This window comes from Hippocampus bargibanti, linkage group LG20, assembly GCF_051943395.1.
Source record: "Hippocampus bargibanti isolate YZ-2025 linkage group LG20, ASM5194339v1, whole genome shotgun sequence".
Taxonomy (NCBI): Eukaryota; Metazoa; Chordata; class Actinopteri; order Syngnathiformes; family Syngnathidae; genus Hippocampus; species Hippocampus bargibanti.
The window spans coordinates 10738679-11025321 of NC_142753.1; the positions used below are offsets into that span (position 1 = coordinate 10738679).

Sequence of the window (286643 nt, forward strand, 5' to 3'; positions counted from 1 at the left end):
TATAGTAAGGCGTTTTTTTTGGCAAAAAATGCCTTACTATAGTAAGGCGTTTTTTTTGGGCAAAAAATGCCTTACTATAGTAAGGTGTTTTTTTGGGCCAAAAATGCCTTACTATAGTAAGGCGTTTTTTTTTGGGCCAAAAATGCCTTACTATACTAAGGCGTTTTTTTGGGCCAAAAATGCCTTACTATAGTAAGGTGTTTTTTTGGGCCAAAAATGCCTTACTATAGCAAGGCGTTTTTTTTGGGCCAAAAATGCCTTACTATAGTAAGGCGTTTTTTTTTTGGCAAAAAATGCCTTCCTATAGTAAGGTGTTTTTTTGGGCCAAAAATGCCTTACTATAGTAAGGCGTTTTTTTTGGGCCAAAAATGCCTTACTATAGTAAGGCGTTTTTTTTGGGCCAAAAATGCCTTACTATAGTAAGGCGTTTTTTTTGGCCAAAAATGCCTTACTATAGTAAGGTGTTTTTTTGGGCCAAAAATGCCTTACTATACTAAGGCGTTTTTATTGGGCCAAAAATGCCTTACTATAGTAAGGCGTTTTTTTGGGCCAAAAATGCCTTACTATAGTAAGGCGTTTTTTTTGGGCCAAAAATGCCTTACTATAGTAAGGCGTTTTTTTTTGGCCAAAAATGCCTTACTATAGTAAGGCGTTTTTTTTGGGCCAAAAATGCCTTACTATAGTAAGGTGTTTTTTTTGGGCCAAAAATGCCTTACTATAGTAAGGCGTTTTTTTTGGGCCAAAAATGCCTTACTATACTAAGGCGTTTTTTTTTGGGCCAAAAATGCCTTACTATAGTAAGGCGTTTTTTTTGGGCCAAAAATGCCTTACTATAGTAAGGCGTTTTTTTTGGGCCAAAAATGCCTTACTATAGTAAGGCGTTTTTTTTGGGCCAAAAATGCCTTACTATAGTAAGGCGTTTTTTTTTTTGGCAAAAAATGCCTTACTATAGTAAGGTGTTTTTTTGGGCCAAAAATGCCTTACTATAGTAAGGCGTTTTTTTTGGGCCAAAAATGCCTTACTATAGTAAGCCGTTTTTTTTGGGCCAAAAATGCCTTACTATAGTAAGGCGTTTTTTTTGGCCAAAATTGCCTTACTATAGTAAGGTGTTTTTTTGGGCCAAAAATGCCTTACTATACTAAGGCGTTTTTTTTGGGCCAAAAATGCCTTACTATAGTAAGGCGTTTTTTTTGGGCCAAAAATGCCTTACTATAGTAAGGCGTTTTTTTGGGCCAAAAATGCCTTACTATAGTAAGGCGTTTTTTTTTGGCCAAAAATGCCTTACTATAGTAAGGCGTTTTTTTTTGGGCCAAAAATGCCTTACTATAGTAAGGCGTTTTTTTTGGGCCAAAAATGCCTTACTATACTAAGGCGTTTTTTTTGGGCCAAAAATGCCTTACTATAGTAAGGCGTTTTTTTTGGGCCAAAAATGCCTTACTATAGTAAGGCGTTTTTTTGGGCCAAAAATGCCTTACTATACTAAGGCGTTTTTTTTGGGCCAAAAATGCCTTACTATAGTAAGGCGTTTTTTTTGGGCCAAAAATGCCTTACTATAGTAAGGCGTTTTTTTTGGGCCAAAAATGCCTTACTATAGTAAGGCGTTTTTTTGGGCCAAAAATGCCTTACTATAGTAAGGCGGGTTTTTTGGGCCAAAAATGCCTTACTATAGTAAGGCGGGTTTTTTTTCAGCCAAAAATGCCTTACTATAGTAAGGCGTTTTTTTTGGGCCAAAAATGCCTTACTATAGTAAGGCGTTTTTTTTGGGCCAAAAATGCCTTACTATAGTAAGGCGTTTTTTTTGGGCCAAAAATGCCTTACTATAGTAAGGTGTTTTTCTCAGCCAAAAATGCCTTACTATAGCAAGGCGTTTTTTTTGGCCAAAAAAGCCTTACTATAGTAAGGCGTTTTTTTTGGGCCAAAAATGCCTTACTATAGTAAGGCGTTTTTTTGGGCCAAAAATGCCTTACTATAGTAAGGCGTTTTTTTTTGGCCAAAAATGCCTTACTATAGTAAGGCGTTTTTTTTGGGCCAAAAATGCCTTACTATAGTAAGGCATTTCTTAGGCCAAAAATGCTTTACTATAGTAAGGCGTTTTTTTTTTTTTTTGGCCAAAAAAGCCTTACTATAATAAGGTGTTTTTCTCAGCCAAAAATGCCTTACTATAGCAAGGCGTTTTTTTTGGCCAAAAAAGCCTTACTATAGTAAGGTGTTTTTTTGGGCCAAAAATGCCTTACTATAGTAAGGTGTTTTTTGAGCCAAAAATGCCTTACTATAGTAAGGTGTTTTTTTGGGCCAAAAATGCCTTACTATAGTAAGGCGTTTTTTTTGGGCCAAAAATGCCTTACTATAGTAAGGCGTTTTTTTTGGGCCAAAAATGCCTTACTATAGTAAGGCGTTTTTTTTGGGCCAAAAATGCCTTACTATAGTAAGGCGTTTTTTTTGGGCCAAAAATGCCTTACTATAGCAAGGCGTTTTTTTTGGCCAAAAAAGCCTTACTATAGTAAGGTGTTTTTTTGGGCCAAAAATGCCTTACTATAGTAAGGTGTTTTTTTGGGCCAAAAATGCCTTAGTATAGTAAGGTGTTTTTTTTGGGCCAAAAATGCCTTACTATAGACCATGTTTAGTAAGGAGTTTTTAACCCGACAAAAACAACCATGTATAGTAAGGCGTCTGTAGCTCTTTGGGTGGTTATTTAGCTCGGTGGTAGAGTGCTTTTCATGCAAATATTAGGTCCCAGGTTCAATCCCCGGCATCACCACTTGGGACTTTTTAAAATGTCCCCATTGTGGGACTATTATGCTTTTTGCAAAACAACCATGTCGAGTAAGGTGTTTTTTGCAGAGAAAGATTTTTTTTATAAGAACAAGAAAGCCTTTCATACTACCACAATGGGCAATGTGCAAAAAAAACCCACATGGATTTGCCGGGAATTGAACCTGTGACCTCATACATGCAAAGCAGACGCGGTGCCACTGAGTTACATGGCTATTTTACTTGACAAAAAACGGCATACTATACATGGTGTTTTTTATCCGTTTTGCAAAATAAAACACCTTGCGATAGTAAGGCATTTTTTGGCTGAAAAAAATCACCTTACCATAGTAAAGCATTTTTGGCCCAAAAAAAAACGCCTTACTATAGTAAGGCATTTTTGGCTGAGAAAAATCGCCTTACAATAGTAAGGCATTTTTGAGCCAAAAAAAACGCCTTACTATAGTAAGGCATTTTTGGCCAAAAAAAACACCTTGCTATAGTAAGGCATTTTTGGCCCAAAAAAACACAATACTATAGTAAGGCATTTTTGAGGCAAAAATGCCTTACTATAGTAAGGTGTTTTTTTGGGCCAAAAATGCCTTACTATAGTAAGGCGATTTTTCTCAGCCAAAAATGCCTTACTATAGCAAGGTGTTTTTTTGGGGCCAAAAATGCCTTACTATAGTAAGGCGTTTTTTTGGTGCCAAAAATGCCTTACTATAGCAAGGTGTTTTTTTGGGCCAAAAATGCCTTACTATAGTAAGGCGTTTTTTTGGGCCAAAAATGCCTTACTATAGCAAGGCGGTTTTTTTTTGGCCAAAAAAGCCTTACTATAATAAGGTGGTTTTTTTTGGGCCAAAAATGCCTTACTATAGTAAGGCGATTTTTCTCAGCCAAAAATGCCTTACTATAGCAAGGCGTTTTTTTTGGCCAAAAATGCCTTACTATACTAAGGCGTTTTTTTTGGGCCAAAAATGCCTTACTATAGTAAGGCGTTTTTTTGGGCCAAAAATGCCTTACTATAGTAAGGCGATTTTTCTCAGCCAAAAATGCCTTACTATAGCAAGGTGTTTTTTTGGGGCCAAAAATGCCTTACTATAGCAAGGTGTTTTTTTGGGCCAAAAATGCCTTACTATAGTAAGGCGTTTTTTTGGGCCAAAAATGCCTTACTATAGTAAGGCGTTTTTTGGTGCCAAAAATGCCTTACTATAGCAAGGTGTTTTTTTTGGGCCAAAAATGCCTTACTATAGTAAGGCGTTTTTTTGGGCCAAAAAGGCCTTACTATAGTAAGGCGATTTTTCTCAGCCAAAAATGCCTTACTATAGCAAGGTGTTTTTTTTGGGCCAAAAATGCCTTACTATAGTAAGGCGTTTTTTGGGCTAAAAAATGCCTTACTATAGCAAGGCATTTTTTTTGGCCAAAAATGCCTTACTATAGTAAGGCGATTTTTCTCAGCCAAAAATGCCTTACTATAGTAAGGTGTTTTTTTTTTGGGCCAAAAATGCCTTACTATAGTAAGGCGATTTTTCTCAGCCAAAAATGCCTTACTATAGCAAGGCGTTTTTTTGGGCCAAAAATGCCTTACTATACTAAGGCGTTTTTTTTTGGGCCAAAAATGCATTACTATAGTAAGGCGATTTTTCTCAGCCAAAAATGCCTTACTATAGCAAGGTGTTTTTTTTGGGCCAAAAATGCCTTACTATAGTAAGGCGTTTTTTTTGGGCCAAAAATGCCTTACTATAGTAAGGCGTTTTTTTGGGGCCAAAAATGCCTTACTATAGCAAGGTGTTTTTTTGGGGCCAAAAATGCCTTACTATAGTAAGGCGTTTTTTTGGGGCCAAAAATGCCTTACTATAGTAAGGCGTTTTTTTGGGCCAAAAATGCCTTACTATAGTAAGGCGTTTTTTTGGGGCCAAAAATGCCTTACTATAGCAAGGTGTTTTTTTGGGCCAAAAATGCCTTACTATAGTAAGGCGTTTTTTTTGGGCCAAAAATGCCTTACTATAGTAAGGCGTTTTTTTGGGCCAAAAATGCCTTACTATAGTAAGGCGTTTTTTTGGTGCCAAAAATGCCTTCCTATAGCAAGTTGTTTTTTTGGGCCAAAAATGCCTTACTATAGCAAGGTGTTTTTTTTGGGCCAAAAATGCCTTACTATAGTAAGGCGTTTTTTGGGCTAAAAAATGCCTTACTATAGCAAGGCATTTTTTTTGGCCAAAAATGCCTTACTATAGTAAGGCGATTTTTCTCAGCCAAAAATGCCTTACTATAGTAAGGTGTTTTTTCTCAGCCAAAAATGCCTTACTATAGCAAGGCGTTTTTTTGGGCCAAAAATGCCTTACTATACTAAGGCGTTTTTTTTTGGGCCAAAAATGCATTACTATAGTAAGGCGATTTTTCTCAGCCAAAAATGCCTTACTATAGCAAGGTGTTTTTTTTCGGCCCAAAAATGCCTTACTATAGTAAGGCGTTTTTTTGGGCCAAAAATGCCTTACTATAGTAAGGCGTTTTTTTGGGGCCAAAAATGCCTTACTATAGCAAGGTGTTTTTTTGGGCGAAAAATGCCTTACTATAGTAAGGCGTTTTTTTTGGGCCAAAAATGCCTTACTATAGTAAGGCGTTTTTTTGGGCCAAAAATGCCTTACTGTAGTAAGGCGTTTTTTTGGGGCCAAAAATGCCTTACTATAGCAAGGTGATTTTTTGGCTCAAAAATGCCTTACTATAGTAAGGCGTTTTTTGGGGGGCCAAAAATGCCTTACTATAGTAAGGCGTTTTTTTTGGGCCAAAAATGCCTTACTATAGCAAGGCGTTTTTTTTGGCCAAAAAAGCCTTACTATAGTAAGGTGTTTTTTTGGGCCAAAAATGCCTTACTATAGTAAGGTGTTTTTTTGGGCCAAAAATGCCTTAGTATAGTAAGGTGTTTTTTTTGGGCCAAAAATGCCTTACTATAGACCATGTTTAGTAAGGAGTTTTTAACCCGACAAAAACAACCATGTATAGTAAGGCGTCTGTAGCTCTTTGGGTGGTTATTTAGCTCGGTGGTAGAGTGCTTTTCATGCAAATATTAGGTCCCAGGTTCAATCCCCGGCATCACCACTTGGGACTTTTTAAAATGTCCCCATTGTGGGACTATTATGCTTTTTGCAAAACAACCATGTCGAGTAAGGTGTTTTTTGCAGAGAAAGATTTTTTTTATAAGAACAAGAAAGCCTTTCATACTACCACAATGGGCAATGTGCAAAAAAAACCCACATGGATTTGCCGGGAATTGAACCTGTGACCTCATACATGCAAAGCAGACGCGGTGCCACTGAGTTACATGGCTATTTTACTTGACAAAAAACGGCATACTATACATGGTGTTTTTTATCCGTTTTGCAAAATAAAACACCTTGCGATAGTAAGGCATTTTTTGGCTGAAAAAAATCACCTTACCATAGTAAAGCATTTTTGGCCCAAAAAAAAACGCCTTACTATAGTAAGGCATTTTTGGCTGAGAAAAATCGCCTTACAATAGTAAGGCATTTTTGAGCCAAAAAAAACGCCTTACTATAGTAAGGCATTTTTGGCCAAAAAAAACACCTTGCTATAGTAAGGCATTTTTGGCCCAAAAAAACACAATACTATAGTAAGGCATTTTTGAGGCAAAAATGCCTTACTATAGTAAGGTGTTTTTTTGGGCCAAAAATGCCTTACTATAGTAAGGCGATTTTTCTCAGCCAAAAATGCCTTACTATAGCAAGGTGTTTTTTTGGGGCCAAAAATGCCTTACTATAGTAAGGCGTTTTTTTGGTGCCAAAAATGCCTTACTATAGCAAGGTGTTTTTTTGGGCCAAAAATGCCTTACTATAGTAAGGCGTTTTTTTGGGCCAAAAATGCCTTACTATAGCAAGGCGGTTTTTTTTGGCCAAAAAAGCCTTACTATAATAAGGTGGTTTTTTTTGGGCCAAAAATGCCTTACTATAGTAAGGCGATTTTTCTCAGCCAAAAATGCCTTACTATAGCAAGGCGTTTTTTTTGGCCAAAAATGCCTTACTATACTAAGGCGTTTTTTTTGGGCCAAAAATGCCTTACTATAGTAAGGCGTTTTTTTGGGCCAAAAATGCCTTACTATAGTAAGGCGATTTTTCTCAGCCAAAAATGCCTTACTATAGCAAGGTGTTTTTTTGGGGCCAAAAATGCCTTACTATAGCAAGGTGTTTTTTTGGGCCAAAAATGCCTTACTATAGTAAGGCGTTTTTTTGGGCCAAAAATGCCTTACTATAGTAAGGCGTTTTTTGGTGCCAAAAATGCCTTACTATAGCAAGGTGTTTTTTTGGGCCAAAAATGCCTTACTATAGTAAGGCGTTTTTTTGGGCCAAAAAGGCCTTACTATAGTAAGGCGATTTTTCTCAGCCAAAAATGCCTTACTATAGCAAGGTGTTTTTTTTGGGCCAAAAATGCCTTACTATAGTAAGGCGTTTTTTGGGCTAAAAAATGCCTTACTATAGCAAGGCATTTTTTTTGGCCAAAAATGCCTTACTATAGTAAGGCGATTTTTCTCAGCCAAAAATGCCTTACTATAGTAAGGTGTTTTTTTTTTGGGCCAAAAATGCCTTACTATAGTAAGGCGATTTTTCTCAGCCAAAAATGCCTTACTATAGCAAGGCGTTTTTTTGGGCCAAAAATGCCTTACTATACTAAGGCGTTTTTTTTTGGGCCAAAAATGCATTACTATAGTAAGGCGATTTTTCTCAGCCAAAAATGCCTTACTATAGCAAGGTGTTTTTTTTGGGCCAAAAATGCCTTACTATAGTAAGGCGTTTTTTTGGGCCAAAAATGCCTTACTATAGTAAGGCGTTTTTTTGGGGCCAAAAATGCCTTACTATAGCAAGGTGTTTTTTTGGGGCCAAAAATGCCTTACTATAGTAAGGCGTTTTTTTGGGGCCAAAAATGCCTTACTATAGTAAGGCGTTTTTTTGGGCCAAAAATGCCTTACTATAGTAAGGCGTTTTTTTGGGGCCAAAAATGCCTTACTATAGCAAGGTGTTTTTTTGGGCCAAAAATGCCTTACTATAGTAAGGCGTTTTTTTTGGGCCAAAAATGCCTTACTATAGTAAGGCGTTTTTTTGGGCCAAAAATGCCTTACTATAGTAAGGCGTTTTTTTGGTGCCAAAAATGCCTTACTATAGCAAGGTGTTTTTTTGGGCCAAAAATGCCTTACTATAGCAAGGTGTTTTTTTTGGGCCAAAAATGCCTTACTATAGTAAGGCGTTTTTTGGGCTAAAAAATGCCTTACTATAGCAAGGCATTTTTTTTGGCCAAAAATGCCTTACTATAGTAAGGCGATTTTTCTCAGCCAAAAATGCCTTACTATAGTAAGGTGTTTTTTCTCAGCCAAAAATGCCTTACTATAGCAAGGCGTTTTTTTGGGCCAAAAATGCCTTACTATACTAAGGCGTTTTTTTTTGGGCCAAAAATGCATTACTATAGTAAGGCGATTTTTCTCAGCCAAAAATGCCTTACTATAGCAAGGTGTTTTTTTCGGCCCAAAAATGCCTTACTATAGTAAGGCGTTTTTTTGGGCCAAAAATGCCTTACTATAGTAAGGCGTTTTTTTGGGGCCAAAAATGCCTTACTATAGCAAGGTGTTTTTTTGGGCGAAAAATGCCTTACTATAGTAAGGCGTTTTTTTTGGGCCAAAAATGCCTTACTATAGTAAGGCGTTTTTTTGGGCCAAAAATGCCTTACTATAGTAAGGCGTTTTTTTGGGGCCAAAAATGCCTTACTATAGCAAGGTGATTTTTTGGCTCAAAAATGCCTTACTATAGTAAGGCGTTTTTTGGGGGGCCAAAAATGCCTTACTATAGTAAGGCGTTTTTTTGGTGCCAAAAATGCCTTACTATAGCAAGGTGTTTTTTTGGGCCAAAAATGCCTTACTATAGTAAGGCGTTTTTTTGGGCCAAAAAGGCCTTACTATAGTAAGGCGATTTTTCTCAGCCAAAAATGCCTTACTATAGTAAGGCATTTTTTTGGGCCAAAAATGCCTTACTATAGTAAGGCGTTTTTTGGGCCAAAAAAGCCTTACTATAATAAGGCATTTTTTTTGGGCCAAAAATGCCTTACTATAGTAAGGCGATTTTTCTCAGCCAAAAATGCCTTACTATAGCAAGGCGTTTTTTTTTTTTGGCCAAAAAAGCCTTACTATAATAAGGTGTTTTTTTTGGGCCAAAAATGCCTTACTATAGTAAGGCGTTTTTTTGGGGCCAAAAATGCCTTACTATAGCAAGGTGTTTTTTTGGGCCAAAAATGCCTTACTATAGTAAGGCGTTTTTTTTGGGCCAAAAATGCCTTACTATAGTAAGGCGTTTTTTGGGCCAAAAATGCCTTACTATAGTAAGGCGTTTTTTTGGGGCCAAAAATGCCTTACTATAGCAAGGTGATTTTTTTGGCTCAAAAATGCCTTACTATAGTAAGGTGTTTTTTGGGGGGCCAAAAATGCCTTACTATAGCAAGGTGTTTTTTTGGGCCAAAAATGCCTTACTATAGTAAGGCGTTTTTTTGGGCCAAAAAGGCCTTACTATAGCAAGGTGTTTTTTTGGGCCAAAAATGCCTTACTATAGTAAGGCGTTTTTTTGGGCCAAAAAGGCCTTACTATAGTAAGGCGAATTTTCTCAGCCAAAAATGCCTTACTATAGCAAGGTGTTTTTTTTGGGCCAAAAATGCCTTACTATAGTAAGGCGTTTTTTGGGCTAAAAAATGCCTTACTATAGCAAGGCATTTTTTTTGGCCAAAAATGCCTTACTATAGTAAGGCGATTTTTCTCAGCCAAAAATGCCTTACTATAGTAAGGTGTTTTTTTTGGGCCAAAAATGCCTTACTATAGTAAGGCGATTTTTCTCAGCCAAAAATGCCTTACTATAGCAAGGTGTTTTTTTGGGGCCAAAAATGCCTTACTATAGTAAGGCGTTTTTTTTTGGGCCAAAAATGCCTTACTATAGTAAGGCGTTTTTTTGGGCCAAAAATGCCTTACTATAGTAAGGCGTTTTTTTGGGCCAAAAAGGCCTTACTATAGTAAGGCGTTTTTTGGGGGCCAAAAATGCCTTACTATAGCAAGGTGATTTTTTGGCTCAAAAATGCCTTACTATATATAGTAAGGCGTTTTTTGGGGGGCCAAAAAAGCCTTACTATAGCAAGGTGTTTTTTTTGGCCAAAAAAGCCTTACTATAATAAGGTGTTTTTTTGGGCCAAAAATGCCTTACTATAGTAAGGCAATTTTTCTCAGCCAAAAATGCCTTACTATAGTAAGGTGTTTTTTTTTTGGCCAAAAATGCCTTACTATAGTAAGGCAATTTTTCTCAGCCAAAAATGCCTTACTATAGTAAGGTGTTTTTTTGGGCCAAAAATGCCTTACTATAGTAAGGCGATTTTTCTCAGTCAAAAATGCCTTACTATAGCAAGGTGTTTTTTTGGGGCCAAAAATGCCTTACTATAGCAAGGTGTTTTTTTGGGCCAAAAATGCCTTACTATAGTAAGGCGTTTTTTTGGGCCAAAAATGCCTTACTATAGCAAGGTGTTTTTTTGGGCCAAAAATGCCTTACTATAGTAAGGTGTTTTTTTGGTGCCAAAAATGCCTTACTATAGCAAGGTGTTTTTTTGGGCCAAAAATGCCTTACTATAGTAAGGCGTTTTTTTGGGCCAAAAAGGCCTTACTATAGCAAGGTGTTTTTTTTGGCCAAAAAAGCCTTACTATAATAAGGTGTTTTTTTGGGCCAAAAATGCCTTACTATAGCAAGGCGTTTTTTTTGGCCAAAAAAGCCTTACTATAATAAGGTGTTTTTTTTGGGCCAAAAATGCCTTACTATAGTAAGGCGATTTTTCTCAGCCAAAAATGCCTTACTATAGCAAGGCGTTTTTTTTGGCCAAAAATGCCTTACTATACTAAGGCGTTTTTTTTGGGCCAAAAATGCCTTACTATAGTAAGGCGTTTTTTTGGGCCAAAAATGCCTTACTATAGTAAGGCGATTTTTCTCAGCCAAAAATGCCTTACTATAGCAAGGTGTTTTTTTGGGCCAAAAATGCCTTACTATAGTAAGGCGATTTTTCTCAGCCAAAAATGCCTTACTATAGCAAGGTGTTTTTTTGGGGCCAAAAATGCCTTACTATAGCAAGGTGTTTTTTTGGGCCAAAAATGCCTTACTATAGTAAGGCGTTTTTTTGGGCCAAAAATGCCTTACTATAGTAAGGCGATTTTTCTCAGCCAAAAATGCCTTACTATAGCAAGGTGTTTTTTTGGGGCCAAAAATGCCTTACTATAGCAAGGTGTTTTTTTGGGCCAAAAATGCCTTACTATAGTAAGGCGTTTTTTTGGGCCAAAAAGGCCTTACTATAGTAAGGCGATTTTTCTCAGCCAAAAATGCCTTACTATAGTAAGGCATTTTTTTGGGCCAAAAATGCCTTACTATAGTAAGGCGTTTTTTGGGCCAAAAAAGCCTTACTATAATAAGGTGTTTTTTTGGGCCAAAAATGCCTTACTATAGTAAGGCGATTTTTCTCAGCCAAAAATGCCTTACTATAGCAAGGCGTTTTTTTTTTTTGGCCAAAAAAGCCTTACTATAATAAGGTGTTTTTTTTGGGCCAAAAATGCCTTACTATAGTAAGGCATTTTTTTCAGCCAAAAATGCCTTACTATAGCAAGGCGTTTTTTGGGGCAAAAATGTCTTACTATAGTAAGGCATTTTTGGCACAAAAAGGCCTTCGTATAATAAGGTGTTTTTTTTGGGCCAAAAACGCCTTGCTATCGGACTGAGCTGGATTTGAACCCAGATCCTCCACATGCAACTGCAATACATAAACCACTTGACCACCAAGCAGGTAATGAGCAGAGCAAGAATGTTCGAATGGTTGAGCGTGAGCACCAAGAGGACCATAAATTCTGTAGTCACGCATGATACAGGATGCCAGGATTCGAACCCTGCACCTCCGCAGGGCAACTCCAACACACTAACCACTCAACCACTAAGCAGCTAAACACACCTCACAAAACATGGTTCTTTTCTGGCCTAAAAACGCCTTACTATACATAGTCATTTTTTTTGGCCTAAAAACGCCTTACTATACATAGTCATTTTTTTTGGCCTAAAAACGCCTTACTATACATGGTCATTTTTTTCGGCGTAAAAACGCCTTACTATACATGCTCCTTTTTTCCGTGCTAAAAGCGGCTTACTATACATGGTCATTTTTTTCGGCCTAAAAACGCCTTACTACATGGTCGTTTTATGGATGAAAAACGCCTTACTATACATGGTCATTTTTTTTCGGCCTAAAAACGCCTTACTATACATGGTCATTTTTTTCGGCCTAAAAACGCCTTACTATACATGGTCATTTTTTTCGGCCTAAAAACGCCTTACTATACATAGTCATTTTTTTTGGCCTAAAAACGCCTTACTATACATGGTCATTTTTTTCGGCGTAAAAACGCCTTACTATACATGCTCCTTTTTTCCGTGCTAAAAGCGGCTTACTATACATGGTCATTTTTTTCGGCCTAAAAACGCCTTACTACATGGTCGTTTTATGGATGAAAAACGCCTTACTATACATGGTCATTTTTTTTCGGCCTAAAAACGCCTTACTATACATGGTCATTTTTTTCGGCCTAAAAACGCCTTACTATACATGGTCATTTTTTTCGGCCTAAAAACGCCTTACTATATTTTTTCCGTGCTAAAAGCGCCTTACTATACATGGTCGTTTTTCTCGCCAAAAACGCCTGACTATACATGGTCTTTTTTTTTCAAACTAAAAACGCCTTACTATACATGGTCATTTTTTTCGGCCTAAAAACGCCTTACTATACATGGTCATTATTTTCGGCCTAAAAACGCCTTACTATATTTTTTCCGTGCTAAAAGCGCCTTACTATACATGGTCGTTTTTCTCGCCAAAAACGCCTGACTATACATGGTCTTTTTTTTTTTCAAACTAAAAACTGCTTACTAGACATGGTCGTGTTTTTCCGACTAAAAACGCCAAGCTAGCTATCTATTAGTTTTCTATAAACTAGCTAGCTAACTTGATCTATTTGAGTTAGTCCCGATTGAACGCGGTCACCGTTGCTGGCTACCTAGCTAGCTATCGATTTGCTATCGATTAGCCGTCTAACTAACTAGCTAGCTAGCTATCTATTATTTTATCTATTAGCTAGCTAGGTAACTTGATCTATTTGAGTTATTCCCGGTTGAGTGAACGCTGGCGCATGTGGCTACCGCTGCTCACCCACAGAAAAACTAATCCTGTGACTGTAAAGTGACCTTGAGAGCTTTGAAAGGCGCTTGTAAATGAAATGTATTATTATTATTATAAAATATTAACCCATTTAAGCATGCTGTCACCACTGTTCTTCAATGGGTTTAAAAAAAGGATTTTGTGAGGAAAAACGCTTGGTATGGAGAATGGACGTGCAGCCTTTTCTGTATTAATTTTTTTTGCTTCCCACTGAGCAGATGTTTTTTTTTTTCGGTACGTAGCAGCTGCTGCAGACATCTTGAAGGCGGGGAAGCGTCTGTTTTCTGAATCTCAACATAAAACAGACAGATTTTCTGCCATTTGTCCAACCGGGCGCTATTTCTACTGACACGTAAATCATTGGCTTAATAGTGTCCTAGCCTGCCGTGGCTTTCGGGCCTTGCGGCGGTTGCTCGTTTGTACGTTCGTTAGCTCGCGGGAAACCAGGCGAGACGGTCAAGACAGCGCGAGTGGTGACTCACTTTCCGTAAAAAGAGGACACCTGGGATTGGACGGACGGTAGAAGGCGGGGACGGTGGACAGAAAGTTGATAGACGCGTTGAAAACATCCCGCTGTGGCAAATGTGTCAGGTGGCTTTCTGGAACTTTCCAGATGACTAGCTAGCTTATCATCGGCTGTCACTAATGGGCAGCGTCGGGGAGTTGACGCCAATCATTTCAGTGGGTGCCACTGATTGGTCGCCCCAAGTGTATGTTTAAAATAAAATATAAATATTACTCACCGTCGTCAAGGTACATCTGGTCCAGTTCTTGCGGTTCCTCCTTGATGCTAACACCCAACGACGGCGGGCTGCCGTCGTCCCTCAACGAAGGCCGCCCGCCGTTCTCCGCCACCCTGGAAGGGCTGCCGCCGGGCGAGAACCCCCCCTCGGGCGTAGACGGCCGGGACGGCGGCTGGAAGCGATCCGGGGTCTCCTGGATGATGGAGACGTGGGGCGCGGGGAAGGGCGGAGCCAGCGACAAGTCGTGCAGTTTGGGACTGGCGTTCGGGGAGGAACCCGAGACGGTTTTGGGCGCCGACGTTTGCGGAGTGTACAGGAAGTACGACTTGGGATGCCCGAGGGGGGCGCACGACAGAGGGGCGTCGTAGTCGTCCCGGGGCTCGGTTTTGATGGTCGCGACTAAATGGGAGAAAAGAAGCAAAATGGCGGATGTGAGTCACGCGAGTGGGCTTGTGGCTAGGATACCCAAATAAACATGATCAATGAGACCTTGTGTCTGATGACTCATAGAAACAAGCGGCGGGAGAACAGACGTGTGTTTTCTTTGGATCCCGCAAACGTACAGTGATACCTTGGCTTACGAATTTCATTGGTTGCCAGACAGAGTGTGTAAGGCGAAAAGTGTGTATCCCAAAAATTAATTTCCCATAGGAAACCATTCAAATTAGAATAATCCGTTCCCAGGTCCCCATAAAACATCATTTTTTACTTTCTAAGCGTTAAAACTACACAAAATATACCTTGTTTTATGTACAATAAATGTGCTGTGGTATTATAATGAAAGAAATAAACTGTACTGTGTAATAAAGTCATTTTATTTATCTTTGTAATGGTCGTTGATGGCTTGATGGAATGAAGTGGCCCCTTTCATCAGCATTAAACACATGATGAGGATCGTAACCTTCTTCTTCTTCATCTTGAGCAATGATCCCTTGTCGGTGATAATTTTACCTAGTTCCTCATCAATTGTGTTCTGTTTGCTGGGTTGATAGCTTTTTGCATCAAGTGTACAGATGGCTTGTATGGGTTATTTGTGCAGCCTGATTGATGGGATATTTTAACCTTGCAGTCAACACTCTGCCTTTGAACTATCACAGTTGAAACGAGTCCAAATTTAACTGTTTGCTATCCATTTTATCACTCTCTCTCTATCGTCTGCCTGTCTCTTTAATGTTTGAAACCCACCTCCCCTCACTGCTGCGTTTTTGACCAATCACGTGGCTTTAACCAAAGACTGGTGGCGGGGAATAGAGGACCAAAACAAGCCGGCTGCCATTTTCTTGTTAGGAGAACGGGCTCGTTCGTGAATGACACATCACTCATTGTGGCAGCTCCGTGTGTATCCCGAAAAACAGTTCATATGCCAAGGTAAAATTTTGATAAATTCCACGTTTGTAAACCGAAAAGTTCGTAAGCCAAGGGCTTTGTAAACTGAGGTATCACTCTACATGAGAAACAACGGCGCCACACACAAAATGGCGGCTCCTGAGCGTGAAATGGATGCGATTCGGAGACAATAAAGTGACATCAAATGTCGCGCTTACCTGCGGAAGGCACGTAAGTGAAGCGCTGATATTGACTCCGTTTCCGTTTGCCGTTACAGACGTAAAAGTTGACCTGCGCTGGCGTGGACAGATGCTGGTTACGGTAAGGCGGGATTTCTACCAGGAGCCTGTTCTGAAAGAAAGAAAGAAAGAAAGAAAGAAAGAAAGAAAAGAATTCAGTGAATGAGTTAAAAAGCCTGGAAAAGCTCAGCCATCAGCGACCCGGTACACACATGACAGCATTGAGGGAGGAAGGAGGGGAGTTTTTTAAAAAAAAACAACAAAAAAACATGTCTGCTCACAAAGTGCTGCAGTCAATGGAACAAAAATAAGTCATACAACAACAAAGACAGAAAGAAAAAAAAAATCGGGAAAACCAAAAGCAGGCCTCATGCTGAGTCAACTGTCAAAAAATAAACAATGTGTTCAACATTTTTTTTCTTCAAAAACCAGCATCAAGAAGACTTTTAGACTTAACGTTTCACCAGGAGCTCATTCCAAAGACAAATTGCCATTTTTTTTTTACAATTAACACTCGTCCAGATGTGATGTTTGTCATTTTAATCATCATCACGAGAGCACAACAAATTCTGCGTGTCCACCACGGAGGCGGTGAGGTGTTGCGCAATACGGGGCCAAGTGTTCCAGCACTTTTCGCGAATCTGTGTGTGTGTGTATGTTTGTATGACTAGTCTTGTGAGGACCACTAACATTTTATACCATACATAGTGAGGACATTTTTGACCTGTGAGGACCTTTGGGCCGGTCCTCACAAGTTTTTCATTCTAAAGGCTTTTAGAGGGTCTCTATATACATCTGTTAAAGTTTCAGAGAGGTCCTCACAATTCACCCAAAATGATTTTTTGGTGTGTATTTTCATTTCACTTGGATACACACACTTTTTACTCACTGTGTGTGTTTATATGTGTGTGTGTGCGTGTTTAATGAGAGGAAAAAGTTCATACCACAAAAAGTAAAATGAGATTTTAACCAAATTCACTACAGGGGTGAGGACTTTGAATGTAGCCATTCAGAAACCTCACTCCTGCTGTTATTTCAGTTTCAAGTCCACTTTTTATTGCTTTGTTTTTACAGAAGTTGAAGCGGGAAATGGGGTGACATTTAGTGTTCAAATGTAACCCTAGTTCTTCTCTAAACTTATCAGCAACGGTGGTCCTCACTCCTTATCTGGAGTTATCCGGACCTCACAAAACCTTTGAAACGGGAATGTGTGTGTGTGTGTTTCTGTATACAGAAAACTGGGAGCAGGTGCAGCGCCTCACAGAAAAACACCCTCTAATCCCTCCCTGCTCCGGGTTCTCCCACACTCCGTGCCCGCCGCACCGGCGTCTCCGCTAAACAGGAAGTTGACCAGGAAAAAAAACGGTGCCAAATTTCCAAGCCCGAAAAAGACTAGCAAGCACGACGGCACTAATCGTGAAAAGTTCTTGATTTTAAAACAAATGAAAAATAGGGACATTTGTATGAATTTAATGACAGTGAACAGAATCAATGCTCCTTTTGATTAACTCATTCACTGCCATGTGCAAAAACGTGTCCGCTCCAGTGCCAGGGTTTTTGTCATTTTCACTCAAATTCCAGGACCCACAGAATATTGTGTTTAAGGACTACATAAACATTCAATTAGAATTCCGACTTTTTGACTCCAAATTCCGACTTTTTGACTCAATATTCTGACTTTTAATTCAGAATTCCGACTTTTTGACTCCGAATTCTGACTTTTTGACTCAATATTCTGACTTTTAATTCAGAATTCCGACTTTTTGACTCCAAATTCCGACTTTTTAACTCAGAATTCTGACTTTTAACTCAGAATGCTGACTTCTTCGGTCAGATTTCCGACTTTTAACTCAGAATTCCGACTTTTCAATCAGATTTCCGACTTTTAACTCAGAATTCCGACTTTTTAACTCAGAATTCCGACTTTTAACTCAGAATTCCGAATTTTCTGAATGGACTGGAAGACTCGCAACCAAACTGTCCACAGCGGTTCAACTTACATGCTTGGAGGTATCTCGGTCCACTTTGGCTTCGGTTTCCCATATGTGATGCCCATCTGCAAAAGGACAACAAAGAAAGCCATCAGGAAAAACATCCAAGCAAGAAAATGCAAGAGAAAAAGTGGAAGGAGCACTGCTATCATCATCTGTTACATCACTGATGGAGAAAGCAGCAGGCGACGTCACACCGTCTGAGTTCACGTCCCTTCGGAGAGACTGAGAAATCTGATGCCCCCCCCCGAAAAAAGAATGAAGCCCTGAGTCATTCCAAAGGAGATGAGCGACATCTCGTGCGGGGCCCTGACGAGTCGACGCGAGCGGAATCCCGACCGCAGCTGGTGAACTCGTTAGTCCGTCGCGTCTGGAAAGTCGCCTCTGACGGGGCTTTGGCTACAGTCTGCTCTGCATCAACATTGAGGGGCCTTCCAATATATTTGGGAGTTATATATTCGGGAATGAATGGTCAGAATATTAGAAACAGCTTCCGCGCTAGCTAGTTTGACCGCAATTTATCTGAACTTGAGTTATAATTTGGTAGTTTGGACACCTCTGACGACTGTCGATTGAGTGGTAGTGAAAATAAAGCCCTTACGACCATAATTTGGACATTTTCGAACCGGCTCACGAAGTTTGATCTGTCGACGTACGGGAGAGTCTGAGGTGTCGTGGATCCAACACTGACAGCTTCCACTTTGTCTTTGTGTACGCCGGAAAAGCCAATGCGTGTTCCCCCATTAAGTTTTCCAACCACAAAGCGGTCTTCCAGCTGCCCGTGACCTCACTGGCCAGGCATCTCTTGCTTGGATGAAGACCCCCACCACTCCCACCAACCCACCCCCCGGACACCAACAACCAAATAATTTTGGATGTCGGAGTGCCGTCTCATCATCGCATTTTTGGACTCTTCAGACGCTTTGTTCCATTCTTTCAGATTCTCAGACTGTTTATTTCCTTTTGAGAGTCTCAAGGGAGCGAACAGCTCCCAAGACTGATCACAGTGGATCAGTCCGCGGTCAGTCACAAGTTGATTAGGGTTGGATCCTAGACTGGGACGGGACTCTGGAGTGCTTCTTCTACACCATATTCCAATGTGAGGCTTTATGAGGTCCTGACTGCACTCAGAGACCTACACCAAAGATTGAACCAGATCCTGCTCAAAAACATACTCTAACCCTAAACACCAAACTCTCAGCAGGAACATGGAAGATCCCAAACCGGCAATGGACCTGTCAATCACAAGTAGATTGGGGTTGGATCCTAGACTGGGACGGGACTCTGGAGTGCTTCTTCCGGACCATATTCCAAGGTGAGGTTTTATGAGGTCCTGACAGCACTCAGAGACCTACATTAAAGATTGAACCAGATCCTAATCAAAACCTTACCACACCCATCTCCAAGCCAGAGGCTCTTCAAACGCCTCAAATTTAAAGCGCCTACCCTGCATCAAGACTGAACTTTGAGCAGGAACGTGGAAGATTCCAAAACGGCAATGGACCCAAATGGAAATCTGACCTGCTTGTCAAGAGTCATCCGAATTCGCACACTAAAACAAGTGGGCAGAGTCTAGTCCAAAACTCCAAGACCTGAACAATCCAAATTTGAAGCAGGACTAAACGAGACACTGCAAATATATCTGAATTTTGACCCGTGTCCATGAAAAAAAGTTGCGAAAATTACTTGAGTGTTTTTGTTTACTTTTTAAACCACAAAAACATTGGTGAAAACCTTCCTTGGAGAAGGTAATGGAAGATGGCGCCATTGGTTGGGAGCTAGTGTTTCCATTTGTCTCCATTACAGTTGGATTGATGATGAGCAGGTACCGAATGTGACAGAAGTATTTGAACTTGGTTGTGTGTTTCATTTGGATCGAGCCCCGTTTTTGGTTTTAAAAGAAAAAAAAAAAACCCAAAAGACATCAATAGAGCTTTTAAAGTCAACGGTTGTACTTTCTTTGTGAAAGTCCAATCTGGCTGGTGGAAAACGTCACCGAAGCCGAGGGTCCCCCACGTTTGCGGCATTTGAAAAAAATGTAAAATAAATGAAAAGAACGTATTTGATAACCGCAAAACGTTCCAGAAACAAGAGGGCAACATCTGCTCGGCCCGATGCTGATCCAGAAGCCCACCTCTCAACAGCCCCCTAACACTGACATGCCTAACTTCCCTCAGAGCGAAATATGGTTCTGAGCTCTCCGGCCCACCGTGCTGGACAAAATCCAATATTTTAACACCCCACGTACCCCGCCACCCCCCCTGCCCTTTCTTCCCCTCCTTCCAAATAAACCCAGTCCCCCTTCTCCTGACATGAGCGCTAAAGCTAACACGTACAATAGCGTACAGTACACTTATGGGTCAACCTGACGTTCTAACGGGACTCAAGTGGGTCCCTTGTGTTGACTAATCGGGTCTGGGTGGAGGCACTTTGGTGTCGTGAGTCAAGCGGCGGCGGCAGCGTGGTGGTAAGCTAGGGTAAACACCAAATGCGTGAGCTCAAAGGGAATCCTTGTCTCGGTTGCCTATGCCACAAAAAACTTTGCACAAGATCTCTCAGGAGATGATGTCGAGACATTTAAAGGACAACCAACACCATTTTTTTTTGTTTCCTAACTGACATCAGAAAAACGTCTTATAGCATCTAAAATAACCAAAATACGCAGGCTGATATTTTTAGTCAAAAGCAAAAGACCAATAAAAATGACTTAGTGTGCTAAAAATGCAACAAAATGAGCTGCGAATTGGGGATTTTCAGAAGGTCCCGCCCCCTTGTTCGTGACGTCACGGCAGGACGTCTCGCCTTGCTCTAGAATCAAAACAATGGCTTCAAATTCGGAGATGCTTTCTTGTTATGAATATGATTCAAATAGTTCTGAAGAGGAAAGCATAAATGTTTGCAATCGATTAAAGAAGTCCTTCTGTCTCATTTTGAGGCGTCTGGACTCCAATGTAGCGGCCAGAAAATGCACGATGCAAAATGCAAGATGGCGCCCAAGCGCCGTTGGAAATGGGATGATTTGTCTGCTGGGAATTTGTGTCAACTAGTATCAAATAGTAGTCTTGGTGCAACACACAACGATTCACCATCGCGTTATTTAAGTGTTTTCCTTCTAATTTCGCCATCAACACGATGTTTTTAGACCGAAAAAAGTACCCAAAATGCATTGTGTGTCGCTTTCTCGGTCCGGGGCGTTCCTTCAGTGACGTCACGTCAGGAATCGTCACCAACTTGAAAATAAGACTTATTAAAGACTTATTAGAGTCGTAAAAAGTAAAATATTGCTGTAAAATAGTTCCTGTATTTTGTTTTTCTACTTCTTCCTTTCCTTTCCACTTTCAGTTTCATCACTTTGCTGCTGTGAAATGTAAATTTCTCCACTGCAAGGCTAAAATATAGCTATATGCGGTGGAATCTTTGTAAAATACGCTCACTAGAAGTCATTCAAGTCATTTTACAAATTATGGACGCAACTTGTCCGGAGGTGTCGGTTGTCCTTTAACCCTTTCAGGGACGGTTGTCACCACAGTGGACGGATTATCATGTTACCAGGTTACAGGGGGGGGGGGGGGGGATGCCAAACCACTAAAACTGTTACCGCGTCTCTGTTTTGTAATCCACTTTCTCTCCCACCTGCTTTGCCGCACCTGCAAACAGCAACAATGACACAAATAAAGCCAAGATAACATCAACTGGCCCTGATTGCCTCGCCTCGCCTGAAATACGGTGTTGTAATCTCCAACGGCCGCGCGCTTTTTATTCCCCAAATGCCTTTCTGATGCCGAAACCCGATAAATGACCCCATTTGGGAAATTGCTCCTTTTTTTTTGTCCGCATCAGGATTTGTTTGGGCGGTGTCAAATTCTGCTCAAAGCTTTGTTAGGGCGCGAAAATAAACAATTCAACAAGATACGGGGAGAGAAAAAAAATGACAATACGCACGCGGGATTATGGGATTACGATGCTGTTTGCACATTGAATGATTAGCTCCATGGATAGTCGATTATTGATAATGGGCCATGCATGAGATAGGGGAATATAACGCAAAAAAAAAACCTACTGTATATATTTTAAATTCATACAAATAAATTGTGTTTTTGTTTCTTTGGCCCTATAGCAAAAATAAAAAACAAACAAAAAATAAATAAATCCTCAAATAAATAAATAAATAAATAAATGTGAAAAAGACTTAAAAATATAAAATCTGCAATTATTATGATTTTATTTTTATTATTTTAATTTAAAAAGACTATAAATTCTGTGGGTCCCTAGTTTCTTTCATAAATTAAAATACACAATGTGTATAGATTACATATAATACCAATGTAATCTGTTTAATTGCCAAAATTAAATACAAATATAATAAATAAATACAGAATAATAAATAAATACGAAAATATGTTAATGCTTAAAAAATATAAAGCCTGCAATTATTATAATTTTATTTGTATTTTTTTTAAATTCAAAACACTATAGGTTCTGTTAGGCACTAGTTTCATTTATAAATTAAAATACCCAATGTGTATAGATTACATATAATACCAATGTAAACTGTGTTATTTCCAAAATTAAATACAAATATAATAAATAAATACATAAATAAATAAATACTGATATACATCAATACATACATACATAATCTAGAGATAGATAGATAGATAGATAGATAGATAGATAGATAGATAGATAGATAGATAGATAGATAGATAGATAGATAGATAGATAGATAGATAGATAGATAGATAGATAGATAGATAGATAGATAGATAGATAGATAGATAGATAGATAGATAAAACGAGCGCTGAGAAACTCCGGTGGGAACACACACAAGGCTCTTAAAGGGGAAAGCAGGGCTTTCCTCTCGTGTGAGTCATGGTCGCGCACACGCATTTGGAACGTTGTTTGTCCACCGAGTGGAAACACGGCGAAGATTGTTGGCCTCCTAAGCAGAAAACGAAACAATTGATGGTTTTTGTGTGTTGGCGGCCCATCTAGCGGGCGAATGGACACGACGGGGGTAACCCCTTCCTGCCCACGTGTGGAACTTGAAGGGGAAAACTTTGACACGTGCTTTCCGGCAAGGAAAATCCTTCTGGAAACTTCCTCCAAATGATATAATAAGACGACAACAAGAAAGCGAAGCGGCTCGGTCACGTTGCGAGGACACGGATTGGACGGATGGATCGGTGGAAGGATTGCCCGGGAATGCGAAACGGGGCGCCAAAGTAAGGGAAACCCTCGACGAGGTCCAAAAGTCTAAAAGACGTTTAAGGATGGAAAATGGCTGCCAAATTGGTCATTTGATAACCTACACTGTCAGAGATGATAATAATAATAATAATAATAATACATATAATTTCTAAGCGCTTTTCAAAACTCTCAAGATGTTCGATCGGACACTGTGGACAAAGACTCGAACCTAGAAAGATTGTCTTTACTGCCAGCAGGAGACGCAGCCATTCATGACAGACGCCTGAATTCTGCAGCCCTCTGCCAAGCTATTTATTGAGAGTATATGCAAATTGAAGTGATACATTAGTAAAACATAGTTTTCATGATTAGAATATCACACCTTTTGAGTTCTAAGCACGAACAGCTGTAAGCAATAAAACAGTGTCTCTTCCATGAACTGATAAATGTGTAACCTGGCTAATGAGCTCTTCCTGTGAAGGAGTTTCAAGTCGTGAAGTGCTTCGGTGATAAAGGAGTTTCCCAAGTCCTAAATTCTGTCCAAGGCCAGATCTCCTCGATGAAGATGACAGTTTAACTTGTTGTGTCTGTTGACCTCAGATTGACCCCAGATTGTCCGTGCTTCAATTGTGTATTCGAGTCACACATGTTGACGAAGCATATAACAGCATGAAACTTCTCAATATGATAACTTCTTATTCTCCATTATATACTGTTTAAGGCTTGAAATTTGTGTTTCAAATCTGCGGTAAGGTTTTAAATTAGGGATTCAAGGGTTTGGAGGGTTTTCAAACAAAGGTTCCCGTTGCAAATCAGGGTTTTAAAACTGGATTATGGGTTTAGAATGCATAATGCGGGTGTGCTTTAGGAAACCACCTGCCTGCTGGTGTGTCGTGACATTTTCCTTTCATTCGTCTGACTTGGCAACTGAAACGCATCCTGTTATCGCAAATTTGACACCCACCGGGCGGGAGTCACAAACGCGGTGATGACCCCCAACCACCTCCACCTCCACCCCCCGCCACGCCACGCCACCTCCCTAGATGGAACAATGCAAAGGCTTCCCTTGTTTTTATTGTAAGCACACGTGCATCACCCTAAACGTCACGTTTTTTAGCCCTCTGAGGCCAATCAGGAAAATTGCTGTTTGTAAACCAACCGCCTCCTCTTTCTCTCTTTTTTGCCTCCAAACCCAAATAGCTCCCAGTCAAAAGCGTGCACACGCACACACGTACACACACACACACACACACACACACACACACACACACACACACACACACACACACACACACACACACACACACACACTGCTGAAGAAGGCAATGGAAAGTTGTGCAAATGTAAATGTGCTGGGTTAAAAATACAGACATTAATGTGCACCACATGTGGCACTCTGGCAAGGATAGAAGAGATTCAGATGGGGGTGGGCAAAAAAAAAATCCTGGGGTTCCTCCAGGAGACACACACACACACACACACACACACACACACACACACACACACACACACACACACACACACACACACACCGACTCACTCACCTTGAGCCTTCTCCACAAACACCACTTTGGAGTCCGCCTGGAAATTATGCCCGTCCAATTTCATGGTTTGGCCACCGGGGGCAGCGCTGGTGTCCAAGCTCTGCTTGTCGACCAGGGGCAGTTCTTGGGCCGACCTTTGAGCTGAATATGAGAGAGAAATATAATATATGAGAGGTGGTCGAAAGAGAATTCTTGATCAACTCGCAGATGTTTAATGAGATGGTCTCATATGCTCGAGTTTTTTTTTTCTTCGAGTTGGACCTTTCTGAATGAGAGAGCATTTCAGTCATGTGTGAGTGCATTGGTAATTGTGTGAGAGCTTCAGTAGTGTGTGTGTGTGTGTGTGTGTGTGTGTGTGTGTGCGTGCGTGCGTGAGATGAAGTCGAAAATCGTGCATGTGAGAGTATTTCAGTCGTGTTTATGTGAGAGCAAAAGTGAGTTCATGAGCTGCACCCGTTCCCCACTTGACCCCGAGCATCCCGACGTCATCAGTTTATGTATTCTGTAAAATGATGGATGTTTTCTTCTAAATATTTACTCCAAGATTATTTTCGCTGGACGTGACTTCACTCTTCTCTTTTTTACCTTCTTACTCTCTTGCTTACTCCCAAATTTGCTGCCCCAACTTCTTGTCGGAAATAGTGAATTTCAAACCTGGAGATTTTCAAGAAATGTGACCCTTGACCCCTTTTTCAAATTAGGGTTATGGTTTCCAAGCTTCGCTAGTTAGCTTCGTGTTTGCTTTCAACATTTCGCTTGTAGTACCACATGCACATTCCACCATGACGTCCCTGATCCACTGGTGAAAAGGAAGCTTTGATCCTCTCCTCTTTCATCTAGAACTGCTTCATGTCATAAAGAGGGTACAGCAAGTGCTTAAACGACAACCGACACCATTTTTTTGTTTCCTAACTGACATCAGAAAAGCGTTTTATCGCATCTAAAATACCCAAAAAATACAGGCTGATATTTTTAGTCAAATGCAAAACACCAATAAAATGACTTAAATTGTCCAAAAACTACTTCAAAATGACCTCAGAGATGCCGTGTCTCAGAAGGTCCCGCCCCCTTGTTCGTGACGTCACGCCAGGACGTCTTGTCTTGCTCTAGAATTTAAAAAATGGCTTCAGATTCGGAAAAGATGCTTTCTTGTGACTCATCCAGTTATGAATATGATTCAAATTGTTCTGAAGAGGAAAGCATAAATGTTTGCAATCGATTAAAGAAGTCCTTCCGTATCAATTCGAGCCATCAGGACTCCAATGTAGCGTCCCAGAAAATGCACAAGATGGCGCCCAAGCTCCGTTGGAAATGGGCTGATTTGTCTGCTGGGAATTTGTGTCAACTACAATCAAATAGTAGTCTTGGTGAAAACACAACGATTCACCATCGCGTTATTTATGTGTTTTCCTTCTAATTTCGCCATCAACGCGAAGTTTTCAGACCAAACAAAGTACCCAATATGCATTGTGTGTGTCGCTTTCTCGGTCAGGGGGCGTTCCCTCCATGACGTCACGTCAGGAATCGTCACCACCTCAAAAACAAGACTTCCTGAATATTCAGCGCGAGTCTTAAAAGGTAAAATATATGCCGTGGAATCTTTGTAAAATAGTTCCTGTATTTTGTTTTTCTACTTCTTCCTTTCCTTTCCACTTCCAGTTTCATCACTTTGCTGCTGTGAAATGTAAATGTCTCCACTGCGAGGCTAATAAAGGTAAATCCAATCCAAATGAGGGTTGTTAAGATTCCAAGTGTTGAAGAAGGAAAAGGCGTCACTCACAACACTCGATGGGATTGGAGGCAACTTGCAAGGAAATGGTCCTGTTGCCGGCCTGTCCGATGTGGACCCGGAACACCATCCGCACGCGTGTGTTCTTACGGCCGATGTCTGTCTCGCCTTTGCGCAGCTCGATGTCCGAGTTGCGCAACTTGAGGATGCCCGCACAGTCGATCCTAGAAAAAAAAAAGGTAAAAAAAAAAAAGAAATAGGTGTTCAAGATGACCTTTAACTCATTTACTGCCAGATATGTCTAAAAAATGCATCCACTCCAGTGCCAGGGTTTTTGTCATCGTCACTTGAATTCCAGGACTCATAGAATATTGAGTTTCAGGACTACATAAACATTCAATACAGCGTTAGAAACCTTACACTCTCTTCTTTCATCAGAAAAAGAGTTAATTCCTAAATTATATGGGTCTGGAGTTATATGAGCTTGAAATGGGGGCGGTTGTACAAAATACAATATACTGTAATATATATTGATTTATATAGCGCTTTAACAACAGCTGAAGCTGTAACAAAGCGCTAACATGGAAAAAGGGGAAATGCTGCCCCTTGTGGGAGGGATAAACATTGCCAGAGGCCATGGCCAGCGCTTTATCGGCACGTAAGCAAGAAAAAACAAAACCTGAACAAATTCAGGAATGGTGATTTTATCAGACTAAAAAAAAACGAATTTAAATGTTAAAAAAATATTTTTAGAATATTGGTTGGTAATTATTAGAATATTGATAAACAATAAAACTAATAAAAGAAGACTTTTTAAACAGAATATTGGTTTATATAGCGCTTTAACAATAGCTGAAGTTGTAACAAAGTGCTAACATGGACAAAAAGCAAATGCTATGTGGATGGGGAAAACACTACCAGAGGTCTGACCAGCGATTCATCGGCACCCAAACAAGAACAACTAAAACCCGACCAAATTCGGGAATGGCGCAATACGAACTATCCGACGATGCAACTGGAGCGTTGATGGTACACGGCTAGCTTGGTCGTTAGCATGGCAGATGCTCGCAACTTACATGGCTCTCATGTTGTTGTCGGGTAGGAGGGGGATCTCCAGCACTTTGGTGTTGTTATTGCAGACGACCTCGTGGCTGGGCGTGGATACGGTTTTGCCCGTAATGCGGTGCACCTGGTAGAAGGCGTGTGGACGCAGAAGACGCTCGTCCGCCGTGCCGATGAACAGCTGCAGCGTTAGCGGCTCCTTGGACACGTAACCGTGTAGCTGTACAAATAATAATAATAATAATAATTGAGAAGCGAATGAAGGTTTCAAGGCAAAGGTTAAAGTTTCAGCCATGTATTTTCTGCACTATAAAGCGCACCTAAAAGTAATGATTTTTTTCAAATGCGGACCAGGCCCCTTATAATGCGGTGCGCCTTATGCATGGAAAATGTTCTAAAATATGTCATTCATTGAAGGTGCCCCTGATAATGCGGTGCACCTTATGTATGGAAAATGTTTTAAAATGTCATTCATTGAAGGTGCCCCTTGTAATGCGGTGCGCCTTATGTATGGAAAAGGTTTTTAAATATATCATTCATTGAGGGTGCCCCTTATAATGTGGTGCACCTTATGCATGGAAAATGTTCTAAAATATGTCATTCATTGAAGGTGCCCCTGATAATGCGGTGCACCTTATGTATGGAAAATGTTTTAAAATGACATTCATTGAAGGTGCCCCTGATAATGCGGTGCGCCTTATGTATGGAAAAGGTTTTTAAATATATCATTCATTGAGGGTGCCCCTTATAATGTGGTGCACCTTATGCATGGAAAATGTTCTAAAATATGTCATTCACTGAAGGTGCCCCCTATAATGCCCTATGTATGGAAAATGTTTTCAAATATGTCACTCATTGAAGGTGCCCGTTATAATGCGGTGCACCTGATGTTTGGAAAAAGGTTTTTAAATATGTTATTCTTTGAAGGTGCGCCTTAAATTCCAAAAATAAAAAAAAAAAAAAACGGTAGCTGGCCCAAATGTTGACTAACAGTAATGAACTAATCGTTCTTTTATATTTATCTAGCTATCCTACTGTCTATCTAGCTGGCTAGCTATTTGGCTATCTGTCTGGCTACCTAGTTAGCTATCTATTAGCTATCTAGCTGGCTGGCTAGTTAACTATCTATTAGCTAACTAGCGTTCTATCTATTTGAGTTACTTCCGGGTTGAGTGAACGCTGGCACGTGTAGCTGCCGCTGCTCACTCACAGAAAAGCGTATCCTGTGACTGTAAAGTGACCTTGAGAGTTTTGAAAGGCGCTTATAAATGAAATGTATTATTATTATTATTATTATTAGTAGCTCGAGAAAATCAAAGCAAACAAAGAAGATAATCAAGATTTTTTTTTTTATGAAATAAAAATGCTGAGATGTCAGCATAGAGTAAAATACGAGCGCTTTTTGCCTAATTACAAGGCAGCTGGCAAACGGGCAAATGGGGGAATGGACTTTTCACTTAGCAACATGTGATTAGCAAAAGGATGGCGCTCAACTCTTGTGCGTGTGAGTGTTTGTGTAAGGAAATGGCTGCTGCCTAGCAATGCTGTTTATTTAAGGCCGGTGTCAAGTGAGGTCTTGGGCCAGGCGCTCTGCCTCTCCGCATTCGCTTACAGTTCAAGGCATTAAAAACCAGCACAAAAATGATGATATTTGATTTGATTTTTTTAATTGATGAAAGATATTCCAGATATGCAATTTTACTTTCATTCTAAGCTGTCACAGTTGTTCCTGAAAGGTACAATCTACTAGCTGGCTAGCTAGCTTTCTATCTGTGTATTGTGATGTCACGAGAGGGCAAATACATTCCCCTAAGATGGCTTCACCCAGAGAGAGTTTTGGCCCCATCTGCTGGAAGGCAGCAATTCAAACCCCACACCTGTGGCTGATCACGGCTTGATTGGCAAGCAAGGCTCTTAAGGCAGAGAGGAGACAAGCTCTGTTGAGAAACTGATTGCTGCGTGGAACTCATTGCCAGTTGGGACCATACGACAGGACACTGGATTCGGACCCTTGCTAAAGGTGGCTAGGCTACATGAGGAGGACATCAAGAGGGGTGAGGCCTAGAAACTCATGGAAAAGAACTCCGTCTTCAGTTTCACCTCAGAAGAGACTTTATTGTGATTTAAGTATTGGAAGAGACACTATTCTTGCCTTTGTTGCTTGTGAATTTCCCCGGAAAGCCTTTATTAAAACCTTTGTTTGCATTCAAACCTGTCGCCCATTGCACTCCTTGTTCTGTCCCGTTGAGAGCTAGCCTCTCATGACATTACAGTATTTAATCGGGATATTCGGTGTATTAGCTAACTAACTATCTATCTAGCTAGCTATTAGTTATATAACTATATAGGTGGCTAGCTATCTGTTGACTGCCTATTAGCTATCTACTAGCTGGTTAGCTAGCTTTCTATCTATTGACTTCCGCGTTGAGTGAATGCTGGCGCGTGTATTTTTTTAATTGATGAAATAAATTGCAGATATGCAATTTACTTTCATTCTAAGCCACAGGTGTCAAAGTCAAGGCCCGCGGGCCAAATCCGGCCCGCCACATCATTTTTTTCGGCCCGCGAAAGCAAATCAAACTTGTTAAATTCCATAATGATTGCTAAAAGCTGAGCCAAAATGTCATATTTTTGGATGTCAACCACAATAAAAGTCATTATTCTTGACTTCAGATTTGAAAACGAGTTATTCATTAATTTGCTGTGTGCTCTATATTTAATATTTGAAGGGATTTAAACATTCTAATGGGTTCCCCAAATTCATAACGGCCCTCGAGAGGAAACCATAACTACAATGTGGCCCGCGGCAAAAAATGACTGACACCCCTGTTCTAAGCTGTCACGGTTCTTCCTGAGAGGTACAATCTACTAGCTGGCTAGCTAGCTTTCTATCTGTGTATTTAATAGGGATATTCGGTGTTTTAGCTAACTATCTAGCTATTAGCTATATAACTATCTAGGTGGCTAGCTATCTGTTGGCTGCCTATTAGCTATCAACTAGCTGGTTAGCTAGCTTTCTGTCTATTTACTTGCTCGTGTGGCTGCCGCTGCTCACCCACAGAAAAGCTGCAGTGGCCGATGCCATCAGAGAAGAACAAAAAATAGCCGATGCTGCCCGCTTGGTATCGGGAAAGGAGAACCGCAAGTAGAATGTTCCAGAATAAATGAAGAGAGAGTGATGGAGGGGTAACGGGGGGCGGTGGGTTTAGAAGAAGTAGCTTGTCTACTGTGTAATGAGAAGGTGGGCCTCCTTGTATGAGGCTCCCTCTGACACGGCCCGAGCCGCCTGCCAGGAACGTGTGTGGTTTTGCCGCGATGATGTCAGCCATTGCACACGGGAACTTTCCTAAACAAAGACATGTCTGTGCGGCGGCGGAAAAGGAGTTGTGGTGGTGTGGGGGGGGGGAGTTGTTTAGTTTTTTTTCTCCTTTTTTAAAGAAAGAACACACTCTCTTTCACTGCCTCCTGTTCTTGAAGGACAACCGACACCATTTTTTTGTTTTCTAACAGACATCGGAAAAACGTTTTATAGCATCTAAAATACCCAAAACACACAGGCGGATATATTTAGTCAAATACAAAATACCAATAAAAATGATTTAGTGTCCCAAAAGTACTTCAAAATGACCTCGAAGATAACGAGTTTCAGAAGGTCCCGCCCCCTTGTTTGTGATGTCACGTCAGGACGTCTTCCCTTGTTCTAGAATCTAAACAATAGCTTCAGATTTGGAGAAGATGCTGTCTTGTTACTCATCCAGTTATGAATATGATTCAAATAGTTCTGAAGAGGAAAGCATAAATGTTTGACATCAATTAAAGAAGTACTAACGCTGTATTGAATGTTTATGTAGTCCTAAAACGCAATATTCTGTGGGTCCTGGAATTCGAGTGACAATGACAATAACCCTGGCACTGGAGTGGACACATTTTTGCATGGCATCTGTCAATGAATGAGTTAATGTGGTCAAACTGCAGGTCAGACATTCTTGCTCCAGTCTCAAAATTCACTTGCGCATTAGCCACCTTGCATTCAGTATCTGAGGATTGGCATGCAATGCATGATGGGAAAACGCGCGCAAGATCGCGATTGGTTAGTCAGTCGAGGCAGCTGGTATACCGACACATTTGTTTCTTAATGTGACTAAGCTGTTGATAGTTTCGGAGCTTAGTCTACATTGGATGGTTGTGTGTGTGTGTGTGTGTGTGTGTGCATGTGTGTGTGTGTGTGTGTGCGCGCATGTGTTTGTGTGTGCGCAGGAGCCATGTGGGACGCAATGGAAAACTAGTGAGTCACCCTCGTCTGGACAGGAAGCCACTGGCCGGCCTAATAGCGTATCCCATTCAGAAATGTGACAGCTTTAAATAGCTTGCCACTGCATTTTGACACACCGGCTACAAAGTGGGTGGGGCTTGTAGGGGTGGGGGAGGGGCTTGGTGGAGGTGAAAACGAGGCAAGGTTGGTCAGTTTGCCGGACAAGTCGTGTGGGCGGTGAAGAGCAAAGAGTTACAGAAAGTGCTCTGAATGTTGTAGTGCTTTCTCTGCAATCATTTTATCTAGTTCCTCATCAATTGTGTTCTGTTGAGCTGGGTTGATAGCTTTTTGCATCAAGTGTACAGATGGCTTGTGCGGGTTGTTTGTGGAGCCTGAATTGAATGGAGCCTGATTGTATTGAGATTACCGTATTTTCTGGACTACAAGGAACACCCCAAATGAATGAAAATGTGGACCCGCCCCACAAAAAATGGAGTCGGCGGCTCCGACAGCTCAATTTCGCCGTCATTTTGCTTTTTCGATCTTAAACATGAAAATAGAAAGACTGAAAGCAAAGCGTAAAACACTCTTCTGATTTCAAACCTGTACGATGGGGTGTCCTCCGCCAAGAGCTTTCACCGCCCCCCGACTGCCTTCAGTCTCATAGTGGGCCCGATGGTGGGACTTGGGTTGGACCTCAATCTGTAGGCTGTAAGGTCCTGAGCTGGATGGTAACTGCCAGTCGAGGGCCGGCAGAGACGGACTGAAAAAGACAAGAAATTTGTTGCTCCGCAATGAACTTGACAGACTAACATCTGTAGAGTTTCTGTACCTGACAAACTGCTTAGGCTTGGACCAGGCGTATTGGTGCTGAGGCACATCGAGGAACCCTCCGCAGTATGCCTCCTTTTTCAGAGGGAGGCGGTCGGAGTGGTGTTCATCTCGACAGAACTCTACGAGTTCTTCGCCGCCGGGCTCCAACTTGAGGCTGACGTTGGAGTTGTGCTCCAAACTGGTCCTCCGAGCTTTCATGGGTATACCTTCCCCGAGGTCAGCCATGCCGTCCGTGCTCAGGGCGTTAATGGCCGCCAAGATGGCCGAGTTGGTGTACTGGTTGGTGTTCGGAAGCCAGGAATCCTCGGTGACGCTGAGTCGGGGCGAGGTTTGGGGTGACGGCCCTGGGGAGTGGTTAGGGGTGTGCTGGTAGTGCTTGTGTACTGTCCCGCCGCCGTTAAAGCTGTACTTCCTCTTGCCACCACAAGGAGAGTTGGGCCTGGAACTGCCCCGGCCGACAAAGGGGTCATCCGTCACGCTCAAGCGGGGCGACGTGGAAGGGGAGTGACGCGGCGAACTACTCGGCAGGGCCAGGGTAGAACCCTTGGGGGACACCGAGGGCGACTGCCAGGGAGAGTTTTGTGGTGATTGGTCGTAGTTGTACGAGAAACCCGACTCGTAAGACGACGCTTCCGACTGGCAACTGCGGGAAGAGATGCTACTGGCCGGACTCAGGCAGCTCGGATCCCGGTAACCATCGGCACTGGGGAGGGTCAACGTAACAACCGAGTTGACCCGCTTGGCGACGGGAATGTTGTCCTTCTCCGCATCGTCCTCCGGGAACTGACTGTAGGCCGTGATCTCGATCCGAGGACTCTCCAGGGCGGGAGCCCCGTTCGGACGGACAGAGTAATAGCCGGCCGTCAGCTCGTCATGACTATCGAAGACATGGGCCTCTGAGACCGAGATGATGGGGCTGGACTGCAGGCTTAGGTACTGCGGCGCGAGGCAGGGGTTGCCCAGTGAGATGGAGAGGCTGACATTGGGCGTGTAGCCATATGCGTCTGAAAGACAAAGTGGCAGAAGACACTTGTCAAGGTTTGTACACGCAGCTTTCAATCGCCAGTGAGGTTGGAAACCATCCCAGTTGGCTTTTGTAGGAGGTTGGAGCGAGTTTTTGGGGGAAAGAACAGAGGGATGACAAATGGTCTCGTCAGAAGCAAAAACAAATAGACCATCACGTTTGCGTTGAGATGCGCCTAGATTGAGTCTTATACTTTGCAGTTTTATCCACCGCAGTCACACTGGGCTTTGGCAACCGCCTGGTCCAAGAACAATGACACAGAACATTTCCAATGGTTTGAGTCATATAAATGGAGACTGGGTGGGTGATGGGGGTGAACGCATACTGTATAAAACAACTCAAAATAAACTCCATCTGGACCTACTATAACCAAACCCAACATGCCCCCCCCCCCCCCTCCTGCTTCATTTAACACTGCAAGATTTGTGCTGTTCGTTCACACCGTTACAAAAGTGAAACTCGACAGTGCTTATTTTTGTTAGTGGGGAGTGTCTACGTTGCGGCCATCCGTGCCAAAAAGCCTGGGAAGCAGACGTCACATAAGCGAGCTTAATAGGCACCCGGCTAAACTTACATGACATCAGCGGCACCCGAGGAGCCCAAAACCACAAGTAAGCCTTTTTTTTTTTTATAAACGTTAGCCAAACGGCTTAATTTAGTAAGAAAAGGATCACTTTTTGTAATATTTAACTCATTCACTGCTATCCCTGAATTCATTCGGGAATTGAAAATATGACGTGGAGCGCCATTCCCAAATTTGTTCGGGGTTTTTCCTCATATGTGGTGCAGATAAAGCGCCGGTTAGACCATTGGCAATGTTTTTTTTTTTCCATTAGGGGGCAGCATTTGCTTTTTGTACTGCCGCCCCCATTTCAAGCTCAGATAACTCCAGACCCATATAACTTAGGAATTAACTCATTTTCTGATGAAGTATGAGTGTCTAAGGTTTCTTACGCTCAATTGAATGTTTATTTTTGTAGTCCTAAAACTAATAATAATAATAATAAATGATGATGATGATTATTATTATTACAGTAAAGTCTCGTTATATCGATATCGGATATATCGATAGTCCCGGTTATATCGATACTATTTCTATGCACGCACGGAGAAAATTACGTGCAAACAGGGTCGGATATATCGATAGTCCCGGTTATATCGATATTTTTTCGGACTCCCTTGAATATCGATATAATGAGACTTTACTGTATTATCATGATTATTATTATTATTATTATTGTTGTTGAATTTACAAAAAAGGAAATCGGGAAGCATCAATTTTTTTGCATGAAAGTGAAGTCACATTAGCAGTTTCAAAAAGTGTCGGAAATGTGTCAAGTGCCACACGGACATGTCAAATGTATCAATCAGATGTTCCAAAAGTACATTCATGAAACATTAAAGAAAAAAATGAATCACAAAAAGTGAAAACTCACCCTCCTCTGCGGATTTCATCATCTCCTTTTTTGAGGTCCAAAGAGCAAAAAGTGATGTCAAACTGTTACTTCGGATGCAAAAACGTTCACTTTGTGATCCATAAAAGCACTACAGTTGTAGTATTCCCCCCTGTTTCTAAAAGCGTTTTTTTCCCCGATGAAAGTGGGGAATCCAGAAGGGTTCCTCTGTCGGGTGTGGGAGTGGCGGTGGTGGTAAGGAAAGGGAGGGGGGAGATCCTGGTTCACTTATGACCGTGACGCTCAGAAACTGGAGCGCCTTTTAAACCGGGGGATCACCTCAGAGGAGGGTCCTCTCCTGCCCCGCCCCCTTCCGCTTCGCCGCGCCAGTGACGCAAACGTGCGAGCGCGCCACCGACGCCATCCAGTGGAGACCCTGATGGCGCACGGCGGACCAGGCTGGCAGGGAATACTGGAGGATTTGCTAAAACTGAACGGAGTCTCAAGAACACCCGTCCGAACAATCAAAAACACGTGTGGAAAAAGGCTTCTCGCACTTCCTGCCGTCAGGAACGTCTCCCGAGTCCGTGGGTCCGCCAAACACATCATTATGGATCACTCCGTTATAAAAATATGAAAATCTTATACAGTGATACCTTGGCTTATGAACTTAATTGGTTCCCAGAGTGTGTAAGGCAAAAAGTGTGCATCCCAAAAATTTATTTCCCATAGGAAACCATTACAATGAGAATAATCCGTTCCCAGGTCCCCATAAAACATAATTTTCTACTTTCTAAGCCTTAAAACTACACAAAATATACCTTATTTTATGTTAAATAAATGTGCTATGGTATTATAATGAAAGAAATAAACTGTACAGTATAATAAAGTCGTTTTATTTACCTTTGTGATGGTCATTGATGGCTTGATGGAATGGAGTGGCCGGTTTCATCAGCATTAAACACTGGATGAGGAACGTAGCCTTCTTCTTTCACCATCTTGAGGAATGATCCCTTGTGGGTGCTTTCTCTGCGATAATTTTATCTAGTTCCTCATCAATTATGTTCTGTTTAGCTGGGTTGATAGCTTTTTGCATCAAATGTACGTATCGGATTGTTATTTCCCCAGAGAGGCATTGTCGTATTTTTCCTGATGTCGTCACGCTACTTAAGCTCATTTGGCTAACAGCAAAATGTACAATGAGCTCCGAAAATGATTTGCCTCGCCCTTATATAGCAATTAAGCGCATCTCCTTGGACATAAAATGTGGTGGGTTCCGTTTAAGGGCAATTGCAATTGACATGGAAAAAAAACAGGGGTGGGGGGGGTTGCGTGTTTGGGGGCTAAATGGCTAAATAAAACACTAGTGCGTTCTTCAGAAATAACGCTGGCACTTTTTGAGGTGGGGAGTTGGGGTGGTCGTCACTTAGTCGGCAAGGCAACCGCCACCACAGACCGCAAGGGTCCCGAGACGCGGAAACCAAACACGCGATGGCACAGGGGACAATCATAGCGAACAATTTCTTGTGGGCCCATTTTGACAACGATGAACTTGAATTCCACAAGTCGCAATTCACCTAAAATGGCTGACTTCCTGTTAAAATCAAGGGGGGGCAGGGGGTTGGTGTTGACACTCATTTGTTCACCCTATTATTGTTGACATGACTGCCAAATTTTAAATTAATCTGTGAAAATCGTGTTGGGAGATTTGTTTTTTTGTTTGTTGAATTTCCAAGCTGTGGATTTTCACCCCCCTCTCCCCAAAAAAAGGACAGTTTCTGCCACCGGGCAGTCAGGAGACTCAACTCCCTCCCAGACCTGCCCCCCCCCCTGCGCCTTCCCACTGCCACACTCACCAAACTGAGTACACGCTACACACTGAAACGATCATCCTGAACTCTATTTTTTTCTGCAAGACCTTACTTCAACCTATTTTGTTTTTGCATTACTACACTACGTCACTTTACATACGTCACTACGTCATGTTACATACACCACTACCTCATTTTACATTCAGAAATTACATGTATTGTATGTTGTCAATTGTCTGTTGTTTTTTTAGCCACGTTATAAGTGCTTTGCACGCTGGGTCCGAGAAGACATTAATTTCATCTGTGCTGTATGTCATGCATATTAGCATATTTGACAATAAAGCTGACTTTGACTTGACTTTGAATATGGCCACTTCAAAACAAAATGGCCGAGTTATTATATCATGCGTGTTCGTGCGTTGGTTGCATAATGATAGGCAGTTCTACCAATTTTCATATGGATCGGTCAAACCGCCTTGGGTTGCCATTTCTTTTTTTTCCCCCTCAAGCTTTTCAAGCCTTCGAATTTTCCCCTTAAACGGGGTCATCAAAACAAAAATGGCCGACATTCAGTTAAATTCCACACATGGGACTTTGTGTCATATTGTGCTAGAAACGATGACCTAGTTTTGTATGTTTGGTGGAGCTGGATACAGTGAGACCTTGGCTTACGAACTTAATTGGTTCCCAGACAGAGTGTGTAAGGCGAAAAGTGTGTATCCCAAAAATTAATTTCCCATAGGAAATTATTAAAATGAGAATAATCCGTTCCCTGGTCCCCATAAAGGCCATGCCCAGTGCTTTATCGGCACCCAAGCATGAAAAAAAAACAAAACCCAGGAATATTTTCAATTCCTGAATAAATCTGTGAATGGCAGTAAATGAGTTAAAAATGACAGGCAATGTCTAATCGTGGCCATTTTGGGAAAAGATTGGAGGGTAGAAGATTATGGGAAAAAAAGTATGCATGTGTGACATTAACTTAGCAAGTTTGGTTCATTTTTCTAAATAAAAAGGATGAAAGACAAAAATTGAGGGCATGTTTTAGCCAACTTTGGCTGCGTTTTATTTTAGCTCGCTAGCTAAACGTCCCTCCCTTCACTTCCCTTTGCTCTCTCTATCCTGCGCTCAGACTTCATGTCTCCCATCAATGTTCTCCTTTTTTCTCCGGCCACTATGACGGAATCCCAAGTTTCCTGTTATGAAGACCGCTGCCTGGTTACGGCCCAGCGAAGGGAGGAGCTTGGAGGGAGAGGTTTCTTTCCTGTTTTTTTTTTTTTTTGCTTCTCTGTCTCTTCCAAAGAGCTCCGAACGCAACAGCGCTTAAGTGTCATGGCGGAGGCACCGCAAGCAAATGGTTAACAGACACATTTTTTACTCGATCTCATAAAGGACAGTTGGGGTGGGGGGGTGGTTGATCTAATCACACAAAATTTAAAGGACAACCGACATCATTTTTTTTGTTTCCTAATTGACATCAGAAAAACTTTTTATAGCATCTAAAATAGCCAAAACACACAGGCTGATATTTTTTGTCAAATGCAAAACACCAATAAAAATGAGTTAAAGTGTCCCAAAACTACTTCAAAATGACCCCGGAGATGCTGAGTTTCAGAAGGTCCCGCCCCCTTGTTCGTGACGTCACGCCAGGACGTCTTGCCTTGCTCAAGAATCAAAACAAAGGCTTCAGAATCGGAGAAGATGCTTTCTTGTTACTCATCCAGTTATGAATATGATTCAAATAGTTCTGAAGAGGAAAGCATAAATGTTTGGAATCGATTAAAGAAGTCCTTCCATTTTGAGGCGCCTGGACTCCAATGTAGCGTGCCAGAAAATGCACAAGATGGCGCCCAAGCTCAGTTGGAAATGGGCTGATTTGTCTGCTGGGAATTTGTGTCAACTAGTGTCAAATAGTAGTCTTGGTGCAACACACAACGATTAACTTGACATTCACACAACACATTCAATCGCGTTATATATGTTTTCCTTCTAATTTCGCCATCAACACGGATCAACACAATGTTTTCAGACTAAACAAAGTACCCAAAATGCATTGTGTGTCGCTTTCTCGGTCAGGGGTGTTCCTTCAGTGACGTCACATCAGGCATCGTCACCAACTCGAAAACAAGACTTCCTAAATATTCAGCGTGAGTCTTAAAACGTAAAATATAGCTATATGTAGTGGAATCTTTGTAAAATACGCTAAGTAGAAGTCATTTGAAGTGATTTTACAAATTATGGACACAACTTTTCCAGCGCCGTCGGTTGTCCTTTAAAGACAATTTTGAGTTCTGGTGTCTCATTGAGTTTTTCGGGGGAATATCATTAGCAGTAACTTTATATTTTATTTTCTTTTTCTTCTTGGTATTCATAGCGAGCGCGGCCACTTTAGCTTCTGCTTAGTAACCAGATAGCATAATAGCATGATGGCACCTCTCCATTTTGGGCTAAGAAGAAGAAAAAAAAAATCATCCAAGCGCAACAGATGTTCCATGCATCTGCACTTGTGCTGTGTCAGTGAATTTTACATCGCAATTGTGGGCTGCGTGAAATGCGAGTGCGTGTGTGTGTGTGTGTGTGTGTGTGTGTGTGTGTGTGTTAGGGCGGGCTATCGCAAGCATGCTAATGGTTTAGCATGAAGAAAGTTCCAAAATCAGGAACGGTTTAACTCCTCATGCCACAAAGTCTCAAACGTCGGCGGTTAAAAGCGGTAAAAGCCATCGGACCATCACGTTCATCCGCATCCATTTGCAAAACTACTTCCTCGTCTTTTTGCATAAATTGAGAACACATTGCGCTACACATTGTTTGCCTCACGGCTGCTTTGGATTACATGCTAAGCACTTTTTTTTACTTTCCCCCCCCCCCCACGTTTTGCGCATGCGTATATAAGGCGAAACCTGTAATTACGGCACTCTTAGCTTCACGTAAAGCAAATATTTTTGGTTTAGATTGAAAGAGGGACGTCTGGAAATGTTTGTCTTTGACAGTTCTGGTAAAATACTGTTAGCTAATGAATATGTGGCATCAGCTAGTCATGTCTGAAGTTAGTTTGTTGCCAGAATCTCACCAAAATAAAATGAAACGTGAAATAAGAATTACAAACACTATATAGCTAACGCAACACGACATAACACTCGGATGAAATAATTGGTTCCCAGACAGAGTGTGTAAGGGGAAAAGTGTGTATCCCAAAAAAATAATTTCCCATGGGAACCATTAAAATGAGAATAATCCGTTCCCAAGTCCCCATAAAACAATTTTCTACTTTTTAATTTCCTAAGCCTTCAAGGACAACCGACGCCTCTGGACAAGTTGTGTCCATAAGTTGTAAAATCACTTCAAATGACTTCTACTGGGCGTATTTTACAACGATTCCACGGCATATAGCTATATTTTACGTTTTAAGACTTTCAGGAAGTCATGTTTTTGAGTTGGTGACAATTCCTGATGTGACGTCACGGAGGGAACGCCCCTGACTGAGAAAGTGACACACAATGCATTTTGGGTACTTTGTTTGGTCTAAAAACTTCGCGTTGATCCGTGTTGATGGCGAAATTAGAAGGAAAACACATAAATAACACCATGGTGAATCATTGTGTGTTGCACCAAGACTACCTGGGAACCAAACTCTGCATTTCCAGGGTCATTTTGAAGGTCATTTTATTGGTGTTTATTGGTGCATTTGACTAAAAATATCAGCCTCTGTGTTTTGGGTATTTTAGATGCTCTAAAATGTTTTTCTGATGTCAGTTAGAAAACAAAAAAATGCTGTCGGTTGTCCTTTAAACACAAAGGTTACAAAAAAACAAGTAGACAGACTATGTTCACTTCCGCATTACAAAAAAAAAAAAAAATGCATCCACTAATAGTAACTGAACGCATCTGATAGGACACGTTTGTGCAAAAGATGTCACGTGGCAGTGTTAAAGTAATTTTTTTAATCATCTTATATCGACAGGGGAGTAATGCGGGAGGTAGTGGAATTATTGGGAAATGAGGCAGAGCCTTTCTTTAATTTCATTTCACTGAGACGTCCAGTAAAGATGACATCACGTACCAGACATGTCTAGTAAAGATGACATCATAAATGAACTGTTAGTGTAGCTGAATTATATTTATTTTTATATTGTATGCAGTATGTTTACAATATCCAGGCTTATTTACACTTATTTAGTCTGTTAAGTCTGTTCCTTGGAACGCCGCCTGTCATTAAAAGTTAGTTTGATAGTGTTGGAAGTCAACAAAAAAGGGGGAAAAAAGATGGTTACGTGTATTCTTGACCCCCACATACGGTAATAAGAGTAATTCCCCCGCTTTATATATTTATAGACCTGTTCAATTTGGTCAACAAATTAAAGAGGCGTTTGTCTGTCAAATATTTGGTATTTGTTCTCCATCTAGCGGTCAGATGGCAACACTGCAGGAAGAATTTGAAAAGCAGCAATGTTTTATAATAATAATAATAATAATAATAATAATAATAATAATACATTTCGTTTTCAAGATATTTTTACTGGTATATAAATGTAAAATTAACAGCATATTTGGCAGTGACACCGTTTAAATTTGCATTGCTGGACTTGTAATTAAAAAAATAAAATAAAGTTGAAATGATAATGAAATGATAGCAGAGATAAGCTTTGGGAGCGCTTGTTCCCTTCGGCTCCACTGGGGGAATATTTTTTAATTAAATGAATAATTAAATAACCTTTAAAGACTTACACGAGATAGATGTTATCGTATGTTATAAATACATAATTAGATAAATTCATACAAAATAAATGGATAACTGCATAGATCTGTTGGGTAGCTGGCTAGCCATCTATTGGCTGGATAGCTATCTATTAGCTATATGACTGGCTAGCTAGCTAATTGAGTCGGGAAACATATTAGCTATCTAGCTATTGGCTGTTAGCTATCTATTAGCTGGTTAGCTAGCTAGCTGTCATTTTGCTATCTAACTAGCTGGCTGGCTAGCTCGCTAGCTATCTATTTGCTAACTATTCGCTATCTATTTGCTATCTAACTAGCTAGCTGGCAATCTAGCTGGCTATCTATTAGCTATATGACTGGCTAGCTAGCTAATTGAGTCGGGAAACATATTAACTATCTAGCTAGCGATTGGCTGTTACTATCTATTTGACTTATTTTATATTTGACCGGGTTGAGCGAATGCTGGCGCGGTGTGGCTGCCGCTGCTCACCCACGGAAAAACTTGACTGTAAAGTGACCTTAAGAGTATTGAAAGGCGCTAAGAAATGAAATGTATTATTATTATTATTATTTTTTTAAAAAAAAAAAAGAAAAGACACCCCCCTTTTGTGAATCATTTTCTACATCTTGCCTGGTGCGTTTTTTTTTTTTTTTTAACAATTTTAATACAATACGTACGGAGGGATGCCGTGAATGATAAAGCTCATTTTTTGAAATCCCTGATTGTATTGAGGAAAACACCTAAATATCTAAAAATATAGCAAATACCTAAAAAACACAGAAACACCTATAAAAATGTATATAAAAGTCAATAAACTACACTTTAGGAGTTTTGAAATGCTTACTCCCTGTTGGCGGCCATTTTAATGTGAAACGACCATTTAAAAAAATTGTGCTCGTTCCATTCAATTAATCACAAAAAGTCTCCGAGATGTCAATCAAAAATCATTACTGACCTCCACATCCAGGAATCCAGGAATTGCGGCAAGTGAAGGGGGGAAAAAAGTGGGTGAAAGTTGATGACAAGATGGCTTCCGTGTGTGTGTGTGTGTGTGTGTGTGTGTGTGTGTGTGTGTGTGTGTGTGTGTGTGTGTGTGCGTGTTGGTCTCAGGAGGCCAGTTTGGAGTAGCTGGATGGCGAGAATTTTCGCTTGAGGTACTTAATGATGTAAAGCGGAAGGCAGCTGACCAGTGTGATGGACGACACCTTCCAAACGAAAGGCCACGTGATGATAAACCTCAAGTCTGATGAAACACACACAATCATTAATCATTAAAAACAGAAAAGTTACATTAAAAAGTGGTATAATACGGCAAATATGTAGTATTAAAAACACTAAATGATTGAATTTATTAGTAGTTAAAGTCATGTAAATGTATGAATTAAAAAAAAAATGTGGTGCAACAAATCATCCAAAATAATAAAATACAATTATAATCATTTAAAAGGACAATCGACACCTCTGGACAAGTTGTGTCCATAATTTGTAAAATCACTTGAAATGACTTCTACCGAGTGTATTTAACAAAGAAAGAAGTCTTGTTTTTGAGTTGGTGACGATTCCTCACGTGACGTCGAAGTAGTTTTGGGACACTTTGACTCATTTTTATTGCTGTTTTGCATTTAACTAAAAATTTCAGCCTGCGTGTTTTGGCTATTTTAGATGCCATAAAACGTTTTTCTGATGTCAGTTAGGAACCAAAAAAATGGTATCGGTTGTCCTTTAAGGTGTTGGATTACAATTGTTACTCAGTTTCAATTCAATTAATAAATCTTATCAAAATTATTTTTCAAAAAAAGTGACAATACAGTACTTATATATATGTTGTGTATTGATTGCAATATTCAATTATGTGAAATCAATTATGAATGAGTTTGCCACTAATTTTGATTTCCTATTGGATTTCCATGATGTATTTCAAGAAAAAAGAGCAGCACGTCAAGGTTAAGCCGGCAACACAAACACACACAAACGCAGACGTCATTTGTTTCTTACCGAAATACTCGTTGAGGAAAGCGAGCGACGCCAAGTAGCAGGCCAAGCTGAGGAACTCTGCCACAATCATGAGCCAGTGCCACGTGCGCACCGTCAGCGCCACCATAAGCAGTTCGGTCAATATGAGCGCCGTGAACGAGATGGCCACCACGTGCACAAACTCGGACTCAAACAGAACCAAAGCACCGTACATCAGGATGCCACCTAGCGGTGATGAGGGGAAGGAAAAAAAATCCACAATCGATGAACGCGGAACAAGCCACAATTGGAATATATATATATATATATATATATATATATATATATATATATATATATATATATATATATATATATATATATATATATATATAATAATACATTTAATTTATAAGCGCCTTGCAAAACTCTCAAGGTCACTTTTCAGTCACAGGATTTTCTGTGGGTGAGCAGCGGCAGCCACACCCGCCAGTGTTCATTCAACCCGGAATAACTCAAAAGCATAGAAAGCTAGCTAGCTAATAGAAAACTAGACGGCTGATAGCTAGCTAGCTAGATAGCTAATATGTTTCCTGACTCAAATAGCTAGGTAGCTAGCTATACAGCTAATAGATAACAAGCTAGCTATATAGCTATCTCATAGCGAGCTAGCTAGCTAATATGCATGCAATACAGTGAAACCTGGGTTTTCAACCATAATCCGTGCCAGAAACCTCTTCGAAAACCGATTTCTTCAACAACAACAAAAAAAGGCTTTTGGGTACGCCTTATACACCGGAAAATACGGTGTAATAAAATGTGTGTGTAAAATAAAATCTCTAAAATATAATTGCACAGATTTATTCAGAAAACAATTTGAGTGCTTCTGTATGTTGCTAACGTTTCATTGCACAAAGCACCGCTAACAGTCTCCAGAGATTACATCATCACTTGGCATGGAGCACATTCCGGCAGGTCAAGCGCCGAAACAAACTGCCTTTTGTCTGTTTCTTCATATTCGCACTCTTCCATTTCCATATCATCCTCAAATCCAGCTTTTCCACCCTAGTGAGTGGCCTTTAATTAAAAAAAAAGGCAGAGCTGTCAATCAGTCATGCCCGAACAGAAGCGCAGATCTTTCCCACTGGCTGGACGGCTTAGCCATCACACAACTATCCCGATACACACATTCTACCAGTCAATCGGGCTGGAAATTTAAGACACTGAGAAACAGATTATCTAATAGCAACTTGTAAGTTGAGAAATTTCATGTTACCTTGATACACGCTAACCAAAACCCAGATGAGGAAAGTTTTGAAGGAAAGCGAGCGGCCCTTGGTCAAGTCCTTGTAGAGCTCCGGGTAGAGCAACGCCATCTCCGGCTTCACGTCCTGGTCCAGGACGAGCGAGAACACCGGGAACATGGTGTAGATGGTGGCGTAACTGTATGCGAGAGTTCAAAATGTTGTTTAAAATAATAATAATACATTACAGTTAGCATCAATGCTAACTTCATTATCCCATTAAATGCATATGAAGTGAACTGTTAGCATTAAAGGACAACCGACGTCTCCGGACAAGTTGTGTTCATAATTTGTAAAATGGCTTCAAATGACTTCTACTGAGCGTATTTGACAAAGATTCCACCGCATATAGCTATATTTGACGTTTTAAGACTCGCGCTGAATATTCCGGAAGTCTTGTTTTTGAGTTGGTGACGAGTCCTCACGTTACGTCACTGAAGGAACGCCCCTGACCGAGAAAAGGACACATTGTAGCAGTCCTTCCATTACGTTTCACGCATTTTGCTGTACTTTTTTTTGTCTGAAAACTTCTTGTAGCACCAAAAAGAGGCAGAAAAGGGCGACAAAGCTCCGTGTAAGGAATTAATCAGCCTGTGGAAACGGATTAATTCCTTACACACTTCAACTTTTTATTTGGAGAATTGCGCTTTGACTTCGTGGGTGTTAGCCTACAGCAGCTCATGTGTGAATGTGCCGTGTGACCGCCACATACAAGCACACTAAAGTATACTGTACGTACCATTGTTGTAACCTTGATATTTTCACCAAAATAAACGATAGATGTATCAGAAAAAAAAACATTAAAAGGGAATGTAGAGAACCAAAACAATGCTATGAAGATAGAAGAGAGACATACCCAACCATGAGGAATCCTTGATACAAGGGAACAGAAGCAAAGTAGAATATGGACGAAAAAACAGCCTAAAGGGGGAAGAAATAAAATATGAAATATGAGTATGAAAAAGTGACATTTAAATGACCATATTTTCCGTTGTATAGGAGGTAACCAAAAGTCTGAATTTTGTAGTAAGTAGTAATATTGAGCCACAACAGATACTCTCAAGCACTGTCAGCAGCCACTGAATCCATAGTGCGTAACCCCAGACTCTACTGTAGTGCCTTATAATGTGGTGTGCCTAATATTCGAAAAAGTTTTATATACAGTGATGCCTTGGCTTACAAACTTAATTGGTTCCGAGACAGAATGTGTAAGGTGAAAAGTGTGTATCCCAAAAATAATTTCCCATAGGAGACCATTAAAATGAGAATAATCCGTTCCCGAATCCCCATTGGATTGGATTTGCCTTTATTAGTCTCGCAGTAAAACATAATTTTCTACTTTCTAATTTTCTAAGCCTTAAAACTACACAAAATATACCTTATTTTATGTATAATAAATGTTCTATGGTATTATAATTAAAGAAATAAACTGTACTATATAATAAAGTCGTTTTATTGACCTTTGTGATAGTCGTTGATGGCTTGATGGAATGGAGTGGCCGGTTTCCTCAGCATTAAACACTTGATGCGGAACGTAACCTTCTTTCACCATCTTGAGGAATGACTCCTTGTAGGTGCTTTCTCTGCGATAATTTTATCTAGTTCCTCATCAATTGCGGTCTGTTTAGCTGGGTCGATAGCTTTTTGCATCAAGTGTACAGATGGCTTGTGCGGCTTATTTGTAGAGCCTGATTGATGGAAATTTTAACCTTGCAGTCTACACTCTGCCTTTGAAGTTGAAACTGTCACTGTAATCTGCCTGTCTCTTTAATGTTTAAACCACCTCCCCTCACTGCTGTGTTCTTGAAGACTAGGGGCGAGGAATAGAGGGGAAATAGTCGGCTGCCATTTTGTTGTTACAAGAACAGGCTCGTTCGCGAACGACACATCACTCATTGAGGCAGCTCCGTGTACGAAAAAAGTTGGTATGCCAAGGTAAAGTTCACATGCGAAAGTAACATTTTCATAAATGTAACGTTCGTAAACCGAAACGTCCGTAAGCCAAGGGGTTCGTAAACCGAGGTATCACTGTAATCAGATTCCAAAAGCAGAAGCTAAAACAATGCTAAGTGTACCTGCATGGCAGAAATAATCATTCCCCGGTGCATGACAAACTGCCCAAGGGCTGCTGAGCGCTTGTAGCTATTCCTGCCGTGCACCATGAGGAGGCGGCCGATGTGTTTGAACTGCGTGATGGAGAAGTCGGCCGCCAGCGACGCCTGCTTGCCTTCCTGTTTAAATTGCAGAGTAAGTACCGAGTGGGGAAAAAATAAAAATGCTAAATGGCACACATGGACGCAGAGTTTCTTTCAGATGACATTTACCTTTCCTTCGATTCCAATCCCACAGTCAGCAGCCTGTATCATGCTTACGTCATTTCCGCCGTCACCTGTTGCACACAAAATCAAACGGAATGGACATTTTAAAAAACTTTGCTTTGACTCCCAACCAGAAGGGACATTTGTGAGGTCCGGGGGCTCACCAATGGCGCAGGTTCGATTGGCGGTGTGCTGTTGAAGTAGCATGACGATCTGAGCCTTCTGCGTAGGCGAGCAGCGACAGCACACCACGGCGGGACACTGGCAAGCTAGCTCTACAAACTCGTGCTCGTAGTAGCGCAGGCACACCTCTAAGGAGTCGCCTGAGATGACCAGCGCGCAGTCGTACTTCCTGCGGAAGGCGTTGAGCTCCAGGTGGGCCTCACTTCGGTTTGTCACCTGAACATTGACGAGCGCACATATTGTTGACTCATCATATTAAAGCACAACCGACGCCTCCGGAAAAGTTGTGTCCATAATTTGTAAAATCACTTCAAATGACTTTGACTGAGCGTATTTAACAAAGATTCCACGGCATATAGCGATATTTGACGTTTTAAGACTCGCGCTGAATATTCAGGAAGTCTTGTTTTCAGGTTCGTGACGATCCCCTACGTCACGTCACGGAAGGAACGCCCCTGACCGAGAAAGCGACACACAATGCATTTTGGGTACTATTTTTGGTCTGAAAATATCGTGTTGATGGCAAAATTAAAAGGAAAAAACATAAATAACGCGATGGTGAATCGTTGTGTGTTGCACCAAGACTACTATTTGATACTAGTTGACACAAATTCCCAGCAGACAAATCAGCCCATTTCCAACGAAGCTTGGGCGCCATCTTGTGCATTTTCTGGGCGCAACATTAGAGTCCAGTCGGCTCAAAATGAGACGGAAGGACTTCTTTAATCGATTGCAAACATTTATGCTTTCCTCTAGAGAACTATTTGAATCATATTCATAACTGGATGACTATTTATTTATTCATGTATTGATTTATTTATGTATTCATTTATTTTATTTATGTATTTATTTACTTGTGTATTTATTTATTTGTCTTTATTTATTTATTTATGTCTTTGTCTTTATGTATTTATGCATTTATGCATTTATGCATTTATGCATTGATGTATTGATGTATTGATGTATTGATGTATTTATGTATTTAGTCAGGAGCCGGAACAAATTAGTGTCATTTCCATTCATTTCAATGGGTACAGTCGATTTGGGAAACAAGTCATCAAACGAGATGCTGGAACAATTTAAATTCTCAAGTAAAGGCACCACTGACCTCTATTTTTTTAAACTATTACAGGAGTTAAGGTGTACTTCAATGACATACCGGTCGAAAAAGATGGACGTCCTGGTTTCTGGAGACCAAATGAGAGCTTTTGGCGATGCACGTGGCCGTTTCCAGCTTGTCCCCGGTCAACATCCAGATCTTGGTGAGGAGGACAAAAAGGATACTTTTCATTTTTCATTCCATTTTAAATGGCTAACATTTTATAATCTCCTGACGAGACCTTGATGCCAGCGTTCCTAAGCATCTCCAGCGTGGGCCTGACATCAGCCTGCAGCTGGTCCTCCACACCGGTCAGACAAAGGAGCTCCATTTCCCGTTCTAAGCTCTCCACCACCGCTGCGACTTTAAGGCTGCGGTCGTGGATGCTCAATTTGGCCTGGTTGTAGCGGCTCTGCGGGAGAAGTCGCCACAAGGCTGCTGATGAGTTGATGGAGAAGTGCCATGAAGGGTAAGATGGGGTACCTCAAAGTCCTGGTACTGCTCCTCAGACAACGATTTTTTAGCCACCACCAAGGTTCTCAGACCTTCTCGGGCCATGTTGCCACACTGACAAGAACGGGACAATAATGGTTAAGAATTTAGGGTTGTATTGTGATTAGGGTGTACAATAACCCCCAAAACATGAAACGATGTGTTGATCAACCCAACGATAGGTTTGTATTTACTGTTGTCATCGTATGACTTTCTTCATTCCTCATACAACCTAGACGAGTTTGGTAGAATTTGGTGAAGTTGTTCTCGTGAAAGCTTAAAGGACAACCGACGCCTCCAGATGAAGTTGTGTCCATAATTTGTAAAATCAATTCAAATGACTTCTACGACGCGTATTTTACGAAGATTCCACCGCATACAGCTAAATTTTGCGTTTTAACACTCGCACTGACTATTCAGGAAGTCTTGTTTTCGAGTTGATGACGATTCCCTGAGTGACATCACGTAAGGAACGCCCCTGACCGACAAAGCGACACACAAAGCATTTTGGGTACTTTGTTTGGTCTGAAAACTTTGTGTTGATCCGTGTTAATGGAGAAATTAGAAGGAAAACACATAAATAATGCGATGTTGAATCGTTTTGTGTTGCACCAAGACTACTATTTGATACTAGTTGACACAAATTCCCAGTAGACAAATCAGCCCATTTCCAATGGAGCTTGGGCGCCATCTTGTGCATTTTCTAGGACGCTACATTTCAGTCCAGATGCCTCAAAATGACACGGAAGGACTTCTTTAATCGATCGCAAACATTTATGCTTTCCTCTTCAGAACTATTTGAATCATATTCATAACTGGATGAGTATCAAGAAAGTATCTTCTCCGAATCTGAAGCTATTGTTTTGATTCTTGAGCAAGGCAAGACGTCCTGGCGTGACGTCACGAACAAGGGGGCGGGACCTTCTGAAACTGAAACTTTCTGAGGTCATTTTGAATTAGTTTTGGGACACTAAGTCATTTTTATTGGTGTTTTGCATTTGACTAAAAATAACAACCTTCGTGTTTTGGGTATTTTAGATGCTATAAAACGTTTTTCTGATGTCAGTTAGGAAACAAAAAAATTGTGTCGGTTGTCCTTTAAGTATTATTTATTTATATGTTTTACTTTTGCGACTTATTCAAGATTTGAAAGCAATCAAACATAAAACCAAATCAGCAACCTAACACCAATGTGATGCGCAGTCAATGCGCAGTGGAATAGCCCGCGGCCGCTCGGTCCGACGCCGAGAATACGGCAATACAAAAGGAGACGGATGCAGCTTCATTTTTTTTCGGGGAGCGCTTGATTGGTTATTGACGAGCACACCCGATGGGCGCATCATTAGCAAATGATGTTTGAGAATATGACATTGTGTAATTACTATCTGGGTCACTAATTAAATCAAAAGGCGCCCCGGGTGGTTAATGATTCATACATGCCAATATGATTATTATGAACAGAGACTTTCAAGCGGGCTTGGACAAGGCCCGTTGAGCTCTCGATGTACGTCCTAAATAGCAGAGGAATAGGAATATCTTTTTGATGTAAGATCTTGATTCAAAGAAATGGTCACCTCCTCCTCCAGCCAGTCGTTGTACTGGACGATGCTCGCCATGGCTACGTCGGCACCCTTCATGTAGAATGTGATGTCACCCGTCGACTCCTCCTGGATGGCGAAATAGTCAAAGTTAATCAAATATTGGGCAATTCTTTTTTGTTTCTTTGCGGCATTAATAGACAGCAATTTCACAGCCCCGGTTTGTTTAGCGGAAAGGTGGAGCTGTTAGACAGTCTGCGGCTTGGAATTGAAGCGGATTGACGTGGGACAGCAGATGTGAGACAATTTCTTTTCATCATTGGATGCGAAAGCTTTGGGTTTGCTTTCAACAATTAGCTTGAGGCAGACGTGCACGTTGCACCATCCACTGGTGAAAAGGAGGCTTTGATCCGCTTCTCGTTAATCTAGAAACTGCTGTATACAACAAAGAGGGTGCAGAAAGTGCTTAAAATCCAACGACTGTCTGTGTCACATTATTTGTTATTTTGTTTTTGTTGTTGTTGTTTTGACTTCAAGATGGCGCCGCGAGAGTGGCTGTCTTTACAGCAGCTCTGTATTTTGTTTTTCTATTTCTTCCTTTCCTTTTTTCTTTCTTTCATAACACTGCTGCTGTGAAATGTACATTTCTCCGCTGCAAGACTAACAAAGGTGAATCCAAACCAATCAACTTATTCACATCAATTTTAAAATATGGTCCATATCTATTTTTTTTTAATCTTATCATTACTTTTTTTATGCAAAATATGCGCACTAACTGAACACAATTCAGTGTTCAGTCAGTAATACTAACCTTGACGATGATACCCATGCGCTTGCTCTCTGATGTGAAAGGGAAGATCTGCAGTATGTTGAAGGACAGGATCTGACCGGCAGGCGTCTTGAGTTGCAGGGAGGTGAGGTCACGGTTCACAAGGGTCAGGCCTACGCTCTGAGTCCACTGCACCAGCGCCACCTGTAGATTCACATTTAGTTAGTTTGGTTATTTCGTTAAATACATAAACTGCCGGAAGACAAATTTATTGTTTGGCAAATAATGATCCTATTGTACATACAATAAATACGTTAATAGTGAGCTTCATTGTGGAAGAATTTGGTAAAGTTCTTACAATGGTATCTTAGAATTCCAACGTAGTTTGATGTTGACGAATAGCGAACCAAGCATTAGCCATAGCATTTTTGTTCACTTCAAAAACGCTAGAAGTTAATTGTTTATTGATGTCTGGCTTCACATTAAAGGACAACCGACGCCACCAGACAAGTTGTGTCCATCATTTGTAAAATCACTTGAAATGCCTTCTACTGAGCGTATTTTACAAAGATTCCACCGCATATAGCTATATTTTACGTTTTTAGACTCGCGCTGAATATTCAGGAAGTCTTGTTTTCGAGTTGATGACGATCCCCTACGTGACGTCACTGAAGGAACGCCCCTGACCGAGAAAGCGTCACACAATGCATTTTGCGGTACTTTGTTTGATCTGAAAACTTCGTGTTGATCCGTGTTGATGGCGAAATTAGAAGGAAAACACATAAATAACGCGATGGTGAATCGTTGTGTGTTGCACCAAGACTACTATTTGATATTCGCTGACACAAATTCCCAGCAGACAAATCATGTTTTTCTTGGCATAGTGATCCCTAAAATCGTTTCACCTTACCGTGACTTTAGATTATTGGTAAAAGATTATTATTTGATATGAAAAGAAGCGTGACGGTCACCTCATCCGGACTGGAGGCCTGGTACGTGCGGTTGTCGTCGCTAAAGTCTTGGTCGGCTTCCGCCGTCTCGGTCTCGCCACACGCCTCGTAGACGGGCGTGACGTTGTGGCACAGAGCGATGGCCTTCACCGCCTCGTGGATCCGGCTGCTGACACTCTTGCGGACTTTCGGGCCCGGCGTCTGGGATTTTTGGGACGCTGTGGCGGAGCCGCCGGTGCTTCCGCTGGAGGGGCCCTGACAGCGAATTAACATTATGCTGAGATCATTATTTTGTGGTGATTTTTTTTTCTACAAAACAAACAACAATTCGGGAAGATTTGGACTTTTATCGCAATACAGTGATACCTTCTCTTACGAACTTAATTGGTTCCCATACAGAGTGTGTAAGGCGAAAAGTGTGTATCCCAAAAATTAGTTTCCCATAGGAACCAATTAAAATGAGAATAATCCGTTCCCAGGTGCCCATAAAACATATTTTTTTACTTTCTAAGCCTTAAAACTACACAAAATATACCTTATTTTATGTTAAATAAATGTGCTATGGTATTATAATTAAAGAAATAAACTGTACTGTATAATAAAGTCATTTTATTTACCTTTCCGATGGCCGTTGATGGAATGGAGTGGCCGGTTTCCTCAGCATTAAACACTTGATGAGGAACGTAACTTTCTTTCACCATCTTGAGGAATGATCCCTTGTAGGTGCTTTCTCTGCGATAATTTTATCTAGTTCCTCATCAATTGTGTTCTGTTTAGCTGGGTTGATAGCTTTTTTGCATCAAGTGTACAAATGGCTTGTGCATTTGTTTGTGGAGCGTGATTGATGGGATATTTTAACCTTGCAGTCTACACTCTGCCTTTGAACTATCAAAGTTGAAACTGTCTTACTGTCATCTGCCCGTCTATTTAATGTTTAAACCACCCCCCCCCTCACTGCTGCGTTCTTGACCAATCACGTGGCTTTAACCGAAGACTGGGGGCGGACAAAAACAGTCGGCTGCCATTTTGTTGTTAGAACAACGGTCTCGTTCGGGAACGACACATCACTCATCGAGGTAGCTCCGTGTACGAAAAAAGTTTGTATGCCAAGGTAAAATTTTCATAAATGTAACGTTCGTAAACCGAAAAGTTCGTAAGCCAAGGGGTTCGTAAACCGAGGTCTCACTGTACCACATTTTACCTGAGCGTAGGACTGAATGACGTGGCTCTGGATTTCATCCATGGTATCTGTGCCGTAGGACACAGTTCCGAGGTGTAGTCGCTTGAAGATCATCTCGTTTTGGGTCAAAGTGCCTGCGGGTTATGTGTATAGCTTGAAAAACACTCACAAAGAGTGCTAACAGTCCCAATATATACATCCGGTGTGTCCTCCCGAATTACCAGCCAAAACACAACCGGCAAAGAGTAGTTGGGTGTATTTCTGGCTCTTCTTACCCGTTTTATCTGTCAGCAGGTAGACCAGGCGGCCCAGTTCTTCTGGGATGGTGCTGGTCCTCACCACCGTGCCGGGAATATTCTCATCCTTCATGATCATCCACCCGTAGGCTGCTTTACCCATGTCCAGATTCACTCGTAGACTGCACCACCAGGACAATGAAGCAGTCGGTGAAACCCATGAGCAAAACAAAAAAATAAAATAAAGTGCTGTGTATTACCTTATGGGGATTATGTATGAGAAGAGCACAACAAAGCGGAACAGGTTGCGGAACCACAGGCCCACAAAGCTGTGAAGAGCTTCCATGACAATGGACAGAACCAGTTGGGCCAAGAAAAGGGCTTTGGTGAGTCGGTTCAGTTCCAAGTCCAGTAGGCCCACCTGCAGACAGAAAGGGGGGTGGGGGTGTGTGTGATTGCAGGTGCTGGCTATTTTGTGAAATAAAAAGGTTAAATAATTATTAGAGCATTGTTTTTTGTTTCAGAATTTGAAAATAAAAGAATAATAATGACGACACTTGGGTTGTTGCTAGGCTGACAGACTTCATAGGGCTGAAATTAGAAGGAAAACACATAAATAACGCAATGGTGAATCGTTGTGTGTTGCACCAAGACGACTATTTGATACTAGTTGACACAAATCAGCCCATTTCCAACGGAGCTTGGGCTCCATTTTGTGCATTTTCCGGGACGCTACATTGGAGTCCAGACGGCTCAAATTGATACGGAAGGACTTCTTTAATTGATTGCAAACATGTATGCTTTCCTCTTCAGAACTATTTGAATCATATTCATAACTGGATGAGTAACAAGAAAGCATCTTCTCCCAATCTGAAGCCATTGCTTTGATTCTAGAGCAAGGCACGACATACTGGTGTGATGTCACGACAAGGGGGCGGGACCTTCTGAAACTGAAACTTTCTGAGGTCATTTTGAAGTAGTTTTGGGACACTAAGTCATTTTTATTGGTGTTTTTTTTTTACTAAAAATATCATTCTGCGTGTTTTGGTTATTTTAGATGCTATAAGACGTTTTTCTGATGTCAGTTGGAAACCAAAAAAATTGTGTCGGTTGTCCTTTAATAACAAAGCATGACTATGGAGAATAGCCATGGAAATGCTACCCCTCCTGGAAGGGATAAAGCATTGAATATACAGTAAAGTCTCGTTATATCGATATTGGTTATATTGATAGTACTGCTTATTACGATACTATTTCTATGGACACAAGGAGAAAATTTACATGCCGCAGGATCGGATATATCGATAGTCCGGTTATATCGATATTTTTTTCCTACTCCCGAGAATATCGATATAACGAGACTTTACTGTATATGATTTTTTCCCCCAGGCCTCGTTTATAACGCGCACCCAAACTTTGAGTTCTTTTAGGTAAAAAAATGTGTGCGTTATACTTACTACTACTACTATACTTACTACTAAAAATACGGTACTCTTAAAAACGATATCACCTCGTTCACTACTGAGCTACTGGCTTTTGTCATTTAAATCGTGTAGCGCAAACAAGGTTAGTTTTTATTTTTTAACTAACTACATTGTGGCCTTTCAATACGCTTGGGTCAAAGGAGACCGTTTATTGGGATCACTCTGAAGAAAAAAAGGGGAGGAAAACAAAGGAGTAGTGGGGTCAAAGTTGTCTTATTTTTCAAGTGCATCTCACAGCCAATGAAGTATGTGGGAAAAAGATGTGAAATAAAGAAAGCGCCCAACCCATTTTTTGGCAGAGGGCTTTCATGTGATGCAGCGCAATGACATAAAAAAAACATCACATTTCCCTGCACTCAAGGACCTGTGATGAATACGAAGCGGGCGAGGAAGGAGGAAAAAGAGAATTCCTTCACTGCTACTGGACCCCCAACAAGCACATTTCCTCCCCGAAGACCAGCCCGGCCTGAGAGAGGACTGTGACTGATTTATCAGTGGATGTTAAAAATCCCAATCGCCCAAGGCGGGGTGGGCGGGAGCCCAGACTCCAAGGTTCATGCTTGAGCTCTTGAGAAAAATAGAAAAAGGGGGCGGGGTGGGGGGCACGGTGGGATTAAAATGAAGAAAAATTAAGACAGAGCGTACGGCTGAAAAGCAAAAGGATCCCCTTTTTAGGCGGAACAATGGCCGCCTGACGTCCTCCAGGCCTGGTCGGGGGATCGGATGAAGTCATTGTAAAGACCATCGAGGCGGGTTGGGGTCCGGGGTGAAGGGAAAAGGCTCAATTACCTCAATTTTAAAGAAGTGATCAGTGAATAAAAGAACATATTTTACTTGAGTCGTCAACGCGCCATGAAAAGAAGAATGATTTGTTGGGGCTTTGTGGCGCTCTGTAAACATGCGTGTGAAATTGGGGCGCTTCGAGTATACGCCTCCTCATTTATTTTGGTCACTTTGTGGTGGCAAAAAGCAAACTTAACTTTTAGTGCTTCGATTACAAAATGGGTCTCTGTACTTTGGGTTTTACTTTGAAACAGTTGTGGATGACAATGTTAAAAAAATAAATAAAAAAAAAATAAAACATAAGAAAATCTATTAAAAAAATGAATACAATAAAAACATAATAAAATAAAAAATAAAATACAATAAAATAAAAAATAAAATACAATGAAATAAAAAACAAAATACTATAATAAAAAATAAAATACAATAAAATAAAAATAAAATACAGTTTTCAATTTAATCATTAATATCAATATTAATATTAATATTACATTTCATTTATAAGCGCCCTTCAAAACTCTCAAGTTTTTTTTCTGTGGGTGAGCAGCGGCAGCCAGACGTCTGGTAATGTTTTTTTTTCCTTCCATGAGGGTGCAGAATTTCCCTTTTTCCGATGTTAGCGCTTTGTTCCAGCTTGAGCTGTTGCGCTCAAAGCGCTATATAAACCAATATGTATGTATTGCATTGTATTTTGGACAGCCGCCCCAATTTCAAGCTCATATAACTCCAGACCAATATAATTTAGGAATTAACTCATTTTTTTCTAATGAAAGAAAAGAGTCTAAGGTTTGTTACACTGCATTCAATGTTTATGTAGTCCTTAAACTCAATATTTTGTGGGTCCTGGAATTCGAGTGACAATGACAAAAACCCTGGCACTGGAGCGGACACGTTTTTGCACATCGTCTGGCAGTGAATGCGTTAGTGACTGACGGGAAAGGGCAGAAAATGTTTTTCTTGATATATCTTTACTTTTGATAGTTTAAATTGCCATTAAACAATGTTGACTTGAAACATCCGCCAAAATGTACTGAATGAGCTAACGCAGCTGAAGAACTTTCACCTTGTTTTTGGCTTCGGACGTATTGAGAACACTGCGGGTCTCCTTGCCGGTGTAGATCACCACTCCGATCACAGTGCCTGCCAAACAAACAAAACAAGTCATGCTGTTCATTATCTGGCCACCCATGATCCCCCTTCCCACACACACACACACACACACACGCACGCCTTAGCAAGATGAACTGCATGGGAGGAAATGCAATAAGGCTGCGGAGAAGCGTTGTTGTGTCTCATTGTCACTCAAGTCAGGCGTTTAATACCTCACACAAACGCCCTGATAAAACCAAATCAATACGCCACCATCTTCACTCGCCAATTCATTAAGGTGCCCTTATAACAGCAGACTGAAGGGTCATTAATATTAAATGAGCTGGCAGGAGTTTTAATGCAGGAACTTTAACACAAAAAGGGCAAAAATGTCTTAAACTGATGAAAGAATATAGCAAGTCATATTTGGTCTTTATTTGTTTTTGTATCGATACTGTGCACCAACAGAGAAAACTGAAAACGTGATATTAGCAATGACAGGAAAGTGTCAATCAAATGTCACAAAAACATTAAACCAGACAGTATCTCAACGTGTGAACATCATAGTTCCACAATAGACGATATGTGACGTTTGTCTGTACTGTAACAGACAACTAGACGATGTCACATTGAGGTCAAAATACCCCATTTTTATTTTTATTTTCTAATTGTTATTATTATTTTTATTTTATTTATATTTGTATTTGTATTTCTATTTGATTTGTATTTGTATTTGTATTTTTTAATTTTTATTATTTTTATTTTTTTCATAATTTTTATTTTTAAACTATTATTATTTTTTTTTTAATTTTTATAATTTTTATTCTTTTTATACTTTTTATTTCTATTTCTATTTTTATTTTTTAATTTGTATTATTTTTATAATTTTTATTTCTATTTGTATTTGTATTTTTATTTTTATTTTTTAATTTGTATTATTATTTTTATATTTTTTATTCCTATTTCTATTTATTTTTTTAAATTATTATTATTATTATTATTACACGATGGACAACCTTAAGCAAGGAAGTAACAGACAACTAGACAGACGGTCAAAATACCGAGATGCCAATAGACAGATTTATGGTGGGGGACAATAATGATGTCAGATCCCAATCGGGAAGTTAAAGAAGGCCTCTGAGTGTTTGTTCTGATGGTCAAGGTCAGGGCATTGTGAAGTGAGGGAGCTAATGTGGTTGGGGGAGTGTGGTGATGGTGGACGGGGGGGGGGGGTTCACCACAAATCAATGGCGAGCGAGGGATTCGCAAACGCTCTCAACTGACTCCGAGGAGAAAACGTACTCACCCGACGCCACGACCGTGCTAGCCCACAGCGTGTTTTCAATACTCAGGCTCTCGTGGACCTGGGGGTCAGCATCCACCTAGAGTAGGGTAGGACATTGAGACAAGAGGAAAAACAAATTCACAATTCCCTTCAGGTGAGATACGTTCTAACTGAAACCATTTATATAAATCAAGAATAACTGTTGATTCAAAGTTTTTTAAAGGACAACCGACGCATCATAATTTGTAAAATCACTTCAAATGACTTCTACTGAGCGTATTTTACAAAGATTCCGTGGCATATAGCTATATTTTACATTTTAAGACTCGCGCTGAATATTCAGGAAGTCTTGTTTTCGAGTTGATGACGATACCTGACGTGACGTCACTGAAGGAACGCCCCTGACCGACAAAGCGACACACAATGCATTTAGGGTACTTTGTTTGGTCTGAAAACTTCGTGTTGATGGCGAAATTAGAAGGAAAACACATAAATAACGTGATGGTGAATCGTTGTGTGTTGCACCAAGACTACTATTTGACACTAGTTGACACAAATTCCCAGCAGGCAAATCAGCTCATTTCCAACTGAGCTTGGGCGCCATCTTGTGCATTTTCTAGGACGCTACATTTCAGTCCAGATGCCTCAAAATGACACGGAAGGATTTCTTTAATCGATTAAAAAAATGTATGCTTTCCTCTTCAGAACTATTTGAATCATATTCATCACTGGATGAGTAACAAGAAAGCATCTTCTCCGAATCTGAAGCCATTGTTTTGATTCTCGAGCAAGACAAGACGTCCTGGCGTGATTTCACGAACAAGGGGGCGGGACCTTCTGAAACTCGCCATTTCCGGGGTCATTTTGAAGTTGTTTTGGGACACTTTAACTCATTTTTATTGCCGTTTTGCATTTGACTAAAAATACCAGCCTGCACGTTTTTCTGATGTCAGTTAGGAAACAAAAAAAATGGCGTCGGTTGTCCTTTAAGTTACTATCACGGGGGCGGGGGGGTGTCGGTAACAAGAAAATGCTTACAATAGCTCTTATTTATGATAATAAAATGTTTCATTTTGAAATTTTAAAAATGATCATAGAAGTTGACTTGTTTGAGGCGCTGTCACGGACCACATAAAATGATATGGCGGGCCAGATTTAGCCCCCCGGGCCTTGAGTTTGACACCTGCGTTTGAAATGAAGCTAAATAATAAAGAAATGTCACTAACGAATAAGGCACTGCGTGTGTCTGGTTTCACCGCCGCTTTTTTAAAGAAAGCCAAACACGAGGAAATACTAGCGTCCGGAGCGATGAGTGTAAGCTCCGGTTTCATCTCAAATGGCCTGCCAGATATAATAATTATGACACCCAAGCAGCCACATCCTGTCAATCCTCACAAAGTGCATGAAAAATAAATGGCGGGGCGGTCCGACGCTTGACCGCTCTGACATTGTCATTGCATCGCCGCGTCTCCATAAAGTCTAGGAGGAGGAAAAAAAAAAAAGAGAACCCTCATAAATAGGTAAATTCATTTGCTGCTGGTCTGTGGGAACCTTTTTTTTTTTTTTTTGCTTCCCCTCCACCCCTCCTGTTCTGACTCAAAGCACACGATATGCAAAGGAAGGCCTTGGAGGATGAATGAGTAGAGGAAGTGCTTGCTCACTAAGCCTGGTGTGTGGCCAAGAGTGAAGACAGACCACAAAGCTGGTCTTTGTAGTGTGACTCGACTCTCTGTGGGAGCTGTGCTAATCTTCTATTAAAAAATCAAAAAAAAAAATCAGAGCAACAAGCAAGCAACACACAGGATAGATGGAAGCTCACTGGGTAACGGCGGTGCCTGTATGTGATGACAAGACGGCCATTGTTGACACTTGGTCCATTTTATGTTGAGGATTTGTTTTCCGACAGGAAAGAAATAAAAACAAGTGTACCCGTGTGAAGTTTCCCTCAAAAGTGTGGATGTCCAGCTGAGGCTCCTGGGCATAGACAAAGGCATTGACGGAGAAGAGGTCCTGGGGAAAGATGGAGACACTTATGAACAAATCTGAGGAGCATCTTTTGTTGACAGTGCTCAATAAATAAATAAATAAATAAATAAATAAACTTGCAAATGAATAAATAAATAAATAGGCTGTTGAATTGATTGGTAAATAAATAGGGGAGTCGATAAATGTATATATGAACAAACTGGCAAATGGATAAAAAAAATGGCTGTCGAATGGATAAATAAATCGAGAAGTAGATAAATAAATAAACAAACTGGCAAATGAATAAATAAATAGGCCGTCAAATTATTAAAATTATAAATAAACAGTAAATAAATACATACATACATAAATAAATACGGAAATGAAACAGATGGATGGATAGCTAGCTAGCTGGATAGCTATCTAGATAGCTAGCTTGATGGCTGGATAGCTAGCTAGATAGCTAGCAAGCTGGATAGCTATCTAGATAGCTAGCTTGATGGCTGGATAGCTAGCTAGATAGCGAGCAAGCTAAATACATAAATAAACAGAAGTGGATAAATAGATAAACTGGGAAAATGGATACATAAATAAATAGGCTGGCGAATGGATAAATAAATAGAGAAGTAGATAAATAGATAATTCAATAAACAAACTGGCAAATGGATAAATAGGCGGTCTAATGTAAATATAAATAAACAAACAAACAAACAAATAAATAAATAAAACAGATGGATGGATAGATAGCTAGCTAGATGGATAGCTATCTAGATAGCTAGCTCAATGGCTGTTTAGCTAGCTAGAGAGCCAGTAAGCTAAATAGCTAGCAAGCTAAAAACATAAATAAACAGAAGTAGATACATAGTGTTGGGGTAATTCGCCACATAGATAAATAAAGAAACTGGCAAATGGATATAGAAATAAATACGCTGCCGAATGGATAAAAAAATAGATAAATAAAACGATGGATAGCTAGTTAGCTAACACGATAGCTAGATATATATAGCTCGCAAGCTAGATAGCCAGATAAAAAAAAAAAGCATCTTGTAATGCTTCCTATAAATTGAACCAAAACTTTTCATTTTCCAATATTATGATCAAAATCTCAACTTCGGTCGGGAATGTTTGCTTTACCCCGACGGCCGGGAGGCGCTGCGTGCATCCCACGGCCACTTTCAGCTTCCAGTCTGTCTCGCCGTCCAGTTGGTCGGTCCTGATGAAGCACGCTCCTGAATCAGATCACATCACAGCAGAATATGAGTTTTGTTGGATCATTTTTTTTTTCTTACCAAGTCGTATGGGAGAATTTGTTGCAAAGTTTATTAATTATCGTAACGTCAGTGATAGCAGGCATTCGGGACACTAAATTATGATTTTTTTGGTTTTGGTTTGAATATTTTGATGGAAAAAAACAGGATTGAACCATTTTTGCCTTTTTTTTTTAACAATTTTTGCCTTTTTTTATTGGCACTATTCACCGTTCTTCTCAGACGTCCTCAGAAAGATCATGTCGGCGGGAATTCTTTGGTTCTAGGAAGAAAAGCAAGGGTGGTAAAAGTTACCCCATGCGGTCAACTTAAGTCATTTGAATCTCGCTGAATAATTAAACAAGGTCTTGACTTGGATGGTGAGAACTGATGCTAAAAATAAATTAATAAATAAACACATCAATAAAATATCATCGATAGAGAAATAAATAGATACATAAATACATAGGTAAATAAAAAGACAAATAGAGAAATACATAGATAAATAAAATACAATTACAAATAAATAAAATAGAATAAAATAACATTAAATAAATAAATAAAAATAAAAATAAAATTTAAGCTGTGACTTTGAGGACTTTTTTCTCACATTAGGAGAAGGGCAGAAAAAAAAAATTCTAAATTTAATATCATGTTAACTGGGAGTGGGATGGATGATCAATATAGCCAAGCGATCTTGCACCTTGATACATACTCGCTACATAAATATCACTTTTAACTGGGAACTTGAGTGAACCCCCCCACCCTACCCCAGGATATAATATAAAATAAACAAATAAATAAATCCCCTCGAAGGTAATCAGTGAAAAATGAAAATCTGCATATATGTACAAAAAGACTTTTACGCTGTTTTATAGACAGAAATGATATTTACTTTCAATGTGAGTGCATTTCAATTAAATGGCATGTGTGGAGATAGATCAATAACTCGATAGATAGACAGCTACATCGATAGCTGACATTTAAGATACTGTATCGTGAATATTTTATATCTTTTTTTAATATTGCTTTTATAGATATATATATATGCTGTATATATAACATATAATATTGTGAATATTTGGAGGCGTGTTTTGTTTTTGTTTTCATCAAACATTTCTTTCAATCACCTTCTCAGCGATAATCATGTCACCCACTTGGATGTCTGAGCTCTTCACCTGGACTTTACCTGCAAGAAGGGAAATTAAAATAAAATCAAATAAAATAAAAATAACCAAACACATCAAGGCCAACGGTCACAGTACAGCGGGACCTTGTCTTACGAACTTAATTGGTTCCCAGACAGTGTGTGTAAGGCGAAAAGTGTGTATCCCAAAAAATAATTTCCCATAGGAAACCATTAAAACGAGAATAATCCGTTCCCAGGTCTCCATAAAATATAATTTTCAACTAAATAAGCCTTAAAACTACACACAAAATACTGTATTCTATGTATAATAAATGTGCTATTGTATTGTAATGAAAGAAATACACTGTATATGACTTTGAACACACACGTATCAATTTGATTTGTGGCCTCTTGTTTTTCATGTCACCTTGCGAGCCAACAAGTCTCGTATTGGTGGCCTTAATACACAAAGTCTTCCAGTTGGGTAATGGCGAGGATGATCACACGACGGGATGTGTGGTTAGGAGGTGTCAGAAGCTGTTTCGCGGCGATCAAATAAATAAATAAAAACATCGATGCAATTACGCCGAGAGCGAAGACTTGTGTTACAGTGTGGTGGCGTGCTAGGGGGGAGGGGGGGGGTATTGACTGTCATGTCATTGCTCACCGTGCGGCGTCAGCTTGCTGTACAATTGTGAGTTCATCTCCTTGTCCCGTCGGTGGCGCCGCACCTCGTCCACCGCCTCGCGCGCCATGGTGACGGCTAGCACAAAGCCCTGCAACAATACATAGCAAGACGCGGCAGATTCCGATCAATTATTCTCACGATCCACATTGGAATCATTGTGACTTTCAGTGTGTGTGTGTGGCTTTAAAGGACAACCGAGACGCCTCCGGACAAGTTGTGTCCAGAATTTTTAAAATCACTTGAAATGACTTCTACTGAGCGTATTTTACAAAGATTCCACGGCATATGGCTATATTTTACGCTTTAAGACTTGCGCTGAATATTCAGGAAGTCTTGTTTTCGAATTGATGATGATGCCTGACGTGACGTCACGTAAGGAACACCCCTGACCGAGAAAGTGACACACAATGCATTTTGGGTACTTTGTTTGGTCTGAAAACTTGAAAGGATAACATATAAATAGCGCGATGGTGAATCGTTGTGTGTCGCACTAAGACTACTATTTGATACTAGTTGACACAAATTCCCAGCAGACAAATCAGCCCATTTCCAACAGAGCTTGGGCGCCATCTTGTGCATTTTATGGGATGCTACATTGGACTCCAGACGCCTCAAAATGACACGGAAGGACTTCTTTAATCGATTGCAAACATGTATGCTTTCCTCTTCAGAACTACAGTAAAGTCTCGTTATATCGATATTCAAGGGAGTCCGAAAAAATATCGATATAACCGGGACTATCGATATATCCGATATCGATATAACGAGACTTTACTGTATTTGAATCATATTCATAACTGGATGAGTAACAAGAAAGCATCTTCTCAAAATCTGAAGGCATTGTTTTGATTCTAGAGCAAGGCGAAGACGTCCTGGTGTGACATCACGAACAAGGGGGCGGGACCTTTTGAAACTTGCCACTTCCGGGTTCGATTTGAAGTAGTTTTGGGACACTTTAAGTCATTTTTATTGGTGTTTTGCATTTGGCTAAAAATATCAGCCTGCGCGTTTTGGGTATTTTAGATGTTATCAAATGTTTTTCTGATGTTAGTTAGGAAACAAAAAAATTGGTGTCGCTTGTCCTTTAACAGTCACATTTCTTGTCTTTCAGAGAGTGCGAATACGACAAAAGGATTTACCAAAGGCGCCCAGTACGTATACAAGTATCCGATTTTCAGCGAAGGCACGAACTGCGAGCAAGCCACCACCAAGAAGTAAAGATTGAGGAAGAACTTGAACTGCTGGTAGAGAACCTGAGGACAAAAAAAAAATGCCAAATGTCACGAAAAGATACAAGAACAGTCAGTTTCGCATTGGTTGTTTTTGCGCGTAGGATGGCTTTTGTTAATGGGCTCCAAAGCTACACTTTGAATCATGTTTTTAATCATGAGCGAGTGACAGCCAATCCCGATCGATAAGGGGCTTAATGACCTCCCCCCACTGACCTTTCGGGAACTAGAAAACCGGCGCTCAACTCAATTTGCTCATGTTTAAAAATTCAAAGCGTGAATGAGTCTTTTTAATTGCGGAGTCGTTTGCTTTTTAAAGAAATACGCCCGCACCGTGCTGTGAAAACTCAATGACGAGAAACAATATCAAAAATCCTTACCCCGGGCACAAAGGTGAAAAAGTTGTACTTCTGATTACGGATGGAATTTTTCGGAAACTTCTCCTCGCACTTCTCCGGGTGGCCGAGCCAGACGGTGCGAGCCTTTAGCTCCTTCTTCCGACGACACATTCGGACGAGGCAATCACAGCAGCTGTCGGGGTACAGATGGGAGACAATACAATACAATACAATAGATATTGGTTTATATAGCGCTTTAGATGAGCATTTATTTGTCTCACAATGGATACATTTCTATTTCACAGCAGCAAAAACAAAATACAGGAGCTGCTGTAAAGGCAGCCACTCACGCGATGCCATTTTGAAGTCAAAAAAAAAATTAAAAAAAAATGTGACACCAACACAAAGGACACAGAGTCATTCAATCTTAAGCACTTTGTGCACCCTCTTTGTTCTAGATGAAAGAGGAAAGGATCAAAGCATCCTTTTCACCAGTGGATCAGAGACATCATGGTGGATAATGTGCACATCTGCTACAAGCTAAATGTTGAAAGCAAACACAAAGCTGTAGCATCCATTGACAAAAGAGATTGTCTGACATTTCCTGTCCGATGTAAATCCGCTTCAATTCCAAATAAATTAACTATTTCATTTTCCACATGACGGGTATTTGGCACGGTGAGGTGAAAAGGTGAACGAACGTAAAACATCCACGGCTCAATTTGCTCCGCAAAAATCCGGCTAGACAAAAACACACAGTGTTCTTGGTGGCATCTCCACAAGACACATTATAGTCTTGTTTGCCATTAGCGAAGCGTTGCTAACACGCGGGGGTGTGTCCCCCCCCCCCACCCTCTACTCCACTGCCCCCCCCCTTCCGCTACATTGATTTATTACAGCGAGGCAAACAAAAATTCAGGTTTGACTTTGTCTCACTGTCAATCCACCTGCTAATAATGACACTTTGGCTTAGCCAATGCATGAAATACAAATTGTGTGTCACCATGCGATATGTAAAACAGGCCTTCTCAAACTGGGAGTCATATCGTTTTGGGGGCTCCAATAAATAATTTGCAGTCCATTATTTTATCCTTATCAATAAAGATGAAATGACTGCAGTGTAATAAAAAAATAAGGACAAAAATTATGTGTTTTATTGAAATATATTTTTGAAACGACAACTGACGTCAGAAAAACGTTTTATAGCATCTAAAATACCCAAAACACGCAGTATGATATTTTTAGTCCAATGCAAAACACCAATAAAAATGACTTAAAGTGTCCAAAATCTGCAAAAAATTAAGATGTCTTGCATTGCTGGAGAATCAAAACAATGGCTTCATATTCGGAGAAGATGCTTTCTTGTTACTCATCCAGTTATGAATATGATTCAAATAGTTCTGAAGAGGAAAGCATACATGTTTGCAATCGATTAAAGAAGTCCTTCCGTCTCATTTTGAGGCAAACAGTCGGGGGAGAAATGTCGCACCCAAAAATGACCACCGAGCTGTTGTGAGGAATGAATCAGCCCGTTTCCACAGGCTGATAAATTCCTTCCATGGAGCTTGGACGCCCTCTTCTGGCGGCTTTTGGGTGCAACACAAGGTTTTCAGACCAAACAGTACAGCAAAATACATTGACGCGATCGAAGGACTGCTACAATGTGTCTTTTTTTTTGGTCAGGGGCGTTCCTTTAGTGACGTCACGTACGGACTCGTCACCAACTCAAAAACAAGACTTCCTGAATATTCAGCGCAAGTCTTAAAAGGTAAAATATAGCTATATGCGGTGGAATCTTTGTAAAATACGCTCAGAAGTCATTTGAAGTCCTTTTACAAATTTGGGACACAATTTGTCTGGAGACGTCGGTTGTCCTTCAAGAGAACAAAAATGTCTCCTGTGACTGTAAAGTGACCTTGAGAGTTTTGAAAGGCGCTTAGAAATGAAATGTATTATTATTATTATATGTTTTTTTTAATTCTCGCCAGCAACTAGATTGATTCCATCCCCCCCAAAAAAAGTTTTCAAAGCACAAACACAAAGTCCCTCCAGTGTCACCTGACCAAAGTGTACATCGTCATGGTGATTGATTTGGCTTTTCCATTTATTAAGCCAAAAAAAAACATCTCATCAATTTTGGCCGTGACATCTTTTGCCGTTGTTTGCATTGGAGGCGAAGCGTCGCCTCAATGGACTCGACACTCCCGATTCATACGTTAGATTATTTGAGCAAATTGAATGCTATTTAAATAACGCCGCCATTTGAACAGCGACGGCTTAGTCGGTCGGCTGGTGAATTATTTGCCTTTTATAATCCCGCCAAGTGCACACACAAAATGACTGGAAAGCATCAAACTGGTCAACTGTGAAAAATCCAATTTGTTCATTAGTGAGGTGGTGCATAGGATGAATGGTTGGGATTGGAGTGCTGAGATCGATTTGGCTGGGGACGCACCGTTAGCGACAAGCTAATGCCGAGCGCTCTTTGAAATTTCCTTGATTCAGCGTGAAAAGTATCTTTCCTGGATCAAAAGCTGCCCGATGCGTGTCAAAGGTCCAAACCGGTGACCTGGATGGTGAATTTGCGCTTCATGCACAGCTAGCGGTGCATTGGAAATCCAAATTGGCACTCCTGTGTACATGCTTCAGATTTTTATGCCAGTTTACTGTTTACAAAATGGGGCGGGGGGCTAAAAAAAATGTTTTAAACAGGCGTCTGTGGAGTGCGTCTAACGATGAAAAGGTTGTCTGTACGTCTTTGACGGTGTCGGACATTTCGCTCCTCATCCAAAGGGCTTCGTCAGCGAACTAGAGTTGTGCTGGTAACTCTAGCCCTATATATCCCAAATGGCCAAAGGCGGCAGTGCCAGACCTCTTCTCTTCTCTAAGGAGCAGTGGAGCTAATCTGATTACTTCTTTTGTCTGTTTGATTAGCTCTAATGTACTATGCCTGGCTCTGATTGCCCCATTAGGTCTGGTATCACCTCATCAGCATGACTAATCCTACGTGGTAACGACCTAAGAAGTCTGTAGTAAGCACGATCTAAGTAAAACTTCAAACCACCGTGGCGATTCGGTGAAGGGTTTTGCTGTTTTACAAAAATGGCTTCTTTTACTCCTCTTTCAAAACATCTATTTTCTTTATAATAATAATAATAATCATGATAATGATAATATCCACATCATCTGCATGTAAAAGCTAGCAACCATTCATTTGACGACACTGAGATAAAAATCTTAGCTTATACTAGCTAGCTAGCTATTAGCTGGCTAGCTAGCTATTTGAATCAGGAAACATATTAGTTATCTAGCTATCTATTAGCCATCTAGCTAGCTTTCTGTCTATGTGAGTAACTTCCGGGGTGAGTGAACGCTGGCGCGTGTGGCTGCCACTGCTCACCCACAGAAAAACTTATCCTGTGACTGTAAAGTGACCTTGAGAGTTTTGAAAGCCGCTTAGAAATGAAACGGATTATTATAATTATTGTATTAATAAATACTCATTGTCAATGGTAATCTCAAAAGGCAAACCTTCCACAGAGGACTCTCCAACCGCCGAAGAGGAACCAGGCGAGGCCTCGTCGTCTGCGACCGATGCGGGCCAGCGGCAACGTTTCGTAATCGCTTTCGTCGTTCTCAAAAGTGTCGTCGGACATCATCAGGGGCATCTCATCTAGCCCGGACGCTTCATCGTTGATGGAGAATCTGCCGCCATTTCAAACGCGCACACTTGAAGGATCTCACGTAGGAATTGAGAGTCATCATTGGCTTTCTTTGTTTTCCAGCTCAAGTAAACATAGTTGGGAGTGTGTACTTAGAAAACCTGTTATGCGAATATTGCGGCTCAATGGAACATGTAAAACTTCTCTTTCGATCTCACTATTCATTTACATCAGTGGATAAACCCAAAACACCATGCGAGAGTGTAAGCATTATGAATATGAATTAATTACTGTATTTTTTTTAGCTCAAGATGACAGTGTGGATCTTCTTGCAGATTTTAAAAAAAGTGGTCCTTCCCTTAAAGGACAAGCGACACCATTTTTTTGGTTCCTAACTGACATCAGAAAAACGTTTGATAGCATCTAAAATACCCAAAACAGACAGGCTGATATTTTTAGTCAACACCAATAAAAATGAGTTTAAGTGTCCCAAAACTACTTCAAAATGACCCCGGAGAGGCTGAGTTGCAGAAGGTCCCGCCCCCTTTTTCATGACGTCACAGAAGGACGTCATGCCTTGCTCTAGAATCAAAACAATGGCTTCAGATTGGGAGAAGATGCTTTCTTGTCACTCATCCAGTTATAAATATGATTCAAATAGTTCTGAAGAGGAAAGCATAAATGTTTGCAATCGATTAAAGAAGTCCTTCCGGATCAATACGAGCTGTCAGGACTCCAATGTAGCGTCCCAGAAAATACACAAGATTGCCCCCAACTCTGTTGGAAATGGGCTGATTTGTCTGCTGGGAATTTGTGTCAACTAGTATCAAATAGTAGTCTTGGTGCAACACACAACGATTCACCATTTTCCTTCTAATTTCGCCATCAACATGGATCAACACCAAGTTTTCAGACTAAACAGAGTACCCAAAATGCATTGTGTTTCGCTTTCTCGGTCAGGGGTGTTCCTTACGTGACGTCACCAACTCGAAAACAAGACTTCTTGAATATTCAGCGTAAAACATAGCTACATATATGCAGTGGAATCTTTGTAAAATACGCTCAGTAGAAGTCATTTCAAGTGATTTTACAAATTATGGACACAACTTGCGTCGGTTGTCCTTTAAGTAATAACTTCCTGGGAACGGACTATGAATTGGGGAGTGTCATGGGGTGTTTTTTTGTTCCACTAGTTGACTAGTCGATACCAAGAAGACAAGAAAAAAGATCTCTTGTGTACTTTACTATGTGATACACTTATTAACTCATTCACTGCCAGACGTGCAAAAACGTGTCCACTCCAGTGCCAGTCATTTTTATTGGTTGTTTTGCATTTGACGAAAAATATCAGCCTGCGTGTTTTGGGTATTTTAAGATGCTATAAAACGTGTTTCTGATGTCAGTTAGGAAACAAAAAAAATGGTGTCGGTTGTCCTTTAACACTCTCACTATAAGCGTAGCTGAGGTGATTGTGACTTCCGAGAGGCCAAAATACGTTGCGAATACCAAAACGAATAAATGATGGTTTCACTCCTCGCTTGAGGGCTGACACTTGTCAATCAAAAACGTGACAATATGGGCCGGAAGTTGACAACAGCGAGGATGCGATGGTGCGCTAGCATAAGCTAGGCTAGGCTAGTCGCACATGCATCAGCTTCCCCGTTGTAAACAAGCTCATAAACGCACGACCGGGGCTGACGCAACAACATAAACTAACAACTTCAATTCGCCCTTAGACTGCGTAAACGGCAGCAAAAATATGTATTTTAAAATACCTCGAATGTCTGACGGAGTGGTAGTGGTAAGGGCTTCTCCGAAAGTTCTTCCGCATCTGATCTGACGGGAAGCTATCAGACATTTTTTTTTTTTTTTTTTTTTTTTTTTTTTTTTTTTTTTTTTTTTTTTTTTATTAATTCAAATGGCATGCAAACATACAAAGTAATAGAAACAAACAAACAACACTGCAAACAAAACACAACAAAAGTAAACAAAACCATTGGCTTTGGATAGCTTGTGGAGCTTCTAAAAGTACATCTGAGGTGCGTCTCAGCAAATCTTTCTGCATACTTGATATTTTCCAAATAGTTGGCAACATACATTAGGTGACATAATCGCGTATGAGACAGTACCTGATCGCACAGGAAATAGAAGTTCCTGACAGATAATCATTTTACAAGAAGAAAGAAGAGGAGAGAAGAACAAAATAGAAGAGAGAGAGAGCGGGGGAAGGGGGGTGCCAGGGGTTTTAACATTCCATCGAGTCTGCACAACATAGTGAAATTGACAAAAGAAAGAGAGGGGGGGGGACACCAGATGATTTCGGCAAGCACATCATCCTATGCCATATTTCATCAACAAATCATGTGTTTTGATAGCATTTGGGTCGGCAGATGGTTGAATTGTTTTCTGATATAGTTTCATTTCATTTTGAAATATTACAAATAGTGGTTTCCTCCCACAAAATTTAGATTTATGAATATGATGTTTGGCAAGAAAAACTAATAAATTAATAATAAAATATTTATCGTTGGTCTTGTTGTAATATCCAAACAGCATGTCTTTGTAATGAAATATGAACAGAGAAGTGACTTTACATTGAACGTATTTGACAAAGTGTTTCCAGAAGCGAGTAGTTTCGGGACAAGCCCAGAAGAGGTGAGTTGCAGTTTCAGGCTCAGCTTCACAAAATGTACATGATATATCCTGTAAGGACCGTATCTTATGTTTAACAGGATAGCAACGGTGCAAAAGTTTGTATGTTATTTCTCTTTGTTTGTTGGTGATGAAAAATTTATATGGGAGGGTCCAAACCTTTTCCCATGGAATATTTGGGACATACGTTCTCCAGTGATGAACAACGTAGGGAACCGTCACAAAGGATTTTTGAAACAAATGTCGAATTGCACGGTTCCGATTTCGAGCAATTGATGAGAAACAGAGTTTCCCCAGGGCAGTTTCTGTCACTGGAATTGGCGGTGGTCTGTCGGGAGTAGCGGAGTGACCCTTGAACAGGCTTATGATACCACTTGGGATGGCATCCATAACGATGGCAAAGTCCTTAGGGGTCACAGGGATTTGATGCGTATTGAGAAACTCAGCATAGTTCATTAAAATATTGTTTGTGTTAAAAAGTTGCTTTACATAAATGATACCCCAGTCAATCCATCTCGACAAAAACAGTGATTTGTTTTTGTACAAAATATGACAGTTATTCCAGATCATACATGAATGCGGAGAGAAAGAATGGTTATACATTAGGCACCAGGCTAATAAAACTTGTTTATGAAATTTTGATAGGTTAACAGGCAATTTTTCAACCTTATAATTACATTTCAGCAAGAAAGACAGACCACCAAGTCGGGAAAACATGGATTTTGGAATGAAATTCCAGATTGCATCAGGGCTACACAGATAATTACGCAGCCAGTTAATCTTAAACGTATAGTTTAGAGAAGTAAAGTCCAAAAAATCTAGGCCTCCCTCCTTTACCGTCCTGGATATGACTGAGTTTCTTATATAATGAGTTTTATTTTTCCATACAAAGTTATACATTATTTTGTCCATTGTCTTACATGTGCTTGGATCCACATTTAAAGCCATTGTAGGATATACAAACCGAGAGATTCCCTCACTTTTTGCTAGCAGTATTCTTCCGTTTAGTGATAGATCCCTTTGTAACCAGTGATTAAAGCGCTTCTTGGTTTTATCAATTATTGGATCGAGGTTCAAATGACAACGCTCTTCGTCGTCTTTGGCTATGACAACACCTAGGTACGTCACTTGATTTTTAACAGGTATGTTGTATAGCATAGATTCATTACATGATTTCACAGCTAACAACTCACATTTATTTATATTAAGCGAAAGACCTGACGCTTTGGAAAACTCTTTAACCAGAGCTATGGCCCTTGGAATTTGCTCAGGATTTTTCAGGAAGAGTGTGGTGTCATCTGCCACCTGGCTAATCACAACCTGCCTTCCCGCTACTTCAATCCCTTGGACCTCGCTTTCAGTGACCAACAGTGATAAAATTTGTGCTGAAAGTAAGAATAAATAGGGAGAAATGGGACAACCTTGACGGATGCCACGGGAGACGTTGAAGCGAGGGGACGTACCATATTTAAGCAGTATTGAGGAGTTGCAGTTGGTGTACAGTGTCTTAACAGCCTGAGTAAAGTAGTTTCCAAAACCAAACTTATTAAGTGATTGAAAAATAAAACGGTGTTCCAAGGTGTCAAAGGCTTTGTAAAAATCGAGAAATAAAATAAAACTATTGTGGTTAATAAGTTCCTGATAATCAAGAATATCCAATACAAGACGAACATTATTGGCAATGTGTCTTTTACTCAAGAAGCCTGACTGTGTTTCACTAATTATATGCGGTAAGGATTTTCTAATTCGGTTTGCAAGAATGGAGGCCAAAATTTTATAGTCTGTATTTAATAGGCAGATAGGGCGCCAGTTTTCAAGAGATGATGTGTCTTTTTTTGGTTTTGGAATGAGAGATATAAGACCTTGAGAGAGTGAACAGGGGAGGGAGCCTTTTGAGATGCTTTCAGAAAAAACATTGAGCAGAAAAGGAGCCAAAGGTTCAGAGAAGGTTTTATACAATTCTGAAGTAAGCCCGTCGTTTCCAGGAGATTTATTCATCTTGAGCTGCTTAATTGCATCCTGCACTTCAATTAGATTAATTGGTTGATCACATCGTTTTTTCTCATTAATGCTAATAGTTTTATTGGACGTAATGGACTCTAAAATTGACACTGGCTCTGCTTGCATATGGTTGGAAGTATATAGGTTACCATAGAATTTTGAGCAGAAAGAGGAGATTTTGTGGTAGTCTGAAACAATTTTGTTATCAATTTTTAATGTGTCAATGGTTTGCTTTTTAGATTTAGATTTTTCCAAGTTAAAAAAGTACGATGAGCATTTTTCCCCTTCTTCCAGCCAACGCCTCCTGGATCTGATGAATGCGCCCTCTGCTTTTCGTCTATATATATCATCAAGTTTATTTTGGTAGTCTGCTAACTTGGCGTGATCATCCTCAGATAGGGTTGCTGATTGACTGGAAAGAGACATTATTTGAGCACATAAATCATCCTCTTCCGCTCCTCTGTGTTTCGCTAAATTGCTGCTATATTTCCTCATATATTTACCAATTTCGTATTTTAGAAGTTCCCATTGGAGGCTGAAAGATTTTTGAAGAAGAGCTGTGTCCCAATGAGATTTTATTAACCTGTTTATATTTTCCTTTACTTCATCATGGGCTAACAGACTATTGTTCAGCTTCCAACATAAAGCCTTAGGAATATTCATAACTGGTGTCAAGGTTACCTTAAGCGTAATTATTTTATGATCAGACAGTGGTGCTGGGTGGTAGTCTACTTCAACGAGGTCCGCAGCGATTGTTTTAGATATCAACCAGTAATCCAGTCTAGACTGTTTTGAAAGGTCCTTAGAGTGCCAAGTATATGTTTTTAGAGAGGGAAACTTTTCTCTGAAAACATCATATAGGTTGTATTTCTCCATGAAGGTGATGAGGTATAGATTGGAGACTGCTTGGCTTGGTGGTGGAAGTCGATCTAGTTTGTTATTCATAACTACATTAAAATCACCACCCAAAATTAAATAGGCAGTTGGATATTTGTTTAACCAGTACTCGACTTTTTTATCAATTTCTTCTAACAATAATATATTTTTAGGGCGTGAATTGTACCCATATATATTAATCATGATAACATTTTTATCAGAGATTGCCAACATAAGTATGATATAGTGACCTTCTGGGTCACTGTCATGACCAATAATTTCCCCAGAGAAATTTTCTTTTAGAACTGTGACACCGGCTGCTTTTTCCGACCTGTGTGCTCCCCATAAATCTCTTCCCCATTGACTTTTCCAGAGACTGACGTCATTTGTTGTACTATGAGTTTCTTGTAAAAACAAGAAATCACACTTAAATTTTCTGAGAAACAAAAATACAGCTTTGCGTTTCAAGGAGTTCCTCAAACCCCTGGCATTTAAGGAGAGAAGGGAAAGGGACATAGGGATGAGAACAGTAGAAAATAGACAAGGAAAATAGAAGAAGTGAAAGATTAAGCTAGGAAAAGTAAAATATAAAAGAAATTACAATATTTTTTAATAAGAACTAAATATAGAAAACTCAAACAGCAATCCACGGGATCACTTCAAAAACAAAGTGTTCACACCAAAGATTTGGTGAAGCACAGTCTCTATTGAAAAAGAAATAGAGACTAAGGACTGCTGAATAACCAAAAGTAGTACATTTAAACATAATAAGCCCATAATGTATGATGTGTAACATAACGTGTAGAATATTAAATTTCTATTTCGAGAGCAACTGCTTTATTCATTATTTATTTATTATTCTTTTAATACTATTAGCTTAACAGCCTGGTAAATCAAAAATTATTTACAGGTATTGGAGAATACTTAGAGGTTAAGTCAGTCAGAACCTCCTAAATATCAGGGAGGGAAGATCTCAACCCCATCCACAAAGGCACGGCCTCCCACAAAATGGGCCTGCTTATGTTCCTTTCTGGCCTTGTCCACTTGGGGCCACAACAGACGCCTCCTCTCACGTACCTCTGGTGGGAAGTCAAGGGATAGCCGAAGACCTTTAGCCTGGAGGAAGGAGTTACCCGCTTTCGCTGCTGCCCAGATGGCTTCTTTGTGGATCCTGAAGGCAAACTGGATCATTATAGGGCGACTCCTGGAGCTGTCTGGGCGTCTCGGGCCGAGGCGATGGATGGTGTCCACCACACCAGGGATCTTGTCCTTGGCCTCAGGCAGCACACCCTGAAGCACTTGTATGGTCTCCTGGCGAATATTTTGCTGGTTGCTTTCTTCCAGTCCATGGAGGATAAGATTCCAACGTCGATGATAGGTCTCCCACTTGGAAATGCGGTTTATCATGTCTTTGTTTAAACTGCGTGGGTGAGACTCCAGTTTTCCCAATCTATCCTTTATTGCAACCGTCTCTGCGTGCATCTGGTCCAGAGAAACTTTCAAGCCATTTATTTGTTTCGTATTTTCTTTACTCTCTGTTTGTACTTTTGCAATAGTCACTGAGTTCATCTTAATCATAGCCTCTAGGGCATCAGCTCTTGTGTTCATTAGTTGCCGCAGAGACTCAAATTCAGCGAGCAGAATTGCCATGAGGTCTTGGGGAACTGGACCTCGGATATTGCGAGCTATTTTAGCTGCTGGTGAAGTCGGGGAGGAAACTGTCGTAGAGGTAGTCGCAGGAGAGAGTGGAAGCGGAGGGAACGAATCTCCCACCACACTCCCATTGGAAGCCGCAGTAGGTTCCCCCCCCAGGTAATCGTGCATATTACCAACAATCATGGCGTGACTTTCTTTTGGACGACATACAGGAGGCAAAGAAACAGTATTTTCACTTTCACATCCTGTAGTAGCAGCATTAAGGGGTACAGGGCTGACGTTAGCTTTGGTGTTAGCATCGGTAGCCCTGCCTTTTCTCTTAGTCATTGTAGATTTTATCTGTTCACAGACCTGGCTGAAGCTATCAGACATCTTGGCCGGCCAGTCCGCTCGGTGACGTCACCACCCCAGGTGACCGGATTTGTGCCGCGTTCACGCAAATACGCGGACTTGTGCTATATGCGTGAAATGTTTTCACTGTGGGTTAAATGTTACATTTTGTTCAGTTGCTAAGTAGATATATGTAATTTTTTTTTAATTAACATTTCATTTGGTCAGATTTGAGAGCAACAGTCATTGAAAGAACAAGCGTAGTTTAAAAAATCGGAGTTTTATGAAGGCAACACACGACCGAGATTCATTGTTTAAATCAATAAAAGGCACCACCGTTTTAAGGCAAAGGCCGAAAGGAAAAGAATAAGACAGTTTTTGGTTTCGGTGCGCATTTTTGTGTGATTAACGTCTAACACAGATGGTCCAGTGGTTCGCAAGACGACCTCCCAGTGCTCTGTTCCCAGTGCAGAAGTACCAATTCCAGCTTCAGTCTCCTGTGTGGAGTTTACGTGATCTTATAAACACTCTAAATTGAACGTTGGTGTGGGTGTGAATGGGTTTTCTTCTCTGTGACACTGGAAACCGGTTCAGGGTGTCCCCACCTACTCCCCAAAGACAGCTGGGATAGACTTTAGCAGCCTCCCCGCCCTTGTGAAGATAAGCAGATTATAAAATGGATAGATAGGTAATTTACTGTTAACTATAACTGGAATTGAGTATTACAGATGTGGAGTATACATATTTTTGTTTAATTTGGGGAACTGTGCGAGCAGCAGTGAGAACAGGGTGCTAAGGAATAATTTCAAAATATGTTTATGTTCTCATACACATCATTCACAGTACTGTATTACACATACTTTAATGTCCGTCATACATTGCATCGGTTAATTCCAATTTCTTTACTGTCATCACTTAGCATGGCAAAATGTCTGTTCTTTCCCCAGTTCAACACCATTTTTGGACAAGTTCGTGATCGCTTTGGCCGCACCGTTCACTCGATCCATTCCAGCAGTCATCGGGCGTAACGGCGTCACGCCCCGGTTTTGTATCACAGAGATCTCGTTGTTCTTTAGGGTCAGGCTGTTGGTGATGGCGCTAGCGTAGCGGCTCCAGAAGCCTGCGTCCACCTGCATGGCCCGGGCGGCCAGGTCAAACTTAACGGTGTTTGAACCCAAAAGGGCCATGGGGTTGTCCACCGAAATACGTCGACCCCTCCTGACTGGCGTGTTGTTCCACATGTGCGTGCCCATGTGAACCTGCGAAGGGAGTAGAAAAGGGTTCAAGAGATGCTAATTTCAAAGTTAGCATTCTTTAGGCAACAAGTGTCAAAATCAAGGACTGTGGGCTCGATCCACTCTCGCGAGAAATGAAAAGTATTTTTGTTGATTCCTCCCACACGTTCTAAAAAACACACTTACAACTTAACGTCTGTTCTTACTCTCTTACTGTCAAGAAACGGGAAACTCCCGGGAAAAAAAAAAAATTTCTTTGAAGAAAGTCTCAAAAGCGCGTCTGCTTCATGCTGTCATTTGTTTATACTGTCAAACTGACAGTATAAAACCTTGAGTGGTTAAACACTTTATTTAAACATTCAGTCAAACCGTATAATTTCAATGAAAGAAAGTCAGTTAGCGTACATGCTAACAATGTAATAAGGTGTAGACAGGCTAATGGATATTAGCAAATATCTTACATAAACTATAAACCTTTTAAAAAACATCAAGAAAGCATCATCTATTGTTTATTTAAACACCAAAATGTTGAAACAAAACATTGTAACTGCTGTTGGCTAACACGGTAAGGCGCAAAATGGCTTTAAACAGCCTCTCACGAGCTCTTCAAATGAAACTGTGAGCCATAATGAATGTGCTTATTAGTGGCTCGATAGCATAATAATTCAGCACAGTTTTAACTTATGTTTCACTGTTATGAAGGGTACCAAAGACCAGGTTTTGAAACTGTTTTGGGCCAATACCGACCTTATATATTCATATATCAAGTCCTAGTGGAGTGTGCCGATACGAGTGACCGATAATTAGGCCCAAAACATAAATAAATCTGACAAGCAGTAAGTCCTTCTTATTTTTCTTCTTCTTTTCTTATTTCTTATTTTACAAAGATTCCACCGCATATTTTATGTTTTAAGACTCGCGCTGAATATTCAGGAAGTCTTGTTTCCGAGTTGATGATGATTCCTGACGTGACGTCACGTAAGGAACGCCCCTGACCGAGAAGCGACACACAATGCATTTTGGGTACTTTGTTTGGTCTGAAAACATTATGTTGATGGCAAAATTAGAAGGAAAACACATAAATAACGTGATGGTGAATCGTTGTGTGTTGAACAGACTATTTGATACTAGTTGACACAAATTCCCAGCAGACAAATCAGCCCATTTCCAACGGAGCTTGGGCGCCATCTTGTGCATTTTCTGGCCGCTACATTGGAGTCCACAGGCCTCAAAATGAGACGGAAGGACTTCTTTAATCAATTGCAAACATTTATGCTTTCCTCTTCAGAACTATTTGAATCATATTCATAACTGGATGAGTAAAGAGAAAGCATCTTCTCCGAATCTGAAGCCATTGTTTTGATTCTCGAGCAAGGCAAGACGTCCTGGCGTGACGAATAAGGGGGCGGGACCTTCTGAAACTTTTGGAGGTCATTTTGAAGTAGTTTTGGGACACAAATTCATTTTTATTGGTGTTTTGCATTTGACTAAAAATATCAGGCTATGTGTTTTGGGTATTTCAGATACTACAAAACGTTTTTCTGATGTCAGTTAGGAAACAAAAAAATGGTGTCGGTTGTCCTTTAACCGTGATCTGGGTCATCCCTACCTTCAGATTCCCCTTAGTGGTGAAAGCTCGACCACAAACGGAACAGACGAACGGCTTCTCGCCGGTGTGCGTGCGCTCGTGAATCTGAAGTGCGCTGGCCGACGAGAAGTTCTTCCCGCAGGCGCTGCAGTTGTGTTGCTTGGGTATCCGCCGAGGGTGCGGCGGTCCGAGCAGGGGGGCTATTCCGGAGCTGGTGACTGACGGGTAAGTGGCTGATAAGTTGATGGCGAACGTCGGGTATGGTTCCGTGTAACCGTTGACCTCTGACTTTATCGATTGAGTTGACCCGCTGGTCAACAGTTGGGTGATGCCTTCAGTTCCGGATTTGGCTTGTTCTTTCTTTACAGACGCTGCAAAATGTTCCCAAAATTCAGTACTTTGTGCAGGTGATAAAGGCGGCGTCGCAGGCGGGCTGCTGGTTCCCAGATTCTGCATCCCTTTCTCAGTTAGTGAGCATTCAATCTGGATCTGGTCATCGTAGCCATTTGTGAGATATTTATCCCCAGATGTGCTGAGGTTTACCATGGAGTCCATCAGATGGTTCTCCAGTAACGTCTTAGGAGGACTGACCACATTTTCTACCTCCTGTCGTTCTTCTGCTTCATCGCCCTCCATGGAGACTTCGTCGACAAGGTCATTGCTACTGGGACAGTCCAGGTTTTTCTCATTCTCACCTTCCGTCTCCGGAACCCCATCGTGCGGAGCGGAGTCTGTGATCTGACCAACCATATGCATGCGGATGTGCTGCTGGAGGACCACGGCGTTCGTGAACCTCTTCTGGCAAATGGGGCAAGAGTGTTCCACCTGAACCGGCAGGTTCTCCCTGTGAACGACCACATGGGTCTTCAAGTTGCCCTTGGTTGTGAAAGACCGACCGCACACCTTACACTTGAAGGGCCTCTCGCCCGTGTGTATGCGGTAGTGCATCTTAAGCGCACTCGGGCAGCTGAGGATGCGCTTACAAACAAAACATTGGTTGGATTCCGTCATCTTTTTGTCAATGTTTTCCACCAGCTGCTGCAGCTTTGAGGTTTCCGAAGTTTCCACCGAGTCCAGGAAACCGCCAGGGGAAACATCTTCTGGATTGCCCGGGGACGGCGAATGGGAGCTGGAGACTGGAGACAGTGATGCCACGGGTTCCGTTGTCGCAGATGCGAAGCTGGTTTCCTGGGTTACTTGAGTGCCTCTCCAGATCTGGGTGTAGTCCTCAGTTTTTATACCGCTGGAGCCTTCTTCCTCCTGATTGGACTGTCGAATGTCTGAAACCGGAGACAATTGAGCCTTTTTGCATTCACTAAAAGTTGGCTGGTACGTAGTTTGAACAGATGGTGCCGCACTTGAAGGCTCACTGGAGCCCTCGATGTTGGTTCGAGTGGAGCAGAGTGGAAGCCCCAGGGAAGCTGACAACGTTGTTAACACAGGCTTGCTATCCGGCCAAGCAGGGACGGCTTTTTCTGGTGGCATGATCATTCCGTACGGAATCCCAGATCTTGTTGGCATGTTGTCTAGATACTCTGGAACAGGGTACGGGTTCATCTGGACTTCGGGATACTTGTCTTTGTGTCTCTGAAAGTGCACTTTCAAGTTTCCCTTCGTGGAGAAACGGTTGCCACAGATGTTGCATTTGAAGGGTCGCTCTCCAGTGTGGGAGCGCAGGTGGATCTGCAGGGCGCTGTCACTGCCAAACACCTTGGCGCAGAAGCGGCATTTATGCTTGAAGAAGGGCTCCTCGAGGCTGGGCTTTGTTTCAAACAACGACGCGCCGGGCGGCTTCCCCTTCCGGTGTTTTAACATGGCTGCGAGTGGGTCCAGCGCGTTTGCCGTGACAGCAATGCTACGGCAAGGATTGGGGTAGATGACACTTTTGGAGGGGGTGTGAGACAAGTAGGATACACTGCCCTGTCCAAGGGAGAGGGGATTTGGAGAGCTGAGGGTCTGAGAGCTGTTGCTAAGATGAGAGCCGGCGTAAGGAGGCATTAATGCAGAGACACGGCTACAACTGGAGAGGGATGAGTTTTCTGAGGAAGAAGCTGAAGTACATACAACGTCTCTGAAGACCGGCTGGTTGCATACGGTTTCCGATGGGAGGTTTTGTGACGTCTCCGGCATGGTTGACGGTGAATCGGGAGCTTGGCCGTTGATGTTAGATGGTGAATTTCTTGACACCGGTAGGACAGGTTGAGGGTAGGGGTTTACCGCCAGGCACAAAGGTTTGGACACTGGGTTTAAGGCCTCCTTGTTTGGCTCCTTGTTCATGGTGGCCACTTGGCTACAGATTTGCTCGATCAGGTGCAGCTGGTGGACCTGTTGCTGCTGCAAAGCCAGCAGGTGCTCCAGGATGAGCGGGATGGCGGATGACGCAACACGCCCGCAAGCGCCGCCGACTACTCCTTGGGAGAACTGAGCGACCGCCACTCTTGTGCTGTGCAGAATACCGAGAGTCACATTGGTGTTGGGGAGCGGGTGAGGGGTCTCAGTAGAATCTGGCGGAGAAGGGCCGGAGGCGTATTTGTCCTGCGCCCCAAGTTCAATGTCCATCGCCTCATCCAGGCTGTCGCAGTCGGTCAACGCCGACTCTCCCGCCGATGAGTCGCTTGACTCCAGGCTGGGGACTGGAGAGGGTTCCGTCGGGGACTCTGCAGCACCACCGCCTTTGCCGTCCTTCACCAACAAGACTGGGTGACTCTCATCACAGGATTTTCGATGCTCATTCAGCTCCTTCCAAGTGAAAAACTGCGCGCAGCACTGGTGGCAAATATGCGTATCCTCACAACAAGGAGAACTTCCTGTCCCGCTGAGGTCCTCTCCCTCCATGTCGTCCTGGGAGTCTGCCGGATAGATAAATGTCACGGGATAAGTTATTTATCACACCGTGTTGCATAGAGAATCACAGGAATTGACCTTTTTTGGGAATGTATTTTTTCTCGTCTACTTTGCTATTTTTTGTGTGTGCGGTAGTTTGAGGATAAATACTTTTTTGTCAAAATAAAGTTAAAAAAGAGACTTTAGAAAATGAAGGTGTAATTTCCAAATAAAAAGTAGGACTATGTTTTGGGCGGGGCCTGTGTTCTTAATTGCTTGACTTGGTTTGCCCATAGGTACACTTAAAAAGAAATATTTTGTAACAACAAAAATAAAAAATAAATAAACCAAAAATTAAATACATAAACTAATAAACCAAATAAATAAATAAATGAACGAATAAACAAATAAACAAAAAAATACATAAAATAAATAAACACATAAATTAAAATAAATAAATAAATATATAAATAAATAAATACATAAATAAATTATGTGGCGATCATCAAGAAGATGACAATATTTTGCAGACCCCCAGGGGGTCGTCAGTCACTAACACCTTTCTCTCTCACACACACACGTGCACGCACACACACACACACACACACACACACACACACACACACACACACACACACACACACACACACACACACACACACACAATCACTCGTCCTCAGATGTTCATAATCTGCCGGAAAAATCAATGAGCTTCAATAAAGTAATCTGACCTCTCAGTTGTGCTTTGGGACAGATAATGAATGTCCATACGTGCCATTGATTTTTTTTCTGCCAGTGTTTGTTTAATTCAGTCACATGGAAAAACAGGAAATGAGGGCACTTTTGGGAAGTTTTAATAACAGCCTCTTTGTCCTCGACATCGGACATAAGTTTATAGACAACTTAGTGCGATGACTTTTCATTCAATCTGTTCAGGCTTTGCGCCATCCATGACCTTGCCCCACCTATCAGTCTGACCTACTTCAAATCACCTCTGTATGCCCTCTGCCCATCTCACCACGATGGGGTGCAGAGCTTTCAGCCGCTCTGCTCCCAAACTCTGGAACTCACTTCCACCCAACATCGGTAATATTGACTCCCTTCCTACTTTCAAATCTCACCTGTTTAAACTTGTTTTCATGGTCTAGTTTAATCTGCTATTTTATTATTTGTTTTATTCTTTTATGTATGTTTTTTTTATTGTAAAGTGTCCTTGGGTGTTCAGAAAAGCGCTTGTAAATTAAATGTATTATTATTATTATTATTAGTAGTAGTAGTAGTAGTAGTAATATTATTTATTGTTATGATGATTATTATGATTATTATTATTATTATTATTATTATTATTATTATGTGCACCTTTCTATTTCCCCCCCAAAAAGCTTGAAAAACAAATTAAGAGGCCCAAAAAACGAAATCTCGACTCAAATTTCCTGTTAACTCAATTATTTTGGGGAATTGGACCTTTTTGAAATAGATTTCAGATTCGCTTTTTCAAAATTAGCCTTAGAATTGGTTAACTGGATCAAGCTATTTCACTATATTATAAGTGTATTGAAATCCTACTTGCAGCGAGTTATAAAGTGCATGAAAGGGTTTAAAAAAATGAAAATGTTCAATTTGTGTTTTAAGAGCATCAAATTCAAATCCTCATGTGTATATAGGTATATATATTTTTTGTTTTATTGAAAAAGGTAAAAAGGAAGAAAAAGAGACAGCGATGCACTTTTTAAGCCTGACAATACAAGTGTGCAATTAGCGGCGAGTGATGGCAATCGATGCCAAAGTAAATCAGAAGCTCACCAAGTGGGTGGTCTTGGGCATCAAGAAAAAAAAAAAAAAGAATTTTCTCAGCTCACTATGTCCGAGTTACTTCCAGAGAAAACAAAGACTAAGGGTGTTTGTTTTTATTTCCAGCTTTGAAATATTTCTCTAAATACAATACAACCCGTGCATGTACTGTGAGTATTTCCAACACTGGAATTCACAGTGTAATAAAAGGAGCAAGGCAACAGATTTACAGCCATTCCTGACTTGTGTGCTTTTAGAAGCTAAGAAACCGTATCTTCACGGCTTTGCCCGCCTGACCTTTCAACCTCTTATGTCTATTATGCAGCGGACACAAGTGGGGGGTCGGCGGGGGGTTAAGCCACAGGCCAAGACCCCCTGTATAAAACCCGCGGTTGACTCCTAGAGCGCATGTCAAACAGCATCATGCGCATCAACAAACTTTATGAAATGAATCTTATTACACGACAGCAGTTCTAATTAATTTACTCTCCAATCCAAATGATTCTTCCTTTGTTTTTTTACTTTCTTATTAAATCAATCCCAGCAGCATGAAAGGGGTTCAAATAACATCTGCTCTCCCCATCGATGAATAGAATTATATGGCAATTAGAAAATATGATGACAGCGGGACCCGGTGTGTGATAACATAGGCGGGCAGATCTGCTTACTGTTGTTATTGTTATAATAGTGAATATAATAGTCATTTTACTATAAGGATAAAGACCATTGTTTGTTGTTGAGGATAATTGCACTTCACTTCTATGCCCTGCCTGTCAAACTGAATCGGCGAGAAAAGCAAATAATATGAACATACAGTATAATACTTTCTTTGGTGCGACAAGGATGAAAACGGAAGAATAAAAATGAAAGTTTAATGCCTCTACGCAAACAAACGTTCTGTTATAATCAACTCAAATCACGATTAAAAAAAATAACGTTAACCGTTTTTGACCCATAGACACGATTTATTGAGTTTAATTTAAAACAGATTCTTTTCTTACAGAGTGTTTTTTAGGTGTTGACATGTTTCAAGTAGACAGAATGAACTTAATACAACTATTACGATTTATTTAGCTTTAAGTTTATATGTAATCGTTTTTCTTCCCATTCATTAACTTCAATTTTAGAGTCTATGTTTATACATTCTGGCAACTACAGTATATTGTCAATATAGAAAGATAAATATGGATATAGATGATTGTGTAAAAGTGTGTATTTCTATGAATATATGTATATATATTCTATCGACATGTATGTTTGTGTAAAAACGCTATTTTTTAAATTATATTTGTTTTTAGCTAAAGTAAATCGAACACGACTCAACGTCCTAAAACTTTTTTAAAATGACGAAAGTGCGAAAACTACAAATAGTTTACAAATAGTGCGATGCAACGCGAAACTTAAATTTTGTCTTCAAAACTCGTTACAAATTAATTCCTCTTATTTGTACTCTCAATTTCCACGTACCTTCATGGCGGATTAAGTGGAGGCCGCCGGGGGCTTCGTCGTATCCGGCACGAAAGTGCTGCGGCTTGGCTTGTTTGCGCCGGGACATGTTGCCGCCTCCACGCCGCCGCCAGGTTGCGGTGAGTCGGCTTGCAGCGACTGGCAGCCGGCGGGTACGAGCGGGAATGGCCGAAATGAGCTCGCAAGGAGGCTGCACGGTGGATTTCCCCACACTACCCCTCCTCAACCCCCAGGTGTCGATTGCGCATGTCAGTGTAGTGATGACAATGATGATGATGATGATGATGATGATGATGATGATGATGATGATGATGATGATGATGATGATGATGATGGGAAAGTATGTTGGTCCATGTTTACTAGCATACCTGTCAACCTTGGCTAATAGCTGCCCTTATAAATGATTACAATTCCCGCATAAAAGTTGTAGTACGCTATACATGATTTGAAATGATAAAAAAAAGCTAAGAAGCAGAAATACAGTTTGCAGCGCATGCGCACATTATGCTTACATAATCGACCGTACGCAGCAATAAAAAATATATACATATGATCTAGTATTACTTTAAAGGACAACCGACGCCTCTGGTGAATCGTTGTGTGTTGCACCAAGACGACTATTTGATACTAGTTGACACAAATTCCCAGCAGACAAATCAGCCCATTTCCAACGGAGCTTGGGCGCCATCTTGTGCATTTTCTGCATTATTATTAATGACTCATATATTAATGTGCTGTTCCTAATTGAACCTCTAGATGGCAGCACTTAGCATACGCAGGTAATAACGCTACAACCCAATGGTTGATTTGATGACGGGGGCTGTGGGCCGGATGATAATTGACCACGGGCCCCATTTCGCCCGCGGGCCAGACTTTGGATATCTGGACTTATGTTATCGAGGTTAAAGACGCTCGCTAATTCAAGAGGTATCGTGGTCGTATTTTGTTGTTTCTATGGCCGAGCGGCTGTCATGTATTAATTAAAATCTAAACAGGCCGTATTGATTGTCTTATCAGGCCTTCGCAGCCTTGACCCGGCTTATTGATCCCTCTTGTGATTTATGATCATTTTCAAATACAAAAATCTCATTGGTGTTATTGTAAGAGGAAAAAATCTTCTCCGAGAGAACTAAAACAGGCGGTTGCCACCCAGGCGGGAAACCCTTCACAAGAGACGAATGTTCTGCTGGGATGTTGTTATGATCCAGCGAGTTTCATTTAAAAAGTAAATCTTATAAACAGGCAGGCTCCACATGCCTGAAACTTACAAGCTGTGGACACCAAATCGGTCTTGGACATTTCTCCTCGTAATTGTGTCTTATTTGCTTTCATTTCAATGTCCAAATTTCGACAGCGTTATGTCCCCATGTACAACATAGAACCGATTCGGGACTTTGCGTTATAAACACAACTATGGAAAGCTTTTCCTTGACAGTGAAGTTTAAACGACAACCGACGTCTCTGGACAAGTTGCGTCCATACTTTGTAAAATGGCTTCAAATGACTTCTACTGAGCGTATTTTACTAAGATTCCACCGCATATAGCTATATTTTAAGACTCGCGCTGAATATTCAGGAAGTCTTGTTTTTGAGTTGGTGATGAGTCCGTACGTGACGTCACTAAAGGAACGCCCCTGACCGAAAAAAAAAGACACATTGTAGCAGTCCTTCCATCACGTCAATGTATTTTGCTGTACTTGTTTGGTCTGAAAATCTCGTGTTGCACCAAAAAGCCACCAGAAGAGGGCGACCAAGCTCCATGGAAGGAATTTATCAGCCCGTGGAAACGGGCTGATTAAGTCCTCACAGGAGCTTGGACGCCATTTTCTGCCTCTTTTTGGATGAGACATTTCTCATTTGCTGTTGTTTTTTTGGTTTTGATACAGTTTTGAATCCATTCGCGTTCTGTAGCGCCAGCTAGCTTGCACGGAGCTAACAAATTCCTACAACGTTATGTCCCCGTAGAACTGATTTGGGTTGTTGTGTAAATGTTTCTTTTATATTTGTTTTTTTTTTGTATTATGTTTTATTTAACTTCCAGGAGCCATTTTCCATTGTTGTTCTTGTTGTTGTTGATACAGTTTTTGAATCCATCCGCATTCTGTCGCGCCAGCTAGCTTGCGCAAAGCTAACAATTGGAATCGTGTCAAGAGATCACGGTCAAGTTGCCGGGCTGGTTTGATTGCACCCGAGGGTGATTGGACAACACCGATTAGCGAGAATCAATATCAAATCAAGGAAGGCGCGACATCCCGATAAAGCGGTGGGCTATTTATCATAAGCAAACGCGGTGCTTTCCCAGAGAGATGATATGCCCGCCCACTAAAGGAGAATGTGGTCTTATCTCCTCGAAGCAGCGCAATGGAAAACGACGCGGTGATCAATAGCAAGCCGCTTGTGTGACGTACTCGCAATTATCAACAGCTGATTTGGTCCCAAACACCCCCCTTTCCCTCTCTTTCTACTCCTTCTATCAAAGAATATCTTTTCACGGCACATGATTACAAGTTTCGGCACAATGGCGATTGAAAAGGAGGATTATAGCTTTGTTTGCGTCAAGGAGTGCTCTTCACTCAGTAGGCAAAGACCAAAAACGGGTTTTTTTTGTCAGATTCGCTCTCATTACGTGACTTCGTATCTCGCACGGAAAAGTACAACAAATGCAATTACAGTGATACCTCGGTTTACGAACCCCTTGGTTTACGAACTTTTTGGTTTTCGAACGTTACATTGATGAAATTTTTTACCTTGGCATACGAACTTTACCTTGGCGTACACGGAGCTACCTCAATGAGTGATGTGTCGTTCGCAAACGAGCCCGTTCTTCTAACAACAAAATGGCAGCCGACTCATTTTTGCTCCTATTCCCCGCCCCCAGTCTTCGATTAAAGCCACGTGATTTGTCAAGAACGCAGCAGTGAGGGGAGGTGGTTTAAACATTAAAGAGACAGGCAGACGACAGTGAGAGCGTTTCAACCTTGATCGTTGGAAGGCAGAGTATAGACTGCAAGGTTAAAATATCCCATCAATCAGGCTCCACAAACAACCCGCACAAGCCTCCTGTACACTTGCTGCAAAAAGCTATCAATCCAGCTAAACAGAACACAATTGATGAGGAACAAGGTAAAATTATCGCAGAGAAAGCAAAGAAGAAGGCTACGTTCCTCATTAAGTGTTTAACTGGCGCGAGTGCCTGCCGCTGCTCACCTTCAGAAAAAATATATTGTGACTGTAAAGTGTCTTTGAGAGTTTTGAAAGGCGCTTATAAATTAAATGTATTATTATTATTATTATTATTATTATTATTATTATTAATGCTGATGAAACCAGCCACTCCATTCCATCAAGCCCTCAACGACCATCACAAAGGTCAATAAAACCACTTTATTATATCGTACGTTTATTTCGTTGATTATAATACCATAGCACATTTATTATACATAAAATAAGGTATACTTTGTGTAGTTTTAAGGCTTAGAAACTTTAGAAAATTATGTTTTATGGCGACCTGGGAACGGATTATTCTCATTTTAATGGTTTCCTATGGGAAATTATTTTTGGGATACACACTTTTCGCCTTACACACTATCCGGGAACCAATTAAGTTCCTAAGCCAAGGTATCACTGTATTTAATTTAAACCCCCCCCCCTGGTAACGTAATACCGGCTCTTTCTGAATCTAAAGAGGAGATGGATAAGAATATCACTTGCTTCCTGCTTTCAATAAATTGTAAAAAAAAGTTCCTACCAGCAGCTTTTTTGGCGGCGGGGAGACTAAAGTTACAAGTGTGTGGCATTTAGCGGGAAGCAGGAACGTAATTGGAGGCTACAGGGTGGACGGGCTGGGAAAGCGGGAAGTTGGCAAGCGGCTGGAGGGGGGGGGTCAGTGGCGCACCCAACCCGCTGCACCAGGTGTCCACTTAATTCAAATGATACTATTATTCATAGACAGAGGAAGAGCATTGAATTGAAGACCCCCCCCCCCCTCCGCAGACCCGCCTTCCAACTCCCACCAATGATTTGCAAGTGAATGCAGATATAATCCTGGAAATATAAGTCTCCATTAAGGCTATCCCGTTTAGCAAACAAGGCGGGCATTGTGTGATACGTTGTGTTTATAAATCGCAGTCTGGGGGGGGGGGGGGGTGTAGGGTAAGAGGGCATAGGGCGGGGGAGGGGGGGGGGGGTCAAATAAAGAGCAACATTGAAGGGGGGCCATGAGAGATTTGTGTCACATGACAGTCAAGAGCGTGTTTAACTTTTCGCCATGACAGTGACACTTATTTAGGTCCATTTATTACACAAACAAAAAAATGTCACATGTAAAGTGCCAAAACAGGTCATGCAAAATGTAACAAATTATAACAAACATGGGGGTGATGATTATATTACCCCCCCCCCCCCCCCCTCGTTCCGGAGGCCTGATTTTCCCATGAGCCATCACAATACGGTGATGATGCATTCAGGCGCTGATGTATATAACACAAGCTTTGTCAAGCCACACTGGCTAATTATTTGACAGATTGGGAGTGGATACTGGGGGGGCGGGTTCGTTACATACCGCTACCACCCAATAAAGAGGCCTAAAAAAATCCTCTATAGCCTCTTTTTTTTCTTTATTCTTTAAAGGACAACCGACACCATTTTTTTGTTTCCTAACTGACATCAGAAAAACGTTTTATAGTATCTAAAATACCCAAAACACGCAGGTTGATATTTTTAGTCAAATGCAAAACACCAATAAAAATGAGTCAAAGTGTCCCAAAACGACTTCAAAATGACCTCGGAGATGCCGAGTTTCAGAAGGTCCCGCCCACCTTGTTCGTGACGTCACGCTAGGACGTCTTTGCATTGCTCGAGAATCAAAACAATGGCTTCAGATTCGAAGAAGATGTTTTCTTGTTACTCATCTAGTTATGAATATGATTCAAATAGTTCTGAAGAGGAAAGCATAAATGTTTGCAATCGATTAAAGAAGTCCTTGCGTATCAATTCGAGCCGTCAGAACTCCAATGTAGCGCACAAAAAATGCACAAGATGGCGCCCGAGCTCTGTTGGAAATGTCTGCGACACGCCATGTTTCAAGATGGCCGCCTGAGGTACCCCATGTTGTAAACGTGGGGGCCGAGTCAGGGATGTGAGAGGTTGGTGGCATGGCTATCTGTCTTTGGAAGCTAGCGCGTTGAAATGAGAACCCTTCTGTCCCCCCCCCCCACCATCCTCCTTGTTGCCCACCGCCCTTCTCCAAGTGGCATATGGTCGGCTATTGTGCTCAGCTGCTGAGCCAGAAGTGATGCAATTTGTTTGCCGTGTCCTGTCATTTCGCAAACGACCCATCCCATTCAGCACTCCAGGAAACAACGCTCGAAAACACGCAAGGGCGGCCAAAAAAGATCGCCGACGCACTGCCAAAATACACCGGGGAGTGCGGGGTGAGCGTGCGGGAGGGAAGGGGGGGAAAACTAGAGTTAGCAATTAGCGGTGGCTAAGATGGAGTCGCCACTGAAGATAAGAATGCAGAAGCACTTTTGATGATGAATTGCTTGGCGCGATGACTTGGGTCTGAGCAAATAATAATAATAATAATAATAATAATAATACATTTAATCTCTTAGCGCATTTCAAAACTCTCAAAGACATTTTACAGTCACAGGATATTTTTTCTTTGAGTGAGCAGCGGCAACAACACGCACCAGTGTTCACTCAACCCGGAAGTAACTCAAATAGATAGAAAGCTGTGACTGTAGAGTGTCCTTGAGAGTTTTGAAAGGCGCTCAGAAATGAAATGTATTATTATTATTATTATGACTGTATCTATTAGCTAGCTAGCTAGCTAGCTTTAAAATTAAAATTAAAAAAACATGGATGTATGGATGGAAAGACAAAATAAAAATAAAAGCATAAAATAATAAAAAAGATATAAAGATAAAATAAAATAAGTAAAACTAAAATACAATAAAATAAGTACAAATAAAATAAAATAAAATAAAATATGAAAAAGGTTAATATGATGCTAATATGAAAAAAGTAAAAATGCAATAAAATAAGTAAAAATATAAAATAAAATAAGTAAAAAATCAAATAAAAATAAAAATGTTGTTGCTCTTAACAACCATAATAATAATAATCTGTACGCCTGACCGCTCTGTATTTTTTTTTTTTGGTTCACCTTTAGGCCAACAGTAATTGCCCCACCCCCTCTAACCCACTTGTCAATTCTTAGGGGCAACAAGTGGCTATAAAAAAAATATGATGAAACATCTCGTGATGCACTTGTTTGACAAGTTATGGATCACTAATAATTGCAACCCATCAATTCTACCAAGTGTGGTACTTTCTGTGAAATGAACTCTTATATGATTTGTCACTCGATGTTGCAAATAAGCTGGATAAATTTTGCATTCGTTAATTGTTTCAGGCAAAGTCAATCATAAACTTGCACCCAAAAAAAACATAGGATCAGATCATTCCCACAGTACTTTCACCCCTGAGCCACCTCCGTCTTTAATTAACTCCGCCGGGCCTGCAGCGTTAGGGCGGGGGGGGGGGGGGGGGGGGGAATCACCTTCAAAAAGCATCAGCGCCATTTTTTTTCCGCATGACATCAAATCAAATTCATCATAGCTGACCTCATCTGTTGTCAAGACGTCCTGGTGGAAAAACGTCGCCTCCCCCTTTGGACCTGCCAAACAAAGAGGATTTCACTGCAGGGAAGTTGGAGGTGTCAGCGGGGAGGCCTTGCTGCAGTTAAAGGACAAACGACGTTTCCGGACAAGTTGTGTCCATAATTTGTAACATGGCTTCAAATGACTTCTACTGAGCGTATTTTACAAAGATTCCACCGCATATAGCTATATTTTATGTTTTAAGACTTGCGCTGAATATTCAGGAAGTCTGGTTTTTGAGTTGCTGACGAGTCCGTACGTGACGTCACTAAAGGAACGCCCCTGACCGAAAAAAAAGACACATTGTAGCAGTCCTTCCATCGCGGCAATGTATTTTGCTGTATTGTTTGGTCTGAAAACCTTGTGTTGCACCCAAAAGCCGCCAGAAGAGGGTGTCCAAGCTCCATATAAGGAATTTATCAGCCTGTGGAAACGGAGGCGGCCACAGGAGGTGGCCATTTTGTGCCTCTTTTTTTGTGTGAGAGATTTCCCCCAATGTTGCCTCAAAATGGCACAAATAAATTCTTTAATCGATTGCAAACATGTATGCTTTCCTCTTCAGAACTATTTGAATCATATTCATGACTGGATGAGTAAAGAGAAAGCATCTTCTCCGAATCTGATTCCATTGTTTTGATTCACTAGCAATGCAAGATGTCTTGGCGTGACGTCTTGGCGAACTGGGGGCGGGACTTTCTGAAAATGCCCAATTCGCAGCTCAATTTTTTTGCAGATTTTGGACACTTTAAATCCTTTTTATTGGTGTTTTGCATTTGACTAAAAATATCAGCCTGCGTGTTTTGGGTATTTTAGATGCTATAAAACGTTTTTCTGGTGTCAGTTAAAAAACAAAAAAGTGACGTCGGTTGTCCTTTAAGTGTCTAATCTCTTGTTTGGAAAGAAGCACAACTTTTTTTTAGACATCCATGTCAAGTCACTGTTCAATACTTCATAATAAATCAAATGACAAATAATCGACCTAAATTGACTTTTTTCCCCCCCTTCGTTTTCTTTCGGAAAGTCATTTAGTAAAAGTGTCCTAAAGCAGACAAATGATTTCTCCCTGCAGGTCACTGACACGTTCATTGAAGGCAAAAGGTTACAGTTAAATTAATGGACTGAAATGCAGGGGAGGGGTAGGGAGAAAAAAAAAAGTAAAAATTTAATTAGTGGCCACCTCTAAAATTGGACAACTAATCACAAGGCTTGCTTTTCATCCATCTTTTAATTGAATGATCATCACATCTGGGAAACTTTACATGAGGAGCAGCAAAAATCTAGCGTCGAGCTTTATTTTGAAAAACACGCATTTGACATCCTCTTATTTTACATGAACATTATTATAATTACAACATTCTGGTATGAATCCAATATTATTATGATATAATAATTATATATATTGCTGTCTGTTGGTTATCCCTTTTCTTTTGTTGCTGTATTTCAAAACAATGCTACCGTAGGTACTTTGTATTTAGGGCAAATAGGGCAATGCACTACCAAATATGGCCAACCTCTCAGTTGAGAGAAAAAAAGCTTCTGCAACCGTACATAATCGTGCATATCATACTTTAATAGAGCACCGCCGGACGTGCACATTCCACCATGACGTCTCTGATCCACTGGTGAAAAGGAAGCTTTCATCCTCTCCTCTTTCATCTAAAACTGTTTCATGTCATAATAAAGTGTTTGTCTTGTACTCAAACATCATAGACTACATGATTATTATTATTATTAACATCTTTCAAGCCGCCTCGATTGATTTCGTTTCGCAAGCTCGTAATGGCGTTTCTTTTATGGCTCTGTTTCATTTGCATAAATGACACTGAGCCACCTTTGAAGTACGTAAATGAATAGAGTTTCTGTATCTTTGATATCAAGCATAGACTAATTTAAAAAAGAAAAAAAGGAGGGTTGTGGTCATTGATTTTACTAGTTTTAAAGGACAACCGACACCATTTTTTTGCTTCCTAACTGACATCAGAAAAACGTTTTATAGCATCTAAAATACCCAAAACACGCAGCCGATTTTTAGTCAAATGCAAAACTCCAATAAATAAAATAAAAAAAAAAAATATATATATATATATATATATATATATATATATATATATATATATATATATATATATATATATATATATATATAATTCATGAGTAACATAAATAAATAAATAAATAAACAACAAAAATAAATGCATAAATAAATAAAGAAATATTAAATAAATACATAATAATAATAATAATAATAATAATAATACATTTCATTCATAAGCACCTTTCAAAACTCTCAAGGACACTTAAATATGGTTGTAAATAAATAAATCAATAGATAGACTTAGATAAGTAAACGTGATATAAATAAATAAATAAATACACAGATAAATAGTTAAATAAACAAATACACAAATAAGTAAATAAATACATAAATATACTAATAGGCAAACAAACAGATAAACAAACAGATAAATAAATAAAGGTGGTTGTAAATAAATGAACATAAATATATCGATAAATAAACATGATTATAAAAAAATAAACACAACAACAGATAAATAGTTTAATAAACAAACAAACAAATAAATAAATAGTTAAATACAAAAACAAACAAATACATAAATAAATAAATGAACATATAAATAACTTAATTAATAGAATGAGCATGGCCACTTCATCTAAAAGCAGCTTTTAGTCACCACTAATAGATCAGACAAGGTAATGGACCTTTGTCCTGGCCTGAAGGCAACGGGCACAAATGTGTGTGTCTCAAACACACAAACACACAATTCTAATTACCAACGATTATCCCACAAAACGTGTAAATGGAAAAATAAATACAGCTTTTTAAAGCTGGCTGTTACAAGCTAGCCCAGATGATCTCCACTAATGATTAGCAAACAGCCCAGACGTTGTCGTTGCGGAAAAGTCGATAAAATAAAAAGGCGAGGGGTTGCTCAAAGTTGCAATTTGGTGATCAAACGGGCGAAAATAGGGCACAACACGCTGGATTAAACCGACGCAACACACATACGTGTCAAGTGAAAAGTTATTATTGATGACATGAAAGCCAATGATGTAAAAAAGAATAGAAAATGCAACCTATTCTGTGATTTGAATAAATTATTCTTTGTGTGCTATGCATGTATAGCAGGGGTGTCAAACACACGGCCCGCGGGCCGCAACCGGCCCCCAAGGAGGTTTGATCAGGCCCGCAAGATAATTTAAAAGTGGAAAAAAAATGCAAAAACGAAATTGAATTGATATTTTTAATGAGGTGCAATTCAAGGATTGTCCACTAGAGGTCAGAATGCTACTGTTTCGATCGACATTGAAGAAAACAGCGGGGTTTTTTTTCAACCGCGGTTTCAACACCCTCATTAGCCAAAATGTCATTATCCAAACAGAAAAGTAGATGAGTGTAGAATTTTCAATGAATAATTAACCTTTTTTTTTTTTTTACAGAAATGTGTTTTGAAGGAAATAGATACATTTATTTAGCCATATTAAATATAGCAAAAAACAAGCATTAAAATAGTATGTTTAAAATATATAATTGCGTTCAAAATTGTTAAAAGATAACAGATTGACATCGTCTACTATCCCGTGGTGTCAACGTCACGTCGGCCATTTTGAATGGATTTCCATTTACCGCCATTTTGTCCCATAAATTACATACATAAATTACAGCCGTGTGGATTGGCTGTGCATTTTCCAGCCCCCACCCACCACACCCCTGTGTCCAATCACGTGGTTTATGATTATATAATTCTACTTTGGGGATTTTTGTCTATTATGGGTGGGCCTGGTCCCGATTTTACCGTGAAAAACGAGGGATTACTGTACATCAATGACATTACATTGATGAACTAAATTAAACAAGTGATAAGGGCCCCAATTAAAAGAGAGTAAAAAGTGCCCAAGGCACACACTTTCACGCACTTTTGACAGCTGCACTCGCTCTCGTTTGTGCAATTGAGGCCCATTCGATCAATTAAGTGCACTGGAAATGCCTGATTGGGCTGATTAGTAGATATATTTGACAGTGAGGGTCTGATCATTTAACGCCTGCCGGTTAAAAGTCAACACGGCCAATGTGGACAAATGATGAAATGAGCGCCATTACATCAAAACCGTGAAACTTGTGACCCCCATTTACACAAAGTTGCACTTCAAAATAAGGAGATGAGAAATACTGCCCCCTACTGACGAATGTTCATGATAATTACACGTACTTGACGACTGATAAAACTATCAGTAAGCAATTTTTATGATTAAAATAAATGCATTTGAATCAGCGTTTAACTTATTTTACATGTATTTTAGTATGTTCCCTGGTTTTGTTATATTACATCTACGACGATCACATTTTTTTAATGTCTATTTCACTGTTTTTATTTTACTTTATTTCCCGAAGTTTCACCATGCATGAATGTGCGTGGTTATCTGCAGGAATCAAATGGCTGTTACAAAATTAACAACCCTGTTGTTTTTTTTATCCCCCAATCCCATTCTTGGACAAAGGAATAATTTAACTTTAAGAGATTGACACTTCATTTGGGGGAATCAATATTGACAATTTTCTCCTTTCAGGAAGACCCGCTCCATGCACGCAACACCCCCTCCTTAATAAAATGATCATATCTGCACTTACCCAGGAATGAGACTCATTGCCAAATGGTGCCTTTTCTCTTCACATTTCATGCGTTGTTTCTTGAGAAGATAGAAGGTACATTTCATTCATCAAGAGATGGCGGGGATGACAGATTTACAGGTGAGATTATTTGTCTAACACATGTACACAACACAACAAACATATGTAAATAAATCTACATGATTTATGAAATCATGAAAAAAAAATCACATTTATTTTTCCCAAATGGGTCACATAATGGGCTTTTTAGAGCGGTGAAAAAAAGGGCTTTTGGTCACCTATAGAGGACCAATCCAAATCTAATTAGACGTTGTTATTTATGGAAATAATAGGGGGAAAGGCAAAGTCTGATTCTCCTCACAATTTGGGAAAATTACATAACTGTAGCCTACTCTCTAGTGGTCAAAATCCGTCATAACATTTAGGGATGTGACTTCGACGGTTTTAACACAAGTTGGATAATAATTATTATTATAATACATGTAATTTATAAGCGCCTTTCAATGTAAAACTATTACACTATTACAGTAGCCTACCATCTAGTGCTCAAAATCCGTCATAACACTTAGGGATGTAACTTCGACGGTTTTAACACAAGTTGGATAATAATTATTATTATTATTATAATACATGTAATTTATAAGCGCCTTTCAATGTAAAACGATTACTTTTAGCAAGAAAGCCTCTGAAAATAAGAAATTACCTCCTCAAAGAACCTCAAATCGTATTTGTGTTCGTTTGTTTGACCGCCTGGCGGTGATTGATGACATCACAGTTAAGCGTAGAAATTACTCTCCACAACTTCGGTTTAAAACAGCTCAAATTTACACTCCATTAAAATGTTTTTTTTTTCCTCGTTAAAAAATAAGCGATTATTAAATTACTTTCTACGATATTCATGTGGGAATATATTAAAAAAATATATATCGGTCAGATGACGAATTTCACTCCTGTGCGCATGCGTAGAAGAGATCGACGACATTTTATAAATATACAATACAATACATATTGATTTATATAGCGCTTTAACAACAGCTGGATTTGTAACAAAGTGCTTAACATGGACAACGATCATATACAGGGAAAATACAATCAATTTTGATCCAAATTTACCCCCCCCCCCCCACCACCATTGAAAAAAAGCTCGCAATTCGCCCGCCGTTTAGTCAATAGAGTTACTATGGGTCACTTTAAGTTTTAAATGGTTGTATTGAAAGTGCAGCTGTTCAATCGGGATGAAAAAGTCTCATACATTTCTTGTGCTCAATGTCAAAGGCTGTCTGGCGGTTTACCTTTTCATCAAGTCATCAGAGAAAAGAATCCCATTAGGGCAAACAAAGGCAGCAGTAAATGTGATAACAAGTACTCCACTCACAACAAACATCTGAAGAAGGTCTTCAGTTGCATGCTTGTGATTTGCAACTCATCTCTGCTGCATTCACAAAGGTTAAAAATAACTCTTTCATGTCCGCCTTTTAACATTCAATTGGATTGCGAGGGAGATAAGTTAGTGGAAATGTGAGTCGGCGCAGTTAAAACATCATAATTAGATTTAAATAAATTGGTAAAAATCCACAAAAGATTTTTTTTTTAATCACAGTTGGAATACAATACTGTATGTGGAAATAGTTGTGAGCTAAAACACAACTAGAGTCTTCCCAATACTGATTTAAGCAACATAAAATGTAATGTATCTTCTTTTATTTATTGTATTTTATTTATTTGTGATTGTATTTTATTTATTATAGTACCTACGTTTGTCTATTATGGGTTAAGTTATTTATATTATATGCTTGTCTGTGACTGTAAAGTGTCCTTGAGAGCTTTGAAAGGCGCTTAAAATGAAATGTATTATTATTATTAATTATTATTATTATTATTATTTACATTAAAAAAAAAAATTATGCTGCGGGACACATTTTTATTACGGTTTCCCCTCCGGGGTCGTTATGAAGAAACCATTAGAATGTTTAATCCCCTGCACATAATACACATAGAGCACACAACAACAACAAATAATAATAATAATAATAATAATAATAATAATGTGTGATTTAGCGTCCCAGTACCATTATGTCTGTGTAAGCTCTCAGTCGTACAGGAGTGGTCCATCGATGAGAAGGTTTCTTCAGCCGTTATCTGTACAAATTTGTACAGATGACGGCTGAAGAAACCTTCTCATCGACAGTACCAGTATGCTAAGTGTGGCTAAGGGTGTTTCTGTGTTGTCTAAGCAACGATCTCAGGCAATAGAAGAGGTTGAAAAACTTCTGTTGATTTGGATTAACGAAAAGCAGCTAGCAGGGGACATTGTGAGTGAGGGTATTTTCGCTGAGAAAGCATGGCAACTTCACTCGGATATCATCAAGAGGCAACGACCATCACAAAGGTAAATAAAATACCTTTATTATACAGTACAGTTTATTTCTTTAATTACAATACAATAGCACATTTATTATACATAAAATAAGGTATATTTTGTGTAGTTTTCAGGCTTATTTAGTAGAAATTTATGTTTTATGGGGACATGGGAATGGATTATTCTCATTTTTAATGGTTTCCAATGGGAAATTAATGTTTGGAAGACACACTTTTCGCCTTACACACTCTTTCTGCGAACCAATTAAGTTCGTAAGCTAAGGTATGACTGTACTTAAAAAAATGATTCTGTAGTTTTCCCAAATATTTGTTAATATATTACTATTTCATTGAAACTATACCATAAATATGAAATGCTTTATTTTTACCACACAAGGCACAGAAAGATGTGTTGGATAAAAATATATTGTTGCTGTCCAACAAAAAAAATCTTTTTTTTTTTACATTAAAGTTCTCAAAATGTACAACGGGGGTAGGGAGTGTCACGTCACGACAAATACCACATTTCCCCCTCGTTCTCAGTCTTGACCGATCACCTGCATCTGTGTCCCTTGACCCTTAAAATGCTACTTAGCAAGTGAAAGGATCGCCGTTGGATGACTTAACGTGTTTTTGTACACAGTGCACACAGAGCTGAGTAGGGGACAGTGATGCAAATGCGCTACATTGGACGACAAAAGGTTGAGATTGCTCGTCTAAATGCCAACTGTTCTCTTCTGGGAGGGAACCTCGCATAAACAAAATAGACATTTTAGCTGGTGACACACACACACACACACAGGTGTGTCGGTAAAATTCCGGATCTCCAATGAGCGAGAAAAAAAAACATTTAAGGTCCATTGATGAAATAATGAAGTCAAAGTAACACAACCTCAAGAGTATTGTTACTTTCTCAAACAATAATAATAATAAGAGGGGGAAAAAATCCGCAAGGGGATATTTTGCAGTTGCGTTTTCTCTCTTTTGGTTCCTTATTTTTCTTACTGAATACATTGATTTTTAAAGACCGTGAACTGATACTTGAATATTTACATATGCAACAACATTGATTTTCTTTATAAATGACATAATGGAAAGGATTCAGCCTTGAAGTGCCAATTATCCTGTGCCTGTAAAGTGCCCTTGAGACTGTGGAATTGTAATATATCCAGCTAGCTATTTCCTATCTAGCTAGCTATCTATTAGCTATATAGCTGATTTGTAACAGATACCAAGGAGACAGAAAGAACTTAACACAACTAGCTAGTTCTCTAGCTAGCTAGCTATTAGCTATCTATTAGCTAGCTAGCTTCCAATCTATTTGAGTTACAGTAAAGTCTCGTTATATCGATATTCAAGGGAGTCCGAAAAAATATTGATATAACCGGGACTATCGATATATCCGACCCTATTTGCATGTAATTTTCTCCGTGCGTGCATAGAAATAGTATCGATATAACCGGGACTATCGATATATCCGATATCGATATAACGAGACTTTACTGTACTTCCGGGTTGAGTTGTTAAAAAAAAAAAAAAAAACAAGACTTCCTGAATATTCAGCGCAAGTCTTAAGAGGTAAAATATAGCTATATGCCGTGGAATCTCTGTAAAATACGCTCAGTAGAAGTCATTTGAAGTGATTTTACAAATTATGGACACAACTTGTCGGTTGTCCTTTAACGTTGTCATGTCCAAAATTCCAGCACAATGGCCCAAATGGTTTTACCCTTGACGCTGAGTAATACTATTAACTATTGTCAGGGGTTCAAATGAGCAGCTTCAAAGTCAGGCTTCATCAAAGCTCCCTGATGATGATCTGATCATTTGATTGAAATTTGTTGCAAAAGGAATATTTGGAGGAAAAAACAAAACATGCAGGACAGTGGTCCTTCCGGGACCTTAGTTTGACACCCATGTATTATATTGTGTATCTTTTATTGTACTAAAGTTGTTATAGTTAATGAAAAAAAAAGTAAATAGGAAATGTATAAATCCTGAGTGTCCATGCAGACCAAAACTCCACCTCTGCTTAACGATCCAACCATTCGAGTATCAAAAGCTTCGCATTAAGTAGGTGAGTGTACACACCCTCTATTGTCTAAACGACCCTTAAAGAGCCAAGCTCAACTTTGAAGCTCTTCATACCTGATTTTGAGCGACGAAGCAAGTATCATGTCCACCTCCAGCAACAAACTCCGAGCTCAGCTTCTACCTGGCCTTGGAGGCGTGCGCCATAAAGTTCTACGGAGCAGTACAACTTATCTGGCTCGGATCGCCATCATCCTCCAGAACGCACCGGATAAAATGCTCACATTTATACAGGTAAGGAGATTTAAGGGCCACGTAAAATAAGCTCTATATAAAATGAACAAAATTACCTGGATGTGATGTTTTGTAGCTGATGGACAAGATGGGGCCACTGGTCCAAGAGGATAAGAAGTCCATTGAGAATAACGTGAGAGTATGTTTGTCCACCAACAAGTGCTTTGTTAAGGTAAGATGGCCTGAAAGTTGGAGTGGGGGGGTGGAGGAAATGAAATAAAATAGACAAGGTGAGGACCAGGCAACTTTTTAAACATTTAATTCTTTCATTTAGCTTGCAAACTGATAACAACCAGGTTTTCACTGTAGTAACCATGAAAGGGTTCCGTTTTTTTTAATCAGATTAAAAAATGCTATTGACTAAATTGAATGTCTTCAATGGAAGATGCGGGCGGCTGTACAAAAAGCAAATGCTGCCCTTTCATGGGAGTGAAAAACATCTCCAGAGGTCTGACCGCACCTTGATTTGCACCCCCCACAGGAAAAAAAAAATATCAAGAATGGCGCTCCACGTCATGCTTTTCAATTCCCGAAGAAAATTCAGGAATGGCAGTGAATGAGTTAAAGAGTAAATGCAACTTTATAGTTAAAATACAGTGATACCTTGGTTTACGAACCTCTTGGCTCACGAACTTTGCGGTTTACGAACGTTAAATTTATGAAAATTTTACAGTGAGAGCGTTTCAACTTTGATAGTTCAAAGGCAGAGTGGAGACTGCAAGGTTAAAATATCCCATCAATCAGGCTCCACAAACAACCCGCACAAGCCATCTGTACACTTGATGCAAAAAGCTATCAACCCAGCTAAACAGAACACAATTGATGAGGAACTAGGTAAAATTATCGCAGAGAAAGCACCTAAAAGGGATCATTCCTCAAGATGGTGAAAGATTAGAATACCATGGCACATTTATTATACATAAAATAAGGTATATTTTGTGTAGTTTTAAGGCTTAAAAAAATAGAAACTAATGTTTTATGGGGACCTCGGAACGGATTATTTGTATTTTAATGGTTTCCTATGGGAAATTATTTTTTGGGATACACACTTTTCACCTTACACACTGTGTCTGGGAACCAATTAAGTTCGTAAGCCAAGGTCTCACTGTATAACGGAAATTCACTTGGCCAGTGAATCTTGAACCAAACTTTGCGAATCACAAGTCTCAATTTGGAATGAAAATGTAATGAAAGCTCCAACCTCATCCCGCAGATTCCTTTGATTCCCGACTGCCTGGGAAGCAAGCGGAACTTCTGGAAGCTAGACCTGAGTTACATCACCACTAAAATGGTCCGGCGTCATTTTCAAGACCTCCTGCATCTCTTCCCTGAGCTGAGAGGCCGAAATAAGGACGCCACTGTGAACGTAGCGCCACCGCTGCCTTTAACACAGCCGTCGCAGCCGCCATCTGTCCAGATTAGCTGCGAGGTCAAGTTCAGCGGGCCTTTCTCCATCGAGTCTCTACTCAAACGGGATAGCCCGGCCGCCGCCAGAACCGCGCCGCTTGTCAACGTGCCCGTACAAAGCGCCTATCCTCGTTTTTATTATTCCACACCACCGGATCAGAAGCGACCCTTCAGGAGGAGGGATGAGGAAGGTCTCCTGTCCAGGCACTACCGCAGTTCTCTGTCATGTCCAGCAGGGAGCGCTGCCCAGCACAGAATGAGCAAGCGGTTCTGCACCGGCTCCCCATTTCCTACTTATGCCGTCAACCCCTTTAACCAATCATACAACCCATTGCCTGGATATGATCCACACCGATTTTCTTTCTGATTTTTTTTTCTCCAAAAAACAACCCAAAAAAAAAACCACAAAAAAATGCACTTTATATTTTTTATCACACATATGGACAGTTTAAAAAAAAATCTATTTTTACATTTTTATCCACAGCAAATTGAGCATTTACTTCACATTAAATGCTTTCTTGTAATTTTGTGTGTGTGTGTGTGTTTTATTTGTTCAAGCGCAGCAACAACATAGCTCCATATAAGTTAGTGATGTTTGACTTTTAGGTAAAATTCCATGAATTAGCCTAAAAATGCATTCAAAAATGTTCAATACAAAACAATACATAGTGATTTATTTCGCACTTTAAAGGACAACCGACACAATTTTTTGGGGGTTTCCCAAATGACATTACAAAAACGTTTTGTAGCATCTAAAATATCCAAAACACGCTGGCTGATATTTTTAAACAAATGCAAAACACCAATAAAAATGACTACTTTAAAATGACCCCGGAAATTGCAAGTTTCAGAAAGTCCCTCCCCCTTGTTCGTGACGTCACGCCAGGACGTCTTTGCCTTGTTCCAGCTTGGGCATACTGTAGACCACAGGTGTCAAAGTCAAGGCCCGCGGGCCAAATCCGGCCCGCCACATCATTTTTTTCGGCCCGCGAAAGCAAATCAAACTTGTAAAATTCCATAATGATTGCTAAAATCTGAGCCAAAATGTCATATTTTTGGATGTCAACCACAATAAAAGTCATTATTCTTGACTTCAGATTTGAAAACGAGTTATTCATTAATTTGCTGTGTGCTCTATATGTAATATTTGAAGGGATTTAAACATTCTAATGGGTTCCCCAAATTCATAACGGCCCTCGAGAGGAAACCATAACTACAATGTGGCCCGCGGCAAAAAATGACTTTGACACCCCTGGTGTATAGTATACACCATTCATCGGGGTTGCGCCTTATACACCGGAAAATACAGTACTGTATATAAATTAAAATGATAAAAGACTTGAAAAACGAAATGTTTAAAAGATGGTCATCGGAACGGTAGCAACACCACATCGATTTCAGTGTGTTTGATTTACATACCTGAGAGAAACCGGATGATGTCAGTCAACTTGTGAGGGATGCGTTCAAGACCTCGTTCCATCTTCTCGACGTTAGCTCAGAGAAGTACTGCAGAGATTTGACAGAAAAACCAGACAGCAATTCCGACAAAGCTGGTCTGAGTGTTATTCCGACTGAGAGACAAACAAACGTAGTTGAGTAAATGTTGGTTTAATATAAATTGCTCCTTTTTTTGCCACCATCCAAGTGAGCTGAACAAAACGACAGTTGGTACAAAAAATATTTCCTTTTGAAACCAGTGTTTACTGATTTTTACTCCTCTGGGTGATTCAAACAAAAACACCCACCCAACATAAATGAAAAAAAAAAAAAAAACAAAGGAAATGTGTGGACTCGTTGCATAATAATCACTTTTGGACAGTCAGTTGGTTCCAGGCAGAACCGCGGTAGTGGGATGAGATAGATGTAGTATGAAATAGGGATTGGTCGTGCCACCCGGGAGGGACGCCATGGTCTTCGTACCCCGGGAAGCCGCCTGGACCCACATGGTGCGGTAATGTCCAAGATGGTCCCTGAATCGGGGCGTTGGTTTGGAATACCGTTTGCGGAATGTGAAAACCTGACATATACCTATCGACCGGCGGCGGTCGACCCTGGTGTGTATTTTCATACTTTTGAAATGGAGTCGGCGACCAATCGTGCCACTCTTCAGAGGCGGAATTTAAATCGACAGGTACCTCGGTTTGCCACTCGTGGGGAATTGGGTGATCGGCTTGGTGGTTTACGTCCGGATCAAAATAGTGAACAACACTAAAGTCTTCTTCTTCGTCTGGGTTGGAGGGCTCGGAGTAGAAGTCCAAGTCCAGAGGGTCAAGAGGTGGACTCTCTTGACTGAAGGGTGTCCTCTCCACTAGCATCGTACCTTCAGTGAGTGGAAGGCTTACATTGAACACTACTCCACTGTCGCCCGGGACACCGCTGTTCTGTTTCTCGTACCTGCGGGCTTCTGTTGGGATGAAAAGATTCAAACAAACGAAGAAACAAACAAACACAAAAACATAAAAAGACTAAAACAAAGTACAAAAACCACACGCATTGAAGAGTTATCACTGGGATAATGGTGGTCAAAGACATACTTTTCATGGCTTTTTTCCTCCTGTTGGCAGTTCGTTTCTTCATCTTCCAAAGCTGGGCGATGCCTGAAAAGTAGAAACAGGAAAGACTTTGAAATAAAGGGTTAAAAAAACGTAAAAACATGAATTTTATTGAAACGGTATACTGGTACAGTGATTTACGAACCCCTTGGCTTACGAACTTTTCGGTTTACGAACGTTACATTCATGAAAATGTTACCTTGGCATACAAACTATTTTTCGGGATACACACGGAGCTGCCACAATGAGTGATGTGTCATTCAGGAACGAGCCTGTTCTTCTAACAACAAAATGGCAGCCGACTGTTTTTGTCCTCTATTCCCCGCCCCCAGTCTTCGGGTTAAAGCCACGTGATTGGTTAAGAACGCAGCAGTGAGGGAGGGGTGCAATAAAGAGACAGGCAGACGACAGTGAGAGAGTTTCAACTTTGATAGTTCAAAGGCAGAGTGTAGACTGCAAGGTTAAAATATCCCAGGCTCCACAAACAACCTGCACAAGCCATCTGTACACTTGATGGAAAAAGCTATCAACCCAGCTAAACAGAACACAATTGATGATGAACTAGATAAAATTATCGCAGAGAAAGCACTTACAAGGGATCATTCCTCAAGATGGTGAAAGAAGGTTACGTTCCTCATCAACTCCATTCCATCAAGCCATCAATGACCATCACAAAGGTAAATAAAACGACTTTATTCTACAGTACAGTTTATTTCTTTAATTATAATACCATAGCACATTTATTATACATCAAATATAGATTTTCTGTGCTTCCATTGTGGGCCTTCTCACCATGAAACTTTTAAATATGATAACTTTTATTTCTGTCTATTCTCTATCACATGCGTATAGCTTATAGTGATTTCATTTATAAGCACCTTTCAAAACTCTCAAGGTCACTTTAAAGTAACGTTGTTGTGGTAGCTAATGAGCCGTGTGCAGGCTAGCTAGCAGTAACTTCGCCTACGGACCTGGCAAGTTGACTTTCATTCTGATCGTTTGGCTGGATTTTTACCAATTACAGTAAAGTCTCGTTATATCAATATTGGATATATCGATAGTCCCGGTTATATCGATACTATTTCTATGCACGCACGGAGAAAATTACATGCAAACAGGGTCGGATATATCGATAGTCCCGGTTATATCGATATTTTTTCGGACTCCCTTGAATATCGATATAACGAGACTTTACTGGATAAGGAACGGAAAACCATTCATGTTAACGGTGAGTCCTATCACAAAGTTATTTTAAATAATACATTATGACATTTTGTTGAAAAGTGGCCGCGCATGCGTGCGTGTTTGCGTGCTCTCTTTGTCAAAAAGGTTCCCGACCCCCTGATTTGTCATCTGTTCTCTCTTTTAATCACACTTTTGGGAGTGAATTACACATGTCAAACATTTTGATCAGTCACAAGTAGCTTGTAATGGGTAAATATACTTACAAAAACGGTAACGTCTCCAAACAATTTGTTGACAGAGGTAAAGGGGTGTTTTCAACACCTAGAATCACAACACGTTTTAAAACATGGCAGTCGATTTAAGCAGCAAAAGAAGAAGTAAACACGTCTCACTCTTATGAATCCTCGTCCGTCCTCGCGCTCAACCTCCTTAGCCAGCGAGTCCATCAGCTGTCGGTAGTCGGGGGTGTTTGGTTCCACCGCCTCCACCAGATGTGGCCGCATTTGCATCTAGAGCAAGCGTTGCATGTTGAAATTCCACGTTCGCATGTTCCCTCCCGGATAGCCTCGCTCATGTCGAAATGCTGACCAAGTAGCTGCGCACATGACGAGAGCTGCTAAGGTGGGGGATGAAAAAGCTCGTGTCGACCCGAACCCGGCAGTAGTGGCACAGGAAGCAGTAAGTGTAACCGTCCTCCTCGCAAATGCACTCGGATATTCCGGAAAGACCTGAAAGGCCAAAGGGGATGAAAATGTGTCATGGAAATGTGTCAGAGATGTTCGATCGGACACTGTGGACAAAGACTCGAACCCAAATAGATTGTCTTTACTGCCGGCAGGAGATGCAGCCATTCATGACAGATGCCTGAATTCTGCAGCCCTGTGCCAAGCTATTTATTGAGAGTATATGCAAAATTAAGTGATATATTCATAAAACATAGTTTCCTTGATTAGAATACCACGCCCCTGGGCGTTCTAAGCGCGAACAGCTGTAACCAATAAAACATTGTCTCTTCCATGAACTGATGCATTTGTAATCTGGCTAATGAGCTCTTCCTGTGAAGGAGTTTCAAGTCGTAAATTGCTTCGGTGATAAAGGAGGTTCCCAAGTACTAAATTCTGTCCAAGTCCAGATCTCCTAGATGAAGATGACAGTTTAACAAGCTGTGTCTGTTGACCTCAGATTGACCCCAGGTTGTCTGTGCTTCAATTGTGTACACATGTTGACTAAGCATGAAATTTTTAAATTGGATTGGATTGGATTGTCTCCAGGTTCCAGCACGGCTGGCCCATCCTTCTATCTCCACCTCGACAAAATGTTAAATTGAATTTTATTATTGGAGAAGAGAAGAAATAAAAAATGTGTCTCGCACTGACCGATGAGAGATTTTGGTCCCTGGTAGCGGTCACACATGGTTTGGCCAAAGCTCGGAGTGATTTCTTCAGCCCAGGAAGAAACATCAGCATCTTCAAACTGTGCCTCCTGATGGACAAAGTCGAGCGCCATGTGCCCATCTGCCGTGTTATCCTCCTCATCGCCATCATCAAGGTTGCTGACCGACGGGTTTTTTGGCTCCGCGGCTCCGTACATGAGGAACTTACTCAAATTTATCGCTTAAAAAAATAATGACAATGTCAAAAATAAATAAAAAAGGAAGAATATAGTCATTTAACTCATTCACTGCCAGACGTTCAAAAATGTGTCCACTCCAGTGCCAGGGTTTTTGTCATTTTCACTCGAACTGCAGGACCCACAGAATATTGACTTTTAGGACTACATAAACATTTAATGCAGCGTAAGAACCCCTTAGACTCCCTTCTTTCACCAAAAAAACAGTAAATTCCTAAGTTATATGGGTCTGGAGTTATCTGAGCTTGAAATGGGGGTAGATGTACAAAATACAATACATAGCACTGACATGGAAAAAAAGGGAACTGCTGCCCCGTTGCCAGAGGCCATGGCCAGCGCTTTATCGGCACCCACGCATGAAAAAACAAAACGGCAACAAATTTTCGGGAATGGCAGTGAATGAGTTTCTCTGGAACAGGAAGTGATGGATTCAAGAGCTGGGAAATTACCCTCATTTTCACTGGTGGCTTTTAGCATCTCAAACGTAGCATCCTCAACTTGCAGCAACTGGAGGGGGGGGGGGGGTAAAAAAAAAAAAACAAATCACGTGATGGATGTCGTTGGCGCTCTCCTCTCATCGATCAAGAAAATGTAAACAGGAAGATGTGACCTTTCGTGACCCTTGAATACAAAATGGCACGGAAAATGGGACGATCGTTATGCTAATAGGCTAACAAGACATGGTGTTACTAGCCTATATGTTAACTCATTCACTGACAGACGTGCAAAAATGTGTGCACTTCAGTGCCAGGGTTTTTGTCATTGTCACTTGAATTCCAGGACTCACAGAATATAGATTTTTAGGACTACATAAACATTCAATTTAGCATAAGAAACCTTAGACTCTCTTCTTTCATCAGAACAAAAACAATTTGATTCATAAATGATATGGGTCTGGAGTTATATGAGCTTGAAATGGGGGCAGCTGTCCAAAATACAAAGCGATTACTTTTATGATTACATATTGGTTTATATAACGCTTTCAACATTCAATGCAGCGCAAGATGAAAAAACAAAACCAGAACAAATTTGGGAATGGCGTCATATTTTCAATTCCCGAATACATTTGGGAATGGCAGTGAATGAGCTAAAGGCTAACAAAAATGTAGCAAAAAAATCAGAGTGATTTGCAAATTGGGTCGCAGAATAACTACAATGCTGGGAAAAAAAATATCATTTACCGCTAACAGCTAAACTAACTGACTGAGCCACAGACGCTAATGCTAAACATTTTCTCGTGAGAGAGACCTTGATGTCCCCGGGTCCCTCCTTGTCCTCCAGCATCTTGGCGATGTCCATCAAAGGTCTGGCCAGCAGAGACATGTCAGTGCCACTCTCCTTCACGTTGGACAGCAGGTGGGGGTACCAGAATTTCTGTCAAATAAACACCAAAGCATCAAATACGTTACGCTAACTAGCGACACACTCGATTAGCTAGTTTGTATTGTTTTATTCAGATTTTTGATTGGCAAAGGAATTATAAAGAGTCATTTTTAACCCTCCTCGATGAAATCCCCTTCATTTCGTCTTTTTTTTCTGCATTTATTGTGTGTGTGAGGGGCCGAGTTAAAATGTTGCGGGGGAGGGGTTGACGCGGAATGTGTACTCGAGGCAGCTAGCAACGTCAAAGGGAGGATTTTTGCGCTCTAAATCCTTCACCGTTGATACTCCCACCTTGTTTTGGTACAAAGGACTTTCTCAGACAACTTTGACGCTGCTTCTCTGTGTGAAAGTACACCATCACACAAACCTAAGGCGGTTCTGTGTGAAAGAGAAAATCAAGAAATGTATGTATATATGTAAGAATAATAATAAGAAGTTATCATATTTCAAAGTTTCATGCTGTTTTATGCTTAGTCAACATGCGTGACTCGAATACACAATTGAACCACAGACAACCTGGGGTCAATCTGAGGTCAACAGACACGGCAAGTTAAACTGTCATTTTCATCTAGGAGATCTGGTCTTGGATAGAATTTAGGACTTGGGAAAATCCTTTATCACCGAAGCAATTTACGACTTGAAACTCCTTCACAGGAAGAGCTCATTAGCCAGGTTACAAATTTATCAGTTCGTGGAAGAGACAATGTTTCGGCTGCGTCTCCTGCCGGCAGTAAAGACAATCTTTCTGGGTTCAAGTCTTTGTTCACAGTGTCCGATCAAACATCTCTAACAGCTACTCACTGTATAATTATATCGATGAAGACTGCCCATGATGTGGTTGCGCACGTCACCTTTGCTCAACCGAGATGTGCACACCTCGCAGAGGTATACGACTTCGCCAGTCCCGCGCGAGCCCGCTTTCACGCATTCCGTGATGCTGCGTAGCCCTGCGTGGGGGTCGGGGGGGGGGGACGTGGCGGGAAATCAACACCTTTATTATACGGTTGAAAATCGAATCATAAATGTCATAAATGATGTTTGTTTGTACCAATTATGGGCTGCAGTCGTTTGCTGTTGTTCAGGTACACCTTCAGGGAATCAAACAACTTACTGGACAGGTCTGTAAAACAAAAACAAAACAAGAAGAAGAAGAAGAGATGATCGGTCATTAGATATTTTTTTTCCAGACATTTTTGGTCACCATAACATACTTGTTTGTGTTTCGTGCTGCATGATGTCCAGATCTGGACTCAAGGCCTGGCCAGTTGTAAGGAGTGGGCTGTAAAAACAAGAGATAATAACAATATTTATTATGACGTGGGAGTGACAGCCTGTTGGTTATACTGAGATCATGATTAGGGCCGGATGTAAAGCATACAGACTCTAATAATATTTGTTTGAATTATTCTAGTCGTTTGCTTTGATAATATGTATACATTATATTCCTTTAGTGCGAGAACGTGTATTCGCGATATTCTTAGTGTGATGATTGACTATGCAAGATTGTACAATATAGTTATCTGGAAGTTTAGGCAGAACTTGTATTGACAAAAGAGTTCTCGCGAGATGAAAAATACCTCTTTCTTTCATGAATAAATGTCTACTTGGTGGACCTGACAATATTTCATGAAAATAATTCAATGATGATTGTGTCTTCTGCCATATTTAGTCTTAGCCTGTATACATATTCTCATTCTCTCTCGCGGAGTAAACCAAGTGCATCGTTGGAGCGACCCGTTATCCTCGATACACTGCTAACTGGAGACTTTGTGGAGATAGTTTGATAAGCGCGACAAATTGTTTTAAAAGACTGAAGCCTCAAGGTCGCACAGTAGCCTTGGTACCGCTCTTCTGATGAAATAAATATGTTGTGCGTCCTTGGTGTACACTTGTGATCAAACAGCCATTGTCTGTAAATCATACTATTGTATTAACCTTTATATTATGTTATGGGTCAATTTTACCATTTCCATTTTTTTTGTGTCGACTAAAGCACTTGATATCCTCTCTTTTAGTTTTCTTCAAAACAATTCGAAAATATCTCAATGGGATAGAAAATATGATGTCTCTCTTTTCAAGTAATGTTGATAATATCATTTCTATTATTTGACAGTTTTGTGTGGATTTTTACATACTGGTAAAAATGACCCACAACATCATCAACGTCATTGTTTTCCAACATAATATGAGGGCTAAAGTCATCAAAGTTGACCAGTTTGTTTTTACTTTATATACAGTATAACCATGTTATCGTACATGATATACATATTGACAAAACCACATGTATACTCATATACTGTATAGTCCTATATCCGAATAGTCATGTACTCTAAAGCAGTGGACTACAATCTTTTTTTGCGCCACGGACCGGTTTAATTTCAGACAATATTTTCACGGACCGGCGGATAAATACAACAAAATAAGACATTTTTTTACTCAGTTTGCTATCTTACGGTGGGCTAATTTTAGCGATATGTATCATGTGACCTAGACAAGCGTTTTGACATGCGTCAAGAGTAAGTCATAGATGGATGTATACTGGTAATTTTTCATTTTATGTAAATTATTAATTCTTTCTGCGCAGCCCGGTACCAAATGACCCATGGACCGCTACCGGTCCGCGGCCCGGGGATTGGGGACCGCTGCTATAAAGTATTCATCCTGCGTTATTTCACTAAGATGCAAGCGATTGATCACACACACAATATGGAGTCCAAAGTTCATCGAACGAATCTCAAAACACACCAAAAAAGACATTAATTACAGGGATTTATCGTTCAAATCACTTCTCGTACACGTTCCGTGAATGTTTTCAATTCATCCGGTTGTCATAAAAGTAGAAAAGTGGACGGAAAGTGAAGAAAGAAATTAGTTGCAACATAACAGCAGACTTCTTGCTTTGTTTAATTAAATACACGGGAATCATATAGTAATCACATAGTATTGACAAAACGTAACGAAATTCTGACGGTATCAACTTGGTTAAAATACATGTCAAGAATGTCCCCATTGTTGTAACATCTCACTGTTGTTTTTTTCAAACTTCGCTTGGAGCAGACGTTTATCAAAACAAAATTACACAAATGTTAACACTTAAATTACAACTCACCGCAGGAAAATCGAACCGTTAGTTTCTGTCCAGATACCGCAACTCAAGAGGGTAAAAACAAAAGGAAAAACGTTATATTTTCCGCTTAAATCGAAACCAGCGTGGACATTTTAGGGAAAGACTGAGAGAAACTGCGACTTCGTGACGCAACTTCCGCCTAATCTCCAAAAAGCGCATGCGCGTACTTTTTTTTTAATTTTAAATAAATACTATCAGTATTTATAAAAAAAAACATAAATGCAAGTTAATTTTCCAATTATCGGGCATTTATAGTTTGTTGCATTAAAACTCTATATTCTCTCTCTCTTAACACATTTCATTTACAAGCGCTTTTCTGAACACCCAATGACACTTTACAATTAAAAGAATACACAGAATAAAACCGTAATATATATAAACATATATAAACACAAGTAGACAGATGACTGTTATCAGATGCTGTGCTGGCTAGCTATTAGCTATCTATTGGCTTGCTAGCTAGCTTTCTATCTATTTGTCTTAATATTCTATCAGTTACTGCCGGGTTGAGTGAACGCTGGCGGGTGTGGCTGCCGCTGCTCACCCATAGAAAAACTTATCCTGTGACTGTAAAGTGACCATGAGCGTTTTGAAAGGCGCTTAAAAATGAAATGTATTATTATTATGAATAAGTCGAAGAGCTGTTGGAGGGGAAATAACTTGCAGCAGGCAAAAAGTTCTCTCGAGATTCTCTCTTGTTTTTTATAAATATATTTGGTGACCCTGACACAGTATTGCCATAATACCTCATCCAGGAACTGTGTATATATGTATGTCATATTCATAATTTAGAATCAAAAAACTTTTAATAGGCCGACAATGGTGAAATCTGCAATGCACAGCAACAATTGAAAAGGTATAAAAGATAAAAACAAAGTATTCTAAGCATAATAGAAATGTCAGAGGAATGTATAACTGTGCAAAAATGTTTCATAAAGAAGTGTACATAGTGCAAGTATAAAACAAATGCATATTTCATATATGAAACTGTAGGGTCAACATGAGGTGGCTGTGCTATTTACAATACAAGAGTCCAGGTTTTTTTTTGTAGCATTGACGTGTGACACGTTGGTAGGAGCGGCGGTACCTCTCCTTCTTCCATTGCGGGTGTAACGGTCTCTGTCGGAAGGAGCTATCCAGTGCTGTCAAGGTGAGCAGGACGGTCTGGGGCTGTCCATCATAGCCTTTAGTTTAGCTAGCGTCTGTCTGTTGCCCACCTCCTCCGGAGAGTCCAGCGAGCAACACAGGACAGAACTGGCCCTCTTGACTAGGCGCTCCAGTCTTTTTCTTTCCCGGGTGGGGTGATGCTGCCTGACCAGGTAACAATTCCGGTTTTATCGTGGCTCCTTTATTTCACTCCAATCCCAAGCAGACAGACAAGGAGAGTAGAAAGGTGCCACCGTAAACAAAAGTCAGAGTGTAAAATAACTTTTAAATACAAAAGTATATCTTTTCCTTTCTTTTCCTTTCAGGGATCACCACATCAGTGTCTTCCATCTACATAGTTATTAAAAAGTACAAAAAACCTTGAGAAAAACAAACGTGCGTACAATTGCATACAAACTATTTATATAGGACACCAAAAACATGTTAAAGACTTGAAATTGTTTAAACAATCAAAATTCTGACAATTAGCAACACAAAACAACATTCCCTTTGCGGGAATGCCGGCACTGTTGCGCAAGATAGCTAATAGAGCAAAGTTTTAAATTCCCAGTGAGAACTCTGCGCTGGTTTTGAGATTGGAATGGAAGCTACAGAGGGTTTGCAACAGGAGAGATCGATTTCATCTTTCATCGGACAAATCATTTGAGAACCAGAAACTAGACCAGGAGTTTTCGGAGCGCCGTAGTCTTTTGGGATTACTTCAGACTTCATCTTAATACAACGCTGCTCCTCAGAAACAAGACCTGCGGTTTCAGGAGATCCGGACACTAGTGAGCTTCTTTCAATCTTCACTGGTTTAATACGTTTTGGTTCAGAAATCAGACCAGAGGTTTCAAGAAATTCGGACTCTAAAACCTTCAGTTCAGTCTTCACCTGAAAACCAGGCTGCCGCTTGGAAATGGGACCACTGCTTTGCTTCAGATGAGGCTTCACTTGAAAAGAGAGCTGCTTTCCAGAAATTGGATCAGATGCGGACACTGAAGGGTTCAGGTCAGCCTTGTCTTCAAAACTAGGCTGCTTCTCAGAAACGGGTTTCATAATTCCAGACTCATGGGGCACAGGATCAGCCTTGATTTTGATGCTAAGTTGCTCCTTAGGACAAAGTCTTACAGGAGGTTTGAACTCTGAGAGCAGAGGTTCACTTTTCACTTGAAAAACAGGAGGCGGTTTGGTGAGTGAAGCGAAGTTTTCAGGAGGCCTGCTTTGAGAGTTTATCATCTCCTCCTTTACTTTGATGACAGGTGGTTCCATTGAGACAGGACTGGAAACCAGTTCTGCTGGACTTTGCGAATTTCTGCGGATGTCTCGAGTGAGGAATCCGCTAGCTGAAGAGGTGCATGAAACTGAATTGGGTTTCGAGTCCACACACAAATCCATATTATGTTGTCCACCCTGCTTCTCAGTCAACAGGGTTGCTTGAAAAGACAGAACACGTTAAAAAAATGAATACGTGAAAGAGCGTCATTTGTCATCTTGAAGCATTGATGTACCAGTTTCTTGAGGTGAGACGAATGACTGACACGTGGTGCTGCGTAGCATGTTGAGAGCTTTGAATGACAGAGGTATACCATCGATACAGGGTACTCCAGGTTACAATAAAACGGATCGTAGTTGTCATTCAACAATACCTTCTCCGACCGGAGCGTTCCAAACTGAGTCGTACAAGCCTTGATAGAGGATTAAAACCTTCAGAACCCAAAAAGAAGTATTTAGCACAGAGAAAGCTTTGCAATGGTATGCTAAAAGCTACCTTGGCATCCATCTTCGCGGATCGCTCCTGGGCGGCAATATCAACTGCCAGATGCTTGAAGATGGTGAGTTTCACTTCCTCTTGAATGTCGTCATACCAAAATATATTCATGAAATGTGGATAGACCTTCAGCTGAAAAGTGGGAGACAAAAAAATGAAGTCGCACCCTAAAAAAAAACACAGAGTAACAGACTCGAGTGTCAAACTCATCCTTACCATATACGTGAGCTGATGCTCTATGCTAACCATGTGCGGGCAGATGTCACTGACTGTGAATCTCTGGCTACAGCTCTCACACAAGTAGAACGAATTTTCAGACGCTCCACGGCACTCGTACACAGATGCTAGACCTGACTGGACAATCGCTTCATTAGCATCCGTTTAGTAGCATTTTTCTGGGGGGGGCGAAGGGATATCACTTGAAGAACACCCCGACTCACCTAAGATTGGCTGGTCAAACAGTCCCCTCACCCACAAAAACATGGTCAAGTTACTTTTATTTCCTGGAACAAAAGCAACATTGATGCATGGATTTGGGTTTAAATATTAGGGGGGGGTTTGTAGTTTATAATCCGGAAAAATACCGTACCTGCAAAATGGAGCGCTTGTGCAACATTTCCATTCTTGTAGACATCTGGATTCAAAACGTGTGTGTGGTCTCCTCCCGATGGCTCTGGAGGTGAGGGCCCATCTGGGGATTGTGGTTTCTGCAAGTCTCGATCACCAATTAGAGGCTCTAGGACCAACGGGGTTGGCGTTGAGGGCTCGCCACAGTCAGAGAGTTTCCTCTCTGTGTCTTTTGAATCTTCATCGTTGATCTTTGGGTCTGGTCCCACCAAGTGAGACGATGAGAGCACAGAAACATCACAATTCTTTTCAGGATCATTTAAACATAAATCAGTCTGTGACTCTGGTCTTAGTAAAACTGAAGTTGAGGACTCTAAAGCTTCCGGAGACTTCTCGACTAGCTCCAAATCGGGATCATCAAAATCCTGCTCATCACCAATGTCTTCGCCACATTGGAATCCACAGATGGTTTGAATGGTGGCCTCTGGCTCAGCAGATGGATTATCCTCCTCATCGTCATCATTTATAACAACGGCATCTGTATCACATGTCAAACAGAAAGATGAAAAGAGAAAAAAAATGCAAACAAACATCCGTGCATAACAATGTACACATGCTAACTCTTGACTCTCGATTGCAGGAATGACCCGTAGCACGCGCAATTCATCTAAATGAAGCTAACAGCTGGCACTGCACCGATCACCTGTTCTAAATTAAAAAAAACAACGCAATTTTCATTAATAAACCATAACCCAGAATGGGATAATGTCAGAGATGTTCGATCGGACACTGTGGACGAAGGCTCAGACCCAGAAAGATTGTCTTTTACTGCTGGTAGGAGACGCAGCCATTCATGACAGACGCCTGAATTCTGCAGCCCTCTGCCAAGCTATTTATTGAGAGTATATGCAAATTAAAGTGATACATTAGTAAAACATAGTTTTCTTGATTAGAATACCACACCTCTTGAGGTCTAAGCACGAACAGCTGTAAGCAATAAAACATTGACTCTTCCATGAATTGATAAATTTGTAACCTGGCTAATGAGCTCTTCCTGTGAAGGAGTTTCAAGTCATAAATTGCTTTGGTGATAAAGGAGTTTCCCAAGTCCTAAATTCTGTCCAAGGCCAGATCTCCTAGATGAAGATGACAGTTTAACAAGCTGTGACTGTTGACCTCAGATTGACCGCAGGTTGTCTGTGCTTCAATTGTGTATTCGAGTCACACATGTTGACTAAGCATATAACAACATGAAACTTTTAAATATGACAACTTCTTATTCTCCATCAGATAATGAAAACCGTACTCATTACGGCAAAAGCGGAGTAGTTGGCAGTAGTATCAGCAAAACAAGTCGTTGTCACGAATGCTCATCTCTACCATTTATCGTTTAGAAACCCAAAGTGCCACATTAGCCCGGCTACTATTCTGCTTCGCTTTCTCCAGGGTGTGTAAAACATCACGCAATTCAATTTACCATCTTCCGGGCTTGAAGCTCCTTGCGAGGAAGTAAAAGAAATCTGTCGTCCAAAAGGCACCGAAGAGTTAGACGAGATCTGGAATTGAGCCTCCAATCTCTGTAAAGCTAACGATCAAGACAAAAGTATTATTTTAGCTTCCATTATCTGTCCCGCTTGGTCCAAGTACAGCTTGAAAAGGTGTTGTGTCTGATTTTTCTCTCATTTACCTTGGGGCCCTGGGAGACTAGATAGCTCATTGTACTCGTCCTTGGTCACTACTATTGTCTATCAGGAGAGATAATTTGGAGAAAAAAAACACACGATTGGAAGACGTCTGTGTAAGCTCTCAGTCGTACAGGAGTGATCCATCGATGAAAAGGTTTTTTCAGCCGTTATCTGTACTTCTTTGAAGGTGTCGGATGTTTCGCTTCTTCAGCGAACTAAAGTCTTACTGGTAGTTTCGGCCCTATATATATATATCCCTACTGTCCGGACGTGGCGGTGCCGGACTCTGCAATGATAGGTCCCTGCTCTCAGGTTGCAGCTCCACTGATTCTATTGTCCTGACTGACGACTGGCCTGATTGCCCTATTTGCTCTGGTATCACTTCATAAGCATAACTAATCCTATGTTGCCTAAGCAGACTGTTGTACGAACGATCCATATTGAACCTCACACCAGAACCTATAATAGCAGAGTCCGGCACTGCCACATCCGGAGAGTAGGGATATATATATAGGGCCAAAACTACCAGTAAGACTTTAGTTTGCTGAAGAAGCCTCTTGGATAAGAGGCGAAACGTCCAACACCTTCAAAGAAGTACAGATGACTGCTGAAGAAACCTTCTCATCGATACACGATTGGAAGCTATTTGTCCTCCAAAAATGTCCTTGTATGTGTTCTCACCTGGATGTTCCGAAGTCCCAGACATTTTTCGACCTCAGCCATGCTGAATGCAAATTTCTCTTGGTTGATCCTTGCCAAGTGCTCGTCATCCAGCTCTGGGAACCTACGTTTCTTGTTACGGGAGATTTAATGGCACACGCGGTCAAACATCTGAGAGGCTTTTTTTGAACTTAGGCAGACATACCATATAGTTGTGTAAGTGAATGTATTCCGTAGGGTGACTTGAGCGGCCCAATCTGATGTGGCACAGAGTGCAGAAGGACTGCTTCCTTCCATCGCTGTTAACGGCAACAATAAAGCTGAGGCCTAAAGATAAAACCTCAAATTAAAAAAAAAAAAAAAATAAAAAAATACAGTGATTCCTCGGTTTACAAACCCCTTGGCTTACAAACTTTTCGGTCTACGAATGTTAAATGGATGAAAATTTTACCTTGGCATACAAACTATTTTTTGGGATACACACGAAGCTGCCACAATGAGTGATGTGTCGTTTGCGAACGAGCCCGTTCTCCTAAAAGAAAATGGCAGCCAGCTTGTTTTGGTCCTCTATTCCCCGCGACCCAGTCAGTTAAAGCCACATCATTGGTCAAGAACGCAGCAGTGAGGGGAGGTGGTTTAAACATAAAAGACAGGCAGACGACAGTGAGAGTTTCAACTTTGATAGTTCAAAGGCAGAGTGTAGTCTGCAAGGTTAAAATATCCCACCAATCAGGCTCCATAAACAACCTGCACAAGCCACCTGTACAATTGATGCAAAAAGCTATCAACCCAGCTAAACAGAACACAACTAGATAATAAAACAACTTTATGATACAGTACAGTTTATTTAATTATAATACAATAGCACATTTATTACACATAAAATAAGGTATATTTTGTGTAGTTTTAAGGCTTAAAAATTAGAAGGTAGAAATTTATGTTTTATGGGGACCTGGGAATGGATTATTCTCATTTTAATGGTTTCCTATGGGAAATTAATTTTTGGGATACACACTTTTCGCCTTACACACTCTGGGAACCAATTAAATTCGTAAGCCAAGGTATCACTGTATTGGCGATTGATACAGTCGCTAAATAACAGTACTCACCGACTTTTGAAACTATCGACTTTTGGCAGTTGCAGAGACGTGATTCTGGATCTGCTAGGGATCCTCCTGTGGAGTTGTTGGATTTTTGGGACGAAGCCAGACATTTTCTGGATCCAGGAGTCGCGACGTGGGCCTGAGACCGGATCGATGATTTCAATGGTTTTGTTTTTTTGTCAGAGCATATTTGTCGGACATCTTCTCTTCCGGTTCCAATTTTGGATTCTTTGTGGCAGAATGCTTGGATGGTCAACGAAGATTTTTTTGAAGATGGCGTAACTGTAGACATCGGAACACCCTTGGTGGTCGTCAGTTTTGTGGATTTTACTGTAGCCACGGAGGATGTTGGAATAATACCGGTAACAGCTGCTGCGGTGGACTTTCTGGCAGCTGCAGTCACGTCAGAGGATTTCCCGGTACAGGTGGCAGGTGTGAATCTGTTGATGCTTGAAGTCGCAGTATCTCGACAGGATTTGAAACTACTATCAGAGGGTCCGACGGATGTTGCCAAAGTTGGATTTAAGGTGGTTGCCTGAACTGCGCATGATTTGGTGAAACTGGAAGTAGGCGCAATATTCGTTTTTGTACATGACTTTGGAGCGCAAGAGTTTGTATACGCGATTCCTTTTGCACTCGGGGTCGTTGTCATCGCTATCTTGACCGTTGAGGTACAAGTGGTGGTTTTGGAGGAAGGATCATTTGAGGTCATAGAGGACATGATGCGTTTCAAGCTAGTTTTAGTCCCTTTTTCTTCCGAATTGTCATATTTCATCTTTGGGTTTTCTTCATGCGTTATAATTTCTGTTGAGTCTCTTCGGCGTCTTTTACGGACAATCTTGTCATCGTGAGCATCCATCGGTCTTTTACGCTCACCTTCCTCTTTTGCGGATGGCAAAACATGGCCGCTAATTGCGTTGAGTCCGGTTTGAATCGCAGTGTTTTGGGATCCGGAGGTCTTATTTCTGTCAGTAGGACATCTACTGGGGATCTTTGCAGTGGGCGGGTTCGTTTTGCGTGTCCGAGAGGTCAGTGATGTTCCTTTGGGGACTGGAAGGAAACGGAAAGGAAAGGAAGGTGCAACACACAACGATTCACCATTGCGTTATTTAGGTGTTTTCCTTCTAATTTTGCCATCAACAAGAAGTTTTCAGACCAAACAAAGTACCCAAAATGCATTGGGTGTCGCTTTCTCGGTTAGGGGCGTTCCTGACGTGACATCACGTCAGGAATCGTCATCTAGCTTAAAACTTAAAGTATAGCTCTATGCCGTGGAATCTTTGTAAAATACGCTCAGTGGAAGTCATTTGAAGTGATTTGAAAAATTATGGACACATTTTTTAGCTTACCCAACCGTGCTTGTGACAGTAAGAGTGGTATAAGCGGACCTTTGCTCGTCTTCTTCAGTGCTGCACTTAGGATAATTTTCACTGACAAGGAAATGGTGGAAGTAAATAGGTCAAATGTAGTAAATTACATTAAACGCGAAAAAAGTGACCAGGTGCCACTCGATAACATAACGTTTGGAATTTTGCAAAGTAATCACCTTTGGTGTAATCGCAAGGTTCCTTAATGGGACGATCCAACTTTATTTTCTGTGTAAAAACCAAGAAGAAGTCAGAAACCTGTCGTTTCGATTGAGAAATTTGCGATGCCAGACCTGTATATCCGCCACGTTGTGGATACGTGCAGCCTGGCTTGCGAGATCCAATAAAATCTTTTGCCCGCAATCGGCCGTCAGCGAGCCAGGATGGAAACGGTCCTTTTTTGAGTCCGCAAACCAAATTCACATTCAATGTCGTTGGGATTTAAAAGTTGCACACACAAAAAAAAAACATTAACGAAAACACTCACGAGAAACATAGCGACATGTTCCCAGCTGAAAACGTGGGCGTATCCCTCTTGCTCCGTTAGCCTTCTTCCACAAAGCAGGCACAGCAACGAATTGTAGGTGGAATCGCAGGATGGGTCGTGTGCGTCATGCGACACAATAAAATTTTGCCCTGTGGTGATAAAATATTCAGAGCGCTCAGGGGAGGAATAAACATTTCGATAATTTGTTAACGCTCCCTTACTTACCCAAAAGTGGGTACGTCCTGTGTTTGTCGTGTCTGCTGAAGGTTTTGCATAGTAGTTCTGAAAAGAAGAGACAACACATGCTTGACTAAAGTGAAACACAGCGTGTGAAAAGACGGTGACATGCGTCAACGTCGTTTAAAGGACAACCGACAGCATTTTTTTGTTTCCTAACTGACATCAGAAAAACGTTTTATAGCATCTAAAATACCCAAAACACGCAGGCTGATATTTTTAGTCAAATGCAAAACACCAATAAAAATGAGTTAAAGTGTCCCAAAACTACTTCAAAATGACCTCGGAGATGCAGAGTTTCAGAAGGTGCCGCCAGGACGTCTTGCCTTGTTCGAGAATCAAAACAATGGCTTCAGATTCGGAGAAGATGCTTTCTTGTTACTCATCCAATTATGAATATGATTCAAATAGTTCTGAAGAGGAAAGCATAAATGTTTGCAATCGATTAAAGAAGTCCTTCCGTATCAATTCGAGCCGTCAGGACTCCAATGTAGCGTCCCAGAAAATGCACAAGACGGCGCCCAAGCTCCGTTGGAAATGGGCTGATTTGTCTGCTGGGAATTTGTGTCAACTTGTATCAAATAATAGTCTTGGTGGAACACACAACGATTCACAATCGCGTTATGTGTTTTCTTCTAATTTCGCCATCAACACGGATCAACACCAAGTTTTCAGACCAAACAAAGTACCCAAAATGCATTGTGTGTCGCTTTCTCGGTCAGGGGCGTTCCTTACGTGACGTCACGTCAGGAATCGTCACCAACTCAAAAACAAGACTTTCTGAATATTCAGTGTGAGTCTTAAAAGGTAAAATATAGCTATATGCGGTGGGATCTTTGTAAAATACGCTCAGTAGAATTTATTTGAAGTGATTTTACAAATTATGGACACAACTATTCCAGAGGCGTGGGTTGTCCTTTAAGACGAAGATATGGTATGTGTGCTACTCGTTTAGGTCAAGGGTGTCCAACTCATTTTTTGACACAGGCCATTTTTAGTGACATTTCCTCTCAGGGGGCCATTATGACTTTGGAGAAGCCATTGGAATGTTTAATTTTTGAATCCCCTCCACATATTTCATATAGAGCTCACAACAAATTAGAAATAACTAGTTTTCAAATCTAAAGTCAAGAATAATTACTTTTATTGTAATACAATTTATTTATAAGCACCTTTCAAAACTCTCAAGGACACTTTACAGTCACAGGATAAGAACAAAAATGTGGTTATTTGACATTTTGGTTCAAACTTTGGCGAGCATCATGGAATTTCACAGGTTTGATTTGCTTTCGCGGACCGAATAATATGATGTGGCGGACCAGATTTGGCCCCCGGGCCTTATATTTGACACCTGTGATTTGGGTCAAGGCCACATGGCATTCCAATGTTGGATACCAACCTTTCTGGCAGCTTAGTGGATTGATGTCTCGAAACACTGAGCAGGGAAAATCCATCACCTGGGAGAGAAGACAAACAAATCTTTAAAAATAATGACAATAAATGTTAAAAATAAATAAAAAAAAGGAAGAATATAGTCATTTAACTCATTCACTGCCAGACGTGCAAAAATGTGTCCACTCCAGTGCCAGGGTTTTTGTCATTGTCATTCAAATTCCAGGACCCACAGTATATTGAGTTTTAGGACTACATAAACAGTCAACGCAGCGTAAGAAACCTTACTCTTTTTTTTTTTTTCATCAGAAAAAAAGTTAATTCCTAAATTATATGGATCTGGAGTTATCGGAGCTTGAAATGAGGGCAGCTGTACAAAACACTAAAATACATATATTGATTTATATCGCGCTTTAAGCATCTTTTTCCGATCTATTAGCTATCTAGTACTTATATAGCTATTTCGCTGGCTGGCTATCTATTAGCTAGCTTTCTATCTATTTGAGTTACTTCTGGGTTGAGTGAACGCTGGCGTGTGTGGATGCTGCTGCTTACCCATAGAAAAACTTATCCTGTGACTGTAAAGTGACCTTGAGAGTTTTGAAAGGCACTTAGAAATGAAATGCATTATTATTATATCGCGCTTTAACAACTGCAACAAAGCACTAACATGGAAAAAAGGGGAAATGCTACCCCCTTGTGGAAGGGGAAAACATTGCCAGAGGTATGGCTCGCGCTTTATCGGTACCCAAGGAAGAAAAAAAACAAAACCCAAACTAATTCGCGGATGGCGCTCTATGTCATATTGTCAATTCCCGAAAACATCTGTAAAAAAGTATATTATTTTTTAACCTTAAGAACCACCCGACACCATCCTCTTTTCTGCTCCTCCACCTCCAACTGTAACTGCAACAATATCCGTTCTGGAACTTGTCGCCAACCAAACGGCAGCCGCCAGGGATTGAGATGCAACTACAGGGTCGAAAATAAAATTCACAGCAACTAAGAAAAATAAAGTAACACATTTCAAAATAAACATTTAAAATAATAATAGCATGAAGTACAGTGATACCTTGGCCTACGAACTTAATTGGTTCCCAGACAGAGTGTGTAAGGCAAAAAGTGTGTATCCCAAAAATTAATTTCCCATAGGAAACCATTAAAATGAGAATAATCCGTTCCCAGGTCCTCATAAAACACAATTTTCTACTTTGTAATTTTCTAAGCCTTAAAACTACACAAAATGTACCTTATTTTATGTATAATAAATGTGGTATGGTATTATGAATAAAGAAATGGGAGAGATGGCTTGATGGAATGGAGTGGCCGGTTTCATCAGCATAAAACACTTGATGAGGAACATAACCTTTCACCATCTTGAGGAATGATCCTTTGTAGGTGCTTTCTCTGTGATAATTTTATCTAGTTCCTCATCAATTGTGTTCTGCTTGGCTGGGTTGATAGTTTTTTTGCATCAAGTGTACAGATGGGTTGTTTGTGGAGCCTGATTGATTGGATATTTTAACCTTGCAGTCAGTCTACACTTTGCTTTTGAACTATCAAAGTTGAAACGAGTCCAAATTCCACTGTTTTGCCTGTCTCTTTAAGGTCTAACGGCCTCACTCTCTCTCTCTGTCTCTAACCCCCAACCCCTCACTGCTGCGTTCTTGACCAATCACGTGGCTTTAACCGAAGACAGGGGGCGGGGAATAGAGGACAAAAACAGTTGGCTGCCATTTTGTTGTTAGAACACATCACTCATTGTTGTGCATCTCCAAAAAAAGTTCGTTTGCCAAGGTAAAATTTTCATAAATTTAACGTTCGTAAACCAAGGGGTTCGTAAACTGAGGTATCACTGTATTAAGTTAGTCAAAGCTGACCAGAGTTTGCAGGAGATGGCGGTGAGAATCCAAATGTTTGATCAGTAACGATGCCGGAAAAGCATCCTGGCAAGCATAACAGACGCAAACGACTTCGGAGGGCGCCTCCGAGCTATGCCAAAACATCATCGCGGACACACCTGGTTTACAAACGAAAATGACCATCACTGTCGGTTGCCAAATCCAAAGCGGACGTTGAAAACGGATCATTCACCTGGCACGGAGCGCTTATCCAGTTGATTGAATATCCCTCTCTCTAACGTCAGGCCTAATGGAACGATGCATATATTTAAAATATGAAACAAATGACCTTGAAATTGACGTTCTCACTAGCTCACGGTGCTCCGCAACTTTGCGCACTTTCAGCCACTGCCGCCGCTGTGTGCTCACCCTCTTTTCTTCCTTCCTTGCCAGTTGTGGGATTACTGTTACCATGGCTGGAGAGACTCTTCATCATCTAGAACAAAAATAAATAAATACAGTGATACCGTGGTTTACAAACTTAATTGGTTTCCAGACAGAGTGTGTAAGGCGAAAAGTGTGTATCCCAAAAATTAATTTCCCATAGGAAACCATTAAAATGAGAATAATCCGTTCCCAGGTCCCCATAAAACATAATTTTCTAAGTTTCTAAGCCTTAAAACTACACAAAATATACCTCATTTTATGTATAATAAATGTGCTATGGTATTATGAATAAAAAAAATAAACTGTACTATATAATAAAGTGGTTTTATTTACCTTTGTGATGGTCGTTGATGGCTTGATGGAATGGAGTGGCCGGTTTTCTCAGCATTAAACACTTGATGAGGAACGTAACCTTCTATAGGAATGATCCCTTGTAGGTGCTTTCTCTGCGATAATTTTATCTAGTTCCTCATCAATTGTGTTCTGTTTAGCTGGGTTGATAGCTTTTTGTATCAAGTGTACAGATTGCTTGCGCGGGTTGTTTGTGGAGCCTGATTGATGGGATATTTTAACCTTGCAGTCTGCACTCTGCCTTTAAACTATTACAGTTGAAACTCGCTCACTGTCGTCTGCCTGTCTCTTTAATGTTTAAACCACCCTCCTCACTGCTGCGTTCTTGACCAATCACGTGGCTTTAACCGAAGACTGGGAGCGGGAAACAGAGGACAAAAAACAGTCGGCTGCCATTTTTTTGTTAGAACGGCCTCGTTCGCGAACGACACATCACTCATTGAGGGAGCTCCGTGCACGAAAAAAGTTTGTATGCCAAGGTAAAATTGTCATAAATGTAACCTTCGTAAACCGAAAAGTTTGTAAGCCAAGGGGTTCGTAAACCAAGGTATCACTGTATATCTAATGAGCCATCCGTATAATCCCTGTCATTCACAATGTAACAGACGTACCATTTTGTGACTCTCATTTTGCACGTGCTGGAAATATTGCTGCGGCGTATCCAACTTGATGTTGCAGTTCTGTAAATTATGGAAAATAAATTTGTATTCAATTTTTTTGTGTAAAATTTACAAGCAGGTATCACGAATCGTACCAACGCATGGTATTTTGCTGGTCACTGGATGCGTACATTTTGAGGTTATGTTGCTAGAATGCTAACTATAGCTATACAGACGCTCCCCAACTTACTGAACTCGCAAAAATGTTCGTATGTACCGTTATTTGTAACTTTAATGTAATTCAGTCATGACGTGCCAGCAGCTTCCGTCCTGGAGCTACTTAAGACCCAAGGATATATATGTCGTCCTACTACAGTAGATCTGTGTTTTATACTTCCCCGTTCATTGTTAGAATTAAACATACATTCCACATGAAATATAGCACTTAAGCAACTTAAGACCAAATTAACCTTACGAACGACTGCTTGTAACCGAAAGCAAAAAGATATGAAAATGAGCTTTTTCTTTACCTGACAACATATTTTGTGGGACTTCCCCGAACCACCTACCGGAGAAAACAAATCATACAGTGGCAGGATTAGTGTCAGAGATGTTCGATCGGACACTGTGGACAGACTCTTTACTGCCGGCAGGAGACGCAGCCATTCATGACAGACGTCTGAATTCTGCAGCCCTCTGTCAAGCTATTTATTGAGAGTATATGCAAATTAAAGTGATACATTCATAAAACAGTTTTCTTGATTAGAATACCACGGCCCTGGGTGTTCTATGTGCAAAGAGCAGTAAGCAATAAAACAGTGTCTCTTCCATGAACTGATAAATTTGTAACCTGGCTAATGAGCTCTTCCTGTGAAGGAGTTTCAAGTCGTAAACTGCTTCGGTTATAAAGGAGGTTCCCAAGTCCTAAATTTTGTCCAAGGCCTTCATCTCCTAGATGAAGATGACAGTTTAACTTGTTGTGTCTGTTGACCTCAGATTGACCCCAGGTTGTCTGTGCTTCAATTGTGTATTCGAGTCACACATGTTGACTAAGCATATAACAGCATGAAACTTCTCAATGATAACTTCTTATTCTGTCTAATCACTATCCTTCAGTTTCAGCAGTGAAGGTCATGACCTTACTTTGGCTCTTCATTTAATAATCTGTCAGATTTTTAACTTCTATCGGCATGAGGTAGAGGACGGAGGGAAAAACATGAAACTCAAAGACAGCTCAAGATACTTTAGATTGATTCAGGGAATATCTACCTTCAAGCAGCGAGGGAAGCCCGATAAACCCACTGAGAGATTTCATCATCGCTGGTGTGGAGAAACTGTCAGAGATGTTTCTGTAAAGACCCGAGACAAGCCGGAGAAATGTAACAAATGAGCCAACAACCAACCAAGATTGTCTTAGAACTCACGAGGAACAGGTCTGAAGCCAACCATCTCCCGTTCCGCTAGCTTTGATTGATCACAGCGAAGCTAGTGAAATGCATACAATGAAAAAGCGCCGATTGTTGCGGACAAATGTGCAATTTCCTGTCATTCAAACACCTTAACAGTTTTTTAGCTGACCAGACAGTTTCTCCGCAAAAGTCGGAGTGAAACGACAGTTTCCCGCTCACTTGTCTATGCGTGGGCAGAGGTCTACAGAATATGAACGTTGTACATAACTCTTAATCATGATAACTCTGGTAGTAAAAGTCACGAAACATCTATCTAGGCTCTTAGTCGTACAGGAGTGGTACATCGAGGAAAAGGTTTCTTCAGCCGTCATCTGTACTTCTTTGAAGGTGTCGGATGTTTCGCCCCTCAGCCAAAGAGCTTTTCCAAAATGGCAACTCAACGTAGTAGCTTAGTTAGTCTGGTAGCTTACTTATCAAGAGTGTAGCAGGGCTGAAGAAAACAAGTCTATTTGAAGACATAACATACATGGGAGACCATCAGCAAAACAAGAACACGCTTATATTAGACATAGGAACCATGTTAAATAGCAAAAAAAATACATAAAACAAGTCCAAAGTAAGAAAAATTACCAACACTTTATACTCCAACCTAAACTTGTGGACCACGCAGACAAAGCAGGACGTCCATCACCACGAATGAAAACAATGAACAAGCTTTGTCTTCTCTGGCTCCTTTGAAACTTTTCAATCCACTTTTTGTAATTCACTTTTGTTACTCGTACAAACTGGTCCTCAAATGGCCGTCATCCCGCATGTTTTTCTAGTCTCTCTCTTGCAACACACCTGATTTAAATGAACACATTCGGTGTCAGACTTCCTGCTTCATCCATTCATCGTGATCTGATCATTTCATTCAGGTGTGTTGCAAGGGAGAGAGCACTTATTCGCATATTTTCATACTGGCCAAAGAAGAAATGGCCTATTTGTACGGTTTCGGCATTATTTGTACAAGCGAGCATTGATTTTTAAATGCGTACATTTCAAAATCTGTACACTTTCCGCCCATGACGTTTTTTTTTCTCGTTTTGGTTTTGTCACTGTTACGGCAACGAGACAATGCACCGAAATGGTCTGTTCTCGACACCTGGCGTAGGAGATAACAATGCTGGAAGCTTCTCTTGTCGTTTTTTTTTACTAATAGATGCATCGAATGATTTAAGTTGTGTCCTTAATTTGTAAAATCACTTCAAATGACTTCTACTGAGCGTATTTTACAAAGATTCCACGGCATATAGCTATATTTTACCTTTTAAGACTTGCACTGAATATTCAGGAAGTCTTCTTTTCAAGTTGATGACGATGCCTGACGTGATGTCACGTCAGGAACACCCCTGACCGAGAAAGCGACACACAATGCATTTTGGGTACTTTGTTTGATTTGAAAACTTGTTGATGGCGAAATTAGAAGGAAAACACATAAATAACGCAATGGTGAATAGTTGTGTGTTGCACCAAGACTACTATTTGATACTAGTTGACACAAATTCCCAGCAGACAAATCAACCCATTTCCAACGGAGCTTGGGTGCCATCTTGTGCATTTTCTGCGACGCTACATTGCAGTCCAGGCGCCTCAAAATGACATGGAAGGACTTCTTTAATCGATTGCAAACATTTATGCTTTCCTCTTCAGAACTATTTGAATCATATTCATAAGTGGATTGGATTGGCCTTTATTAGTCTCGCAGTTGAGAAATTTACATTTCACAGCAGCAAAGTTATGAAAGAAATGAAAGTAGAAAAGCAAAAGACAGGAGCTGCTGGAAAGGCAGCCACTCTCGCGGCGCCGTCTTGAAGTCAAAAGAACAAAAAAAACTAATAAACAAATAACATGACAACACAAAGACACGGAGAGACATTCATTCTTAAGCACTTTCTATACCCTCTTTGTTAGAAAAAGCAGTTCCAGATGAAAGAGGAGAGGATCAAAGCGTCTCTTCACCAGTGGATCAGGGACATCATGGTGGAATGTGCACGTCGACTACAAGCTAAATGTTGAAAGCAAACACGCAGCTGTAGCATCCATTGCGAAAAGAGATTGTCTCACATCTCCTGTCCCACATAAATCAGCTTCAACCTTCTGAAACTCCCATTTCCGAGGTCATTTTGAAGTAGTTTGGGGACACTTAAACTCATTTTATTGGTGTTTTACATTTGACTAAAAATATCAGACTGCGTATTTTGGGTATTTTAGATGCTATAAAACGTTTTTCTGATGTCAGTTAGGAAACAAAACATTTTTAAGGGGGTGTGCTAAAAGTTACCTGGCATGCTAGCAATGCTCCTTTTGCTGATTTTGAAGAGAAAAAAAACTACATATTTATAAGCTGTCGAGTTAAGCATAAGCGTGGAGGCGCGATAAATCAACATGCTGAGATGTTTTGATGCAATTTGGTTGTGTAGCGGATACCAAAATGGCTGTTGTGAAGATGACCCGTTTATATCGTCTGTTCAAGTTCCAAATTTATCGGTGCGGTCGCTGCATAAAAAAAGGAGCTGTTGTGGAAAAATGAAGAAACACAACGTCGTATTTCCCAAAGAGCGATACCCCAAAATAAACGCGTCGTTGTTTTTACTGCATACCTTTCTGGTTAAAAAAAAACCTTGCGGTCTAACCGAATGTAATTTGGACACACGTTTTTTCAGGTAATATCTGGATCCGACCTAAACTGAAAAACGGGACACGTCTCGATCAAGGTGCCCTCTAATGATCGATTATGTCATTACAAAATAAAGTCACACATGCAATATCTTCCAATTAGGCGACTTACCGATATCCCGGTATTTGCTCGACACATGAACATGTGGAGCAAACAGTCCCACGCCGTCTTTCGTTCCATCCCCCTCCTCTTCCTCTTCCCCCCTTTCATTCCTCGTCCTCTGCCTCCCCCGGACGTCGTTCTGATACTACATTGTCCAGAAAAAAAAAACGTATTTTCAAAACGTGGTAACGATTTCCGAAGGAACAATTTGAATAATTTGCCTAAGAGGTGCAATAAATTGATTGCTTTCATACTTCAATTGCACCCGGATTGGAGTGGAGGCCACTTAAAACTGCTTCCAACATGCGTTCATTATTTTACTTGACGTTTTTTTAAGTGCTTTGTTGCAGTTTCAGCTGATGTGAAGGTGCCATATAAATCAGTTTTGTGTTATGTTTTCACGAGGAAATCATAATTCTGAGGAAACAAAAACAAGGTTCGATTAGATTTGCCTTTATTAGTCTCACTGTGTGGACATTTACATTTCTGTAAATGCTGCTGATACATTTGTTTATAACTGCTATCCCATGGTTGACCAGCAGATGGCTGTGCTTTATTTTTCTTGACATTACGTTGGGTTGTTGTCACTTCCGGTACAGGTTTTTACTTTCCGCACTACTTTAAATTTCATTTTTTTTACTGAGAAGACGACGAGAATTGACATGCTTTATCGCTGTACTGTTTAGCAAGGAAAATATAAAAAGGAGGAAGATAAAAACTTCAATTTCGGACGGAAAGCGGGTAAAGTGCTGTATACGATTTTATTGCATCCGTTTTAGTTCATTGACGTAAAGTCCAAATGTTTATGTGTAAATAATAGCTATATTTTTATACTTGTTTGTAGTTCTATGGTGGTGTCGTTGGTGATTCATCATGCAAGTGAGATGACATCTTGAAGTCAAAACAACAACAAAACAAAAAAAAATAATAATAATGTGACGCAACCCAAAAAAACAGTCATTAAATTTTAAACACTTTCTGCACCCTATTTGTTGTTCGAAGCAGTTCTAGGTGAAAGAGGAGATAATCAAAAAATCCTTTTCACCAGTGGTGAAAAGGATTAATTATATTAATTATAATATTTCTTCTATACTTCTTTGCTGTATTATAAAATTCTACATTGTGGGACAAATAAATGTTCTTATTGTAAGGATAAAGCTAATCTGAAAACATGCGGATGGATAATAAACGACACAAAATACATATTTAATCTCACTTTATTTTATTTTTCAAACAAATCACTTTCATTAACACATGTTCTTGTTGACTGTACAAATAGTGGCCTAAAAGTAATACGGACTCTGCACGTCCATACATTTGACCACCATTTTGATTTTTTTTTTGTTCATATACTCAAATTGTGGTTTTTAAAAATGTGTAAAATGGCATTTTCACGATACGTTGTCCATGTAAATACATTAAACATTTTTTTATTTAAAAAAAGAAACATTTGGACCTTTTTTTTCTTTGTATTGCAGTAATATTATGACTTAGTTCTTAAAAAAAGAAGAATTCACAAGTCATTTATTATTGCACCTTTTGCATGTTTAGTTCTAGGAGCCCACATGTGCCCAGGTAAAACATTCTATACAACATTGAAGTACTTTCCTATTGTCAGTCATACACAGCACACATAAAATAAAAAAACGAAGAAAAATTCTAACAAACAGAAAATCATTGACATATCAAGATGACCTAAAACAAACGATGAATGGAGTGATATTTGCATTTATTTTTTTTGCTCTTTAACTCATTCACTGCCGAAAAAAATTCAGGAATCACTCCACGAATAAATCCCAGAATTGATATGGAGCGCCGTTACCGAATTTGCGTGTTTTTTTTCCCCCTTCCGTACAGCCGCCCCCATTTCCAGCTCTGAAAACTCCAGACTCATATAATTTAGGAATTAACTCTTTTTTTGGATGAAAGAAGAGCCTAAGGTTTCTTAACGCCGTATTGACTGTTTATGTAGCCATAAAACTTAATATTCTATGGGTCGTGCAATTTGAGTGAAAATGACAAAAACCCTGGCACTGGAGTGGACACATTTTTGCATATCGTCTGGCAGTGAATGAGTTAACGGCACGATACTAGCTCGGTTCAGTACTAGTATACGGAAGTTAAATACTGCTTAAGTTAAATACTACATATGTATTGCATTGTATTTTGGACAGCCACCCTCATTTCAAGCTCATACAACTCCAGACCCATGTAATTTAGGAATTAACTCTTATTTTTGATGAAAGAAGAGAGTGTAAGGTTTCTCACGCTGTATCGAATGTTTATGTAGTCCTAAAACTCAATATTCTGTGAGTCCTGGAATTCAAGTGACAATGACAAAAACCCTGGCACTGGAATGGACACATTTTTGGACATGTCTGACAGTGAATGAGTTAAAATGATCCCCAATAATTGTTTGTTTAAACTTTGATGTAAAATCTCCTATTTTTCTCATTTGAGCATCCTGCCGGTCTTAAAAAAAAACCTCTGGCTTTTCTGTAATCCTTTGCCTCACCTACCATCTCATCTGTGGTCTGCGAGTCCCATCATAGCTCGTCATGCGATGCGGCTTCGTCGGCTTTGAGCCGAAATTCCGCGGCGGTGATTTTGCCGTCGCTATCGCGGTCCTGGTTATTGAACATGTTGTTGATGATACGTTGCGGGTCGAAACCGGGCGCAAGGCGACCCCTGCCTTCGTCCACCTGGCGTTTGATGTATTCTGTGAACTGAAAGACACAAAACAATCAGCAAACACTTAATGGCTGCTTCAAAAAACAAAATGTCTGCCTTTGGGCCGCATACCTCGGATGGTTCCACCTCTTCATTTTTGTCCGTGTCCATTTCGGTGAAGAGATCTCCGCTCACCTCCTCGTTCCAAATGAACATATAGCCCTCAGGGAGTCCTTCCTCCATTTCCATCAACTCCACGTCGAACACCAGGACAGCGCTGCCGGGAACCTCATCAACTAGAGTCGTACGAGTTCACACTTATCTTAGCTTTAGCTTTTCTGGATGTGTCTGTACAGACAGTATTCAATTGATACTTTCAGTTCCAAGAACTTTGAAGTTTCCAGAAGGGAAGACAAATTGTATACAGTGATACCTCGGTTTACGAACCCCTTGGCTTACGAACATTTCGGTTTACGAACGGTACATTTATAAAATGAATTTTATCTTGGCATACAAACTTTTTTCGTGCACGGAGCTCCCTCAATGAGTGATGTGTCGTTCGCGAACGAGCTCGTTCTTCTGACAATAAAATGGCAGCCGACTGTTTTTGTCCTCTATTCCCCGCCCCCAGTCTTCGGTTAAAGCCACGTGATTGGTCAAGAACGCAGCAGTGAGGGGCGGGGGGGTGGTTTAAACATTAAAGAGACAGGCAGACGACAGTGAGCGAGTTTCAACTTTGATAGTTCAAAGGCAGAGTGTAGACTGCAAGGTTAAAATATCCCATCAATCAAACAACCCGCACAAGCCATCTGTACACTTGATGCAAAAAGCTATCAACCCAGCTAAACAGAACACAATTGATGAAGAACTAGATAACATTATCGCAGAGAAAACACCTACAAAGGATCATTCCTCAAGATGGTGAAAGAAGAAGGTTACGTTCCTCATCAAGTGTTTAATGCTAATGAAAGCGGCCACTCCATCAAGCCATCAACGACCAACACTAAATAACACTAAATAAAATGACTTTATTATACAGAACAGTTTCTTTCTTTAATTATAATATCATAGCATACACAATTATGTTTTATGGGGAACCTGGGAACGGATTATTCTCATTTTAATAGTTTCATATGGGAAATTAATTTCTGGGATACACACTTTTCGCCTTACACACTCTGTCTGGGGAAAAAATGAAATTCGTAAGCCAAGGTATCACTGTACTTTCGAGTCAAGTAAGATTTTAATTGCCAGAACTTGAGTTGAAAATGCATCTTGAGACACGTTGGGACACTTTGAGTGTATAACTAACTCACCAACTCCTTCTTCTCCGTACCCGAGATGTGGGGGTACAACGATGTTCCTCCGCTCACCCACACACATTCCTAGCAGTCCTTCCTCCATCCCGGGAACCACCTGATTGGTGCCCAGTACAATGTTGTACGTCTTGCCGTAATTGTACCTAACATTACATACAGAGAAAACACACATTGCGCGATTGCCAACCATTAACATCCATTGCTAGTTGTGTGATCCAAATACCCGTACTCCAAATTTTGCAATCGGAATCCATGACTGGTATCTTCAAATCCTTACAGAAAATTCAATTTCATCTTTCTAGTATTATTCAATTATATCACTCCAATTGGTTCCAGATTATGTATGTATATGTGTATTAGAAAGAAAAAAAATATATATATATATAGACAGATAGAGATAGACAGATAGTGATAGACAGATAGTGGTAGAGATAAACAGATAGAGATATAGAGATAGACAGATAGTGATGGTGAAAGAGAGATAGAGATAGACAGATAGAGATAGACAGATAGTGATAGAGATAGACAGATAGAGATAGACAGATAGTGGTAGAGCTAGAGATAGACAGATAGAGATAGAGATAGACAGATAGAGAGACAGAGATAGATAGAGGTAGAGATAGAGATATAGAGATAGACATATAGTGGTAGAGCTAGAGATAGACAGATAGAGATAGAGATAGACAGATAGAGGGACAGAAATAGATAGATAGAGGTAGAGATAGAGATATAGAGATAGACAGATAGTGATGGTGAAAGAGAGATAGAGATAGACAGATAGAGATAGACAGATAGCGATAGACTGATAGTGATAGAGCGAGATAGACAGAAATAGATAGATAGAAGTAGAGATAGACAGATAGAGATAGACAGAGTGATGGTGATAGAGATAGAGATAGACAGATAGCGATAGTTTGATAGTGATAGAGATAGAGCGAGATAGAGATAGACAGATAGTGATAGAGATAGACAGAGTTATAGAGATAAAGAGAGACAGATAAAGATAGAGAGATTGAGATAGATACAGAGAGATAGACAGATAGAGAGATAGATAGAGATAGAGAAATAGAGCTATATATCTCTCTATCCACACAGCCACATCCATTTTTTTAAAAGCGCACACACACCCTTGATCCAAACTCTCCCCTGCAGAATCACTCACGTGGAGTCGATGGGGCTTCCATCCATGAGCGTGGCGTTGTAGTGATACTTGACAAAGTCGCCCTTCTTGGTCATCTTGTCACAAGTGTCTGGCTTGCTTGTGACAGTCATGACGGTGCTGTCCGACGGGTTGTGAAAATCGATGATGTGCACATCGAACACCAGGACGGCCGACCCGGGGATCTTGGAACCGGTGCCTTCCTCGCCGTAGGCCAGGTGCGGCGGGATGGTGATGGTGCGTCGCTCGCCCATGCATACGCCGATTAGCCCCTCGTCCATGCCGGCAATCACGTAGCCACGACCCACGTAGGTGTCGTACGTCCGGTTACGAGAATAGCTGAGGGGTAAGAGGGGGTGGACAAAAAAATGCAACATGACCAACAAGCGTTCCTTGACAATATAAAGTAAGACTGCCATCTTGAGGCCGTTAGACACTTTTGCGTACCTGGAATCGAAGAAGGTACCATCAAGAAGGCTTCCGTTGTAATGGTAGCGCACAAAGTCGCCCTCCACTGACTTGCGAGGACACGGCTCGGGCAATTGCTGGTTGGTAATGGCGATTCCGTCGCTGGGATTGTGAAGATCGAGCAGGACCACATCGAACACCAGGGAGGCCTGACCTGGGATGTCGCTACCTGCACGACAGCAATTTTTGTGTGTTCCTTTCAATGGTTTACACAGACATTTTACTGATTTATTTTTAGTTAACCATTTATCCATCTATGTGTTTTTTATTATTTATGTGTGTGTATGCATTTATGTGTGGGTGTGCGTATGTATTTATGTGTGTGCGTGTATGTATGTATGTATGTATGTATGTATGTATGTACGTATATATGTGCGTATGTATGTATGTATGTATGCGTATATGCGTGTGTGCGTGTATGCGTGTATGCATGTGTGCGTGTATGTATGTATGTATGTATGTATGTATGTATGTATGTATGTATGTATGTATGTGCGTATGTATGTATGTATGTATGTATGTATGTATGTATGTATGTATGTATGTATGTATGTGCGTATGTATGTATGTATGTATGTATGTATGTATGTATGTATGTATGTATGTATGTATGTACAGTAAAGTCTCGTTATATCGATATCGGATATATCGATAGTCCCGGTTATATCGATACTATTTCTATGCACGCACGGAGAAAATTACATGCAAACAGGGTCGGATATATCGATAGTCCCGGTTATATCGATATTTTTTCGGACTCCCTAGAATATCGATATAACGAGACTTTACTGTATGTATGTATGTATGTATGTACGTATGTATGTATGTATGTATGTATGTATGCATGTATTTATATTTCTTTTTGCCCACCGTCTCCGTTCTCGCCATATCCGAGCGACGGCGGCATAGTGATGATACGCCTCTCGCCCATGCACATCCCCAGCAGGCCCTGATCCATGCCGGCGATCAGCCAGCCGATGCCCACATAAGTGTCATACGTCCGCATGCGGGTGTGGCTGGCGAGACAGCGCAGGTAGCACGGTTTGGTCAACGAAAAGTGCCAAATAGCCAACAGCCATTTTTATTGTCAATTTAAAGCCGTTTGCATGTATGTACCTGGAGTCAAAAAGCGTCCCGTCCAGTAAAGTGCCATTGTAGTGGTAGCGCACGTAGTCGGACACCTCCACCTTGCGAGAGCAAATGGCGGGGGTGTGGTAGGTGTTGATCTGCACGCCGTCCTCAGGATTCCACACGTCCAGGAGCAACACGTCAAAATGAAGGATGGCGTCCGCCGGGATGATGTCGCCTGAAAGACACACAAATATAAATATATGGTATGAAACACTCAATCTTGCTGCTTTTTAACTCCAAAATACTTTATGTGAGTCTAGAAACCTCAAAATTAAAACCTAATTATCTATTTTGAAACCTTTTTTCCCCTGCCATATTGAATACATCAAACGCACCGTATCCCTTCTTGCCATAAGCGAGTTGCGGGGGAATTTTGACCAGCCGCCTCTCGTTGACGCACATGCCCACCAGAGCTTTGTCCATGCCCTGGATCAGCTGACCCTTGCCCACAAAAACGTTGTAGGTGCTTCCACGGTCGTAACTGCAACACAAAAAGTTTTTTTAAATTTAGTCACTTAGATATTTAATGACAACACAATGCAAAACGAATGTGAACCACTTTGAGGCTGCATTAGAATCTTTTTAAAAAAAATCCATTAATTTTAGTGTTCACGATGCGTTGTAACAAAAGACAATTCTATTTTCTCTCTGGACGATTTCATGTTCTGAAACAAAGTGAATCTAAAACCGTTGAGGTCTCATTGTGAAAACCGGATTGAGACCACAGTAGGGTGTTACAAAGTGGGCGGGTATTATTTTTTTTCCTTTTGAACGAGTCTGTACACTCAAAAGACGTGTTTAGCTGTAAGGGGTAAGTGATTTTGGCCTCAGGCAATACATTTCTTCATGGGTGCCCCCTGCACAGTTTAGACGAGTTGCCTGCGTGGCTCTCGATGCCAACCGACAAGCCTAAAGAAATGTTCACGGTCTACTAACTGCGCTTGCGTGCGTGAGGCTCACCTGGAGTCGAACTTCTTGCCGTCCGGGAACATGCCGTTGTAATGGTACCGGACGAAGTCACCTACTTTGACAGGGCGCACGCACTTCTCGGGCACGAAAGTCTTCTCGATCACGATGTCGTCTAATGGAACCAGTGGCGCGCTGCATGCAGCCAGCGCCACTAGAACTGCTAAAAACCCGAACCTGTGAATGCTTCGCTGCATTTTGTTGTCCGTCTGAACCGACTTTGGTGAGATGGTGAAATGTTCTTATTCTGACGCCCCCTTCTTTCCTTCCCCGGGTGGTTTCCTTGCAGGCTACGACGAGGTGGACCAAAGTTCTGCCTTCCCGGTCTTTGCTCGTTTGGGACCTTCAGTCAAGTTAGATTTTATGAATGTAACATCCGGTTTAAGGTCCAAAATATAACGTCACTTCATCAAAGTTAATTACGTCATGCTAAATATAACGTATTTATAAATTTAAATTAGTTTAAACCCAGTTTGTTATGATTAACAAACGAACAAAAACACCGCTTGGGATAATTCGGTATACCTTTATTTTGGAATACTTATGTGTTTGGCCTTGCTATGTCTACAATAGCTTGACACATCCCGAGGCTTCAATGGGACAACTTTTTTTCGGGGGTACCACGTATCGCACATGCGCAGTCCATCCTCGGCAAAGTGTCAACGTGGTCGGGGTCTCCACGTACCCACGTCTTGACCCGCGCACGTACGTAGCACGCCACTTCCGTGTTTACTAAATATAACACCAATTTAACAACTTAAAGATGGTAAAGTGTGTATTTAGGTAGCTTAAGGTGGGACAGGGTGAATTTGGGGGGCGTTTTGGAAGTTTTTGGGGACGGGAATGAAGAGGGAGGAATGTCTCTACGTGGCAGTGGGAGGGACAAACGCGGGTGTCTCGGGGGGTTCTAATTAGCCACCGAGTGCCAACATGTTTGCCTTTTAGTGTGTGTTCTTCAAGAAGAAAACCAGTGATGCGTTTGGGGTTTTATAGTAATTTATGTAACAATAAAAACAATTTGAAGTTGTGATTTGGGAGGCGCGGCTCCAACACCCCTCAAACTCCACCTCAGACCACCGAGCCCGGCTACGTTTGTGGAATTTCATCGGCCCTCCCAAACTAACAAAATGGCCCCTTCCGCGCTGTCGCTTCTGGTGTTCCTCTCCGGTTTCGTTTTTGCCCATTGCCAGTACGAAAAATACAGTTTTCGGAGCTTTCCCCGGAGTGAACTCATGCCGCTGGAGTCGGCCTACAAGTACGGATTGGACCAGTACTCGGAGGAGAAATGGGCGGACACCGTGGAGTACTTGGAGGTCTCCCTGCGACTCTATCGACTGTTGCGGGACAGCGAAGCCTTCTGCAACCTCAACTGCAGTTTGGTACGTCGAGAAGATGAGAGCAAGTTCGTAGAGTTCCCCGAGCTGCGAGCCTTTGGAAACGTTCTCCAGAGGGCCCAGTGCTTAAAACGATGCAAGCAGGGATTGCCCGCCTTCAGGCAGGCCATGCCTAGCCGAGAGACCTTGGACGAGTTCGAGAGGAGGGAAGCGTACCGGTTCTTGCAGTATGCTTACTTCAAGGTGAGAGTAGAGCAAATTGTATGTAGTGTGTAAATTACATTAATGGAGAAATTATATAGCGATACCTTGGCTTACGAACTCAATTGGTTCCCAGACAGAGTGTGTAAGGCGAAAAGTGTGTATCCCCAAAAATAATTTCCTATAGGAAACCATTAAAATGAGAATAATCCGCTCCCAGGTCCCAATAAAACATAATTTTATACTTTAAATTTTTTTAAGACTTAAAATTACACAAAAGATACATTATTTTATGTATAATAAATGTGCTATGGTATTATAATTAAAGAAATAAACCGTATTGTATAATAAAGTTGTTTTATTTACCTTTGTGATGGTCGTTGATGGCTTGATGGAGTGGCCGGTTTCCTCAACATTAAACACTTGATGAGGATCGTAGCCTTCTTCTTTCACCATCTTGAGGAATGATCCCATATAGGTGCTTTCTCTGCGATAATTTTATCTAGTTCCTCATCAATTGTGTTCTGTTTAGCTGGGTTGATAGCTTTTTGCATCAAGTGTACAGATGGCTTGTGCGGGTAATTTGGGGAGCCTGATTGATGGGATATTTTAACCTTACAGTCTACACTCTGCTTTTGAACTATCAAAGTTGAAACGAGTCCAAATTTTTAATACTACATAAACATTCAATGTGGGTGAGCAGCGGCAGCCACACGCGCCAGCCTGGATTCCCTCTCCAATATGGCTGCATCAAACTTAAATATGCAACTTGTTATTGTTTATTTATGTTATTATTATTTTTTTAATCAGACCGACAGGGTCGCCAAAGCCGTGTCAGCCGCTCATACTTTCCTGCTCAAGCATCCCGACGACGAGATGATGCAGAAAAACATGGCCTATTACATGAGCCTGCCGGGAGCTGAGGAGCATCTCAAAGACCTGGAAACCAAATCCTATGAGGTATCATCACTTCAATGCTCAAACTTCAACATCAAACTCCCTAACAAACTTTTTTTTTTCAAAACAAATTTTAGACGCTGTTTGTTCGAGCCGTGCGGGCGTACAATGGCGATAACTTCCGCACGTCGGTGTCCGACATGGAGCTCGCCTTGCGAGACTTCTTGAAGGTCTATGACGAATGCCTGGCTGCCTCAGAAGGCCCAAGGGATGTTAAGGAATTCAAAGACTTCTACCTTAACATAGCCGGTTAGTGCATTGTCCAAGTGATCCTGTGACTGTAAAGTGACCTTGAGAGTTTTGAAAGGCGCTTAGAAATGAAATGTCTTCTTCTTCTTCTTCTTCTTCTTCTTCTTCTTCTTCTTCTCCGCCTTCTTTTTCTTCTTTTTCTTCTTTTTCTTCTTCTTCTTCTTCTTCTCCTCCTTCTCCGCCTACTTTTTCTTCTTCTTCTCCTCCTTCTCCGCCTTCTTTTTCTTCTTCTTGTTCTCGTTCTTCTTCTTCTTCTTGTTCTCGTTCTCGTTCTTCTTCTTCTTCTTGTTCTTGTTCTTGTTCTTGCTCTCGTTCTCCTTCTTCTTCTTCTTCTCCGCCTTCTTTTTCTTCTTTTTTTCTTCTTCTTCTTCTTTTTTCTTCTTCTTCTACTTCTTCTTCTTCTCCTTCTTCTTCTTCATCATGTTCTTCATCATGTTCTTCTTCTTCAGCATTTGGGGGCATTTTGAATGCCCTGCGGAGACCCGTTTCTCCATATCCAAGGTTTCTCCACACAAGGTATCCCAACACTTGAGCTAATGTCTTTCGATTTGTTATCTCCAGATCACTATACGGAGGTTCTGGAGCGAAAGGTGCAATGTGAGAGCGACCTGACCCCTGTGGTGGGCGGCTACGTGGTGGAGAAGTTTGTGGCCACCATGTACCACTACTTGCAGTTTGCTTATTATAAGCGTAAGTTGACCGCGTGCCATACGATGGTCAATCAATCAATCAATCAATCAATCAATCAATCAATCAATCAATCAATCAATCAATCAATCAATCACATTAGCCCTGAACGGTCCCGTTTTTGCACCCTTAGTAAAGGATTTGAAGAACGCCGTGCCCTGCGCCACCAGCTATCTGCTCTTCGACCCCAATGATGAGGTGATGAAGAACAACGTGGTGTACTATAAGTTCCACAAGGACAAGTGGGAGCTCACCGACGACGACTTCCAACCCAGAGCGGTCCGTCTCGCGCTCGTGACTTGCACTAGCCAAAAAGAAAAAAGAAACCTTTATTTATAACATGAGGTGTGTTGTGCAGGAGGCCGTGCGCTACTACAATCAGACTACCATGCAGGTGGAAATGTTGGAATTCTCCAGAAAGCATCTGGCCAGTGATGATGAGGTAACTTTTATTTATTTATTTATTTATTTATTTATTTATTTATTTATTTATTTATTCATTCATTTATTCATTTATTCGTTTATGCATGTATTTATTTATTTATTCGTTTATGCATTTATTTATTTATTCGTTTATTTGTCATTTATTTATTCATTGATCTATTTCTATCTGATCTATTTATAAATTATCCATTTATTTATCTATGTATCTGTCTATCTATTTATCTGTTTATTTATTTACAAATGATCCATTTATTTATTTATTTTTATACGTTTATCTATACGTTTATTTATTTATCTATTCGTCTATTTATCTAGTTATGTATTTAAATACGCTGAACTTACAATACCATAAGCGTCCACTGGGTGGTAGCAAACCCCCATCTAACATCCAACCAGCCGCTCTGTGACGTGTCGAATAAAATCAGTCATTCAGTTCGATCGAATGATTTATTTCTATTGTAAATTGTGTGTGTGTGGGGGGGGGAGTATTCGTATACCAAAATATTTTCAAAAATGTACAAACTATACGTTAAGGCACTCTTTATGATGATTTATGATTATTAATAATGCCTGAATAAATTATGAGGACTGCCGATATATGTTTTGAATTGTATCTAACGAGATGTATTTTTGTGTGTTATCCACAGGGTGAAGTGGTGGAATTTATAGATGAGTTTCTAGATTAGCAATATCAAACCTGAAACAAAAACAAAAACACAGGCATACACACACACACACAACAACACAATCTAGCATCTATTTATTGTACTTTATTACAAAAAAAAAATTCCATGGGGGGGGGAGTGTGAATTTTTTTTTTTACTCTGTGATTTGAATCAATGTGTATGCTGTGAATTGTTTAACAATAAAAGAAGTTGCCACTTCAGGCCAGACATCTTCCATGACCCCCAAAAGTGACGGCTGGGCTTAACGACGGGGAGTTGGTCGTCATAATCGTCAAGAAGGAAAGATTATTAAGATGTGAGTGAAGGGTGAAGTCAGATCACACACACACACACACACACACGTGTTGAATCGTGTTTGAACATTGAGTCTCTGTGCAGTTTATCGCATGCACATGCTAAAATGTCCATAGCGAAAAATTCCCCTCGCAGGTGTGCGAGTTTGTGTTATCTTTGCTGTTTTTTTTTTAAGAAACAGCAAAGGAAGCAGACATGAAACAGTCAACATTATTCATCATAGATCTGTTTGATTAAAGCCAAAATGTACTTTTTATCGCCACTTTTAGTCCCGCTTTAATATATATTTCATGAGTTGAACAGAGTTGAATTTCTCAGACGAGGAGGGTCACCGTGGCCGTTTGTTAGCTGGTAAGCAGATTGACACTTAAAGCACAACCGACAGCATTTTTTTGTTTCCTAACTGACATCAGAAAAACGTTTTATAGCATCTAAAATAAAAATTTAAAAAAATCCAATAAATTGGAATCGTCACTAACTTGAAAGCAAGACTTCCTGAATATTCAGCGCAAGCCTTAAAAGGCAAAATATAGTGATATGCGGTGGAATCTTTGTAAAATACGCTCAGTAGAAGTCATTTGAAGTGATTTTACAAATTATGGACACAACTTGTCGGTTGTCCTTTAAAACAACTTGACATACATTGAAATTCCCGTCCTGAGCAAAAAAAAAAAAAAAATCTGCCAACATTAATGACAAAAAATCAGGCTGCGGTTTTGATAAATTATTGCTAATCTGCAAGTAGTATCTTTTTAGCCTCAACGGGAGTGTATTATGTCATTACAAGTCAGACTCACACATTTAAACGTTTATTTTGGCCAACAGAACACAAACATGCCATCTTAACAACACACATGAGTTGAATTGTAATTAAAATGCGGTCCATTAGTTCACCCCCACCCACCTCAATTACAGTAATTTCTACAAATAAACAATACATATTTTAAGCTCTCTGATAAAAGTTTACAGTGTTGTATCTCTGAGCATAATTACACACACATAGGGGCGAGTAATATTCACTTCAACAAGTATATATTATCAGCTGTTACATTCATCATCACGGTGGCAAATTGGCGTATTTAATTACCGACTAAGTGTCAGTCGTCTTTTTTTTTTTTTGTCTCGGAATGCTAATCGCTAATTATATCACTGCTGAACACTCCCAATCGAAAGCAGCAAATAAACACACACACATACACTACAAGTTGTAAAGCGAAAAAAAAACAAAATGGCGGGGAGGGAGCTCTGGGTGGGGTAAATACACAAATGTAGCCAACACAATAACAACAGCAAGGAAACAATCAAATGAAGCAAAATACCACAATGTGCAATCTCGGTTTGCTAAATTATTTTGAGGCGGGCCCCTATTGTTTTTACAGGTCAGTTTTTGTCACAAATGTAAAAAAAAAAACATCCCACAATTCCCTTATTTTTAATAAAAAGACATGCAGAACCCGATGAATAATTCTATTCTAAAATCGATATTATTGGAAATTCTCAAATATTTGCAAGGATTAGTCCAAAGGCTACAAATGGACTACAAACAGCTTCTTATCAAACGTAACATCTGAAATAATAGATAAACTTCCCGAAATGCAAACCGGTCATTCCAGCTTGACGGCTGACATTTTTAAAAAAAGCATCGATGACCCCCTAAAAATTCCTTACAACATTCAGTCGAACGTCAGAACTCGGAACAGTTTTCCAATTGGATGATTTAAACTCAAACTTCAGACAAATATGCGATTCATTGGTAGGATTTGTTTAAACATTGAAAGCTATCTTTATTTAATGAAAAGGTTTCTTCAGCCGTCATCTGTACTTCTTTGAAGGTGTCGGACGTTTCGCTTCTTATCCAAGAGGCTTCGTCAGCGAACTAAAATCTTTTGCTGGTAGTTTCAGCCCTATATATATATATCCCTACTGTCCAGACGTGGTGGTGCCGGACTCTGCTATGATTGGTCCCTGCTCTCAGGTTGGGGGGAGCAGAGGACTACTCTGAGTATGGGGTCTACGACTGGCCTGATTGCCCCATTTGCTCTGGTATCACCTCATCAGCATAACTAAGCCTATGTTGCCTTAGAAGTCTGTTTGGGAATGGCGCACTATGTCATGCTTTTCTATTCCCGAATAAATTCGGAAATGGCAGTGAATGAGTAATACCGTCAGTGTGAAAATTAACCTCAAATCTGAAAAATCAAAATGGAAACGACTTGTATTCGACTTCCGAGAGTCCACTGTCTGTTACTTTTCTGTTGCGGTTCACCTTGTATCTTGCACCCCCTGCAAATTTTTCCCAAATTCAGTCACACATTCCACCCCAAAAAGTCTCTCAAACCTCCTCCCTAAACTTTCTGTTGCATCTCCATATGCTGGCTGCTTTGTCCCTTCCCGTTCATGTTGTACGCAGAATTCTTCTGCTGTCTCCACCGGTAGCACCACACCGTCAATATGACCGCCGCCACCACCACACATACTGCCGCAATAATGGCCGCCACAGTGGGGCCTTGGCGTGAGGGTCTGGGCGGCGGGCAGTTCTCCCCAATGCATACCGTCTCGCCCATCTCGCCCTCCACCTCACCCCTCTCACTTGTCTCACCAGGTAAATTGTGCAAGGTGTGCTCTCCGGTTGACTCGTCAAGGGTGTCGCTATCCTGTGCCGGATCCAGGAAGGGGTTTTGGGTAAGGTCCAAGAGCCAGGAATTGGTGGGGACCACCTGCTGGATGTCATACTCCATGATATCCGAGGAAGAGGAAGAGGCAGGGTTGTCTGGGGCGGTGGTTTCCCATTGTTCAGTTTCAGAAGCTTCTTGGATGCCAGCATCTGGGTCCGGTTCTTGTACTTCATTAGGGTGGGCGGCAACCGGGTGTCCGTCCAACCAGCTTTCGTCTGTGGTAGTCGCTCCTCCCGCGTCATCCTGGGTGACGTTAGGACTGGTTTTGCTCGTTTCCGGAAAGTCGATGTACTGATGATCATCATCGTCATTGTCTTCACGGCTATCGTGTTCGGCGTGACTGTTGTCGCCATCCTGCCTTCCGTTGTCTGTATAGTGGTTACGGTCTTCGCTGTTATCGTTCTCGTGGTTATTGTCTTCATTGTGGTGGTAGTGACCGTTGTGATGGTCATGGTCTTGTTCGTCGTGGTCGTCATGATCGTGAGGTTTGTGGTCATAGTGTTCATCGTGATCATGGTCGTGGTTATTATGATTGTGCTCATAATTTTCTTCATGAACATGGTCTTCATGATCGTCATGGTCCCTATGCTCCTCTGAAACGTTCTCCTGAAAACTGCTTCTATCCTCATGGACACCATGTTCTTCAGAACTGTCATTTCGACTGCTGTAGCGCACCTCCTCATGCTCGCCCATGTCATAGTGATCCTCACGGTGGTTTTCGTAATGGTCGTGACTGTCCAATTCTTCCTCCAGAACTGGAATTTGCTCCACTTGACCGATATCTAGGTGTTGGAGACTCTCCTTCTCACGGTTGTTTAAGTTCTGCTCAGACTGACCACCAGAGGACCGCTGGGTGGTGGTCAGGGTCACGGGGTTTACAGAGACTGGGTGTTGTTCCTGGGCTTGCTGCTGGAAGGCCTCTGAGGGAAACCAGAAGAGGTGTTTCTGGGTCAAGAGCGAAACCGGCGGTTCCGTGGATGCCGTCGTCACCATTCGCTCCTCCTGCCCAGCGGAGTCCTCCCATTTCCGTTGCATTTCACTTCCCGTCATTTCTCCAATGTCCACACCATCTACTTGCAGCTTCTCCTGATCGCCCATGTTTGGATTCTCTTCCTCTCTTTGAAAGCTTATCTCTTGGAGCTTCTGGTCCCTGGGTTCTTCTGCGTGGGTCATTGTCGGATGAGCGTCTAATTGCCCATCATCCTCATTCTGGTGGTCCACATCGGCATACGCGAATTGATCCTCGTAGTCCACATGAGTCTCTGTAAAGTCTGCAAGGACACAAAAAACAGTCAGTTCCTTGTTATTACAAAAGTCACAAGAATCAGCACAAAAGTTGAAGTAACAAAAGACTAAATTAATATAGAAACAGATGAAGGAATTCTTAAATTGGTGTACCAACAAACTAAACATCAACCAACTCTTAAGCCTATATGTGGATCTGGGATCCCTTGGTTCTTATGACACCCAATTTGTACCCCACACCAGTGTGAGGTAAGCGTGCATATCCTCCCAGCCTTTGGACGGCTTCTTCTGCTACTTCTTCCACCTCGGTCGCGAATTGGGCCACGCAACGGCATGTCGCACCCTGGTGCCAAAGCAGCCATTTTAATCCTGACTCACAAGAGACGCATTGTACGTGGCGAAAGCAAGAACCAAGCCCAGGGTCACTGGACCACAGGTGCTGACAAGTCTAGGCTATTAAAAAAGAACTAGTATACAATGGTACTATTTTTATGGATTTATTTTTGTACCTTTGATGCAAATCTGCACCAGTCCATACCACTCGCCGCAGCTGTCGCACAGCAAGCTAAAGGCACTGTGGCCGTTGGGCATGACGTAGCCTGGAATGCATGTATATAGGAGCTCATCGCCCAGTTCAAAGCCACTGTGGTCCTGAAGGCGGGTGTTGGGGAAAGAAGGGGGGTCCCCGCATGGCACGCCTGTTTCCAACAAAAAGGAAATACCATCATCTGTTTATTTAATTTTATTTTTAGTCATCCAGTTTCCCTTTGATTGACGGATTGATTCACTGACCTTTGTCTTTGATACAGAATGCATTCAAACTGTTGGAATCGCCCGTCGCGTTTTCTGTCCTCACGTCCACGGCTTTTATCGAGCCGCCGACGTAGTTACACACGGTGGTCCTGCAATGAAATAACATCTGATTTGTTCAAACATGTGACATAAGGCAAAGGATAAGAAAACTGAATCGTCTAGCCAAACAACTAAACAACCAAACTAACAGATTAGTAAATCAACCAAGGAATAAGTGGGAAAGTGAACACTAATGAATAGACACATATAGACACATGAATGAATGGATGAATAAATACTGTATATAAATACATAGACAGCTAAATAAATACTGTATATGAATAAATAAAAGACAGCCTAATAGCTAACTAATAAAAAATAAATAAACTATATCTATCTGTCTAGCTGCCTCGCTAGCTATCTAGCTAGCTGCCTCGCTAGCTGCCTCGCTAGCTACCGAGCTAGCTATATAAACAAACTCACTTATGAAATGGCTAGCTGGCTCGCTCCCACCTTAAAAAGGTAATTATAACTACCTAACAGAAGAGAAAACTAACTCAGCAACAAATAGATGAGCTTGTGGACTTATTAATGAACTTGTAAAGCAGCAACTAGCTAAAAAATAATGATAAAATAATAATACAGTAAAGTCTCGTTATATCGATATCGGATATATCGATAGTCCCGGTTATATCGATACTATTTCTATGCACGCACAGAGAAAATTACATGCAAACAGGGTCGGATATATCGATAGTCCCGGTTATATCGATATTTTTTCGGACTCCCTTGAATATCGATATAACGAGACTTTACTGTATATATAATATAATAATAAAAACGCAAGAGTGACTAAATTAGCAAACAAACATATGGTTCACTACCATTTGTGACCAAAGTCGCCAAACACATTTATGAGAATTTGACAAATACATCTCTATTCCGTGACTAATATAAAATGTATTCTAAAAAGAGGTTTCAACTCTAATACGAGTAGCATCCATCCAACATTCGCCCACTGTTTCATCTGGTAGAATTTCTTGTGCAAATATTACGTCAGCGTATCAAAGTGCAGCCTGTGCAATGTGGTTTAGCTTTATCACACCGCTAGTTGACGTTCCCATGCGCGGACATCTTATACATATATAAATAAGATGGTATAAAACATGAAACCAGTCTCCTGATAGGGAAACAGTTCCCCACCTCTCCTTTCCATGGCCTCACTAATTGTTGGGAATCCAAGAAATCATATGAGTCATACGCAACAAGAGTGTGTCAACATCAACGTGGGCTTATAAGGACAAAATTCAGGCAACCAGCATAGGACATAAGTGGGCATAAGAAATCCCCTTACTGTACTAGTTTGTGTGTAAAGTGTGAATTTTGTGTTGTTTTGTGTGTGTGTTGTGGTTGGTTGCCATGCCAACACCAAAATGTGCCAGTCCTAGATGGTGTTACGTATGTCAATGTAAACACACAACAGAAGGCAACTTCCTGGTTCTTGCAGGATTTTGTCATTAAGCAACCATTGAGTGGATGGACTGTACCATTTTCATTCTGTGGTGGGACGTACCATTCATATCAACATTTAACTCATTCGCTGCCAGATGTGCAAAAAAATGTGTCCGCTCCAGTGCCAGGGTTTTTGTCATTGTCACTCTAGTTCCAGGACCCACAGAATATTGAGTTTCAAGACTACATAAACATTCAGTACAGCGTAAGAAACCTTAGACTCTCTTCTTTCATCAGAAAAAAAAGAGTTAATTCCTAAATTATATGGGTCTGGAGTTACCGGTATATGAGTTTGAAATGAGGGCGACTGTCTAAAATACAATGCAATACATACATATTGGTTTATATAGCGCTTGAAAACAGCTACAGCTGTAACCAAAATGTTAACATGGACAAGAGGCTAATGTTGCCCCCTTCTGGAAGGGAAAAACATTGCCAGAGGTCTAGCCAGCGCTTTATCGGCACCCAAGCATTAAAAAACAAAACTCGACCAAATTTGTGAATGGCAGTGAATGAGTTAACAGCAACTGAAATTGTTTTAGGAGTTTCTTTTGGAACGTTAGCGCGTAAGCTAACCATGTTGCAAACGTGTCGTACTAAAAATAAAAAATAAATGAATACCATATTATTTGTGAATAAATGAAGTAATAACTATGCGCTCTTATGCACACGGCAGAGATAATTTTGGAAGACTTGTTATGACAAATATGATCTGGACGAATTGGGATATTTCCTGAGTGCGAAAAAGAACAACCGAATAGCACCTGTTAGAATCCCCAGAAACGGAATCAATTACGCCGCCATTGTGGTTAGTTTATGTTCTAAACGCAGCCCAAAATGGCATCTGACGGAGCACTTTTCCCGGCAAGGCTGGTTTAACACGTCCTCATCATGTTTCACACCTTCTGGTGTCATCCGTCTGTCTGGTTTGAGGCCTTTAGCGCCCTTTTAGCCCCGCCCCTTTATGCATTATGAGTTGGCCGCATCATCGCAGAACAAAACATTTGTTACCATGTGGATTTAACGTGACGTTCGTCTACTTTGGAATGCTAACATGCTATTTGTATTTATATCAAGATCAACAATTAGCATGCTGGTTTTTTTGGGCATTTTTTTTAAATTGCGAAAGTTAGTGAACGAGCTTTTTTTTTTGCGTAACCCTAACAAACAATTGAATTATTGAATCAACAAGGTAACATGAAATGAACAAAGTGTTATACCACTGATTCGTCACTAACCAACAAACTAACACATGAACAAGGATACTAAAACAAACTAATAAATAAATGGAACAAACAAGAAAAAGCACGAGCTAGCTGGCTAGCTATTAGCTGTCTAGCTGGCTGGCTGTTGGCTATCTGACTATCTATTGCTGCTGTGGACTGCAAGTGTCCCCATTGTGGGTCGAATACAGGTTTTCTGATTTATTAGCAATCCATTAGCTAGCTAGCTAGCTTATTTGAGTTACTTCGGGGTTAAGTGAACGCCGGCGCATGTGGCTGCCGCTGCTCCCCTACAGTAAAACTGTATCCTGTGACTGTAAAGTGACCTTGAGAGTTTTGAAAGGCGCTTAGAAATGATTTTTTTATTATTATTGTTATGCTAATGCAGGGGTGTCAAAGTCATTTTTGCCGCGGGCCACATTGTAGTTATGGTTTCCTCTCGAGGGCCGTTATGAATTTGGGGAACCCATTAGAATGTTTAAATCCCTTCAAATATTACATATAGGGCACACAGCAAATTAATGAATAACTCGTTTTCAAATCTCAAGTCAAGAATAATGACTTTTATTGTGGTTGACATCCAAAAATATGAAATTTTGGCTCAGATTTTAGCAATCATCATTGAATTTAACAAGTTTGATTTGCTTTCGCGGGCCGAAAAAAATGATGTGGCGGGCCAGATTTGGCCCGCGGGCCTTGACTTTGACACCTGTGTGCTAATGAATAGATTCAGTAAACCGAACATCGAACTAAAAGTCATTAAACAAAACTAATTGATAGAAGTAACTCATCAATTTGCACATATAACGCGAGCTAACTAGCGAACTAGCATGATTAGCGAACTAGCATAATTAGCAAACCGCAACAACCGAAGTGACCAAATAACTATCAAACGGACAGCTTTTCAATCTAATTCTAACAACAGAGTGGAAGAACAAAATGTCAAACTAACAAAACAACTAAACCACTCAAATAACTAGCAAATGCTAGAAGCCATTAGCTAACTGCTAACCACGCCTCGAACCGCTTGAATGACCCGTCATCCACGTTGGTGATGTCTTCTCCCATTATTGTGCGTTTTGTAGATGACTCTCCGACTCGGAATTCCCGACTTGTCATCCTCTTCTTCCTGAGGAGTCTTTTTCTCCTGTCACAATCGCATTGGGAAGCAAAAACGTACAGAGAGGAGCTCATTTCTTACCCAAGGGAGCCTCCGGATAGCCAAGCGCGAGTACACGAGGAGAAGAAGCACTCCATGACGGCGTGCCTTAGCTCCGAGGCCGACGCCAGGCGGGCCTGCCGCGAGGCGCAAGCACCCTCGGCGTCACGCAATGTCGAAGTGGAAGACAAGTTCCCGAGCTCCACTACAAACACTCGACCTACGACACAAAATGGTGACTTAAAGGACAACCGACGCCTCTGGACAAGTTGTGTCCATAATTGGTAAAATCACTTGAAATGACTTCTACTGAGCGCATTTTACAAATATTCCACGGCATATAGCTATATTTTACGTTTTAAGACTCGTGTTGAATATTCAGGAAGTCTTGTTTTCGAGTTGGTGACGATTCCTGACGTGACGTCACTGAAGGAACACCCCTGACCGAGAAAGCGACACACAATGCATTTTGGGTACTTTGTTTGGTCTGAAAACTTCGTGTTGATCTGTGTTGATGTCAAAATTAGAAGGAAAACGCATAACGCGATGGTGAATCGCTGTGTGTTGCCCCAAGACTACTATTTGACGGAGCTTGGGCGCCATCTTGTGCATTTTCTGGGATGCTACATTGGAGTCCAGACGCCCAAAAATGACACGGAAGGACTTCTTTAATCGATGTCAAACATTTATGCTTTCCTCTTCAGAACTATTTGAATCCTATTCATAACTGGATGAGGAACAAAAAAGCATCTTCTCTGAATCTGAAGTTCAATTTAATGAAATATATTAAATGGTTCCATTTTCATGGTACAATTAAAGCCTTTGATTGCTCAAAATGTTATTTTTCATTTCCAAATATAACTTTATTACATGTCAATTTTCTTCAAAGTAATTCGTTTATTTGATATATATTTTAAAAAATATAACAAGACGTTTTATTTATTAAGCAAAACCCAAAGGTTTTGGTTTAAAAAAAAATCACACAATCTACTTTTTGTTGATTTTTTAATGTAATAATAATAATAATAATAATAATACAAAACCCACCTCTCGTTTCTATTTATAATTATATTTTATTTATTGCATTCTATTTGTGATTGTATTTTATTTATTATAGTACTTATGCTTGTTTGTGACTGTAAAGTGTCCTTGCGAGCTTTTTTAAGGCGCTTAAAATGTAATTTATTATTTATGATTTATTATGATTTTAATATTATTTTAATGTTTTACTATTATTATTATTATTATTATTACATTTTAAGCACCTTTCAAAGCTCTCAAGGACACTAATTTCTTTTGGGAGTTTAACATTATTATGATTATTATTATTATTATTATTATTATTATTATTATTATTGGGAGGTGAACATTTCTGAAATTATGTCAAAATGTCTCGTACCTCACTTACACATCATTTGTGTGCATGTGAACACAGAAAACATTTTATATGAGAGTCAAATATCACAAAGCAGTAAAAATATTTTTTTTTCAATTTTCATTTTTCATTTTCATGTCATATTTCGATTCAAAAAAAGGACATTGAATATAAAAGACATAGCAATAAATCTAAGCAACAAGTTGCCTCTAACCGGCAATTTCAAACGGGATTAAACTGACTTTAAGGAAACAATCTTTTCCTTTCTTACCATCAGCATTGACGACAGAAGCCACCAAAAGCCAAAGGAAGCATCCAAGGAAAGCCAGCATCCTTCTCGTCACTCAAAACGTTTTCTGATCTTCTGAAAAAGGCAAACGGATCTTCTTGTAAATCACAACTTCCTCCAGAGGCTGCAGAGGTAAAACTGAGCGAGGAGGAGGTATGATGATGATGAGGAGGACCATGATGACGATGACGATGAGGAGGTGGAGGCCAAGGGTCCAGTTGGTCAGCGGATGGAGAGAGGCTGTGAAAAGTCACACTTTGCCGTGAGTGCGACATGAATTCAAGTGTTCCCCGCATGATGATTGCACATTTTACAAGTTAGTCATTTTTATATTTGGCTTTGCTTCATAGAAAATGACATACATGTTGGAATATATAGATAGAAACACCGTATTTTCCGGTGTACTCCAATGAATAGTGTATTTTCAAACTTTTTCCATACAACATTTTCCATAAGGCGCACCTGCACCTTCAATAAATGAAAAAAGTTTTCAAAATATAATGTATATAAACACGTATATAAAACTTTACCTAATATAAGGCACACTACATCATGAGGCACTACAATAGAAATGTACAAACAGTATATATACATATATATACTCTATGTACATGCATGATATATATATATATATATATATATATATATATATATATATATATATATATATATATATATATATATATATATATATATATATATATATATATATATATATATAGTTTTTGGGTAACATACATACATACACATACATACTACATGTAAATATTGTATATACAGTATATATAAGCAATATATACAGCGTATATATATATATACATTTCATTTCAAAACTCAAGGAGACACTTTGCAGTCACAGGATATTGTTTGGGTGAATAGCGGTAGCCAAACGCACCATATATACTCTGTATTCTGTATTTTATATATATATATATATATATATATATATATATATATATATATATATATATATATATATATATATATATATATATAGTGCGGGTTGAGTGAATGCTGGCACGTGTGGCTGCCGCTGCTCACCCGCAGAAAAAATATCCTGTGACTGTAAAGTGTCCTTGAGAGTTTTGAAAGGTGCTTATAAATGAAATGTATTATTATTATTAATATTATTATTATTATTATTATTATTATTATTATTATTATTATTATTATTATTATTATTATAGTGTATATGCTGTATATGCAGTATGTATTTGTAAGTGTGTGTGTGTTACCCAAAAATGGCAGAAAAGGCCTCTTAGATCATCAGAACTTTGTTTGCAAGTAATCAGAGATGGTTTCAGTGGTATAACAGGTGTAGATTAAATCATATTCCATGTATTTTATATTGAATTTGCCTCCGCCTCAGAGGAAGTGCAAGTGACATGAAATGACTCACGTCCACGAGTCCATTTGAACATTTCAAAATCCTTTGAAAAAGTGGGAAAATTGGATGACAAGTCACTGATTCACTCCCGCTGCGTTTTGCTTGAGATAGATGACAATTGTGTTTTGACGGATTTGCGCGACAGGCACCCAAACATGGCACGGATGTGTCATTCTTTCGCCCCAATTTGTCAACGGCACTGTTGTGTTGTGGTGGCACTCACAATTCCCGACAACGAAGTCACAACAAGTCAAAGGATGGAAGGGATGATTTGGTTGCCATGGCAGCATCACTCCACAACAGTCAAGGATAAAGGGGACATCGATTGTGACATTTCGGTGAAAAGTGACGTCACAAAGAGCTTATTAAATGTTCAGGTGGGACGTTCGGTGTCAAAGTGTCGGGCATGCTTGTGATTAATGAGACAAGTGGGTATTTTGGGCATTTTTAAACTAGGCTCTCCACGTGTTCATTTTGAGTCGTAGTCATACTGCCACCTACTGGCTGGATGTGCAAACTGCCGCTGGGGGCTAAATTGACATTGTCATCGTAAAATGAAATAAAGTTGTTTGTGATTGAAGGACGTAAATAGAAATTATAAGATTAATGCTTTTCATTTGTACTTACAGTGGATATAAAAAGTCTACACACCCTTGTGAAAATGCCATAGGTTTATGATATCGAATATGAGGCCGATATAAATCCAGGGAACACTTTTTCCACCATTTATGTGATTTACAAATTTACACCCTGTTCAGCTCAGAGGATTGACAACTGAACAAATGAGTTTTAAATGTGTCGTGCTGTGGACTATTGATTGATAATTGTTTCATAATGTAGAGAGATGGAGTTTAAAACGAGCTATCTAGATAACTTTCTAACTGGCTGGCTAGCTATCTCGCTAGCTACAGTATATATTAGCTATGTAGCTATCTAGCTGGCTAGCTATCTATTTGCTGTCTATTAGCTATCTAGCTGGCTGGCTAGCTATCTCGCTAGCTATCTATTAGCTATACAGGTGTCTAGCTGGCTAGCTATTTAGCTATCTATCGATTAGCTATCTAATCCTTTGACTGTAAAGTGTCCTTGAGTGTTTTGAAAGTCGCTTAGAAATTAAATGTATTGTTATTATTAGCTAGCTAGCTCACTTTCCATCTATTTGAGTTACTTCCGGGTTGAGTGAACGCTGGCGCGTGTGGTTGCCGCTGCTCACCCACAGAAAAACTTATCCTGTGACTGTAAAGTGACCTTGAGAGTTTTGAAAGGTGCTTATAAATGAAATGTATTATTATTATTATTATTATTATTATTATTATTATTATTATTATTATTATTATTATTATTATTATTATAAATGATCATTGCGGTAATACTGTTCATGCAAAAAATTCAAAGAGTCACTAGAGATGTGAGCCACTGTCTAGGGTGAGACGGAAGGGGGTATTTGAATGTCTGCTGGTTTTGGTGCGTATGGTTTGATGGCACGATGTGAAAGAGGTGGTGGGCAGGGTGGCCGGGGTGTCGGCCAGTTGAGTTTTTAAAGATGCTCCAGTCAGTGGACTGCAATCAACTATTTAATTTGTAAACCATAAATGAAACATAATTATAGATATTTTTAATGATACGTTTTTCAACATTTTCTCATATAAGTAAAAACATTTGACAAATTTAGTGTGAGAATTCAGAATACAACCAAAATGGATTGCATATCTCGAAATACGTACATGTTTTTAACAATCTGAATTTCCTCATTATATTCAGCATTTCATATATCGACGTGCCAAAGTACAAATTTAATCAAGAATCTACAAAACGCAGAAATCAAAACAAATCGACCACGCGGACTCGTCCCTCGCGTATGACGTCACGAGAATCCTCCCCCTTCCTCGAGCGTGAGTAAACGGACTCAAATAACCTTTGACGTACATTTTGTTTCAAACGCCGACAGATGAAGCGTCGACTGTAACATTTTCTTTCCTTTTTCTGTCTTTTTTTGTTTGATTTTGCGTGTTAAAAGTCGTCAAGTTATTCCTTCATATTTTTTTAAAGGGCAATGCAACTCGCGCCGCGGAAGGGGAAGGAGGCGGAAGTGAAGTCACTTTTTTGACTGAGCGTCCATGTTATTATTGTTATTTTCTTGGTCCTGCAATGAGACGACCAGCTGCTGGGGAGCCGCCGGCCTGCCGCGACGCTAGCGCCCTCCCAGGATCACCGACGACGCCAGGCAGCCTGTCACCCAGCTGGCACCACACCACCACCACCACGACGAAGAAGAAGCGGAGGAGGGCGTGAGGAGCCAGCTCACTACGGCTCGACTCGGTTCGGTTCGGCTCACCAACAGCACCACAGTTCACCGCTAGTGACACTGACTCGACGCGAAAATAAAACGGCGACAGAGACACCAACGCCGGGCGGCTCGGCTGGCGTCGACGCGGCTGGCGAGCAGAGACGCCGCAGCCATGAACGGAATCGCCAAGGGCCGCTTTGAGGTAGGACGACCGCGGTTGAACTGTGGAAGAAGGGGGACGTCAACAGCGGGGAACGCCGGAGGGCCCCAGCCGGGCGGCCACTGTCGCCTCAGATGACCGGCAACCCGGTGGGGAGGGCCGGGGTGGGTGGGCTCGGTCAGCCGTGGGTGAGCCTCATCGATTTAGCTTGTCAACAGTCACCATTTGTGTCGTTTGTTATACTTTTACACTCGTGTTATGGGTTTGACACACAATTGTTGCAAGATAATAATAATAATAATAATTCCATACATGTTACCTTTCAGAAATCATAAATAATAATAAAACATAAATAGACATTAATAAATAAATACATTTATAAATAACGATAATACAAAAATAACCGAATAAAACACAAATAGACACAAAAATAAATAAATAAACAAACAAATAAGAAATATGTAACTAACAATAAATACAAAAGGAAATAAATTAATAAAACAAAAATACACATAAATAAATATATGCATAATATATTAATATATAAATAAACACATAAATGTAATAATAACAATAACACCGTACATGTGACCTAGGTGCTTTTTCTCTGTGATAATCTTACCTAGTTCCTCATCAATTGTGTTCTGTTTAGCTGGCTTGATAGCTTTTTGCATCAAGTGTCCAGATGGCTTGTGCGGGTTGTTTGTGGAACCTGATTGATGGGATATTTTAACCTTGCAGTCTACACTCTGCCTTTGAACTATCAAAGTTGAAAATCTCATCTTCATCTTAATCATCATCTTTAATGTTTAACCCCCCCCCCCTCACTGCTGAATTCTTGACCAATCACGTGGCTTTAACCGAATACTGGGGGCGCGGAATAGAGGACAAAAACAGTCACCTGCCATTTTGTTGTTAGAAAAACGGGCTCACATTTAGCAAAATCAATGACCATTGCATGGTTACGCGAATTAGCATACATTATTAAGCACTAAAATCAGAATCAGCTGAAAAGATAAAAACAAAGTATTCTAAGCATAATAGAAATGAAATGAAATAGAAAACCTATTCCATTTCTTGTCTGGTTTGTCAACACCTTTTTTTCTATCCTTTGTGGCTAATTCGCTTTTAGCCCTCATGCTAATCCAACTAGCGATGGAGCGATTTGTAACCCACAACATTAGCCCAGTGTCATGCTTCTCTATCTGTGACATCATTTGTGCATTGCTGACATTCTCAAAGGCGAGATGCTACTTGACGGTCTCCCGGAATTCGCTCGTTAGGGGTGACACAAACAAGTGTTTGTGTGCGACGGGCAATTTATATGCCTTTTATACGGAATGTAATGAAAGCGGGATATTGTCACAAGTTTCACACTGTGACCAGGCAGCTCGTTGACTCTTGTCTGTTGTCTGATTGAGAGGGAAGAAATGTCATTTGTGCTTTATTTATGTTGCACATGTAACATATTTGACAATAAAATCAGGGCCTTAAAGGACAAGCGACACCATTTTTTGGTTTCCTAACTGACATCAGAAAAACGTTTTATAGCATCTAAAATACCCAAAACATGCAGGCTGACATTTTCAGTCAAATGCAAAACACTGATAAAAATGAGTTAAAGTGTCCCAAAACTACTTCAAAATGACCCCGGAAATGGCGAGTTTCAGAAGGTCCCGCCCCCTTTGTTCGTGACGTCACGCCAGGATGTCTTTGCCTTGCTTGAGAATCAAAACAATGGCTTCAGATTCGGAGAAGATGGGTGAGAATATCAGTGGGGACTGATATACTCTGCATGCCAACCTGCCTTTTCGATGCTATTACCGTTCTAAAAGTTTCCAAAGGTGATAAATTACCTTTGTGCCGTTTAAACAAACCGACGAAGAACAGGAACTCCCTGCTTGGGAATGTCACTCGGCTGGCACTGGAAACGGAAAGTCGTATGTCGCCTGAGTGCTCCTCTTGGAAGCTAGTTTGATCAATTCAATTCTTTTCAGCTGTTTAACGTCATAAACTTGTGGTATTTTCCCGACATTTTTGTTTTGACACAAAGTCAAAAATAAACGTTTTTGAGCTGTCGGGACCTTTTTTGCTGTGCTCTGTGTAAAACTCCATCTTTTGAGGGTTCGCTTAAGACTCGTGCTGAATATTCAGGAAGTCTTGTTTTTGAGTTGGTGACGATTCCTGACGTGACGTCACTGAGAGAACGCGTGTTAGTGATGCTATGGAAAACAATCACATGATGATCATATTCAGAGAAAATGAAGATTATGACGAGCGTATGTCTTCGTTGTGTGTGTGTGTGTGTATACAGGTGTTCTGCAACAGCGATGACGCCACCATTAACAAGAAGCTCCCAAAAGAGCTCCTGCTCAGGTGAGATGATGACAATAGCATTTCACCATAACACAAATGCACACAACTGGAGTAACTTCACATACAGAATGTGGAAGGGTTTTTTTTTCAGGCTGTTATTTTTAAAATTGTGTGTCTTTGTTTTCGACAGATATAGCCCATTTTTCATATTGATGGATCATACAGTGATACCTTGGCTTATGAACTTAATTGGTTCCCACACAGAGTGTGTAAGGCGAAAAGTGTGTATCCCAAAAATTAATTTCCCATAGGAAACCATTAAAATGAGAATAATCCGTTCCTAGGTCCCCATAAAACATAATTTTCTAATTTTCTAAGCCTTAAAACTCTACAAAATATACCTTATTTTATGTATAATAAATGTTCTGTGGTATTATAATTAAAGAAATAAACTGTACTGTATAATAAAGTCATTTTATTGACCTTTGTGATGGTCGTTGATAGCTTGATGGAATGGAGTGGGCGTTTTCATCAGCATTAAACACTTGATGAGGAACATAGCCTTCTTCTTTCACCATCTTGAGGAATGATCCCTTGTCGGTGCTTTCTATGTTCTGTTTAGCTGGGTTGATAGCTTTTTGCATCAAGTGTACAGATGGCTTGTGCGGGTTGTTTGTGAAGCCTGATTGATGGGATATTTTAACCTTGCAGTCTACACTCTGCCTTTGAGCTATCAAAGTTAAAACTCTCTTTATGTCGTCTGCCTGTCTCTTTAATGTTTAAACCACCTCCCCTCACTGCTGCGTTCTTGACCAATCATGTGGCTTTAACCGCAGACTGGGGGCGGGGAATAGAGGACCAAAACAGACGGCTGCCATTTTGTTGTTAGAAAAACGGGCTCGTTCGCGAACGACACATCACTCATTGTGGCAGCTCCGTGTGTATCCCGAAAAATAGTTCGTATGCCAAGGTAAAATGTTCATAAATCTAACATTCGTAAACCGAAAAGTTCGTAAGCCAAGGGGTTCGTAAACCGAGGTATGTCAACATTTTCATCCCCCTTGTGTGTCAGGCTTTATGTGCCAAAGCTGCAGGCCTCCCAAAATGTGAACTTGCTGTGTGTGTGTGTGTGTGCGTGTGTGTGTGTGTGTGTGTGTGTGTGTGTGTGTATGCGTGTGCTATAAATAGCTCGTCTCCACTGGTGGGGAAGTCCGCAGTGCTGTTGCTGCGACCCCCCCCCCAACACCAGCATACCAGGGCAACAATGGTATCACGTTATGCAACGTTAGCGTCACCCTGTCTTGCCTCTTATAAGTGAACACGCCAGAATCAGGGAACGTCCAGTCGAGGTGGTCATAAGTTGTCCTTGGTTAACCTCGTCAAGATTTTCCTGTTATTGTTTTTTAAAAGGCGGTCAGAGTGTCGTGGTTCCATTCCTTGAAAAAAAGACAAAAAAAAAACCTCCCTATGTTCAATATATCTATAGATTAACAAGCAAATAACTAAATACATAAATGAAGACATAAATAACTACAAAAATAAATATAAATAAAACAAATAGACACAAAAATAAATACATGAATAAATACATAAATAAATAGATACATAGTTATATAGATACATCGATAAATAAATAAATACAAAAATAAATAAATATAGCCAAATTAATAGACAAAAATACATAAATGAATACATACATAAATAAACAAATAAACTTAAATAGATAAATAAATACATACTTGAATACAAAAATAAATACATCAATAAAACATAAATGGACACAAAATAAATAAACAAATACATTAATAAATGAATACATACATAAGCAAATGCGCGCATAAATAAATAATTAAATCAATAAATAGAAAAATAAATAAAACATGAATCGACACAAAATAAATATGTAAATAAAAAATAATTACAAAATAAATAAAACAAAAAGACACACATAAATAAATAAGTAAATAAATACATACATAAATAAATATATAACTGAACAAATAGACACATAAATAAATAAATAAATAAATAAATAAATAAATAAATAAATATCCGGAAATTAAATGCAACATTTTCAAAACAAAACAGTGTAAACTCGCATGCATGGTCTAAAAAAATATATTTAAAAACCAACTGAACAAAAACATAACATTTTACAAATGAATTTGGTTCATTGAGTTGTTATTAACTTGTTTTACGACTACATAAACATTGCAGTGTCTCAATAGGGCGTGTCATCCTAACAAGTCCAGTAAGATACATAATGACATCGCAGCTCTTCTTTGCGCTCATCAGTACAGCACTTATCAATGGTTTTTCCGCAGAGGATTTGAGTTGATTTGAACCACTGCGAAAACACCAGACGAAAACACAAAACGCTTCACCTCTCATAACGACTCCCATGCGGTTTATTTTGCAACTGACTCAGCATCCATCCAAATTCATGTCTGGCCCGAGTCTCCATGGCAACCGTCTCTCCGCTCAACGGCGAGCTTCCGTTTGAGTACAGCCACGCTTGAAGGAGCGGGTGTTTGTCAACAAAGGCGGCGTTACACTCCATTAAAATTGTCTTTTCGTTGCCTGCTGGGGAAAAAAAAGAAAGGCGGAGAGGTAGCGGATTGAAGTGGAATTTAAAGAGCGCTCGATTAAAGGCGTGGTAAGAAAAAAAACTGTTTTTTACCAATTCAAAATCAAGAATTTTGCTGTACTTACACATGTCCTGACATGCCCTGCTCAGGCGGTCCTCAGGGTCCTAAAGCTAGACCGCTAGGATTCTTCACATTCCTTCCTGTTTGCTTCTTTCTTATACAGTAAATCTCGTTATATCGATATCGGTTATATCGATAGTACCGCTTATTACGATACTATTTCTATGAACGCAAGGAGAAAATTACATGCCCGCAGGATCGGTTATATCGATAGTCCCGGTTATATCGATATTTTTTCCGACTCCCGAGAATAGCGATATAACGAGACTTTACTGTACTTGTGTTTCCTTGGCTAATTTGTGTGTGTGTGTGTGTTTCTATGACTAGTCTTGTTAGTACCACTAACATTTTATATCATACGTAGTGAGGACATTTTTGACAAGTGACGACCTTTGGCCGGTCCTCACAAGTATTTCATTCTAAAGGCTTCTAGAGGGTCTATATATGCATCTGTTAAAGTTTCAGCGAGGTCCTCACAAATTCACCCAAAATGATTTTTTGGTGTGTATTTTCATTTCACTTAGATGCACACGCTTTTTACTCACTGTGTGTGTTTATGTGTGTGTGTGTGTGTGCGCGCGTGGTTAGTGAGAGTAAAAAGTTCATACCACAAAAAGTCAAACGATATTTTCACCAAATTCACTATAGGGGTGAGGACTTTGAATGTAGCCGTTTCAGTTTCAAGTCCACTTTTTAATTTCTTTGTTTTCAGAGAAGTTGAAGTGGGAAATGGGGTGACATTTAGTGTTCAAATGTAACACTAGTTCCTCTCTAAACTTATCAGCAACTGTGGTCGTCACTCCTTATCTGGAGTTATCCGGACCTCACAAAGCCATTGAAACAGGAATGTGTGTGTGCGTGTGTGTGTGTGTGATTGTATGTTGCTCTCCGAGATTACTCATTGGAAGATTAATGGATTGAACTGACCCAGTAGCCGAGCTCTAGCATGGTCCCGTAAGGGGGAAGGGCGAAGGGGTATTTCCCCCCCCCCCCCCCCCGTATTACGAGGTTGAGTGCGAGCGCCTCGACTCAACCCACTTGTTCTTTCTTTTTAGCATCCCTATTAACCCTTTCATGCACAAATAATGATAAAATGCTAAAACGTCCTTTAGAGTAACCGGCGTCCATGAAGAGGGGTCAAATTTAGTGTGTTATAAATGTAGGGGGTGGGGCAACCTTGGCGGGCATTCTTTATAAATTAAATAATTTACAGCGCGACATTCTGTGTTTCACATGGGGATTTTTATTTTAATTTCGGCTGTTTTAAGCATGTGTATGGGTTCATTTGAATTAAAGCATATCCGAAAAACGTTTACACAAAATTGTCCACAATGCCAAACTAAAATGAATGGTCTTTTTTTTTTTTTTTTACATTTCCTGTGCAGAATATTCTCTTATCTGGACGTGGTCACCCTGTGTCGGTGTGCCCAAGTCTCCAAGGTAAGCTTGACTGCAAGGTTCGACCTTCTCGCCATCTGCTGGCCATGTTTGGAGATTTTTTTTCACCAGATACAGTACAGTGAGACCTCAACTTACAAACTTAATTGGTTCCCAGAGAGAGTGTGTAAGGCGAAAAGTGTGTATCTAAAAAAAAATTCCCATAGGAAACCATTAAAATGGGAATAATCCGTTTACGGGTTTCCATAAAATATACTTTTCAACTAAATAAGCCATAAAACTACACACAACATACCTTATTCTATGTATAATAAATGTGCTATTGTATCGTAATGAAAGAAATACACTGCATTGTATCATAAAGTCACTTTATTTACATTTGTGATGGTCATTGATGCTTGATGGAATGGCATTGGAGGTCGAAGGTCAAAGGGAATTGCTGTTTGGAAAGAGAGGCACATTACATGAGGACTGTAATTGTGCTGTAAAATAAAGTTTTATTTACCTTTTTGATGGTCGTTGATGGCTTATGGAAGGAGAGTCACCTTCCATAAGGACTGTTGCTAACTTAACCTCTGGTGCTGTTCGGTCGTGTGCTTCCGCCGAAGATCACTCCGCCAGCCGCCAGGGTGTGTATTATGAAAATAGTGCTTATTATATAATTATTATAATTATATTATAAGGTTTAATTTTCAGAAATTTGAAGTTTGTAAGATAAGGTGTTTGTAAGTTGAGGTCTCACTGTATTGTCCTTTTGTTTTTTTCTTAAGGCCTGGAACGTTCTGGCTCTGGATGGGAGTAACTGGCAGAAGATTGATCTGTTTAACTTCCAAACAGACATTGAGGTGAGAAATAAGAGTGAGATTTGAAAGCGGATGTTGCAGTTCATCCTTTTTAATTTTTTTTATATATTTTTGTATCTATTTATTTTTCTGCTTCCAGGGCCGTGTGGTGGAGAACATCTCCAAGCGGTGCGGAGGCTTCTTGAGGCAGCTCAGCTTGCGAGGATGCTTGAGCGTGGGTGATGCATCCATGAAGTGAGACCCACTCCAGTTTGCCACCACAAAAATACCCAAATTAAAATCATTTTTGGGGGATTTTTTTTTCTCCACGTTTTGGCATATTCCAATGATCCCAATGTTATCCTGTGGCCGTAGGACTTTTGCACAGAACTGTCGTAACATTGAAGTGTTGAACCTGAATGGCTGCACGAAGATCACGGACAGTACCTGCCTAAGCCTCAGCAAGTTTTGCTCCAAGCTCAAGCAACTGGACCTCACCTCCTGCGTGTCTGTGACCAACCATTCCCTCAAGGCCCTTGGGTACAGCATTTTAATTTAATTTAATTTAATTTAATTTAATTTAATTTAATTTAATTTTCAATGTTTCGCAATTTAAAATTTTCGAATTTCTATTTTCTGTTTTGACTTTTTTAACGTTTGAATTTTTTATGTTTGATCATTTTAATTTGGTTATGTTAATTGTTTTAATTATTAATGTATTTTATTTTTAAAATTTTGTAATTACTGTAATTTTTAACATTTAACATTTATTTGATATATGATATTTGACATTGGACATTTAATATTTGATATTTAATATTTGATATTTTATATTTAATATGTAATATTGAATATTTAATATTTTTATAGTATTTTTATAATATTTGTATATTATTTGTATATTATTTTTATATTATTTGTTATATATTATTTTTTATTTATTATTATATTATTTTATTTGTTATTTCTTATATTGCATATTTTATTAGTTATTTTATTGTATGTATTTATCTATTTATTATTTTATTAGTTGGTTAGTTAGTTGTTTTTAATTTATGTATTACTCCATGTATTTATTTTCTTATTTGTTTGTTTATTTATGTGGAGATGCTAATTAAAAGGACATATTTTTTAAGTCTTTTTTTTTTTTGCTGATTTTTCGCACAATTTATCATTAAATATCAAGGAACCAAAAATATGGTTCAATTATTGTTACTATATTCCATCAAGCATGCACGTGACCCTCCTAAGGATAAGCATCTCAGATAATAATGGCTGAATGCATGTCTCCATGTTTCAGCGATGGCTGCCGAATGCTGGAGACGTTGAACCTGTCCTGGTGCGACCAGATCACACGCGACGGCATCGACGCCCTCTCCCGAGGCTGCGCCGCTTTACAGGCGCTGTTCCTCAGAGGCTGCACGCAGGTACGCCCAAATGAGATTGGAACAATGATGGACGCTTCATCATTTCTCCACTGCCAGACTAATAAAGGCTAAGCCAATCCAATTAGCATTAGCAGTGTTATTAGCACTATTCTTCTTCTTCTTCTTCTTCTTATTATTATTATTATTAGTAGTAGTAGTAATATTATTCCTATTTATGTTTCCCCTTCAGCTGGATGATGGCGCCTTGAAACACTTGCAGAAGCACTGTCAAGAGCTCACCACCATCAACATGCAGTCGTGCACGGTAATATAAATAACTAATAACTAAGTAAATAAACAAATAACTAAATAATATATAAAGAGAATAAATGAATAAATGAATGAATGAATGAATGAGTAGGTTAATAAACAGATAAACGGGTAAATAAAAAAATTAATAGACAGGTAAATAAATAGCTAAATATTAAACACATAAATAATGAATGAGTGAATGAATGAATGAATGAATGAATGAATAAATAAATAAATAAATAAACGAAGGAATGAATAAATGAATACATAGTAAATAAACAGAATACATGAATATATGAATGAATGAATGAATGAATGAATAAATAGGTAAATGAACAGATAAATGGGTAAATAAAAAAAGTAGATAGACAGATAAATAAATTGTTAAATATTAAATAAAGAGACAAAGAATGAGTGAGTAAATAAATAAATAGATCAATGGATGGATGAATGAATGAATGAATGAATGAATGAATAAATAGGTAAATGAACAGATAAATGGGTAAATAAAAAAGTAGATAGACAGATAAATAAATTGTTAAATATTAAATAAAGAGAGAAAGAATGAGTGAGTAAATAAATAGATCAATGGATGGATGAATGAATGAATAAATGAATGAATAAATAAATAAATAAATAATAGACAGGTAAATAAATAGCTAAATATTAAACAAATAAATGATAAATGAGCGCATAAATAAATATATTAATAAATACATAAATAATAAATAAATAAACACACACACAAACCAATAAATAAATAATAAATAAATAAATAAATAAATAAATAAATAAAAATGAGGGAAGAAAAAGAAACAAACATTTCACTTAAATCGTGACATTAATGTCAAATTGTTTATTATTTATTGTTTATTTGTACTCATATATTGCCATGTTTTTTAACATTTTGCAAATAAATCTAAAATGTTCAATTTTTGGGGGGTAAATAAATGGATGGATGGATATAGATATTTTTTTTTAAAAAGGGGTAAGAGTGAAGCAGCACATTGTTAACCGTGTCCACATAATATGTAGCAAATGACAGATGAGGGCCTGGTGAGTCTGTGCCGAGGATGCCACAAACTGCAGATCGTCTGCGTGTCCGGATGCGGCAACATCACCGACGCCTCCCTCACCGCACTGGGACTCAACTGTCCACGACTCAAGTAATCCAAAAAGAAACGCATGCGAGGAATGTATGTCGGAGAAGTCAAAATGTGCTTCAATAGCACGAGAGGAGAAATAAAAATACAACAAGAACATTTTATATTGAATTTAATCACTGAAGTGTCGTGGTGTTAGCATAATGCTAACATGTCGAAAGACAATACAGCCGTTTAAGTTTGCCCTGTGTGCTTGTTAGGATCCTCGAAGCCGCGCGATGCTCCCACGTGACCGACGCTGGCTTCACCGTGCTGGCCAGGGTGAGTTCTCTCAATGATTTTGACTCCAACCAAATTGACAAAATGGCAGCCGACTGTTTTTGTCCTCTATTCCCCGCCTCCAGTCTTCGGTTAAAGCCACGTGATTGGTCAAGAACGCAGCAGTGAGGGGGGGGGGGGGGGGGTTAAACATTAAAGAGACAGGCAGACGACAGTGAGAGAGTTTCAACTTTGATAGGCAGAGTGTAGACTGCAAGGTTAAAAAATCCTATCAATCAAACAACCCGCACAAGCCATCTGTACAATTCATCCAAAAAGGGATCATTCCTCAAGATGGTGAAAGAAGACGGTTACGTTGCTCATCAAGTGTTTAATGCTGAGGAAACAGGCCACTCCATTCCATCAAGCCATCAATGACCATCACAAAGGTAAATAAAACCACTTTATTATAGAGTACAGTTTATTTCTTTCATTATAATACCATAGCACATTTATTATACATAAAATAAGGTATATTTGTGTAGTTTTAAGGCTTAGAAAGTAGAAAATTATGTTTTATGGGGACCTGGGAATGGATTATTCCCATTTTAATGGTTTCCTATGGGAAATTATTTTTTGGGATACACACTTTTCGCCTTACACTGTCTGGGAAGCAATTAAGTTCGTAAGCCAAGGTATCACTGTATTTCTATTTGTTTGTCTTCGCAGAACTGCCACGGGCTTGAAAAAATGGACTTAGAAGAATGTATTTTGGTAAGATCATTTAAAAAGTTGATGATATTAGTCACGAAGATTTTTTCGCTTTTTGTGACTTTTCTCCACCGTGGAAATTTCTGGCCCGTGTGGCTGCCGCTGCTCAACCTAGCTATCTAGCTAGCTACCTAGTTGCTATCTGGATGGCTATCTAGCTATTTGTCTGGCTATCTAGCTGGCTGGATATTAGCTATATATTAGCTAGCTTTCTATGTATTTGCGTTACTTCCGGGTTGAATGAACGCTGCCGCGTGTGGCTGCCGCTGTTCAACCTAGCTATCTGGCTAGCTAGCTAGCTAGCTGCCTAGCTAGCTATTTGCTATCTGACTAGCTACCTATCTAGCTATCTATTTGCTATCTATTATCTGTTTAGCTGGCTATATATTGACTATCTAGCTAGCTATTAGCTAGCTATTTGGCTAGCTCACCCATAGAAAAACTTATCCTGTGACTGTAAAGTGACCTTGAGGGTTTTGAAAGGTATTTTTTAATACATTTCGGAATCCTCAATTATTATTATTTTTTAATTTTGTCCTTCTGTAGGTGACAGACAACACTTTGGTTCAGCTGTCCATCCATTGCCCCCGTTTGCAAGCTTTGGTAAACTTTCTTCTTACGTCCCCAACCTACTTTTAAATCACCACTTTTCTTTGAAAAGCGTGTCTATCTGCATCTTTTGCCCGTCGTGCAGTCGCTGTCTCACTGCGAGCTGATTACGGACGACGGCATCCGGGCGTTGAGCGTGAGCGCGTGCGGCCAAGACCGTCTAAGTGTGGTGGAGCTGGACAATTGTCCGCTCATTACCGACGTCACTCTGGAACACCTGAAGAGCTGCCATCGCCTGGAACGCATCGAGCTTTACGACTGCCAGCAAGTCACCCGGGCTGGCATCAAACGCATACGGGTAATCGTTGTTTGTTTTTTTTTTTTTTTGATAAAACACAGATGAGATAAAATATCAGATTAAACAGATTAAAATATCTGGAAAATACTATTCCGCCCCCACCAACCATAAATACATAAATCTAATATTTTAGATTTATTTGCAAAATGTTGAAATATTGTGTGAGTACAAATAAAGAACAATTTGACATTAATAAATTTAATATTTTTTTATTATTTATTTATTGACTCATGTATTCTGTAATTTATTATTTTATTTTAAAATGTATTTATTCCAATAATTTATGTATTTATTCACCTATTTTATGAATTATTTTGCCCATGAATTCCATTTGGCTAAGATGTAAAATTGTAAAGGTTTCACTAGGTGGCAGCAAACATCCACAAAGATGTCGCCATTTTTTTGTATTTACATTATAAAATAATAATAATAGTAATAGCAATAATAGTAATAGTAGTAATAATAATAATAATATATTTCATTTATAAGCGCCTTTCAAAACTCTCAAGGTCACTTCACAGTCACAGGATCAAGTTTTTCTGTGGGTGAGCAGCGGCAGCCACATGCGCCAGCGTTCACTCAACCCCGAAGTAACTCAAATAGATAGAAAGCTAGCTAGCTAGTGGATAGCAAATAAATACCTAATAGATAGCCAAAAAGCCAGTTTACAGCCAGTCGGCTAATAGCTAGCCAGGTAGCTAAAAGTTAGCCAAATAATAATAATAATAATAAGCCCCAAGAGTGGCTGCCTTTCCAGCAGCTCCTGTATTTTGTTTTTCTACTTCTTTCTTTCCTTTCCTCTTCCTTTTATAACTTTTATGCTGTGTTACTTCCGGGTAGAGTGAATGCTGGCGCGAATGGCTGCCGCAGCTCACCCGCACGAAACAAATAAAAAAAACAAATTCTTCTCCCATGACTGTAAAGTGTCCTGGAGTTTTGAAAGGCGCTTTGAAATTAAATGTATTATTTTTATTATTATTATTATTATTATTAGTATTATTATTATTATTATTATTATTATTATTAGTATTATTATTATTATTGAAGTAAAAAAAAACGAAATAACAATACTTATAAGTGCCTTTCAAATACACGATAAGATGAGATAAGATAAGATAAGATAAGAAAACATGTCTCACAATGAAGAAATTCCGAATTCACACTAGCAAAATTCCGAAAGGCAGAAAAAAAGACAAAGTAGAAGAACAAAATATAGGAGCTGCAGTAAAGGCAGCCCCTCTCATGATACCAATGACTGTCCAAAAAAAAAGTCTTTTCTCAGCCTACATTAACAAGTTTGTTTACGCAGGCCCATCTTCCCGAGATCAAGGTCCATGCCTATTTTGCCCCCGTCACGCCCCCTCCCTCGGTGCACGGCGGCGGGCAACGTCTATGTCGCTGCTGCATCATCCTCTGACAGTGGAGGGCCAGGGGAGGCCACCTCTGCCTGCAGGTGCTGCTGCTTTGAGAAACACCGAGAAGGTTGAGATGGAAGGTGAGAAACTAAAAGGGGGCGGGGGTAGGAGAAGGAGAGGAGGGGCTGGACCCACTCATCTGCTTCCTGGTCCTACCTGGACCCTTTTCTTGTGGTTTTTGTCATCCTATCCCTTTCGCACATCACGCATCCAAGATGGACGATCATATCACGCCATGGAGGAAAGTAAGACCAGCATTTTACAGAGAAGACATTCAAAACATTTTATTTTTTTTTTTTTTGCTTACCCATAATGGTTCTTCTTGTCCCTCCTTCCGCTCCGCTGTGTAAAGGAAAAACATTATTTTTAGCATCACGGCAACACGTTTGCATTGGTAGCTTGCCTTCCTTTAATGCTACCGACATTTTACAAGCGACAACCCATTTTGACAATCGCGCACCATGTTGTGGGGGGAAAAAAACACTTAAAGGACAACCGACACCGTTTTTTGGTTTTGTTTCTTAACTGCCATCAAAAAAAAAACATTTTATAGCATCTAAAATACCCAAAACACGCAAGATGCTATTTTTTAGTCAAATGCAAAACACTAATAAAAATGAAAACTTAAAATGTCCAAAAACGACTTCAAAATGAAACCGGAAATGGCCAGTTTCAGAAGGTCCCGCCCCCTTGTTCGTGACGTCACGTCACGACGTCTTGCCTTGCTGGAGAATCAAAACAATGGCTTCAGATTCGGAAAAGATGCTTTCTTGTTACTCATCCAGTTATGAATATGATTCAAATAGTTCTGAAGAAGAAAGCATACATGTTTGTAATCGATTAAAGAATTTATTCCGTGTCATTTTGAGGCATCAGGGGTAGGAAATGTCGCACCCAAAAAAGGCAGAAAATGGCGACAAAGCCATGTAAGGAATTAATCAGGCCGTTTCCACAGGCTGATTAATTCCTTACATGGAGCTTTGTCACCCTTTTCTGTCTCTTTTTGGTCTTACACAAAGTTTTCAGACCAAACAAGTACAGCAAAATGCATTGACGTGATGGAAGGACTGCTACAATGTGTCCTTTTTTCGGTCAGGGGCGTTCCTTCAGTGACGTAGGGTGAGGACCCGTCACCAACTCAACAACAAGACTTCCGGAATATTCAGCGCCAGTCTTAAAACGTAAAATATAGCTATATGCGGTGGAATCTTTGTAAAATACGCTCAGTAGAAAGTCATTTGAAGTGATTTTACAAATGATGGACACAACTTGCCCAGAGGCGTCGGTTGTCCTTTAAGCATTTTACCCATTCAACGACGGGACTCAATAATTTTGGGGAGGGGAAAAAAAATCCAGCAGGATTATTTGTGGATTGCACAATAAAAAAAAACGATTACAAAAAAAAAAAAGATGAACTGGCTTCCGTCTCCTTGGAAAAGCTCTTTTAACAGTTTTATGTTTGAGAAATAAACAGATGGATAAATAAAGTTCAACCAGAGGAAGGAAACACATGTTGGTTTTTGTCGGGTTGATTTTTATTTTGGCTTGGTCATCTACTTTTTTTACATTGAGGTAAAACGCAGAAAAATATGATATTCAAAAAATGCAAAGGCATACGCTGAAAATAGTAATACTGTATATTGGATACATTGGGGAAACATCATTGCCTACAGGACGACAACAGAAATTGCATTTAGTTTCAAAATATGTGAAAAACAACACAAATATAAAATTTGAATCAGCATTTTTGATTTTGAAAAAAACGAAATACAAAACAAATATAAAATACAAAAATAAAACAATTACTGTATTTTAAGACATTGATGACGTATAACAAAATACAGGAGCTGCTAGAAAGGCAGCCACTCTCGCGGCTTATTATTATTATTATCATCATTATTATCTGGCTATCTATTAGCTATTTATTAGCTACCTGGCTAGTTATTAGCTGTCTAGCTGACTGGCTGTAAGCTGGCTAGCTGTTGCCTATCTGGCTATCTATCAGGTATTTATTTGCTATCCAGTAGCTAGCTAGCTTTCTATCTATTTGAGTTACTTCAAGGTTGAGTGAACGCTGGTGCGTGTGGCTGCCACTGCTCACCCACAGAAAAACTTTATCCTGTGACTGTAAAGTGACCTTGAGAGTTTTGAAAGGCGCTTGCGTATTTTGCCGTATCCTGTGCGATTTTCGCACATTTTTAGATGTGTACGGCATACAAGAAATATTATACGGGAAACGCAAAAATTGTTAAAAATAATTTTGAAATATGTTCGATTCCCTTTTCGTCATTAAATATTAGCAGTAATGTTAATTATTACAAATATCGCTACTCATAAAAAGCGAAGTCGACTACCGGAAAACCAGTCCGTGCAAAAAGTCTCGAGAAGAAACAAAAGTTTTGGGAAGACAAGTTCCGGTCAAACGGAATTTTATTTTGAAATCAGTTAAATTAAACATTTTACCGTGTTTTTTTCGCCGTATCGCTATCTGACATATTCTTATTTTTATAAACATACATCGTAAGAACCCAAATTCAAATTCAGCAACAACAAAAAAGCCACAATGCTCTACAACAAAGAACAAAATTCATTATTGCTAGCAATATGTTGTAACTTGTTAAAAGTATTACTGTTTACATGTGAAATGTTGTTAATAACATTGCGCAATGTAATACCTATTACAGACGTAAGGAAAAAGTAAGGAAAAATTGAGCCGTTAGTAAGGTCACAGTGTCTCGCAGGTTGACAGGTATACGATTGGAAACGAAATGTATAATTATTATTATTATTATTATTATTATTATTATTATCATTATTGAAATATTTCAGGCATCGTGCCGGGCAGCTGTGCGGCGTCTGAGGACCCCGGCGGTTAGCCCCCTGAGACCATAGAGTTCGGCTTGCCTCGGACTTGACGCCGCATAAATACGTTTGTTTCCCGGGCAGCGCAGCCATACTACCATCCCAAAAGACATTAGCTCACAAACTCCGGTTCCAGCCAGGGCGAAAACTTTCTCCACCGAAAGAACATTTGCAGAGGGGCTTTTCTGAAGACTGAAGTCTCCTTTGGGTTTTTTTCCGCGAGGAGGTGGGAGCTGCTGACGGTAAGGGCCCCAAGTTAGCCAAATTAGCCGGTTGCTAGTTGGCGTTTCCAGACTGTTTTTTTCCTTTGTTTATTTTTTTTAAGATCGCATTTACACTCTTTGTGGACTTTTTAGGATTTCATTTTTTATTTACAGTGTCTCGGAGGCGTTTTGTGGTGACTAATATAAGGTTTTCGTTGGAAGAATACAGGGATGACACCGGAGCCAAGTTGTCAACCTCAGCTCACGGCGGACTAATTGATGGTCGTAAACATCCGAGAGACCTAATCAACACCGCGTAGACCACCGACACATCCGCGGGACTTTATTTATTAACTGACTCGGGGGGTCTCCCTTGTTTTCGACCCCGCCTCTACCTCCGGTCGAGATGGAGGACCGTGATAATATGGATTACTTCTACCAGCAAATGGTGCAGAAGGATGTCACCCGCCGTTTGCAGGTCGGCCAGGACCTTATCGACTACCTGAGCGACTCCTCTCGCTCGCCGGATGTGGAGCAGGAGAAACCACGACTGGACAAGACCGTCGACGAGCTCGCCGGTTGGGTCAACTCAAGCAATTTCAAGGTGAGGGCAAAACAATGGGGCCTAAACTACAGACTGCACGAATAATATTTGCATTAATCAGTCACAGTAAACCAATTCATCAAATTCTTGGTATGCATATGAACATTATGTGTCAAAAAAGGACCAAACATGCTAAAATATTGGATACAAACGCACCACGCACAGGAATTTGAATGGAATAAAATTACTATAAAACTGAATTACCTCAATGATAATAATACAAAATTGAATGCATAAAATACATGCTGTCAGGAAAATAATCAAATATTGAACTTAAATATATTTGGTAAGCAGAAAAAATGTATAATAAATGAATGCAAAAATAGACATATAAGAACACTTTTTTTTGGTTGAATAATAATAATACATTACATTTTAAGCACCTTTCAAAGCTCTCAAGGACACTTTACAGTCAAAGACAAGCATAGGTGCTATAATAAATAAATAAAATACAATCACAAATAGAATACAATAAATAAAATTCAATGCAGATTATTGGTCAGAAATGGATAAAACACAGGAAGAGACATAAATATAAACGTTAAGGCACCAAAATACATACATTAGGGGGCAGGTACTATTAGACAAGTACTCATATTTTGGGCAAAATATACCGCGCACCAAAAATGTTCAAAAAGCACCGATTTATCAGACATTTTCAAAAAAAATATTTCCATTCAAGCTTGGGAAATGTAAAAATATACAACAAATATTTTAAAATCAAGATAACAAATATCCACTTGACAGTTTCATTCATTTTTCACATGCTTCTATTTTCCATTGTCCTCTTCTTACTTTTCTCTGTCTTTGTTCTCAGTTTTCATACGATAACTATGATTGGGGAACCTCTGCTTAGTTAGGCCAAATACGGTACGAAATGTACCGGTAATAGGAAACGGACATATTGACGGAGCGTTTTCATCTCTCCAGTGCATCACATGCTCCTCCCGTCACTCAATACTGAAAAGAAAAGCAGTGGTCCGCTTCCTGTTTTGGACAAACATTGTTCTTTTGGGGTCTTGTTTTCCATTGCTAGCATGAATTAAATGTGTGTTTCATGTTTTTAGGTTTAGTCTGACAGGTTCTATTGTCAGGGTGGAGACACCCCACTCCCCACACTGTATTTAATGGGGGAGGGGTCATAAGTGGACTCTGTCCCGCCTGCGCTCTGTAGGTTCTTTATGCTAACACCGCATCCATGCTATGTCCCGTATCGAGGTGGGGAGGAGGGGCGCACTGGAAAATGATTCGTTTTGCCAAAATCAACACTGCCATTCTGAGGGCCAGTCAAAACATTCCCCCCATTTTGTTTTTAATTCATTCATGATGTGTGCCGTTTCTTATTTTTATTTTTTCAAGAAAGCACAGCTCATCTTCTGACAAACCAAAATTGTAATTATTTGGGTGTGGCAATCATAAAATCTTGATCACTGTGTTGGTGATGCTCATGCACGTTTCCCAAACACTGTAATGATTATTTTTTTTTGTGTTCTACCTGTCCAATGGAAATCATATTTAGCCTCCCAACAGATTCAAGATGTTGTGATGGTACCAGACAAATACATTAATTTTTAAAGTGCAGGTAACATCCGAATTGCGAACGAGTTCCGTTCCGACCAAACTGTCGTAAGTCAAAATGGTCGTAAGTCGAAAGCAATTCAAAATGTTGAATAGAGACACAGTGGCTAAATGACTCGCACACCCCCCCCTCTGCGGCCATCACACGGTGGATTTTTTTTTGTGCGGGTGAGCAGCGGCAGCTATTCGCTCCAGCGTTCACTCTACTCGGAAGTAACACAGCAGCAAAGTTATGAAAGAAAAGAAAGAAGTCGTAAAACAAAATACAAGAGCTGCTGGAAAGGCAGCCACGCTACATTAGCCTTGGACGTTTCCTACAAAAGCGTGAAAGGAAAACGCTCGCTCCCAACGGTATCGTTTCGATATCGTATCCAAGTCTGAATTTTATTCTCGTGAAATCACGAGCCTGCTTGCTAATCTCGCTATCATGCTAAGCAAGCTAATCATGCCGGCGAGATGATTATGGTTATTTTTTTGCTAGCAGCTGCTGGCGTTTGACGTCACGACGGAATCGGATTACGCAAATTGGCAAACATTTGGACCATTCAAACACAAAGTGGTCTATCAGGACTTTCTGTGACGGACCCCCCAGAACACCCCCCACCCCCCCACCCCCCTCTTAAATTCTGTACACCAATTAGCAAACTTAAGCCGACGTACGCCCCCCCCCCCCCCCCTTACAATAGAGAGCATTGATTCAAAGGCAGAATATTCCAGCATTCCTCAACCCCCCCCCGAACTACAAATCATGTGTGATTATTTAAAGGACAACCGACGCCTCCGGACAAGTTGTGTCCATAATTTGTAAAATGACTTGAAATGACTTCTACTGAGCGGATTTTACAAAGATTCCACAGCATATAGCGTTATTTCACGTTTCAAGACTCGCGCTGAATATTCAGGAAGTCTTGTTTTCCGAGTTGATGACTGACATGACGTCTGGAACGCCCCTTGTTTTTTACTTTTATAAGGTATAAATCAAGACACATTATGATATTGATTTTGAGTGAATGTAATGTTTGGTCTGAATTTTTTTTTTTTTTTTTACATTTATGTACTTTTAACAGGTGGCACTGTTGGGCATTGACATCTGTGCTGCTTTCGTGGACCGCCTTGGCGAGCGCTTCCGCGGTTACCTGGCCACAGGTGAGCGAGTCAATCTCAGTCTACCCAAAGAAAAGTCATTTTGTTGACAGAAATCTTTCAAGGACAACCGAAGCCTCCGGACAAGTTGTGTCCATGATTTGTAAAATCACTTCAAATGACTTACTACTGAGCGCATTTTACAAAGATTCCACCGTGTATCGCTATATTTTACGTTTTAAGACTCGCGCTGAATATTCAGGAAGTATTGTTTATGAGTTGGTGATGAGTCCATACGTGACGTCACTGAAGGAACACCCCTGACCGAGAAAGCGACACACAATGCATTTTTGGGTACTTTGTTTGGTCTGAAAACTTCGTGTTGATGGTGAAATTAGAAGGAAAACACATAAATAACGCCATGGTGAATCGTGTGTTGCACCAAGACTACTATTTGATACTAGTTGACACAAATTCCCAGCAGACAAATCAGCCCATTTCCAACGGAGCTTGGGCGCCATCTTGTGCATTTTCTGCGAGGCTACATTGCAGTCCAGGCGCCTCAAAATGACATGGAAGGACTTCTTTAATCGATTGCAAACATTTATGCTTTCCTCTTCAGAACTATTTGAATCATATTCATAACTAGATGAGTCACAAGAAAGCATCTTCTCCCAATCTGAAGCCATTGTTTTGATTCTAGAGCAATGCAAGATGTCCTGGTGTGATGTCATGAACAAAGGGGGCGGGACCTTCTGAAACTCGCCATTTCCGGGGTCATTTTGAAGTAGTTTTGGGACACTTTAAGTCATTTTTATTGGTGTTTTTCATTTGACGACAAATATCAGCCTGCGTGTTTTGGGTATTTTAAATGCTATAAAACGTTTTTCTGATGTCAGGAAACAAAATAATGGTGTCGCTTGTCCTTTAAGGATCCCATAAAACCCACGAGAGGAGCATCCTGGCTTTTTATGGCCACCCCATGTGTGTCAATGTCTGTCAAAGTGTCCTCTACCGTATGCAGCAGCCACCTTGGCTGGCGCTTGTCACAATTCTCACATGTACGTGCACAGTCAACCACGTGTTTTTTTTTTTTTTTTTTTTTTTTTTTTTCAGTTTTTTCAGCAAGCTCGTCTCGATTTGATTTGTGCATCCTAGCCCGCTTGTTGGCCTCCCAAACAGCGGCTTGGCATGCTGAGAGAGTCCGGATGACATCATCCAGTGCAACTAAGGGCGTTGTATTGATCTTGAAAACAGCAAGCGTTTACTGCGCTTGCTTCCTGACGTCGGCAGAAAAAAAAGGAGCGATTAAACAAGTCAAGTGTATGCCTTTTAAGCCTCTGATACAAGACAACAAGCATCCCCCACCTTTAAACCGCTCATTATTTGTCTTTGTTGCCATGACAGCACATTGTTTTGCGAGCACATGGACAGGAAAAGCGACGATGACGGACTGACTCGTCACTGTCACGTGAAAAAATATCCACTAGAAGGCGCTCCTCATTCTTTTTGTCTTGTTTGTCCAGTCCTGCCGGCGCTGGTGGACCGGCTGGGAGATGGCAAGGACCAAGTCCGGGAAAACAGCCAAGCTCTCATCCTACACTGCATGGAGCAGACAGCCTCGCCAATGGTAAACATCTCCGTCCACGAGCAAGCAAAATGAAGCGAACACTCAAACTGACTCATTTGCAGGCATTGTCAATTACATAAAAAAAAAAATTATTATTATAAAAATAAACACCAACGTATTCCAACCACTGTGTCTGTTCACTAACAGAATAAATATATTGCATTAAAATGATGGGATGAAATGTCGTTGAAAATACAAAATTCCTACCCTGGATAGCAGTTGCAGGCTACTAGAGTAACGCCACACACACACACAAAACGTGAAAAGAGAATAAAGTGGGGTGGCGATAAATAAATGAATAAATGGCTAAATGAATAGATGAATCACTTAGTGAAACAGAACCAAGAGAAGGCATTATGGTTCATTTATTAGCTCGCTAGCTATCTATATGCTATCTATTAGCGACCTATGTTTTAATTACATATTAGTTCGCTAGCTAACTAACTTTAGTTAACGTCCGTGTAAGCTCTCGGTCGTACAGGAAAGGTCCATCGATGAAAAGGTTTCTTCAGCCGTCATCTGTACAAATTTGAAGGTGTCGGACGTTTCGCTTCCCATCCAAGAAGCTTCGTCAGCAAACTAAAGTCTTGCTGGTAGTTTCGCCCCTATATATATATCCCTACTGTCCAGACGTGGCGGTAACTTTAGTTAACTTTCTATCTATTTGCGTTATTCCGGGCTATCTATTAGCTATCTACCTGGCTAGCTATATATTTGTTATCTACTAGCTCTCTAGCTAGCTATTAGTTATCTATTAGGTAGCTAGCTAACTTTCTATCTATTTAAATTTTTCCGGGTTGAGTGAACACTGGGTCATGTTGCTATCTATTAGCTATCTACCTAGCTAGCTATCTAGTTAGTAGCTAACGTTGAGTGAACGCTGGCGCGTGTTGCTTCCGCTGCTCAGCCACAGAAAACCGTATCCTGCGGCTAATGTGCTTTTGTCATCCTTGCAGTACGTTTGGGAAAGACTGCTTCCCAGTTTCAAACATAAGAACTTCCGCAGCCGAGAGGGACTCTGTCTTTGCCTCAGTGCCACGCTCAGCTCGTAAGTAGCATGTTTTTTTTTTTCCTTTTCTTGGGATGAATAATCAGCTGTACTTCTTTGTACTAAGTTCATCCTGTCTACTTGATATCGAATTTAAAGCAGATTCTTTACTTACAAACAGTGTAGGTGTTCAACTACCTGACATGTTTCGGCGTATACTTCCGCAGAATATTGAGATTTACGACGATGTATTTATTTATGACTATTGAGCTTTGTTCTTTTCCTCCCCCCCACAATGACAAAAAACATGGCCGCACAAAAGCATCAACTTACTTGATTGTCAGTTCTCAAGCGGCGGCTGTACAAAATACAATACATATTGATTTTTATAGCGCTTTAACAACACCTGAAACTGTAACAAAGCGCTAAACACTAATAATAGGCAAATGCTGCCCCCCTCGTGGAAGGGGAAAACATTGCCAGAGGTCTGATCAGCGCTTTATCAGCACCCACCGCAAGGAAAAACCAGCTACACGTCACGCTTTTCAATTCTCGCATAAATTCCGGGATGGCAGTGTATTAGTTAAGCGCGTAGGAGCCATCTCGGCGCCGAATGTGCGCTTTTAGCATCGTGAAATGCTTTGTAGATGTTTTGCTAGCTATGTCGTCTCTCAGATGGAACATGGCGGCTTAGTTGAGTGGCGCCGCTAATGCTGGCGCTTCTTGCTATGAGAATTGTGTTCGTCACGGATTTTTGAAATCATGTTTAACTCAAATGTTGTCATTTTACATCTCACAGGTACGGCGCCCAGACGTTGAGCCTGAGCAAGATCGTTCCTTATCTTTGCACTCTGACGGCAGACCAGAACCCCCAGGTAGGAGCTACCTTTACCCAGGAAGCATTCTTAGCGTCATTAGCCAGGAAATGCACACTTAGCGGTAGGGGGTCTGTTGAACTGAAATGTGTTGCTGTCTATGATTCAAATAGTTCTGAAGAGGAAAGCATAAATGTTTGCAATCGATTAAAGAAGTCCTTCCGTGTCAATTTGAGGCGTCTGACTCCAATGTAGCACCCAGAACATGCACAAGATGGCGCCCAAGCTCTGTTGGAAATGGGCTGATTTGTCTGCTGGGAATTTGTGTCAACTACTATCAAATAGTAGTCTTGGGGCAACACACAACGATTCACCATCGCGTGATTTATGTGTTTTCCTTCTAATTTTGCCATCAACACAAAGTTTTCAGACCAAAATGTACCCAAAATGCATTGCGTGTCGGTTTCTCGGTCAGGGGCGTTCCAGACGTGACGTCACGTCAGGAATCATCCGGTAAAGTGGAATTTTATTTTGAAATCAGTTCAATTAAACATTTTACCGTGTTTTTTTTTGCCATATCATTAATATTTTTTTTATAAATATTACATATCATAAAAACACACATTCTAATTCATTTTTTGATGAGGACAAATTCAATTTATCCACAGCAAAAAAAAGCCACAATGCTCAACAACAAAGAACATACTTGATTATTGCTAGAAATATGTTGTTAAAAGTATTAATATTTACATATCCCCTCTCTCTCCCGGCAAATTGGCGTTTTCGTGTTTATTATGTTTGTTAAAGTCATTCTAAGTGCCTTGCACGCTGGGTCCGAGAGGACACTCATTTCATCTGTGCTGTATGTCATGCATATGTGACAATAAAGCTGACTTTGACTAAATTTTGTCAAAAAATTGGGCAATAAAATATGACGTACACGGATTTTTTTTTTTTTCTCGGTAAGTACTGAAAAAATGAGCCGTTAGTAAGGTCACAGTGTCTCGCAGGTTGACCGGTCTGATATACATTTTACTACTTCCTCATGTTTTATTGTATTTCCCCGCCCCAACGCTGACCACTTTGTATCAACTGTGACACGCAGGTACGAGAGGCCTCCATCACAACAATAGTGGATATTTACCGTCACGTTGGCGAGAGGGTACGAGCCGACTTGGCAAAGAGAGGACTGCCTGCCGCACGGTCAGTTGGATTCACACGCACGGAAGCACGAACCGCCCGCTCAGTCCCAGGCCACGCCATGCGCCACTTTGCACCTTGACAGAGACGCTTTTTATCCCGAGCACAATGCTGACTGGCGCTGGTCGGGTAGGAGGAACAGCAAAGGGGGAGGGGAGGGGGGGTAGATGGTAGATATCGCACTGTTTTTCACCAAATGAGATGCATCGCCATGACAGTGACCAAAATGATGCTAGTATTAAAATATGACTACATTATCAACAAGCGAGAGAGAAATTATGATGAGAAAAGACAGTCATAATTGATGATACGCGCTTGCGTTTAAATACAAGTTGCTGCATGGTTTCGAATCACTGCGATGCACGTTACGTTTTATCAACGTTGGGTCTCTTGTCACTTTAAAGGACAACCGACGATAAGTTGTGTCCATAATTTGTAAAATCACTTCTACTGAGCGGATTTTACAAAGATTCCACGGCATATAGCTATATTTTACCTTTTAAGACTTGCACTGAATATTCAGGAAGTCTTGTTTTCGAGTTGATGACGATGCCTGACGTGACGTCACTGAAGGAACGCCCCTGACCGAGAAAGCGACACACAATGCATTTTGGGTACTTTGTTTGCTCTGAAAACTGATCCGTGTTGATGGCGAAATTAGAAGGAAGACACATAAATAACGCCATGGTGAATTGTTGTGTGTTGCACCAAGACTACTACTTGATACTAGTTGACACAAATTCCCAGCAGACAAATCAGCCCATTTCCAACGGAGCTTGGGCGCCATCTTGTACATTTTCTGGGACGCTACATTTTAGTCCACCTCAAAATGAAACAGAAGGACTTCTTTAATCGATTGCAAACATTTATGCTTTCGTCTTCAGGACTATTTGAATCATATTCATAACTGGATGAGTAACAGGAAAGCATCTTCTCCGAATCTGAAGCCATTGTTTTGATTCTAGAGCAAGGCGAAGACGTCGTGGCGTGACGTCACGAACAAGGGGGCGGGACCTTCTGAAACTCGCCATTTCCGGGTTTTTTTTCAAGTAGTTTTTGGACACTTTAACTCTTTTTTTTATCTGTGTTTTGCATTTGACTAAAAATATCAGCCTGCGTGTTTTGGGTATTTTAGATGCTATAAAACGTTTTTCTGATGTCAGTTAGGAAACACCAAAAGTGATGTCGGTTGTCCTTTAAGGCTATGTTGCATGCGTCCAAATGTGGATTTGTTTTCTCCTATTGTTGAGGAATACACGAACAAGGCAAATGTTGTGAGGCGACACAGACATGGCTCGTCTTTTGTTTTTTTGCTCTCTAGCCCCTCCCCCTTCTGACCAAAATCTATGCGTGTGTTGGGGGGGGGGGGGTGAGATTATGTAAAGGGTAACCAGATCTACTGGCTGCCTAACACACACACAAACGCGGTTGAGTGTGTTAACCCCGCCCCATTCCAAGCGTGTGATTGACACATCCAGAATGTATGTACAGCAGTCGGCGGTGCTTTGTTGAGCGCACGCTTTGCCCTCCCCTTTGCCTCCTCCCTTTCCCCTTGGAGACCCACTGCACCATGTTGGATACAAAGAGCTGAAGAACGCAGCGAGTCACCCGCCGTGGGGGATACACGACACGGAAACAAGGAATCAATCCTCCATTTGACAGTTTAATATGCAAACGAAAGGAAAGGGAATCGAATTTCCACGTCAGACTCCAAGCGGTGAGCAGAGTGTGCGTGAACCCCCCCCCCCCCTGTAGGGCGTGTTATGCTTCTATTTTCGTCATACATGTGCAAACCGGCGAAGCCATCTTGTTGTTGTGTCGACACACCCACCCTCGGGGTGACGCTCACGTGCATCGGCGAACATCAAGAAAATAGCAAATCGATTGATTGGCGATCGTTTGGAATTTCTTTTCAGATTGCACACCATCTTGGCTCGATTCGATGAGGCTCTGAATTCAGGCAACATGGCTCTCAGCCCCAGTCACGGTTAGTGTCTTGTCTTTATTTTGATTTTGCTGGATGGCGCCCACCATCTTGTCGAGTCATGTTAAGAAGATTTTTGCTCTTGCTGCGTAGTTGTGTCGCTTGGTTGCTGTGTAATCGGACCCGAAAGGATTAACGTGCGTGTGTGTGTGTGTGTGTGTCTGTACAGTTGACAGTGTGTGACCTTTTCTTGATCCAAATATAAATAGAATTGATGTTGTCACGCCGTATGGGACGAAAATGTACGCACTATATTATTACTTTGTTCTGTGAAATGTAAATTTCTCCGCTGTGAGACTAATAAAGGCTAATCCAATGGAAATTCATTTCGACACACGACTATTTGGGGCTCTCGTCGTGACTTTAAACGTCGTTGTCGCCAGTTTTACCATCGGAAATGTTATCTATTAGCTAGCTAGCTAGCTAACTTTCTATCTATTTGAGTTATTCCGGGTTTCGTGAACGCTGGCTCATGTTGCTATCTATTAGCTATCTTGCTATCTATCTTGCTATCTATCTTGCTATCTATCCTGCTATCTATCTTGCTATCTATCTTGCTAACTATCTTGCTAACTATCTTGCTATCTATCTTGCAATCTATCTTGCTATCTATCTTGATATCTATCCTGCTATATATCCTGCTATCTATCTTGCTATCTATGTAGCTGCTATCTAGCTAACGTTCTATCTATTTGAGTTATTTCGGGTTGAGTGAACGCTGGCGGATGTGGCTGCTACTGCTCCCCCGCAGAAAAACTGATCCTGTGACTGTAAAGTGACCTTGAGATTTTTGAAAGGTGCTTAGAAATTAAATGTATTATTATTATTATTATTAGTAGTAGTAATAGTATTTGGGGGGCCGGTTCCGGCCCGCGCGCCGTATGTTTGACACCACATGTCCTAGACATTTCTAAGATATAAATCTTCGGCGTTTTTGCCGCTGGAGAAGAAAAAATGGAGTTGTCCCACTCTGTCTCAATGGCTCCATTGTTGTTTTTGTGAGGGGAAAGGGGGACAAAGTCCCGGTGCCATTTTGTTCTGTCTGAAATTGTGGCTATCAGGCCTCGCGCAAAAAAAAAAAAAAGTGGCGTATAAGAACTGCAACACAAATAGCAGCTTTCATCTCTTGCATACTTTAGGTGTTGACAATGATTAACCCACAAACACACTTCGCGTTTGCAGACAATGTCATTCTGCTCCAATGCCTCGGCAGCCCTGCGAAAGCAAAGCGTGACCTCGTTTCTCACACTCGACGGGTTGCCAGGGGAAGGAAATCTGTGCTCTGCTTTTCATAATTTATTCCCTCGTCGCCCTCACTTGAAATCTTAAGTTATACCTTTTGTTTGTTTTTATGTATTGTTTTTTTTTTTGTACATGTTTTGAAGGGGGTTTGTGAGTAAGCGAGTAGACTTCTGCTTTCCCTGCTGTTTTGTCTTTTCAAAACAAAAGCGTTCGCCTCGTCCCAATTGCTGATGAGCAGTTCTGTGTAAATTGTCAGTCTTACAGGAGTGGTCCATCGATGAAAAGGTTTCTTCAGCCGTCATCTGTACTTCTTTGGAGGTGTCGGACGTTTCGCTTTTTATCAAAGATGCTTCGTCAGCTAACTAAAGTCTTGCTGGTAGTTTCGGCCCTATATATATATATATATATATATATATATCCCTACTGTCCAGACGTGGCGGTAACTTTAATTAACTTTCTATCTATTTGTGTTATTCCGGGTTGAGTGAACACTGGGTCATGTTGCTATCTATTAGCTATCTACCTAGCTAGCTATATCCGCCATTACCATGACGACGGCGCTCCTGGAGAATCTTGGTTGCATTGTACACGTTGTGTCCGTTTCTCTAATAATGCAAGTGAAGTAAGTTATAGTCAGTTCTTATAACAATGAAACAAAGACAAGCATCGAGTTGAAAGAAGGCCCTTTTATTTTGCTCTCATGGTGAGAAGCTGGTCTGCATGTCGCCACGGCAACAGTTGTTGCCTGGTCCGTGTGCTCATCCTTGCCACCCCCTCATTTCAAATCCCATCTGAAAACCCACCTATTTAAAATGGCATTTTCTGTGTAGCTCTCTCTCTTGTTTCTATTTATAATTGTATTTTATTTATTGCATTGTGATTGTATTTTTTTATAATAGTACTTATGCTTGTCTGTGACTGTAAAGTGTCCTTGAGAGCTTTGAAACGCGCTTAAAATGGAATGTATTATTATTTCCTGTCCATGTACAGAAGTACATGATGTATTGCTCATGTGCAAAAATGAATAATAATAAGAATAATCATAATAATAATACCCCATGAAATATCACTTTTATTATTAAAATCTAAACCATGTTTCTTTTTACCACGGTGTTTTCAGAAAAGACTATTAGCTATATCTATTAGCGCTGGCTAATAGATATCTATTCGCTGGCTAATGACTATTCGCTGGTGAGTGGCTAGCTATTTGCTAGCTAATGACTGTCTATTCGCTAGCTATTGGCTATCTATTCGCTAGCTATTAGCTAGATTGCTATCTATTTGAGTTATTTCGGGGTTGGCGCGTGTGGCAGAAAAAACAAACTGACTGTAAAGTGACCTTGAGAGTTTTGAAAGGCGCTTAGAAATGAAATGTATTATTCTTATTATTAATAATAATAATAATAATAATATTGTGACAGTGATTTTCTTGTCGCTCTGTCACTCCATGTTTTTTGTTTATTTTTTTGGCATTGAACAAAGCTCCCAAAAATTTCCCATCTCGACTTTTCCTGTTTTGTTGCCCTCAATGCTAACGACATTAGCTCAACCGGAGCCTCGCAGTCAGCAAGCTTGTTAAAATTCCCCGCTTGCGTTTCTCTATGCTGCCTACGCGTTGGCTGCAACAGGATGATGTCACCTCTCATCCGATTGGCTGTCCAAAATCTTGCCGAGCGCAAAGGGAGGGGATCGGGAGAGCTCGCAGAAGAGGAGTGAAAGAAAATGCCGGCTCTCGCCGGGGCGGAGGACTTTTCTTTTCGGGGCGCTTTGTCATCATTTGCACGCTGTTTTCTGTGAGGCAAAGGGTCCGGCAGAAAAGGCGTGCGAGTTGTGGTGGGCACGCCTGCCTCCCTGCAGAATGAGGCGACTGATCTGTCAGCGCATCTGTGACTGTGAGTGTGGATATCGGAGGAGGTGGGGGGGTCTTTTGCACAATTGTTGGAACCTTTTGCGCCCTTGTGATGATTTCGTACGCATCAGCTGATGAATGAGCAACGGTGTCGTCTTTTGGCGTTCAAATGGCGCGGTCGTCATTCTCCGTTTCCACCATTTTGCTATTACGTTTGTCATTGTCTGAGTTATCGTTGCAATTGTGTTGTTCTCCGAACGGATGCATCAGTCTTGCAAAAAAAAATGTTGTCAAACTTTGATAGTGATTGAGTGAGTTGTGACTTTCCGGCCATTTACAGTGCTACCTTGGCTTACAAACTTAATTGGTTCCCAGACAGTGTGTAAGGTGAAAAGTGTGTATCCCAAAAAATTATTTCCCACAGGAAACCATTAAAATGAGAATAATCCGTTCCCAGGTCCCCATAAAACATAATTTTCTACTTTCTAATTTTCTAAGCCTCAAAACTACACAAAATATACCTTATTTTATGTACAATAAATGTGCTATGATATTATAATTAAATAAATAAACTGTACTCTACAATAAAGTCGTTTTATTCCCGCTGTATGTCCAGTGAATTCGGCTCTACAGGCTTCAGAGCAAGCAACAGATTGGCAGATGGTGAACAATTTCTTTAAAAAAAAGAGGCTTTAAGATACTTATGTCACTGCTGGTTGAAGCTTTCTGCCAAACCTAACAAAGCCGAGGGAATTACACCTTGTGTGTTGAAAAACAACATTGCAGCTTAGCCTTCTGCTAGCTTAATTCTATTACCCAATTTAAAAAAAAACACGAGACTGGCAATTTTCAGTCACTTAAAGTACAGTGATACGAACTAAATTAGTTCCCAGACAGTGTGTAAGGCGAAAAGTGTGTATCCCCAAAAATAATTTCCCATAGGAAACCATTAAAATGAAAATAATCCGTTTCCAGGTCCCCATAAAACATAATTTTCTACTTTCTAATTTTCTAAGCCTTAAAACTACACAAAATAGACCTTATTTTATGTATAATAAACGTGCTATGGTATTACAATTAAAGAAATAAACTGTACTGTATAATAAAGTCATTTTATTTACCTTTGTGATGGTCGTTGATGGCTTGATGGAATGGAGTGGATGGTTTCATCAGCATTTAACAGCATTTAACACTTGGAACGTAACCTTCTTCTTTCGCCATCTTGAGGAATGATCCATTGTAGGTGCTTTCTTTGTGATAATTTTATCTAGTTCCTCATCAATTGCGTTCTGTTTAGCTAGGTTGATAGCTTTTTGCATAGAAGACAAAACCTGACACATCACTCTTGAAGCAACTCCGAGTGTATCCCGAAAAAAGTTCGAATGCCAAGGTAAAATGTTCATAAATTTAACGTTCGTAAACCAAGGGGTTCGTAAACCGAGGTATCTCTGTACGTACTTTTGGCGTCAATGGCAGTAGAGATTCTCTCGTATGTATTGTGTGAAAAGTCCAGAAGGATAAACGCCTTCTGATGCAAATATATTCTGTGCTAAAGACAAAAACAAACTGCTTTCCACCGCTCTCCTCAGATCGAAGCTTCGACGACGACGACAGTGTGGATGGCAACCGCTCATCATCATCGGTTTTCAAAGTACCCAAAGTACCCAAGAAAACTGCTGAGTCAGCGGCAGGACGGCGACCCAGCGCCACCGGAAAGCTAGGTTAGCATACCGTTCCTCAGAAACGCATGATAAGCCTCCATAACATTGCCTAGCAAACACTCAAGCACAGCTTTCTTCCATTTTGAGAGCTTTTCTATTGAGCGTGTACCAAAATATTGACATGCTAACACGTTTGGACATTAAAGGGTCCAAGGAAAGCGCCGGGGCCGTGGATGAGGATGACTTTGTCAAAGCCTTTACGGATGTCCCAACTGTCCAGGTAGATTGACATCCTTTTAAAAAATGAGGCTATTCTTAGCCCATCGCTCAGGCTCTCTATAAAAGATGCTAACGTGTTTCTTCTTTTAGATCTACTCCAGCAGAGATCTGGAGGACAATCTCAACAAGATTCGAGAGATCTGCTCCGATGACAAGCATGACTGGGATCAGCGGGCCAACGCCGTAAGTCATCCTCTGATCAGTCCTGGCCTTTGAGATGAATTTTTGACGGTTTTATTTTAATCTCATCAGATGAAGAAGGTCCGATCCCTGCTGGTGGCCGGCGCCACCTCCTACGATTGCTTCTACCAGCACCTTCGCCTCCTGGACGGAGCCTTCAAACTCTCCGCAAAGGATCTTCGTTCCCAAGTGGTCAGAGAGGCCTGCATCACCGTGGCGTAAGTGTCACGCATGTATGCTGTATGTTCAACCTCATCTGTGGGTACAGTATCATGCTAACATAGCGTCTTTACATCCAGACATCTTTCTTCCGTTCTGGGCAACAAATTCGATCACGGCGCCGAGGCCATCGTCCCCATCCTGTTCAACCTCATCCCCAACTGTGCCAAAGTCATGGCCACATCTGGCGTGTCGGCCATTCGTATCATCATCAAGGTACGAAATACGATACCGCCAACACATTTCTAAAATGATTTAAAGGACAACAACACCATTTTTTTGTTTCCTAACTGACGTCAGAAAAACGTTTTATAGCAGCTAAAATACCCAAAATATGCAGGCTGATATTTTTAGTCAAATGCAAAACACCAATAAAAATGACTTAGTGTCCAAAATCTGCAAAGAAATGAACCCGGAAGTGGCCAGTTTCAGAAGTTCCCGCCCCCTTATCTGTGGTGTCACCCCAAGACGTCTTGCATTGCTGGAGAATCAAAACAATGGCTTCAGATTGGGAGAAGATGCTTTCTTGTTACTCATCCAGTTATGAATATGATTCAGATACTTCTGAAGAGGAAAGCATAAATGTTAGCAATCGATTAAAGAAGTCCTTCCGTGTCATTTTGAGGCATCCGGACTCCAATGTAGCGTCCCCGAAAATGCACAAGATGGTGCCCAAGCTCCGTTGGAAATGGGCTAATTTGTCTGCTGGGAATTAGTGTCAACTAGTATCAAATAGTAGTCTTGGTGCAATACACAACGATTCACCGTCACGTTATTTATGTGTTTTCCTTCTCATTTCGCCATCAACATGGATCCACATGATGTTTTCAGACCAAACAAATTACCCAAAATGCATTGTGTGTCGCTTTCTCGGTCAGGGGCGTTCCTGGCGTGACGTCACGTCAGGAATCGTCTTAAAACGTAAAATATCGCTATATGGGGTGGAATCTTTGTAAAATACGCTCAGTAGAAGTCATTTGAAGTGATTTTACAAATTATGGACACAACTTGTCCGCAGGCGTCGGTTGTCCTTTAAATGACCTCTGTTTGTATTTTTTTTCAGCACACGCATGTCCCTCGACTGATCCCTTTGATCACCAGTAACTGCACGTCCAAGTCTGTTGCTGTTAGGAGGTGAGACAACGTCAATATGGACTTTTAAAGCGAACAACAATTACTTTGTCATCATAAAATAAAAACTTCTGCGTTCTTCAGGCGCTGTTATGACTTTTTGGACCTCCTGCTTCAAGAATGGCAAACACATTCTCTAGAGAGGTGACATGGACTCCAAATGCTGCATTTTTCATCGACCCCACCCCCCTTTCATTTATTCATTCATTCAATTTTATGTTGTTTTATTTTGAATATTTTTTGTTAAGTCAAAGTCAGCTTTATTGTGAAATATGCGAATATGCATGACATACAGCATAGATGAAATCACAGTCTTCTCGGACACAGCGTGCAAGGCACTTAGAATGACTTTAACAAACATAATAAACATGAACATGCCTATTTTCCTCATATACTATTTAGGGTTTATTTTCTAAAACTGCATTTTTTTTTCCCCTTGTCACATCACCCACCTCCCTTCCCATTTCTAATCTTTTGAGCAGGTTTTTATCCAATGCTTTCTTTTATTGTACTCACACAAACACACTTCTGTCACAGGCACACAGCCGTTTTGGTGGAAAGCATCAAAAAGGGAATTCGAGACGCCGACTCGGAGGCGCGAGTTGAAGCCCGCAAGTAAGCCCCGAAATATTTTCACTTGACGTAACCCGAGCCTCGCCTCCCTTCCTCCACTACCTCAACATCTCAACTCTCTACCTTCTTTCCTTTAGGGCTTACTGGGGCCTAAGGAACCACTTCCCGGGGGAGGCAGACGCGCTCTACAACTCTCTGGAGTCTTCGTACCAACGCACCCTGCAGTCATGCTTGAAGAGCTCGGGCAGCGTAGCCTCGTTGCCTCAGAGCGACCGCTCGTCATCGTCCTCGCAGGAAAGCCTCAAGTAATTTACCAGATATCTACTACAGTGATACCTCGGTTTACGAACCCCTTTGGCTTACGAACTTTTCAGTTTACGAATGTTAAATATATAAAAATTTTACCTTGGCATATGAACTATTTTTCGGGATACACACGGAGCTCCCACAATGAGTGATGTGTTGTTCGTGAACGAGCCCGTTCTCCTAAAGGAAAATGGCAGGCGGCTTGTTTTGGTCCTCTATTCCCCGCCCCCAGTCGTCGGTTAAAGCCACGTGATTGGTCAAGAACGCAGCAGTGAGGGGAGGTGTTTTAAACATTAAAGAGACAGGCAGACGACAGAGAGAGAGAGTGACAAAATCGATAGCAAACAGTGAAATTTAGACTCGTTTCAACTTTGATAGTTGAAAGGCAGAGTGTTGACTGCAAGGTTGAAATTTCCATCAATCAGGCTCCACAAATAACCCGCACTCGCCATCAGTTCAATTTGAAATGAATGGACAAGCAAGGGAACCACCTATTAATGATGGTTCTAGCGTTTCTACTTGCATCTGTTGTATCACAACTTCCAAGAATTACAACCCAGAACTCCTTGAAACACTTTATGCAAAATGCTATCCATTCCACCAAGCCATCAACGACCATCACAAAGGTAAATAAAACGACTTAATTATACAGTACAGTTTATTTCTTTAATTATAATACCATAGCGCATTTATTATACATAAAATAAGGTATATTTTGCGTAGTTTTAAGGCTTAGAAAGTAGAAAATTATGTTTTATGGGCACCTGGGAACGGATTATATTCATTTTAATGGTTTCCTATGGGAAATTAATTTTTGGGATACACACTTCACCTTACACACTCTGTTTGGGAACCAATTAAGTTCGTAAACCAAGGTATCACTGTATTTGGTAAAACTGTACAAAAAGTTAATTTGGAAAATGATGAAACATACAAAAATAGATTTTCAAATGTTACTATCATACAGAACGTTACATTGAAAGCAAAATACAGTACCAAAATATGAATTTGAAAAAAATATATATTGGATGAAAATAAGCAAAGTATTCTTTCCCCAAAAAATTCTAAAAGAACTAAACTATCAAAGGCGTCAAGAATACTCACAATCTGTAGTTGTGCTATCATTTGAAACCATTGCTTCAAGTTGATATTTTCTTGCTTGCGCAGTCGGCCTCTGTCTTCAAAGTGGTCAGCAGCACCGGGGCGGGGTGAGTACACACACACACACACACACACACACACACACACACACACACACACACACACACACACACACACACACACACACACACACACACACACACACACACACACACACACACACCATACACACGGGGATCACATCCCTTTCATCATCATGCTTGTTTACATCCCATCTGTTTATTTTTGTACTGTGATTCCTGCACGTTTTTTTTTTCCCCGCCATGACCTTTGCCCCAAACCCCCCACCTCCCGGCTCCCCATCAGTCCCTGTGGGTTCAAAAGGCAGTGGGGTGGTGTCGTCGTTGTCGGCGGCCTCCCTTCAGCGCTCTCGCAGCGACGTGGACGTGAACGCCGCCGCCGTGGCCAAACACCGGCATGTGGCGCCGATGCCAAAAGGGCCCGGCCGCCTCCCCCCCGGCTCCTACGCCTCATTGGGTAAGGTCGGCTGTCAGTCAAGGCGGCGGCCAATCAGAGAGCGCAACCTGAGGATACACGGATGCTTTATTTTGGCTGTGTCTTTTACCCCCCCTACTCTCATTCCTTATTTCCTGACACTGGCGCTTTTTTGCATGGCTGTGTTTGGAATCATTTGCGCATTCCTACTTCGTAATTACGATACGCGGATTGGAAACTGGATTTAAAAATGCAAGCGTACTTTATGAGACCAAATGTCGACTTGTATCGCTGCTAAGCTAGTATTAGCAGCAGCTAACATTTTGACATGTTGATAAATCTCAGCTTTCAGATGAGGGTTAAATTAAATTCACCACTTTTTTCCCAGTTAGCTTTTTTTTAAAAATGTATACCACTTTTTTCAGTGCTAATTGTCAAGTTTTAATTTTAATACCTCCAGTACAGTTTTCAGACTGATTTTTTTTTTAATTAAGTTAACATTTTAGTCTTTGAATAATAATTGTATTTAGTGGGGTGTATTTTTTTTAAATATAAAAAATATATATAAATATATAAAAGAGGGCTTGTACGCTTCGCTTTGTCTTCACCCGCCATTCGCTATCTTAGCTTCAGCTCTTCATAGCCCTCCTTTTTTTTTGGCGCTACACGCTAAAACTAATCCTCACCGTCACATCAGCATGTTTGTGAAGTGTGTTCCAAGCATGTCGCCTCTTTCCAGGCCGCGTGCGGACCAAACAACCCTTGACAACCGCCAACAACGTCGCCAGCCAGGTGGACTCGAGGGGACGTAGCCGCACCAAGATGGTTTCCCAGTCGCAACGTATGTTCTCTTCTCTCTCAAGGAACAACTTTAGCATGCGTGTGCGTGCGTTGTGTGTGTGTGTGCGCGCAGGGTATTTCCTTAACACATGTTAGCTTCACGGCAGTGGCCATGTTTTTGTGCCTTTAGGTTCGGACGAATCCGATTGCACACCAGGTATTTTGTGTGAGTCAGATAGTGTTTGTCAAAATGTGTGTTACTGTGTTCCACGGTGGGAATGGTGGTCACACGCTAAGCTCACATTCATTTTATTGTTTTTTTTTTTTTTTAATAAACCGATACATAAAAAAAATCCAGTAGGTTACTGTGTACGCTGTAGTCTCAGGCTGCTCCAATGCATAAACTTGCTGGCTATTTACTTCCTTTATTTTGAGACACATAAACTTTCAACACTTATCTTTTAAAATGTTGTTTTTACATCCATATTTTGGAGCATTCCACTTCGTACTTGTGGGTGTTTGTGTTTCTTTGCATGCACTGTTTCATCGCCGGGGTTTTCCGGGGAATCACATCATGATTCCAGACACTACAAGCCACTCTCACAGCGCCATCTTGAAGTCAAAACAACAAAAAAACCTCACAAATAATATGACAACACAAAGACACAGAGAGGCATTCATTCTTCAGCACTTGCTTTACCCTCTTTGTTACACATGAAGCAGTTCTCGATGAAAGAGGAGAGGATCAAATCGTCCTTTTCACCAGTAAATCAGGGATGTCATGGTGGAATGTGCACGTATGCTACAAGCTAAATGTTGAAAGCAAACACGAAGCTGTAGCATCCGTTGACGAAAAGAGGTTGTCTCACGTCTCCCACGTAAATCCGCTTCAATTCCAAGCCGCGACAGTTCCACATACATACATTCCACATGGAACAAGTTTGAAAATACACCATTCATTGGGGGTGCGCCTTCTACACCGGATAATACGGTAATCACTGGATGCCCTAAAAATGTATTAACGAAAAATAAATGGCAAACTAAAACTCATTCGAATAGTAGCAAATAATTTCTCCGAATGTGTATGTGTGATGATTGCATCCAGATAGCTGGGTTGCACACATGACGGATGACTACATAACTGTCAATACTCACTTGAAATTGACATTCTCTCCAAGCTGGGAGCCGCAGCGGTTCCCCCGGCCGTGTGCTGACCACCACGGCGCTAAGTACCATGAGCTCGTCGGCCCACCGGGTTCTGCCAGGTGCCGCCGGGGACGGCCGCAGGCGTAGCCGAATCCCCCGTAGCCAAGGATGTTCCAGAGATTCTTCCCCGACACGATTGTCCGTCGGTGAGTACCCTTTCTGCAAACCGTTTTGTTTTATTTTTCTCCCCAAGATGTGTTTATATGACGCTATTTTGCACACTATAAGTATACGGTGCGCCTTAAATGACTTCACTTTTTATAATTGGGATGCATCGCTTTATAAGGCACATAGAATACAAGTAATAATAATACATTTTATTTAGAAGCGCCTTTCAAAGCTCTCAAAGTCACTTTACAATCATAGGATACGTTTTTCTGTGGGTGAGCAGCGGCATTATTATTATTATTATTAGTAGTAGTAGTAGTAGTAGTATTGTTATTATTATAATTGTTATTGTTGTTATTATTTTTTTTAAACATTTTTTATTATTACTATTATTTTAGAATACAAGTTACAGTGATGACTGCATTTTCGTTATGTATCCACTAGAGGGAGCTACACTATAGGGAATACAATAAAAATTTATTTACAGACGCTCCCCAATTTACGAACATTCAAGTTACGAATAGCGGTACATACAAACATTTTTGCGGGTCTAGTATGTCAAAAAATGTTCGGGCAGAGATGCTGGAAGTTAGATTTTGTATCGCACGCCTTTTTCTGGTCAAGCTTGCTTGTCATTGGCTGTGTAGAGTAGGTGGGCGGGGAGGAAATCCTTCTTCCCAGTTGACGCTCCAGGAGGACGCGATGCATAGTAAAAAGTAATGGCTGCTGGCATGCAATTCAGTAATTACGTGCCAGCAGCTTCAGTCATGGCTTACTGAAGTTCGAGCGTCTATATTTTATACTTCCCCGTTCAGTGTTTGACTTAAACATACATTCCATACAAAATATCGCATCGAAGCAACTTATGAACAAATTCACCTTACGAACAACCGCTCGTAAGGTGGGGAGCGTCTGTATACCGCACTTTCACAACCGCTGCAGGTGTAGCAAAGCGCTTTATAGGACATTTAAAATACTAAGTCCGTGAAATACAAAGATTCATCCATCTATACGGCGCATTGTCAGCTTTTGGGAAAATGCGCCTTATAGTTTGTTTTGGTCCTAATATCTGTTAAAAAATGTCCTTTCCGAGATCTCAAAATTTTTCACACCCTCCTGCTCTCCCTGTCTGGCCTCCTTTCCCCTTTCCTTTCCACTTCCCGCTTTTCTAGCTCCCTCCAGCATTAGTTCTGTCTACAACGGCGCCAGTAGAGGAGGTAAGTTTGTACCCTCCCGCCCTGCTAAATGTCTGAAGGTTGTAATCAACCCTCCGCCTATTCGTCATCCCAATTCGCTCTCCGCCGTCCACCGATGGCAAGACAAAATGCATGATCTTTGCGTCTCCGTGCCAACGAATGACCAGTTGTTGACTTTCCATCAATTCAACTTCATCGCTGCGATGACTGGATATCATCCTTCCCGCCACCACTTCAATTAATCTCACTTCCTTTGTCCTTATTCTGTGACGGCCCAAAAAAAAACAATAATGCAGAATGAATATTGTCATCGCTCTGTGGAAAATACACATCCATAAAAATAAAATAAAAAATGGACGTGTTATTCCTGGGGCGCTGATGACCATGTGAGCACGGAGATCTTTTCCAACAATCACAAATCTTTTTATTTTGAAAAACTGCCGTCATAGATTTCAATTGCGATTCAGCTTCCAGCCACAAAAAAAACACCAGTATTTTAAAGCTTGAGATGTCACTCCAAGTCGAACCTCGGGGCCGTTTCGGCCAGTCACTTTAAAAAAAGGCTCAACAATCACAGGGGAAATGAATCCTGGGTGAAGTCAGATACATTTTTTTTGTAATTCTACACAATTTATGCTTTTATTGTAAGCGGCATTCCACAAGGTTCTGTTCTTCACCCCCATGCCTTTTCATTTGCCTTTCCCAAGATGTCTTCCAAATGTCCACCATTTCGTTGCAAGCACTCCTCTTTCGGGAGAAAACATTGCTGCAGTGAAGGACTCAGTAGGACGCATCTTTTTGGGTGACCCTCCCGAAAGAGGAGTGTGTAAAAGTGATTGACAACTTTGTCAGACGACGACAGGTTTGCTTGCAACGAAATGGTGGACATTTGGAACAAATCTTGGGAAAGCCATAAATTGACGAAAAGTTGACAGAAATAGCGGAAACTCTGGTGAATGGTCTTCCGTGAACTGAATAATTTGTGGTTGTAATTTGAAATAAATATCTTTTTAATCAAAGCCACAATTGAAATTTTCATGGGTACGCATCTTTTTGGGTCACCCTGTACATGAAGACCGCATCACGGACTGTGATCTTTGCACCTCACCTTCCTTTCCATCCAAAAACGGAAATTGGAAGTGGAGATCCATTCAACAACGGAGTACTAGTTTGTGTTATTGTGGCCTAAACAGATCAACACATCTCGATATGCCAATCAGAAATCGCTTCTCTGATCTAAACCGGAATTTGACCCGTGTTCACATTTCTTCCTTGATACACGTCACCTTCTCCTCCCTCACGTTTGTCCTCTCTGTCTTTCGCAATCTTCTCCTTCCTTCTCCTTCTTTGTTACCGCACTCTTGAAACCCCATCTCGCACTCTTGCTGGGTTCAGCCCGGGGCAGCCGTATTCCCCGGCCCAGTATGAGTCAGGGCTGCAGCCGAGAGGCCAGCAGAGAAAGCAGCCGGGACACCAGCCCCGTACGCTCCTTCACGCCCCTTGGTGAGTAGCTTTAGCCATGCCCCACCACCAAACCGCACAACGGCCTACCGCCTCACCCTGGAGAAGTGGACAACCCAATTATTGTCATTTATTTGTTTGGGTAGGGGGTCTGATTGCGATCAAGCCATTAGCGTGGAGGAGCGTAGTGGCCTAATGCAAATTATGTATATGTGTTTGTTTGTTTGAATCTGGGTTGCAGCCACGCGCAGCTACTCTCGCTCCACGGGAGCTCTCCACACACCCGATGCGTTCGGGGCCGCAGGTGAAGGCTGAGTAACTTCTACTTGATCTTCGTATACCACAACCAAGCCAACCCATCATGCCGCCGGCCTTGATTTCGCTTCTTTTTCTTTTCTTTCCTGCACTATTTGTCTTGTTTTCTTGTTGCTTCTTTATTTGTATTTTATTTTAGGTTTTGTTCCTTGCATTTAGGATGGCAGAGCTTTCCAGTGGAATCGCATGTTTCCTCCCCACCGTGTTATAAGCAGTGTCAGTTGTGCTCAGGATAGGCAGCAGTGAATTGGATTGGAGAAGCCTTCGTTAGTCTCGCAGTGGAAAAAAAATACACTTCACGGCAGCAAAGTGAGGAAAGGAAAGAAAGAAGTAGAAAAACAAAATACAGGACACTCTCTTGAAGTCAAATAATGTGACAACAAAAAAGACGCAGGCATTCAATCTTAAGCACTTTCTGCACCCTCTTTGTAGCATAAAGCAGTTCTAGATGAAAGAGGGGGAGGATCAAAGCGTCCTTTCCACCAGTGGATCAGGGACATCACGGTGGAATGTGCATGTCTGCTACAAGCTAAATGTCGAACGCAAACACGAAACTGTAGCATCCATTGATGAGAAAAGAAATTGCCTCACAGCTCCTGTCCCACGTAAATCCGCTTCAGTTCCAAGCCGCGACAGTTCCGCATACGCATCAGCGCTCTCAATTGGTCGAGAGAGATGGCGAAAAGAAAGTGTGTGAATTTGGGAGACGAGTTCTCATTGACAAAATACAAGATGCGAAAAATCATTGTGGACCAATAATAATACTAACAATAATACATTTCATTTATAAGCGCCTTTCAAAACTCTCAAGGTCACGTTACAGTCACAGGATAAGTTTTTCTGTGGGTGAGCAGCGGCAGCCACACGCGCCAGCTTTCACTCAACCCAAAAGTAACTCAAATGGAAAAGCTAGCTAGCTAACAACATTAGCCATTAGCCTTAAAATGCTAACGTAGCCAAAAACGTCCATTGTATTTTTTAACGCCGCATATTCGTGTGCAGCCGCTCCTATTCTGAACACAACTGCAAATACAATCTCAGTGGACACTGACGCCTTCCTCCAGTTTTCTTTCAAGTCATACGTTGTCCCGAAATGTCATCTAATCCGTCATTTTTAACATGAACGGAGTTTGGTCATGAATGAGTTGTCATCACAATTAATTTTTTTTTTAAAGCCAAAGCACCTCGCCCACTGCTCATCTCCTAAGTCGCCCCCGTTTTGCTTTCGAAATAGGCTCAAGTTTTGGCATGGGTCAGTCCAGCCGCCTGTCATCCTCGGTCAGCGCCATGAGGGTCCTCAACACTGGCTCGGATGTTGAAGAGGCACTAGCAGATGCCTTGGTATGAAAAGCACAATAACCGTGTGTGTGTGTGTGTGTGTGTGTGTGTGTGTGTGTGTGTGTGTGTGTGTGTGTGTGTGTGTGTGTGTGTGGAAACTAAGTCTGCTTCTCCCTCTTGTTTAATGCTGTCAGCTGTTGGGAGACATGCGATCTAAGGTCAGCCTTTTTTTTCCCTACCTTGTACCTTTAGTCGTGTCTAGTCTTGGCTCGTTGTGTGTGAGTGTTTGTGTGTGTGTTTTTTTTTTGTTTTTTTTTTTTGACCCAGAAGGCCACTGGCCTTTTAGCCGGAATGTATAGTTAATGCCGGTCGAGCGGCAGGCGAGAGCGTGATTGGACTGTCTGGTTGTTAAGCAGTTCGCTGTTGTTTTTATTTTTATTTTTTCATTTTATTCAGATTTTATTTTTATTTAGTTTTTATTTTATGTTGTTTACATTTTTTTCTGTTCATTTTTATTTAATTTTTATGTTATTTTATTTTTTATCTTATTTTAAATTTTTTTAAATTTAATTTGTGTTATTTTTATGTTATTTTTAGTTATTTTTGTTGTCTTATTTATTTGTATATTTATTTTATTTCAGTTTTTACTTTTATTTTATTTGTATTTATTTTGTTATGTTAGTTTTTTTTGTTTGTGTCATTTATTTTTGTTATTAATTTATGTTATTTATTTTTATTTGTTATTTGTGTTATTTTTATGGTATTGTATGTTGTTTCTATGTTATTTTTATTCATTTTTGTAGTCTTTTATTTACAGTAAAGTCTCGTTATATCGATATTCTCGGGAGTCGGAAGAAATATCGATATAACCGTACTATCGATATGCATGTAAATTTTCTCCTTGCGTTCATAGAAATAGTATCGTAATAAGCAGTACTATCGATATAACCGATATCGATATAATGAGACTTTACTGTATTTGTATTTTTATTTTAGATTTTATTTTTATTCATTTTATTATGTTTTTTTCTGTGCATGAGAGGTGAGTGGCATTGCTATTTTATATATAGTATTTATTGATTGGTTACCGGTAAGTTCAATTCCCGCTGCTGCTACCATTGGATTTACGCTAACATTAGCATTAGCTGACACCAAATTGGCTTCGCGCATCTTGTCATGTTCAATTAATGCGCTTTTATATCTCTTTCGCGTATTTGACAGTCATCCAAATTGGGACTTGACCGAATAGGATGATCGGTCACTCGCTCAAAGTAAATTTTGACAACACAACAGAAAATGTCCTTCCCCTGTTCTTCTGTCGAAATGTCCCCTGTCCCACAGAAGAAGCCGGCGCGGCGGCGGTACGAGAACTACAGCATGTACTCCGATGATGACGGCAACAGCGACGCGTCCAGCGCCTGCTCCGAGAGATCCTACAGCTCCCGAAACGGCGGCGCCATACCCACGTACATGAGGCAGACGGAAGACGTGGCCGAGGTTCGACCCGGAAGGACATTACGGGACAATTCAACCCCCTACCAAGCAAGCCATTATCGATGTATGATGTGTCCAATATTTGTGGACTGTCCAGGTGCTGAATCGCTGCGCCAGTGCCAACTGGTCTGAAAGGAAGGAAGGTCTACTGGGACTCCAAGCCCTCCTAAAGAACCAGCGTACTCTTAGGTCCGTCCAACAACCTGGCACCAGACCTCTTAGCACTCTATTCCACATTTCTTATTTCTTAAATTATTCCATTTTTTAAAATGAATATCAATTACAATTTGCAGTCGCGTGGAGTTGAAGAGGCTTTGCGAGATCTTCAACCGCATGTTTGCAGACCCGCATAGCAAGGTATGGTTTGCATGCGCAGGTGTGCACGTCTCGCACTCGCACAGTCGTTATAATTGCACAAATCCATCATTTAATTTTCCCACCATTCTTCACTGTACCGGATTCTGCCTTCCCAAAAACAAGGAGACACAACCAGTATTCCCCCACGTCACCCTCTCCCCGGTGAGATTGACAAAATTCACAACAGGATTCTGAAGCTTTGTGTCAACCAACATCTTGTAAGAGAGATGCGGAAATGACTGGAAGAGTCACAGAAAGGCAGCATACTGCATCGCCTTAGAAAATGTTATTGGCCTTACTAGAATTTTTTTTAAAAAACTGAACACTTGGACAGTCAGAAGTTTACACAGTGCAAGAATCAGGAAAAAAAAAGTCTGCGGAAAATTCTACTGTACCCTCCGCACCCTGCCCACCCCCTTTTCCAGCGACTCCCCTCAGGAAGTTCCATGCGCGCCAAATCCAGCAGACATTTAAACAGATTCTTCCCCCGTGGCCATTAACTCTTGAAACAGTAGCCCAAATATAACTGTATAGTGGCTCTTTTCAATTTTTTTTATGATGATACTAGTGCAGCGTGTTCCACCGGAGACAAATTCCTTGTGTGTTCTACATACTTAGCCAATAAAGATGATTCTGATTCTGAAAAAAAGGTCATTTGAGGCTCACTTCTCAAATATTTTAGGATCATCTTGAAATGTCACCCTGAATCTAGCGGTGCCCTTTAAACTCTGGGTCATTTTGACCCGCAGCAGAGCAAATGGTTTAATCGGCAACGATGCATGAGGCGCATATAAACAAACCAACGGGCATGCCATTTTTTCCACAGCATGCTCGCGTGACCTCGCTCGACGATCTATCTTCTATCACGGAATTCTAAACCACTAGTCAGGGCTGCCATTTTTTCCTCCTACTCCCCCCCCCCCCCAAAAACAAAAAAAAAAAACAAACCCTGCCCTCAATCTAACCCGCATGGGTCCTTCTTCCCGCGCCACCTCCCATTTTTTCCCCTTGGATTTTTTTTTTGACCTTTTTATGATTTCAATGAATTTCAGCGAGACTCCGGCAGGGTGTACGGCACGGCAGAATCCGGTATAAGCTCAGCCTCCTTCAAGGTACCGCACCCCCCTTCCCCTCTCCCCTTCCCATCTCATCCCCCTTTATTTTATTTTTTCCTGCTTCCTTCTTCCATCTCTTCTGTGCAAAACATCCCGCTTCTAGACGTTTGACTCTTCAAAGTTTTGGATTCTAACCAGCGTGTCTCTTGTGTTTCTCTATGCTGCTGCTTCTGCCCCCTGGAAATCCGCAGAGGGTAAGTCAAAACGCCCAAGCAGACGACAGTGAGAGTTTCAACTTTGATAGTTCAAAGGCAGAGTGTAGACTGCAAGGTTAAAATATCCCATCAATCCACAAACAACCCGCACAAGCCATCTGTTACACTTGATGCAAAAAGCTATCAAACCAGATAAACAGAACGCAATTGATGAGGAACTAGATAAAATTATCGCAGAGAAAACACCTACGAGGGATCATTCTTCAAGATGGTGGAAGAAGACGGTTACGTTCCTCATCAAGTGTTTAATGGGTCTGGAGTTATCTGAGCTCGAAATGGGGGCGACTGTACAAAATACAATATGGATTTATATAGCGCCTTAACAACAGCTGAAGCTGTATCAAAGTGCTAACATGGGAAAAAAAGGCAAATGCCGCCCCCTCATGGAAGGGAAAAACATGGCCGGAGGTCTGACCAGCGCTTTATCGGCACCACATTGCGGGAAAAATGCTTTTCAATTCCCAAATAAATTCACAAATGGCCGTGAATGAGTTAATGAATGAATGAGTTGTTTATTTACTTACAGTATGTGTATTGTCAGGTGTTCAGCATGTTCCTGGAGACCTTGGTCGACTTCATCCAGGTCCACAAGGAGGACCTTCAGGACTGGCTGTTTGTGTTGCTCACCCAGCTGTTGAAAAAGATGGGCGCCGACCTCCTTGGCTCAGTGCAAGCCAAGGTCCAGAAGGCGCTGGATGTGACGCGGTTAGTGGAGAACACGCATGCGCACACTTATACGCACACTTTTTTTTAAAAATAAATTTGTCTTCTCATTGCAGGGAATCCTTCCCCAACGACCTGCAGTTCACCGTCCTCATGAGGTTCACCGTGGACCAAACGCAGACCCCCAACCTCAAGGTAAAAATCGACAAAGTTGACGTGTGTGTTTTTCGTGTTGGTGTCAAAACCAATTGTGAAGCTCGCTGGTTGTAGACATAGTTATAGTTGTCAAAAGCTCTTTTTTTTCTCCTCTTTTTGAGGAGGCTCTTTAGTATTGCTCCATTCCACTTACAGCCCCTCCCCCGCCCCATTTTTCTGCTACTTGACCTTCTCACTGCATTTATTTACATTAGATTAAATTAGATGAGCCTTTATTTGTCTCACAGTGGAGAAATTTATATTTCACAGCAGAAAAAAAAACAAAATACAGGAGCTGCTGTAAAGGCAGCCACTCTCGCGGCGCCATCTTCAGTCAAAAACAAACAAAAAAAACTAAACAAATAATGTGACACAACACAAAAGACAGAGACAATCTTCAATCTTCCGCACTTTCTGCACCCTGTTTGTTGCATGAAACGAAATAGGAGAGGATAGAAGCATCATTTTCACCAGTGGATGACGGACGTCATAGTGGAATGTGCATGCCTGCTACAAGCGAAATGTTGAAAGCAAACACAAAGCTGTAGCTCCCATTGACAAAAAGCGACTCTCTCACGTCTCCTGTCCCTCGTACTGTAAATCCGCTTCAATTCCAAGCCGCGATAGTTCCACATACGCATCGGCGCTCGGCGCTGACGCTCCTTTCTTCTCATCGCGACCTCATCCATCTAGCCGCAGACTGTCCAATTTTTTCAGTGGCACTTGCGGTTCAGCGCTATTTTTCATATTACCGTAATTTCCGGACTGCACAGCGCACCTGATTATTCGCCTCACCCAGTACATTATTAAAGGAAAAACCATTTTGTGCATACATAAACCTGAGCTGTCTATAAACCGCATGTGCCCAAATTGAAACATGAGATGTCCCCAGTAAATGTTTTGTGCATGTTACGCGGCAACAAGCATTACGATAGCGACAAAAACTGTTTTTTTTAAATGAATTAATGTCGTTTCCTTTCATTTCAATGAGTAAAGACGATTTGAAATGAGTCATTTTCACAAGTCAGCATTTTACTATCTTAATTTTCAGCCTCGTTACATTTCAAAATTCCAACTGACGGCACAGCGCAGGTGGCACTCTCAAATCATCTTCTTCTCCTAACCCCGCCCCCCCCCTCTCTGACTCCTCCCCCACATCCCTTGACTCCTCCCCTGACACTTTCCTGACTTGACGTGATGCTTTTCCTCTTTCTCTCTCCGAAGCCTGTACGGAGCTTGTGTTGCGGGCGCGGCAGGGGAGGGTCCGGGGTAAAATTGTTCCCCCCCAGGGCACGGCGCCACGCCTGCTCACTAGACGAGCAGGCCGCCGCCTGGAGACGCTCTTGCCAGGTCAGTATGCTCCGGGGGGGAGCAACAATGTATTAAAATGCGCTTAAATTGTGAAGGGGGGGGGGGGACATGAAATCTGGTTTCCCTGTATCTCCTCTGACCACCCAAAAAAAAAAAAAAATCAAGAAATTATGCCCCAAAAAGACACCATTTTGACTCAAAGCGGCCATTTGAGGCTCAATTTGACTTTGAATCAATCAATGAAGTAAAACTGCATGACAATGACTGTCTGTGTAAGCTCTCAGTCGTACAGGAGTGGTCCATCGATGAAAAGGTTTCTTCAGCTGTCATCTGTACTGACTTTTCGCTCCTCATCCGAAGAGCTTCGTCAGCGAACTAAAGTTGTGCTGGTAACTCTGGTCCTATATACTGTATATATTTCCCCAGGCACCGCTACCTCTGTCCATTAGAGATTTACATAGGACCAGATTTACCAGCACAATTTTAGTTTGCTGACGAAGCTCTTCGGATGAGGAGCGAAAAGTCAGACACCAAAATAAATCTGATTTTTTTGTGTTTAATACTGACTTTAAATATTTTATTTTCAGAATTAAAAAACAAATACAAATCAATCTAATATTTATTTATTTATGAAATATTAACTAAATATGTGATATTCAGAATAAAAAAATAATAAATGAAAAGAAATCTGATATTTTTTAATTGAATACTGACTTTAAATATTTTATTTTCAGAATTAAAAAAACAAATGAAAATAAACCTGATATTTTTATTTAATATTGACTAAATATTTTATTTTCAGAATAAAAAAACACTAAATGAAAAGAAATCTGATATTTTTTTTTTATTTAATACTGACTTTGAATATTTTATTTTCAGAATTAAAAAAAACTAATGAAAATAAACCTGATATTTTTATTTAATATTGACTAAATATTTTATTTTCAGAATAAAATAAATAAATAAATAAAAACTATTATTTTTTATTTAATACTGACATTAAATATTTGATTTTTAGAATTAAACAGTAAATGAAAATAAATCTGATTTTTTTTTAATACTGACTTTAAATATTTTATTTTTAGTATTAAACAATAAATGAAAATAAATTTGAATACTGACTTTAAATATTTTATTTTCAGAATTAAAAAAACAAATCAAAATAAATCTGATATTTTTTATTTAATATTGACTTAAATATTTTATTTTCAGAATAAAAAAAATAATAATAAATGAAAATAAATCAGATATTTTTGAATTTAATATTGACTTTAAAGATATTTATTTTCTTTCCAACTGATTGACCCGTCATTGATTTTCATGTGATGAAGTTGCACAGTGAGGCCTCCCGATGGAAATGTCATTTTCTTTGTCGTCGCAGGTGAAAGTGGCCATTCTGCGCTACATCGAGACCCTGACGCTGCAAATGGAAGCTCCCGACTTCATCAACTCCAGTGAGACTCGGCTGGCTGTGTCACGCATCATCACCTGGACCACCGACCCCAAGAGCTCGGATGTCCGAAAGGTCCACGAGGGCTCCTCGCCTCCATCCCGATCGGGGTTGAGTCGCACGCTCTCTGACCTAATCTACTTTCTGGCATCGCAGGCGGCCCAGGCGGTGCTCATCGCCCTCTTCCAGCTCAACACGCCCCAGTTCACCATGCTGCTGGCAGCGCTGCCCAAAACCTTCCAGGATGGAGCCACCAAGCTTCTCCAGAACCACCTGAAGAACACAGGCAACGTCGCCCAGGTATACCTCGCCGCACAACACCGCTCGAGTGATACCTTGGCTTACGAACTTAATTGGTTCCCAGACTCAGTGTGTAAGGCGAAAAGTGTGTATCCCAAAAAATAATTTCCCATGGGAAACCATTAAAATGAGGATAATCCGTTCCCAGGTCCCCATAAAACATCATTTTCTACTTTTCTAAGCCTTAAAACTACACAAAATATACCTTATTTTATGTATAATAAATATGCGATGGTATTATAATTAAAGAAATAAACTGTACCGTATAATAACGTCTTTTTATTTACCTTTGTGATGGTTGTTGATGGCTTCATGGAATGGATAGCTTTTTGCATAGTGTCTCAAGGAGCTCTGGGTTGTCCATCTTGGAAGTTGTGAGATTGCAACAGAAACAGATGCAAGCAGACACACTAGAAACATCATTAATAGCTGGTTCCCTTGCTTGTCTTTTCATTTCAAATTGAACTGATGGCTAGTGCGGGTTTTTGTGGAGCCTGATTGATGGGAATTTTAACCTTGCAGGCACCACTCTGCCTTTGAACTCAAATCAAAGTTGAAACGAGTCCAAATTTCACTGTTTTCTATCCATTTTGTCACTCTCGCTCTGTCGTCTGCCTGTCTCTTTTAATGTTTAAACCAACCCCCCCTCACTGCTGCGTTCTTGACCAATCACGTGGCTTTAACCGAAGACTGGGGGCGGGGAATAGAGGACAAAAAAAAAAATGCCGGGAGCCATTTTCTTTTAGGAGAACGGGCTCGTTCGTGAACGACACCTCACTCACGTGTGTATCCCGAAAAATAGTTTGCATGCCAAGGTAAAAGTTTCATAAGTTTAACGTTCGTAAACCGAAAAGTTGGTAAGCCAAAGGTGTTCGTAAACCAAGGTATCACTGTACGTCACGCTACCCCAAAGCTGACATTGCCCCTAAACCCCACAGGCGACGATAGGCAGCCCCCTCCAACGACACACTCCACGCTCTCCAGCGAGTTGGTCCAGCCCAGTGACGTCCCCCACCAACACCTCGCACAACACTCCCTCACCAAGGTAACGGTTGATTTGAGCGAAAGTCCTGCTATGATTGGTCCTGGGTCTCAGGTTGGGGGGGGGAGCAGAGGACTACTCCCTGCGGCTACACTGACTACTTCTATTGTCCTGCCTGAGTATGCGGTCTACGACTGGCCTGATTGCCCCATTTAATCTTGTGTCACCTCATCAGCATAACTAAGCCTATGTTGCCAAAGAAGTGGGTTGGAGGAACGATCCAAATTGAACCTCACCCCACCATAGCGATTTAGTGAAGGGTTTTGCTGTTTGATGAAAATGGCTTCTTTTACTCCCCTTTCAAAGCATCTGTTTTCTTTCGCTAAGATTTTTCACCTCATTGTCGTCAAATGAGTGGTTGCTAGCTTAAAATGTAAACGCGTATTTCAATGTTTACTAAATTAAGGATGCGCCAAATTCTCACCCAATGCATGATATGGGCTTCCATAAAGTTTCGTTTTTAGAGTTTTTAATTCGATGCGCACCCGCCATGACATGACGGAACTGTCCCTTTTGACGCTTGCTTGGCAGTGCATTCGACTACGACACGGAGAACATGAACTCCGAGGACATCTACAGCTCTCTGAAGGGCGTCACCGAAGCCATTCAGAACTTCAGCGTGCGCAGCCAAGAAGACATGAACGACCAGCTCCAGGAAGGCGTCGGCGTGGACGGCCGAGCGCCCGAACACGCCGACGGCGGACGCACGGCTTTGGACAACAAGACCTCTCTCCTCAACACGCCCTTGCTCTCCTCCAGCCCCCGGGGAGCCCGGAAGCACTTCTCGGATTCTCCGTACAAGCCCGGACGGAAAGACGGCAGCGTGGAGGACGCGGAGCAGCGCGCGGATGGTAAAAACGTGGGAGAAGTGCTGCTGTCATTTGCACCGCAACGGTTTTGTTTCCATTTTGAGGGTCAGCAGGAGGTAGCCTGGACCAATCGGAGCTGATGGGAGAGCTGCTGAAAGAACTGTCCAATCACAACGAGCGTGTGGAGGAACGCAAGGCGGCATTAAGCGAGCTGCTCAAGCTGATTCACGACAACACGCTGCAGGTGTGGGACGAGCACTTTAAGACCATCCTGCTGCTGCTTCTGGAGACCATGGGGGACAGAGAGGTGGGACCCCGGCCTCGGATGACCTTTGACACAAGTTGGATTTGGTGTTGCAAGCGGATGAAGCAGACAATTCGGACATTGAAATGATGCAAAATTCTCCAATTTAAACATCACATTTACACACAGTGTGTGTTTAAAAATACCACACAATGGTTTTAGATCAAATCTAATTAAAATTCTAATCATGTCATTTTTAAATGAATCTCTTAAATATTATTTTTTCACAATTTAAATAGCAATTAATTTTACAAATGTTTAAATAAATGAATGACATTTAGTTATTTCGTGTTAAAATTAATTGTGATTTTGATACTAGCTAATAAAACAAATAAATGTGATATTTTGAATATAATATTGATTTTTAATATTTTATTTTAGAATAAAAAAATAAATCTGATATTTTTATATCTTGACTTTAAATATTTTATTTTCAAAATTAAAAAAACAAACTAGTTAAAATACATCTGATATATTTAATGTAATATTGACTTTGAATATTTTATCTTCTGAATTAAAAAATACATGAAAATACATCAGATATGTTTGTATGTAATATTGACTTTAAATATTTTATCTTCAAAATTAAAAAACAAATAAATGAAAATAAATGTGATATTTTTAATTTAATATTGACTCTAAATATTTTATTTTCAAAATGAAAAAACAAACAATTAAAATAAATCTGATACATTTAATGTAATATTGACTTTAAATATTTTATTTTCAGAATAAAATACAAATACATAAAAATAAATTTGATATTTAATTTAAATACTGACTTCAAATATTTTATTTTCAAAATTAAAAATCAAATAAATGAAAATAAGTGATTTTTTTTTTAATATGTTGACTTTAAATATTTTATTTTCAAAATTAAAAAACAAATAAATGAAAATAAATGTGATTTTTTTTTTTAAATATAATATTGACTTCAAATATTTTAGTTTCAAAATTAAAAAAACTAATAAATGAAAATAAATGTGATATTTTTAATTTGAATATTGACTTTAAATATTTTCAGAATTAAAAAAACAAACCAATTTAAATAAGTCTGATATTTTGTATTTAATATTGAATGTAAATATTTTATTTTCAGAATAAAAAAAAAACAAATCTGATATTTTTAATTCATTATTCACTTTCAATATTTTATTTTGAAGAGAAAAAAAAATGAATCAAAATGGTATTTCTGATGTCATTTCAACCGTGTCTCACAATACATTCCCTCCCCCCCCCCCCCCCAGCACGTGATCCGCACGCTGGCTTTGCGGGTCCTGCGGGAGATTCTCGGCAAGCAGCCGTGGCGCTTCAAAAACTACGCCGAGCTCACCATCATGAAAGCCTTGGAGGCACACAAGGACCCCCACAAGGAGGTCAACGACAACAAACCAAAAAACATTGACAGTCGAGGAATCATTTCTCGAGCTTAGCGGACGTTTTGGGCGCAGGTGGTACGTGCAGCGGAGGAGACGGCGGCCGTGCTGGCGCTGTCCATCGGCCCCGAGCAGTGCATCAAGGTTCTTTGTCCGATCATCCAGTCGGCCGACTACCCCATCAACTTAGCCGCCATTAAGATGCAGACGAAGGTGGTGGAGAGAATCCCCCGTGACGGCCTCGGTGGACTGCTGCCTGAGATTGTGCCGGGACTTATCCAGGTGTGATGGCCGGAGGAAGCAGGCCGGGTTTTTTTTTTTTTTTTTCATGTTTATTTGATGACATCGACTGACAATGTTGCGTTTGTGTGCGTTTGTGTGCGTGTGCGCCGCAGGGTTACGACAACTCTGAGAGCAGCGTCAGAAAAGCTTGCGTCTTCTGTTTGGTGGCCGTTTACGCCGTCATCGGTGAGGACCTCAAGCCGCACTTGAGTCAACTCTCCAGCAGCAAGGTCAGTTAGTTGGATTTGCCTTTATTTTGTCCGGCGCTGGACAAATGTACATTTCGCAGCAGCAAAGTCATCAAAGTTGGGAACAGGGAGTAGAAATTTACCAAAGTTACCAATAATTTACCTGTTAGGTTGAGTGAACGCTGGCGCATCTGGCTGCCGCTGCTCACCCGCAGGAAAACTTCTCCTGTAAAGCGTCCTTGAGAGTTTTGAAAGGCGCTTTTAAATTAAATGTCATAAAATAATTATTATTATTCTTAGTATTAGTATTTTTATTATTGGTGTATTATTAATTATTTACTATTAATTGTGTATTGTTTATTATTTATTATTTAGTATTCTGTATTATTTATTGTTGTTATTATTATTATTATTATTATTATTATTATTATTATTAACTATTTAGATTATTATTATTATTATTATCATCATTATTATTAACTATTTAGATTATTATTATTATTATTATTATTATTATTAACTATTTATTATTATTTATTATTATTATTGTCATTATTATTATTTATTTATTATTATTATATTATTATTTATTATTATTTTTATTTATTATTATTATTATTTATTTTCTATTTTTTTATTATGTATTAATTATTATTTATAATTTATTATTGTTATTATGAATATTATTATTTTTTCAATTATTATTATTATGTTATGTTTCTACAAAGCCACTCAGAGTCCTGTGACATAATCGGAAGTAGCAAAGCCATCAGAAATATAAGCAGGAGCCCACTTTTTGACTCAAATGAGCCGTCCATCAAAGACACTCTGCTGTTTTCTTATTTTTTATTTGTTTGACAAATATGCTTTGTATTGTGCTTTGTATCTTTCAGTTGAAACTGCTGAACTTATACATCAAACGCGCCCAGTCGGGCTCCAGCGGCAGCGAGCCGCCATCAGAAGGCCTATAGGGGGGAGGGGGGGGGATGCGGCGGGTCCACTTAAGGAGAATGAAGAAAATGTCCATCCCGTCGTCCATCCGTCCGTCCGTCCCTGTCTCACTCAACATTGGCTCAAAGGATCTATTGATGCTTTTTTTTTTTAATAATTAAAATTGAACGCCTGACTGCCACAAAAAAGATAAAAGACATGAAGCGGTACACAAGGAGACATGCTTGGCAATGCATGACTCACTATTTTATTTTTTTTTTAGGTTCTTTAATCTTTTTTTTTATTTTATTTGGGCGACCGTGAACAAAATGTCCAGCCCTTTCAAAATGCCACTTATGTTCAAAAACAAAAGGAAAATCCCAAATAGTCCTTCATGGGAGGTGTGCATGTTTTTTTTTTTTTTTTAGTTATTTTATCACTCCTCGCCCTCGCCCGCCCAAGCCTTGCTTTTTTTATTATTATTTTTTTTTTTATTCGATTTTTATTCTTTTACAAAACGTCACTTTGTCCCATTTTTTTTTCCTCTCCAGTCATGTATAACCTTCTAGTTTGTTCACTGTTGTCTTATTCTTCCGCTTTGTGTCCCCCCACCTGCGTATTTCCAAAGCCGAGCTTACAATACAATAAAGAACTTGTACAGATCGTCATCGTTTTATTCAATTCGACAGCAATTCAATAGAATTGGTAATTCATAACATGCATCTTGGATAAGAAGCGAAACGTCCGACGCCTTCAAAGAAGTACAGATGACTGCTGAAGAAACCTTTTCATCGATGGATCACTCCTGTACGACTGAGAGCTTACACAGACGCATTTACACTTGGGTATTTTTTGATTAGATATTTTTCCACTATTTTCGTCAAAACAAAAGTCAACTAAATCAATTTATCTCATAACAAGAACCCAAAAAAGGACGCTTATCGAAGTTTAAAAAAATGCCAATTTGTCAATACTATTTTGTCAACTTTTGAGAATAACGTACTTGGATGAAGGTGGTCCTTATTATCATCTATGCAGCATTTCCAACGGAGCTTGGGCGCCATCTTGTGCATTTTCTGGGACGCTACATTAGAGTCCAGACGCCCAAAAATTACACGGAAGGACTTCTTTAATTGATGGCAAACATTTGAATCATATTCATAACTGGATGAGTAACAAGACAGCATCTTCTCCGAATCTGAAGCCATTGTTTTGATTCTCGAGCAAAGCATGACGTCATGGCGTGACGTCACGAACAAGGGGGCGGGACCTTCTGAAACTCCATCTCCGAGGTCATTTTGAAGTTGTTTTGGGACATTTTAACTCATTTTTATTGGTGTTGACTAAAAATATCAGCCTGCCTGTTTTGGGTATTTTAGATGCTATAAAACGTTTTTTTGATGTCAGTTAGGAAACAAAAAATGGTGTCGGTTGTCCTTTAAGATAAAATATCATGGACTCCGTCCCCTCACATGTCCCCCTCCTCCTCTTGCCCCTCAGTTTTCTTCCACACTTTGACCGCAAACCTCGTCCAGGGTCCGCTCGGATCAATCATTCACCAGACGGAAGGAACAAACGCTTGCACCTGTTTTTACTCTGACCAGTGCCGCCATGAGCTTATGGTCGGACCTCCATACTTGTCGGTCTTCATTTCGCAAATTGGTGTGAGGACAACCAACACGGGGACTCGATGCTGTTTTGGCAATCCTGCACCGAGAACTTCCGCGCGTGGCAGCAACGACACGAAGGAAGTCACAGACGGTAAGATCACATTTAATGTTTTTGTTGTTATGTTTTTAATCATACTTGTTGAAATTTAAAACGCATTAATAAATTATTAGTTTAGGACAAACATCCCCCCTTGACTGTACTGTACTTGGCTGTCAACTTCGCGTGTGTTGTCGTTCGGAAAAGAGGCGGGTCTTGGTTAGTGACAGACACAATGGACGCCTTTGATTGGCTGAGCAACCGCAGTAGAAGAACGCCGATTGGTTGATGGGCCACTCCTAGCCGAGCGAGGATTCCGTGAAGGAACAGCGGGGGGCAGCACATCACAGTGCGGGTTCGAATGATGGGGAAGAGGCCGGACGGGCCATGTTGATGCCCGCGGTTATGCGCCTCTTCGGGTTTGGGCTCAAGAACCCGCGGCACAGACGAGAAAACTGCAAACCAGCCTGCTGATTGGAGTGACCGGGGGCGGTGCTATTAGCACCCCGGATAACAGACTCAAACGCTGCGGGAAGTTAGTGCTAGTTAGCCCCGCTAGGGAGCAGCAAGGTGTGCGGGGGTGAATAAGTCGCGAATATACCCTCCCCCGCCTCTTCCCGGTTGCTTTCCACCATTTAACACTCTTTGTGGCGAGTGTGGCGGTGACACAGAAAATACGAGACCGGGAGGAGAAAGCGTCCATCTCCTGAAGCTAGCTAGCCTAGCCACCGTTAGCATGTGAGCTTCGCCGTCATCGCATTCTTCGTCCGAGTCACGACCGTCACTTTGGGGCTGTAAACCGAACAGTGTGGCGGCCCCGAACGACACCCGAGAGCGAATGTAGTGCCCCTAAACCCCACCTAAAAGTGGAGAGTTATGGCGACAAGTTGCGTCTGTTTTGAATTCGCCTGGCTAGCCAGCTAGGCTAGGATAAGTTTCCCTCGTCGAGAGAGAGAGAAAGAGGTCGAGGCGGACTTCCTTTCTCGTCTCTTTTATCCCCTTCGTCCTCACGCCACCCCAGCCCGGTCCGGTCATCGTCTTCGCTCGCCCCACCACGACAAACATCAAGCTGGCGGCCTCCCAAGTGGAAGCCGAGGACAAGGAGCTAGGCCCAATGGCCTGGGTACTCAAGATAGACGACGCCACCATCGAGTCGGGGCTGGTGCACGATTTCGACGCCAGCCTCTCGGGCATCGGCCAGGAGTTGGGGGCGGCAGCCTACAGCATGAGGTTAGACCTCCAAACAAACCGGGACACGGTGGACATTTCAGTCGCAATCCACCATATTCTCATTAATATGCTTGTTGTCCTTTCGAAAAAGTGCCACTGTGTCTTACGAGTAACGTTTGTCGTCCTACTAGTACCACTTTTGGCCTATTAGACCTTAGTGCGATATACAAGAACAACTACGAAACATATGTTACACGCTGGTAACTATCTTTCTCAGCATTTGTTCGTGTACTCATTTTGTAGAAAGTCAATTCAGTAGAATTGGAGAAAAAAATGTGTATTTCTGATGTTCTTCACCTCCCTACTGTCTCAAATTTTTGAGCATTACTTAAAGGACCATCGACGTCTCCGGACAAGTTGTGTCCATAATCTGTAAAATGACTTCAAATGACTTCTACTGAGTGTATTTTACAAAGATTCACCAGCATATAGTTATATTTTAAATTAGAAGGAAAACACATAAATAACGCGATGGTGAATTGTTGTGTGTTGCACCAAGACTACTATTTGATACTAGTTGACACAAATTCCCCGCAGACAAATCAGCCCATTTCCAACGGAGTTTGGGCGCCATCTCCTTTAATCGATTGCAAACATTTATGCTTTCCTCTTAAGAACTATTTGAATCATATTCATAACTGGATGAGTAGCAAGAAAGCATCCCGTCCGAATCTGAACTCTCTGAAGCCATTGTTTTGATTCTCAAGCAAGGCAAGACGTCTTTGCGTGACGTCACGAACAAGGGGGCGGGACCTTCTGAAACTGGCCATTTCCGATTTCATTTTGTAGTCGTTTTTGGACATTTTAAGTCATTTTTATTGGTGTTTTGCATTTGACTAAAAATATCAGCCTGGGTCTTTTGGGTATGTTAGATGCCATAAAACGTTTTTTTCTGATGTCAGGAAACAAAAAATGGTGTCGGTTGTCCTTTAATAAGCAGCTGAAGATCCATTTATAAGGACGGTCTTTGTCATCACTAGTTGATATCTGCATGCTAACAGTAGGAGTCAAACGCAAAATGCAACCAAGTCAGATTTTACAACGACGCTAGTAACATACATTGAATGGGGCAAATTTTTTTTTTATAAAAAAAAAAAACTTTATGCCTGGATTGCATTTTAATGATCCCCATACAACATTGGATAGATTGACAGTTTTAGCTGTCAATCACTCGAACTTGGAAGGAGAATTGTGGATGGTTGAAGTGAGACGCACAATTGTGGCAAAGTCACATGACTGATTTTGGCCTTATTTGGATTTGAATATCTTGAATGTTCATATATCACATTTAGTGGCGTTTTGCGTGACTATTGCGTGACTATTTCTGCAAAATAGTTAATCCCGACAAATTAAATTTGTCATTCGATGGCTTGGTGATGAAACATTGTATTTCTAATTTCTTACTTTTGACAATTGGTGAAATATCAATATTTTTTTTTTTTTTGAACTGTATGACCACAAGGAAGTCCAAGGCTTCCCGCGTTACTATGTCACACTTATTTGACGCACACACACATTTCCTTATCAGCTCCTTCTCCGACATCTGCCCGCAGCTGCGTTTATCTCGTCCTCGGTTGCATTTGGCGAACTTGTTAAGTCTGCATTGGGGTGAGGGGTCAAGACTCCTCGCCCCCCCTCGGGATGACTGTGGAAGACGTCGGTGGGTTTTCCGTGGTGCTCTGACTGAAAACGGATGATCAATATGTGATCATGTGCTTGCATAAGTGTGCACACCCTACAATAACTGGCGATGTTCGGAGTGATCCGTTCACGCTCGGGTTCATTGCGTGTCGGCACGCACCCCTCCCAGTTTGAAGACTTCGGTTACACCTACATTGTTCTAGTAGGCTTTTCCTGACCCTCCCCTCGTCTCTCGTGCCTTTCAGTGATGTGCTGGCCCTGCCCATCTTCAAGCAGGAGGACTCCAGCCTCCCCCCGGAGAGCGAAAGCAAGAACCCCCCATTCCAGTATGTGCTGTGTGCCGCCACCTCGCCCGCCGTCAAGCTGCACGACGAAACGCTGACGTACCTCAACCAAGGTCCTCCCAGTTGTCTTGAAATGTTGATCGCCCGCTGTGTCACACTGGAGCAATTTCCGTTTTCTATTTTATTTTACTTTACTTTATTTTAATTTAAATGTATTTAATTTCTTATTATTATTATTATTTAATTCCCATTTAATTTGAACTTTATTGGCATTTTACTTTATTTAAATTTGTATTATTTTATTCGTATTTTATTTTTAGTTTAATTTTTAATCTACTTGTAATTAATTATATTTTTTATTTAATATGCACAACAAAACAAGGCTGGTGATATTTATTTGTATTTTATTTTTGTTATTTTAATTTTATTTGTATTTTATTAGTATTTTAATTTTTAATCTACTTGTAATTCATTGTATTTTTTATTTAACATACAAAACAAGGCTGGTGAGATGTATTTTTATTTTAATTTTGTTATTTTAATTTTATTCGTATTATTTTATTTGTATTTTATTTTTAGTTTATATTTATTTTATTTATTTTATTGTATTTTTTATTTAATGTGTAAAATAAAACAGGGCTAGTAAAATAATTCGTATGTGTTTATTTTATTAATTTTATTTTCTTTTTATTTTATTTATGTTGTATTTTTTAATGTGTAAAACAAAACAGGGCTGGTGAATTTTTTTATGTATTTATTTATTTTATAATATTTTTATTTTATTCGTATTTTATTTTTAGTATATTTTATTTTTTTATTTAATGTGTACAACAAAACAGGGCTGGTGAAATTATTTTTTATTTTATTTTTTTTTTATTGTATTTTTAGTTTAGTTTTATTTATTTTTTTTATTTAATGTGTAAAACAAAACAGGGCTGGAGAAATTATTTCATTTCATTTTTGTGTGTATCTCTTGCAGGTCAATCTTACGAGGTGCGCATGTTGGACAACAGGAAGCCCGGCGAGATCCCAGAACTCACCAACAAGATGGTGAAGGTAACAACACGCACTGTCGCGCCACTTCGGTTGTCATTTTTTTTTGTTTTTGATGACACCATGTCGCCGTGCGTAGAGCACAGTGCGTGTCGTGTTCCACGACCGACGGCTTCAGTACACGGAACACCAGCAGCTGGAAGGATGGAAGTGGAATCGACCCGGCGACCGTTTACTGGATATCGGTAACCGCCTGTCGCACAAAAAGTAGTCAAGGACAACCGACGCCTCCGGACAAGTTGTGTCCATAATTTGTAAAATCACTTCTATTGAGCGTATTTTACAAAGATTCCACCACATATAACTATATTTTACCTTTTAAGACTCGCACTGAATATTCAGGAAGTCTTGTTTTCGGGTTGGTGACGATTCCAGACGTGACGTCACGGAAGGAACGCCCCTGACCGAGAAAGCGACACACAATGCATTTTGGGTACTTTGTTTGGTCTGAAAACTGATCCGTGTTGATGGCGAAATTAGAAGGAAAACACATAAATAACGCCATGGTCAATCGTTGTGTGTTGCACCAAGACTACTATTTGATACTAGTTGACACAAATTCCCAGCAGGCAAATCAGCCCATTTCCAACGGAGCTTTGGCGCCATTTTGTGCATTTTCTGGGACGCTACATTGGAGTCCTGACGGCTCGAATTGATACGGAAGGACTTCTTTAATCGATTGCAAACATGTATGCTTTCCTCTTCAGAACTATTTGAATCATATTCATAACTGGATGTGTAACAAGAAAGCATCTTCTCCGAATCTGAAGCCATTGTTTTGATTCTAGAGCAAGGCATGACGTCCTTCCGTGACGTCATGAAAAAGGGGGCGGGACCATCTGAAAAGGAAACTTTCTGAGGTCATTTTGAAGTAGTTTTGCGACACTAACTTACTTTTATTGGTGTTTTCCATTTGACTAAAAATATCAGCCTGCGTGTTTTGGGTATTTTAGATGCTGTGAACGTTTTTCTGGTGGCAGTTAGGAAACAAAAAAATGGTGTCGGTTGTCCTTTAAGTCTCATGTGAGTGACGGGATTTGGATGATCTTAAGTGTCGTCTGTGTGTGCGCGGTAGATATTCCCATGTCGGTGGGCATCGTGGAGCCCAAGACGCACCCCTCCCAGCTCAATGCCGCCGAGTTCCTCTGGGATTTGAACAAGAGAGCGTCCGTTTTCGTCCAGGTAAAGCCATTGGCCATCGGGGGAGTTTAGTAAAACATACATTTTTTGTCAGGGGAGGGGGGTTTGTTTGTCATTCATTGGCAGAATTTTGTTTATTTTAATTTTGAAAAAGCATTAATTGTAATAAATTTATGCACCTTTGAAATGTGTGCAATTTTCATGTTTTTTTTTTTCGGCACATGCAGTCAATCCTATTTATTTATTTATCTATGTATTTATTTTTTGGGGGGTGTCCGGGGTAAGTCACTTCATGATTCATTCAGTTGTTTATTATAATTCGTGAGCCATTTAATTTTATTTAGTCATCTAAATGTTTCTTTGTTGTATTTGCATAATTCTAGAATTACTTTGAATTACTGGGCTTATTTTAGAACATACATCTTCAGCCGATGTATGTTCATCCTGTTCTTAAATACTATTTTGAAATGGTGTTAATAAAGATCTGTTTTGACGAATGACCTTGATTGACCTTTGTTGTGTTTTTTTTTTTTCGGTTTGGCAGGTTCACTGCATCAGCACCGAGTTTACGCCGCGCAAACACGGTGGCGAGAAGGGCGTGCCCTTCAGGATCCAGATCGACACGTTTGCGCCGGGCGACGCCGGCGACTACGCCGAACACTTACACTCGGCCTCTTGCCAAATCAAAGTCTTTAAGGTATTTGCTGCTCACTGAAATTATGTACAGTTATACCTTGGCTTACGAAGTTAATTGGTTCCCAGACAGTGTGTAAGGCGAAAAGTGTGTATCCCAAAAATTAATTTCCCATAGGAAACCATTAAAATGAGAATAATCCGTTCCCAGGTCCCCATAAAACATCATTTTCTAAGTTTCTAAGCCTTGAAACCACACAATAATTACCGTATTTTATGTATAATAAATGTGCTATGGTATTATAATTAAAGAAATAAACTGTACTGTATTATTAAGTCGTTTTATTTCCCTTTGCCGCTTTCATCAGCATTAAACACTTGATGAGGAACGTAACCTTCTTTCACCATCTTGAGGAATGATCCCTTGTAGGTGCTTTCTCTGCGATAATTTTACCTAGTTCATCATCAATTGTGTTCTGTTTAGCTGGGTTGATAGCTTTTTGCATCAATTGTACAGATGGCTTGTGCGGGTTATTTGTGGAGCTTGATTGATGGGGATTTTAACCTTGCAGTCTACACTCTGCCTTTGAACTGTCAAAGTTGAAACTCTTACTGTCGTCTGCCTGTCTCTTTATTATTTAACCCCCCCCCCCCCCCCCTCACTGCTGCGTTCTTGACCAATCGCGTGTCTTTAACCGAAGACTGGGACTTTGTTTGTTTTCTAGCCAAAAGGTGCAGATCGTAAGCAGAAGACGGATCGCGAGAAAATGGAGAAGCGTAGCGCTCAGGAGAAGGAGAAGTACCAGCCTTCTTACGATACCACTATCCTGTCCGAGGTCAGTTCCATTTTGGGGCGAGCGGGTGATTTCCGTGGGTTGCCCACTCCCTCACTTTTTTTTTGCCCTGTCCGTCAAGCAGACAAGACTGGAGCCCATCATCGAGGACGTAGGTGACCACGAGCTGAAGAAATCCAGCAAGCGGACGCTCCCAGCTGATTGCGGCGACTCTTTGGCCAAGAGAGGCAGCGTGAGTCAAATTTGGATTGCATGTATTTTATTTTGAAAATCAGCAGACAACTTTCGGGTGGTGGTGAGTTGTCATTAAAAATGACTTCAGGAATGAGGCAAATCTAGTTTTAGTTTGTACGATAGCAAGCTGAGTTTGTCATTTTTATTTATGGGATTTTTTTTCCAATTCAATCAATTTTTATGATGTTTAGGAAATTTATTCTGATAGTACGTCATTAACTAATTAATAATTTGGTTGTGCCTGAATATTTTTGATTCATTTTAGGATTTTCTTTAGCTTTTTTTTAAATATTTGTTTTAATATTTTTAGTTGTGTTTTTTTATCTTATTTTCTCATTGCATGTTAAGTGTGCATGATTTATTTTATTGTGAATATAATTTCCTGTTAATAGATAAGACACGTGACAAATTTTAATTTTCATTCAGTGATGCTTTATCATGTGCAGTATCAAGTTTATCATTATTTTTTAAACTATTATTGTTATTATTTATATTTCATTATTAAAACAATTATTATGATAAATATTATTTTTTTATTTATTATTATTATTATTGTTACTATTATAGTTATTTTATTATTTAGTCATTACTATTATTTTATTATTACTGTTATTATTGTTATTTTTGTTTTTATTATTATTAGCAATAATAATAATCCATTTCATGTCTAAGCACCTTTCAAAACTCTCATCCGAAGTAACTCAGATAGAAAGCTAGTTAGCTAGCTAATGGATAACAAATAAATAGCTAATAGATAGCCAGACAGCTTATAGCTAGACAGCTATTATACTTATTATTATGATGATGATTGTTATTATTATTTTATTATTTAGTCATTACTATTATTTTTTTATTATTATTTAGTCATTACTATTATTATTACTATTGTTATTATTAATGAAATGACCATACATGAATTTCAATATTTAAGATTCATGAACTAGTTTAGCTCCCTTCAAAAATCACATCCAGCAAATCCATGTCAAAAAATTGAAAGATGCAGGAAAAAAAAAAACAATATATGCTAATTATGATTTGAATGGGGATTATATTTTGTCTGAATTTTAGCCTGATGACGCTAAAGTTGAATGAGGCGTTCGTGTACCGCTAAGATGCTTTTCCCGGACGCTGCGCTAAATGTTGCTTGCTATTTCTTCATGTCAGTGTTCCCCGTGGCCGGACAGCGCCTACGTGGCCCCTAACCAGGCAGCTACTCCCGCCTTCACGTCCACGCCTCTCTCCACCTACACCACCTCCACCACTACCACCACCACCACAACCTCTTCGTTACCCGACAGGTATCGAGTCTGCGTCGCCACCACCGCCATCTTTTTGGAACGATTGATTGACTTTTACCCCTGCCCCCCCCAGCGACTCATCCTCCCCCAATCACCAGGCGGAACCCGGCGGCCATGCCATCGCAGAGGTTTGTCCGTTTGTGGACAACTTGTGTGTTTGTGTGCGTGCGTTGATTCTCTGTGTCGTCGTCCCCCAGCAGTTGAGTCCCACCACGTCCATTCAGGACACCCAAAAATGGCTGCTGAAAAACCGATTCAACTCCTACACGCGAGTCTTCACTCACTTCTCAGGTACAAACACACAGATGCAAGTGGGCCAAGTTCTTGTCATAAACCACACTTTTTGTTATTATTATATCAGCAAAAATGGGGTAGGGGGGTTTCATTGGTGACAGTAAAGTGTCCTTGAGTGTTTTGAAAGGCGCTTAGAAATAAAATGTATAATAATAATTATGATTATTATTTTAGTATTATTAATCTTTTTATTATTATTATTACTAATCATTTTTAATTATTATTTTATTTATTTTTTTGTATTATTAATCCATTAATTTTTTTAGTATTATTAATCTTTATTATTACTAATCTTATTATTAGTAGTAGTAGTATAAATCTTTTCATTATTATTAATCTTTTTATTATTATTACTTTATTATTTTCTTTTTAGTGTTATTAATCTTTTTATTATTATTATTACTAATCATTTTTAATTATTATTCTTTTATTTTATTTTTTGTATTATTAATCCATTTATTTTTTTAGTATTATTAATCTTTATTATTACTAATCTTATTATTATTAGTAGTAGTAGTATTAATCTTTTCATTATTATTAATCTTTTTATTATTACTTTATTATTTTCTTTTTAGTGTTATTAATCTTATTATTATTATGACTACTATTATTATTTAATTATTACTATAATTATTATTACCATAATTGTTATTATTTTTTACTTTTTTATTTTGTATCTTCTTTATTTTCCGTATTATTAATCTTTTTATTATTAGTAGTATCTTAAGTTTTTTAGTATTATTAATCTTTTTTATTATTATTTAGTATTATTAATCTTTTTATTGTTGTTATTACTACTATTATTACTGTTATTGTTATTATTGTTGTTATTATTATTATTATTATTAGGTATTTTATTTTCACCCAGTGACAATTTCCATGCTATGTCAACGCTTATTGATTCATTTGTTTCACTTAATTTTGTTCAAGGTTCTGATTTGTTAAAGCTGACCCGGGACGACCTGGTCCAGATTTGCGGTCCCGCGGACGGAATCCGACTCTTCAATGCACTCAAATCAAAGTGTGTCCTCCTCTCACCTCTTGGACGTTTCTTTGAGCTTCATTATGGGATAGCGTTGTTTATTTTGTGTGTGTGTGTGTGTGTATTAAGGTCCGTTCGTCCCCGCTTGACTGTGTACGTGTGTCAAGAATCCCCTCAGCATAGCCCCCTACTGGAAAGACACGCCCCCAGTGAAAATGGCGAACAGGGCGTCTCGCCCAGTTTACATGGTACGTTATTATTATTATTATTTTGGCAGTATTTTTATATAGTTGTCCAATATAAGCTTAACGAAATATCTTCCCTCTCTTCTCACCTGATAGTGTACCACGCTCTGTACCTGGAGGAGCTGACGGCAGCCGAGCTGATCCGCAAGATGGCCGGCGTGTGCGGGCTCCCGCTGGGGACCATTAACCAGGTGTACAGACAAGGACCCACCGGCATCCATATTCTGCTCAGCGACCAGGTAAAATGATCAGAATCAGTATCAGAAAGCCTTTAATCGTCCATCAATGGGGACATTTGCAATGCTTGATTTACCTTCCAGCAACCATGAAGAGCTCGTTCGTGATTTAACACTGACACCCAGCGGCCGATAGTTGTATTGCATCCATTTCGAACTGCCTTCTGTAAACAGATGTGAATTAATACCTGTCAAGTTATACGTTTTCCCCGTATTTTTTTATTTAATAATTTCGAATAATGTCCGGCGTACTCCAACTTTTATACGTGGAAAAAAAAATTGTCTTAGAAAGACCATTTTGGCTGAAATCCAGTTGGCAGCTGAAAGCCCTGTCCCCCATCGTGCTGAGATGGGCAGGGGGGCACACAGAGGCTAAGGGAGGAAGAAGATCTGAGGGAATAGAAATTTGTCAGATAGTTATGCATGTTCGTAATAATCACGATGTGCCCGATGTGTGCAGATGGTGTACAACTTAACGGACGAGAGCAGCTTTGTCATCAACACCATCAAAGACGAGCAAGGCGAAGGACTCCACCTCATCCTGAAATAAGGCCAGGATCACCATCAATCATTCTCTCTCCCCCCTTCTCGAACGTCTTGACTCTCTGCCTGTGCGTTCCTTCTCACCCCCTCACCCGCACCTCACCACCTCCGCTCTCGATCGAACGGACAGCCAATAGAAGAGGCGTGTAAAAATGTTAGCATCTGACATGCGGGGGGATGTGTCCACTGTTTCATATTGAAAACACAGGAAAGAGGATAGAAGGGCTGGCTGGGGAGCTTTTTTTTCTTTTATTTTATGTATTTTAACGCAGGCCAGTATCGGATCATGTTTTGCTTATCAACTTGATTGATAAGCGCAAGACAAAAAAGGGGGTGGGGGAGGGTGTCGTCTTAATGTTATCGACCAGCTATGTGCTCAGCTAATGAAATATGTGGAGATTTGTCATCATTTCTCTCTCTCTCTCTGTCTCTGCTCGCCGCTTTGTGTTCCTGAAACGTTTATTTTTAGACCAGCTCAATCCCCAGAAAGAGGACCAAAAAAAAAACTTTTTGAAAAATTCAGCACTTTTTCTATGTTTGATTATGTGTGCGAGCAGGTCGTCAAGCAGCATCCTACAGACATCATGGCAGCTCCATGTCCATCCTCTAAATTAATAATAATAATTCTATTATTATTATGATTATTATTATTATTATGTTATGTTTTTTTTTAAGTAGGGCGACACGAGTGAGCGAGTGTAAGGTAATTGCCTCAAAGAAGTTTAGGCCACACTGATAAGAAAAACAACTAATATTTAGAGAATGAAGTTGGGAATGTTTAATACATTTTTTGAAAATAGGAGGAATATAAATTTTTGTATCATAATTTAGCCTTTCTTTTTTGAATTATTTCATTTCTTACAGAAGAATTTTTTTTGGCAAAAAGTAGGCCACTGTTTTTCCACCACGTCCTCTCCTAAAAATTGTCAAAATGAGACGTAAAATTTGACTTAATTTAATTTTTTTAAGCATTCCTTAAGTACTAGTAAAAAAATCAAAACTACCCTGTATGTAAAAAACAATTTTCCATGTTTTTTCGCTGCACTCCTTCAAAATAAGACAACTTGCTAAAAATGATGTTCAATACATTTTTGAAAATAGGAGTAATGTAAAGGTTTGCATCATGATTCAGTCATTTTTTTAAGAATTTGTTTTATTTATTTCAGAAGGGTATAATAATTATTTTAGCAAAAAAAGGGGGTGCTGTTTTTCCCCCAAAAAAATTATCAAAATGAGACAAAATTTGACTTAATTTAATTTTTCATATCATTCTTTAAGTAGCAGTAGAATAATCAAAACTACCCTGGACCTAAAAGAACATTTCAAATGTTTTTGCTCCACTCCTTCAAAATAAGACAAAAAAATGTAAAATTTTTGAAAATGGGAGAAATAAAAAGTTTGATTCAGTCATTTTTTTAGAATTTTTATTTCTTTCAGAATAAAGAATATAATTATTTTTTTAGCAAAAATGGGGGTGCTTTTTTTAATCCCCATCCTCCCAAAACAAAAATTGTCAAAATAAGACACAACATTTGACTTAATTGTATTTTTTATCATTTGTTAAGTACTAGTAGAATTATCAAAACTACCCTGTACCTAAAAGAACAATTTTCCATGTTTTTTCGCTACCCTCCTTCAAAGTAAGAATCCCAATTTTTCTCATCAGTCATTTTTCCCACCGCAAAATTTAAAAATAAAGTTTGCAATAAAAAAAAATAATAGACTAAATTCCTCTAGTATACTATTTTTCTTTTCAGTGTGAGCCTCAAAATCCTTAGTACAAACACACACAAAAAATCACATACTGTATAGTTTTTAGTCCAACCTCCTAAATGAGTTGTCTGTCCTGTCCGCCATTTTAATCGCGTGAATGTGCATGTGTTTATTTTTTTAATTTCATTTTCCCTCCCATTCTTGATTGTAGATTTGTGGCTATGACAAACATGTTGCATGTGGAAGTCGGGGCGGGGGGGTTAGACGTCAGACGTCGCCCGTCCTGTCCTATTTTTTCGAGATGAGACCAAGCCTGCACTGAAAACTCACAAATTCTGAGTGTGTGTTTGTGTGTAGTTGATAGTCCATCACCCAAAACCCTCCTCCAGTCAAAAAAAAAGGAAAATAGCAAGCGACAAAAGGCATTTTTATGTATGTAAAGCAAGCAAAGCGAGATAACCACTCTTTATGTCCGGCCTAAACGTCAGTGATTCTGCTTGTGTTGTGCACGTGTGTGCTTTGCTGGAGATACACTCAAAAAATGCACACGTGCTGGTAATAAATGATTTCAGAATTGTCTTGCCTCTCCTTGTGCCTTTTGAAATTTGGAGTTCATGTTTGTCTTTTTTTTTTTTTTTTTTTTGGGGGGGGGATATATCCACGTATATAATAATAATACATTTTATTTATAAGCGCCTTTCAAAACTCCCAAGGTCACTTTAGTCACAGGGTCAGTTTTTCGGTGGGTGAGCCACATGCGCCAACGTTCACTCAACCTGGAATAACTCATATAGAAAGTTAGGTAGCTGGCTAATAGCCAGTTAGATAGCTAATAGATAGCCAGTTAGAAAGCCAAATCGCTAATACCTAGTCAGCTAGCTAATTGATAGGATATAGATAGCAAATAGAACACCAGCTAGGTAGCTAGTTAGCAAATAGATATCAAATAGATATGTAGCAAGGTAGCTAGCTAGATAGCTAGCTAGATATCCAGCTAGACAGCGAGATTAGCTAGCTAATAGATAATACTCACCTCCTCCTCGATCCATGGACACAAAATACTAGTGGTGGATGTGAAGGCCAGGTGTGTCAACAATGACTTTTGTTGGGCTCTTTGTCGTTAAAAATGACTGGTCAAAAATATTTTATTAGAATAACATAACAATGTATTTTATTTCAAGCGCCTTTCAAAGCTCTCAAGTACACTTTACTCACAGACAAGCAAAGATACAATAATAAATAAAATACAATGAAATTATACATTAATAAAGATAAACTTCTCAAAAGTTTTTTTATCATTCCATCTTTTCACCAAAAAAGATTTTTCTTGGTAAAGCGTGATTGATTTATAAGATTATGACGTTTAAAAAAAAAGAGCACAGCTTGATTGGTGGAAGAAATTTTGCGAAAGAATGTGACTCGATTAAAAAAAAACTTTCCTCGTGACTTTTTCTTGGTAAAGAATAATTGTAGATTCTTTTAAATTATGTATTATAGTTCAACGTTTGTTTAATAAGAAGCAATAAATTACCGAGATAAGCTAGCTCAGGCAGCTTTGGTTGAAGACACGGCACCCAAAAAAATATATTCGATACCTCATATCGAAGAATAGAATTTCTTACATTTATTTAAATGTTTATTTAAAAAAACTGGATGATTTATTAAATATTTTATCGCAATTTAAACAAAAAATAACGAAATGAAAGGCCAACCTACTGAGTCTGCGCCGAGCGAGCTTTCCCCGTCTCTGATGAGAAGCTAGCTCAGGCAGCTTTGGTTGAAGACATGGCGCGAAAAAAAAAAATTCAATACCTCATACGTGAGAATAGAATTGTTCACATTTATTTAAATAACAGGTTGATTTATTAAATATTTTATTGTAATTGAAACAAAAAAAAAAACGAAATAAAAGCCCAACCTACTGAGTCTGCGCAGCGAGCCCCCCGCCCCGTCTCTGTGACGTCATTTGACAGTCCAGATTCAGGAAGTGAATCTGCTCGCTTGAGTTCTGTCGTGGTCGATCGGTGGACCTCCGTTGTCCGATCCCCGAACAAAGTTGACTCACACTCCTGCGGCACCAAATGGCGACGTTTATTTCCGTGCCGCTGAAAAAGTCCTCAGAAGTGGACTTGGTCAAGCCTCTGTCGAAATACGTGACGTCCACTTACCCAGCGGGTGAGGAACAGGCGGAGTACATTCGAGCCGTGGAGGAGCTCAACAAGCTACGGCAAAACGCGTTGGGAAGGCCGCTGGATAAACACGAGAGTTCTCTGGAAAGTCTACTCAGGTGAAAAAAAAATGAAGCGATCTGCTAAAGATAGAAATTGTCGTCAGTGGAAGTGGAATAGCCGCCATTTTACATTCCGAAATGTTACCTCGCCGCACCCTGACGCGTTAGCTGCGTTATCTTTTAGCCGGCTAAGCTAATGCAGCTAGCTTGCTATTTGGGCTTGACCATCCCGTAAGTCGCCCAAAACCTACGTGGAAATAATAATTTGTAACTTTATTTGCAATATTTGTTTTAGTTTGTAGTCAAACTCACGCTGGACGACGAACTTTTTAGGACGCTTATGTTCGTGTTCGACTGAAATGTTTGTTCCTTGTCACGTGATCATAACATATTAGCCAGTGGATTAATCGAGTTCTCATGGTTGAAAAATAACTTAAGCAATATATTCTTTTTACAAATAAATAATTGTGTTTTAGTTTAGGAAAGGGTTATCCTAAAAAATATCGTGGCTTTATTTTTTTCAAAAATTAATTTATGAGGCAGAATGTGAGTTTTTCAAACGATCTTCTATTTTTATAAATAAAGTTTCATGCATGAAAAAAATCTATATATATGCAACTTTAGGAATACACTTTTTTTCTTAAAAAAGGGCCACTTTCTTTTGCTTTAGTCTGTATCACAAAAAAATATGCTAACTGTAACTTTTTTAATAATAATAATAATAATCATCATCATAATCAGAATAATAATACATTACATTTTCAGAGCCTTTCAAAGCTCTCAAGGACACTTTACAGTCACAGACAAGCATATGTACGGTGATATTTTATATTTATATAATTTATACAATTTTCTTGATGAAAGGCAAACAAAAATATCCAATTTATTTGAAAATAAATTAACACAAGCACATAATTGCCACATTTTATCTTTCAAGTATTTTAACTTTAATGAAACAAAAACGTTGTCACTTTTTGGTCAAAATTGGGGAACTTTCATCTTGACTACTGTATTATTTAATATGTATATACTTTTTAATCTGACAATGTACGGTTCAATCCAAATGCTGTTTCCTTTACAAAATGTTATTTCTCTCTCCAAGATAAAACTGCTTTCATCTGAAGTGTATTTATGTGAATTACATAAAATACATAAATACATAATATCCTGACGCATTAAAAAACACAAAAAAATCATTGGTAGTGTCTGTCAAAGAGACAAGATTATGGGGAGGGGACATCTTTATATGCAATTATCTATCATAATTAAGCCAACTCACATTTCCAGTGATAGTTGTTTACGAATAAAATAGTAGGCTAAAAATACCCTCAAATGTCTATCTATCTATCTTTACACTTTCCCCCATATGTGTCATACTGCTTGAAAATCCCAAGCAATGTTGTTAAACTTCTTACCAAGTGACTGGCAGGATTCCACTGACATGACTCGTCAGGTATGTTCTATGCTTTTGGGGCTCATTATTATTATTTTTTTTTACTATCGGTGCCGATATTACATTTCTCAGAGCTTTTATTTGGTTTGGCATAATAGTAATATGATTATAGCACCATTTATAATGATAGCATCATTTGTAAAAAGATATTTACGTGTGCCCGTGATCATGAAGCAAGAGCTTATCAAAAGTATGCTCAATTTTGCTAAGGTGCAGTATCTCTGTGTGAAAGAGCGACACATTGGTTCAGCGGACGGACCTTTGCTCTTTTACGTTGCCATGGGAACAACAACAACCAGGAAAGGGGGGAGCATTTGTTTAAATCACCACGGCAACCATTGTATGCAGCGCTCGGGTTTTTCTTGACTCAACCACACCTCAGCGCTCCTTCCAGCGTTGCGTGTGAAAGCCGCGTCTTGTTTATTTTTGTTATGTCACAAATGTCGTAACATAACATAAATAAGTCCCATAATTGTCACATTCTTTCCTCAAATCAGATCTCCTTATGTCAACGTAACGTGAATAATCCAGTCTAGTGATTATGTAATACACAGTTGGTTTATTTATTAACCGTTTTGTTTAAAAGGCTCGAACGTATGCTAGCAGGCGACGGTTAGTCTTTAATGCTAGCAGCTAATCTTTGTGTAAAACATCTACAATTTACAGCTGGAACCTTAAATATAAAAAGTAGCTAACAAGCTAGTGATAAATGCTAGTAGTTAGCCCTGTTAGGTTTTGCTAGTCAAACAACCTGGCCGAATTACTCACAAGCTAGCCCTCAACATGAGCAAGTATATGAAATAAAATAGCCAGTTAATGGTTTGTTGGTAGCTAACAGATGTTAGAGCTCACAGAAAAATGATAAATCAGACTACCAGTGATTTTAATGAGAAGTAACAATACATATAGCATACATTTTAGCTATTTTATGCTTAGCTTTAGCAGCTAATGTTTAGAATTGGTTCAAGATTAAGTGAAGAGACATTTTAGCTATTTTATGCTTAGCTTTAGCAGCTAATGTTTAAAATTGGTTCAAGATCAATTGAAGAGACCTTTTAGCTAGCTTGTACTTAGCTTTAGCAGCTAATGTTTAGAATTGGTTAAAGATTAAGTGAATAGACCTTTTGGCTAGCTTGTTTAGCTTTAGCAGTTTACGTTTAAGGTGGGTTAAAGATTAAGTTAAGAGACCTTTAACAGCTAGCACTGACTTCATACGAGGATTTTCCAAATCTACATTTTAGGCGTCCATTTTGAGCAATATCACATGTGCCCTCTGTACAGATATTACGACCAACTATGCGCTGTGGAAGCCAAGTTCCCTTTCAGTGAAAACCAGGTAATGGATGACACAGTCCGGTTGTAGTTTTTTTGTCTTCCCTTCCTTTTTCCCTAACAATCAACAAGTGATCCGTGACTGTATTTCGTTTCTCATTCTCCAGCTGTGCTTAACCTTCACGTGGAAAGATGCTTTCGATAAAGGCTCGCTGTTTGGCGGATCTGTCAAGCTGGGTAAGCAAGATGACCATTCATTTCTGACGTGCTATAAATAGATATGGCCAAAGCACAGTGATTTAAAAAAATAATAATAAAAATAATTAGCAGTATGTGTTAGTCTGCTTACATTAGTTTGTTTTTTTTAGCGAACACTTTGGAGACTAAAATATCTGCCATGTTTCTCAGCATTGGCCAGCCTGGGCTACGAGAAGACGTGCGTGCTGTTCAATGCGGCGGCGCTGGCCAGCCAGATCGCCGCCGAACAGAACCTGGACAACGACGAGGGCCTCAAAAACTCTGCCAAATATTATCAGGTGATTTAACATGCCGTAGAGCCATTCATCTGGGGTGCTTTGAATCCACTATTGTCATTAAAAGTTGAAATAAAGTCCCTGATTCTTAAATACAGGTCACATCCGACTTACAACCGAGTTGCGTTCCAACCAAACGCTCTTAAGTCAAAATGGTCGTAAGTCGAAATCCATTCAAAATAATAATAATAATAATCGTCATATTGATCATAATCATAACAATAATAATAATACATTTCATTTCTAAGCGCCTTTCAAAACTCTCAAGGTCACTTCACAGTCGCAGGATCGTTTTTTATGCGGGTGAGCAGCGGCAGCCACATGCGCCAGCGTTCACTCAACCCAGAAGTACCTCAAATAGATAGAAAGCTAGATAGCTAGCTAACATAGCTAATAGATAACCAGCTAGACAATTAGCTGACCAGCTAGATAGCTAATAGATAGCCAGCTACATAGCTGGCTAGCGAATAGATAGCAAATAGCTAGCTAGGTAGCTAACTAGATACCAAATAGATAGCAAATGGATAGCAAATAGATATCCAGCGTGGTAGCTAGCTAGATAGCAAATAAATGACTCGTAAACTGCCCCCCTCTCATGCATCACGCGGTCGATTGCTGTGCGAGAGTGAGGTGCTGGCTGGCTCGCCAAAATTGTCGTACACATTGCCGGCCTACTTGCGCGTTGCGGTGCCAGGCGAATAGAATTTTTAAAAATAGTGTCTGGAGGTGGTCGTAAGTACGGGTGGTCGTAAGTCTGATGTTACCTGTATAGCCAAATCTGGATTTGACTTCACTTTGGTTATTTTGAGAAGAAAGTTTGTTGAGAAGCATTTTGAACGTGGCCCACGTTTCGTTGCGCAGCTGGCTAGCGGCGCCTTCGGCCACATCAAAGACACGGTGCTGTCGGCCCTCAACCGCGAGCCCACCATGGACATAGCCCCCGAAACGGTGGGCACCCTCAGCATCATCATGTTGGCGCAGGCCCAGGAGGTTTTTTTCCTCAAAGCCACCACAGGTATACCAAAAAACATCTGCTTTGTTCCTGTCGCTAAAATCACAACCACTAGCTTCGTGTTATGTTGAGCATTTTTACTTTTGGGAGCCGTGTAAGCGTTTTTAATTAGCCACCAGGGGACGTTTATCATCGCAACGATCCAGCTTGTGGCCCAATTCTGTCTCCGGAGTTGTGCAGAACCATATTTCTGCAACAGAATGATGGCCAGGGGGTTGTTTATTATCTCAAGTGCAGATGGGGGAAGCATCAATTAAGAGATTTTTTTTTTTTTTATGTGCACGCATGCGATGTTAAAAAACAAAAAAAACAAAGAACTTGTCATCGTCTTCAGACAGGATGAAGGACGGCATCATCGCCAAGTTGTCCAATCAGGCGGCGGATTTCTACGGCGACGCCTTCAAGCAGTGTCAGTACAAAGACAACCTGCCTAAGGTATGCCAAACATGCTCAACCTGATAACCGATGATATACGCGCTTGGTAATTGTCATAATAATAATAATACATTTGCACATTATTAATAACATTACAAATCACTTAAAATAATATGCATAAAATCTTATGCGTTTACATCAGCTTATCCAATATTCTTAATCTATAGTATTTGATGAAAAATAAAATAATTGCAGACTGTTATAAAAAAAAGTTAATCTAATTTGCTGAATATTGGGGATTCATGTATGAAATAGAACGGAATGACACTGGTTGTGGGACTGTCCACATGTGCCCTCTTGGTTTTTTTTTTCCCCCCTTCCCACTCTTGGACTCCTCCTCCTTCGCTTCTTCCTACTCTTCTGATTGGTTGGCTCACGTTGATGACATCATCACGCAACATTTATCTTGGTGTAGCTTCGAAATTATGTATTTGACCCCTACTGGCCACAATTGAAAAAACACATCTTTGTTCTTGAATTTTTTTTTATTTAAGACCACCAAATGCAGCCGAAATTAGCGTTCGTAAAAAAAAATGTGGGTGTGTTTGTTTGGGTAACTTACGGGTGAGGTTTTGGTACCTCTTGCTTCCGAGTTAAATACTCACAGCCTCTTCTGTTTTCTCTCCCGTTGTCTTCCTTTTTTCTTTCTGCATTTTCCGTAATGGTGGCATGCTCCCCTTGCCTTTTTTTTTTCATGTTTAATTATTTTATCCTTTCTATTTTTATGTTTCACCCCCTTTTGGTTGCTTTTGCTGTTGTTGTCATTGCCTTGGTACCCAACCGTACATTGTGTGTGCATGCGTGTGCCTCCTCCCTGCTCTGTTGGTTGTTTGCCTTCTCCCTGGTCAGTATTTTTACTTTCAGGAAGTGCTACCGGTGCTGGCGGCTAAGCACTGCATCATGCAGGCCAACGCCGAGCTCCACCAAAGCGTCCTTGCGAAGCACAAGAAGCAGTTTGGCGAGGAAATTGCTCGTCTGCAGGTAAGAAGGGGGAGCGCATTGGGGCGGTAAAAAAAAAAAAAAAACAAAAAAACTGGTGCAAAGGAAGTTTGTCACGCCTTCATTCGTCCAGCGTGCGGCCGATCTGGTGAAGACGGTTGCGTCTCGCTACGACGAGTACGTGAGCGTGAAAGATCTAACCGAAAAGATCAACCGATCGCTCACCGCCGCCAAGAAAGACAACGACTTCATCTACCACGACCGCGTCCCCGAGGTCAAGGATCTGGAACCCATCGGCAAAGCCGCGTTGGTGAAGGCCACCGCCATCGCGCCGCCGCTTAGCCAAAAGTTTACAGGTACGACGCACGCGCCCACAAGACGACGGGGATCTCTCGCTGTGATGATTCTTGATAGTGGCGATAACTATTCTGTCAATTTGTCTGTGTTCATCCATCGATGAAAAGGTTTCTTCAGCCGTCATCTGTACTTCTTTCAAAGTGTCGGATGTTTTGTTCCTCATCCGAGAAGGTTCATCAGCGAACTAAAATTTGTTGGGAGCTCTGGCCCTATATATATATATATATATCCCTAATGTCCAGGGGTGGTGGTGCCAGATGTCTGGCCAGAGCTACCAGCAAATTTGACTTCGCTGATGAAGCTTTTCGGATGAGGAGCGAAACGTCCGATGCCTTCAAAGAAGTACAGATAATAATAATAATAATAATAATAATAATGTATTTTGTACAGCCGCCCCCATTTCAAAATCAGGTAACTCCAGACCCGTATAATTTAGGAAGTAACTCTGTTTCTTTTAAATAATAATAATAATAATAATCCATTTCATTTCTATACGCCTTTCAAAACTCTCAAGGTCACTTTACAGTCACAGGATATTTTTTTTCTGTGGGTGAGCAGCGGTAGTCACACGCGCCACCGTTCACTAACGAACCCGGGAGTAACTCAAATGGATAGAAAGCTAGCTAGCTCAGAGATAGCTAATGATAATAATCATAATACATTTCATTTATAAGCTCTTTTCAAAACTCTCAAGGACACTTTACAGTCACAGGATAAGTTTTTTATGACGGCTAAAGAAACCTTTGTATTGATATTCTGTCAATTCAGAAGGCAAATAGGCTTTTATAATTCCTTGTGCTTTCGCCAGACTTGTTTGAGAAGATGGTTCCCATGGCGGTCCAGCAATCCATGAGCTCGTACGGTCAGCGCAAAGCCGAAACCGTCAACAGACTGGTGGGAACCATGCGGGAGGCCACCAACCTCTGCAACGGGTAAACGCACCTCATCCGCATTTATTGAGTGGAACCTATTTGAATGGCCAATGTTCCCACCAGCGTTCTGGCGTCCCTCAACCTGCCGGCCGCTCTGGAGGATCTCTCCGGAGACTCTGTGCCGCAATCCATTGCCGAAAAGGCTCGCTCGGTTGTCCAGCAGGGGGGGCTGCAGAGCATCGAACAGCTCATTAAAGACTTGCCGGAACTGCTCACTCGTAACAGGGAAATTTTGGATGAGGTGAGGAACGATAACCCATTTTTTCCCCATAACTGGGTCAATAAATTACCATTTTTCCCATTGAAGACAATTTTTGTTTCAACAAAGCATTAAATATTCAGCACATGAACTCATTCACTGCCAGACGATGTGAAAAATGTATTATTAGTATTATTACAACATACAATACATACATACAGACGCTACCCAACTTATGAACAAGATATGTTCCGAACGGTTGTTCATAATGTTAATTCGTTTGTAAGTTGATTCAGTGCTATATTTTGGATTGAATGTATGTTTACAGCTTGTATAAGTAACCTGTATTGGTTTGTACTGAAAAATAAACATTTAATAAAATATATGCTCTATAAAGATATGTACAACTGGAGAGAATACTACAGATGTTACTACAAAAATGTTAGTATGGACCGTCGTTCGTAACTCGTAATGTTCGTAAGTAGGGGAGTGTCTGTATTGATTTATATAGCGCTTCAACAACAGTTGACACTGTAACATAGCGCTAACATGGACAAAAGGGGAAATGCTGCCCCTTTGTGGAAAATAACAGCCAGAGGCCATGGCCAGCGCTTTATCGGCACCCAAGCATGAAAAAAACTAAACCCGAAGAAATTCGTGAATGGCGCTTCACGTCACACTTTTCAATGCCCGAATAAATTCGGGGCTGGCAGTGAATTCGTTACGTTTAAATAAAGCGTTAATGAAGTTTCGGGAAGCGGCGGTCGGAAGCGATGAAGAATCGCCTGCACGGAGCGACGACAACAAAGTGTCAGTATGGAAGCGGCAGCTTGTTTGTCATCTTGACAAAAGTAGATTGCGATGCCGTTTTTCTGAACAACTACACACACACGCACGCACAAATGTTTGAAAGGCTTAATAATCCCCGAATGGCGGAAATCCCAGATCAGGATCTTCATTAAAAACGGAATCCACTGATCTTTGGGCCAAGGACTCTGCGTCCACTCTTTTCGCTGCCAAGCCACCCTGTACGCAAACATGCGAACAGACGGCAGGATCGACTTGAAACGCGCTTCCCAGTTTGTTGACAAACTGGGAAAAGGTCCAACATTTCCCAAAAGTACACACGACTGATGATTTTGAGGAGGACTGAATATAAAAACAAAAGACAAAAAGAGAAAGTACGCAGCTTTGAGCCAAAATGTGGACACATTTTTATTTGGTTGGTGTTCTGTGAGTCGTGATTCCTTTAGAACAGAGGTCCCTAAACCCCCGGGCCGCGGACCGGTACCGTCGGAAATTTAGCATGAGCAAGAATCTCATTTTCCGTTCCCACTTTCAAGGCACTGAAAATGCTAGACGACGAAGAGACCACAGACACTGAGCTGAGAGCCAAATTCAACCAACGCTGGAGCCGGACCGCATCTGGAGATCTGTACAAGCCCCTTCGCTCAGGTACAACACCAGTGATGCATCTGGGCCTGCACCGTTACGCCATTTACACATTTTGACAGCCACTGACGCAACTTTTAAACTCCACTGAGGCGCGCGTCTATTACGATTAACGCGTATTTCTAATAAGAAGTGATCATATTGAAAAGTTTCATGCTGTTATATGCTTAGTCAACATTCGTGACTCGAATACACGATTGAAGCACAGACAACCTGGGGTCAATCTGAGGTCAACAGACACAGCAAAGTTAAACTGTCATCTTCATCTAGGAGATGACAGAATTTAGGACTTGGGAAACTCCTTTATCGCCGAAGTAATTTACGACCTGAAACTCCTTCACAGGAAGAGCTCATTATCCAGGATACAAATGTATCAGTTTATGGAAGATACAATGTTTTATTGCTTACAACTGTCCGCGCTTAGAACGCCCAGAGGTGTGGTATACTAATCAAGAAAACTATGTTTTACCAATTTATCACTTAAATTTGCATATAGTCTCAATAAATAGCTTGGCAGAGGGCTGCAGAATTCAGGCGTCTGTCATGGATGATGTCCAACCACAACGGGCATCAACGATCCACGAATGTCATTTTTTTTTCAACCGATGTAGAAAATTCAAAGTCGCCTTAACAATTTAGCTCTCGGCTTTGTATCCTAGAGGGCGGCAATTTCCGCAACATCCTGGACAAGGCGGTGCAAGCGGACCAGGTGGTGAAAGACCGCTACAACGCCCACTGCGACATGATCGCTCTGCTATGTAAACCCGAGAGCGAATTGAGCGCCGCCTTGCCCTCCGCCAACCCCACCAAGACGCTCCAGGGTAGCGAGGTGGTGGGCGTGCTGCGTTCGCAGCTGACCCGCTTGGACGAAGTGAAGCGAGAGCGCGAATCGCTGGAATCGGACATCAAGGGTGTGACTTTCGACATGTCCGCCACCTTCCTGATGGCGTTGGCGAAGGACGGAGCCATTAATGAGGAGCAGCTTTCAATGGCGCAGCTGGATCAACTGTACAGCGAGCACAACCGGAGGGTGATGGCCAACCTTCGCCAGCAGGAGGAGCTGTTGGGACAAATTCAGGTCAATCACTAAATCGTGACATTCACATTTGTCATATTAATAATAATAATAATAATAACAATAACAATAATAATAATACATTTCATTTCTAAGTGCCTTTCAAAACTCACAAGATCTCACAAGTAAAAAAGTAGTGAAATGCAAGTTAAACCAACTAAAATGAAACTACTCACAACACACACCAGTACTAATAATAATACATTTCATTTATAAGCGCCTTTCAAAACTCTCAAGGTCACTTTACAGTCGCAGGATAAGTTTTTCTGCGGGTGAGCAGCGGCAGTCACATGCGCCAGCATTCACTCAACCCAAAAGTGACTCAAATAGATAGAAAGCTAGCTAGCTAGTCATTAAATAGTCAACAGATACTTAGCTCGACAGCCAGCTAATAGATAGATAGCTCGGTAGATAGCTAGCTAGCCAGCAAATAGCTAACAAATGCTAATAATAATAATACATTTCATCTATAAGCGTCTTTCAAAACTGAGAGCCGGTTTCCTCAGCAATAAACACTTGATGAGGAATGATCCCTTGTAGGTGCTTCCTCTGCCATAATTTTACCTAGTTCCTCATCAATTGTGTTTCGTTTAGCTGGGTTGATAGCTTTTTGCATCAAGTGTACACATGGCTTGTGCAGGCTATTTGTGGAGCCTGATTGATGGGAATTTTAACCTTGCAGTCTACACTCTGCCTTTGAACTATTAAAAACTGATAAGTTCGTAAGCCAAGGGGTTCGTAAACCGAGGTATCACTGTACTTGAAGGTTGAGTTTGCGCGATATGCACCACTTGTAACGGTGACTGCCCATCTTAAGAGCATCACGGTAAATTTTTTTGGAAGCGTGGCGGCATTAAATCAGTTGTAATAAACGTCGACTGCGATCTCACCGTTTGTCAGGGAGTTGACAGGGCGTGAAACGAGATGCGTGAAAGGTGACTTTGCCGCCTATCCTGTCTTATTCTATTTCTTTCTTGAAATTTCAGACGTCACATCAGGAGTTCAGCAACCTCAAGCAGTCCAATACGGAAGCCAACCAGCGAGAGGAAGTCCTCAAGAAGCTAGCCTCAGCCCACGACAGTTACGTGGAGATCACTAACAACCTGCGCGAAGGCACCAAGGTTTCCCATCTCGTCCACGTTGCCTCGTCGGGTGGCGGCACATGAGCTCATATCGGTTTGTCGCACTCATCGCAGTTTTACAACGACCTGACGGAGATCCTGCTCAAGTTCCAGAATAAATGCTGCGACATTGTCTTTGCTCGCAAGACGGAACGGGATGAGCTCCTCAAGTGAGTCACTTCACCAGTTCAGGAGGTCCTCGAATGGATATGAATTTATTGATTATTTTCATGCTTTTATTTGTATTTTTTAGAGAGCTGCAGCAGAGTATCGCTCGTGAGCCCAGCGCCCCCAACTTCAATGTCCCGGCTTACCAGAGCCAACCCCCAGGCGCCGCCGCCGCCGGTGGTCCTACCCCCGCTCCGAGGACCATATTTGTAAGCCATCTTTAATGTGTGCACGTCACCATTTTTGGGTGACGTTAAAAATAATAATCAAAATCCTAAAGAAGTGTAGACTGCAATGTTAATATATCCCATCAATCAAGGCTCCGCAAACAACCCCCACAAGCCATCTGTACACTTGATGCAAAAAGCTATCGACCTAGCTAAACACGTGAGGAACTAGGTAAAATTATTGAAGAGAAAGCACCTACAAGGGATCATTCCTCAAGATGGTGAAAAAAGGAAGTTACGTTCCTCATCAAGTGTTTAATGCTGATGAAACCCGCCACTCCATTCCATCAAGCCATCAACGACCATCACAAAGGTACATAAAACGACTTTATTATACCGTACAGTTTATTTCTTTAATTATAATACCATAGCACATTTATTATACATAAAATAGGGTATATTTTGTGTAGTTTTAAGGCTCAGAAACTTAGAAAATTATGTTTTATGGGGACCTGGGAACGGATTATTCTCATTTTAATGATTTCCGATGGGAAATTAATTTTTGGGATACACACTTTTCACCTGACACACACTGTCTGAGAACCAATTAAGTTCGTAAGCCAAGGTAGCTGTAAATAAATAATTTAACTCCCCCCCCCCCCCCACTCGTCTTCGTCCTTGCAGAACCAGGCCCCTCCACAGACCCCCCAGCAGACCCAAGCCAAGTCACAGCCCCCCGCTCGGCCTCCACCACCCGTCTTGACACCGCACACCCTACCAACCGCCACACCCCCCGCCGGCACTTCCACCAACAACCCGCCGCCAATGGCTCCACCTACTACGGCGCAGGGACCCCCTTACCCCACCTACCAGGGGTACCCGCAGTGAGTTTTGTACTAAACGAATGCAAACCACCCCCCCCCCCCCCCAATAGCCGTTTTGTGTATTACCCTAACGACGCCGTGTCCTCTCAGGTACTACCAGATGCCGATGGGCTACAACCCGTATGCCTACGGCCAGTACAACGTGCCCTACGTACCCTACCAGGGTGCCCCGGGCCAGGGGGGCTACCCGGCGGCACCCCCTGGGGGCTACCCTGGCTACCCCCAGCAGCCTTCCCAGCAACCCTCGCAGCAGCAGAACTACTACCCTCAGCAGTAAAGCATCATCACCCCCCCCCCCCCCCCTCTAACATATTTTCCTTTTTTTTTCTCCAGGAATTTTGATACTTTTTCTTTCCTCTGGGATCTCAGAAGCACTTTTTTTCCTTCTTTACTCTAATTGACACACAAACACAAAATGTCTGCAATGGAGGACTCCCCAGCGGGTGTATGGGCGCTATGTAACACCCACACCCGCCCCAAAAAAACTCTCTTTATCAGCTAACCTATTTTTGTAATTAATCCATAGCCGCCTGGCAGATGTACACATCAATACATTTTTTTTTCTTTTTTTCCTCTTAACGTAACCCTTCTCTCAAACGCAGGCAATATGGCTGTTAGCTCGGAATGGCATCACATTACAATCGCAAAGCTGTACAACCCGAGCCACATGCTCTATTATTATTATTATTAAATATGAATATATGTATAAAACAATATGACTGATAACCCCCCCAGGGGAAAGTCTTTGTCTTCTTTGCAGTGCAGGTACAGAGTTTACCCATTGAAAATGTTTTATTTTGAAATGCGATTTTATAGAAACACTGTTTTTTTTTTCTTCAAATTAATTAATTTTAATTAAATTATCATTTTAGTAGTGTATTCTTTTTTGTCCCCCCTTTTTTCTAAAGTGGCCCAAAAATTGAAAATGACCACATGGTGGCAGCGCCTCCAATAATAATAATAATTATAATAATAATAACAAATTTCATTTCTAAGCGCCTTTCAAAACTCTCAAGGCCACTTTACAGTCACAAAATCGTTTTTTTGGCAGGTGAGCAGCGGCAGCCACATGCGCCAGCGTTCACTCAACCCAGAAGTAACTCAAATAGATAGAACGCTAGGTAGCTAATGGATAGCCAGATAGACAGTTCGTTAACTAGCTAGATAGCCATATAGCTAATAAATAGTCAGCTACATAGCTAGCTAGACAGATAGCAAATAGATAGCAAATGGATAAATAGCCAGCTACATAGCGAGCTAGCTAAACAGATAGCAAATGGATGAGTAGCCAGCTACATAGATAGATAGCTGACAAATAGCGAATAGATAAATAGCCAGCTACATAGCTAGCTAGCGAGACAGATAGCAAATGGATAAATAGCCAGCTACATAGCTAGCTGCGGGGACGTTCTTTCCGACAATAACAATAATTGGTCCGTCCGTCCCCTGTCCCTTCGTCCTCTGAAAGCCAAGCAGACCTTCGTGTTTAAATGACATGCAGATTGCGTTCCTGTGAGGTCTCCGTCTCAATCACGTCACTTTCACCGCCGCGGGTGATCCTCGCTTATTAAATTGCTGTCAAGAAAGGCTAATGAAGGTGTGTTATCGACGAGAGTGCGGGACCCGTGCGTATTTGTGAGAGCGACTGCGTTTATGTGTGTCATTGAGAATGCGCGCGGGCGGTTAAGAGGTTGTGAGTGCCTGTGTGTGTGAGAGTATACATGTCTGCGAGTAGGGAGTGCATGGGTTAGTGTGAGACTATGTGTGGGGGCCTACATCAGAGTAGGCTTGTCACAATAATTACTCAATTTATAATTACTATATCATCGTTCGAAGGGTGCGACACGATTAGTTATTTTTGACTCAATTCCTAATTTGTGACTTGCATGCAAGTTTGTTGAGACTTGAGGTTTTTGAGTGAATGTGTGAGAGGCGGTTAGTGTTTTTGACTCAATTTTTGTGTGTGAGAGTGCACCAGTCAATGTGGGAGATTGTGTTAGGGTAGGGGACTTTCAAAGTGATAATGGGTAGGAGACTGTGTGTGAGAGGTGGTATGAGAGAGCGCCTGCGTCTGTCATTTTCAATGTGTGCGAGACAACGTTTAAAATGTGAGTGCCTGTGCATGTGTTGGTATTTGTGAGAGTAGGGAGAGCACAGGTGAGTGTTTAAGACTTAATGTCTGAGAGCCAACATGAGAGTCGGCCTGTCACAATAATTACTATATCTTATTGTTTGATAGGGAGGCTGCACCATTCGTTATTTTGGACTCAATTCTTAATTTGTGACTTGCATGCGAGTTTATTTACATGTGAGATTTTTAGTAAATGTGTGAGAGGCGGCGAGTGTGTTGGACTGAATTTTTGAGCTGAGAGTGCATGAGTCAATGTGGGAGATTGTGTTAGGGTAGGTGACTTTCAAAGTGATAATGGGTAGAGAGAGAGAGTGTGTGTGTGTGTGAGAGGTGGTCTGAGAGAGCGTCTGTGTGTGAGTTTCAATGGGTTATGAGCGCCCTTGTGTGTGTGTGTTTGTGTGTGAGAGTAGGGAGTGTTTGAGACTATGTGTGAGAGCCTACACTGTCACATAATAATTACTATATCATGTTATCGTTTGATGGGGGGGTGGCACGATGAGTTATTTTTGACTCAATTCTTAGTTTGTGACTTGCATGCGAGTTTGTTTAAATGTGAGATTTTTAGTGAATGTGTGAGAGGCGGCTAGTGTGTTGGACTGAATTTTTTGTGTGTGTGTGTGAGTGCATGAGTCAATGTGGGTGATGTTCAGAATGATAATGGGTGAATAGGTGTGAGAGGTGGTTATGAGAGAGGGGGCTCCCTATGTGAGAGAGTGATTTTGTCTTTCTCTGTTTGCCATGCCTTTTTTTAATGTTTTATTTTTAACCAGCGGCCCATTTTCTCTCTTTTTCGCGAGTGTAAATGAATCCGGTTTTGTGGCGTACGCGCATGTGGCAGATGGCGTCGCGGCATGACGTCTGGATGGATGCGCGGCGGCCATGCTGGCAGAGAGCTACCGCTGGTAGGCTGCCCGTCCGTATCCATCACGCTCCCTTTCTGCCTCCCCCTCCGCAACTCCCATCCCTCACCCTCTCTCTCATTTTGTTCCCGCTCTTCACGCCAGCCGCCATGTTTTTCCGCCATTTTCCATTCTTCCATTTTCACATTTAACCCCCCATCCCGTGCCCCACCACCGCCCTTCTTTGTCAGGTTTTGTCGACGATGCCGGTGGCTGGACTTCTCATCAAATCTAACGATTGCTGCGTGCACCCAAGGGGGGGGGGGGGTGGCGGTCGCTTCCCCCCTGGAGGTAATTTTTGAAATGCTGTACCCAAAATGCTATTCTCATTTTATCGTTTGACTCTTTTGAAGTACAGTGATACCTTGGCTTACGAATTTATTTGGTTCCCAGAGTGTGTAAGGTGAAGTGTGTATCCCAAAAATTAATTTCCCATAGGAAACCATTAAAATGAGAATAATCCGTTCCCAGGTCCCCATAAAACATAATTTTCTAATTTTCTAAGCCTTAAAACTACACAAAATATACCTTATTTTATGTATAATAAATGTACTATGGTATTATAATTAAAGAAATAAACTGTACCGTATAATAGTCGTTTTATTTACCTTTGTGATGGTTGTTGATGGCTTGATGGAATGGAGTGGCAGGTTTCCTCAGTATTAAACACTTGATAAGGCAACGCCCCATTCTCAGTAGCTCAAATGACTTGCGCAACTCCTTCAAAATAAATTCTCCATTAAAAAAAATAAAAGGAGGTAAGGCCCCATTCTCAATAGCTCAAGAGTTGCACAGCAACTTCAAAATAAATTATCCATGAAAATAAAAGAGGCAAGGCCCCATTCTCAATAGCTCAAATGAGATGCGCAGCTCCTTCAAAATAAATTCTCCATAAAAAAAATTAAAATGAGGTAAGGCCCCATTCTCAATAGCTCAAATGAGTTGAGCCCCTTCAAAATAAATTCTCAAAAAAAATCAGTTTTCTTCCTTTTTTTGTGTAATTTGATGAAGTAAACAGTCACATTTTACCTTTTATTGTTTTTTTTTTTTCTAGTTTAGTCTTGCGCACCTCCAGTGTTGTACGTACCACTTTTGGGGGTTCCTGTTTTCTAATACTAGATGGAACCTTTAACCCTGTAGGAAAACTCATTTTTTAAATTTTTTTTAGGAGGTTCACAACTCTGAAGTTATTGATTATGATTCATGCATTAAAAGTTGGGCAAGTGGAAGTGACACGCACACCTTGACTTATTTATGAATAACGAAAGGTGTCTGGCATCTCACAGACGCCCCGTTTTAACAAGATGTTCTCCGGCGGTGCGGGTGTCACATTTTAATTGCCGGGGAAAGCGAATAACGCTGACGAACGGCTGCGCTGACAACTATTAATTAATCCCCCCCCCCCCCCCCCGTCAAGCCCACTCCGCCTCTATCCCCCTTAATGGCTCCCTAAAGCAACATGGCGGCCATCTTGGCAAGTACAAAACATTTGTCTTGCTTTGTTTGTTTTTTTTTTTTTTTTTGTATTTTAATGTTGCTATTTATATTTCTTTTCGAACTATTTAAACTAGTTTTTTTCACACTATTTTGGACTTTCTGTTGTTTCAATTTCTTTTCTGTGGCTGTTTTTCACATGGTGTTAGAAGGTTCGCCCCCACTCCGCCTCCATTTAATGGCTCCCGAATGCAACATGGCGGCCATCTTGGCAAGTCCAAAATGTTTCTCTTGCTTTGTATGTTTTTCTATATTTTAATGTTGCTATTTAAATTTCTTTTTGAACTATTTAAAGTAGTTTTTTCACTATTTTTTTTGCCTTGTGTATGTTTTTAAATTTCTTTTCTGTGACTGTTTTTCACATGGTGTTCGAAGGTTCGCCCCCACTCCGCCTCCATTTAATGGCTCCCGAATGCAAGATGGTGGCCATCTTGGCAAGTCCAAAACGTTTCTCACGCTTAGTATTTTTTTCCTGTATTTTAATGTTGCTATTTAAATTTCTTTTTGAACTATTTAAACTAGTTTTTTACTATTTTTTGCCTTGTCTTTTTTTCCAATTTCTTTTCTGTGGCTGTTTTTCAATTGGTGTTAGAAGGTTCACCTCCACTCCACATCCATTTAATGGCTCCCTAATGCAACATGGCGGCCATCTTGGCACCTCTAAAACGTTTCTCTTGCTTTGTATTTTTTTCCTGTATTTTCATGTTGCTATTTAAATTTCTTTTTGAACTATTTAAACTTGTTTTTTTTCCACACTATTTTTTTGCCTTGTGGCTGTTTTTCAATTATTAGCAAGTGCGCGTATGCCTTTTTAACACATGATGTTAAAAGGCGTTAGCGCACTTGCTAACACCTCATCACCCTTCATGTGTATTTATTTATTCAGTTAAATATATATTTGGTGTTTGAGTGGTGCGTCATCATCTCAGCATTTGCATCTGCAAATTTATTTATTATTTTCCTTTTCCTGCCGGAATCACAATATCGCGCCGTCTTTCACACAGCAAAGTGCGAAAAAGTGGTGCGCGCCATGAAGGGTGTTAATTTTGAGCGAATGATAATTTTCTCCTTGTCGAAGCAGCTCTGCGCGCCACACGGCTCATAACGCACCACCCGTAGGAACCGCCGGCCCCCGAAATAGCCGTGATTGACAGGTATAGAAACGCAGTTACTATAACAACTACCTCCTGGCTCTCATGAGCGCTCAGCCCCTCCCACCACCTCACCACCTCGCCCTTTTTCATTTTCTTGCCACCCCCGCGCACCCCCCCCCCCCACTTAAAAAGTGTGGGTGTCGAGGGAGGAAAGAGATTACCGACCGCTATAAAAAAATAGATCACGCCGAAATGCCTGCATGGCACCTTCCATTGGATCTAACCTGTGTGGGAGAGTTGAGGGGGGGGGGGGGTGCGCGCTAACGGAAGGGGGTGCGAGTGGGAAGATGAAACGAACCCTTACACAACAATGTGGAAAAATAAACCTTTTGTACACTCGATTTTTTTTGTGTTTCCCTTTCTTTGTTGCAGAGTGTCAAGTAGCTCCCGATGGTCTAAAGTGCACCGGCGCACCCTCCAGAAATGATGACGATGACGCTAGTGACGATCGGTGCGCCATCACGATTATCCTTTTTTCTGTCTTTTTGTAGTTTTTTTTTTTTTTCTTAAAGGACAACCGACGTCTCCGGACAAGTTGTGTCTATAATTTGTAAAATGGCTTCAAATGACTTCTACTAAGTGTATTTTACAAAGATTCCACCGCATATAGCTATATTTTACCTTTTAAGACTCGCGCTGAATATTCCGCAAGTCTTGTTTTTGAGTTGGTGACGAGTCCGTACGTGACGTCACTAAAGGAACGCCCCCTGACCGAAAAAAGGACACATTGTAGCAGTCCTTCCATCACGTCAATGCACTTTTAGAACTATTGCACAGATACCCACATAAACACAAACAGGCAAACACCCCCAGATAATCATTCTCTCACACACTTAAAATCTCTCACATCCACTCTCACATACTTTATTTCACCATAAATAAGCAACGTCCCACACACACACTAATCAATCACTCAACACATATGAGAAACAATTGCAGACACAATCTAGCCCCCACTCTCACACATAGATAACTTTGAAAGAGTGATTTCAGCTTCTTAGCCCCTTAGCAATGTGAGATGTGCCGTACAACTCCTTTAAGACAATTCCAACCCTTTCCCCACAACCTGAATGTCACCTCATCCCCCACACCGGGCTCACTTGCCACCCCCCGAAAACATCTTCGCCACTCCCCCCCCACCCCCATCTCGTCATGCGTGAGTCATCAGAGGGTGAGAGGTCTGAGGCAAACAAGCTGCCACGGTCGGACATGCCATAACAATGCAGCACCTGTCAGGACCTCTGAGGAAGTTTGGTGTGTGTGTGTGTGTGTGTGTGTGTGTGTGTGTGTGTGTGTGTGTGTGTGTGTGTGTGTGTGTGTGTGTGTGTGTGTGTGTGTGTGTGTGTGTGTGTGTGTGTGTGTGTGTGTGTGTGTGTGTGTGTGTGTGTGTGTGTGTGTGTGTGTGTGTGTGTGTGTGTGTGTGTTCCTCTGCTCACAGCTGTCACCCGCAAAGGAACATTTTTGTCAAATTCTCAAAGGGAATATGAAGATGCCACCAGAGTGTGTGTGAGTTTGTATGACGAGTCTTGTGAGGACCACTAACATTTTATACCATTCGTAGTGAGGACATTTTTGACAACTGAGGATCTTTTGGCCGGTCCTCACAAGTTTTTCATTCGAAAGGCTTCTGGAGGGTCTATATATGCATCTGTTAAAGTTTCAGAGAGGTCCTCAAATCCACTCAAAATGTTTTTTTTGTGTATATTCATTTTACTTGGATACACACACTTTTTACTCACTGTGTGTGTATGTGTGTGTGTGTGGTTAATGAGAGGCAAAAGTTCATACCACAAAAAGTCAAACGATATTTTCACCAAATTCACTATAGGGGTGAGGACTTTGAATGTAGCCATTCAGAGTCCTCACTACTGCTGTTATTTCAGTTTCAAGTCCACTTTTTATTTCTTTTTTTTTAAAGAAGTTGAAGTGGGAAATGGGGTGACATTTAATGTTCAAGCGTAACACTAGTTCCTCTCTAAACTTATCAGCAACGGTGGTCCTCACTCCTTAGTTATCCGGACCTCACAAAACCATTGAAACAGGAATGTGTGTGTGTGTGTTAGTGTGTGTTTTCACAAATGAGAGCAAAATTGAGCAGAAGCCCCCCCCCCCCCCGAAAAAAAAAAAGTTTGGTGCGCTTCCACCTAGCGTTTAATTTTTTTTAATATTGAAGGCGAGGTGCGCTGGTGCGCCAATAACGGAGCGTTAATTAGTCCGACGTTAGCATGGGAAGGACGTTTTTTTTTTTTTTTTCCTAAGTGGTATGGGGAGATGATGTATCCAAGAGCACGGTCTCCACGGAGACGGTTGCCATGGTAGCCGCTGAGATCTCGCCTCATTAGCAACAAATATAAATAGCCACGCTACGCCGTCGCTTAAAGGCCGCCCGTATACGATGCCCGTGGCGGAGGAGGAGGAGGAAGAAGAAGAAGAGAAGGGGGATAAAGAACGGGAAAAAAGAAGAAAATAAAATGAGAGGAATGAAGCAAAGGGGGCTGGCAAGGTCAGGGAGAAGCGGGAAGTACCTGAAAAGTCTAACTTTTGATCAATTCCGATGATTTTTCTTGTTGTTTTTAACTAACTCGCTGTGGAGGTGTTTTTAATTTATCTAGCTATTCCGCTATCTATCTTGCTGGCTAGCTATATAGCTATTTAGCTGGCTACTTAGCTTGGACTTTATTTGCTATCTATTAGCTATCTAGCTGGCTCTTTAGCTATTGAGCTAGCTATCTATTAGCTACCTAGATGGCTCGTTAGCTATCAAGCTAGCTATCTATTAGCTATATAGCTGTCTACCTAGCTAGCACTTTATTTGCTATCTATTAGCTATCTAGCTGGCTTGTTAGCTATCGAGATAGCTATCTATTAGCTACCGAGCTGGCTTGTTATCTATCAAGCTAGCTATCTATTAGCTACCTAGCTGGCTTATTATCTATCAAGCTAACTATCTATTAGCTATATAGCTGTATACCTAGCTACCACTTTATTTGCTATTTGTTATATATTAGCTATCTAGCTGACTCGTTATCTTTCGAGCTAGCTATCTATTAGCTACCTACCTGGCTCGTTAGCTATCCAGCTAGTTATCTATTAGCTATATAGCTGTCTACCTAGCTAGCACTCTATTTGCTATCTATTTGTTATCTATTAGCTATCTAGCTGACTCGTTAGCTTGCGAGCTAGCTATCTATTAGCTACCTAGCTGGCTCGTTAGCTATCGAGCTCGCTATCTATTAGCTATATAGCTATCTAGATAGATAGCTATTTGCTATCTATTAGCTAGCTAGCTTGCTGATAAATAGCTATCAGCTATCTATTAGCTAGCTAGCTGTCTGCCTCTCTCGCTTTCTCTGTCTTTCTGTCTCTGTCTTTCTGTCTCTGTCTGTCTGTCTCTCTCGCTCTCTCTTCTCCCCGTCGTAGGCGGCCTACCGAGTTTTTTTGTCGTGCCGCGTCCCGAGAGCTCCTCCTTCCTCTCGGTGAGTCAGTCAGGTGCTCATTGATCAGAGAAGGTAAAAAGTTGAGCACGCCCACTGGCGTTAGCTTCTCTCTCGTTGGTTTTGTAACGTTGGAAGCAGCACTGACGCACGCCGGCTAAAATTACCACAAGCGTACTGTGTATCGGCATTCTCTTGCCAGTCAAGACACGGGATCCCAATATGGAAGGCTCACTCCGTGACGCCAATTGTCAACAGGATCATGAATCAAAAGTTATTGAGCAGAATGAGCTTTTTGTTTTGCCACGTATACATTTCTCCATCGATTAAAACTTGTCTGAAGACATTTTAATTAATTTGTGGAATGAGAAGCAAAGTGCAGCCATTTTTGTTCTTTTCCGGGTGACAGCCGTTGTGGCGACACTCGCTGTCGACTGAAAATGACATCACTTAGGGATTGGCCAATTACGCCTCACCTGCTTTCTGGATTTGGTCATGTGACATTGGCAAGCTGGGCAATTTGGCATTGTGATGTCATTTTCAGTCGACAGCAAGCAGACTCAAATTCTGAAATGTTGTTTTTGGGCCCGCTCGGTATTGGCTGAAAGTGGGTCAAGAACAATTCGCTTTGCTTTATTTTAATTTTAGTATTTATTTATCAATTTATTTTTATAATTTTTTATTAATTTTTATTTTTGTTTATTTCTCTGCTTATTTGTGTATTTATTTTAATTTAAAATTTTTTGGTCTATTATTTATTGACTATTTATTTATTATTTATTTATCGTTTATCGGTTATTTGTTTATTTAGCGTTTAGCATTTATTCATTATTTATTATTTATCATTTATTACTCATTTATTATTGATTGTTGATTATTTATTTTTTATTTATTATTTATCAGTTATTTGTTTATTTAGTGTTTAGCGTTTATTTAATTTATTATTTATTATTATGGATTTAATTTATTATTTACTTTATTTATTTAATGTATTATTAATTTGTAAACATAGTGATCTCACTGTGACAATGTCGGAGCAATGACATCATTAGAATGGATTAGAATGGATGTGGACGATGAGGCGGGGTGGATTTGTCTGCCGCCTCTCTGCTAGCTCGCTCGTTCTTCCCATTATTCTTTAAATATTCATAAATGTCCATTTGAATATTCATGAGTCACAAGTCCCGGGTGCATGTGTAATTAATAATTCATAAGCCTCACTTGTTGAGGTGTCATTCACATACGCTACAGTAGGCGGCAAATGGATGATGACTGGTTATTTATTATTTACAGATATGTTTGTTATGTTTACGTGCACACTCCACTGATGCATGTACAGTACTCTGTTCATGTAGCCATCAAGTAAGCAACGATTGCAAAATTAGCTTAGCCTTCAACAAAGGCTAATCTTCCATTGGCTTGTATGAAAAGAAGGAAATAATATATAATATTTAAGCCAAAACTATGTCTAAAATGTAGTATGTGTATCATGTATCCTCTACGTAGTATCCAATTTATCTTAGAATTAGCCAAAATCGAGTCTAGACTTTTCCTGAAGTCAGTGGCTCTACACAAAAATAATTAGCTAAGACGCATTAGCCTGAGATTGCCTAAAATTGCATTTGGCGTTACTACTTAGCTATGTCATGAATTATCAAAAATAGTTGCAAACATGTAGCATTTCTTTAGCAACCCAATTAGCTTATCTTAATTAGCCAATCATCCCCCACAAAGTAGAGAATGTCGCACAGCTATAACTTTTAACGATGAGATGAATCCAAGCTATGCTAACTAGCTAATACCTAGGTTAGCATCGCCATTGACTGGAAATGAGCCCCGCTTTCTCAATGGCGTAAAGCGAGGATGTAAGTGAGGGAAGTGACGTGAGATAAAGTGACACAAGCTCACAAATGCACCAACTCTTGGCTCAGCTCTACATTTGGTAGTATCATGACGCCTGTTTATGTAACTCGACCTCGCCGGCGACCAATCCCAGAGTCTCCTCTGTGGCCGCATGCCTGTCATACTGACCACAACAGCTGTGTTGTGTGTGTGTGTATGCATACCAAACCCTGCGAAATAATCTCTGTCGCCTTTGATCTCGTATCTTATGCACATTCGCAACACTTTTATGGACGAAAAATGCACAAAAAAACTATTTTTAAATGCTTAAAGATGCTAGTTCAAATACCGTATGTGTAAGACCTTTATTTGATTATTTGATTGTCACAAGTAGTTTTATCCCTCTATATGTGTTATAGCAAGGTTGTCAAACTTGTCAAACCCAAAAAGCAGGCCGGAAGAATGAGCATGTGTAGGTTTCCTATGGGAAATTAATTTTTGCGATACATACTTTTTGCCTTACACACTGTTTTTTTTTTTTTTTTTTTTTTGGGGGGGGGGCGTTAAAGCATCTCTAAGCATTTCTGGTCAGTATCATATGCGCTTGTTTAACGTGCTATGTCCTTTTTGTTTCACGGCATTTGACGCCCACTGACGGTAAACCGGCCAGGTGACTCGGTTGGGGTACAAGGGGGTCTCTGAACCGACTTCCCAACCTAACCCGCACACCACCACCACCCCCACATCCCCTCTGGCCCCTCCCCGACTAGAACGAAGCAAAAGCGGAGGAGGAGGAGCTCGACGCCTCATTCGACAGCTTCAAGCCCCGCAGAGAGGAGCTCCATACCGGCCTTAGCTCGCTTTCACCTCGCGGTAAGCTCATCCGCCCTTCGGTACTACGCGAACACATAGACACACATGGGGAGGGAGGTTACTAAAAAAGATCGTTTCTTACATTCGCTGCCAATTTAAGGAAATATTAAGATAGAAATGTTCGATTTGTTTTGTGGGTTTTTTTTAAGTGACTACGACGATCGAAGTGTCATTTAACCGCGTGATACGTGCTTTTTAACTGATCGCCCCTCGCTTTCAATTCGCTAAATTTCACGAAATCTGATTTCCTTCGTCAACTATCCGTTTGATAAACGAAACCATTTTATTTATTTTGGAGGTTTTTTTTATGACAGCCGGCAGCAGTAAGTCCACCCCTTACCCCCTTTTCACCAGCCCCACCGCCCCCCCACGCCGTCAGGTAAAAATAGCCCCGCCGTCGTCAAGCGTGTCCCGGGTCAACAGTAATGCGACACATCGGCAAGTGTGGAGCTTCGTTTTCTTCTTACATCTTCTACGCGACACCTGTTTTTGGAACTTTCACAGCACACGTGGCTTGCTCGGGGGATTTCACATATCTTAAACACACACACACACACACACACACACACACACACACACAAAAAGGATGATGACGGTAGTGACATGCGGGTAGGTTTTTTCGCCCCTACCACTTTTTTTGGGAGGCTTTGACGCAGCTGTCGCAGCCACAAAAGATGCTGTGGCTACACAGGTGCACCCATCATAATAATGTAACCGATATTTTTTTAACTTACTTTCTGTTTAAAGGACAACCGACGTCTCCGGACAAGTTGTGTCCATAATTTGTAAAATGTCTTCAAATGACTTCGACTGAGCGTATTTTACAAAGATTCCACCGCATATAGCTACATTTTACGTTTTAAGACTGGCGCTGAATATTCAGGAAGTCTTGTTTTTGAATTGGTGACGAGTTCGTACGTGACGTCACTGAAGGAACGCCCCTCACCGAAAAAAGGACACATTGTGGCAGTCCTTGCATCACGTCAATGCATTTTGCTGTACTTTGGTCTGAAAATGTCGAGTAGGACCAAAAAGAGGCAGAAGAGGGCGACAAAGCTCCATGTGAGGAATTAATCAGGCTGTGGAAACGGGCTGATTAATTCCTTACACGGCTTTGTCGCCATGTTCTGCCTTTTTTGGGTGCGACATTTCCCACCCCTGTGCCTCAAAATGACACGGAATAAATTCTTTAATCGATTGCAAACATGTATGCTTTCTTCTTCAGAACTATTTGAATCATATTCATAACTGGATGAGTAACAAGAAAGCATATTCTCCAAATCTGAAGCCATTGTTTTGATATAGGGGCTAGCGAGAGCTATTAAATAGTGTATAGTCACTTTATCATACCATGCTGCACAATTGGATTCACATAATATCGACAAAATAGATTAATAGATACACTGAGTAATAGAATAATATAGTACTAAATTAATAGATTACTAAATAAATTAATAGATTAATATATAAATAGATTAATAGAAACTGAGTAATAAAGTAATATAATACATTAGTACATTACCAAATATGCAAACACAAATACATACATGAATAAATAAATACATACATTAATAGATTACCAAATAAATAAATACACAGATTAATAAATTAAATAGACAAACAGAGGCATAGAGTAATAAATTAATTGATTACTAAAGAAATAAATAGATTACTACATTAATAGAAGACTATATTAACAGATTAATAGATTCATAGACTGAGTAATAGAGTAATATATAGTCATAAATGAATAGATTACTAAATAAATAGATTAATATATTAATAGATATAAACTAAGTAATAGACTAATAAAATAATAAATGAGTAGATTACCAAATCAAAAAGCCAAATAAATACATACATGAATAAATAAATACATAAATATGGACCAAAATAAATAAACAATCCAAAACCTACAAGCGCACTATATACGTACTTATCCACAGGCCACAACGATTGGCTATTTCTTGCCAGATATTAACCACCATCTGGCACAATAGAAATCAATCCAAAGAAACAAAAAAAGACACATTTTCGTCCAAATAACTTAACGGCACACTTGGTCACATTCACGTTGGCAATGTCATTTGTTTTAATTGGTGCCATGGCGACACTCGCCGTGTTCTTTGCAATTATTGCTACCTTGCCCAATCGCAATCATGCCAAACGCTGTTAAACGACGTCGTGCAAGTACGCCCTTAAGTAGCTCCTGGACGCTAGCGAGGCGGCAGATGGATGATGATGATGATGATGATGATGATGATGATGATGTCGCCGCGTGCTCCTCGTCTACCGCCCGCCATCCATCACGTGCTAATGATGGTGTCACACCTCCTCTGCCGCCGTCCTCTTCTTCGTCCTCCGAGGCATCTATTTCTTTCGTCTACGTTCCTAAAATTCCCTTTCTTGAGTTTTACATCCGCCTTTCCGGAAAGTTCTCACTTTAAAACAGCGATAGGAAGCCATTTTATGATTGGGGGCCATTTTGTAGAGTCCCCCGAGGGCCATAGGAAATGTATAAAACAATATGGAAGCGCATTCGGCTAATGGTTAGCTTGTCTGCTAAAAACTGGACTCTAACACCCCCCCCCCTCCTCCACACACACACAGTCGTACTTCTTTATTTGTTGTTTTTTTTTGTCTACATTCCCTACAAATATATTAAAAAAAAAGCTATACATAGTAAATGTATTACACAAAATGGCCGCAGGCTAGGCTTAGCACGTCTTTTAAAACTCTATTTTAAAAACTCCATTGGTGTCTATGTGCATGTAAAACGTTCTGCCCACACATTAACTGGCGACCAATCCATTTTTTTGTCCGAATGTGAGTGGACAATGATTTTTGGACAACCAATCAGTTGTTTATTTATGTACCCTGAGATGAACCGATAACCTTGTTTTTGACTGGCTATGTGTGGCCTAAACGTGACTGTCTGGCGACCGATCAGTTGTTTGACAATGTTTATTATTATTTTGAAAACTGAACTGTCCATCATATTTGTCTTTACATGAATTTGACTAGAGGTCAACGTAGTCTTTATTTTGTCTAAATAAGGCCCATGTTAATAATAATAATAACAATAATAATAATAATACATTTCATTTATAAGCGCATTTCAAAACTCTCAAAGACACTTTACAGTCACAGGATTAGTTTTACTGTGGGTGAGCAGCGGCAGCCACACGCGCCAGCGTTCACACTCAACCCGGAAGTAAGTGAAATAGATAGAAAGCTAGCTAGCTAATAGATAGCGGGTTAGGTACCGAGTGAGCTAAATAGCTAGCCAGCTAGCTAGCTAGCTAATAGATAGCGAGTTAGATACTGAGCTAGAAATATTGAAATTTGAGATTGAGATTTATTTAATTTAATGTTTTTTTTTCACCAAATTTAGCCGCCCCTGTCGATATTAATTGAAATATTTGTTAACGGGGCGAGGATTGTTCATGTAGCAGTCACAGGGTGTACCTAATATTGTGTCCATTTCAATGTCATTCTACAGCGTGTGTGGGTGTAAGCGTCGTCGCCGTTTGTCTCTTTCAAGCATGGTGCCAGTGATCGCCACGTTTTGCTTCTTGCTTCTTTTTAATCTCCCGCCAGCCCGTTTTGGGACCTGCCATCCTCGGAGCTCATTATTCCGCCGTCTCAGGTGTTACCGGGATAAAACGATCGATCCCCCGGGGCGTCGCGTTCCAACGGAATGTGAAGCCATTTCCTTTCGGCACATGCATGTGTGTGTGTTTTTGGCCCTCGCCACCAGTCCCGCCGCCGCTCGGGTATTCTGGGAATATTTCGCCGGTATCGGATGATAGTGCGCGCAGCTGCTGCTTCTAAGAAAAGCTCTAGGATGCGTTTGAACATGCACACACATTATATGTAAATACACAAATGCCGCACACACTCAACAAATGCACACTTACTGTAATAGGCTTTGAGTAGCAATTAGCTGTCAGGCCAGGAGGGCCTTTGGAAAGCTAGGATGGAGGATAACACACACACTCATACACACACATTCCTGTTTTAATTGTTTTGTGAGGTCCGGATAACTCCAGATAAGGAGTGAGGACCACCGTTGCTGATAAGTTTAGAGAAGAACGAGCGTTACATTTGAACACTAAACGTCACCCCATTTCCAACTGAAAAAATAACAGGAGGAGTGAGGGTTCTGAATGGGTACATTTTGAATGGGTACATTCAAAGTCCTCACCCCTGTAGTGAATTTGGTTAAAATATCATTTGGTTTAAATATCATTTTCCTTTTTATGGTATGAAACTTTTCCTCTCATTAACCACACGCACACACAGTGAGTAAAAATGTCCTCACTACATCTGGTATCAAATGTTAATGGTCCTCACAAGACTAGTCGTACAAAAACACACACATGTGATGTCATCGGCAGAAGCTATGCCTTTATGTCGCAGCAGCTGTTGGAAATGACTGTATGCGCATGCAATAATAATCCCCCCACCTCTATTCCACAGCCCTTTTCTTTCACCCCCCCCCCCACACTCCATCGCAGAAGAACGAGGAAGAGCAGGATAATTGCGTTTCTGGTGACCGCCCCGTGGGATCATGGGATATATGACCTCATCATTCATCCCTCAGCCTCTTCACTAAAGCGCAGGTCGGCATCCACATGCACGTGGTCATCGCCACGCATGCTTTGCAGACGTACAATGGATACAGCGCCGGAGGCGGACCACACCTGCCACGTGGTGTCGTGTGATGTCATCGCTACCCCCCCGCCTCCTCACCCCTGCGCCGCAACGCCCACCCGCCAGGAGGACGACGACAAAGACAGCAAGCAGGTATAGTTGGATACTTGTCCGGGCATAGAGACACCAAAACTGTCAATAATTTCGACATACAATAACCAGGTTGAGGGTTTAACACCCAAGAGGCTACACCCGCTCCGCTTCATGCTCCCGCCCCTCATTATTTTCCGCCACGGGGGATTAAAAAAAACACGGGAAACGGGGCATCGCATTAATAATGTACACGCACACACTGGGAATGACAAATGTTGTCCCTCGCAGAGTCTTTGTCACCAGACGCCAGCGCCGAAAAAAGTCAAGGTAAGCGCAAAAACCATCCCAGGTCGCCATTCGTCAAAAAATGCGTTGACATTTTGTTCCGCTTCTGTCGGCGCAGGCCAAAGGCAAGCTCGTGCGCAGCATGGCCATATGCGACGATTCGCCCGATCAGGAAGAACAACTTCAGGTACAGTGATACCTCGGTTTACGAACCCCTTGCTTTACGAACTTATCGGTTTACGTTAAATGTATGAAAATTTAACCTTGGCATACAAACTATTTTTCGGGATACACACGGAGTGCCACGATGAGTGATGTGTCGTTCGCAAACGAGCCCGTTCTAACAAGAAATTGGCAGCCGATTTGTTTTTGTCTTCTATTCCCCGCCCACAGTCTTCAGTTAAATCCATGTGATTGGTCAAGAATGCAGTAGTGAGGGGGGGGGGTAGTTTTACAGCTTATTTAGTCGAAAATGTTTTATGGGGACCTGGGAACGGATTATTCTCATTTTAATGGTTTCCTATGGGAAATTAATTTTTGGGATACACACTATTCACCTAACACACTCTGTCTGGGAACCAATTAAGTTCACAAGCCAAGTCATCACTTTACTGTGCTTTGTTATCTTCATCATCATCATCATCAATTTTCTTCATCTCCATTTCCTGTCTGCGTGGCAGGCGCCATCGGTCGCAGAAATCTGCCAAGACAGTCGCACTTCCTGTCAGGAGGAGGAAGTGGACAATGGCAACACACCCTCTAAAGGTGAGCGCAGTCAGAAATACAAAGGACACAATATCGATGCTAATTTCATTAGCCTGTCTATGAGATTTTCTATGCGTGTTAGCATAAAGCTAGCAGACTTTCCTCCCCTTCCCCTCTTGTTCTTGCATCGTTCCTTCCTCCCTCTCTCCCTTTCTTCAAATAAATGCATTTAAAACCCCATTAAGGGTTTTTGTATGTGTGTGCGCATTTTAGAGAGCAGTGTGGAGTACCGCGACTCAACGGGTGTGGATCTACAGCGTTTCATCGTGGATACGCTGAACAGTAACCCCAGAGACTGTATGATGATGCTTAAGCTGGAGCAGGACATGGTCACCTTCATTACGGGAGAAAGGTATACACACACACATTAACTCCACTGCATGTGTGTAAATGTGAAGGAGAGCGCGTCCTTGTGCGCTATCGAAATAATGATTCACACTTCAAAGTCTGCTCAAGATTGAAGACGCTCATTTATGTTTTGGGAAAACTTCAATTAACTCATTCACTGCCATTCCTGAATTTATTCGGCAATAGAAAAGCGTGACGTTGAGTGCCATTCCCAAATTTTATTGTTTTTTATTGCATTGTTTTTTTCCCTTCTAAAAGGGAAGTGCTTCGTTACAGCTGTTGTTAAAAGGCTATATAAATCAACATGTATTCTGCATGCCTCCAGTGACACCTCGGTTTTACGAACCCCTTGGCTTACGAACTCTTCAGTTTACGAACGTTAAATTTATGAAAATTTTACCTTGGCATACCAACTTTTTTCAGGATACACACGGAGCGCCACAATGAGTGATGTGTCGCCCCCAGTTTTCGGTTAAAGCCACGTGATTGGTCAAGAACGCAGCAGTGAAGGGAGGTGGTTTAAACATTAAAGAGACAGGCAGACGACAGTGAGAGAGTTTCAACTTTGATAGTTCAAAGGCAGTGTAGACTGCAAGGTCAAAATATCCCATCAATCAGGCTCCATAAACAACGCCATCTGTACACTTGATGCAAAAAGCTATCAACCCAGCTAAACAGAACGCTATTGATGAGGAACAAGGTAAAATTATGGCAGAGAAAGCACCTATAAGGGATCATTCCACAAGCTGGTGATAGAAGAAGGCTACGTTCCTCATCAAGTGCTGATGAAACTGAACACTCCATTCCATCAAGCCATCGATTATCACATAGGTAAATAAAATGACTTTTTATACAATACAGTTTATTTCTTTAATTATAATAACATAGCACATTTAGAATTAGAAAAGTAGAAAATGATGTTTGATGGGGAACTGGGAACGGATTATTCTCATTTTAATGGTTTCCTACGGAAAATTAATTCTTGGCATACACACTTTTCGCCTTACACACTATCCGGGAACCAATTAAGTTCGTAAGCCAAGGTATGACTGTATATACTTGGATGGCGTTTCTACTCCTCTTCCATCCCAACGTTACGGTTCATGGTTCTCCAGCGCTTTCAAGAAGTTCCCGCACATGTCTTCATACCACCGCATGCTAGTGCATCGCGTGGCCGCCTTCTTCGGCATGGAGCATAACGTGGACCAGACGGGAAAGTCGGTCATTGTCAATCGGACCAGCAACACCCGGATGTAAACACCCGCCACTCGATATGAGCGTGTCCGTTTTGGTGGAAGGCGATGGATGCAATCAACGCTTTTGGTGTTTTGTTGTTCTTTTCCAGACCGGAACAGCGTTTCCTGGATCAGGTTCAGGATGACAAAGCTGCACAGATCCTACAGTGGAAAAGCATTTTGAAACGTAACAGCAGCACCGACGAGCAGGTACGTTGTGTTTCCATTCCAAACAGAGGACTCCGGTTCTTTGTTCTGATGGTTCATTCTTTCATGTTTTCTTTTTCCCTGTCATTTTTTGCCTCAGTCGCGACGCTACACCTTGCGCGACAAGCAAAGCAAGTCGATGGAGGACCGAGAGGAAGAGTACCAAAAAATGCGAGACAGCGCCTTCAACCAGGAGGTGAAACACCCAGCTTCACTCACACTTAGAAGAAAACAATACAGTGATACCTTGGCTTACGAATTTAATTGGTTCCCAGACACAGTGTGTAAGGCGAAAAGTGTGTATCCCAAAAAATAATTTCCCATAGGAAAACATTAAAGTGAGGATAATCCGTTCCCAGGTCCCCATAAAACATAATTTTGTAATTTTCTAAGCCTTAAAACTACACAAAATATACCTTATTTTATGTATAATAAATGTGCTATGGTATTATTATTAAAGAAATAAACTGGACTGTATAACAAAGTCGTTTTATTTACCTTTGTGATGGTCGTTGATGGCTTGATGGAATGGAGTGGCCGGTTTCATCAGCATTAAACACTTGATGATGAACGTAGCCTTCTTCTTTCACCATCTTGAGGAATGATCCCTTGTAGGTGCTTTCTCTGCGATAATTTTATCTAGTTCCTCATTAATTGTGTTCTGTTTAGCTGGTTTGATAGCTTTTTGCATCAAGTGTACAGATGGCTTGTGTGGGTTGTTTGATTGATGGGATATTTTAACCTTGCAGTCTACACTCTGCCTTTGAACAATCAAAGTTGAAACTCTCTCACCATCGTCTGCCTATCTCTTTAATGTTTAAACCACCCCCCTCACTGCTGCGTTCTTGACCAATCACATGGCTTTATCTGGGGGCAGGGAATAGAGGGCAAAAACTGTCGGTTGCCATTTTGTTGTTAGAAAAACCGGCTCGTTCGCGAACGACACATCACTCAATGAGGCAGCTTCGTGTACGAAAAAAGTTCATATGCCAAGGTAAAATGTTCATAAATTTAACATTCGTAACCCGAAATGTTCGTAAGCCAAGGGGTTCGTAAACCGAGGTACCACTGTATTTAACATCTTCTTCTTCTTCTTTAAACAGCCTTTCTCCCCAAAAGAGAGTAGTCACGTTGAGAGCAGGTAACCGCCCATGGCTTGTCTCCATGTCCTCGTTCACCTTAATCCCGCGACAATGGATCATTAACATAATTGTGTGTGTGTGTGTGAAGGCCTGCAGAGGAAGGCAACCCGTACGCCGAGACCCAGAGGAGAAGGCAGCTCTTCAGGTAGCACATTCATCATCTTAATTTGCATCGAGCGACACACACATACTCGACTGCGCGCTGACTAATTGAAAGGAGCGCACAGTTGGCAATTAAGGACACGTTCACATTACAAAGCCCTCATTTTTTTAAAAGCCTACTTTGATTTGACAATGACTCCACTCCCACTTAAACTCGGCAAACTTCACTCCCTTTATCAGTTTGCCTTGACAAAAAAAAAAGTTTTTCAATGACGTCATGTCGCAACCAGGTGTAATAAATGAACCGTCTGTTTGGATAAATTACGCAAAAATAGGCATGTTTTAATAGAGAGGAAATTAAAGGTCAAATAGACATCAATACCGTGACACAAAAGAATTTTTTTGTTGTGTGTTGCACCAAGACTACTATTTGATACTAGTTGACACAAATTCCCAGCAGACAAATCAGCCCATTTCCAATGGAGCTTGGGCGCCATCTTGTGCATTTTCTGGGTGCTACGTTTCTGTCATTGACGGATCGAATTGATATGGGAGGACTCCTTTAATCGATTGCAAACATTTATGCTTTCCTCTTCAGAACTATTTAAATCATATTCATAACTGGATGAGTAACAAGAAAGCATCTTCTCCAAATCTAAAGCCATTGTTTTGATTCTCGAGCAAGGCAAGACGTCCTGGCGTGTTTTGGGTATTTTAGATGCTGTAAAAAGTTTTTCTGATGTCGTTGTAGCATCGGATCCCTTCCCAAAATGGCCGCCGTTCTTCTCCTGTTAACGGCGGCCATTTTGTCATCCACAGGGGGAGCCGCAACAGCTCAGGCTCGAGCTGGACAGGCAGCAGCCGTCAGAGCAGCACAGAGACCGACTGTCGCTACGGCAACGAGCCCCGACCGTGGAGCAGCACCGACTCGGATTCCTCCTCGTGCCAGTGGCCCGCCACCGCTCCTAAGCCCCGCCTCCACGCTCCCGCCAAACCCGGCTGGGAGCCCCATGGCGCAGCAGGTGGAAGCCCGAGATGTTTTTCACACTGTAAACACCTCCGACGTGTCGCTAACGCTGAATGCTAATCGCAATGTGCTGATCTCGCTGTCTAATTAACAGCAAAAAGTCGTTGCCTTCGCGCCCGTTGACGCACATTTTTACATTTCCGTTCATCTTCGCACCCTTAAAAATGAGAAAAATACATTTTTTTTGTCATCGTTCATTTTTTGAGGGGGATAAAAGTAAAAATGTGATTATTTTTGACCATTTTCAAACTAAAAAAAAATGACATGAGTGACATCATGCTAACATGTAGCACGTTGCCTACTGAAAAGCGTGTGGTTCTCAAGTTTTGTGATGAAATCTTAAAAAATAAATACAAATGTAACTTAAATACAACTGAACTGTACTACTACATAACTGAATGAGTAACAAGAAAGCATCTTCTCCGAATCTGAAGTCATTGTTTTGATTCTGGAGCAAGGCAGTTTGTGAAGGAGTATCCTGGCAAGGGGGCGGGACCTTCTGTAATTCGCCATGTCCGAGATCATTTTAAAGTAGTTTTGGGACACTAACTTATTTTTATTGGTGTTTTACATTTGACAAAAAATAACAGCCTGTGTGTTTTGGCTATTTTAGATGCTATAAAACGTTTCTCTGGTGTCTGTTAGGAAACAAAAAATGGTGTCGACATCTGAAAAATGAGATGCGGATGAATATTGTGTAGTCGTAAATCCTTTATTTCTCTTCCCCAGGTTCCGTCACACTCTACAGGGTGTCCACGGAGCCACCCGTCATGACCGAGACCCCTGCCCAACCTGCCTTCATCCAAGAAAATGGCATCCCACCAGGAAGCATCCTGGTCAACCCGCACACCGGTCAATACACACACACACGCTCACACAAACACACACATTAGCGACAAGGGCAGCCATTTTAAAATTCAAATGGCCACTGATGTTTCAGGACAGCCTTTCCTGAACCCTGATGGAAGCCCCGTTGTGTACAACCCGCCTGGTTCTCAGCAGCCAATCAGGAGCCAGATGCACGGAGCTCCGACACAGCAGGCTACACAACAGTCTCCACAGCAGGTAATACACACACACACACACCCACACACATGCACACAGACGTTCCTGTTTCAACTGTTTTGTGAGGTCTGGATAACTCCAGATAAGGAGTGAGGACCACCGTTGCTGAAGTTTAGAGAAGAACGAGTGTTACATTTCAACACTAAATGTCACCCCATTTCCCACTTCAACGTCTTTAAAAACAAAGACATAAAACGTGGACTTGAAACTGAAATAACAGCAGGAGTGAGGTTTCTCAATGGGTACATTCAAAGTCCTCACCCCTGTGGTGAATTTGGTTAAAATATCGTTTTACTTTTTGTGGTATGAAATTTTTCGTCTCGTTAACCACGCACACACACATAAACACACACAGTGAGTAAAAAGTTTGTGTATCCGAGTGAAATGAAAATACACACCAAAAAATCATTTTGGGTGAATTTATGAGGACCTTTCTGAAACTTTAACAGGTGCATATATAGACCCTCTAGAACCCTTTAGAATGAAAAACTTGTGAGGACCGGCCCAAATGTCCTCACTTGTCAAAATTGTCCTCACTACATATGGTATAAAATATTAGTGGTCCTCACAAGACTAGTCATACAAACACACACACAGTGTGTGTAGATGCATTCGTTTGCTAACCTTTTGTTATAGCGTAGTAAAAAGAAAAAGTAAAGCAATGCAGCGCCTACTGGAACATCTGAACTTTAATACCAAAATGCAAATGAGCATAAGCTAATTGACACGTGTGTGTGTGTGTGTGTGTGTGTGTGTGTGTGTGTGTGTGTGTGTGTGTGTGTGTGTGTGTGTGTGTGTGTGTGTGTGTGTGTGTGTGTGTGTGTGTGTGTGTGTCTCCCAGGTGTACTCATCTGTCTCATACGCTACCCCGCAGATCCTGCCCATGGCCTCTTCGCAGCAATACCCAGCCGTATGTAACAGGGCCCCACTTCCTGTTAGTGCCCCAACACTAACTTCCTGTTCACATTTGCCTCATTTCCCCGCAGATGGAAGACCTGTCGCAGCAGTTTGGCCACGTTGCTGTCAGCTGTCAATCAGCAGGGGAAGCCACGCCCCTCTGTCCTCCCGCCCAAGGCTACGTGTTCGCAGCACCGCCGCCGCCGCCGTCACTTCCCCCTGCTGTTCCTCAAGTTCCCAACCCCCATAGCTACTGCCAGCCTTCACCACAGGTAGGAAATAATACACACATTAAATATTGGGCATGGGCAAGTATTGATACCAGATATTGGTATCAAGTCGATACCAGCCATCAATATCAAGAAAAAAAAAATGAGAATAAAATCATAATTGACTCTATTTTGGCTCCTACTGTATTTGTTGAGTATTTTAATAAGCAAATATCTCAATTAAATATTTAAACTACCATATTTTCTGCTCTATAAGGCGTACATAAAAAATATTTTCAAAAGATGACCTTGCGCCTCATAATCTGGTGCGTTTTATGTATGGAAAATGTTTTAAAATATGTCATTCATTGAAGGTGCGCCTTATATTTCCGAAAATACGGTAATTACGATATTAAATCTCACGAATATTCATAAATAGAAAAGATCATTTGCAATTATTGTATTTTAATAACATAATTTCTGTGACAAAAATATTAGATGTATGATCTAAAAATGCATTATGTTCAATGTTTCATGTAAAAAAAAAAACGGCCCACTCGCAAATATACATGACAACTGCTGTAGTTGAGTACATACTGTACTCTGTTCTAGGTGCCTGCCTTCTACTATGGCCAGTATCCTACCTCAGCTCAACACCCGGTCAAAGCCACATCTCCGGGTTGCAGCGCAGGTAAATATATCAACCCCCCCCAAAAAATAAAATAAAATAAAAATAAAAAAAGAATCAATGCCACGAGTAGTAGAGAAGGGGGCCGTTACACTGTCAGAGATGAAGTTCTGAGGGTCTCACAGTGAACCGGTCTCTTTTCCTGCTGCTCACACTCATCCGCAGCGGAACATGCAATGGTTAAAAATACAGTAAAGTCTCGTTATATCGATATCGGATATATCGATAGTCCCGGTTATATTGATACTATTTCTATGCACGCACGGAGAAAATTACATGCAAACAGGGTCGGATATATCGATAGTCCCGGTTATATCGATATTTTTTCGGACTCCCTTGAATATCGATATAACGAGACTTTACTGTAGATATTAAAAAAAAATATGTATATATATTCTAGCCCACAAAAACCACACCGCCATGATGTTTTTCTTTATTGTCGCCAGGTTATGCCCCCGCGGTGGGTGTCCCGCAGCAGCAGTCATACACGGCTATGTCGCCACACCCCTGTAGCATTCTTCAGGTAATAATAAAATAAACTAAAAATCTGAATAATATGACAAAACCGATGTTTCCTAATCTTTTATTATTATTTTTTTTTTTTCATTTTTCGCAGAGTGGAGTTTGTGTGTATGTACCCAGTCAGCTCAATGAGGCGGGATACTGCTGCATGGTGGCACCGCCGCACCCCCACTGTGGTCCCGCATCCACCATATAACATTGATCTCACACACACACACACACACACACACACACACACACACACACACACACACACACACACACACACACACACACACATAAAAACACGCATATCATTTTGTCCCACTGCATGTTAACACAAAGCACTCTCACATTAATGCATTGTACCAAAGGTTCATAGTACATCTATAAATTTTTATATATATATATGTATAGAATTAAACACCAAACAACTGTATTGACTTCATAATTTATACTATACACAAAGTTGAGTTTTATATTGAAATGAAATGCTTATATATTGTGATTGATGCCAAAAATAAAAATACACTGTGTGAATATATTTAATAAACGCACATGGCAAAGTCCCGTTTAATGGATCGTGGTCGGTCTCTTTAGCGCCGTCGCGACAAATGCAGTTTCACGACACAATTTTATTTTCCAATTGCAGGATGAAGCTAAAACTACAGGAGTGTATATGCGTGTATATATATTTTTTTTAACTTTAAGTCTTTATGGCCATCTACTGCCCAAAATAACGCAAATTCAATCACTCGCTTGTACAAAAATGTCATCATGCGATAAAGTCTATCACTCATGACAAAGGAAAAATCATAACCAGGTGCTAATAATGGCAAAAATATGAATCATACCTTAACCCTTTATGCACCAACGTTTTAAAATTGCACAAAGCAACATTTGCAGTCTGGCTGCATTTGTCACCATTTTGGAGGTAAAACCTTTTGAAATTGTTTAAAAAAATAATTAACATTTCTGGCGTCAAATAGGTTAAAATAACCTATTGGTGTAAACAAATACATATGAAGTCCATATTGCATCAAAGTATTTCAAAAATTGTGCCAATCGATGGCACAAAAATAAATAAAAAATCACGTCTTGAAAAAGTCCGAATGACGTCACAAATGAAAGTCATAAAATAGCCTTATTGGTTGTAAAAACTACTGAGTCATGGATAGTAAAAAAAAATAATTACTCATGGATGGTAAAAAAATAAACAATGTATAATAATAATCGTGCCTTAAAGATTTTGATAAAATATCGAGTGTCATGTCGGAATTCATTCCCAAACATTTGGTTTCCATTCGGAAAGGATATCGTGTTACGCTTCACTCGTGCGATGCCCGCCATTTTTGAGCCGTCAAACTTGGATCACCTGTCCAATTTGAGGTAAGTTATCCGAAGATAAAAAACATTGACATTGTGTTATTTTGAACATATATCGCCATGATTAGGAAGTAGAGTTTAGGTAACAAGTATTTCTATGCTTGTCTGTGACTGTAAAGTGTCCTTGAGAGCTTTGGAAGGCGCTTAAAATGTAATGTATTCTTATTATCACGTCGATTCAGGCGCATTTTCCATCGAGATGGCTTCCAACATTTAATTTCGAAATTGCCACTCAAGTGAGTATCTTTTGACATTATTAAACAAATGTCGAATTACTACAAGTAATTTCTCACGATTGTTTTTCTGTAGAACTTAAACGGCAGCGTCCTCCCATACAAAGTGAGCAGGTGTATCTTCACATCGTAATCAAAATGATTTTCGTCAACAGTGTAGCCGTGTGTCGTAAAATAACGACCAAATACAAGTTTTTAAAAAGAAAAAACAAATCTAGCAACCCGTTAAAAAAATACAGTAATTTGTTTTTTAAACAACCATCTATAGTCATCTTCAAGTCCCATCTCAAAACCCACCTATTTCAAATTGCATTTTCTGTGTAGCTCTCTCTCTTGTTTCTATTTATAATGTATTTTATTTATTTATTGCATTCTATTTGTGATTGTATTTTATTTATTATATTACCAATGCTTGTCTGACTGTGAAGTTTCCTTGAGAGCTTTGAAAGGCGCTTAAAATGTATTATTATTATCTGGCATTTTTTTTTAAAGAACCACAAGTACTCGTTGGGGAAGAAAGACCAATGTATGTTTTTTTTTAATGACCAATTCAAGTGAGGTTTTAAAAATAACTTTTTTCTTGCCAGCTAAGTAGAAGCGAGTGACTAAATCCAAACTGTGGGAGGGTGATTGGGGGAACTGGATTTGATACCTCCTGCAAAAAAAAAAATGCCCTTTGACCTTTCGTCTTCACCCCAGCAATAACGTGCACATGATAATTCATTTTTTCAAGTGGAGCCGATTCCTATTTTAAGCCAATGAAACATATCCATCATCCTGGCTAGGCTTTAAAATTTGGATTTCATAACGCCGCCATCATGCCTTCAATTATTCATACGGCGGGCGTTGGTAAAGCCCGCTTCGCTCTCCATTTTCATCCGGGATGACTTTCACACGAACCAGCAGGCAGGTTGATGAGCTTTAATATTAATCATAATATTAAAAGGCACATGTACAGCCAAAGTGAGATGAGCGCGAGTCCACAAGCCTTTTTTTCTTCATCTTTTTGAAAACACCCCCCCAAAAAAAATACAGCAGAGGTCAATCTTCCATCTGTTTTACAGTAGATTCTATTCACGTAATATCTGTCCAATGTCCTTTTAGCCCCTATCCAACTGAGGGGGTTATGAGGACACCCGCAACATTGTTTCAGTCAAACGCAAACACATGCACACACTTGGATTGTTAAAACGTACTTTTTCTTCAACTTTTTTTAAACACTTTACATTGAAAAAAAAAATAGATGAACAAAATTTTTGACATGCCACTGTTGTTAAGTAAAATTTAAATAGGAAGTAGCTTGGGATGAATAAAAATATAAAAATAGGAAGAGACAAATAAGTTGTTAAAAAAAAAAATACTTCTACCTTGATGAAAAAAGCCAACAAATTTTAAAGGACAACCGACGCCCCCGGACAAGTTGTGTCCATCATTTGTAAAATCACTTGAAATGACTTCTATTGAGAGTATTTTACAAAGATTCCACGGCATATAGCTATATTTTACGTTTTAAGACTCGCGCGAAATATTCCGGAAGTCTTATTTTTGAGTTGATGACGATGCCTGACGTGATGTCACGTCTGGAACGCCCCTGACCGAGAAAGCGACACACAATGCATTGTGGGTACTTTGTTTGGTCTGAAAATTTCATATTGATCCGTGTTGATGGCGAAATTAGAAGCAAAACACATAAATAATGCAATGGTGAATCGTTGTGTGTTGCACCAAGACTACTATTTGATACTAGTTGACACAAATTCCCAGCAGACAAATCATCCCATTTCCAACAGAGCTTGGGCGCAATGTTGTGCATTTTCTGGGACGCTACAGTGGAGTCCTGACGGCTCGAATTGATACGGAAGGGCTTCTTTAATCAATTGCAAACATTTATGCTTTCCTCTTCAGAACTATTTGAATCCTATTCATAAGTGGATGAGTGACAGGAAAGCATCTTCTCCGAATCTGAAGCCATTGTTTTGATTCTAGAGCAAGGCAGGACGTCCTTCCGTGACGTCATGAAAAAGGGGGCGGGACCTTCTGAAACTCTGCATCTCAGAGGTCATTTTGAAGTAGTTTTGGGACACTAAGTCATTTTTATTGGTGGTTTGCCTTTGACTTCAAATATCAGCCTGCCTGTTTTGGGTATTTTAGATGCGATAAAACGTTTTTCTGATGTCAGTTAGGAAACAAAAAAATGGTGTCGGTTGTCCTGTAAGTGTTTTTAAAAGCACATTTTTTTTAATTGATGGTGGCATGAAAAAGGGGGGTTCATTTTGAAACATATGCAAGAAAGCCTTTATTTTTAACATTATTCACCAATCAGTTGGTACCCCCAAAAAAAAGAATATATTATCGCTAAAAGAATTGAGTGGCATCACTCAGTGCTGATAGGCTTTTTATGCTTGTAGAGTTCAGGATGTTTTCTTCAAGTCATTTGGTTCTTTACCCTTCAAAACACTTTTGAAAAGATGCTGGCATGCCACTATTTGGGGCAAAAATGATTTTAAAATGTGTAAAAAAGAAAAAAAAATCACAAACTTGATTCATTTTTTGGAAAAAAGAAAACAATTGAAGTGCGACCTTATGAAAACTCTGAAACTGACATTTGAAAAAGGACAGGTGAGCTTTTTTTTAACACACTCAAATCAAAAATGATAAACGGACTAAATATTTTCACACCCATTTTCCCCCCCACAGTATTTCAATGATGTGAGCTGTGTACGAGAAAAAAATGGCTTCTGGAAAATCATCTGGGAAAAAAAAGTTTTAAGGTTAGTGTCCCTCTTACACACACAAAATATGGAAGTTATGAAAACATTTTTTGGAACTGTTAAAAGTTAATATAAATAAAATAAGGAGTCATTCGCGCGTGCGCGTGCACTCACCCAATCACACGTCACAGCTCAGTCGAGTCAACACGCTCGTTTTTCACATTTAGACAACACGCGTGTGTGCACGATGTCGTGCGCATGTGTGCTACTTTTGGCTCTTGGGTTGTGCGGGGGGCTGGGGTGTGGGTGTCCCAACTGCTACACGATGACCACCTCAGGACCACAACCTCCGCACCCCCCAAATCATTAGTTTCCAAAGGGGCGGGGGATCTCCTTACTTGTGATGTAGGAGTTGAATGGATTAGTAAGGGTGTGTGTATGGGTACGTGCGTGTAAAGAGAGGTATCAGTGGTTGAGTGGGGTCTGTCTGTCTGTCTGTCTTTACTCGTTGCCCCTTCGTCGCGGTGGTTGTCGCCGGCGTCGTTACTTTTGGACTTGGAAGATGAAAAGGCGCAGGTTGATGTTTTTGGCGGCGAGCAGTTTGTTGCACTCGACAGAGTCACAGATGGGCAGCAGAACGTAGTCGGTCTCGCTGTCGTCGTTGCTGAAGGCGTAGTGATGGATGACCGGTTTGATGCGCACGTCGTCGTACGGGCCTTTCAGGAGAAGGAAGGAGCACTCCAGCGCTGAGTTCACCTGGGTGAGGAGAATCGTTAGGATTATCAGTGTTTGAAATAACGTCTGCCCCGAAGCCCGGAATGTTCGTTTGGCAATTTGCATACTGGGCAAGGCAGCCAATCAGAAAGAAGCCTGTTTTGTGTCTTCGGACTATACCGTGACTGTAAAGTGTACTTGAGACTTTTGAAAGGCGCTTAGAAAGAGGAGTCCACGTGGCTTTTAGCACCATGACGACAAACGACAACTGGAGCAAAATCTTCAGCAAGGAATATTTACCATAAATTAAGCAAGGGAGCATTTGTGGTAGGTACTTCCTTAATAAAAAAAATCCTTTATACTTTACAACAATGGTTTTTTTTGCGATTAGTCGTCTTATTGTGTTTCAAGTTGTGAAAAAAGGCAACTTTATGGCCGGGAAGGCAACTTTTCAGAGTTGCCTGCCCTGGTGTCCGCTAACTTTTTGTCATGAGTTTCAGACACTGGGATAAAGGGGGATACAGTACTGGTCAGACCTCTTGCAATGTTTTTCCCTCCCACGAGAGGGGAGCATTTGCCTTTTGTACAACTGCCCCCATTTGAAGCACCGATAACTCCAGACCCATATAATTTAGGAATTAACTCGTTTTCGAATGAAAGAAGAGGGTGTAAGGTTTCTTACGCTGCATTTAATGTTTATGTAGTCCTAAAACTCAAAATTCTGTGGGTCCTGCAATTTGAGTGAAAATGACAAAAACCCTGGAAATGAAAAATGTAACCGAAAATGTTGTTCCATAAATTGACGAAAACAAACTAAAAAAATATCCCAGATTAAAAAAAAAATGCAACTTTGACTGAAAAAAGGTTCAGACTAAAACCTCCAAAAAGTAAAACTTTGGAGCACGGCCGGCATCATGGAGACAAGCTTGGCGTCTTCAAGTCGACCTTGAAAGGTCGTGTGAAATTGTTTTAATGGCCCGTTTTATAGCTTTCTATAAGCAGCAAAAAAAAAATTACGTGGAGGGGTGCGGTGAGGGGGTCTTTTCTCACCTTGCTCTTGAGGATAAGCTGGAAGGAGAGCGTGCGCTTGCACGACAAGTTGGGATTGCGCTCGGAATCGTTGACGCGCGCCTTCAGCACCCACGTCTGGTTGAGCACGGTGAAGCGCGGCGTCTCATAGTACAACCGCGTGATGAAGTCGTCCGTGCGGTACGGCCTGAACTGTACCTCTGACAAACGCAAACATGTTTTTTTTTTGTTCCCGTGACTTCACCAAATTGACGTTGAGAAGGGGTTGAGGGTCTCACCGGTGAAGCCGATCTTCTCGTAGCAGAGGAGGCCGAAGATGCTGTTGTAGAGCTGCATGTCCCTGCGGTGGCTCTGGTCCATCTCGCCCAGGATGCCCATCAGCTCCGTGCCCGTCTTGGTGGGGTGCGAGCACTCGCCCTCGTGGGCCGGCATCTCGTGGAAGGGGCCTTGCCAAGGGCAGCCGATGCGCTTGTACTTGCACACTGTCACCCTGAAACAAAAACAAAACAAAAAAAACAAATGTTAGACTGTCACAGGAACAAAAATGGGTTCTGTCTGTCTCTCTCTCTGTCTGTCTGTCTCTCTCTTCCTGTCCTCTTTCTCTCTCTCTATTTGTCTGTCTGTCGTCTCTCTTTTTGTTTTCTCTCTCTCTCTGTCTGTTTGTCTGTCTCATTTCTGTCTCTGTTTCGCTTTTCTGTCTGTCGCTCTCTTTCTGTCTGTTTCTGTCTCTTCTCTCTCCTCTATTATTGTCTGTCTCTCTGTTTTCTCTCTGTCTTTGTCTCTCTGTCTCTCTGTCTGTTTATTTCTTTATTTCTGTCTCTCACTCTTTTCTGTCTGTCTGTTTCTCTTTTCTGTGTGCCTGTCTCTCTTTCTGTCTATCTCTCTCTATTCTGTCTGTCTGTCTCTCTCTCTCTGTCTTTTCTCTCTCCTATATTTGTCTCTTTGTCTCCCTGTCTGTCTCTGTCATCCTTCTCTCTCTTTGTCTCTGTTTATTTCTTTATCTGTCTGTCTGTATCGCCCTGTCTCTCGCTCTGTATGTCTGTCTCTCACTCTTCTGTCGCACTCTCTTTCTCTCTGTTTTGGTCTTTATTTTTCTCTGTCACTCTCCCAGTCTGTCTCTCATTCTTTTCTGTTTCTGTCTTTCTCTCTGTCTCTCTATGTCTCCGTCTTTCCAAATGTCTATGTCTGTCCCACCCCCCTTCATGTTATGTCTCTTTCATTGTCCCTTTTTGTTTTTTTCCGCCGGTTCTCACCTGTCTTGGCACTCGTCCTTCTGATGTCTCTCCAGGCTGGACCTGGGGAACTGTTTAAGGCAGAATGTGCACTCGGTAGGCAGCTCGCTGACCGCCTTCTCCACCGCCAGGTTCCTGCAGCACAGGTTCTTGCTGATCTCGCACCTGCAACGGGATCCCGATCATCGCGGTGAATGGCGAGCGTCACAGAGTGAAACGGATTTTGCTGGGTTGTACCTGCAGTTGGGACACGTGGCCTGCTCCTCCTTGAGGCGAGAGTCAGCCAGCAGGTGAATGAAGCAGCCCGCACACATCAGGTGACCGTTGGTACACTAGTGGTCAAAGTGTCACCACAAGTCAGATGTCATTCATGGGGGGGGGAACACACGTACACACAAAAAAGACGCAAAAACATATTTTCCACAAAATTTAGATCCTTAACTCATTCACTGCCATTCATGAATTTATTTGGGAATTGAAGATATAACGTAGAACGCCATTTGTTCGAGTTTTGTTTTTTCATGCTTGGGTACCGATAAAGCGCTGGCTATGGCCTCTGACTGTTTTTTTCCTTTTCCACAAGGAGGCAGCAGTTCCCCTTTTTCCCATTGTGAAGGGCTTTGTTCCAGCTTAATCTGTTGTTAAAGCGCTATATAAACCAATATGTATGCATTGCATCGTTTTTTTTTTGACAGCTGCCTTCATTTCAAGCTCATATAACTCCAGACCCATATAATTTAGGAATTAACTCTGATGAAAGAAGAGAGTCTAAGGTTTCTAATGCTGTATTGAATGTTTATGTAGCCCTAAGTGTCAATATTCTGTGGGTCCTGGGATTCACGTGACAATGACAAAAGCCCTGGCACATTTTAGCACGTCTGGCAGTGAATGAGTTAAAAACACTCATTTGAAATTGATCAGTAACACATTTTATGGATTTTGCATGGTAAAAAAGTACAGAATTTTGTTTTTAAAAATTATAGCATTAAAATCTAGTGATTTTTGCTGCTTTTAAATAGCTGTAAAAATACACAGAAACCATGTTTGTTTTTTTAATTTTATTTTAAAATGAAAATGACGAAAATATTTTTCTTCTGTCAATAGACCTTATTTCCACAGAAATAGAGCATTTAGAAATTGTCATCCAAATATTGTTTTTCCCCTTTTTCCAACACAACAGATGACTTTAAATTAATATTCATATATCGTTTGTTTTTAACCACCATCTTTTCTGATTACTTAATTGTACATAACAAAAAGAAACAAAGAATTAGTTATTGAAACCATGCTTTTTCTCCCCACCCTGAGGATGACACAAGCAGCATATTTGTGGTCATGTGCTCAACTCAGCACGGGAACATTTATTTCCGTTGGGCTAATAGCATGTCATGTCTCATTAGTTACGCCGTCCGCCAAGTCCTTAGTCTGTAGGTGTGTTCCCTCTCGGTTTTTAAAGATATTGATATATAAGATATTGATATTTTAAGATATGGAGAGGTGACCCAACTCCTGATAAGCAGTTGATGTTTGACAGTGGAGGCACTCTTGTAACCGCGGTCCCCCAAATTCACCTTCCATTTTGCAAAAAATGTGTGGTTTATTGCATTTTTTTCTTTGTGTTTTGGTTTCCATAACAATTTGGGGAAGATTTTTACATGCACTTGCATGTAAAAATGTTCCCCGATGACTATTTCAACACCACCTCTAATTGAACCTGGACCTTTATTGGTTGATTCAACTATCGAATTCTTATTGCGAAATTTGTCAAATAGCTTTGTGTTCAAGAACAGCAACATTTAATAGTTGGGCGTGTGCATTCAAAAGCTTTTAGAGGCCACATTAAGTTCACCAGTAAAGATTTGAATGCATCCTGAAATGTCACCCCAAAAGGCTATTTAAGAGTCATGACATATTTAGGTCAAGTCAATATTTTTTTCATGCATTTTCCTATATTTTTTCCAGTCATTTTTTTTCGTTAAATGCCATATTTAGTCATGAGAATTGTGGATTCGCTTCACACGTGTACAGAAAATTCATTCCTAATAGTGGTTTGGGAGATTGTGAATGACTGTGGGGCTGCTGGGATATATGAATTGAACTTTGCACTGCTTGTGCTTGCACGTTATATTAAAAATGTCAGTGTCATGTGAAACTACATGGTTGACCTTGAGCGGGGGACAGGTTGGCGGCATTCAAGGGCAATGGTGGGGCAATGGTGGGCGACGTTTATGTTGAAGGGTGTTGGTGTTAGGGACGTGACTGAGTTGAAGGTTATTTGAAGATCATGTCAGACTTTTGAGCAAGTGGCCTTGACAAGGGGACAAGGGTGTGCCAGTAGTCATTTATTCTGGCCTGTGCGGGTTTATTTATGCATCCAAGGAGCATCAGGTTGCCCCTATGTTGTCAGAATTTTACAGGGAATGTTTTATTTTATTTATTTTTTTGGGGGGTGGAGGTGTTGCAGAGGTGTTGGGGCATGTTTGTGACACGTTTACCTGATACACAGACGCTTTGGGCAAGTCTAGGCACACGGTGCAGCAGAGCACAGAGTACAGTCTCTCCTCCAGTTTGCCGGATTCCGTCTCGGGCACTTTGGTCTTCTTCTTGGGGGGCTCGTCCGAGTCCGTTTCGGGCCGTATCCCGACCTCCTCCTGCCCGGCGAGCCCGGCCCCTGCCCCGGCCACAGCCACCTCGACCGCCCCCGCCGCCACGCCCGCCGACGAGCCCCCGGGCGCGGACATCAAGTCGCCGTCTTCCATGGCGGACATTCGAATTGTTCGAGAACTTGCTTCGTACTTCCCCCACCCTCCGCGGCAGATTTACTGGCTTCTATCTTGGGTGGTGGGTTAGCTTGGAGGCTAACTGACAGCTAGCTCGCTAGTCGGCTAACCTAAGCACTGCGGGGTTATGCTAGCGCACTTGATATTTTTAAGGGTAATTCTTCAAGGTCTTATGCAAGTCACAACCGAGGTGAAAGCAAAATGTCACCCGCTGGGGAGGACTTACGGTGCGGCTAGTTAGTTGACACCGAGCCCGGAGCACGGCGCTCCGGTAGGGGGGTGGGCAGCCAGAACAAAAACAACTCAGCTGTTTTCAAGGAGGGCGGGGGAGCTCTCTCCCATCAAACTGCTCGGTTCGGCTACCCCAAAGTCCGGGCGTGTCTCCGGCGGCGGCCCGAAATGTCTTTTCCGGTCCCCGGGCCCTTGTTGTTGGCGATGGTGGTGGTGTTGGCTCGTCTCTCAGGCTCACACAGCCATCTTTGTTTTTCTCCCTGTCCGTTTCCCCTCAGTCTGTCTCTCCCGAGTTTTCACCCTTTTACGACTCCGTGTCTGAATAGGACTTATTGGGCAAATAAAAACATTATTTTTCTGAACTAACCAAATTGGCCGCAGCTCGTCCTTCCCCGCCCGGTCGTGTTGAATCGGCGGACGGCGGAATGTTTTGCTGCGGCCAACGGATGACTTGGGGTATTTAAAGAGTTGGGGAGCGCGCATGCGCAATGTACACCGACGAAGCAAGAGGGCTTTGAAAGCTGCCCAAAGTTGTGTCAGCTGACTGCTCTTCAAAGCCCTTTGAGAACTCGTAGGCGGACGTCAACCACGTCGCTACACGAAGGCGCTTTGATGACTAAATGGTAACTGCTGGATGGATAGATAATTTTAAACACCCCTCCTAAAAAAAATTTGCATATTACAGAATGCTGCATGTGCAGTCAGCTGAAAATGGTCTGACTGGTCTTGGGAGACCCTCTCCTGTATTATTATGGACTCTTGATTCAACTGGAAATATAAGGTGCCTAAACAAAGGTTTGAGAACTAAGCCTTTACCTATGCAGAAGGGAAAACAATGCATATGTGATTGGTTTCTTGATTACATTTAGTTTGACGTCACATTTCATATACATGCCATATTTAGAATCATGATAAACAGCCACTTTTATTACATTGTGTATGCATGTGTAAATAACAAAAACCAGAAATACAAGGTCAGTCGTGAAACGAGACTTCAGGAAAGGGATATGCCCCAAGGGCCTATTTGGAAAATATGAGGACCCCATCTGCAATGCCCCGCAGCAGACTGACAAGTTTATGATTTGTAATGCACACTCGGTCCTCATGGCGTCTGATTGTTAGCTGCATTGAAGCTGAAAGGAACTTGTTTTTGACACATCTCTTGTTTTGAATGGATTGATCGTTGTAATGTCAGAATTCTTTGCTTCTGAAGTCTGCCCGGCCCTTGAAAGCCTCATAGTTTATGGGTTTTCTCTCGGTGTAGTCTGAACCTTCTCTCTGTCAAGAGGTGCTGGTCTGGGTCCATCTTCCTCCATCCAGGTTGTGCCGTGGCACCTTCTCCTGGCAGCTTTCCACCTTGGCCCTCAGCCAGGGATGCTTCAACGTGTTCTGTGCCGTCATCCTCGTGACCGGGTCGGACTGGATGAGGTCTGAAACCAGGCCTTTAGCTTCTGAACAACAAAATACGTCCCGGTGTGGTTCAGTTGAATTTCAGTTAAGTGGAATACAAAAGGGTCACTGCTAATGTACAGTTCCGTTCTGTTTTAACTTTCAAATCAAGTGGTACATGGTTCACAACGCCAGTGTAGTTTGCCCTCCTACCTTCTGAGATGGTATCCCAATAGGGGGACAAGAAGTGCAATCGTCCCCGTTTGATGATCTCAAACAGCTCCTCCTGATCTCGATCCCGACTTCGAAAAGGTGCAAAGCCACATAGTAGGATGTAGAGAATGACACCGAGTGCCCACATATCCACCTCCACGCCGTATCCTGCCAGGTCATATTCACCATATGTATTTGAGAAATAGTTTCAGGGGGACTTTGGCGTAGCGCTAACCTGTCTCGGACAGAATCTCTGGTGCAACATAAGTGGGCGTGCCACAGATGGTGAAGACCGGTTCGCTCACGACCATGGCCAAGCCAAAGTCGGCTAGTTTTAGTCTGGTCAAACCAGGAACTGAGTGAACGATCTGAGGGAACAAAGACGAATAAACTATACCAATAAGAGCAATTAAAAAAAAAAATATCTACCTTGCTATCTAGTTATCAATCTAGCTATTTATCTAACTTTCAATCTAGTTAACTAGCTATCTAATCTAGTCAGATACTACAGATGCATTTATTGGTCTCCACCTAAATGTCTTGATGCTAAATCATGCTAAATTGCTACACATACTGTATCAGATTGTATTTTGAAGACTGATCAGCTATACCAGTAAGAGCATTTTTAAAAATTCTAGCTAACTAGCTACCTAGTTAGCAATCTAGCTATCTAACTATTCATCTAGTTAGCTAGCTAGCTAGCTAACTAACTAGCTATCTAATCTAGTCAGAAACTACAGATACCTTTATTGGTCTTCACCTAAATTTCTTATCTAGCTATCTAGCTAGATAACTAGCTATCTAATCTAGTCATAAACTACAGATGCAGTTATTGGTCTTCACCTAAATTTGTAATTATCTATCTAGCTAGCGATCTAATCTAGTCAGATACTACAGATGCATTTATTGGTCTTCACCTAAATGTCTTGACACTAAATCATGCTAAATTGCTACACACATCAGATATTGTATTTTGGAAAATATTAATCATGGATGTTTTTGGTGACAAACCAACAGGTTCTCCGGTTTGACATCTCGGTGGACCACGCTTCTGCGATGGATGTATTTGAGAGCCTCGCTCACGTCCGCCACGATGACCGCCGCCTCGTCCTCGCCGAAGCTGCCGCGCACACTGATGGCCTCAAAGAGGTCACCCCCGCTGGCAAGCTCCATGACCAGGTAAGCCTTTGCGGCCGTGCGATGGTAGGCCAGTAGCCTGATGATGCGCGGGTGCCGCAAACTGGCCAGAAGGCTCAGCTCGTTCTGCAGGATGTGCTCTCGACCCAGCAGTTGCGAGCGCTCCACTATTTTGACGGCCAGCGTCCGGCCATCGACACGACGCCGGCACTCGCGCACCACCGAAAAGTTGCCATCCCCCAGGATGCGCCCCACGTTGTAGAGGCGATGCACGTCAGCTTCGGCGACCTCGCTGCCCTCCGAGCAAAGCGCTGAGAATTCACTCGAGATGGCAGGAAGGCTCTTTAAGTCTGTCAAGTGAATGAAATTATTCATTTCTACCCCACGATATTGCACTATTTTTAATGATGAAAAATGAAAAGCATGTCTTCAAAAATATTTGTGAGCTGTTGATAGCCAATCGGTTGAAATTTACGGTAAACAGAAACGGCAGAAAGAGTGAATTAATCTTGTAATTCGAATCAGATGAGGACTCAGTCTGCTGTGAATAAATAGCAAAACCCAGCTAGAAATCGACACGCGTTTCCCATAGTTACCACCAGATGGCAGCAAAGTACTACTTATGTCCAAAGAAAATTCAAGCTCAACTTTTTTTGATCATATTATACCGAATCAAATACTAATAAACAGGATGTTTGAACGAGCCAAAAGTTTCAATTCGAAATTGTAAAATTGGGGAATTTGTTTGATTCACTATCACTAATATGATTTTTCTTCTGTGGGTGGAATTGTGGGAAAAGTGGGATTAAAAAAAATAAAATAAAAATTACCACTTTTTCCACAGTGAAAAACATTTTTAAATAGATCTATCCACCCATTATCCATCATCCATCTCTATAGAAATATAAAATAAAGTAGCATTAACTCTTTCAGTGCCAGATGATGTGCAAAAATGTGTCCACTCCAGTGCCAGGGTTTTTGTCATTTTCACTCAAATTGCAGGACCCACGGAATATTGAGTTTTACGATTACATAAACATTCAATGCAGTGCAAGAAACTCTTCTTTTATCAGAAAAAAAAGTTAATTCCTAAGTTATATGGGTCTGGAGTTATCTGATTTTTAAATGGGAGGGAAAAAAACATTGCTGGAGGTCTGACTTTATCGGCACCCCCTCGCAAGCAAAACCAACATTTGCACAAATTCGGGAATGGTGCTCGTCATCGTGCTTTTCCCGAATAAATTTGGGAATAGCAGTGAATGAGTTAAAAACTATTAATGCAAAAGTCTTCCAACCTTGGGGTGAACTTCTCGTTTCTTTTCTGCACACGGGAGGCAATGGGGCTCTTCTTGAAAGTGGATTGTTCCACTCTGGACTTGGGTACTTGACTCTTCTCGCCAAGCAGTTTTCACACAGAGGAGCCAGGTCCGTCTCTCGCATCTCCTGGCAGACCCTCCCCTTTACGTGAAGCTTCTGCAGGTGGTTTGGGTGATGAGCGGCTTTCCTGGATGCACCTTTACCCAACTTCCCCATCTTGGGTGACGGTGTCGCTTTCATCATGACCATGTCCTCTATCACCTCGCTGTAGCCGCTATCTGCCTTAGTGGCTTTATCTGGTGGCGGTCGAAGCTTCTTCTCCCAGACTAGGAGTGCTTCATTTCGGTAGCGGGACTCCTCTGGGAATAGCTCCTCTAACGCCTCGTGCAAAGCGCTCAGCTCCGGGCGGCCTTTGCCCAATGCCAAAAGGGCTGTGTCGCTGTGGAAGAAGTCGCCAACGCTCTTCACCTGTAGTGGATAACAACACACAAAAAAATGGGAGTCCTGGTGTGCATTTTATGAATTGTCAGATGTTCGATCGGACACTGTGGGCGAAGGCTCGGACCCAGAAAGATTGTCTTTACTGCCGGCAGGAGACGCAGCCATTCATGACAGACGACTAAATTCTGCAGCCCTCTGCCAAGCTATTTATTGCTATATGCAAATCTAAGTGATACATTAGTAAAATATAGTTTTCTTGATTAGAATACCACACCTCTTGAGTTATAAGCACGAACAGCCGTAAGCAATAAAACATTCTCTTCCATTAACTGATAAATTGGTAACCTGGCTAATGAGCTCTTCCAGTGAAGGAGTTTCAAGTCGTAAATTGCTTCGGTGATAAAGGAGTTTCCCAAGTCCTAAATTCTGTCCAAGGACAGATCTCCTAGATGAAGATGACAGTTTAACTTGCTGTGTCTGTTGACCTCAGATTGACCCCAAGTTGTCTGTGCTTCAATTGTGTATTTGAGTCACACATGTTGACTCGGCATAGAAATCCAAGAAGATCCAACCTCTCGGGCAAAAGCCGTGTAGAGGCGAGTCACTCGGGATCGGTGCCACCGAGGAAACCCGAGTGCTTCCGAGACGTCTAGTAGGAGATGCTCAAAGGAGACTATCCCTCTCCGGTTTAAAAGCACTGTCACCTTGCAAAAAAGATGAACAGCAAAATATATGTCGCTTTTTAATCGAAAATGCACAATCATAATAATACATTTCATTTATAAGCGCCTTTCAAAATAAATCACCTAAAAGAACCACATGCTGCTGCATCTAAAAAAAAGGCAGATATTTACCTTCCGCGGTGCGCCCTGACTCGGATGCACGACCGTGACCAGACGAGGTCGCTCGGCGCTCTCTTCTGCGTGTCGCCCGTGGAAAAGTGGCAGGTGAGGGGCTGCCCCGCGCCCCGGCTGGTGGCGAGCATGCCAAAGCGGCAGCGGTCGAGGCGTAGCAGCCGTACCACCTCCGTTATGCTTCAAAGAAGGGCCGAGGGCTGTTAAAAACAAAGCAATGTATGCTATTAGGACTGCTGTAGTTTTTGAAATGCGGTTTTGAAAGAATGTTTGGAGCCAAAATGGCTGATATCTTGCGTTTTTGGGTGCCGATAAAGCACTGGTCAGACCTCTAGCAATGTTTTTTCCCTTCCTCGAGGGGGCAGCACTTTCTTTTTTTCCATGTTAGCGCTTTGTTACAGATTCAGTAATTGCTAAAGCGCTATATAAATCAATATATATTATTGTATTTTGTACAGCTGCCCCCATTTCAAGCCCAGATAACTCCAGACCCATATAATTTAGGAATTATTATTTTTTGGATGAAAGAACATAGCCTAAGGTTTCTTAAGATACATTGAATGTTTATGTAGTCCTGAAACTTAATATTCCGTGGCTGCTGGAATTTGAGTGAAAATGACAAAAACCCTGGCACTGGAGTGGACACATTTTTGCACTTCGTCTGATCAGATTTGGGGATTTTTTTTGTCATCACGTGGAAAACAAGATGTGGTGCTATGTGAGCAGTTTTGTGGTCCCAGATGAATTATTTAGGCTTTCTTGAGACAGTCAGAAACACACACACCTGAACAAAAGCTTGCTTGACTTGAGGATATGCATCATTAATGAAGCTTTGAGGACACGCCACATCTTTCACTTGAAACCACGATGCATGTGTGTGTGTGTCTGTGTGTGTGTGTGTTTGTGTGTACGTGACAGAAAAGTGCAAGTTGCTTCTGACTAATTTACACAAACCCCATTTTGTTAGACACTCTTAAAAAATGCTTATACTGTATATGAATTGTTTCCTTTTCCAATTTATTTTTATGATGTTGGTTATAAAAAGCAGAACTCACCAGGAATTCTCCCTTTCCTTGCCAGGTTGCAGTCATACTGATCTTTCGGAGTTGGTGCCATTTTTTTGAACAAAACACGACCGAAACAAAGGAAGAACCAAGTTCCGATTGAAAACACGTCTCTGACGTCACCATTCACTGGCAGAATGTTAACATGGTCGGCGTTACGCGGTTGCCGTGGTTATTTGTCAAACTTAGATGGCTTTCCGAAGGAAGTATCGCTAATTAGTATTTCAAAATAAGATACAATGCTCGGTAAATACTCTGCAATGTCACAATATTGTCCAGCATTTTGCTAGCGTAGAAATAAAATCCAAGTTACTATTGTCCAGTATTTTGCTCGCATAGCAATACAATTATTCCAATTATGAAGAATTCGACGTTCAATATGTACTGTGGCGTTTCTGACAAGCGAATTTATTTTATTTTGAAGTTAACACCAGGATATGAGATTTTCACTTTCGTTACTTAACACAAGCGTGCACATATGAACATTAATGTAAACGTTGATAATATTGCATTCTATGGGCTCTTTTTTAACGACACAACAAAAGTGCAGCCATTTTGGTGACATACTCTGGGATGCAATACTTTATAACTTTGGCATTATATATGATTTTTTTTAAATCAAGTTCCCCTTGCCGCCATCGTCATTGGTCTGTCTCCTGGGATATTGTTAATATTCGATTAGAAATTCTTTTCTTGACCTCACTGATCTATATCCTATGCTTTGACTATTCTACTGTAACGTAAATGTGAAAATATATGTTACAAAGTTACTATATGACCATAAAGAATGTAAACGTGTTAGTATTTTTAATAGGAGAGGTGAAAATGAAGCTAAAAACACTGTAACTCCAAACAATCTGATTTTATCGACAATGCTATATTGACATTTAACCAACAGACGGCGCAAGACAGTCAATAACCCCTCTAAAACTACATATACTACTTGTACTACATATTGTGACTACTACTACTACTACTACTAATGCACCTATTACTACTACTACTACTAATACACCTACTACTAATACTACTACTACTAATACACCTACTACTACTATTACTACTACTAATACTACCAATACTACTAATACAAATATCACTACTAATAATAATAATAATACGACTACTAATACTGCTAATACTACTAATACTACTAATACAAATACTACTGCTACTACTACTAATACTACTACTACTACTACTAGTAATACTAATTCTAATAATACTAATACTAGTAATGCTAATACGACTACTAATAATAATCCATTTCATTTATTCGGATTAAATAGTTTGGCAAGATATTTTGTAGCATTTTACATATAATCACAACTGGCTATTAAAATATCCCCCCCCCCCCACGAACCCGCACACACACATGCATTTTATGACATACACATAGATGTGTTGTAGGTCAGTCTTTTATATTCTTTACCTTTCACCTTGTGGCTCTTTTGTACCACTGTATGTATATCTCACACCTGTTTATGTCTCACACACACACACACACACACACACACACACACATTTTCCCATTTTTAAAATGGACGCATTTTTTTTTCTCGAGGGGGGCGGGGTCAAGCTTTCTCCAGTTGTAACTGTTCTGTTTTGTTAGCCAACTGGTGGAATGTGACAGGTGCTTGCGAACCTGCGAAGCTGGAGTTAACTAATGACCCGCAGGCGTAACCCTTTGAAGGATTGTGTCAAGTTTTTGTAGTATCAGGTTTAACCAGGGAAGGCGGGCACCCACATTGAGCTTGTCTTCTTCAAGGCATGAAAACAAAACCGTGCATGCACACATACACACAGTTCATGAAGGTTATTAGAGGGCAAACAAGTGCAGAACGAAGAAGGAATAATATTAATTTCGTTTACATACCAGGGACATGATTAAGCATTTTGTAATTGCCCGTTCCACACGTACAGTCGCTTACATCATCCGCAAGGGGCAATCTTGCGGTTTACCTGCTGATGTCATACATATGTTATACATACATATATATATATATATATATATATATATATATATATATATATATATATATATATATATATATATATATATATATGAGGGCATATATGGGTCTGGAGTTATCTGAGCTTGAAATGGGAGCGGCTGCTGTACAATACAAAATACAATGCGATACATACATATTGATTTAGATAGCACTCTAATAACAGCTAAAGCTCAAACAAAGCGCTAATGTGGACAAAATGCAAATACTGCCCCCTTGTGAAAGGGGAAAACATTGCCAGAGGTCCGACCAGTGCTTTATCAACACCCCCTGCATGAAAAACCGAACAAATTCGGGAATGGCGAACCACGTCACACTTTTCAGTGATAGAACAAATTTGGGAATGGCTGCGAATAATTTTTTATTGTGCATTCTGTCTATCTTTCAATGTTTTCCTCTTCTTTTTCATCACAGTGCCGATGATGAAACCAGGGATGAAATTCTTCAGAATGAAGCCTTGTGTACGATACACGTCATGTGACCTCCAGATGAAAAAAGTCAGCACCTCCAACTTCCTCCTCCCGCGGCAGCCTCTTCTCGCATAGCCTGATGACATCACGAACAGCCGGTGTCGTCCCAGCCAGTAGGAACGCACCACTTCCTCCTCCTCCACCTCCTTCTTCTTCTTAGTCATTCTGCATTCTATCTTCTGCCTTCATTCTCACTCACACGCTCACTCGCTTTCACATCCGTGTTAACACACACTCTCCCCTCATTCCTTCAGCTTTCTGCAGCCATCATGGCCGAGGCTTTTGTGGGCACATGGAACCTGAAAACCAGCGACAACTTTGATGAGTACATGAAGCAACTGGGTAAGTTTGATTTGTCTGAGGCTTGTGTATGTGTGTGTGTGTGTGTGTGAGCACATGCTGAACATCCGTGTTTTTGCATTTTTGCATTTATTCACGGCACATACAAGATGGAGAATAGCATAAGAGTGGGAAAGACTGAAGAAGAGGAGGATGGGTGGTGTGGGTGAGCGAGCACATGGCCCGAGTGTGGTGGGGAAGGGCCCTGAATTACCGCCCCCACTGTGGAAGAATGGTCAGGAGGCGGTCACACACACTTCCATTTGAAAGGCAGCCATTGTAGGGAAACACAATAAAACGCCACTTCGAGAGGGGATGGAACATCTGATTCCCAATGGGAACATCCCTGGACACTTTGATTTGGTACGGCGAGATGCAAGACTTGTGTTGACTTGTGACATCATCGTGTTTGTCGCAGTGGCAGAGTTGGTCAAAGTGTTTAAATTAACCGCCATGTGTGCACCAGTAAAATATTTAACATACTGTAAAATGAGGAAGGTACATTTCAAAGATGACACATATCAGGTCAAAAAAGTCTATCTATCTATCTATCTATCTATCTATCTATCTATCTATCTATCTATCTATCTATCTATCTATCTATCTATCTATCTATCTATCTATCTATCTATCTATCTATCTATCTATCTATCTATCTATTGGATATATTGTGTAATATACATATACAATATTGTATACTAAATACTGCATAAATTTCTAATCACTGTGTGCATGTGCATGCATGCATGCATGAAGGGGGCCGTTGCACCTTGGGGTGGGGCTTCAAGATTATTTGCAGGCGGCGACCTCGGGGCACTTTTAGAATTGAATGAAATGAGTGCACAGATGAGCAGTTCCCACAGAACAGTCTGCACACAAAACACAAGTCACTACACGAGTGACACTCACGAAAAAAAGGTTCCCGCTTTCCTCCCTAACCTAAAACCGCAACTCTCCGTCGCTTCCGCAGGTGTGGGCTTCGCCGTCCGCAAGGTGGGCAACATGACCAAGCCTACCACCATCATCTCTGTGGAGGGCGATACGGTGACGGTCAAGACGCAAAGCACCATCAAGAATACGGAGCTCTCCTTCAAGTTGGGGGAAGAGTTCGACGAGACCACCGCCGACAGCAGGAACGTCAAGGTGGGTCTGACGAGACCATTGCAGTGCAACATGTCGCCTTAAAGGAGAACCAACACCATTTTTAAGATTTTTCCTGACATCAGAAAAACGTTTTATAGCATCTAAAATACCCAAAACACCCAGGCTGATATTTTTAGTCAAATGCAAAACACCAATAAAAATGAGTTAAAGTGTCCCAAAACTACTTCAAAATGACCTCGGAAATGCCGAGTTTCAGAATAAGGTAAGAACAAACATGGGAGGTTGATTGGATGCTCTATCTTATCCATAGGTGGAAACGGGTAAATGGTTTGTATATGTGCCATGAAATTGTCTGGTGTACCCCGCCCATTGCTCAAAGACAGCTGGGATAGGCTCCAGCACGCCCGCGCCCCCCAACCCTGTAAAGATGAGCGCTTCAAATAATACATGGATATTTTTAAACACGATTTTCATTGGGAGCGGGTTACAAATGTGTTGAGACTTTGGTGTTATGTTTAAAAAAAAATATATAACTTAGAGCCGCCCAGTAGTTAGAACGCCATATTGCATTGTATTGTATTCCCTTTAGTGTTCCTCCATCTAGTGAATGCATAACGCAACCGTACAGCTATTGTAGCTTGCATATGTGCCTAATAATTGGGTGTGCCTTCTATATGAAAACTTTTCAAAATCAGCCAGTCATTGAAGGTCCACCTTATAGTTATACGGTGTGGTAAATACGGCCATTTTCTTTTTCAAATAACACCCTAAATCAATCCAATAACCACTTCCGCGCTAGCATACAACCCCCCCCCCCCCCCACCCTTAAAGGAGGTAATTCTTCAACTCTTGTGCGTAGTCGGTGGTGACAATAGACAACGGCAAGATGGTGCACATCCAACGATGGGATGGCAAGGAGACCAGCCTGGTGCGCGAAGTTAACGGCAACGCCCTCAAACTGGTCAGTGCTCTCAAAAAACAAATCAAACCTTAGCAAGTCCGCTATGTGGTTTGGTCTTCTGAAATATGCTGTGTCTGTTTTTTCAAACTCAGACGCTGACGCTGGGCGATGTGGTTTGCACACGCGGCTATGAGAGGGCGGAGTGAAGACCCGCATCCCCAATAACCATACTTGCATCCACAGAACGCCAAAAAAACCTCAATGAGTCAGCCCACGTTTCCTTCATATATTGGAAGTCAGTATTATTTACATGACCTGTGGAACCCTGCCCACCCCCCTTATTCACTTGGTATAAACACTGAAAAGATTCCAATGGTTTATTGTCGTTTTTTTGGGACTCTACCATTTTTTTGGTGGAATTGTATTGCATGGAGTTCACTTGAATACATGCAAATGTTTTCATCTGAAACATTAAGGAGTCATTAAAAGAATCCCAACTAACGACAAATATGTGAAAACTGATTTGTTTTCTCGCACTGCAAAAAAACTAACAACCCAGCTAAACAGAACACAATTGATGAGGAACTAGATAAAATTATCGCAGAGAAAGCACCTACAAGGGATCATTCCTCAAGATGATAAAAGAAGGTTAAGTTCCTCATCAAGTTTTTAATGCTGAGGAAACCGGCCACTCCATTCCATCAAGCCATCAATGTCCATCACAAAGGTAAATAAAATGACTTTATTATACTGTACATATTATTTCTTTAATTATAATAACATAGCACATTTATTATACATAAAATAATGTATATTTTGTGTAGTTTTAAGGCTTAGAGAATAAGAAAAAAAATTTTTTATGGGGACCTGGGAACGGATTATTCTCATTTTAATGGTTTCCTATGGGAAATTAATTTTTGGGATACACACTTTTCACCTTACACACTCTGGGAACCAATTAAGTTTGTAAGCCAAGGTATCACTATCTCCAAATGGTTGCCCAACATGTGAACCAAAGCTCAAATTTTCTCTTCATATTAAAAAAAATGGCAGCTTTTTTTCTTTTCTTTTTTTTTTTTTAATTGCAAAGCAAGATGGTGTTTTGTACACTTGCATCCAAAACAAAGCGCCCACAGTTGGCAAGCACAACTTGTGTCCGCAATGGAATCTAGCAGAGCCCTCTGTCTGAAGTTATTCCAAAGTGTGACCACACTTTCCATCCTATAAATACACAGAACCTAAGACTAGAAGAAAGATTCAAAAGAAGCTAACAACATATGTGACGCTACAAAACGTAAATTTACATTAAACCGTGACTGTAAAGTGTACGTGAGACTTATGAAAGGGGCTTAGTGGCTCGTAGGAAGCAATGCAAACGTTGCATTGTGCACCACAATGGCAATCGACTACTGTAGCAAAATTTACAGCTATGCGTATTTGCTGTAAATTAAGCAAGGTAGCATTTGTAGTTGGTGCATTCTTGATTTAAAAAAAACTTTATACTTTGTGACAATGTTTTTTAATGGGATTGGTTTTCAGTTGTCTGCCCTGTTGTTCGCTAGCTTTTTGTCTTGAGTTTTAGACACTGTACTATAATTTGGGCAAATTCGGCGGGCCGGATTGAAAAGCCTAACGGGCCGTATGTGGCCCGCGGGCCGTAGTTTGCCCATGTCTGATATATACACAGTATTTTCCAGTGTATAGGGCATACATGAGTATAAGGCGCATCCCTAATGGTGGTGTGAATAGTGTATTTTCAAACGTTTTCCATATATAAGGCGCACTGGAGTATAAGACGCACCTTCAATGAATGACAAAAGTTTCCCAAATACATATAATATTTAAATCTAGAAAAGTTTTCCAAATATATGGCACACTACATTATAAGGCGCTATAGTTGAGGCACGGTTATGCAGTACTTCTTCTACAGGGGGAAATGGAATCTGTTGTGGCTCAATATTACTTCAAATATAAGGCGCAACTGCGTATAAGGCGCAGGGCCATCTTTTGAAGACTATCAAGGCTTTTGGGTATGCA

The 286643-nt window shown here is 40.7% G+C and overlaps 17 protein-coding genes across 21 annotated transcripts in view; 8 read left to right on the forward strand and 9 right to left on the reverse strand.

Moving 5' to 3' along the window:
• Positions 1 to 39513, reverse strand: part of LOC148883159 (nuclear factor of activated T-cells, cytoplasmic 1-like) — a 43091-nt gene extending 3578 nt beyond the window's left edge. Inside the window, exons 1-9 of the mRNA XM_088987009.1 lie at positions 34395 to 39513; positions 31933 to 32938; positions 31704 to 31863; positions 26863 to 27068; positions 25838 to 26010; positions 24058 to 24198; positions 17332 to 17387; positions 15311 to 15443; positions 13767 to 14165 (exon numbers count right to left, since the gene is read on the reverse strand). Coding sequence (XP_088843135.1) covers positions 13767 to 14165; positions 15311 to 15443; positions 17332 to 17387; positions 24058 to 24198; positions 25838 to 26010; positions 26863 to 27068; positions 31704 to 31863; positions 31933 to 32938; positions 34395 to 34416 — 2296 coding nt within the window. The 5' untranslated portion in view covers positions 34417 to 39513. The remainder of the gene's footprint in view (positions 1 to 13766; positions 14166 to 15310; positions 15444 to 17331; positions 17388 to 24057; positions 24199 to 25837; positions 26011 to 26862; positions 27069 to 31703; positions 31864 to 31932; positions 32939 to 34394) is intronic.
• A 571-nt stretch (positions 39514 to 40084) lies between these two features.
• On the reverse strand, positions 40085 to 69659 carry atp9b (ATPase phospholipid transporting 9B). Its single transcript, XM_088987008.1, has 27 exons — positions 69577 to 69659; positions 67671 to 67844; positions 64182 to 64332; positions 63712 to 63825; positions 62552 to 62660; positions 61886 to 61944; positions 60987 to 61038; positions 60643 to 60737; positions 59473 to 59553; positions 57565 to 57640; positions 56233 to 56309; positions 53163 to 53323; positions 52942 to 53084; positions 52688 to 52800; positions 51508 to 51741; positions 50579 to 50740; positions 49804 to 49896; positions 48221 to 48304; positions 47979 to 48149; positions 47798 to 47896; positions 46620 to 46854; positions 46462 to 46526; positions 46213 to 46368; positions 44994 to 45058; positions 44110 to 44276; positions 42876 to 43079; positions 40085 to 42123 (listed from the first exon to the last, which is right to left on the reverse strand). The coding sequence occupies exons 1-27, from the start codon at positions 69657 to 69659 to the stop codon at positions 41987 to 41989; spliced, it is 3360 nt and encodes a 1119-aa protein (XP_088843134.1). The 3' UTR covers positions 40085 to 41986.
• Positions 69660 to 76162: 6503 nt separating this feature from the next.
• LOC148883161 (sal-like protein 3) lies at positions 76163 to 84832 on the reverse strand. The gene is given in 4 exon segments (XM_089023250.1): positions 76163 to 76259; positions 76261 to 76575; positions 78161 to 80988; positions 84221 to 84832. Coding segments are annotated over 4 exon segments (3303 nt in total). The 5' UTR covers positions 84309 to 84832; the 3' UTR covers positions 76163 to 76187.
• Positions 84833 to 100066: 15234 nt separating this feature from the next.
• Positions 100067 to 101990, forward strand: LOC148883162 (forkhead box protein H1-like). Its single transcript, XM_088986887.1, has 3 exons — positions 100067 to 100216; positions 100293 to 100388; positions 101430 to 101990. Exons 1-3 carry the CDS (start codon positions 100067 to 100069, stop codon positions 101988 to 101990), a joined length of 807 nt encoding a protein of 268 aa, XP_088843013.1.
• A 1225-nt stretch (positions 101991 to 103215) lies between these two features.
• LOC148883163 (uncharacterized) lies at positions 103216 to 111638 on the reverse strand. Its single transcript, XM_089023935.1, has 12 exons — positions 111482 to 111638; positions 109584 to 109651; positions 109421 to 109492; positions 109174 to 109319; positions 108238 to 108363; positions 107439 to 107496; positions 106737 to 106973; positions 105949 to 106088; positions 105753 to 105869; positions 105624 to 105681; positions 104158 to 104220; positions 103216 to 104027 (listed from the first exon to the last, which is right to left on the reverse strand). The coding sequence occupies exons 2-12, from the start codon at positions 109603 to 109605 to the stop codon at positions 103429 to 103431; spliced, it is 1638 nt and encodes a 545-aa protein (XP_088880061.1). The 5' UTR covers positions 109606 to 109651; positions 111482 to 111638; the 3' UTR covers positions 103216 to 103428.
• Positions 111639 to 111990: 352 nt separating this feature from the next.
• Positions 111991 to 129441, reverse strand: LOC148883164 (uncharacterized). Its single transcript, XM_089023912.1, has 26 exons — positions 129392 to 129441; positions 126422 to 126501; positions 125683 to 125717; positions 125165 to 125233; positions 124185 to 124251; positions 124009 to 124062; positions 123795 to 123934; positions 122767 to 122886; positions 121922 to 121979; positions 120511 to 120567; positions 120286 to 120434; positions 120092 to 120193; positions 119978 to 120026; positions 119781 to 119861; positions 118438 to 119481; positions 117534 to 117655; positions 117350 to 117460; positions 116671 to 116728; positions 116461 to 116568; positions 115006 to 115521; positions 114857 to 114919; positions 114633 to 114766; positions 114417 to 114548; positions 114295 to 114352; positions 114157 to 114213; positions 111991 to 114081 (listed from the first exon to the last, which is right to left on the reverse strand). Exons 2-26 carry the CDS (start codon positions 126468 to 126470, stop codon positions 113189 to 113191), a joined length of 4326 nt encoding a protein of 1441 aa, XP_088880038.1. The 5' UTR covers positions 126471 to 126501; positions 129392 to 129441; the 3' UTR covers positions 111991 to 113188.
• A 1669-nt stretch (positions 129442 to 131110) lies between these two features.
• On the reverse strand, positions 131111 to 137445 carry fkbp9 (FKBP prolyl isomerase 9). Its single transcript, XM_089023267.1, has 9 exons — positions 137090 to 137445; positions 136465 to 136610; positions 136115 to 136304; positions 135869 to 136014; positions 134978 to 135167; positions 134534 to 134869; positions 133369 to 133514; positions 132185 to 132348; positions 131111 to 132108 (listed from the first exon to the last, which is right to left on the reverse strand). Exons 1-9 carry the CDS (start codon positions 137290 to 137292, stop codon positions 131929 to 131931), a joined length of 1701 nt encoding a protein of 566 aa, XP_088879393.1. The 5' UTR covers positions 137293 to 137445; the 3' UTR covers positions 131111 to 131928.
• Positions 137446 to 137720: 275 nt separating this feature from the next.
• On the forward strand, positions 137721 to 141715 carry crtap (cartilage associated protein). Its single transcript, XM_089023269.1, has 7 exons — positions 137721 to 138672; positions 139441 to 139590; positions 139665 to 139836; positions 140398 to 140526; positions 140657 to 140802; positions 140882 to 140965; positions 141615 to 141715. Exons 1-7 carry the CDS (start codon positions 138223 to 138225, stop codon positions 141651 to 141653), a joined length of 1170 nt encoding a protein of 389 aa, XP_088879395.1. The 5' UTR covers positions 137721 to 138222; the 3' UTR covers positions 141654 to 141715.
• Positions 141716 to 141850: 135 nt separating this feature from the next.
• susd5 (sushi domain containing 5) lies at positions 141851 to 152329 on the reverse strand. The gene is made up of 5 exons (XM_089023266.1): positions 152200 to 152329; positions 150596 to 150773; positions 146660 to 146769; positions 146377 to 146565; positions 141851 to 145893 (listed from the first exon to the last, which is right to left on the reverse strand). Exons 1-5 carry the CDS (start codon positions 152258 to 152260, stop codon positions 144293 to 144295), a joined length of 2139 nt encoding a protein of 712 aa, XP_088879392.1. The 5' UTR covers positions 152261 to 152329; the 3' UTR covers positions 141851 to 144292.
• Positions 152330 to 155348: 3019 nt separating this feature from the next.
• Positions 155349 to 170899, forward strand: fbxl2 (F-box and leucine rich repeat protein 2). Its single transcript, XM_089023869.1, has 14 exons — positions 155349 to 156093; positions 158366 to 158427; positions 162461 to 162515; positions 163244 to 163318; positions 163416 to 163510; positions 163631 to 163795; positions 164556 to 164682; positions 164873 to 164947; positions 165970 to 166100; positions 166298 to 166358; positions 167025 to 167069; positions 167613 to 167669; positions 167761 to 167973; positions 169283 to 170899. The coding sequence occupies exons 1-14, from the start codon at positions 156064 to 156066 to the stop codon at positions 169388 to 169390; spliced, it is 1299 nt and encodes a 432-aa protein (XP_088879995.1). The 5' UTR covers positions 155349 to 156063; the 3' UTR covers positions 169391 to 170899.
• A 1362-nt stretch (positions 170900 to 172261) lies between these two features.
• Positions 172262 to 210409, forward strand: clasp2 (cytoplasmic linker associated protein 2). The gene is made up of 43 exons (XM_089023783.1): positions 172262 to 172492; positions 172628 to 173057; positions 175703 to 175781; positions 177245 to 177348; positions 178305 to 178396; positions 179136 to 179211; positions 180257 to 180354; positions 182268 to 182338; positions 187016 to 187147; positions 187294 to 187367; positions 187457 to 187549; positions 187619 to 187764; positions 187846 to 187981; positions 188829 to 188899; positions 188981 to 189040; positions 189434 to 189511; positions 189607 to 189774; positions 190943 to 190983; positions 191243 to 191413; positions 192111 to 192212; positions 192342 to 192368; positions 193330 to 193503; positions 194638 to 194682; positions 196057 to 196164; positions 196364 to 196426; positions 197672 to 197778; positions 197910 to 197933; positions 199057 to 199212; positions 199307 to 199398; positions 199503 to 199566; positions 200619 to 200678; positions 200820 to 200822; positions 201438 to 201601; positions 201676 to 201754; positions 204447 to 204590; positions 204672 to 204815; positions 205754 to 205860; positions 206389 to 206708; positions 206771 to 206973; positions 208218 to 208346; positions 208422 to 208628; positions 208742 to 208858; positions 209710 to 210409. The coding sequence occupies exons 2-43, from the start codon at positions 172860 to 172862 to the stop codon at positions 209785 to 209787; spliced, it is 4605 nt and encodes a 1534-aa protein (XP_088879909.1). The 5' UTR covers positions 172262 to 172492; positions 172628 to 172859; the 3' UTR covers positions 209788 to 210409.
• Positions 210410 to 211272: 863 nt separating this feature from the next.
• ubp1 (upstream binding protein 1) lies at positions 211273 to 224351 on the forward strand. 3 transcript variants are annotated; one of them, XM_089023782.1, is made up of 15 exons: positions 211273 to 211507; positions 214570 to 214721; positions 215588 to 215664; positions 215741 to 215846; positions 216737 to 216843; positions 217346 to 217498; positions 218160 to 218270; positions 218353 to 218460; positions 219627 to 219760; positions 219834 to 219888; positions 219958 to 220051; positions 220985 to 221075; positions 221166 to 221284; positions 221378 to 221520; positions 221978 to 224351. In XM_089023782.1, exons 1-15 carry the CDS (start codon positions 211437 to 211439, stop codon positions 222065 to 222067), a joined length of 1611 nt encoding a protein of 536 aa, XP_088879908.1. In that variant the 5' UTR covers positions 211273 to 211436; the 3' UTR covers positions 222068 to 224351. The 3 variants fall into 3 exon arrangements, with proteins under 3 accessions (XP_088879908.1, XP_088879906.1, XP_088879907.1); XM_089023780.1 differs by lacking the exon at positions 211273 to 211507 and adding an exon at positions 211767 to 212683; XM_089023781.1 differs by lacking the exon at positions 211273 to 211507 and adding an exon at positions 211767 to 212683 and having other exon boundaries at positions 219961 to 220051.
• A 1387-nt stretch (positions 224352 to 225738) lies between these two features.
• On the forward strand, positions 225739 to 238718 carry pdcd6ip (programmed cell death 6 interacting protein). Of its 2 annotated transcripts, none has more exons than XM_089023778.1 (17): positions 225739 to 226060; positions 228738 to 228792; positions 228896 to 228965; positions 229137 to 229264; positions 230123 to 230276; positions 230608 to 230708; positions 231558 to 231689; positions 231781 to 232003; positions 232813 to 232936; positions 233000 to 233177; positions 234479 to 234590; positions 235247 to 235665; positions 236649 to 236783; positions 236859 to 236953; positions 237037 to 237160; positions 237803 to 238002; positions 238093 to 238718. In XM_089023778.1, the coding sequence occupies exons 1-17, from the start codon at positions 225855 to 225857 to the stop codon at positions 238277 to 238279; spliced, it is 2643 nt and encodes an 880-aa protein (XP_088879904.1). In that variant the 5' UTR covers positions 225739 to 225854; the 3' UTR covers positions 238280 to 238718. The 2 variants fall into 2 exon arrangements, with proteins under 2 accessions (XP_088879904.1, XP_088879905.1); XM_089023779.1 differs by having other exon boundaries at positions 225740 to 226060; positions 231573 to 231689.
• A 10884-nt stretch (positions 238719 to 249602) lies between these two features.
• On the forward strand, positions 249603 to 263361 carry arpp21 (cAMP regulated phosphoprotein 21). The gene is made up of 19 exons (XM_089023882.1): positions 249603 to 249829; positions 254312 to 254638; positions 254867 to 254905; positions 254982 to 255050; positions 255544 to 255628; positions 255842 to 255980; positions 257092 to 257229; positions 257322 to 257421; positions 257519 to 257614; positions 258522 to 258559; positions 258649 to 258705; positions 259482 to 259684; positions 260419 to 260541; positions 260630 to 260754; positions 261596 to 261664; positions 261741 to 261923; positions 262473 to 262551; positions 262995 to 263071; positions 263165 to 263361. The coding sequence occupies exons 2-19, from the start codon at positions 254489 to 254491 to the stop codon at positions 263264 to 263266; spliced, it is 1872 nt and encodes a 623-aa protein (XP_088880008.1). The 5' UTR covers positions 249603 to 249829; positions 254312 to 254488; the 3' UTR covers positions 263267 to 263361.
• Positions 263362 to 266951: 3590 nt separating this feature from the next.
• Positions 266952 to 273826, reverse strand: zftraf1 (zinc finger TRAF-type and ring finger containing 1). Its single transcript, XM_089023884.1, has 6 exons — positions 272850 to 273826; positions 270592 to 270686; positions 270376 to 270519; positions 269401 to 269612; positions 269144 to 269322; positions 266952 to 268135 (listed from the first exon to the last, which is right to left on the reverse strand). The coding sequence occupies exons 1-6, from the start codon at positions 273120 to 273122 to the stop codon at positions 267923 to 267925; spliced, it is 1116 nt and encodes a 371-aa protein (XP_088880010.1). The 5' UTR covers positions 273123 to 273826; the 3' UTR covers positions 266952 to 267922.
• Positions 273827 to 274248: 422 nt separating this feature from the next.
• dclk3 (doublecortin like kinase 3) lies at positions 274249 to 279890 on the reverse strand. Its single transcript, XM_089022983.1, is given in 9 exon segments — positions 274249 to 274697; positions 274699 to 274816; positions 274968 to 275135; positions 275203 to 275335; positions 275979 to 276454; positions 277400 to 277889; positions 278435 to 278566; positions 278717 to 278916; positions 279772 to 279890. Coding segments are annotated over 9 exon segments (1869 nt in total). The 5' UTR covers positions 279833 to 279890; the 3' UTR covers positions 274249 to 274606.
• Positions 279891 to 282443: 2553 nt separating this feature from the next.
• The window catches only part of fabp3 (fatty acid binding protein 3, muscle and heart), a 5977-nt gene continuing 1777 nt past the window's right edge, over positions 282444 to 286643 (forward strand). The window contains exons 1-4 of one of the 2 annotated variants that reach the window (XM_089022981.1): positions 282444 to 282604; positions 283572 to 283744; positions 284565 to 284666; positions 284759 to 284974. In XM_089022981.1, the coding sequence (XP_088879107.1) occupies positions 282532 to 282604; positions 283572 to 283744; positions 284565 to 284666; positions 284759 to 284812 (402 nt within the window). In that variant the 5' untranslated portion in view covers positions 282444 to 282531 and the 3' untranslated portion in view covers positions 284813 to 284974. Of the gene's footprint in view, positions 282605 to 283571; positions 283745 to 284564; positions 284667 to 284758; positions 284975 to 286643 lie in introns of those variants that run through there. The other variant, XM_089022982.1, reaches the window with a different exon arrangement.

What these genes read in the sequence shown, in the direction of transcription:
- atp9b (XM_088987008.1), bottom strand. Translation starts at nt 69,659, where the DNA reads ATGTCTGATAGCTTCCCGTCAGATCAGATGCGGAAGAACTTTCGGAGA. An exon ending in CCTGCTGACAGATAAAACGG is followed by an intron (nt 52,801 to 52,941) that starts GTAAGAAGAGCC and finishes CATAACCCGCAG; the next exon opens with GCACTTTGACCCAAAACGAG. An exon ending in TTTGGTTAGCGTGTATCAAG is followed by an intron (nt 43,080 to 44,109) that starts GTAACATGAAAT and finishes CATCACCGCTAG; the next exon opens with GTGGCATCCTGATGTACGGT.
- LOC148883162 (XM_088986887.1), top strand. Translation starts at nt 100,067, where the DNA reads ATGTCCACCTCCAGCAACAAACTCCGAGCTCAGCTTCTACCTGGCCTT. An exon ending in AAATGCTCACATTTATACAG is followed by an intron (nt 100,217 to 100,292) that starts GTAAGGAGATTT and finishes GATGTTTTGTAG; the next exon opens with CTGATGGACAAGATGGGGCC. An exon ending in CCAACAAGTGCTTTGTTAAG is followed by an intron (nt 100,389 to 101,429) that starts GTAAGATGGCCT and finishes CTCATCCCGCAG; the next exon opens with ATTCCTTTGATTCCCGACTG.
- LOC148883163 (XM_089023935.1), bottom strand. Translation starts at nt 109,605, where the DNA reads ATGCAGCACGAAACACAAACAA. An exon ending in TTCATCGATATAATTATACA is followed by an intron (nt 108,364 to 109,173) that starts GTGAGTAGCTGT and finishes TTTATTTGACAG; the next exon opens with AAATTCTGGTACCCCCACCT. An exon ending in GGGACCAAAATCTCTCATCG is followed by an intron (nt 106,089 to 106,736) that starts GTCAGTGCGAGA and finishes TTGGCCTTTCAG; the next exon opens with GTCTTTCCGGAATATCCGAG.
- LOC148883164 (XM_089023912.1), bottom strand. Translation starts at nt 126,470, where the DNA reads ATGATGAAATCTCTCAGTGGGTTTATCGGGCTTCCCTCGCTGCTTGAA. An exon ending in ACTGTCACAAGCACGGTTGG is followed by an intron (nt 119,482 to 119,780) that starts GTAAGCTAAAAA and finishes GTTTCCTTCCAG; the next exon opens with TCCCCAAAGGAACATCACTG. An exon ending in GAACGCTCCGGTCGGAGAAG is followed by an intron (nt 114,214 to 114,294) that starts GTATTGTTGAAT and finishes TGTCATTCAAAG; the next exon opens with CTCTCAACATGCTACGCAGC.
- fkbp9 (XM_089023267.1), bottom strand. Translation starts at nt 137,292, where the DNA reads ATGCAGCGAAGCATTCACAGGTTCGGGTTTTTAGCAGTTCTAGTGGCG. An exon ending in GTACGGAGAAGAAGGAGTTG is followed by an intron (nt 132,349 to 133,368) that starts GTGAGTTAGTTA and finishes GTACGACTCTAG; the next exon opens with TTGATGAGGTTCCCGGCAGC. An exon ending in AAGAGGTGGAACCATCCGAG is followed by an intron (nt 132,109 to 132,184) that starts GTATGCGGCCCA and finishes TGTGTCTTTCAG; the next exon opens with TTCACAGAATACATCAAACG.
- crtap (XM_089023269.1), top strand. Translation starts at nt 138,223, where the DNA reads ATGGCCCCTTCCGCGCTGTCGCTTCTGGTGTTCCTCTCCGGTTTCGTT. An exon ending in CTTCTACCTTAACATAGCCG is followed by an intron (nt 139,837 to 140,397) that starts GTTAGTGCATTG and finishes TGTTATCTCCAG; the next exon opens with ATCACTATACGGAGGTTCTG. An exon ending in ACGACTTCCAACCCAGAGCG is followed by an intron (nt 140,803 to 140,881) that starts GTCCGTCTCGCG and finishes TGTGTTGTGCAG; the next exon opens with GAGGCCGTGCGCTACTACAA.
- susd5 (XM_089023266.1), bottom strand. Translation starts at nt 152,260, where the DNA reads ATGCTGGCTTTCCTTGGATGCTTCCTTTGGCTTTTGGTGGCTTCTGTC. An exon ending in TTCTGTCGTCAATGCTGATG is followed by an intron (nt 150,774 to 152,199) that starts GTAAGAAAGGAA and finishes TTTGTGTCGTAG; the next exon opens with GTCGAGTGTTTGTAGTGGAG. An exon ending in ATTCTGTATCAAAGACAAAG is followed by an intron (nt 146,566 to 146,659) that starts GTCAGTGAATCA and finishes TGTTGGAAACAG; the next exon opens with GCGTGCCATGCGGGGACCCC.
- fbxl2 (XM_089023869.1), top strand. Translation starts at nt 156,064, where the DNA reads ATGAACGGAATCGCCAAGGGCCGCTTTGAG. An exon ending in ACTTCCAAACAGACATTGAG is followed by an intron (nt 163,319 to 163,415) that starts GTGAGAAATAAG and finishes TTCTGCTTCCAG; the next exon opens with GGCCGTGTGGTGGAGAACAT. An exon ending in CATTCCCTCAAGGCCCTTGG is followed by an intron (nt 163,796 to 164,555) that starts GTACAGCATTTT and finishes TCCATGTTTCAG; the next exon opens with CGATGGCTGCCGAATGCTGG.
- clasp2 (XM_089023783.1), top strand. Translation starts at nt 172,860, where the DNA reads ATGGAGGACCGTGATAATATGGATTACTTCTACCAGCAAATGGTGCAG. An exon ending in GGCTCTCAGCCCCAGTCACG is followed by an intron (nt 182,339 to 187,015) that starts GTTAGTGTCTTG and finishes CGCTCTCCTCAG; the next exon opens with ATCGAAGCTTCGACGACGAC. An exon ending in CGAATCCGATTGCACACCAG is followed by an intron (nt 192,369 to 193,329) that starts GTATTTTGTGTG and finishes ATTCTCTCCAAG; the next exon opens with CTGGGAGCCGCAGCGGTTCC.
- ubp1 (XM_089023780.1), top strand. Translation starts at nt 212,568, where the DNA reads ATGGCCTGGGTACTCAAGATAGACGACGCCACCATCGAGTCGGGGCTG. An exon ending in CGACCGTTTACTGGATATCG is followed by an intron (nt 215,847 to 216,736) that starts GTAACCGCCTGT and finishes TGTGCGCGGTAG; the next exon opens with ATATTCCCATGTCGGTGGGC. An exon ending in ACCTCTTCGTTACCCGACAG is followed by an intron (nt 219,761 to 219,833) that starts GTATCGAGTCTG and finishes TGCCCCCCCCAG; the next exon opens with CGACTCATCCTCCCCCAATC.
- pdcd6ip (XM_089023778.1), top strand. Translation starts at nt 225,855, where the DNA reads ATGGCGACGTTTATTTCCGTGCCGCTGAAAAAGTCCTCAGAAGTGGAC. An exon ending in TTTCCTCAAAGCCACCACAG is followed by an intron (nt 230,277 to 230,607) that starts GTATACCAAAAA and finishes CATCGTCTTCAG; the next exon opens with ACAGGATGAAGGACGGCATC. An exon ending in GAACGGGATGAGCTCCTCAA is followed by an intron (nt 236,954 to 237,036) that starts GTGAGTCACTTC and finishes TGTATTTTTTAG; the next exon opens with AGAGCTGCAGCAGAGTATCG.
- arpp21 (XM_089023882.1), top strand. Translation starts at nt 254,489, where the DNA reads ATGCTTTGCAGACGTACAATGGATACAGCGCCGGAGGCGGACCACACC. An exon ending in AGTAGTCACGTTGAGAGCAG is followed by an intron (nt 258,560 to 258,648) that starts GTAACCGCCCAT and finishes GTGTGTGTGAAG; the next exon opens with GCCTGCAGAGGAAGGCAACC. An exon ending in GGAGCCCCATGGCGCAGCAG is followed by an intron (nt 259,685 to 260,418) that starts GTGGAAGCCCGA and finishes TCTCTTCCCCAG; the next exon opens with GTTCCGTCACACTCTACAGG.
- zftraf1 (XM_089023884.1), bottom strand. Translation starts at nt 273,122, where the DNA reads ATGTCCGCCATGGAAGACGGCGACTTGATGTCCGCGCCCGGGGGCTCG. An exon ending in CCAAAGCGTCTGTGTATCAG is followed by an intron (nt 270,687 to 272,849) that starts GTAAACGTGTCA and finishes TTTGACCACTAG; the next exon opens with TGTACCAACGGTCACCTGAT. An exon ending in GCCACGTGTCCCAACTGCAG is followed by an intron (nt 270,520 to 270,591) that starts GTACAACCCAGC and finishes ATCCCGTTGCAG; the next exon opens with GTGCGAGATCAGCAAGAACC.